The sequence below is a fragment of the Notolepis coatsorum genome, assembly GCF_963971535.1.
Source record: "Notolepis coatsorum genome assembly, chromosome: 8".
NCBI lineage: Eukaryota > Metazoa > Chordata > Actinopteri > Aulopiformes > Paralepididae > Notolepis > Notolepis coatsorum.
The window spans coordinates 73,660,957-73,881,245 of NC_140172.1; the positions used below are offsets into that span (position 1 = coordinate 73,660,957).

The window sequence follows — 220,289 nt, forward strand, 5'->3', positions numbered from 1 at the left end:
TCCATCGAGTAAAGGCAACAACAGGGTCACCTAACTGAAGGTTTGTGTAAGAGAGACAAGAACTATATTAGAAGCAATATAAAAACATGCATACATACACATACATATACACCACACACAAATTAGGAGTTAAATTTTTTCTTCTTCTGCTGAGTACAAAGGAAGTCTCAGAAAAACAATCTGAACAGTAATTTGAAAAGGAAATAGGAGAAGCCTACTTAGAGACTACATCACAGTTCTGGAGCAAAAGAAAAATGGTGAGAAATCTCAACTCGGAGTTAAATTTTTTCTTCTTCTGCTGAGTACAAAGGAAGTCTCAGAAAAACAATCTGAACAGTAATTTGAAAAGGAAATAGGAGAAGCCTACTTAGAGACTACATCACAGTTCTGGAGCAAAAGAAAAATGGTGAGAAATCTCAACTTGGACAATGACAAAACAGGCCATTAACTCAGCAATGGCAGCGCGCAAATATGCCTCCCCTCAACAAGCGGCGTGGTCCCAACGGGTACGCTGAAAACAGGCCGGTATGGAAGAATGATAATGATTAATTCATTATAGCGAAAGACGGGTAAGACTGCACGGAGAGAAACCCGCGGCAACCTAAGGCAGGCACATTCACGATTACAGGAGCCGTAAAAATCACGGTGAGCAAAGACTCACTGAAAGAGTGAACACAGAGAAGGGGAGGTGAAGAGAGTGAAACACAGAAATTGCAATAGGCATTGAGGACACTATCAACACCGAATAAGTGACATCTCCAGACTCATATCTCTGGACTAATAATGCACCAGACAAAGTGAATAAAAATTCAAAAAGCTTGTGGGATGAAAAATGCAAAAAGCCTTCCTGCAATTAGGTTAGCCCAAAACTGGCAAACTATAATCATATTGACTGAAAATGTTTAATGGCAGGAGAGAAAATAAAATACACAACACACAGAGAGTAAGGCCACTTAAGAGTAGGGCACAAATAAAGTAAGAATAGAAACATGACACAGTGAGAGTTGATATAAAAACAAAGTGAACATATAAGACAAGTTAATGGAATAAAACAAATCAAGGATATTTGTCGCCGACCCCGTTTGCCTGGTGAAAGCTGATGGAAAGAGTACACAGGACAAGAGAGGTAAGTAGAACAAAAGTGAAATAATAGAAAATTAAGACAAGGTAAAGAAAATTAGGAAATATAAACTAACTTAAATAAAAAGCACAGTAGACATAGTATACAATTCAAAATAGCATAGAGTTAGTAATAGGCCAGGTCTGTGCAACTGAGCTGAGGTAATCAAACAGACACTAGAATACACTAATCAGAATAAAATAACACTACAGTGAGAGTCAGCGTCCAGGATGAGTGTGTTAACAGATTAACCATGTATTGTTGAAGACGTGTACAAGTAATTTTAGAAACAATAAGTAGGAAATAAGAACGTTGAATCAGAAACTTCTATGAGCAAATGGACAACAGAAAAATTATTTTACGTGTATGGAGAAATAACTAAAAATATAGATAAATTAGCAAAAGAAATTGTTAAACAGGGCTGAGAGAGAAACAGAAACAATCTGGAATAAAAAGTGAAACTATAAAACTGAATATTTAAGAAAGGAAAACCAATTAAGAAAAAGCACACACACAAGGTTGAATCAGAATATGAAATTAGCTGTACTATAGTTAGTTAAGTATTGTTTTTATGAACATAGCGTGAGAGTAGATAGATTAGGGAACAACTAACATGGCCAAGGAGTTTCTACAAATTATGTGTCCACAAGGAAACTACACAGAGCAGAGAGAAGGCGATCCTCCCAGGCAACCATGCACAGAGGTTCAACGACCCAACACGCCAACAGGGGATGACAAAAGAGTGTCAAGAGAGGTGGAGCCAGTGACAAGAGAGGTGGAGCTATATACCACATCGCATCAGAAACTCCGGGGGGCCGAGACGACCTGGTGATCCTGCAACAATTGGTATGATCGCCCACGTGGTCCCAGGGTGACACACTGCAGGAGGTGGTCCCAGGGTGGCACACTGCACCAGATGACAGATGACAGCAAAGAGGCTGTCATTGAGAGCAGCCCTCAGCCAGAAAGACCATCGGCGGAGAACAACGGTGGAGATCAAGGGCATGACAGAGAGGAGACACCTGACCGACAGCTGTCGGGAGAAAGAGAGGGAGACTCAGACGGAAAACGAGGGCTTCACTACATTGGATTCTGACGACACACCTGTCAGAGTGCAAAGACATCGAGAGGCCATAGGCCACAAAGAATGACAACTAGACCCAAAAGATACAGCGAGCCTTGATGAAAAATCAAGGAAGCCTCTATCCCTATTGATTGGGGGGTAAGATTTCATCTCTCAAGACACAAGAGAGGTAAAAAAATAAATAAAAAATGTATATACTCGCCACTGACATTCCAAAGCGCCGGTCAGGGCCCAACAATGGGGTACCACATCGCCACATCGGGTACCAAGGGACCAGGGAGGAAGCCCAGCTCTCACGGATTGAGAGCTCCGGCCAACGCACTGGCCAGACGTCACTGAGGCCTGCGGCCATCCAACCGGGGTTCCGAGCCCCGTCCACACAACAGGCTCCCATCCAACCGGGGTTCCGAGCCCCGCCCACACAACAAGCTGTCATCCAACCGGGATTCCGAACCCCACCCAACATCAGGCTGACATCAGACGGAGGCACCGCACCTCATCCCACCTGCCTCAAGAGAGGAGGAAGTTTGTGGGCCATGAGACGGTGATTGCCTGCATGACAAAACACAATGTAAGAGAAACAAAATACTATATTTCTCTTAAAGAGAGGAGATGGACAGATGAACTACAAACACTACAAAATGAACACTAGATGACCAGCAAGACCAGATCGTGAAGAAGACCAACGGCAAAGATCGACCACAAATTTTTATTTTAAATTTCTACAAATTCAATTAATGACAAATGGACTATAATTCGTTTACTAATTTCTTGTATTATTTCTATTGGTAAACATTCTTTCTTTATTTCTTTTCTTTATTATCTTTCACAGTATTATTCTTGTTATTATTAACTTGATCGGTAGTGCCTTCTTGACGCCACATGGGCGTCACAAGAGAGGTTATGTAGTATATTTTTGATTGGTTATTAGACATTATAGCATAATCATACTGGTAAGTCTGAACCCAGACAATAATGTGGATTTAGCCATCTGCCCCAAACGACCTGATGGCCTGGGGATAGAAGCTTCTTCTGAGTCTTTCTGTGCTCGCCTTGAGACTCCGGTATCGCTTGCCTGACCGCAGCAGTTCAAAGAGGCAGTTGTTCGGGTGGCTGGAGTCCTTGATGATTCTCTTAGCCTTACCCCTGCACCGCTTGTTGTAAATGTTCTGGAGGGTGGGGAGCCCCCCTCCAATTGTGCATTCGGCTGAACGTGTCACTCTTTGTAGTCTGCTTCGGTCTTGTGCAGTGCTATTCCCAAACCAGGAGGTGATGTTGCCAGTCAGGATGCTCTCTATTGTACATGAGTAGAAGTTCTTAAGGATCTTGTGACTGACTTGGAACTTCCTTAGGCGCCTGAGGAAGTAGAGGCGTTGTCGTGCCTTCTTCACAACACTGTCAATGTGTGTGGTCCATGTCAAGTCCTCGGATATGTGGGCTCCGAGGTACTTAAAACTGTTCACTCTCTCAACCGGTGCCCCGTCGATGCTGAGGGGGCTGTAGTCCTTGACCCCCGACCTCCTAAAGTCCACAATCATCTCTTTTGTTTTGCTGACGTTCAGGGAGAGGCTGTTCTCCTGGCACCATCCCGCCAGGACCTTGACCTCTTCCAGGTAGGCCCTCTCGTCGTTTGCAGAGATCAGGCCCACCACTACTGTGTCGTCAGCAACCAGACTGTCATAGAAGACAACCAGACTCACAGAGGACAACCAGACTGTCATAGAAGACAACCAGACTCACAGAGGACAACCAGACTGTCACAGAAGACAACCAGACTCACAGAGGACAACCAGACTGTCACAGAAGACAACCAGACTCACAGAGGACAACCAGACTGTCTTAGAAGACAACCAGACTCACAGAAGACAACCAGACTCACAGAGGACAACCAGACTGTCATAGAAGACAAGCAGACTCACAGAGGACAACTGGACTGTCATAGAAGACAAGCAGACTCACAGAGGACAACTGGACTGTCATAGAAGACAACCAGACTCACAGAGGACAACCAGACTGTCATAGAAGACAACCAGACTGAAGACCCACGTTACCAGAACAGGTGATGTGTGCAGCAGACTTCCCAAAACCACACTGTGAAAAAGGTAAACACAACAAAATAACAACATGCATTTGGACATGTCTGAACCTAAAGGTATCCTGTGTGTCTGAACCTAAAGGTATCCTGGGCGTCTGAACCTAAAGGTATCCTGGGTGTCTGAACCTAAATGTGTCCTGGGTGTCTGAACCTAAAGGTATCCTGGGTGTCTGGACCTAAAGGTATCCTGGGTGGCTGAACCTAAAGGTTTCCTGGGTGGACATGTTTGAACCTAAAGGTATCCTGGGTGTCTGAACCTAAAGGTTTCCTGGGTGGACATGTTTGAACCTAAAGGTATCCTGGGTGTTTGAACCTAAATAGAATAGAATAAAAATACTTTTATTATCCAGAGGGCAATTTGACACTGCAAATCGCTCAACATTAAACATTTAGACAGAACAAGTCACGAATAAGAAGGTGCCCTGGGTGGACATGTTTGAACCTAAAGGTGTCCTGGGTGTTTGAACCTAAAGGTGTCCTGGGTGGACATGTCTGGACCTAAAGGTATCCTGGGTGGGCTTTTGAACATTCAGAGTATATCAAAAGGAGATCTACTGACAGACTCTAATCTAGACATCCCTGAGTGAAACATGGCTTGATTGTAATAAGGTAACCGGTTTGATATACCTACTACCATTCACTATTAATCTTCCTTGTCTATTAATCTACTATTAATCACCCTCAAATCTGTGTTCGTTTTTTTCATCTCCTGAAAAGTTGGGTTTTTGGAGTTACAAGGTTTTCTTCCGCCAGCGACGAAGAGCTCACTAGACAAGGGTGATGCAGTGAAAACATCCAGAGCTCACTAGACATTTTGGATTCCCAACTCAAATTTGATGAACACATTAAAAAGCTATGCAATACTGTAAAGACAAATCTGAAGTGTTTTCGAATGGTAAGACATTACACACCTCTTAAGGCAGCTCAGCTGTTCATGCCATGATATTTATCCTATGGTGTCACTGTATGGAGCTTCACAGTCACCTGTCAAACCCATCAATTCACTATACAAACAAGCTGAACATAATGGATCAAAAACAAATTAAATGGCATCGCTGCATAGTTCTGAAAAAGTACAAGTTGCTCAGTTATGACATCTTTATCACGTCTTCTTTTATCAAATAGATTTTTTAAATGTGTGAGCACTAGAAGATCAGTAAAGCAGCACTAGAGGATTGGTAGAATCAGCACTAGAGGATCAGTAAATGGCAAAACAACTTCCGGTCAGCCATCATCTTCAGTAAAAGGGACACATCTTTGGAACACAAGTTGCTTTATTTGTGAACAACTGAAATATAAACACAAACTGATCTGAAAACGTTTATTGAAAAGGTGAAACACTGGCTGAAGCAAAACCAAACCTCACTGCGATCATTGATCACTGATCATGCTCTTGTACACGCATACATACACACAGGGGTGTAAAAAGTACCCAGAAATTATACTTAAGTGAAAATATGGGTACTGTCTCAAAATCTGACTCAAGTAAAAGTCAAAGTATCTGGCTAAAAACACACTTGAGTAAAAGTAAAAAATCCTACTTTTAAATGTACTTAAGTACTAAAAAGTAAAAGTAATTTTTTTAAAGGGATAGACCAGGGGTCTCAAACTCATTCCATCATCGGCCAAGTTTTCATTTTAACTATACATTGCACCAGGTGCGTTAGTTGAAGAGGTGAGCCAATTAGTGAAATCATCAGCTGGTGTTTAGGCAAGGCTGGAATGAAACCAAGCATACACTCTGCCCACAATGGAATGTGTTCTGCGATAGACAATGCTGAAATGAAAGAACAGAGGACACTTTTTTTTGCATTAAAATTATTTAATGCACTTCTCCGTTGAAGGTAAACTAACATGGACGGCATTCACATCACAGCATGAATAATATCACAATATTTAAAACAGAATGGTGTATCCTGAATAATATCACAATATTAACCACAGCTTACTGGATTATCCTGAATAATATCACAATATTAAAGGCAGAATACTGGAGTACCCTGAATAATATCACAATATTAAAGACAGAATACTGGAGTACCCTGAATAATATCACAATATTAAAGACAGAATACTGGAGTACCCTGAATAATATCACAATATTAACCACAGCATAATGCGGATCTGACTGTCTATTATTCTGATAGCAGGTGTTTAATCAAAAATCCCCGCTTTCTAGTGTTGCACAAGGACCAATCAGCATGGGTATGGGCGGGTTCATTTTCCATTGATGGGGATTTGATTGGCTGTTTACCTGCGGTCGCAGGATTAATAACGTTAACGTTAGTTCGGCCAGAGAAACAATTCAAATATACTAATTAAAATGGTTGGACCTGTGAGATTTGTACTTTGTAGGTCTGCATTTTAAATGTAAGGTATGTTTTTTTTCTCTGAAATGTAATGGAGTAAAAGTACAAAGTATACAAACCTAATAATACTCGAGTAAAGTACAAATCCCGCAAAACAGTACTTAAGTATTGTAACGAAGTACAATTACTCAAGTACTTTATGTATGTACACACAGATAGACTACAGTATGTGCATGCATGAACACACACACACACACACACACACACACACACACACACACCTATAAACATTATGCACATACACATATATTGCCATGAATCAGGGGACACACACACATGCAAATCTTCACATGTATTTGTAAAGCCCGAAAATCACAAGGTAATGCCCCCATGGGCCAGACAAGTCTTCTTCAAATCACAAGGTAATGCCCCCATGGGCTGAACAAGTCTTCTTTAAATCACAAGGTAATGTCCCCATGGGCCGGACAAGTCTTCTTTAAATCACAAGGTAATGTCCCCATGGGCCGGACAAGTCTTCTTCAAATCACAAGGTAATGCCCCCATGGGCTGGACAAGTCTTCTTTAAATCACAAGGTAATACCCCATGGGCCGGACAAGTCTTCTTTAAATCACAAGTTAATGTCCCCATGGGCTGGACAAGTCTTCTTTAAATCACAAGGTAATGTCCTCATGGGCTGAACAAGTCTTCTTTAAATCACAAGGTAATGCCCCATGGGCCAGACAAGTCTTCTTTAAATCACAAGTTAATGTCCCCATGGGCTGGACAAGTCTTCTTTAAATCACAAGGTAATGCCCCATGGGCCAGACAAGTCTTCTTTAAATCACAAGTTAATGTCCCCATGGGCCGGACAAGTCTTCTTGAACAAGTCAAGAAGAAACATCACAATAAATCAAGAACAGAAAAACCACCATAAAATCCAAATATGCAACACTCCCAGACTTTCCCCAATGAAGATGAGGAATGACTCACTAAAAACCTAGCAATAGAAAAAGAAAAAAAGCACCACAGGCGATGTGGAGGAGAGAAACCTCAAATGGGCTGTTCAAAGGGGGATCCCCCAACTTGGATGTCGGTGATAATATAGTGTTGCTATGGATGATAGTTGGATGGAGAATAAAATGTGATGATTGTAGTTTTGTCCCTTTGTGTTTTATTGTATATTGTGTACTGTAGTGTGTGTGTGTTTCTTTTTCCCGGCTTCCTCCTCCCTTCTCTGTTAGCTCCTCCCCTACAGCATGACAGGGGGCGTGGCTGACCAGGTGGCACACCGGCTTTCACTCATTTCATCCAAACTCCCAGACAATAAAACCCTGGTTTGATCTCCACTGCAGTGCCTGATCATTCAGTCTCGTCGGTAGAGTACCCGGTGTTGAATCTTCCGTAAATTTGGTGAACTTTTGTGCTCCGGTTGTTTTTGTACGTCTTTTACTCCTTGTGTTTTTCTCTTTTTCCCTGTGTAGATAAGATAAGATAAGATATTCCTTTATTGATCCCCTTGGGGAAATTCAGCATCATAGCAGCATTAACTCTGGACATGCGCATATGGGCAACAAGGTGCAAGATGAGGGTATGTATGCCCTCTCAGTCATTTTGCCCTATGATAAATATAGTTACAATATATAATCTAATAATCTAAATCTAATCTAATATATAATAATAAAAAAACGAAATGCTAGAATGCTAAATGCTAAATATATGCTCTGATGAAGGATACAGTAATCACATAAGGTGTGGTATGCATAAGGTAGTGTCCTTTTAGGTGGGAGTCAGCTACTAGGTTCCTAGTTGGATGTCTGGCAGCAGTCCCTGCCCACTGTTGTGGAGCCTGATGGCCGCTGGTACGAAGGACTGAACGTGCTTCTCATCATCATCTCATATTTGGTGTGTCACTTGTGTATGGACGGATATCCAGTGGTTGGCCAGCGATCCAGCCTGCCCCTTTTTCCCGCCACTGTGCTTTGTGTTTTTGGACAATTATTTTGCGGTTAATAAAACCCTTGATTTACTTTTTGTATGAATTTGAAATTAGCGCTTGTATGAAAATAAGATAAAGGCTTAATGTCAAGGCTTGGAGCTCAAAATATCAGAGTCATATTACATTTGGATGAATGTATGTATGTATGTATTCCGCTCGGATTCATTTGAAGTATGGGGGCGACATAGAGAAGATCGCACCACTTTGGCCATCACCATGAGACATCCACCACCTTGGCCATCACCACGAGACATCCACTCACAGAGAGACAGGGAGACAGGGACAGGGGTTAGAGAGTTCCTGTGTTTGTGGGAGCAATAAATACATGTAATAAGCATATATGAATAGAATAGAATAGAAGTACTTAGCCCAGCAATGAAGTAGAGCAGGCATGGTTTAGACGTTGTAGGTTGGACAGAAGACGGTGTGAAGCTGATCCATGACCTCAGTGGTGCTCATAATAACCAATATGAGGTAAAACTACTGTAATGTGATGTAATTGTTGTAATTATTGTATGATCATGTAAATAATGTCTCTATCTACTATGTGCTCATTTTGAATAATGTATATTTGGTAATGCTGATATGTAATGACCACTTTTAAGTAGAAAAGCCAAACCAGGGACAGGGGTTGCAAATTAGCCTTGGCTAGAAGTCCTACATGGAATAAATCTGTATCTTGTTATTGTAACTTGTTTCAATGTTTTATTTTGCATACTGTATGTGTGTAGATAGTACTGTATGTGTGTAGATACTGTATGTGTGTAGATACTGTATGTGTGTATATAATGTGTGTGTGTAGATACTGTATGTGTGTAGATTGACAGTACAGCTCAATACACACAATTGTTAAGGGGATGCAGACCAGAGAAAGACTTTCGTCTTGTTTACATCAGGGTCCCCCATTTTCAATTCATCATAACATATATGACATACACAACATACAGATAGACAGTACTGCTACATCTATACATTTATGACATACCAGATTTGCAAATACAGTACTGTTTGTGATACAAAAAGAGTCTAGAAAAGAGAGTATATACATTTGACGTAGAAACTGTACATTGGAGGAGGTTGGGTAGGTGGGGTGGGGGGGGACTGTACAACTGTACAAGCAAAACTGTACATTGGAATATTGACAAAACCATACTTGGTCATTTACTGTACATTGGGTTGGGTTAAGACATTTACAGGGGCCAGTTTCGAATTGCAGTCTCCCGTAGGTGTTCTTTGAGAGTGGTTTTGAAAGTGGGTAGTGATTCACATTCCTTTACAGCTTTGGGTAGGGCGTTCCACATTGATGTGGCATAATTGCTAAACGTGTTTAGTCCCTTGTTTGAGCCGAATCTGGGTTTAACATGATTTGTGGAGCTCCCTCTGGTGTTGTGATCGTGGTAGTATTCACTGACCTTTGGGAAGTATTTTGACATGTACATGGGTACCTTGGTCGTGTAGTTCGTGGGTGATACTGTGTAGGTCGTGTCGTGATACTGTATGTGTGTACTGTGTGTGTGTAGATACTGTGTGTATGTAGATACTGTGTGTATGTAGATACTGTGTGTGTATAGATACTGTATGTGTGTGTAGACTAGATACTGTGTGCAGTGTTTCCCACAGGATTCTGTGAGACTGTGGTGGTGGGTGAACCTCTGCCCCTCTAGGGGGTCCGGGGGCATTTGAGCCATCAAAGAAAATAAGCAAAAGTGGTGTGGTAACATTGACTGTGTATTTCATAACTAATATGTGTGTATAATTAGAAAAACCATAATGCAAAAGTCTGGTGTGCCCTAAGGAGTGATACTAGAGACAGTTGCATCAGCAGACCAGCCCAAACTTGATAACAGAAGGAACAATCACTCAACCCCCACTCAAGCAATGGCTAATCTATAGAACAAACAAACTCCTTCCCATGGGATGACAGTTGCACCAAAAAAGCAGAAGGCTAAATGAAACAATTATAGATTAGAGACAAAATACACTGTTACATCATCACTAAAAACTGCAAATATCTGTTTATAATGGCTAAATTCAAAGAATGTCTTAAAGTACATATATGATATGAGAGAGTAGATCTTCCCACACTCAGAGTGGAGAACTGTGTGACTGAGGACTGTATGTAAATGTAGGTGATCACACCCCACTAGGAACAAAGGAACTGAAAAGCCACACTCAGCACTAGCAGATTTCAGCAGCGATAGCAGAGACCAGATAGCTGGCTCTGATAGGATGTTAAGACTGGAGCTAACTAAAACAAGATCATATTAAAAGGAAACTAACTTATTAGATAAATGTCATTTAGAATGTCACCTGATTATGCAATTTGGTATTAAAATGTAAGCAAAAGAGTAAAACTGTGATAATACTGGAAGAGTGTAATTCATATACACTAGAGATACTTTGTAAAATGTTTATGGGAATACCCCTCTGTTTGCTGAAGAAAGACCCCAAAGAAGAAGACGGGGGGGGGGGACTGCACCCAGAAGACAAACCTGATTGGACCAAACATACTACTAGACTGCTATTATTGGTGGATATCAGAGTATATAACAGAGAACGCATGTTACAGAGACAGGCCAGACCCCCCCAGGGGGTTCTGCGTCTCTCTACCACCCACCCAGAGACTGCTGTTGCCATTACATGTGAGTAAATGATGGAAACACCACTGTTGTTTTAGGTTAGAGTAACATGTACACGCAGATCCCTATCTGTTGACCAGATTTGCTCATGTGTAATGCTCAGTAGATTCTCTATTTCATTTGATAAACATGACTACTGTTTATGTACAGACTGGGTTTGATGTGCAAACCTTATCAAGCCTATGTACAACATAATTGATGAACTATGAAATAATCCTTGTATGTAAAAAACAATCTTCTGAATTCACTCTGAGCCCTTTGGCAAATAAATCAGTTGAGTTGAACTATAGTTCCTTTAGTCTGGCTGCACAGTTTATTTCTCTACTCAGTAGAGAAGACCATTCTATCATTATGATCTTTCTTCCTTTCCAGGTAGCAACCTCATTGTACTGTAAATTAACCTTAGAAATGTATAGAATATACGACAGAAATGGTGCCGTGTTAAACCCGTTCTGCATTATTCCCATATTGAGAGCAAGCAGTAGAAAGGACCGGGGTTGATCAAATGTTCAATAAGGTGTTGCAGTGCAGAGTTTTGCTGTCTGGAAAGGGGAGAACGGGGTTGTGTATTTGGTCATGTAGCCACCAGTTGGGGCCCGGGGTGGGTGTTGTTTTTGCGTGCAGGGGGGTGGAGCGGTAGAGCAGAGATGAGTTCTATTACGTTTAAAAACCACGCTTCCAGGATGAGATGTTTGTGTCGGCGAGGGCCAGTGAAGTCGGGAATCACAAAGATCGACTCTGACCTCGACTGTACAGATGGATTCTGAATGGGAGCGCAGATAGGGTGAAGGTGCTTAGGTTAATATAATCTAATATTGGTGGCGTCACTAAAGTGTGGATCGTGGAAGGATCACGCGGGAAGGTGAGTGATTACATTGCGTTTGATATCTCGGCGTTGAATTGACGTCGTCAATCTTACGTAGATGTAATGAGAACATTTTGAAGTGATTAAGTGGGGCGACGTTCAAAGATGTTAGTTGGGTTGCTATCAGGCCTGCATTTGTCCAGGACTCTTAGCAAATCAAAGGTGAGTAGGATCATTTCGAACCTCTGTTTTCGGACAGAAACGAATGAACTCTCGTGCCTGGTGCTGTGGCTTTAATAGAAGGTGCTTACTTGAATATATCCCGTTAGCTATCTCTAGCCGTGCTCAAGGCGAGTAAGAGATATGGTGGATATATAAAGGCAAGTATGATGTGGTTCAAACATCTTGTTGAGCAATGGACAGCAGACATGAGATAGAGTGGTGCAGAGGGCGTACAATATTAGTTTTGATCAAGTAGCCGCCGGGCTTACGGATGACGTGGTGGAAGTATAAACGTTATGGAATCAATAAGTGTGTTTTGAGTATTGTAGCGTGACACCAGAAGCAGACCGTGTGGCTATAATACAGCTTTCGACTCTGGTTTGCCCATTGAGTCCGAACCAGAGGAAAGGATTGGGCATTTTTTGCTGCCTGTGAGCACAGGGAGTTTAAAGAAAAAGATGATACCCGCATAAATCCTGTAGAAGGGCCTGCTTAATTTGAGACGTTTATGCCGTTGTTGCGTGAGTCGCGTTGAGAGTTAGTACTTAAAGGCCGGCCGGCTATTCGTCTGTTTATCTGTTATGAGTAGGATAATGTTGTGATTGTTGCATGTACAGCAACAATAAGTGAGCACTTATGATGATGTTTTTGTGTAACTATGGCGAATGTGAGCTGTAAGTATATTTGGTGAGTGAATGTTGTAGTGTTTATGAAGGTATGCGGGCGTGTGTGGTTTATAAATGTATTGTTTACGTGTGCAAGTTGTTTAGAGTTAGATTGGTGTAGTACTGAGCGGACTGGATGAATGTGCGGATCTTGAACGCATGAAGGAACATCGCATAATGCGCGGATCTCGGAGTGTTGAACCTCACATCATGCTGGCTAGCTACTTAGCTGGTATGAGCATTTAGGGGGTAACGCCGTGATAAGGGCTCATGCAATGTTATGATTAGAAGCGGCGTAGTGGCGTTAGATAAGGGATATTGGTGCGTGAAGCGATTGTTTAATAATAACATTGATTGAGAGTTGTTATGCAAAAGTAGGACGCTTCGGTTGTAATGTTGTGTATGGCTCTGTGCGAGAGCACCGCGGTGCGCCCTTGGGTAAAGAGGAAGCTGGCTGTTAGGGCTAGGCTAAGCTAATTGAGCTGGCGATGCTGAGCTAACTGTGCTAATACTGCTAAGCTAACAAAGCTAATAGGCTAAGCTACCTGTGCTAACAATGTAGCATTGTGCAACTCTCGCGTCCACGGGAGCGGTAGACTTGCGATGTGCTAGTAAAACACAACTTCCGGAATTGACAGGAAGCGCCGTAACGGCCATTTTGAACTTCCGGATTTGACCGGAAGCGCCGTAGCGGCCATTTTAGTTGTAGTTCTTTTTAATCGTCTTGTTCCGTTGCATAATGGCGGAGGAGGAGAATTGTATATGCAGTTCTGGTTAACGCCAATGGTGAGTGTTTATATTTTTGCTATGTGTTGTAACGATGATCTGGGAGTGGTTCTGTTTGTGTTGTTACTACAGGTGTGTGTAACAGGGGGGAGTGTGTACATGTGTGATGATTAGATTATGGGAGATAGTCATGGGGGAGGAATTCAATGGGGGTTTATACTGCAGACAATGCAGTGAGTCTATCAAAGTGAAATGATTTAATGATTTCGTTGCTTGTATCTAGTTAAACTCACAATTTAGCTACTATGGGTAAATGTGTCATTAATAATGGGAACAATATATATACATTAGATCTGTCAAAAAAGCAGTGTTGTTTTACTTAAGTGTATGTCCTTGGAAAGCGCTGTACACTAAAGTGACATGTTGCTTACAGGTTTAGTTGGGGTTAGGAGGGTAGTGCAATATTGGGGAATTTGATAGGAATGGATGGAAAGCCAAGTGTTTGTAGAAAAAAGTAGCGATCTGTGTGTGTTTATTTGCTGTTGTTAGTCACAGAAAGGCAGGACGAGGATGACTGTGAGTGGGATCTGTGAATAGCAAGTTACCTGAGCATGGGTCTGACCAGTGTCTGTTAGAGCGGGGTAATAAGTGGGGCTTTAGTACATTCCTGAGAGTTCTTTAAATGCATTATATTTAATTAATACATCTGCAGTAGAATCATTTGTCACATTTGTACATAGGGATCATTCCCAAACCTGTTTACAACTCTCTTGGTTTTGGCACATTTGAAACCACTTCTAGGGAATTTGTGTTGAAAATAGGGATGCTCGATATTGGCTTTTTTACCGATACCGATATTCCGATATTGTCCAACTCTTAATTTCGATACCGATACCGATACCGATATCAACCAATACCGATATATGCAGGGTTTCCCCCCAAAAAAACTGAATAATTTCAGGTAACTAATAATTTCACTGGATGCATTCAAAAGGCTTTCTAAATGTAAGCATTATCTGTGCAAAATATGATAATTAAAAAAGTAAAAATTAACATTACATATCTCTTGTTGTTGAATTAAACCAACATGCATACTTTTGACAATAAATAAAATAAGAATTGGTTCTTACTTGCTTGCCTGGGTAAATAAAGGTTAAATAAATGTAAAAAAAAAAAAAAAAAAAAAAAAATTGTTATTGTTTTTTTTTTTTTTTTTTTACCGATATCGATATTTTCCGATATCACATTTTACTGCCGATATCGGCCGATAATATCGGTCGGCCGATAATATCGGACATCCCTAGTTGAAAATAATGTTTTATTTCTTAACACTATGATCGCCGGGGACGAGTTAAGACGTCATTCCTAGCCATGCTCATTCTGCCGAAGACGCCGTAACTCGTCTTTGATGTCAATATTTCAAAAATCTGTGATCGAAATCATATTTCCCCTCCGGAGCCCTGAGACACACTGCAAAGCTCCACTCAACTCTCTAGCGGTTCAAGAGCGCCATCTGGTGGCCAATCAGCAGACCGCCAACCGGAAATGAGCCTTTGAACCGGTAGTGCTCATCCATATGTGGTCCGGGCACTCGCTATCGTTAGAGAGACTCCGTCTTGACACAGTGAACATCGATCGGTGCAAATAACTCGAAAAAACAACATGATTTGGACGTATATACTATTATACAACCTGGAAATGGATCGGGCATTTCTCCATCCCATAATAGAAAAAATTCTGTTCCACGCTCATCTGCCAGCGGCGCGAGGAAGCCATGGTAAGATTCAGCGTTATATTCTAACGTGTTCCATATAAACTGCTATGATGAACATATGACCCACTCTGGATGAATCATCTAACGCTGCCCACGGAATTATAAACGATCCCCCGCCCATCCGGTCATCATCAGATGATATGTAGTAACTCCTAGAAGCACATCCAGTTGACATTTTTTATCTCGCACAGATTCCTACCAAACTGTATTTGATCATCAATTCATATTTTAGTATGAATATGTGAATGAAAAAGTTTAACGTTGCTACACCCTGAACAATACATATAGGACATTGAATGGGCCATAGTAATGGCAATTTAGCAATAGAATTTAAAAAGTTATAGCCCTGCAAAGAAGGGGAACTTCTCCATAGACAAATAGAGATGGCGAGGGATGGTAAATTATGAATTTAACCCATGGCGATCAAAGTGTTAAACGAGTGGCCTTTGATGAACTGTTTGTGGTTGTAAATTAATTACTTGAATAATGTTGTGTTAAATTGTAATTTTTAAATCTGTTTAGATTGCACAATTGTTTTGAATAATGTTTTGTTTAGGAATAATGATGCTGTGTTTTACTGGAGCTTATTGTTTGATGTGAAGTAAGCTGCTCGTATTTGGATGCATTGATAAGATGTCAGATTGGTAATTCTTTATACACTGTTGATTTACATAGGCTGATGTTTTATGTTGAAATTTGTTGCACGTCCTTGAATCATAGTATGATAATTTAAATGATGTGGACTTGGTATATTGGGATAACAGGTTTATTGTAATACAATGTCATTTTTTGATAAAGATGATATAGGCCTGTTAATATGTTGTATGACTTGTATGTGAAATATATTTAGGTAGAGGCAAAAGTATGTTAATTTTAACTCTGGGGGGGGGGTTGCCTTCCCCCTAGAAAATGTAGAAATGTGTGTTCAATTCAACCCTGAGGGGCAGGCAGCCTGCCGCTCGGGGGATGAACTGTGTGATAACCCTTTTGTTGTTTACAGGAGGATCAAAGGGGGTATGGGTGCTTTAGAACTATGTCACGGGAAGCCAGGGGGGATGGTAAAACCTGTTTATGATCACTGATACAGCCAGATAAGGGACCTAGGGGTCAGAGGTTGGAGAGTGCAGTTGGTGAAAGATAACAGTAAGAGCTATATTTATAACAGGAATACAGGACAGGTGGTCGAAGATTTAAGAGGGCAGTTGGGAGAAGAGATAACAGTAGAGGTATTTTTACACCAGGGCCGTGAACCATGATCAAAGGCAGCGTGAGGGAGATAGAAATGGCAGGAAGTGGAGACAGTTGGGGGCTAATTCAGGACACAGTTGGAGGGTGAGTGAGAAAATCGATAGGTAGTCCTCAGATGCAGTTATGACGTTGATTGGCTGACTATTGGTTTAGAAGGAATAGCTTTAGACTCTCGGGTACTAGGAATGCTTTAAGATTCTATCGTTGAGAGGGGGTTCCTAGACTCCCTCTGGAACAAGGGTAGGAGAGCAGAGAATGAGAGTAGACTGTATTAGCCTGAAGTTGAGAGCAGGAAAGTTGAGAGAAGGGAGGGAGAATGACTAACAAATTGTTTGTGGACCAGGAGGATGATTAATGAGTTGTGTTTTGTTGTGCGTTATGTTGAATGACAGTTTTTGTTTGCAGAAAGTATGAGTTGAGTGGAACCAGGTCGAATGGTTTTTCTTTGTGGATGTTTGAACCTAGTACATCTGTGGATGGTTGAGTGGTTGTCTGTTTTTGTCTGTGTCTTTTCATTTCAGTGGGTGATTGGGGCTGTGAGATTAGAATGAAAGAGAGTATTTAATTTCTTATTTTAAAGGGGCTGTGGTGATTTTGATTTGATTTCTTTCATTTGATTTGATTTCTTTTGAATATTTTAGAAGTTAATCTCTGCCTGAGGACTTAGTTTACGGGTGGATGATGATTGGATTTAGAAGTTATGTTTTTCTTTTCTTTTTAAATCTTTAATTTTCTGGACTGGATGTGTTTGAATGAAGCCTGTATGGAGAAAAGGTGCCTGTGGAGAGGACAATATGGACTCGGAGGTGTAAGTTTACAGGGACCTTGATTGCTTTGTTCCATTTGAGTGATGTGTAGAATGTGTGTGTGTGAGAGTCACCACGGAGTGAAAAGGCTGAGAGCATGTGATTTTAATTTTGTTCTTTTTATTCCTTTTTTTTTAAACTTAATTTTTTTAGCGTTTATCGCTTTTCTGGTCAAGCATGACTGACAGATACAGGGTGAAACGGGATATAGAGCAGGGGAAGACATTCTGGCAAATGACGGCGGGTCCGGGAATCGAACTCGGAGTCCACCAGATTCGTGACGCAGCACGGTTTTCCCCGACGCAGAAATAGCGCCGAGATATGGGGTGAGCTACTGGAGCTCCCCCTTTTTATTCCTTTTAAGGTTTTAATTTAAAAAAATGTTATGCATGGATATTTCACAAGTGGGGATGCCGCACAACAGATTGGTGTGTGTTTGTTGAGATGTATGGCTTTGTTTAATATTTTTTTGTATTCAACTATCTTTTCATGATCTGGGAGAGGACTGGTGAAGCTGTGAAACATCGGAACAGGATGTCTGAAAGAGCTAAGTAGTGCATTGCACATTTGTGTGGATTTTTCAATGGTGTTTCTCTTACAAATTGTTAAATTGATGTGTAATCGGAATTTGCATATGTGCTTTTGTCTTCACAGCTCAGTATGAGGGGGAATGCAGAACAGCCCAGGACACATGATCAATACATTACATTAAATACGACACGGTACAGTGAAATTTCAGTTTGTTTCCTGTTTCTTTTCAGTCCAATAGTGGTGATTACCGAAAAGGGGGGCGGAGGATTCTTATGTACATTTGCCCCCGCCTCTACAGGAACCCCTGAGGGGGGGGGGGGCAGGTTGGACTTTTGTGGACAGATGTGGTACGCAGGTTTTGGAAAAAGTCCAGGCTAAAAGAACCGTCTGCGACAGGTGGTCATGGGACAAAAAAGATGACTAGACCTGAGGCATGTGACCTGGCCTGAAACATGGCTGCGGCTGTTAGCTGCTAAGCACAAAGGAGGGTGCGGAGCCGGTCTGAGGACTGAGCAAGGAAAACGTGTGGGCAAGATCCTCTGGGTAATGTGATATTTGGTTGGGCTGTGGAGAACAGGGAACATGACTGAACAGATACTGATGGTCTTTGTTTTGTGCACATTTGATTTGGTAGGATGCACAAACAGAGGGCGGTTAGGTTAGGACACAACGCAGGGATGGGAAATTACATACACATAGATTAGGGAGTTAGACGCTAGGAAGTAGTGTAACATTTTTCGCCTTGGTTGTTTGTCTGCCTTTCCCTGCCCATGTAGCTGTGGAGACGAGGAGGTAATTGTATGACCAGGGTTGGTCATAAGGGGGGAGGATAGATGAGAAGCGCAATTGATGAATTATGCAAATGTGATTGAACTATTCTAAGAAAAATTCAGAGAACGAATGTAAAGTGAATATTGTGATACTAATGTATGTTTTCTCTCAACCAGATCATCTAAGAATGTTGGAACAAACTTTCCTGTAGATTAAGAATACTGGGTTTTAAATTTGTGATTTTAGATTCAATTTGTGATGTTTAGATTACATTTTTTTTTAATTGTTTTTAGCATATTCAAAGTTTTTGTTTAAAAAGAAAAAGTAGGATGGCGGTTAGGTGGCCGAGCGGAGATTGCGTTCGTCACCAGCCCCGGAGCTGAGCTGGATTTGCCTGTTCGAATCCAGCTCACAGCTCCGGGGTTGTCACCAGCTTGGCTGGCCGTCTGCACTGATACAATTGGCTGTATCAGAGGGTGGGAGAAGCTGGCGGGGTGGGTCCGGGTCGTTGTAAACAGCGACTCCTACAGTTCGGTCGGGGCGCCTGCTAAGCGCGGATTGGACGTGAGGGGGATAGTGTGGTCCTCCCACACGCTACGCCCTCTCAATGAGAATCCGCGCTGCCAGGTGAAAAGAAGCGGTGATTGGCTGGACGTGTGTCGGAGGAAGCACGTGGTAGCCTCCACTCTCCCAGATGATCTGACTGTGGGGGGTAAGTGCGCAGCGACCAGGAAGGGACTGGGAATTGGCATACGACTAACATTGGGATGGGAGAAAATCGGAGGAAAATGGAGGGGGAAAAAGACCAAAAAAAAAAAAAAAAAAAGTAGGCCTCTGGCTAGGAGCCCTGAGGAACAAAAGCCCATTGATGATATGTACAAAGAATAATGAGAAAAATTGAAAATTAAGAAAAATTTAAAATTATGATTTTTGTTATTATGTTAAACTGGATGGTTAGTATGTATAGAAATCAAGTCAATGTACTGGTTTATGACAATATTAATTGCCAAAGGGAGGAATGTGGTAACATTGACTGTGTATTTCATAACTAATATGTGTGTATAATTAGAAAAACCATAATGCAAAAGTCTGGTGTGCCCTAAGGAGTGATACTAGAGACAGTTGCATCAGCAGACCAGCCCAAACTTGATAACAGAAGGAACAATCACTCAACCCCCACTCAGGCAATGGCTAATCTATAGAACAAACAAACACCTTCCCATGGGATGACAGTTGCACCAAAAAGCAGAAGGCTAAATGAAACAATTATAGATTAGAGACAAAATACACTGTTACATCATCACTGAAAACTGCAAATATCTGTTTATAATGGCTAAATTCAAAGAATGTCTTAAAGTACATATATGATATGAGAGAGTAGATCTTCCCACACTCAGTGTGGAGAACTGTGTGACTGAGGACTGTATGTAAATGTAAGTGATCACACCCCACTAGGAACAAAGGAACTGAAAAGTCACACTCAGCACTAGCAGATTTCAGCAGCGATAGCAGAGACCAGATAGCTGGCTCTGATAGGATGTTAAGACTGGAGCTAACTAAAACAAGATCATATTAAAAGGAAACTGACTTATTAGATAAATGTCATTTAGAATGTCACCTGATTATGCAATTTGGTATTAAAATGTAAGCAAAAGAGTAAAACTGTGATAATACTGGAAGAGTGTAATTCATATACACTAGAGATACTTTGTAAAATGTTTATGGGAATACCCCTCTGTTTGCTGAAGAAAGACCCCAAAGAAGAAGACAGGGGGGGGACCGCCCCCAGAAGACAAACCTGATTGGACCAAACGTACTACTAGACTGCTATTATTGGTGGATATCAGAGTATATAACAGAGAACGCATTGTTACAGAGACAGGCCAGACCCCCCCAGGGGGTTCTGCGTCTCTCTACCACCCACCCAGAGACTGCTGTTGCCATTACATGTGAGTAAATCATGGAAACACCACTGTTGTTTTAGGTTAGAGTAACATGTACAGACAGATCCCTATCGGTTGACCAGATTTGCTCATGTGTAATGCTCAGTAGATTCTCTATTTCATTTGATAAACATGACTACTGTTTATGTACAGACTGGGTTTGATGTGCAAACCTTATCAAGCCTATGTACAACATAATTGATGAACTATGAAATAATCCTTGTATGTAAAAAACAATCTTCTGAATTCACTCTGAGCCCTTTGGCAAATAAATCAGTTGAGTTGAACTATAGTTCCTTTTGTCTGGCTGCACAGTTTATTTCTCTACTCAGTAGAGAAGACCATTCTATCATTATGATCTTTCTTCCTTTCCAGGTAGCAACCTCATTGTACTGTAAATTAACCTTAGAAATGTATAGAATATACGACAGTGGTTACCTGTGTTGAACTAGTTAATTTTTTAGAAAATAAAAATATATACTGGATTACTATTACGACTACTACCACTGCCAATACTACTGATACATCCCTATTGGCAAACTTTATATTAAAAAAAAAAAAAAAAAATTTAAAGAAAATGTTCAATCTTTTTTTTTTTATTATAAAACTGTGACGGGACCAATTAGACTGCCAACGAAAATGATGACTAAATATGGTCGTCAACGAAGCTTTTCCCCCTGACTAAATCTAGACTAAACTAAAAAGACAAAATCGAAACTAAAACTGACTGAGACTAAAATGCTCAGACCTGTAGTTGACTAAAACTGACTAAGACTCAAATGAAAAATAAATGAAGGTGACTAAACGAAAAAGGAGCATTTGACACATGACTAAGACTAAAACTATTGGTTTGATTATGTCTTATTGTGTATATATGTGGAGCACTTCTATGCTCTATATGTATATATATATTATTTTTGTACAACCAGGGGTCATGTCTGCTTCACATGGGCTTTGGAAACGTTCGGTTCACTTGACTGTTTTTGTTATTTTAAGACTGGTGAGGGTCTTTAACTGTTTACATCTCGTTATGGGGGGAGTGAGGAGAGGGGCGTCTACATGAATCTATGATCCCAATAGAAATTCATGTGAATTTGACTGACTGTAGCGGTACATAGAATTGCATTACAAGAGAATAAAATGCCTTTTTTTTTCATTAACAAAAACTAGACAAAATGTCATCCATTTTCTGCGACTAAATCTAGACTAAAACAAAAAAGACAAAATCGAGACTAAAACTGACTAAGACTAAAATGCTCAGACCTGTAGTTGACTAAAACTGACAAAACGAAAAATAAATGAAGGTGACTAAATATGATGAAAAGTTGAAAACGAAAAAGGAGCATTTGACACATGACTAAGACTAAAACTAAAATAGCTGCCAAAATTAACACTGATAGATACTGTGTGTATATAGATACTGTATGTAGATACTGTATGTGTGTAGATACTGTATGTGTGTAGATACTGTGTATGTAGATACTGTATGTGTGTAGATACTGTGTATGTAGATACTGTGTGTGTAGATACTGTGTATGTAGATACTGTGTGTAGATACTGTGTGTAGATACTGTGTGTGTATATACTGTGTGTGTATAAATACTGTGTGTAGATACTGTATGTGTGTAGATACTGTATGTGTGTAGACTAGATACTGTGTGTATATAGATACTGTGTGTAGATACTGTGTGTATATACTGTGTGTGTAGATTAGGGCTGACCCCTATTAGTCGATTAGTCGAAAGCTCGAAAGGAGCCGTAGTCGACTAGGCAACCTCTTAGTCGAATACAAAAACAATTATACTTTTTTTTTCTTTTTTTTTTCCAAAAGAAAAGAGGCCTAGAAGCGTGGCTAACGCTAATGGCACATATACCAGAGGCTAACTGCCTACGAAAACAGGCACAGAGGCACTGAAAGAGGATTTCACCCATCTAATTGTAGCACCCTGAATATTCGACTATTATTCAGAAGTGCTGACTTGCCTTTTATCTCCCCTTTGTGCACAAAGACTAGTTTAACTAGTTTCCATTGATATTCTCTCGAACAATGACACGAGTTTCTCCTTCTCTCACCGGCTGGAATATGGATTATAAACAGTAAACTGAATCATATTCAATCCACCCAGTTCTCTTACTGTGGGGCTAGTTGGCGGTACCAGCAGGGGGCGGCAGGTGGCAGGCGGAGCGCACAAGAGAGGGATGGAGGAGAAGCAAGTCAACTGAAACGGAAGTGGGAAGAACCAGCCTCTTCGGCGTTGAACGTGAACCGGGTTGTTGAGCCCCATAGTGGATCACGCGGGTGAACGTATTGAACTTGGATATATTACGGGTTATACTAGAAATATAAGCGTAGTAGCGTGTTGCATGTCCCCACTGAATAACCCTAGTGATACAACGAGTTATCCTAGAAGAACGCGGTATAGCCAAGAGTTGGCTTATGTTAACGTTATCCCCTCCAGCGAGGTGCCCAGCCAGCGTGGCTTGAAGATGACTGGTGGTTAGAGGCACCCTGCGTTGTTGTATGTTTCGGCTAGCAGGAGGGCTGTCTAGGACCCACAGAGTAGCTTCAGTTAAGGTAGCCCCAGATTATTATTGCGCGTCAACCCAACACCGGCAGCCAGCAGCCTGTCTTCGCCGGCGGTCTACATCTGCTCTGCAGGTCGCCATCACCCAGCACGCGCCTCCAGCCTGCTACTGCCTCCCTGCCTACCCCATCTTGCTGCTCTTGGGACGAGAGCGCGCGTCGGCTATCTTACTACCCACGGACGAGTGGTGGTGAGATTGAGGCCGCCATCTTGGTTGAGTACAGTGGCGCTTTGAGTGCCAATATCCTATAGTACATTGCACCGTGTGTTGCGGCCTAAAGGGCGAAGAGAATTGTTGTTTGAACCGAACGCTAACAGCAGCGTGGAGGGGCAACCCCAAACATTAGAAGCCGGCTTTAGCTAGGACTTTTGTTTGGTAAAGTGGGCCCACCTTTTCATTTTATTTAGGTGTAATAACGTGCATGTTTATCCATATTAAATTCCCATTCAGCGAACCCTTTTATTCCTTCCCCTTGTCCTCCCTTCTCCCCCCATATTTGGGAGTACTAGAACAGTATATGTAAACCCTTAGGGAAGGTATTAGTACTGTGTCTAGCCCAGACGTGGGCAGCACTTAGTCTGTTTACAGCAAGAGCACTTGGTGCCTAGGGCGTAATCACATAAATACCAGACTGTAATTATTGTGTAACAATAACAATGGTGCAATAATAACAAACTGAATGGGAGCATGTGTGTGTGACTTTTACTGAGCCTAACTCTAACCCTTTTTGATGCAGGTAATATTATTATTATTTAACCCTTTCTCCTTCCAGTCATTAAGGTCTCTAGTGGTCATCGAGGGAGGGTACTGCTTGCGGGAGGAACAAATCTATTTATGCATATCAGTCACTAGGTGTGGGAGGGTTAACGGAGGTATTGAGGGAAGTGAGAGCAAGTTGGGGAGTACTGCTGACCGCCCCGGAGAGGCGAGGAAGACCAGAGTACCAAACCAGGTTGGTAAATCCCGGGCCCCATTCACTCCCACTACCGGGCCCCAGTTTGACGCTCCAGGCCCAAAGACGAGGGTGCAGTCAGACGGAGCTCTACTGCGTCCAGCTACCTTGTGACTGCCAGCAACCGTTCCCACAAAGCAGGGATAATCCACCCTGCTACATAATGAACACACTAGACTAGACAAATATCAAGATGTATCCATCAGTGGACCAATTGCATGCTTTTGCAGAGGACAAGAAGCCTTCAGTTGACTCCTTCAGACATTAAGCACCCCCCACAGCCCAAATGGAATGATACAAATTTAAAAATAAAATAAAAATAAAAATATTAAATATATTATACTTTTTTCTTTTTTTTTGTCAACCAATAGTCGACTAATGGCACATTTTGGCCAATCATAGTCGACCATCCAAATCCTTAGTCGGGGACAGCCCTAGTGTAGATACTGTATGTGTGTAGATACTATATGTGTGTAGATACTGTGTATGTAGATACTGTATGTTAGGGGTGGACGGTATGGTCTAAAATTTATATCATGGTATAATTTGAAGCATAGACGGTAACGGTATATATCACGGTATCATCGTTTTTGATAAAAAAAAAATTTATTTTATATAATTTTTTATTTTTTTTTATAAAATATATATATTATATAATTAGACTTGTACTTGTATTATCTGCGAGACATCGCCACCACGCAACAAGCTCCACTGTCTGTGTGTTTATCCAGCACGCAGGATTCTCTGGAGCTGCACCTGGACCTATACTAGAGTAGCCTCGAGCAGAGCTACGGCCAGGATTCTCCGGCGCTGCACCTGGACCCTATTGGCATAACGTTACTTAACTGTGCTCAGGAAGCCCTCAGCTCGAATACGCATCGAATCAGTGTTATAAGACATTGATATCAGGAGCTATCTGTAGCTACTGCTAGCCGGATATATAACGTTAATACAACGCCTCAGTGAATTATTTAGTTCAATGGGACATTTCGTTTTGAACGGTGAACTAACTTGCGCTAACGTGAGCTAACAGGTAGCATACACGTCTCTCTACTAGACTTTGTGGAGCGTTTGTTGATGTCAGGAGCTATCGGTAGCTGGCCGACTAGATACCGTTCGGTTAGACAATGCCTCATCATGTATTAAACTAAAAGTGAATAGTTGATTTTGTAACGGTAGCTAAGCTAACGTTAGCTCAGGGAGACGCCGCCGTCTTCCCGTGTCTATACGTTACTATATGAATTGAAAATGGGGGACCCTGATGGAAACAAGACAAACGTCTTTCTCAGGTCTGCATCCCCTTAACAATTGTATGTATTGAGCCGTACTGTATTGTACCCATTCTGCAATCTGTTAAATAAAGTTTTCATTCATTCATTCCCGTCCCACTAGACTACTAGACCCGTGTTTACATGCGTGCGGTAGGGGCTGGCACGCCCACTGCGCGAAGCCTCCTAAATAACTTTTTCCAGTTCGCACATATCTATTATCTATGACTAATTCTATCTATTTTTAGGGGCAAATGTGAGTGAAATAGTCGCGCTGTGGTTACATGACGTCATTGCTATTTTAGAGCTGCCCTACCGGTTACACGGTATAGTCAAAATCCATACCGTAGAGCAAATTCATACCGTTTATACCGTATACCGTTTATACCGTCCACCCCTACTGTATGTGTGTAGATACTGTGTATGTAGATACTGTGTGTATATAGATACTGTGTGTAGATACTGTATGTGTGTAGATACTGTGTATATAGATACTGTGTGTATATAGATACTGTATGTATGTATATACTGTGTGTAGATCAAATCAAATCAAATTTATTTGTAAGGCCCTACAACACACGTTAATGTCCCCATGGGCCGGACACGTCTTCTTTAAACAAGTCAAGAAGAAACATAACAATAAGTCAAGAACAAAACAAGAACACCATAAGGTCCAACAAATTTAAAATAAATGCAAATAAATGAATGAATGCAAACACTCCCAGACATACCCCACGCGAAGGTAAGGAAAAACTCACTAAAACCTAACAATAGGTAAAAATACACCACAGGCAGTGTGGAGGAGAGAAACCTTAGGCCATGGTTAGACTAGTGTATTTGTGGCGTTTTTTAATACGTTTTTGAATACGTTTCATGTCCCTATTACACAGAAATGCGTTTTTTGGCGTTTTTTTGTGGATACGGCTGAAACGCAAAATTGTGTTTGCGTTTTGGAGAAACGCTAAAAAACGCGCAGACAACAGCGTGTAGTCTGCATGAGCCGTTGTTTGCGAAAACGCCCATGCGCATGTAACAGAGGCAACTCGCCCCTGCCACGAATTCGACCATGCCTAGAGTGGGAGTCGAACCCCAGGCGTCCGCACTGCGGGCGACATCACAAACCGTTGCGCCAAGAAAGGAATTCCCTCCTAAGCGCTCAGTTTGGATGCCTCTGGGGAGTGAGTTTTACACCCGTTACACTCACCCCCCCTAAACTCACACCACCCAAGGCATCCGGGTCACGGCACCTGTGTAACAGAGGCAACTCGCCCCTGCCACGAATTCGACCATGCCTTGAGTGGGAGTCAAACCCCAGGCGTCCGCACTGCGGGCGACATCACAAACCGTTGCGCCAAGAAAGGAATTCCCTCCTAAGCGCTCAGTTTGGATGCCTCTGGGGAGTGAGTTTTACACCCGTTACACGCAGTAGATACCATCTGCGTGCCCTTCCGGTGACAGAGAGCTGTCCCAAACCAAATAGCTGCAGCTACTATGTGTTGTCAAGTTATTGTTATAAGGACCCCAGTCCAAGCTACAACAGTCTGCATTCCCTTAACAATTGTTTGTATTGAGCCGTATTGTATTGTACCCATATGCAATATGTTAAAGAAAGTATACATCCATTCATTCTGCTAGCATTACCGATTGGCACTGCCACTGGATAACATGAGCTAGTGTTAGCTATCAAACCCTGTTAGCTCAAAGCTCCTCTTTCAACTTAACAAGCATTAAACAAAATGGCCCAGTCATCTATTCACCTTTGTTTAATACACACAGCGTTGTCTCTAATGTTATCTAACCACTGATAGCTCCCGATATCATCAGTTTGGTGCTGGCTAAGTAGCGTGAGCTAACGTTAGCTTCTAGCCACAATGCTATACTGTTATAATGGCAAATTCCATTGACGTTAGCATGCAGCTAACAATGCTACCGATCGTTTTTTAGACTAAACTATCCGCTCTTGGTGGTCACTTGTGTTGATGTTAGTTTTGTTTCATCAACAAATGACAGGCAGAACACACAGTGAATGTATCCGTTTTGTTTATTGCACTTTTATTAGGCTTTGCTGAAAAAGAATTGCTGCATTGAGTAAATAGGCAAGATGGTGGCGCGGCATAGGCGCCTGCCTTATTGACATTTTCTTTGCTGGAGCTTCCAGGAAGTGTATTGGCACATTCAAGTTCTGATTGGTTGAAATTGCCTTCATGTTTGCCACCTACTGCCACCTACTGCTTTGGCAGTATACTACATCAGTGTGCTCGGGTGACAAAAACGAAAAAAAAAACGCATATGACAATGATACGAAAATGAAACGAAAGGTGTAACCGCACCCTTAGAAGGGCCATTCAAGGGGGGATCTCCCTTCTTAGATGTCGGTGATAGTAGTGTTGCAGACTGACAGTTGGTAAGCATGCACTCATGTGTGTAGTTAAACACAGATGAGTGCATGCAATAGCAACTGAACATTTTGAAAAATTAAAGATAGAGCTGATAGCGATAGCAACTGAACATTTTGAAAGATTAAAGATAGAGCTGATAGCGAATCTATTTGAGGCACAGGGGCGGCGCAAAGAGGGTCACATCCTCCCCGTCTTAATCACGGGACGTTCAACACTCCGGTCATCGCTCCGAGACAGCCGTAGACAGGGAGATAATGTATGTGTGTAGATACTGTGTGTATGTAGATACTGTGTGTATGTAGATACTGTGTGTATATAGATATGTGTACTGTGTGTATGTGGATATTGATTTAGATTTATTTTGATAGTGGAGTAAAAGACAGCATCCAAGGGATAAAAACATGAACATTGTGTGTAGATACTGTATGTATGTATGTATGTATGTATGTATGTATGTATGTATGTATGTATGTATGTATGTATGTATGTATGTATGTATGTATGTATGTATGCAGTGCCCCAAAGGCAACAAATTTAATTAAAATTTTTATACAGCCAACATACTCCTAAACAATAGCGCTGCCCGAGGCTGGGCACACAGATACAGTCAACATATTCTTAAATAGTAGCGCTGCCCGAGGCTGGGCACATGACACAGTCAACGCATTCCCAAATAATAGCGCTGCCCGAGGCTGGGCATATGATACAGTCAACGCATCCTTAAATAATAGCGCTGCCCGAGGCTTAGTGGCAATGCACCTGCACAGTCGCACACCCGGCAGCAACAGGGAAAATGCACAAAACACCCCCGGAACCTGACAAACAAGCCCAAAGCCAGATAGGTAGATATAGAGAGAGAAAGAGAGAGAGAGAGAGAAAGAGAGATATATAGATAGAGAGAGGGAGAGAGAGCGAGATAGAGAGAGAGGGATAGAGAGAGCGAGAGAGAGAGAGCGCGAGAGAGAGAGCAAGAGAGAGAGAGAGCGAGAGAGAGAGCAAGAGAGAGAGAGAGCGAGAGAGAGCAAGAGAGAGAGAGCGAGAGAGAGAGAGCAAGAGAGAGAGAGCGCGAGAGAGCAAGAGAGAGAGCGCGCGAGAGAGAGAGCGCAAGAGAGAGAGAGAGAGAGAGAGAGAGAGAGAGAGAGAGAGAGAGAGAGAGAGTGAGAGAGAGAGATTCACGGCGGGAACAGAGCAGACGGCACCAAAAACTCACCCTAACGCAGAGTCAGGTCCAAGAGGAAGGAGACGACCGTGGAGAAAGTTCACCAGTCCCATCATGATATTGTCCCCCCCGTTGGGATGAACCCGGGAGTCCGCTCCCAGTCCATCCGCCACACGTTAGCACCCGACAACGTAGCCAACGCTAGCTAGCGTTAGCTAACGCTAGTTAGCTGTCCCTGCCCCCAGCCAAGCTACTAGCCGACATAGCTATAGCCTGACTGAAGGTTCCAACACGCAATAACTTTCATCCTCAGTCCATCCGCCGAACGTCCTCCCCGTCCCGGCACAACCCAATCACCACACCCGGTACCGACAAGCCCACGGCACGCAGTGCCATCTCCTCCGCTCCGATGCTGCACATCTGGTTCTCTTGGCCAAGACATCTACTCGCTCCAGTGGACAGCGCCAAATAGATCCTGTACCTGGCTATACCCCCTCCCCTCGTGGATAATACCGGTCTTCTTCACATCTCTCTACCGACTACCAGACCGACGCCAACCAGCTCCCCCTAGTGTTAGTCCTCCCACCCCACGATGCTTTGCATAAAAGTAATTGAATGAAACCAATAGTATATCTGCAGTCGCAGAGCCGCAGAGCCCGGAACACTATTCTACAAACGTGTCTAATGTGAAATATATAAGCATGTAAGCAAAACTAGATTTTAGGTCTGTGATGGAAACTGATTGTTAACATTCTATTTATTTTTATTTTAAAAAATAAAAATAAAAAAAATTATAAAATATTTAAAAAAAAAATGCGAGGCCCCCCTTCCCGCGAGGCCCTGTGCGACCGCACTGCTTGCACACCCCCTGAGGCGGCCCTGTATGTATGTATGTATGTATGTATGTATGTATGTATGTATGTATGTATGTATGTATGTATGTATGTATGTATGTATGTATGTATACTATGTATGTAAGAATAGTATGTACATAATGTATGTATGTAGATACTGTGTGTAGATACTGTGTGTATGTAGATACTGTGTGTAGATACTGTGTGTATGTACTGTGTGTATGTAGATACTGTGTGTATGTAGATACTGTGTGTATGTAGATACTGTGTGCAGATACTGTGTGTATGTAGATACTGTGTGTGTGTGTAGATACTGTGTATATGTAGATACTGTGTGCATGTATAATAATATATAATAATAAACTGGACTTTTGAAGAAGTACATACTTTTAGTATATACTTTTGTAGATACTATATGTACTGTATGTATGTAGATACTGTGTATATGTAGATACTGTATGTATGTATTTACTGTGTGTAGATACTGTATGTATGTATTTACTGTGTGTAGATACTGTGTGTATGTAGATAGAATAGAATAGAATAGAAATACTTGTATTATCCCGTGGGAAATTTGACACTGCAAATCGCTCAACATTTAAACATTTAGACAGAACAGGTCACAAATTAGAATAATAAAACAAATCAAATCAAGTTGCCTAGGATAAGAGTAGAGTAAAATAGAATAAAATGGAATAAAATATACAGTAAATAAATACAGTAAAAATATACTGAGAGGCATCATAGCAGCATGGGGGAAGGGGGGGGGGTACAGGTAGTAAAAACAACACAAGCAGTGTAAACAAATAGGTCAATATAATTTACTATCTAACTAACTGAAATATACATTATTCACAGTATCACAGTATCCACATAAGGTGCAGTATGCCTAAGGTAGTGTTATTGTCCTCCTTGGGTTCCTATTAGTCCTAGGTCAATGTCTGGCAGCAGTCGCTGTCCCCTGTGTGTAGATACTGTATGTATGTATTTACTGTTTCAAGTTTCAAGTTTCTTTAATAGTTGTCATACAGAAGTACAGAATACTTTCATACAAAATGCTTCTTACTGTTACGCTCCAGAGACTGTGCTAGACAAGATAGTATCAAACATAGTATACGTGTAATTTAGAAGAAGAAAAAGAGGTCACAGTGTTCGGTATAGACATATGTACAATGTTCTGAGTTACCATATAATATACAATACTATGCAGTGTACTAATGTCTAGTGCAAAGCAGAAATGGGATGAGGTACAATTTAGGTACAATTTACAGTAAGGTGTACGAGTTGTAGTGCAATCCTTCATCAATAAATATAAAGTGTGGGGAGTGGGTGCTACAGTGTGTTTGTTTAAAGTGGGTGTGTGCTATAAAGTGTGTGGAGTGGGTGCTACAGTGTGTTTGTTTAAGTGAGTGTGTGCGTGTGGATGTGTGTGCTATGTGCGTTTGGTGGTTGTTGTTGTGTAGTGTTCATTCATTGTTCGTTTAGCAGCCTGATGGCCTGGGGATAGAAGCTTCTTCTGAGTCTTTCTGTGCTCGCCTTGAGACTCCGGTATCGCTTGCCTGACCGCAGCAGTTCAAAGAGGCAGTTGTTCGGGTGACTGGAGTCTTTAATGATTCTCTTAGCCTTGCCCTTGCAACGCTTGTTGTAAATGTTCTGGAGGGTGGGGAGCCCCCCTCCAATTGTGCGTTCGGCTGAACGTGTCACTCTTTGTAGTCTGCTTCGGTCTTGTGCAGTGCTATTCCCAAACCAGGAGGTGATGTTGCCGGTCAAGATGCTCTCTATTGTACATGAGTAGAAGTTCTTAAGGATCTTCTGACTGACTTGGAACTTCCTTAGGCGCCTGAGGAAGTAGAGGCGTTGTCGTGCCTTCTTCACAACACTGTCAATGTGTGTGGTCCATGTCAAGTCCTCGGATATGTAGGCTCCGAGGTACTTAAAGCTGTTGACTCTCTCAACCGGTGCCCCGTCGATGCTGAGGGGGCTGTAGTCCTTGACCCCCGACCTCCTGAAGTCCACAATCATCTCCTTTGTTTTGCTGACGTTCAGGGAGAGGCTGTTTTCCTGGCACCATCCCTCCAGGACCTTGACCTCTTCCAGGTAGGCCCTCTCGTCGTTGGCAGAGATCAGGCCCACCACCACTGTGTCGTCAGCAAATTTGATGATTGTATTGCTACTCCGCTGAGCCACACAGTCGTGTGTGTACAGGGAGTAGAGGAGGGGACTCAGAACACAGCCCTGGGGGGCCCCTATGTTGAGGGTGATGGATGAGGAGGTGCAGTTGCCTGCTCTCACCACCTGGGGTCTGCCAGTCAGGAAGTCCAAGACCCACTGGCAGAGGTCATAGTTCAAGCCCAGGTCCCTGAGCTTGGCTATGAGTATGGAGGGGACTATGGTATTGAATGCCGAGCTGTAGTCGATGAATAGCATTCTCACATAGTTCCCCTGCCTCTTGTCCAGGTGTGATGCTGCTGTGTGCAGCACAGTGTGTAGATACTGTGTGTATGTATTTACTATGTGTAGATACTGTGTGTATGTAGATACTGTGTGTATGTAGATACTGTGTATGTAGATATTGTGTGTAGATACTGTGTGTAAATACTGTATATATCTACATAATATGTGTATAGGTAGATACTGTATGTACAGGTTGATAAGATCATGGTGATTGAGTAATTATTCATGACCAGTCTTTGCGAGGAGCTAATGTGTGTAAAAGCTACCTGCCACATACTGTATGCACGCATATAAAAACACAAGCACTTATACAGGCATATTCACGTGTACACACACAGATGCACATTTGCACAAACACATGCAGTCACACAAGCACACGTACATACATACACTTGCATGAGTGCACACACACAGACACACACACACACACACATAGACTCATCAGAGCGAGTGATTCAGATATATGAGGAAGAGTGAAACATTAAGAACATGCAAAGCGAGAGTGGTCCTTGTCAATATTTAATCAAGATATATTTAAAATAAAATCGAAGCCAAATGCGTAATCACTACAAGAGGCCGGGGATTGAATGAATTGGCATACATTATGATGTGACCTGTGTGTACTATCATACATTATGAGGTGACCTAGTATGTACTATCATACATTATGATATGACCTAGTGTGTACTATCATACATTATGACATGTGTGTATGATCATACATTATGAGGTAACCTAGTGTGTACTATCATACATTATGACCTGTCTGTACTATCATACATTATGACATGTGTGTACTATCATACATTATGACCTGTGTGTACTATCATACATTATGACCTGTGTGTACTATCATACATTATGTGACCTAATGTGTACTCTCATACATTATGACCTGTGTACTATCATACATTATGTGACCTAATGTGTACTATCATACATTATGTGACCTAATGTGTACTATCATACATAGACCTGTGTGTACTATCATACATTATGACCTGTGTACTATCATACATTATGATGTGACCTGTGTACTATCATAAATTATGAAGTGACCTGTGTGTACTATCATTGCATTTATGTGTGTGTGCTTGTGTGCACATGTGTGTGTACTATCATTGCATTTATGTGTGTGCACACATGTGTGTTTGTTTACTATCATTGCATGTATGTGTGTGCGCACATGTCTTTGTTTACTATCATTGCATGTATGTGTGTGCATGTGTCGGTTTGCTGTGTTCTTGTGTGTGCGTGTGTGTATCTAGTGTGCACCTGTGTCTGTTGTGTGTAATATCATAATATCATAGGTATGCAGCAATCTTCATTAGAGCCATTAGCTATTTCGTTCTGTATTAACGCTCTACAAACTGCTTGCAAAAAAACCCTAGAGCTTAATGGAGTAGAATGAAGAGGCAGTGATACATTTAGGGGATATGCTCTACCTGTGTGTGTATGTATATATATATTTCTGTGTGTGTGGCCTACTAGGTAAGGTAGGCTACAAGGTAAGCCCATCTAAGGCCTACTTTTACACTGTTTACAAATGCAATTCCCTTCTTTATTTCAATATATTACTCTCACTGCGTACCGTGTTCTCTGTGTTTTTTGGGGGGGGGGGGGGCATTTCTGTCTGCCTCCCCTGTCCGACAGCAACATTCTCACTGGCACACAGACCTGACCTAGAATTGCTACTTAGAATTCGGGCTAAACCAACGCGCTGGAACGGGTGGGGGGAGGGAGAGAGAACGACAGGAAATCTTGACTGGATGTAATGGAGTAGGACCACTGGAAGCTCGGGCGAATGGGGGGAGACATTATTTCTATTTTATAATGTTAGCGTGATAATGTTGTGATGCGAGATAAGTGGTTAGTATAGACCCTCGGCCGTCCAGTAGACATCCCAGGTGAGTTTGTTCGGGGAGAAAGTGTCTCCTCCTGGCCGCGGCGCACGCGGGTCCTCCTCTCCGGGGGAACATCTCCCACTCTCCGGTATCCGTTCTTCTCCGCCTCAGCCTCTGTCCCCCGAAGGCTGGCTCTCCAAGCCCCGTGGTGGTGCTGGTGTCGTCTGGCCTGTTTGATAATAGCGGCGTGTCTGTTCGCCTCGGAAACGGTGGATTATTATGATTATCATTATGATTTAGAATGCTTGTTTCGGAACGGCGGTGTGTAGAACGCGCGGAGGAATATAGTATTTGAGCCCGTTATACCGGAGGAGCGCCCGTGCTTCTGTAACCGAGAAAAGGGATTACAGTGCAGCAGCATGTTCTACATTCTTCAACACGGTCGGGCCTTCGGTATTGTATTTCCTTCCCTGAAAACGTGTTTAATGTGATTTGTATAAAACGCGCAGCAGATTCGAGGCCTCGGCGGCTTGATTGTGGTCCGCGAGCCCGTCTACCGAGCCGTTTAATTGTTACATTGTTACCGAGAGAACTTGATACATTTCACCTACAGCGCTAGCCGTGGGAGCGGCCTTTGTTTTGTTTTTAAACGTATCGTTATGTTTGTGTTTGTGTGCTTTGCGCCTTGGCCGCCGCCGTCGTTGTTCTCGGTCTCAGCCGCCGTGAGTGCCTCCCTCTCGGGGAAGACTTTGTTTGCGCTGGCCGAGGCTCCATGAAGTCCTCCCTTCCCCCCAGCTCTCTTTCTCTCTCTCTCTCCCTCTCTCTCTCTCTCTCTCTGGCGAAACAGGAACAACTTCTTTTAGGAAAAAAAGTTCCTGGAGTTTGAAGCGCCATGGAATAGTTTGTCCGCCAAGAGCTTGTCCAGTGAGGCGCTGAGATTGGAGGGAGGGGGGTTCTGTTCTGTGGTGGTTTGTGTTCATTTTGGAGAGTCTTGGCTTTGTAAAAATACCTAAATATTATTTTCCTTTTTACGATTGTCTTGTATTCATATAATTCAGTTATTCACAACGTTATAGGCTTTTGCTGCTGAAGGTGGTTTACACTGAGGTGATGAGAGTAAGACTCACAATAGGGCATGTAATGGAGCCTATTGCATTTAGTGAAGGTCTGATTTGGGCTAAATGTGCTGTAGGCCTGTGTGCATGCACACACACACACACACAAAGTTGAGTTTGATAACCAATATGCCTAACCCATTTGTTTCTCTTGTACCAAAATGCTTTGCAAGGACTGATCAAATTCCAATAAACGTTTATTTAATAGTGCAGACACAATTCAATAAAGGGTTGTCTTGATATGTAGACAGCATTTGCTTTGGACTGTTAACTGCATTTGATTGGAATGATAGTAGAATCACACATAAGACACTTTTAGCTTCCTTATAGCTTTGGCCTGCGAAGGAATTGTTTGTACCTTAACTCACGGTCTCTCCATTCTACCACTGCTATCTGGGTCCCTGTGTTTTCCTCTGGTGATGCATGGAGGAGTGGAGTGGAGGGACACTGCAAACTCACAGAAAAGCCCTTAGTGTTATTATTATTATTATTATTATTATTATTATTATTATTAGGATACGTCATCATCTTGTGTCCTGTAGTCTGCACATGCAGATGATTAACCCTTTCACTACCACACTTACATACTGTTAACCTTTCACTACCACACAACAGAAGTTTAACCTTTCACTACCACACTACAGAAGGTTAACCTTTCACTACCACACTACAGAAGGTTAACCCTTTCACTACCACATTACAGAAGGTTAACCCTTTCACTTCCACACTACAGGTTAACACTTTCACTTCCACACTACAGAAAGTTAACCCTTTTCACTACCACACTACAGAAAGTTAACCCTTTTCACTACCACACTACAGAAGGTTAACCCTTTCACTACCGCACTACAGAAGGTTAACCTTTCACTACCACACTACAGAAGGTTAACCCTTCACTACCACACTACAGAAGGTTAACCCTTTCACTACCACACTACAGAAGGTTAACCCTTTCACTTCCACACTACAGGTTAACACTTTCACTTCCACACTACAGAACCTTTCACTACCACACTACAGAAGGTTAACCCTTTCACTACCACACTACAGAAAGTTAACCCTTTCACTACCACACTACATAAGGTTAACGTTTCACTACCACACTACAGAAGGTTATCCCTACGAGTGGAGGGACACTGCAAACTCACAGAAAAGCCCTTAGTGTTATTATTATTATTATTATTAGGATACGTCATCATCTTGTGTCCTGTAGTCTGCACATGCAGATGATTAACCCTTTCACTACCACACTACATACTGTTAACCTTTCACTACCACACTACAGAAGGTAAAACTTTCACTACCACACTACAGAAGGTTAACCTTTCACTACCACACTACATAAGGTTAACCCTTTCACTACCACACTACAGAAGGTTAACCCTTTCACTACCACACTACAGGTTAACACTTTCACTTCCACACTACAGAAGGTTAACCTTTCACTACCACACTACAGAAGGTTATCCCTTTCACTACAGGTTAACCTTTCACTACCACCCTACAGAAGGGTAACTTTTCACTACCGCACTACAGAAGGTTAACCCTTTCACTACCGCACTACAGAAGGTTAACCCTTTCACTACCACACTACAGCAGGTTAACCATTTCACTACCACACTACAGAAGGTTAACCCTTTCACTTCCACACTACAGGTTAACACTTTCACTTCCACACTACAGAACCTTTCACTACCACACTACAGAAGGTTAACCCTTTCACTACCACACTACATACTGTTAACCATTTCACTACCACACTACATAAGGTTAACCCTTTCACTACCCCACTACAGAAGGGTAACTTTTCACTACCACACTAAAACCTTTCACTTCCACACTACATAAGGTTAACCCTTTCACTACCACACTACAGAAGGTTAACCCTTTCACTACCACACTACAGAAGGTTAACCCTTTCACTGCCACACTACAGACGGTTAACCTTTCACTACCACACTACAGAAGGTTATCCCTTTCACTACATAAGGTTAACCCTTTCACTACAGGTTAACCCTTTCACTACCACACTACATAAGGTTAACCCTTTCACTACCACACTACAGAAGGTTAACCTTTCACTACCACACTACAGAAGGTTAACCTTTCACTACCACACTACAGAAGGTTAACCATTTCACTACCACACTACATAAGGTTAACCCTTTCACTACCACACTACAGAAGGTTAACCCTTTCACTACCACACTACAGGTTAACACTTTCACTACCACACTACAGAAGGTTATCCCTTTCACTACAGGTTAACCTTTCACTACCACCCTACAGAAGGGTAACTTTTCACTACCGCACTACAGAAGGTTAACCCTTTCACTACCGCACTACAGAAGGTTAACCCTTTCACTACCACACTACAGCAGGTTAACCATTTCACTACCACACTACAGAAGGTTAACCCTTTCACTTCCACACTACAGGTTAACACTTTCACTTCCACACTACAGAACCTTTCACTACCACACTACAGAAGGTTAACCCTTTCACTACCACACTACATACTGTTAACCATTTCACTACCACACTACATAAGGTTAACCCTTTCACTACCACACTACAGAAGGGTAACTTTTCACTACCACACTAAAACCTTTCACTTCCACACTACATAAGGTTAACCCTTTCACTACCACACTACAGAAGGTTAACCCTTTCACTACCACACTACAGACGGTTAACCCTTTCACTACCACACTACAGAAGGTTAACCTTTCACTACCACACTACAGAAGGTTATCCCTTTCACTACATAAGGTTAACCCTTTCACTACAGGTTAACCTTTCACTACCACACTACATAAGGTTAACCCTTTCACTACCACACTACAGAAGGTTAACCTTTCACTACCACACTACAGAAGGTTAACCTTTCACTACCACACTACAGAAGGTTAACCATTTCACTACCACACTACAGAAGGTTAACCCTTTCACTACCACACTACCAGTGATGCCACAGATTACTTGTAAAAATAATCTGATTACTGATTACTCCTTTAAAAAGTAATCTAGTTACTTTACTGATTACTTGATTATCAAAGTAACTTAGTTACTTTGAAAGTAACTAGGTTACGAAGTCGTCGTCGTCCCCCCTGCTGCTGCCACAAGAATGACAACAGTTTTCTTTTTAAATAATGCTTTATTGAAAGTGCATATGTCATAAATCATGATTGGCTGCTCAGACAGGTCATCATGAGACGTCATCAGCCATCAGGCCATACTCCGGTCTAGCTGACTGTACCGCTGGCTCACTTATCAGCATTATGAGATAGTAACTAAATAGTAACTCACAGCCACTTGGAAAAGTAACTGTAATCAGATTACTGGCTTGTAAAAAGTAACAAGTTAGATTACTATTTACTGAAAAGTAATCAGATTACTGGCATCACTGCACACTACAGGTTAGGGCTGGGCGATAAAACGATAACGATAACTATTGCGATAAATTATTTCCTCGAAATAAACATGAAACGTGGTCGCAAAGTTTCGATATATCGATTTTCCAAGCTTGGCTCCGTTCAGCCTCGGCTCAGCACACTCACTAACAACAACCAACGTTACGTGATGACGTGCTTACGCACAACAGCTAACAACCAATCAGTGAAGGAGATGGCCGAGAGCGAAGTAGACCCGGAAGGAGGTAGGACTCACTCAACAACAAGGCTTGCTAGGCTAATTAGCTTGCACGGCGATGTTTTATATATTTACGTGCCGAGTATGTGTGTGGCGTGAATTCTGAGGCCACGTTTATAGTAGTGGGGGTATACAGTTGACGTCGTTTCAATATATTGTGGCGGAAGAGAGTATTTTAGTGTCATATTTAGCACATTGTCATGGAATACACCGCTTAGATACAACAGGCTGGCTAGGATAACTAGCTTGCACGGCACTGTTTTATATATTTACGTGCCGAGTATGTGTGTGTTTTGAATTCTGAGGCCACGTTTATAGTAGTGTGGGGTATACAGTTCGTTTCAATATATTGTGGCGGAAGAGAGTATTTTAGTGTCATATTTATTGTCATGAGATACTCCGCTTGTCGGCTAACTGCTAACGTGCGCGGACTGATGACGACATCAACTCGACTTGAGACATTCGCAGCAGCATAAGAAGTTAATTAAACTTGACAGACATTATATCGACGATAATTATCGATATCGAATTATATGAAAATAATTTTATAATTTTATCGTGATAACATTTTTGGTCATATCGCCCAGCCCTACTACAGGTTAACACTTTCACTTCCACACTACAGGTTAACACTTTCACTTCCACACTACAGAACCTTTCACTACCACACTACAGAAGCTTAACCTTTCACTACCACACTACAGAAGGTTAACCCTTTCACTACCACACTACAGAACGTTAACCCTTTCACTTCCACACTACAGACGGTTAACATTTCACTACCACACTATAGAAGGGTAACCATTTCAATACCACACTACAGAAGGTTATCCCTTTCACTACAGAAGGTTAACCTTTAACTACCACACTACAGAAGGGTAACCCTTTCACTACCACACTACAGAAGGTTAACCCTTTCACTACAGGAGGTTAACCTTTCACTACCACACTACAGAAGGTTAACTCTTTCACTACCACACTACAGAACGTTTCACTGCCACACTATAGAAGGTTAACCGTTCACTACCACACTACAGAAGGTTAACCTTTCACTACCACACTACAGAAGGTAGAGCTGCCGCGGTATTGATGTTTTCCTTACCGCACAAATTTGCAAAATATTTCCTACCGCCGCGGTTATTACCGCACGCACACAAAAAATTTATAAAAAAATTAGTAGTAGTCTACTCTTTATAGCATATAGCCTGCCTCTAGTCTAAATGTCTATCTTTAGAGGATGACTTTGCAGCATGAATATTGTTTGGGATTCGGCAAGCACGCATTAGTTATTGAAAGTGAAACACGGATTCGAAGTTTCCCCTCTGGTCGTGCGCCGTTCACTCGGTGTCGCGGGCAGGGGTGGTTACCCCCCCGACCCTTTCTTATTATTATTACTATAAAGTTACTACTTTATAATAAAGGCATTCGTTTTGTGGCATTAACATTATATAGTTATACGTTCAATAACATCAGTGTATTTACCGGACCATCTCCGTTCCTTTCTTTGCTCAGAGCTTGCTGAGTTGTCCCATTCTGCGGTCTGTTAATAAAGTTTTCAATCAGACGAGTGTATAGAACGAAGGGCTTTTATTATAACATTCGTTGCAGACAGTAAAATCATTATGTCTCGTTTAGTACTCCTGAGGAGCGATGGTAGTCCACTCCGGCGGGGAGCTAAAGCTAACGTTATTAGCCGTATTGTGATGAGCTCTGATCAATGGCTGACATTCAGGACGTAAAAAACTGCAGGACGCTCCCAACGTGTGACGCGTCTCTCTTCTGACCAATCAGTGGTCTGCAATGTTTCACGTGACTTTTCTGGTACCCAATAGTGTCGCTTGGAACCTCGATAGAGGAGTAGGGTATATCTGCAGAGCCGCAAGCCCAACGAGAGGAGGGTACTTTATTATTATTATTATAAAAAACAGCGGTGATGCGGTATTCAGCCTACTCTGCGGTGGCCGTGATGTAACAGCGATACCGCGGTAATCGCGGCAGCTCTAACAGAAGGTTAACCTTTCACTACCACACTACAGAAGGTTAACCTTTCACTACCACACTACAGAAGGTTAACCTTTCACTACCGCACTACAGAAAGTTAAATTAAATTAAAGCATATTGTCCGGTAAAAACTTGTTTTTGTGATTGAATTGGGCATATTGTCTACCCACCTCATGTACAGGTCTGCCACCAGTCATTGTTACGACATTGTAAAAATGTCCCCAAAATCACATGCACTAGATTTCCAACATCTCTGGAAAGTCCTGAAGTCTCACTGTACATCTCCCGCGGGACGCTGCTACTGTGTCTCCCTCTACAATCTGTTGTTTGCACTGGTGAGAACAGGCCAGTTGTATGTTTACAACCTGTTGGTGTTGTCAATTCAAGCGCTTCCTCTTGCCCTGTGCTTGTTTTGTGTCTCGCCACCAGGTGGGAAAAGTCATGGTTTCCCACGTGCTCTCGGGTTGTTTGTGGTTCGCAGGCCAGAGTGATCTGTGAGCAGGGTACGCTAGAATCTTTGTTAGTATAACGTTATCCGTTTTGATTTGGCACATCTATTTGCGTTGGACATGTCTTAATATTGTAGTCGGCCGCCATAACGATGTGCATGTCTGGAGCTAGTTTACCTAAAACGGCTGCTATATAGTCTGTAGGCTTGGGCAGTATCCTTTTTTTCACACGGCAAACCTTTATGTTATAATACCCCGGTGCGCGGTATTTGACGGTATGACTTTCATTTTCATCAGCGGGGGGGGGGGGGGTTTACGTGTTACCAAGTAAACAAATCATCGTCAGCTCTCAAAATGGTAGTCCCGCACCGGTAGAAGCCCGCACCGTTTTAGCGTTAGCATCTAGCCTATAGCCATGGCAAACTATTTGATTCCTTAAGGGCTAGAAATGGCCTGGGTTTTGGTGATATGCTCCCGAAATGCTCCCGTTGTTTGGCTACTTCTATGTGCAGTGAAAACTACTCGAATGCTTTATAACCTAGTCATTGATTTAGTTCAGGGTAATCTAAGATTAGCCGCAGAGCTAACGCTACTTAACGTGAGCTAACACTAGTTATTCAAGCTCAGTAGCTCACAGAGAGAGATAAACAGCTGACAGCGGATAGTACAGGACGGTACAAATACAATAAAAAGGCGGGTGGGGGCTGTTGTGTAAACCTTGTACTCTTTAGTTCACATATAATAAGAGACGGATTATTTGCTTGCTCCAGAGTTGCTCCACAACAACACTGCTCTCGTCACAACGCTTTACGGTATTTTCACAGCACTGTCGCAACATTACCGTAAAACGTGAACACCGTTGTGACCCACTCGCTCCACTAGAGCGGTCTCGCCCTCTGCTGGCGCGTGTGTGCACTACACTCAGTGTGTGCGCTACACTCAAAACTCTGTTTCACTGTTATAGAAACTGAAGCGCATCTGTGATTTTGACAGTGACTGACGGTATTTAAAATCAATACCGTCGGTATTTCTAAATACCCTGGTATACCTTAATACCGTCATACCGCCCAAGCCCAATAGTCTGCACTATGAGGTTCCAGACGCAGCTGGTGCTGGGGCCATAGGGTTGTTATCGCCGGAGCGCAGGATGCTGGGTGTTCGACAGGTCTTCAACTGTACTAAAGATGCCCCGTTGAACCGCTTGTCCACATGCAGTGAAAAACACAGAGGCAGCTTCCAGGTGTCGGGAATGTGCACATTTATAAACTCCTCGGGGTGCAGCGTGCAATCTGGTGAGATGGATGTCTGTGTTAGGGTTAATCTGGTGAGATGGACGTCTGGGTTAGGGTTAGAGTTAATCTGGTGAGACGGACGTCTGGTTTAGGGTTAATCTGGTTAATCTAGGGTTAGGCCATGTCCAGACGAAACCGATTTCGGTCTTATCAGGCAAAGTATTTGATCGTATGCACCTTTCATCCACACGGAACTGCGCTCTGGCAGCCTGAAGACGCTACTTTCTGAGACCGGCTTCCAGAGTGCGCAATTCTGAAGACGCCCCCCTTGCATCACTGTCTTTACAAGCGATAAGAGTCTTTTCCTGAACCGATGACGCGATAGCCCACCTCTCCCTTACCCCGCGTGTGCAAACTCAGCAACATCACAACCACCGTCGACAACAGATTGACATCTCCCTTACAGTGTTACAGAAGCTATTGAGCTTGATCGGGCTTTTACAGCTAAATGTACTTTTTCTGAAAACCCAAGTAGTAATCAAGCACATACTGTTCCATAGCATACGCCTTCAGTTGATCATGACAAATCCTCTCTTACCTTGATGATTAAAAAGCCTCCATCATTTAGTAAATAGTATCCCCATGGCTGGTGTTGAGCTGTAGCGGGTTTTCAAAATAAAAGAGCAACGTCTAAAACAGGAAAGACATTTATTTTGTAAATTTGTGGCACGCACTTATTATCATGAGACGTTTTTGTTTTTACAGAAACCTTTTTTTTTTTTTTTTTTTTTTTATTAATGAAAACGAAAAATATCAATCGTTCGTCTGGACAAGGCCTTAACACATTGACCGCCAATCACGTTGTGCGACGGGTTTCAAGGTAATGCGAATTCCGCCATTCCACGGCGTACAACGTTATTGATATCATATTTAATTTTTTCGCCATGGTATTCATAATTCCCTCACCCAGCCTCGGCTGATACAGTGAGAGCCTGCACAACTCTGCAACGCTTCAATACTGCCGCCTGATGGATGATCGGCGAGTTACAACCGGAAATGGATCTCTGGTGATCTCCGTGCATCTGGAAAATGCATCCGGCACTCACAGATAGGCGTTTATTCAACATCCAAGAAGGCTAACATACAACTGTGTTTTACTAACTCCAACCGGGACTATTGCCGCTTTCCCACTGCATGCCATCACCTCCTAACGTTACCGGAGCTGATAATAACATTGCCTGAGCGGAAGGTGCGTGACACTAAAATGTCCGTGGGGACCCGGCGCCAACCCATAGATAGTTCCAACTCACCGAATTACGTAATCCACCACAGTTGCACTCAATATTTAAATAATGTTAGTCTAAATAAATGTAGACAGATACATAATAATTTCAAGCAGAACACGAATCTTTCCATTAAGAACTGACAATCAGGGAATTTAAACATGGTTGACATTGTTTTTTTGTGTTTATATTAAAGAAAGGAAAGTCTAGTGCTGGCTGAGCATATTGTTTGTTTGCACTAAGTTAATACTACAAATGTAGCCTATATTTTTCAGTCAGTTCGGTCTTTGTGTGCCAAACATTATTTAAGGCTGTAAACACTGTAACACTGTAAACCTTTTTATTTTTTTTTAATAAATGAGAAGCATGTTTAGATTTGAGTGTTACATATATTTTTATAAAAATTTACGTATATCGAACCGAACTGAAAACCGTGACCCCAAAACCGTGATACGAACCGAACCGTCCATTTTGTGAAAATTCATTGCCCCCGAAATACAAAAAAAAGCCCCAGAAAATCAATTAAGGGGGGCAAAAAAAGCCCTTGAAAAAAAATGTTAATTTCTAACCCTGATTTGGGCGTTTATTATTATTATACAAACCGGAAATGGATCTAGTAGATCGCCGTCAAATAAGTGGGATCTTTTTCCTCCAGTCTCATCGGCGAACGGTAAGAGGACAGTAACAATACTTTCAGCGTGTTTGTTTATTATTATTAATGCAAACTGCTCTGATCAATATATCACCCATACTACATAAAGCATTTACTGACGATCACGGAATTATAAACGACCCCCCCCCCCCCCCCCGTTCATCCTCGCATGATCAGTCATAATGTTTAGGATCATGTACAGTTGAAATTTTAATATAGCGTGTATCGGCAACAAACGGCAGTTGATAATCTATATATGCGTTTATGCCTATATCTCACGTTCTAGGAATTACTGCAGAAAACGATAAAAACATATTTATATTCTAGACGGTATTTTTGTATAAATCTATTAATGAAAAAGTATAACATTCCTACATCCTGAACGATAGATAATCAATGTTGAATGGGCCATAGTAATGTCAATTTAGCAATACAATTAAAAAAAGTTATAGCCCTGCAAAGAAGGTGAACATCTCCATAGGCTTACAGTGGTGGCAGAGAGTGGTTGAGACGGGCAAACTCTGGCAGTTAATGTGTTAATCTACTTCCACCCAGTCTCCGGGATGTCGTCCCCAGAGTCTCTCCCCCAAAAGATGGTACTCACAGTTTGGAGACGCAAGCAAGAGATTTAGCCTAGAAGATGACGTTGATGAGAAAAGGGGTCTTATCGGTACCAGGACTCGGAAGCATGGCGTAGATTCAGTGGAACAGTCACCAGGGATGAGGTTATGGTGATGCAAGTTCTCCAGGATGGCTAGAGTTCAGACCAGAGGCCGTTATTCCATGTAGGGTCTGTGGTGGTTACTTGGCTGAGCCCAAACGTTCGGACCTTCGTTTGTTACGTTGGCATTCGAATTCTAAATCAACATTCGAATTTAAAAAAAAAATATATATATATATATATATATTTTTTTTAAATTTTATGTGTATTCATTCTGTTTAAACCAATGGGGTTTTTATTCACAGTTGCAGATAAAGATTAGGCTACACTAGACTAGTATTATAGTATTAAAAACTTTAGTTATATTCATTAACACATTCAGAGCCACGCCCCTTTGACCATAATAGGGCTACCGTGCCAATAAGGAAGTCAATGGGAGGTCGGGGAAATTTAATTTGCGAAGGCTTAAACTATATCTTAAATTATGGCTATGGGTCTAAAACACCCCTCGCTTATCAATGACTTGCTTGCAGTCAACATGTATGAAACGGATAGTTTTTTCATTGGTACATTTCTGTTTTATACCGTTTTGAATACGAGTATAGTTTTGGAGAGTTCTAGTAATTCCAGAGAAATTTTGCTCTTTAGTGGAATACACAAAACACGTAATTTTTCGGCTGATTTATGAATCGTTTTCAAATAAACGCTAGATTATCGATAGTATATGTGTACTTATGCACGCTAGAGAAGCGGGCTGAAAAATTGATTATCCATGCCGTGCTTAGCGCTAACGTTACGCACACGCACACAGGGCACGAAATTAGAGCCTGCCACCCGCCAATGGCGGGCATATTTTTAGGTTTGGCGAGTGACACTGAGAGGTCTGCCCGCCACCTGGCGTGTAGTTCATATCGATACTCTTATTTTGAAAATCCTGTGCGGGTCTCATTTCCGCCCCAAGCGCAGCTCCAGTCATAATATCGATTAGGGATGCGCCGAATGGGAAATTCTTGGCCGAAACCGATACCGAAAAAAGTTGACCGAAAGCCGAAAGGCCGAAAATGATTCATAAAATAGATTTTTTTTACCAGTGTTGTGGAACATTATGATTATGGAAAAATATATTATTATGGCAAAACTTAACTTAAATAATAAAAAATCACTATTATGGGTCCATAAAACATTTATTCAGCACTTCTGAATGCATACAGTACATTAATTCCATCTTTTCTCTGGCTGCGCAGCGGACATCTGTGCTCTACTGAGCGCACCTTTCTAGTCCCCAGCTGAATGTGCTCGCTTGACTCGGCACAGTAGACGCGCGACAGACAGACAGCGTCAATGTGAGAAACACAATCCCCCCCCGTCTCGCTCTGAATAATATGCATATTAGTAGGGATGCCCCGATCACGTTTTTTGCCACCGATCGTCGTGAGCCATATCGGCCGATACCGATCCGATACCGATCGTTTTTGATTAAAAGAAATTAAATTTTATTTTATAATCTTTTTTTTTTTTTTTTTTTATAAATATATATATTATATAATTAGACTTGTACTTGTATTATCTGCGAGACATCGCCACCACGCAACAAGCTCCACTGTCTGTGTGTACTCTAGTAGCCTCCAGCTACAGCCAGGATTCTCCGGCGCTGCACCTGGACCCTATTGGTATAACGTTACTTAACTGTGCTCAGCAAGCCCTCAGCTCGAATACGCATCGAATCAGTGTTATAAGTAGGGATGGTACCTTTCACATTTGAACCGGTACCGGTACCTGTGAATCGATACCGGTACCCAACGGTACCTTTTTTCTGTACTTTAGTCTCAAGAAATTTAATTTACCTACCTCAGTCGTAAAAAAAAAATCCAAACTTCAAATAACTACAATTTCTACAGTTTTCGGCTTGTCATTGCTCCGACTGCTTTGTTGTTGAATCAAGTCAAATCCTAGGTAAGCATATATTGTGCGTGTGAACGTTGACATGAAAAGAAAAAGGTAAAAAAAAAAAAAAAAAGTAAAAAAGAAATTTTATAATTTCTTTCGGTTTCTCACTTGATTCGATACTCGGTAGTACCGACGTGTTTCGGTTCGGTGCCTCAAAAGTACCGAATTCGGTACCCATCCCTAGTTATAAGACATTGATATCAGGAGCTATCTGTAGCTACTGCTAGCCGGATATATAACGTTAATACAGCGCCTCAGTGAATTATTTAGTTCAATGGGACATTTCGTTTTTAACAGTGAACTAACTTGCGCTAACGTGAGCTAACAGCTAACAGCTAACAGGTATCATACCTACCTACTATACTTGCTAGAGCGTTTGTTGATGTCAGGAGCTATCGGTAGCTGGCCGGCTAGATACCGTTCGGTTAGACAATGCCTCATCATTAGAGCTGCCGCGGTATTGATGTTTTCTAGGGATGCTCGATATTGGCTTTTTTTACCGATACCGATATTCCGATATTGTCCAACTCTTAATTTCCGATACCGATATCAACCGATACCGATATATGCAGGGTTTCCCCCCCCCAAAAAACGGAATAATTTCAGGTAACTAATAATTTCACTGGATATATATAATAAATATTGTTATTGTTTATTTTTCTTTTTTAAACCGATACCGATATTTTCCGATATCACATTTTACTGCCGATATCGGCCGATAATATCGGTCGGCCGATAATATCGGACATCCCTAATGTTTTCCTTACCGCACAAATTTGCTAAATATTTCCTACCGCTGCGGTTATTACCGCAAAATACCGCACACACACGTCACACACACAAAAAAAGTTTGAATGCATTTTTTTTGTAGTCTACTCTTATAGCATATAGCCTGCCTCTAGTCTAAATGTCTATCTTTAGAGGATGAATTTGCAGCATGAATATTGTTTGGGATTCGACAAGCACGCATTCGTTATTAAAAGTGAAACACTGATTCGAAGTCTCCCCTCTGTGTCGCGGGCAGGGGTGGTAGCGGCGCGCCAGCCGGTTACCCCCCGACCCTTTCTTATTATTATTATTATTATTATTATTATTATTATTATTATTATTATTATTATTATTATTATTATTATAACGTTACTACTTATGATTACAAAGGCATTCGTTTTGTGGCATTAACGTTATATAGTTACACGTTCAATAACATCAGCGTATTTACCGGACCATAGCAAGGCAAGCGTTACTCAATTCATATCTCAGTTCCTTTCTTTGCTCAGAGCGTGCCGAGTTGTACCCATTCTGCGGTCTGTTAATAAAGTTTTCAATCAGACAAGTGTATAGAACGAATGGCTTTTATTATAACATTTCGTTGCAGTAAAATCATTATGCCTCGTTCCCTGAGGAGCGACGGTAATCCACTCCGGTCTCCGGTGGGAGCTAATGTATTAGCCGTGTTGTGACTGTGAGCTCTGATCAATGGCTGACATTCAGGAAGTAAAAGCACTGTAAGACGCTCCAACCAGGGTTTCCGTTAGAAAAAATTGTTGCCGGTCTCCGTGACCTGCAAGATTTCAACTACCGGACAAATGAGATTAATTCCGGTCATAGTTTATTGAGCTTTAAAACAATTGATAGGCAGGCTCATGTCATCCTCAAGGCATGTAGATTTATAATATTATTACTTAAAACTAGGCTACTTTTGCGTATACAGTCATTAATATATTCCAAATAAAATAAGTCCCTCGATACTCCGTCTCCGTGCTGCTGCTGACTTGAAATAAAATAGACCGCGTATGTGGCAGTCGGTCCGACACTGAACAGCAGTCTGTTATAATCACATTTTTATGAGCTAACGAATTCCGTTATATTGGACATTTGTATTAATTATATCAAGCGAAGAACTGAGAAAGCAGAGAGACTGCAACATTATCGTGGTTTGCGTGACTACTCTCTCCACCTCAATGTCACGCGGTCGAAAAGGGCGCTTGTCTATTGGACAGTGGAAATGTGTGTGTGGCTGCGATCCTGTGTGTGCGCGCGCGCGTGTGTGTGTGTACTGCGGAGCCCAGATCAGCGGAGCCGAGTTTTGACATGGCATTGATCCATTGTTCTATTGAAGCACATTACCTACCACCATCCTCTCGCTAAACAACTTGTAGACCACAGTGTTTTTATGAGTGCCCACAAGTAGCCGTTTTAATAATATAATAAGCCGCGCGCCTCGGTAATAATAATAAGCCGCGTTTTTTCTTCCTTCTTCCCAAGATGCACAGACATAGAGAGAGAGAGATAGATAGATAGATAGATAGATAGATAGATAGATAGAGAGATTAGATGCAGTGTGCTTGTTTTGCAGTGAGTGCTGCGAGCAGTGGTAATAATAATCACTTCCTATATTTGGTTCGCGTTTGGTCCGATGAAGCGAACCGAGACCTACGTTTTTAAAGCTCTCGCTGACAACGTCGTTGTCATTATTAGAAGCAACGAGGAAACAAATGTAATGATCGTTTCGTTCATCGCATAGGCTATTTAATTTTAGCCTATTTTAATACAATTCAAATAATCAAATTGTGCTTAGACTCAGGGAATTATTTTCACCGGACATTAAGACCGGAGAAATTAAATATGTCGGACTTCAGGAGATTTTGCCGGACAAATACCGGTAATTACCGGCTAACGGAAACGCTGGCTCCAACGTGTGACGCTTCTGACCAATCAGTGGTCTGCAGTGTTTCATGTGACTTTTCTGGCCCAACGAGAGCAGGGTACTTTATTATTATTATAAAAAACAGCGGTGATGCGGTATTCAGCCCAACTCTGCGGTGGGCATGATGTAACAGCGATACCGCGGTAAAGACGCATTTATTGGACGCGTTGCGCGCAGAGTTTACATAGAAACAGCGTGACTCCCAACAGCGCGACATCATCACAACAACACGCGTTAGGTTACAGGTTGTTTCTGTTTCGGTGACATATTTTTGGTGAAAAAACTCTTTCGGCCAAAAGCCGAAAGGCCATTTTCGGCCGAAAGCTTTCGGCCACCAAAATTTCGGTGCATCCCTAATATTGATGGCTCCGGCAGTTAGCAACGTTCGGTTCATATGATACTCTTATTTTGAAAAAACCCGTGGCAACAAGTCATATCCGCCCAAGTCCGTGCTTCTGCTCGTATCAACACAGAGGCAGTCTGCTCTAGTCTAGTGCGGACCTCCGTGAGCTAACGTTACTGTTTAAACCAGTGGTTCCCAAAGTCGGGGTCGCGACCCAAAGGTGGGCCGCGAGCAGCCACGGGAGGGCCGCGAGATGATAAAAAAAAAACAAAAAAAAAAGTAAAACAATTTTTTTTTTCAGGCCACTGAACTTAGAAGCAGGCCAGGACAGTGTTTCTAGTTGTATTCTAAAATTCTATTCTATTGTATTCTAAAATGTGACTATATGGTTTTATATTAACTTAATAAATAAACGAAAAATTACTTATTTCAACGAACATTTCAAACTAAATAACAGATTATGCACATAAAACGCTGAAAACAACCGAAGCAACAATAGTATTTTAATGAGGCTATTAGGGATGCCCCGATCACGTTTTTTGCCACCGATACCGATCACCGATCGTCGTGAGCCATATCGGCCGATACCGATCCGATACCGATTGTTTTTGATTAAAAAGAAATAAAAAATTATTTTATATATTTTTTTTTAAATTTTTTTTATATAAAATATATATATTATATAATTAGACTTGTACTTGTATTATCTGCGAGACATCGCCACCACGTTTAAGTCAAAATGCTCGCTATCTGCAAACAGCTCCACTGTCTGTGTGTACTCTAGTAGCCTCCAGCTCCAAAAAGGATTCTCCGGCGCTGCAGCGGGACCCTATTGGTAACATTACTGTGCTTTGGTCATTTCACATTCAGCAAGCCCTCAGCTCGAATACGCATTAAATCAATGTTATAAGACATTGATATCAAGAGCTATCTGTAGCTATTGCTAGCCGGCTAGATGACGTTAAGACAGAACTTTAGTTCAATGGGACATTTCGTTTTGAACAGTAAACTAACGTCAGCTAACGCAAGCTAACGCAAGCTAACGGAGGTATGAACATGGACTACTAGACTTTCTGGATCATTTGTTGATATCAGGAGCTATCGGTAGCTAGCCGGCTAGATACCGTTAGACAATGCCTACTAAACGTGAATAGTTGACTGGGTAATTTTGTTTAAACAGTAACGATAGCTAGGTAGCTAACGTTAGCGCAGGTCGAATGCACTACAGACTCGAGCAGAGGAGCCTCCTCTCAGTCCTCAGTGTTTACAAACTCTACACGGGGGCGGGCGGGGCTAGGGAGGAGCAGCGGCAGTTTGCAGGTCGTGTGTGTCTGAGACAGACAGCGAGTGAGAGCTTCGCTTGATCGGTTTCCGCTATCGGCGAATATGACTCATTATCGGAATTCACAGATTGCATATTTATACTGAGTATCGGCCGATAACCATCGGTGGCCGATCGATCGGGGCATCCCTAGAGGCTATTATTATTATCATTATTTTGCAACAAGTTAGCCCTCTCATAAATAGCACATATAAATGAATAACTAACTTGAACTAACTTAATAGGATTGAAGTGATATATGGCTTAAAAAATCGGTCACTTGGCAAAAAAAAAGAAAAAAAAAGCCTGACGATGTGTGTAACTGAGGGGTACAATTCCCTGACTGTATTGATAAGTATGGTATCATTAAACCACTACCGCTTTATGTACTTTAATTACTGGCCATACAGTACATGATATATAAATATGATTAACACTTCCCACAATGAATCGGTTCCACACAAAGTGGTAATTAAGTATTTATTGCAGCAAAAGGTACATAATATACTTCTCTATTTTACTTTGGATGCGCTTATAAGGCAAAGGAATGTGCGTAGGCAAATCAATAATGAATGTCCATTCTCTGGTTACGCAGGAGGTAATTATACAACCTGAATCTTAGGGAGATACTGGAGATACTGGAAGGGTCCCCCCGGTTGTAAGCCAGCAGGGGTAGAGGATCTGTCGGTAGTAGAGAGTCTGGTCAACGATGACTAAGGAGACTCCAAGTACAGGAGACGGTGCAATAGTCTCTTGATCCACAGACGAATACAGCTGTTCTCCGTAGACTGTAGCTCCACAGTGAAGATAGCTAGCCGGCCTCAGGCTCTCTGAGGCGCAGACTCGACGTGGCTCCTCACAGGGTAAATCCCACACGTGTAGGCGTCGGCGATTCTCCGCTCCATAAATCACAGGACCAAAACAAATATAATCCAGCCGCAAAGGGCTATGTAGTCGTCGGGTAGATTAATCCAGTGTACATGTCCACACGGTTCTCGTCTAGGTCTCCTCGGGTGAAAGCGCCATGAAAGCAGCCCAGCCTGGATAAGCACTCTAGCTGGTACGAGGAAGCGTTGGTGATGCTGGTCACTGTAGAACTTTAGCCGCACGATACACTATACACAAATAGACTATTACTTACTTAATAGAAATATGTCGCACTCGACGGTATAGCGCCAAACTCTGACAATTCAGTTATTAATTCGCACGCGGTCTCAATGCTCTATTTGGGGCCAAACAGGCCATACTTCACCGCACGGAGTATCGTGGGTGAGGCTTCAACTTATTGGGTAACTCTACTTCTGTATTCACCTGCGCCATATTTATATGCACGGCGAACAATCTAGTGCCAACCTCATTTCTGTCTCGTATTCCTGGGCAAGGCCGGGCATGTACAGACATGTCTTGACGGTGGCCTTGAACCTGACTCTGGAGGCATGGCCCTGGCGCCTGTGGACCGCTGTCCAATAGGAGAATGAAATATTATGGTCTGTACTAGGCTAAAGGGATATTCCGTGTATATGTACAAGGAATATACAAGGGATATCAAACTATATACAAATACTATGCAATATATATCAATCAATAAATATATATATTCGGTTTAATCTGATCCTTTGTAACAATGTGCATTGTGCCGCGGCTCTCTGACGCCTTCTTTTCTGGGTCCTGGCCTGAAAAGTTTGGGAACCCCTGGTTTAAACAATGACCCAGTCAACTATTCACATTAATTTAATACATGACATGAGGCATTGTCTAACGGTATCTAGCTGGCTAGCTGCTGATATCAACAAATGCTCCAGCAATAGTAGAGTGCATAATACCTCCGTTCGCTCGTTAGCTCACGTTAGCTCACGTTAGTTCACGTTAGCTCTATATGTCCCAGTAAACTAAATAGTTCACTGAGGCGTTGTCTTGACGTTATCTAGCCGGCTAGCAGTAGCTACAGATAGCTCCTGATATCAATGTCTTATAACATTGATTCGATGCGTATTCGAGCTGAGGGCATGCTGAATGTGATTTGACTAGGGATGCCCCGATCGATCGGCCACCGATCGTTATCGGCCGATATTCAGTATAAATATGCGATCGGTGATCTGTGATAATGTTTTATTTTCACCGATCGTCAAACCCGATCTCAGTCGCTGAGTTCTGTCTCAGACACCGGTGGTGCGGCGTCTGCTCTCGAGTCCAGCCCCTCCCGCACGCATGTAAACACGGGTCTAGTCTAGTGAGACACGGGAGGACGGCGTGTGTCGGCGTCTCCCTGAGCTAACGTTAGCTTAGCTACCGTTACAAAATGACCCAGTCAACTATTCACTTTTAGTTTAATACATGATGAGGCATTGTCTAACCGAACGGTATCTAGCCGGCCAGCTACCGATAGCTCCTGACATCAACAAATGCTCTAGCAAGTATAGTAGGTAGGTATGATACCTGTTAGCTGTTATCTGTTAGCTCACGTTAGCGCAAGTTAGTTCACTGTTAAAAACGAAATGTCCCATTGAACTAAATAATTCACTGAGGCGTTGTATTAACGTTATATATCCGGCTAGCAGTAGCTACAGATAGCTCCTGATATCAATGTCTTATAACACTGATTCGATGCGTATTCGAGCTGAGGGCTTGCTGAGCACAGTTAAGTAACGTTATACCAATAGGGTCCAGGTGCAGCGCCTGAGAATCCTGGCCGTAGCTCGAGGCTACTCGAGAATAGGTCCAGCTGCAGCTCCGGAGAATCCTGGCTGTAGCTGGAGGCTACTAGAGTACACACAGACAGTGGAGCTTGTTGTGTGGTGGCGATGTCTCGCAGATAATACAAGTACAAGTCTAATTATATAATATATATATTTTATAAAAAAAAAAAAAAAATTATATAAAATAAAATTTAATTTCTTTTAATCAAAAACGATCGGTATCGGTATCGGCCGATATGGCTCACGACGATCGGTGATCAGTATCGGTGGCAAAAAACGTGATCGAGGCATCCCTAGATTTGACCAACGCACAGTATACCAATAGGGTCCAGCTGCAGCGCCGGAGAATCCTGGCTGCATCTGGAGGCTAAATACACAGTGGAGCTGTTTGCAGATAGCGAGAAGTCACTTCAGAGAGAGAGAGAGAGAGAGTTAGGGATGCACGATATTGATTTTTTGACACCGATACCGATAACTTTATGCTCCTCAAGCCGATAACCGATATTTATTGTATTATAATTTTTTTTAGGGATGCCCCGATCGATCGGCCACCGATCGTTATCGGCCGATAATTAGTATAAATATGCGATCGGGGAATTCCGATAATTAGTCATATTCGCCGATCGCGGAAACTGATCAAGTGGATATCTCACTCGCTTGTCTCAGACGCACAGGACCTGCAAACTGCTCCTCCTCCCTAGCCCCGCCCGTACCCGTGTAGAGTTTGTAAACACAGAGGAGGCGGACCTCCTCTGCTGAGTCTAGATAGTGCATTCGACCTGAGCTAACGTTAGCTACCTAGCTATCGTTACTGTTTAAACAAAATTACCCAGTCAACTATTCACTTTTAGTAGGCATTGTCTAACGGTATTTAGCCGGCTAGCTACCGATAGCTCCTGATATCAACAAATGCTCCAGCAAGTCTTGTAGTGCATGTTGATACCTCCGTTAGCTCGCGTTAGCTGACGTTAATTCACTGTTCAAAACGAAATGTCCGATTGAACTAAATAGTTGTCTTAACGTCATCTAGCCGGCTAGCAGTAGCTACAGATAGCTCCTGATATCAATGTCTTATAACATTGATTGAATGCGTATTCGAGCTGAGGGCTTGCTGAATGTTAAATGACCAAAGCATAACGTTACCAATAGGGTCCCGCTGCAGCGCCGGAGAATCCTTTTTGGTAGCTGGAGGCTACTAGAGTACACACAGACAGTGGAGCTGTTTGCAGATAGCGAGCATTTTGACTTGTTGCGTGGTGGCGATGTCTCGCAGATAATACAAGTACAAGTCTAATTATATAATATATATATTTTATAAAAAAAAAAAAAAAATGATATAAAATAATTTTTAATTTCTTTTTAATCAAAAACGATCGGTATCGGATCGGTATCGGCCGATATGGCTCACGACGATCGGTGATCGGTGATCGGTGGCAAAAAACGTGATCGGGGCATCCCTAATTTTTTTTAAATGTATATAAAAAATATAGATTTTTTTTTTGAGGAATTTAAACGTCGCAAACTAATCTTGTTGGCCGTTTTCTATCTCTCCTCCCTCTGTCTCTCTCTGCCTGCGCGAGCCGGCTGTGCTCTTACACACACTCACTCACACACACACTCACTCACTCACTCACTCACTCACTCACTCACTCACTCACTCACTCACTCACTCACTCACTCACTCACACACACACACTGCTCTGCTCTCGACAGCACCCGTGTGTGCGTGTGTGCGTGTGCGTGCGTGTGCGTGTGTGTGTGTGTGTGTGTGTGTGTAAGAGCACAGCCGGCTCGCGCAGGCAGAGAGAGACCGAGGGAGGAGAGATAGAAAACGGCCAACAAGATTAGTTTGCGATGTTTAAATTCCTCAAAAAAAGTCTGGGTCTATTTTACTAAAGTCGATGCTGACAACGCTCGTTGCCACAAGTGCAACAAGACATTTGCCAGTAATGTATAAGCGCTGGTACTTGTCAATGTGGCTGGCGGGGAGCAGCTAACGTTATAGCTCCGAGTAGAATAATGGCCGACAATCCGGAGGTAAATAAACGAACGAGAGCTTCTGATTGGTGGTAAGAAGAAGAGGTGGGTGCAAGCGGAGGGACGTAATTGGCAGATCGACTGTCTGTCTCCGAATGTAACGTGACTACGTCACAGCCAAGAAAGTGAGTGCTGGATTTGTTTAAAACTCCCTGTTCCTAAACCACACGCCGTCAGTCATACCACAGTACTGGCAAAACGGGAGGAGGCTATAATAAAAACAAGCGCCCTTCATCCAAATCCACCCACAACGGATTTCTTTTAACCAAAAAATTTATTATATATTATCGGAGCTATTAATAACTTTATCGGGATGACGTCATAATTGCTGATATCGGCCCGATAATTATCGGCCCGATAATTATCGTGCATCCCTAGAGAGAGTACACATTTAACTCCGGCCTCTTTAAGTGTCTATTCTTCAACGTAATAGCTTATCTACTTGAAATGTACTGAAAAAAATTTATGTGACACAAAAATGCGAATTATTTTTGTCCGGTAAGAAATATGCTTGGCGGGGTGGAATTTTCCCATCTACCCGCCACTGGCCGGTGAGTCAAAAAGTTAATTTCGTGCCCTGCACACACACGTTGTGATCGCTGTGAAAAAAAACATCTGATTAACCCAAAACTGGTAAAATAGAGTCCTTACCTCACATCAGATGTTCTGAAAAAGATTAATCCAATTCCTGATCGCCATTCCAAATATTGATCGCGTTTATTGATCCAACGTTATAGTCCAAAACACATAATCGAAAGCTGCTCCCAGCCTCCCCAGTGAATGTGGTAACAGATACTGCTTGCCAGAGAAGGGAAAACCCCAGACCGGACTTTTTTTCGGATGCACATGCCCACCCAATCCAATCCAATGATGTGCAATACCAAATACCATCCGGTAGACGATAGGCGGCAGTATTTGCCCTTTTCGAGCTCAGACCCATTCCGAATGATAACGTCAGGCTGGATGGATGAAAAATGAATGGATATTGCTAATAAAATAAATAACGATTAATTCTCGGGCCTTGGCACTCAACGCATGGCGAGTTAAAACGACTAATCTCGTCGTTGGCACTCAATGTGTTAAAGAGTTGATTTAATAAAAATAATACTAATTTAATCACTTTATTCAAATTGAGGATTTAGTTTGAGGATATTTATAAAAAAAAAGTTATTTAAAAAAATAAATAAAAAAACGTCCGTTCGAAAAACCCTGACGAAGTTCGAATCCCAAAAACAGGCTTCGGGGACAGCCTTGTAGGTTCTTTATCTGTGGTGGTTACTTCATGTAGTTCTTTATCTGTGGTGGTTACTTCATGTAGTTCTTTATCTGTGGTACTTACTTCATGTAGTTCTTTATCTGTGGTGGTTACTTCATGTAGTTCTTTATCTGTGGTGGTTACTTCATGTAGTTATTTATCTGTTGTGGTTACTTCATGTAGTTTTTTATCTGTGGTGGTTACTTCATGTAGTTATTTATCTGTTGTGGTTACTTCATGTAGGTTCTTTATCTGTGGTGGTTACTTCATGTAGGTTCTTTATCTGTGGTGGTTACTTCATGTAGTTCCTTATCTGTGGTGGTTACTTCATGTAGATTCTTTATCTGTGGTGGTTACTTCATGTAACCAACTCGAGCAACCCCCTCCCTGCCCCCCCCCCCCCCCCCCCCATCTCTGGTGCAGCCTGTCTGCCCCCCGCGGCTCGAAGATCCGCCCCTCCCCCAACACCTGAGACCCTCACAGTGTGGCTCTCTGCAGACCAGGTGAATACACAGCTGAGCAAGTTACACGCAGGCAAGGCTGCGGGTCCTGATGGGGTGAGCCCAAAGGTACTCAAAACCTGTGCCTCTCAGCTGTGTGATGTGCTCCAGCAGGGCTGGGCGATAAAACGATAACGATAACTATCGTGATAAATTATTTCCTCGAAATAAACATGAAACGTGGTCGCAAAGTTTCGATATATCGATTTTCCAAGCTTGGATATGAGCACACGCACTAACAACCAATCAGTGAAGGAGATGGCGACAGCGAAGGAGACCCACGGTGCACCTCTGGTAGAGCCATATGAATTCCATTTTATTTTTTCCCAAATTCCATTTTTTCCGTTTTAATATTTCAGAATTCTGTATTTTGCCTTTTATGCTCATTTTACCATCAGAAATAGTGTCTAATAAGTGGGAATGAATAAATGTCCACAATTGAATAAGATATAACAGTCCATTTAATGTTTTTAAGTGCTTCAACTCAGAAATACAGTTCAATTTTACACAATATTTTTCAATTAATATTGTGACAAAATAAAAATACATATTTCAAGTGTAAACAATAGATACAGCTAGCTACTACTGACATTATCACAATGACAATGTCAGTAACCTAGCTATATCTATTATATTGTGATGAAATATAGTAATGCATAATTTAGGCACCTTTAGTTTAGTTTATTTCGTTTATAAAGGACAGTGTATAATGGCAAACGTTTGCATTAAACAAATGGATGAGTGCACCAGATTTAGCAAGAAGCTATCATTTCCATCTATAGTCCTATGTACTGTAACGTTTCATAGCTATTTAAGTTTATTTAGATTATAAAGGGCAGTGTATAATGACAATAGTTTGCATTAAACAAATGGATGGGTGCACTAGATTTAGCAAGAAGCTATCATTTCCATCTATAGTCCTATGTAATGTAACGTTTCATAGCTATTTAAGTTTATTTAGATTATAAAGGGCAGTGTATAATGACAATCGTTTGCATTAAACAAATTGATGGGTGCACCAGATTTAGCTAGAACTTCTAGAAGCTATCATTTCCATAGATAGTCCTATAACGTTACATAGCTATTTAAGTGTATTTCGTTTATAAATGGCAGTCGTTTGCATTAAACAAATGGATGGGTGCACTAGATTTAGCTAGAAGCTAAACGTCCTAATAGTGTCGCAAGTGTTTTTGCGGGTCCAGTCAACGGAACGTTGACAGAATTAGCAAAACACCTTATCACCGGAGGCATAAAAGTCATTAGGATACTGTTCTGCTCTGAATTGAGGGCTTATTGTGGAATAGTTTAGCTTCTTGACGATGTTAACACAAGCAGCCAGACGCTTGAGCACCGCGGCTGTGTTGTGTGTAACACGCTGTAGCGTCCCCGCCTCCCCGGTCGCGTGTACACCAAACGTTCCACCCAAAAACGAAATTTCAGTCCAGATTAGGCCAAATTCTGCAATATTCCACGTTTTGCAGTTGATTCCATTTTTATTGGTTAATTCCGCGATTCCGTCCGCGATTCCGTGAACGCGGATTTCATATGGCTCTAACCTCTGGGTAGTAAACAAGGCTGACTAGGATCATTAGCTTGCACGCTGCTATTTTATAGTTTACGTGCGGAGTGGGTGTGTGGCGTGAATTCTGAGGCCACGGTTAGAGTAGTGTGGGGTATGCGGTGGACGTCGTTGCAATGTATTGGGGCGGAACGGAGTATTTTAGGGTGATAGTTAGTACATTGTCATGGGATACACCGCTTGCTCTGGCTAACTGTTAGTTCCATTCTTATCATGCATAATGATCCAGTGGCGGTAGGTTGCCCCCTGGTGGAATATAATAATCTATGCACTGGTGCGTAGAAGAATGTGCGCGGACTGATGACGACATCAACTCGAGACATTCGCAGCAGCAAAACAAGTGAGTCTATTAATAGCCCGTCCATCGGCGCCGGGCATAAGAAGTTAATTAAACTTGACAGAAATTATATCGACGATAATTATCGATATCGAGTTATATGAAAATAATTTTATAATTTTATCGCGATAACGTTTTTGGCCATATCGCCCAGCCCTATGCTCCAGCACATATTCAATATGAGCCCTGAGGCTGCAGAGAGTCCAGACACTGGAAAACCTCCTGGTGGTCCCTGTTCCTAAGGGGGCTTTCTCACTAGCCATTCGGGGTCGAATCAGCTCCGCTACGTCCTCGCTCCGTCCTTGGGTGCGAACTTCCCCCCTCCCTCTCCCCCCTCTAGTTTGTGTACACACTGCAGTTTTGGTGCGCTCCGGGTTTTGTTTACGGTTTGCGTTTTGAGCGTGTAAGCTGCCGTAGCCGATGATGTCACACTCTAACGTCAACACAGGAAGAGTTTAACATACGGTGGTGGAAACTGGATGCTGATATAAAGAAACAAATAACCAATAAATATGAAGTTATATTTGAACCTCTGTTGTCAAGTCTTGTCAAGATAACCCACCCCTTTTTCTCACGAATGGAACTGGTGTCGTGGAGTCCGCTTTGAGCGTTTTCCAGTAGGGATGCCCCGATCGATCGACCAGCTATCGGTATCGGCCGATATTCAGTATAAATATGAGATTGGTGAATTACGATAATGCTTTATTTTCGCAGATCGTGAAAACCGATCGAAAAACATGATCCAATTCTTAGCAGAGTTCTCACTCGCTGACTTCTGTCTCAAGCACACAGAGCTGCAGCGCACTGCTCCTCCTCCTCCTCCTGCCCCTCCCGCACCCGTGTCAACAACAGAGGCTCCTATTGCCTCCGGCAGTCTGCTCTACTCTGGTGCATGCGACCGTGAGCTAACGTTAGCTACCTAGCTATCGTTACTGTTTAAACAAAATTACCCAGTCAACTATTCACTTTTAGTTTAATACATGAGGCATTGTCTAACGGTATCTAGCTGGCTAACTACTGATAGCTCCTGATATCAACAAATGCTCCAGCAATAGTCTAGTAGTGCATGATACCTCCGTTAGCTAGGTAGCTCACGTTAGCTCACGTTAGCTCTATATGAAATGTCCCAGTAAACTAAATAGTATATATTTTATTTTTATTTAATTTTTTTATAAAACTATCGGTATCGGCCGATATGGCTCATAGACGATCGGTGATCGTATCGGTGGCAAAAAACGTGATCGGGGCATCCCTATTTTCCAGGGTTAGCGGCTAACGCTAGTTAGCTTAGCCTATTTATTACTAGTTAGCAGCTAACATTAGCCCATTGCTTGCGTCAATTATATTGCATGTCATTGATCTACCGGTCGATCACGGTTGGGAACCACTGGTCTATAGAAATAAATTCATTCGAACAAGAAACCAATGTATAGTAGACATAGCAATGGCAAAAAAATGGCCAGGCCTAATGCGAGCCAGGGAAGTCTTGTGCTTGTAACGTGGCTTCATCTCGAAGTTTTCATCTACTGAGCCGTGAGGCTCAACATGCTTGTTTGGTTGAGGTCTGAACTCGCCAAATTGCCCATAAATATCATTTTTGTGGGTATTGTCCATAGGGTTGGGCACCGAAAACCGGTTCTAATTAGGAACCGATTCCTAACTTCCGCTTCTAGAACCGGAAGTAACATATCTGCATTTCGATTATAAAAAAAAAAAAAAAAAAATCCGTTAGCCGGTAATTACCGGTATTTGACCGGCAAAATCTGTTGAAGTCCGACATATTTAATCTCTCCGGTCTTAATGTCCGGTGAAAATAATTCCCTGAGTCTAAGCACAATTTGATTATTTGAATTGTATTAAAATAGGCAAAAATTAAATAGCCTATGCGATGAACGAAACGATCATTACATTTGTTTCCTCGTTGCTTCTAATAATGACAGCGACGTTGTCAGCGAGAGCTTAGTGCTGGGTGTGCGAACTTTTGTGAAGCTGCAGAGCCGGAGCAGCAGCAGCACAATGCAGTATTCCAGCAGTACCCCAATTCAGCCATTTTCAGCCAATGTTGGGTGGGGGGCGCTGCTGTGCAGTTCCCAGAAAAGAGCCAATAACAGCTGAATCAGCTGCTCTGCAGCCCCATACTCTTTGCAAATAAGTCGTTGCGAGGTGGAGAGAGTCGTCATGCAAACCACGATAATGTTGCCGTCTCTCTGCTTTCTCAGTTCTTCGCTTGATATAATTAATACAAATGTCCAGGAATTCGTTAGCTCATAAAAATGTGATTATAACAGACTGCTGTTTAGTGTCGGACCGACTGCCCACATACGCGGTCTATTTTATTTCAAGTCAGCAGCAGCACGGAGTATCGAGGGACTTATTTTATTTGGAATATATTAATGACTGTATACGCAAAAGTAGCCTAGTTTTAAGTAATAATATTATGAATCTACATGCCTTGAGGATGACATTCTTTATATAGCCTACCTATCAATTGTTTTAAAGCTCAATAAACTATGACCGGAATTAATCTCATTTGTCCGGTAGATTGAAATCTTGCAGGTCACGGAGACCGGCAACAATTTTTTCTAACGGAAACCCTGCCCTAGTTACAGTACAGCAACCAAATTAAACTGTATCAAGTCAACTGAAAATGTGAATAGTATGACATTTTTTTTAAATGTTCACACAAAAAAAAATTCTCCTGCGAAATAAGCTGTGACCTGCACCTCAAAGAATCTGAATCGAGAATCGTTCAGAACAGGAATCGATATGGAGAATCGGAATCGGAACTGGAATCGTTCAAATCCAAATGATGCCCAACCCTAATTGTCCAGTTGTTGCTGTATGTTTTTATCTGCCCAAAATTCAAGCAAGCATGAAAGCATTACAGTAGGCTTGCACACCACGCCCCCCGCTCCGTTGTTGGGGACACTGGCGCGCACCCGAGACCACCTATTCCAGCGGTCCAGGTTTGGAGCGAATCAGCGTCCCCGGGGACGGGGACGGGGAGCGTTCTCATCACGCGATATTCTGGTGCGATCGCGCTCTGAGGGGCCTTTCTCACTCACCCATTCGGTTCCGTTCTAGTCCGTTCCGAGATCTGATGCGAACTCCCCCCCCCCCCTCTCCCCCCTCTAGTTTGTGTACACACTCAGTCTTGGTGCGCTCTGGGTTTTGTTTACGGCTTGCGTTTTGAGCTTTAAGCTTGCCGTAGGCGATGATGTCACGCTCGAAAATGTAAACAGGAAGACACGGTGGAGACTGGATGCTGATATAAAATAAAACAAATAACCAATAAATATGAAGTTATATTTGAACCTCTGTTGTCAAGCCTTGTCAATATAACCACCCCCTTTTCTCACGAATGGATGGTGTTGTAGAGTTCGCTTTCCCAGGGCTAACGCTAAGCTAACGGCTAACGCTAGTTAGCTTAGCCTAGTACTAGTCTAGTATAGCCACTGTAGCACTTATTTTTCAGCAAAGAACGTGCAATAAACAAAACGGATACATTCACTGTGTGTTCTGCCTCATTTGTTGATGAAACAAAACTAACATCAACACAATTGAACACCAAAAGCGGAGTTTAGTCTCATAGGCGCTGATTTTGTTAGCTTACATGCTAACGTGAATGGAATATGCCAGTATAATAGTATAGCATTGTGGCAAACGCTAAGCTAACGGCTAACGCTAGTTAGCTTAGCCTGTTCAGCAGCTAACATTATCCCATCGCTCGTGGCAATTATATTGCATGTCATTGATCTACTGGTCGACCACGGCCGACTGGTTGGGCACCACTGGTTTAATAGAAATAAATGCATTTGAACATTGTCCAGTTGTTGCTGTGTGTTTTTATCTGCCCAAAATTCAAGCAAGCATGAAGCATGACAGTAACGATGCTGTGTGTGTCAGCACGTTGATACAGAAGCCTCCCGTGTTTTGGTACAAGCTTGTACACAACGCTCCCACCGGCCAGGGCTCCAGACTAACTTTTTTCACCACCGTCCCAGAACCGTCCCGAAATACAATTTTAACCGTCCCAAAGTGAATGTAACCGTCCCAAAAATCAAATGTAGTTTCTTTACTTTGGTTTTGTTGTCTTTTTTTTTTTTTATATATTTTTTTTATTATTGCAAAACAAAAATTATTAAAAGTCAGTACTCAACACACAATGCATGATGAAACTAACAATCAAGGTGGCTAAAATGACATGCAAGTACAGAAACGGAAAACAAAAAAAAGTCTATAATAATATTTTATCGTATACAGTTAGGCCTGCCGCGATAAGCAATAAATCGATTAATTGCCGCGATAATTAAAATGAATGCAATGATTTTGACGGGCGCGATTAATTGCTATTTGCGCGTTTGTTTTAATGAGGCGGAACCAGTGCCCCTTGTCAGTCTCTCTCCGTGTGGGGGGCCGCTGGCGTTACTACAGAGCACAGCACGGGAGCTCCGTGGGGCAGTAGCAACGCCACATATAGCTTAAGTACATTTCTCAATAGTGTTGCTCCTTTTAACCAAGTAGCGTTATTTGTAGTGTAACGTTAGAATAACACAGAATAACGTTAATACAATTACATGCATCATTGTTTACAATGAACGGGTGGGGCTAGTCAAAGGACTGGAGACGGGGACAAGTTAAACATGAATTAATTTATTATAACGGGTCGTTTTCGAGTCGTGCTGCAGTGCCTACGCACCACAGCTATTCTATTATATACTGCTTTGACGCTTCCTCCTCATCGTTGATTGCCTGTAGTAGCTGCATCTAACGTTAGTAGCTAACGTTAAAACTAAAAAACACAACCGGACGAGACAAGTTGTTGGCTAGGATAATCACAACAATACTTCTGGTCCGGTCGGTGGGCTTCAAAATAAAAGTCTTAAACACCGGAAAAGACGGAGCGGTGGGCTTCAAAATAAAAGTTTTGGGAAATAAATTTCTCAAAAAAATTCTCTAACCGGTCGCAATAATATCGCTTATCGCGATATTTTCGGGGGCAATTAATCGCCCAGCAAAATGTGTTATCGTGGCAGGCCTATATACAGTGTATATCCAACGAAATTACCAATTATACAAATGCCTTATACAGGATATACCCCTAATACCTATTTTCTAAAACCCTACACACATATGCTCCAGCTCGAACCCCCCCCTCCCGGACCCCTCCTTGGATAGTACCTCCATTATCCCTCACTCCTAACCAGACACTACCATTATAAGCTAGCTTTTATTCTCTCCACCACTTCTAACCACATTGACATTTTGGATTCGTTGAGACCCAGAATTCTTGCTGTAGATATTTCTTGATAAATCACATCGAGATATGTAAGAAACCAAACCTTCCGGCAAACCGGTTCATCCGGTTGAAACCAGTGTGATGCGATCCGTTTTTTAGCTACTGTGATACCCGATAAAACCAATCTCTTTAGCTGTGGATTTACTGCAAACTCAAACATCATTCAATAGTAATACAGAGGGGTGTACTGGTATATTCCAAGATACGAGTTTTGATAATTGATGGGTCACATCTTTCCAGAATGCCTTAACTGGTGGGCAGTCCCAATACATGTGCATAAATGTCCCTTCGTCTCCATTTGTACATTGGGAGCATTTTGAGTCTTGTTTAAGGCCCATTCTGTTCAGTCTTATAGGAGTCAAGTATGTCCTGTGAATATAGTTAAGATTGATTTGTTGATGGTCCGGGTTCCTTGATGTAAGACGGACATTTGCCCATGCTTCTTGCCAATCAAAGTCACTTTCCAGGTCTGGTATATCCCTCTTCCAGACAGTCTAGTTGGAGGGTTTCATACGAGGACGTTAGTAATTGATCATAAAAACCTGATACAAAACCTCTCGATGTTTGTGGTATCTGTGGTGTTCAACTGGTATGTCTAATGGAACACCGTGAGACCTCAAACATAGGCGTAACTGTATGTAAAAAAAGCCATGTGGACTCGGTGAGGTTAAACTTTGTGCATATTTCTCCATAACTACAAAAACCCTGGTTATTAAAAATATCCCCTAATGAGTGTATGCCTTGCTCTTCCCATATAGGGAATCTTATAGGACGTTTTTCAATTAAGAGTGCATTGTTATTGAATAAGGGAGTGTGATTGTGCCATTTTTGTGGGTTAGGATATTTTTTTTGTGTTTCACGCCATATCCGGATTGCATGGGTAATTATGGGGCCAAATTTCCGCTCACAGTGCTTGATTGGTAGTTTAGTGTGTGCTATGTCCTTCAGTCTATGTGGGGCTACTATGTTTTCTTCCAATTTTCTCCACGATACCAATGCCTGGGGATCAAACCATATTGTCAATGGTCTTAATGTGTATGCCTTAAAATATTGGAAAAAATCTGGAACTGCCATGCCACCGTCTGCTTTATTTCTCTGTGCGGTGGATCTTTTTATGCGAGGTGGTTTGTTATTCCAAATAAATTTGTATGTGGAGGAGTGTAATCTTTTCCAGTAACCCTCTGGAGGGGGTAACGGTAGCATTGAACTGATGAAGTTGATTCTTGGTAGTACATCCATCTTAACTATTGATACCCTTGCCTGTTTTTAAGTTTTGCCCACCTGTCCAGGTCGTCTTTGATTTTGTTCTGTATTTTTGTGTAATTGTGCTTCACCGTTTGTCTTATGGTGGGAAATATTTCCACACCCAAGCATCTAAAATGTTTTACCATGGGTATCTCACCTGGGAGGGTTGTATTTTTTTTTGCATGGGTGTTAAGTGGAAGGAAAGCCGACTTCGGCCAATTTATTTTAAATCCCGATAGATCACCAAAGTTCTCTATCAACTTGAGTAGATGAGGCAATGTGGTGTTGGGGCTTTGCATGAACAGTATTACGTCGTCCGCATATAAACACATTTTATGTTGTGTGCCCTTGATTACGATTGGTTCTATGGATTGGGATTGTCTTATATATTGTGCTAAAGGCTCTAATGATAGATCGAATAGTCCGGGACTAAGAGGGCAACCCTGTCTGGCTGAGCGTGATACCGGAAAGATTTTGGAGATGAATGTACCTGTTGTAATCATGGCCGATGGGTCTTTGTATAATACTTTAATCATATCAATGAATCCTTTTCCTAACCCCATCCTTTCTAATACTGCCCATAGATACGACCATTCCAGCCTGTCAAAGGCTTGCATAGCATCCAGGGACAGCATCGCCTTAGGTATGGTGTCTTTGTCTGCATCTAGTACGTGCAGTATTCGTCTTATGTTATCAGTGATCAGGCGACCTCTTATGAAGCCAGTTTGGTCCGGATGAACTAAAGACGTCATATGCTTTTGTAATCTGATGGCTAATACCTTAGAGTACAGTTTGACATCGGTTCCGAGGAGGCTTAAGGGTCTGTAACTACCGCACTCGGTGGGGTCTTTGTCTTTTTTGAGAAGGACTGAAATGAGTGCAATATTGTCGTGTTTATGGAAGCTCCCCTCCTTGACTGAGTATAAGATCATATTTAGTAATAAGGGTCCAATTATGTCCCAACAAGAAAGGTACATTTCTGATGGGATACCGTCTCTTCCAGGAGCCTTACCATTTTTCATTTCGGATATGGCCTTCTTGAGTTCCTCTAGTGTGATCGGTGCTTCTAACTGTTTAGCGTCATCCTCCGAAAGTTTAGGGAGAATAATTTGATTAAGATATGTGTCCATTTTGTTTTGATCAAAGGTCGTTTCTGATTTATATAAGTCGGAGTAGAATTCTTTGAATGTATCGTTTATTATTTTGGGGTCTGTTTCAAGTACTTGTTGTTTTCTAATGGCAGTTATATCTGCAAATTTTCCATTAATTCTTAATCGCATGGCTAATAGGTGACTAGGTTTAGAACCTTGGGAGTACTGCTGTTGTCTTGTGCTGCGTATTTGCATTTCCGATTGTTGTCTGTATATGGCATTGATCTCTGTTTTTAGTACGTTAACTTGATTTTCTAGTCTAGTTGAGTTGTTGTATTTTAAAGAATTAAATAACGTTGAGTAAAGCGTTTCCAGTTCAGACAGTTTTGTGCATTGATTCTTGCGCATTATGGAGGAAAATCTATCAGTGAAATCCTTGATCATACCCTTTACCGACATCCATATTATTCTGGGGTCTTGCACCGAGTTTGCATTCTCCCGTAGGAATACTGTGAGAGCTTCTTTGAGTTGTGTAATGAATTCCTTGTTATTAAGCAGCATCGAATTAAAACGCCATCTTGGGGCCCGGGAAGATAGTATACCAAATGTTGCTTTTAGGAGTTTTGTTTTGTCGTCTATAGTTGTTATTGCCATAAGAAACACCATTCAGAGAAGGGGAGAATAAATTGATTTAGTCAAAAGGCTCCCATGGTGGAAAGATTTCACAAGAATAATTATGATTATTTAGTGTTTAACAAGGTGCTAGTATAGGGATATTTGGTCACGGTGCTGTTATAGTCAACCAATTGGAGCCATCTTGATTATTCCTTCCATAGGAAAATATATTTAAATGTATTTGTATTTTATTTCGTTTTAGTTTTTTTTGTTATTACAAATGTGTGTTTATGGTTGAAAATGTTAGAGATGAATAAAGATCAAATCTAACTGAATAAGTTATCCCTCTTCTAACAAGAAAGAAAAACGTAGTTTAGCTTTAAACTATATAATGTCATTGCGTCCAGAGATTCCACCTTTGATAACTAAAGTAATGACACTTGACTAGTAATGAAACATGTCCCTTAGATTGCGCTGTCCTCCTGGTCGATATTGATGACTGCTGCTAAATTCCAGCAGGCCCTCCTCACTGAATATGGATTCATTGTGTAGCTGCAGAGTGAAGTTTGCCTATAGCCTGTCGTCTATTTCTCCGCGTTCGTTTAGATAAATGTAACGTTATGCCAATTAACTCGCAATGGTAGTAACATTACGTGTTAGTATAGAATCGAATAGAAATCCTTTAATAATCAGTGGCAGTCTGCACGTTAGTCAGTAACATTAGCTAGCAATAAGCGGCTATAACTAGAACGCGTCGATAACTGTATACAGTTCCAATAGACTAACATTACACTTCTGTGATTTAAATGTGTCCTCACCTTAGACTCGGGGGTAGTATTGCTGGATGCAGTTCCCTGTTGGTCATTTTGGGTCTGTGTTTATCCTCTTCAAATAGCGCAGCATGTTTGCGGTGCTCTCTTCACTGAGAGGATGCCACAGTATAGCACGCGTTTTTTTTCTTTTATATAACATTCTGATCTTTCCGCGGTTCTTGTACGGTGGTCTCGTGCCGTGCGACGTGTCAATTACCAGCTGTCATTCACTGTGTCAACCAGGGTTAAATACCAGTGGAGAAAGCCTAGGTACGAGAGATTTCCCTCACCTGTTAACACGTTTTTCTTTTTCGATGCAAGATTCATTTGGGGTGTGACGCTGCTGCAGCGCGACTGGCTGAGGAGAGGTGGGTAGGAGATTGATGCTGGATTAGCGTATCGCTGCGTTGGGAGGCGGAGATAGTCATTGGATTTGGCAAATCACGCTACGTTTAGACTTCAGTGAACTTAGTCAGCACGAGACATTCACCATTTGACAGCAATATATGCGCGCACTGACAGTCGGCCAATTGACATTTCCTGTGAAAAAAAAATCCTCTCCGTCCCGGTTGCGTCCCAGCAAAGATTTCTGTTCGTCCCAAATCAATATTTGATCGTCCCCGGGACGACGGGACATCGTTAGTCTCTAGCCCTGCCACCGGCGCGCACTCGAAACCACCTATTTTAAGCGTCCCAGGTTCACCGCCCCCGGGGACGAATCATCGGGGGCGGGGACGGGGGTGAGCATTCCCACTCAGACAGACACACCCCTTTTGGGCGTGACCCGGCGCTGATTTGGCCCCGAGTAGTGAGTGAGAAAGGCCCCTGATTCTACCCCGATTCGACCCCGATGGCTAGTGTGAAAGCCCCCTAAGTGCCCGTGTCCCAGCACGTCCAAGGACTACAGGCCGGTGGCTCTAACCTCTGGAGAGGTTAGTCCTGGAGCAACTCCGCCCGGTGATCAAACCCCACCTAGACCCACTCCAGTTTGCCTACCAGCCCCGACTGGGGGTAGACGATGCTGTCATCTACCTGCTGAACCTAGCCTACACTCACCTAGACAAGCCGGGGAGCACTGTGAGAGTCATGTTCTTTGACTTCTCCAGTGCTTTTGATACCATAAGGCCTGGGCTGCTGGGTGAGAAGTTGGAGGCGATGCAGGTAGAGGCCCTCCTGGTGTCCTGGGTTGTTGACTATCTGATGGGCAGACCACAGTACGTGCGCCTACTAAGGCTGTCTCCGAAGCCTGTTTTTGGGATTCGAACTTCGTCAGGGTTTTTCCAACGAACGTTCAAACCTTACTTTTTAATAAAAAAAGATTTTTATAAATATTTATTTTATAAATATCCTCAAACTAAATCCTCAATTTGAATAAAGTGATTAATCTGATTAAATTAGTATTTTTTTCCCTTTCAACTTTCCAGACCCAGACTCAGCCCAGGGAGAAGCCCCACCCCAACTAAATCAACTTTCTAATGAATATAACTAATCAGTTTCTTTTAATACTATAATATTAGTGTAGCCTAATCTTTATCTGCAACTGTGAAGAAAAACCCCATTGGTTTAAACTAGGGCTGTCAGTTTATCGCGTTAATTAGATGAATTAATTACACAGCAAATTATCCAGAACCGGAAGTTAGGAACCGGTTCCTATTAGAACCGGTTCTCGGTGCCCAACCCTAGCCGACAATACACAGAAGGTTAACCCTTTCACTGCCACACAACCGACGGCGACCGGGGGTTAACCTTCTGTCGTGTGGCAGTGAAAGGGTTAAACAGAAGGTTTTGTAGATACAGTACTGAATTTGCCATCTGGACACATGCAATTTGAAATATGATTATAGAATATAAAATATCAGGCCCAAAATGGTTATGCGATTAATTAATTACAAATCCTGTAATTAATTAGAATTTTTTTAATCGCCTGACGGCACTAGTTTAAACAGAATGAATAGAAAAAAGAGAAAAATATATTTTTTTAATAAAAAATGAAAAATTCGAATGTTGATTTAGAATTCGAATGCCAACGTAACGAACGAAGGTTCGAACGTTTGGGCTCAGCCCTAGCGCCTACGGAGCTGTGTGTCATACCAGACTGGTCAGCAACACCGGGGCCCCGCAGGGGATAGTCCTCTCCCTTCCTCTTCACCGTCTACACCAACGACTTCCACTATCGGTCAGAGTCCTTTTAGGGTTGACCTTCTAATTCTATTTTGGCATTCGAAGCTTCGGGGCAGAGATTCGATTTTAATTCGAAGCTTCGAGATAAAAAAAAACAAAAGAAATGATTTATTTATTTATAAATAAATAATGTTGTGGGACTTGTACAGCACTTTGTTCAACTTTGTTGTTTTTAAATGTGCTCTATAAATGAAGTGGATTGGATTAATTAATTAAATTAATAATGAGTCGGGAGCTGCGCTGCCCGAGGAAAGTGGTCCAATCACAGTGCTTGCCGTGCGCGTCGCCCTGGGACAGCGTTTACGCTTTGGGAGAGGTGCACGTAGGCTCCTTGGCCCCCCCTGGCGGTATTCTCGCATCTTGAGTATGAAGGAAACTTTTAGGTTCATAAACAACAGTGCCAGCAGGGGAGAAGGTGATGTTTGTATCTTTCATCCAGAATGTCCCTCTGACGCGCTCTCTTCACTGGCCCCCGACTGAAACGTACGTACATGTTTCTACTGTGTGTCCTAGGAGGATTATTAACCGTCCCCCCCTCTCTCCCTTCCAGGTGTGAATGACCTGTGACAGCAGCGTATCATTGTCAGTGGAGCAGGTTCTATAGCTGCAGCCTGTGAGGCTGAGCACGAGGGAGGAGTCCCAGAGAGAGGGAGAGAGAGAGACACACCAGCGCCCAGGGGACCCAAGTCTGATGCTCCTTATGAGGCCCTGCTAAAAGGGCAGGGGGCTTCCGAGGTACACACACACACACACACACACACACACACACACACTCTTCCCTCTCCCTGTCTTGTATATCTCTTATCTCTTTTAAACTATTGTTTCTCTTTTCATCTCTCTCTCTCTAGTCTCAGTATGTGTTCAGTATTTCTCATATTCCATGTCTACACTCTGTCTCTCTTACACTCTTGTATTTGTCTCTCGTTCTCTTCTACGCCATCCGTCTGTATCTCTCTACTCTCTTACCTCCGATCTCTCTCTCTCTCTCTCTCTCTCACTCTCTCTTACACATCATTTATCTTGCATCTCTTTATTTACACACACTTATAGTACTAGTGCATCGTTTTCGTTTTTCCCCCCAACATGGGTACCTGGGAATTGAACCCCTAACCCTGCCAGTGTTAGTAGCACATGGTCTACCCATTGAGTTTAGTGCACTGCAACCTTCCCCAGGCCCGGCGGGGCCCGGCCCGGCGGGTTCGGGCTGGGTAGGGCTTTTTTTTTAATAAATAATTTGGGCTCGGCCGGGCCCGGGCACCGCCGTTTTTTATTTTTTTATTTTTTTTATTGCGTTTTTTTTTTTTATATAACTAGGGTTATATGATAACCTTCGTTTTAAGATTCGCTTTCTCTTTTGCGCCAGAGAAACATTTGGATGTAATTACTGCAGCGCGCAGGGAGAACTCGGGGGACAAGTTCAACTCGATTGGTTGTGTTGGAATATAGCCAGTTGGCGAACGTTTTAATTTGTTCTTGGGATGTATGTAGCCGGTTTTGTTAACGGTGTTCAACGCGTTGCTGACGTCTGGTGAGTGATGTTTACTATTTGCTGGGTCGCGACTCGCTACTTGTTTTGTTGTGATTTTCATTACGTTGCTCTGCTCGAAATCTGATTTCTGTTTTCTGTTTGTTTGTTTGACTGAGTAGGCTATTGTGTGTCGTGTGTGTGTGTGTGTGTGTGTCAAAGAAGATTCTATAGCCTTCAATACGTTTTACAAGGCTGATGTGTGAGTCAGTCTATATAAGCGAGCACTGGGAGAGACGGCATTGCGAAACAGGCTATGTAAATGCTTCTTAGTTTTGTTTATTTATTACGTTCATATAAAACCGTGTTTCGAATATTTAAAACAAATACAAAATTTTTTATATTTTAATAATAATAATAATAATAATACTAATAATAATTTTTTTCTGGTTTTCACGCGGGCTAGGGCTTAAAATATTATTTACAGTCGGGCTTATTTTCGGGCAGGGCCTGAAGTTCACGGGCTTGGGCAGGGCTCAGGCTTTATTTCAAGGCCCTTGCAGACCACTAATTGAGTTACACATGGAATTGAACCCCTAACCCTGGCAGTGTTAGTACCATGTGGTCTACCCATTGAGCTACACAGGGAATTGAACCCCTAACCCTGGCTGTGTTAGTACCATGTGCTCTACCCATTGAGCTACACAGAGAATTGAACCCCTGACTCTGGCAGTGTTAGTACCATGTGGTCTACCCATTGAGCTACACAGAGAATTGAACCCCTAACCCTGGCTGTGTTGGTACTATGTAGTCTACCCATTGAGCTACACAGAATTAGTCACTTGTGTCACTGCTTTTTCTTTGAACCTGCATTATCTCTCATCCAAGCCCTAGTTGTATTTATTTGTTGATTTGTTTACCTCTAGCCAGCCAGCTGTGATATGATTTGTTGACCTCTAGCCAGCTAGCTGTGATCTGATTAACAGCAGCAGCGACGGCTTCCGTTTTGACCTGATTGAGACTTGAGTCGTTGCCTCAACTTGAGAACTTACTACCGTGAAGCGACCAGGCTCCGGTGAACAGTCTGGTCCTCATGTATCTCTGGAGATGCCCGTGTTGATGGCTCATAAGGGGAGGCCTTGAATGTGAGGGGGGGTGGGGATTCCCCTGTAACATGATTCCTCCTCGCCGATGTTTGTGGAGCGAGCGGTTCGGGGTGGGGGAGGGAGAAATCCCTCTAGGATGGTTGTGGAGCGAGCGGTTCGGGGTGGGGGTGGGAGGAGTCCCTCTAGGATGCTTGTGGAGCGAGCGGTTCGGGGTGGGGGTGGGAGGAGTCCCTCTAGGATGCTTGTGGAGCGAGCGGTTTGGGGTGGGGGTGGGAGGAGTCCCTCTAGGATGCTTGTGGAGCGAGCGGTTCAGGGTGGGGGTGGGAGGAGTCCCTCTAGGATGCTTGTGGAGCGAGCGGTTCGGGGTGGGGGTGGGAGGAGTCCCTCTAGGACGCGTCGCTCTGGTCTGATACTCTCTTAGTGTGCGCGCTGAGTAGGGATGGGTACCGAATCCGGTACTTTTAAGGGTATCGACCGAATCACGTGAGATCCACCGGTGCCACATTTCGGTACTGTTCAAAAATAAAAATAAAATGTCCGATTTTAAACTCCGATGACATCAATGTTTCGTTTACCGCAAAACGAAACCTATGAAGTGTGCCTCACGTCAACGTTCACGCGGACAATACACGCTTACCTAGGATTTGACTTGATTCAACAACAAAGCAGTCGGGGCAATGGCAAGCCGAAAAACGGTCGCAAGTGTGGTCGCTGAAATATTATATATATATTAACAAATTGTTCTAAATAAATAATAATGATAATAAATCAAATTTTTTACAACTGATGTAGGTAGATTACATTTTTATAGACTAGTACCGGAAAAAGGTACCTTTGGGTATCGATTCAAATGTGAACGGTACCCAACCCTACTGAGGACACGATGCGGTCAGGGTGCTCTGCCTGACGACGCTCTCACTACTGTGTTCGTCTCTGTTATCTGACCCGAGACCGTTAACCAACACCCCCAAGTGAGGCAACATGTCTGGGCCAGGGAGCGAATATTGATGGAGAGCGGTTTTAATTTCTCCTTCTCTTTCAGCAGCAGCATGATTCCACCAGCATTTGTTTGCTCGGTGGGGTTTTCTAATTAAAATGCCAGGGCTTATGTTGGTTATGACATGGTAGGGTGGGTTTGAGGGACAGTGTCTTTGGATGCTGTTTCTCTCCTGATACAGACGCAGGGTACAAAATAGTTACACGCCCAGCGCCACTGGCTTGTAGATTTATTCTTTGGCGATTAGAATTTAAGGTCTGCCCGCCACCTGGCGGCTAACAAAATACACTGCATCTACCGCTTCTCCTCCCCTCCAATCCACTCCCTCCAGGCCGCTCACAGTGGTTTAACACTGATGTAATATACACATGTAGTACAATGCCAAAGCAACAGATGGCGATGTACAAACATGAAGGCCATTTTCAACCAATGAGAAGGGTGTAGGCCTGCCGCGATAAGCAATAAATCGATTAATTGCCGCGATAATTAAAATGAATGCAATGATTTTGACGGGCGCGATTAATTGCTATTTGCGCGTTTGTTTTAATGAGGCGGACCCAGTGCCCCTTGTCAGTCACTGTCCGTGTTGTGTCTATTCTACTAGCATTAACGTTACTCATACAAACAGAGTAAACACAGTTTTCAATCAATCAATCAATAACAACATTAACGAGACCCTCGTTGTGTCTATTCTGCTAACGCTAACTCTCATTGTGTCTATTCTACAAGCGTTAACGTTAGCTAGGCTGTCTATGCTAACGTTAACGAGCATTAGGCTAACAAGCTGTAACGTTACCAGTCGCGTCTATTTGCTAACGTTAGCATTAGGTAATAACCGGTTTAAAATGGATGGTGATTACCTCACGTTGTGTCTATTCTACTAGCATTAACGTTACTCATACAAACAATCAATAGCGAGTTATATTGATCACGCTATGTACGATAGCCATGCTAAAACGCTAGCACAACATTAGCACCTAACCTAACAACAAGCCTTAACAAGTCAGCGATCTTTTTGCGAGACTAAACTCTCCGCTCGGTGGCAAATTGTGTTGATGTCGGTTTTGTTTAATCAATAAATGAGGCAGAATACACAGTGACTGTATCCTTTGTTTATTGCACTTGTGCCTGCTGCAAACATAATGATTATGAAATCCTAGAGACGCGTCTCTATTCAGTGGTCTGCAGTGTTTCACGTGACTTTTCTGGTACCCAAAAAGTACCTGAAATAATCACAACAATACTTCCGGTCCGGTCGGTGGGCTTCAAAATAAAAGTCTTAAACACCGGAAAAGACGGAGCGGTGGGCTTCAAAATAAAAGTTTTGGGAAATAAATTTCTCCAAAAAAAAAAAAATCTCTAACCGGTCGCAATAATATCGCTTATCGCGATATTTTCGGGGGCAATTAATCGCCCAGCAAAATGTGTTATCGTGGCAGGCCTAGAAGGGTGCCTGTGATATCCTGTTCAGGCTTTGTCACTCACATCCTGTTTTGACGCCATTGTTGTTGTCGTTAGCTTACATGCTAACGTTAATGGCAGCGACCATAGCATTGTGGCTAGGCTAGCTATCATCGCTTAATAGAGCTAGTGAATGGATAAACAACGTTATTTAACATTGCAGAATGGGTACAATTACAATGCGGCTCAATACAAACAATTGTTAATGGGCCCAGGGGGTGTAGACTGTTGTAGTTTGAGCTAATTTACACCATGCTCCAAAAAAGAAAAAAAATCTGCCGAGCGATGTGACGCGGGGAGCGGGGAGCGCTCGATTCAAGGTGAGCGAGCGGAGAGCGACTTGGGGGCGGGGTCAACATGAGCGATTAGCGGAGCAATTCGTTTCCTTATTATCGCTTCCTCCAGGGTTCCAACTTGTGTTGACAAAATGCAACCCTGTTCAGCTACGGGGAATCAGCGCTCTCTCTCTAGACTAGAAAGGTGCACTCAGTAGAGCACAGATGTCCGCCACGGCGGCAGCCACACATAATAATAATAATAATAATAATAATAATAATAATAATAATAATAATAATAATAATAATAGATTGGATTTGTAATGTACTTTTTGTTCACTGGGATCCCAAAGTGCTACACTACATGGTTAAAACAGTTAAAAAAAATAGAAATTAAATGTGTGTCCCGACCCCACTTCTATGTTTCAATAAATTATTAGCATTTAAAACTATTAACACTGACTCATTCCTTCAGTCCACTCAAAATTATGCTAATATTCCTTATGTTGTTTATGATATTAATTGAAAATAGCATATGAGAGTATTATATGTAATAATAACACATGGCGATATACTAAAAAGCTATTTATAATTTTTGGCTAGTAAAAAATCTGCCCGGCTGGTACATTTAAAAATCTACCAGCCAAATGGCTGGTAAGTCAAAAAGTTAAGTTTGTTCCCTGTACAGACGACTCTACGCGGTCTGTGTCGATCTGTTTTATTGACTGGAAGGTTTTGTCCCAGACCAGGCCTAATCTGAGGCTTTATTTACATTTTACATTTTGTCATCAGCAAGTCAGCAGGAAGGGTACAACTCTTTCAGCTGAGTAACAATGTTCATCAAACAGTGCTGAAACTTGGGTGCTGCAGTGTTGAGTGCATAGTAGTAAAGACATATTAGTATAGTAGGAAGAGTGCATAATAGTGTAAGACAGTAAGAAGGTTAGTGTTTTTTTTTCTTTTTCTAATTTCAGATATTGATTGAAGAAGTGTGTTTTTAATCGACGGTGAAAGATTGGTCGGCTTTCGGCTGTCCTAACTGTGGTGGGAAGTTCGTTCCACCATTGTGGAGCGAGGACCTAGAATAGGCGGCTTCTCTTTGATGACCCTCCTGGAGCTCGGGTAGGAGTGTGTCTGAGGCAGCCAGAAGATGTCTTGAGGGTGTGTAGGTAGAGACCATTGACCGGAGGTAGGTGGGAGCCGTTCCCTTCGCCGCACGATATGCCAGGTCGAGGGCCTTGAAGCGGATTTGTGCGGCGATAGGGAGCCAGTGCAGGTCCCTAAGAAGCGAGGTATCATGGGCTGGCTTTGGTAGGTTGGACTAGGGCTGGGCGATATGACCAAAAACGTTATCGCGATAAAATTATAAAATTATTTTCATATAATTCGATATCGATAATTATCGTCGATATAATGTCCGTCAAGTTTAATTAACTTCTTATGCTGCTGCGAATGTCTCAAGTCGAGTTGATGTCGTCATCAGTCCGCGCACGTTACACGTTAAGCAAGCGGAGTATCTCATGACAATAAATATGACACTAAAATACTCTCTTCCGCCACAATATATTGAAACGAACTGTATACCCCACACTACTATAAACGTGGCCTCAGAATTCAAAACACACACATACTCGGCACGCAAATATATAAAACGTCGCCGTGCAAGCTAATTAGCCTAGCAAGCCTGTAGTATCTAAGCGCTGTATTCCATGACAATGTGCTAAATATTACACTAAAATACTCTCTTCCGCCACAATATATTGAAACGACGTCCACTGTATATCCCCACTACTATAAACGTGGCCTCAGAATTCACGTCACACACATACTCGGCACGTAAATATATAAAACATCGGCGTGCAAGCTAATTAGCCTAGCAAGCCTTGTTGAGTGAGTCCTACCTCCTTCCGGGTATATTTCGCTCTCGGCCATCTCCTTCACTGATTGGTTGTTAGCTGTTGTGCGTAAACACGTCATCACGTAACGTTGGTTGTTGTTAGTGAGTGAGCTGAGCCGAGGCTGAACGGAGCCAAGCTTGGAAAATCGATATATCGAAACTTTGCGACCACGTTTCATGTTTATTTCGAGGAAATAATTTATCGCGATAGTTATCGTTATCGTTTTATCGCCCAGCCCTAGGTTGGACATCAGACGGTTGGCTGCATTCTGAATGAGTTGAAGGGGCTTGGTGGCGGTGGTCGGTAGACCAGCGAGCAGTGCATTGCAGATTGCAGTAGTCGAGGCGAGACATGACCGTTGATTGGACAAGGAGTTGAGTGGATTATTTTGTCAGGAAGGGGCGGAGAAGTTCAGCCGATCGTCGACATGGAGATGCATGGCGGGGCGTTACCATGGTGATGCTGGAGTTACCATGGTGTTAACGATGCTGGAGTTACCATGGCGTTAACGATGCTGGAGTTACCATGGTGTTACTGTTAACGATGCTGGAGTTACCGTGGTGTTAACGATGCTGGAGTTACCTTGGTGTTAATGATGCTGGAGTTACCGTGGTGTTAATGATGCTGGAGTCATCTTGGTGTTAATGATGCTGGAGTTACCGTGGTGTTAACACATTGCCCGCCGGGGGTATTGCCCATCTCATGCCCCTCTCTGCCAGCGCTGTAAGCCTATGGAGATGTTTACCTTCTTTGCAGGGCTATAACTTTACATTTTTTATTGCTATATTGACATTACTATGGCCCATTCAACATCGATTATCTATCGTTCAGGATGTGGGAACGTTTTATTCTTTTTCATTCATACATTGTTGTGTTAATACCTTCTAGAATATAAGTATGTTTTTAATCTTTTCTGCTGTAATTCCAAAAACGCTAGTTAGTTATAGGCCCAAACCCATTATATAGATTATTGATTGCCGTTTCCCCCCCCATACGCGTGTACACCAAAAAACTCAAATGTATATGATCGGTATACATTATGCCTCATGTGCGGAGGAAAGGGGGGGGGGGGTCGTTTATAATTCCCTGATCATCAGTAAATGCTTTATGTAGGTTGGGTGGATATATTGATCAGATGGTTTGCAAACAAGGAAACGCACAATCGGGTTGAAAATAACGTTATATTCCTCTTACCGTGGGCCAATGAGTCTGGCGGTGAAAGATCCCAATTATACGATGCCGATCGCCTAGGTCCATTTCCGGTTTGTATGTCGCAATAAACGCCGAAATCATATCGATTATTAAGTTTAGAAAGCGATCCATTATGTACATAGTGTCTGTCGGGTGTCCCGTAACGAGATGTGACTGCCGGATGAGTTTCATCGATGCACTGATGGCACATCCTGTTGGCAAGTAACTCGCCCGACCATCCACCAGGCGGCGGTATTGAGCCGTTGTTGCAGTCACATCTAAGGTCCAGCTGCAGCACCGGGAGTGGGTATATGAATTATGAATGCCATGGCGAAAAAATGAAATATTGATCTAAAAAACGCTGTACAGCGATCCTGGCGGTCAACGCATGGCACGCATTTTTTTGCCATGGCATTCATAATTCATATATAAACCTCGCTGCAGCTGGACCCTATCGCTCAATACAACGACGGCTCAATACCGCCGCCTGGTGGATGGTCGGGCGAGTTGCACTCGAACAACAGGAAGTGGGAGGTGTGCGTCGATTAAATTCATCCGGCCGTCAGACATTGTTGCAAGGCTCCCGACAGACACTATAGTACATATCGATCGCTTTATAAACGTAATAATCAATATGATTTCGGCGTTTATTGCGACATACAAACCGGAAATGGACCTAGGCGATCGACGTCCTATACTTGGGATATTTCACCGCCAGTCTCTTTGACGCACGGTAAGAGGACGCTAAATTGTTTATTCATTTCACTGCAAACCATCTGATCAATATATCACCCATACTACATAAAGCATTTACTGACGATCACGGAATTATAAACGACCCCCCCCGTATAACGTATACGATCATATACAGTTGAATTTTGTAATATAGGGAATACACGGCAATCGATAATCTATATATGCGTTTAGGCCTATAACCGGGCTGGGCGATATAACGATAACGATAAATATCGCGATATATTTAAATAATCTATATAGAATATCGAAGTTTTTTTTTTTTATTTTATTTTTTTACCTGCAACAGGGCAGTTTTAAAACCAGAGACCGTGGACAGACTTGTCTTTCTTGCCTGCAACTTAAAGTAATGGCTTTGCTTGTCCAAATGACAATACTGACCAAATTGAGATTTATTTTTCTCTTGTCCATTTATTTTGTTTGCTTTCTAATTTAAAATACAGTTTGAAACCGTCTGTACACAGTAGGCTATGTGTGCTAGCAGAGCTAGACTCCAGTCACGAGTCACGGTGCACATGTGCGGTGGTTTGTAATTGTCCACCAAAAAAGATCGAAAATAAACTAGCAGAGCCAGAACTGTTCAACTCCCCTGGAGCCACAGCCAGCAGAGAAGCCGGTTTACTTTTGCTTTTAAACCAGCTGCAGCCTGAGAACTGGAGTGTGAGGGGATGTAACACTAAAGATGGCGGCAACGACAAAGAATTGCTGCAAAATAAACATACATCTGTTTAAATTTTTTTTTTTTTTTTTATATTTATAACAATTTAGATAATTATCGATATCGAGAAATATGATAACATTATCATATCGTTATCGCGATATGATTTTTTGCCATATCGCCCAGCCCTAGGAATTACTGCAGAAAACGATAAAAACATACTTATATTCTAGACGGTATTAACACAACAATGTATGAATGAAAAAGTATAACGTTCCTACATCCTGAACGATAGATAATCGATGTTGAATGGGCCATAGTAATGTCAATTTAGCAATACAATTTTAAAAGTTATAGCCCTGCAAAGAAGGTGAACATCTCCATAGGCTTACAGTGGTGGCAGACTGGCTATATTGATGGATATAAGTTATGGCAGGGAATGTGTTAATGATGCTGGAGTTACCGTGGTGTTAATGATGCTGGAGTTACCGTGGTGTTAATGATGCTGGAGTTACCATGGTGTTAATTATGCTGGAGTTACGGGAGAATGAGGTCCAATGAGCTGCCTGCTTTGTGAGTGGGAGGCATGACGGTGGGAGTCAGGACAAAGGATTGTAGGAGAGAGACCACTGTGTCTGACTGAGGGGAGTGCCATCTTCTGGGAAAGAGCTTATCCGGGAAGTGATCGACGGCACCTGGAGGGGGCGATGGAGAGTAACAATGGTGAGATTGTGATATTGTTGCTTTATCTGTCCAGGTGTTACGGTTGGCTTCTAAAGTTTTCAATTATTGTTGTTTGTTTATTGTCAGTTTATTGTCAGTCAGTGAAGTCTCATCTGAGGGTTCTAGCCTTTTCTTTTTCTTATCTTCTTTGGGAGTTAAACCAGGGGGTGTTGTACCTTTTTGTGGGCCTGTGAAACCCATTGAGACATGTCATGTGATTTTGGACTACAAATAAATATGACGTGACTCTATACTGATATCGGACCGATACCAGGGCAAAGTGGAATGTCGCGATCTGAGAGTTTCCCCCCCAATACTAAAATCTGATACAGGCAACATATCATAAACCATGCGGAACATCAAAGCAAAGCGAGTCGATTTGCTGCATTTCTGACATGTAAGAAGTCGGGGTGGGACGATACATCGATCCAGATCTATATATTGATCCATTATCAATTATCAAATAGGATCGATGCAACCTAAAAAGATCGATTCATATTGCGATGCTCTTATTTTGAAAATCCCCTGGTGAGCATATCCGCCCGGCCGCAACAACAGTAGCTCAGCGTGTGTAGACGTTACAGTTTAGCTCCAGAGTCCGCCTATTTTGCGACCCGAAATAAGTGCCTGTTTTTTTTCCACAACGGGTCAAATGCATCGAACATGCTTTGCATCCTCGCCATTCCTTTATGCCCACGTCGCGTTAAAGACCGAAAATTTACGTTACGTTAATATGAGCCATATGAGAGAACAGCAGAGGTCCATTAGGGACTGGAGAAGGGGGGGGGGGCATTCTCCGTTTCTGTGTGTCTGCGTTTGGAAAGAGGGGTTTTAGGTTGCGTGTTGTAAGTTCCAAAATGTTTTACTTAAAGTTTAAAGCTCAATTTATCAAAACGTGGCACTTTACAGTGAACAGGAGGCCTATTTATATTAACTCTTTCAGTGCCACGCCTGGTTTTCCGTTTTACCGCTTGAATGCCACCATCGGCGCTAGGGATGTCCCGATCGCCTTTTTTTGCTTCCGATCCGATCCCGATCATATGATTTTAAATATCTATCGATCCGATCGTTTCCGATCCGATCTTTCACATTAGTAATCAATTTTGACGCATTTTTGTCAGAAACTGGCAGAGTGAGACAAGCCCATCTGTTGCCTATATCCGGGGCGCGAGCGCGGAGGCGTTTGTTATTACATTCACCCTGAGAAATGTGCTTCTGCTTCATATGAGAAATATTAAAAGTTTCAATATATGTTTGCACATTAGTATACATTCAGTGTTCGACTTACGTAATGGTCCATTCTGGTCTGAAACGCTGACGATAAAGTCACGTAACGTTATCCTCCTGTTGAAAAGTTCGTTTGAAAACTTCGCCTCCAGCCTGCTGCTTCATGAGTTTTTCCTCCACGCGGAATCTCCTCCTTGCAAACATTGCAACTGGCTTGACTTTCTATTTTTAAATGCTTAGTTCCAAACCTCTGACATTAAGTCTAGCTGCTCAAGTCAGTGGATATTAACCGTGTTTCGGGAGCGACGTGTTGTTGTTGTGATGTGGTCGCGACTCGCGTGTAGCGTGTAGCGTCTAAATTAAAGGGAATGTTTGTTGCAACGGTGAAAATTAAAGGGGAATGTGTTTGTTGTGGATAATTATTCTGCTCTGTGTGACAATAAATACATTAATGATGATATATTATGTAATTTAAAACCAAAACTAAGGCCTCCGTATGAGTTTAAGACGTGGACATGGTCATGTTTGTTGAATAAAAATTTTTTTTTTTTGACTGCCGATTTTTTTTTTTTTTTTTGATCCACTTTTTCTCCCATTTTCTATATTTTCTCCCATCCCAATTTCGTATCATCCAATTCAACCCTCCCCTGTCACGAACGCTGTTTCTTGCCTCCCACAAGCCGGCTGCAGTGAGGACTAAGTCATACATAGCACAAGTCCCCTCCGGTACTTGAGGTAACAGCAGTCGCATCTTTTCACCTGCGCAGCTCGACCTCTCAGTGTCGAGGAGTAACGCGTGGGAGGCTCACGCTGCCCCCGACACTTCCTGATTCTACTGCGCAGGCGCACCAACCGACTTGTAGGAGTCGCTTGTTCACAACGTTCGATCCCCACCCTTCAGTTTTTCCCTCCCCGTAATACGGCCAATGTGTATTACTGCGGACGACCAGCCAAACTGAAAAACAATGTGGAGAGCTGGATTCGAACACGCGAATCCTAGCGTCTCCACACTGGTGGCGAGTGCCTTAGACCACTACACCACCTAGCCGCCGATGACTGCCGATTTTTATTATTATTTTTTCCCGATCCCCGATACTCTGAAAAGCACGTGATCGACGCCGATTCCGATCACGTGATCGGATCGGGACATCCCTAATCGGCGCCAATGTTAACGTTAATATCGCCTAATCTATGTTTAAAATTGTGTCTAATCTGCCCATCGCATTATCAAAGACTATTTTCCAGTCAGTGCTGTGAAGACGGATTGTTTTTTTTATCGCGTCGTTTCCGTTTCAGAGCAGTTAGAAAAGCCCCCGTTTTGATATAAAAAACAGCTCATTCTGGAGCATTCTATGAAAATCGTCTTTTAGTGGAATATTCCACAACGTTGATATTCGTCGGCCTTTTTATGAATCGTTTTCAAATAAACGCTAGATGATCAATATTATACGTGCTGCACGCAAGCACATTACGGCCGCGCACTGATAATCGCTCCGTTGATTTCCTCACAGACTTTTACAGTGAAACCGAAAGAAGACATTTCACAAAACAGCTTATAACTTCATCAAACTTACTCCGATTATCCTACCACTGATAACATAGAGTCCTTACCTGACATCAGATGGTATCCAACTGGTATATTCCAATTCCTGATCACCATTCGAAAAAATCGATACGTGTATGGATCCAACGCGACACAGTAGATCTCCATGATCCACGGGGATCTGAGGCTCCAGAATGAACTGTGGTAACCCCGGCTGGATCAGTGAACTGGAAAATGTGGAGTACCGGATTTTTTTCCCCATTCATTTTCATTGAGTCCATTCCAAAATCACTTATGTCATCTGGGAGACGACAGGGGGCGCTTTTTTCCACAGTGATCACCGGCGCAGCTCGGCTATACTCGGGTAGGCTCGGTGATGCAATAATTTTTCAGATCGCAAAAAAAAAAATAATAATAATAATTCCGAGAAATCTCGTGAGTGGCATGCAACCACCTATAAAAAAACCCGAGAAATCTCGTGAGTGGCACTGAAAGAGTTAAGAACAATAAATTGTTTTTCATTTAAATGTCTGGAAGAGCTAAAAAATGTCATGATATTTCCGTTGCCTTTTTTGAGTTGATCTAAATGTTACTGATTGTGTTAAATGGGCATATAATATCGTCTCATATCGATCGCAGGCACCTGAATCGAATCGTATCGTGGCAGAATTTGTGATATCGGCAAATATCGTATCGTTGTCCAAATAATCGATATCGTATCGTGATGAAACTGGTGATTCCCACCCCTAGTAAGAAGCACGTTAGACCTCTAATGGAGAAAAGTGAGCATAGCCTTTACATTGTTGCCATAATGACCCTAAACTGATGGTCCAAGTCAATACTGTTCAAGTTCAAGTTTGTTTATTTGTCATAATAAAATACAGAATACTTTATGATGAAATACTTGTTTCTGTATGAGCCTCTGAGAGTGTGCTACATACAGTAAAAAAATAAGTAAGTAAAGGAATGTTCAGCCAATATACATATATACAATACAGAGTAAAATGAGTAACAGTGAGGTAGGGGTGGACGGTATGGTCTAAAATGTATATCACGGTATAATTTGAAGCATAGACGGTAACGGTATATATCACGGTATCAGTGTTTCCGTTAGAATACTTTTTTTTGCCTGATAGGCAGGCTATATAAAGAATGACATCCTCAAGGCATGTAGATTTATAATATTTTAACTTAAAACTAGGCTACTTTTGCGTATAAAGTCATTATATTCCAAATAAAATAAGTCCCGAGTCCGTGCTGCTCCCATTGCAAACAGCCGGGCTGGATGCTGGATTTTGCTAGAAGTATAAGTAGCTGCAGAGCCGCAGAGCCAGCGGCGCTTTCAGGTCTGGTCACAGCTTTCAGCCGTTGGGTGGGGGGGCGCTGTTGAGCGGACCTGACCTGAAAGCGCCGCTGGCTCTGCGGCCAGGGTTTCCGTTAGAAAAAATTGTTGCCGGTCTCCGTGACCTGCAAGATTTCAATCTACCGGACAAATGAGATTAATTCCGGTCATAGTTTATTGAGCTTTAAAACAATCGATAGGCAGGCTATATAAAGAATGTCATCCTCAAGGCATGTAGATTTATAATAGTATTACTTAAAACTAGGCTACTTTTGCGTATACAGTCATTAATATATTCCAAATAAAATAAGTCCCTCGATACTCCGTGCTGCTGCTGACTTGAAATAAAATAGACCGCGTATGTGGGCAGTCGGTCCGACACTAAACAGCAGTCTGTTATAATCACATTTTTATGAGCTAACGAATTCCGTTATATTGGACATTTGTATTAATTCTATCAAGCGAAGAACTGAGAAAGCAGAGAGACGGCAACATTATCGTGGTTTGCGTGACGACTCTCTCCACCTCGCAACGACTTATTTGCAAAGAGTATGGCGCTGCAGAGAAGCTGATTCAGCTGTTATTGGCTCTTTTCTGGGAACCGCACAGCAGCGCCCCCCACCCAACATTGGCTGAAAATGGCTGAATTGGAGTACTGCTGGAATACTGCATTGTGCTGATAGTGCTCTGGCTCTGCAGCTTCACAAAAGTTTGCACACCCAGCACTAAGCTCTCGCTGACGACGTCGTTGTCATTATTAGAAGCAAAGAGGAAACAAATGTAATGATCGTTTCGTTCATCGCATAGGCTATTTAATTTTAGCCTATTTTAATACAATTCAAATAATCAAATTGTGCTTAGACTCAGGGAATTATTTTCACCGGACATTAAGACCGGAGAGATGAAATATGTCGGACTTCAACAGATTTTGCCGGTCAAATACCGGTAATTACCGGCTAACGGAAACGCTGTCTGCGGCTCTGCAGCTGCATGCTATTCGCAAATCCACTGCTGCCGCCGTCCTCCCGGCTCCCGCTGCAGCTGAGCCGTAGTTATCATAACACTACACGCATATCATAATGTTTACAGCAAACTGTAGTTGATCACCAGGTATGTTTTATTAACGTAGAATAATTCATATAAGAAAAACGTTAGGGACATACATCTCTTACCTTTCTCCACTGGTTAAAAATGCCAGGAACTGAAATTGAAACTTGCTGTGCGCCGCGGTGATATGTGTTTATTATGAAATGACAATTGCGTGTTGACACGCCCACTGCGCGAAGCCTCCTAAATAACTTTTTCCAGTTTGCACATATCTATGACTAATTCTATCTATTTTTAGGGGCAAATGCGATTGAAATAGTCGTGCTGTGGTTACATGACGTCATTGCTATTTTAGAGCTACTCTACCGGTTACACGGTATAGTCAAAATCCATACCGTAGAGCAAATTAATACCGTTTATACCGTATACCGTTTATACCGTCCACCCCTACAGTGAGGTACAATTCAGAAATAAAATGAGGTACACAACTTAGGGTAAGGTGCAAATGAGGTATGAATGTAGTGCAAAAAGGTGAATGTTTGTTTAAAGTAGGGATGCACCGATCCGATATCGGTATCGCTGCCGATATCAGTAAAATAGCTGGATCGGGTATCGGTAAAAAAAATATATATATATATTGGATATTTTCTTTTTCTTTTCTTTTTTTAAAATAAGAAATAAAATATGAAATAACCATTCAGTACATTTATATCTGTTACATTTAGTTTCACTAAGTTAGGAAAGTAATGTTTTAAGTCAAGCCGGATGTTGCCTTGCACAAAAGAATGATCCCAGTCTCTTCCATACAGTGACAGTGAGGCATACTAGGGATGGGTACCTTTCACATTTGAACCGGTAGCGGTACCGGTACCGGTACCTGTGAATCGATACCGGTACCCAACGGTACCTTTTTTCGGTACTTTAGTCTCAAGAAATTTTATTTACCTACCTCAGTCGTAAAAAAAAAATCCAAACTTCAAATAACTACAATTTCGACAGTTTTCGGCTTGTCATTGCTCCGACTGCTTTGTTGTTGAATCAAGTCAAATCCTAGGTAAGCATATATTGTGCGTGTGAACGTTGACATGAAAATAAAAAAGTCAAAAAAAGTATCACTTGATTCGATACTCGGTAGTACCGACGTGTTTCGGTTCGGTACCTCAAAAGTACCGAATTCGGTACCCATCCCTAAGGGTATATTAAATATATTAAAAAGAAAAACGTGATACCATTTTATTTATTTTTTAACTTTTTTGGCGGGGGGGAATTTGACAATTGGTATCAGTATTGGCCGATACCCAAACCCAGGTATCGGTATCGGTATTGGGACTGAAAAAGTCGGATCGGTGCATGAGTCAGAAGATCCTTAACACATTGGGTGCCAATCACGGCTTTTTACGTTTCTGGGCCCCAACCTTTTTGCCAATCTTTTTACTTTGATCCCCGCTCTACATAGTTGCCCAGAGCGATCTGCATCATTTAGGCACGTCCTGACAATTTTGAACTGCATTCTGATCGACCATCACCAGGTGGCAGTAGCATCCCGTGTCTGAACTGCATGGGGCTCTGGTCTGATAGCCAGATCACTTTCAGTTTCTCCTTGCGAGTGGCCACTCCTTCTCCTGGGACAGGAATCCACAGTCCTTGCCTCTGGATTGCGTTGCATGAGCGTATTTGACCATTGAGACGTGTATCATATACACTGGTAATCGCGATGGCGATGCGATCACTTGGAATTATACTTTTGGAATACCTTCTGGCTAAGGTAAGCTACATTCTATGTCTATTTTACCTAATCTGAAAAGTCTTTTTCTAACGATCACAGTTCTGTGTCAAAGTGTTAAGAAATTCTACGTGTGCACAATAGAGAGCATCCTGACTGGTAACATCACCTCCTGGTTTGGGAATAGCACCGCACAACACCGCAGCAGACTACAGAGAGTTAAGGCTGAGCCCGAACGTTCGAACGTTCGTTCGTTACGCTGACATTCGGACTTTAATTAATAGGTTCGAACGTTCGGTGAAAAAAAATAAAGGATGCGCACGGGGTTGAGGTGATGTGAATGCGAGGCGCTCGGCTCAAACAGTATGGTCTGCCGGGCTGCAGCGGGATACTATTTCTCAACCAGAGCTCTATTTTGATTGACAGGCGATTCTGCCAATTACGTCACACACCGCTTGCACCCGCCTCTGCTGTTACCACCAATCGGCAAGCGTTTATTCGTTTTTTACTTCAGGCAATGCCGCCATTGATCTGCTTGAGAGAAGCCTCAACAGACTTACCGTAGCTACCGGGGAGCCGTAGTTAGCTCCCCGCCGAGGAAGTAATCGGTAACAAGGTTTTCGTAGGTGAACCTGCAGAAGGATCATTAATGAATACCAGCCTTTTTCGGCCACGGAGCGCGAGCTTCATGGCGGGAGGTGGTTGCGTTGGAAACAACAGCAGGCACACGCCTCGGCTCCTCAACAGACCCGTCCACCGTCTACCTCGGAATGGTGGTAGGGCGGACGGGCGGCAGGCGTGTTGGGAGCCCGTCCGACGGGTCTGTTGAGGAGCCGAGGCGTGCGCCTCTCCTCCCAGCTCCCCGTCGACCAAGAGTGAATACCTGTTATTGAACGTGTAACACTAACTATATAACGTTAATGCCACAAAACGAATGCCTTTGTTTATCTAGCCCCTTACGTGACTGCAAGGGCTATTGTTTATCATAAGTAGTAACTTTTGATGCAGTAGCTTGTTTATTTTCTTCTGAGTGCTTTGTTTAATTACATGTTTACATGAACAGCCACCACTGTAAAGAACATGTTTTTCACCAATAGACTATGCAATGCTGCCCTCCGTAGGATCTATAATAATACAAAAAAAAAAAAAAAACTATTTTAAAAAAAAAATGAAAAAAAAATTTATTAAAAAAAAAATGTATTAAAAAATTTAAAAAAAACGAACGTTCGAACGTTCGTTCGATAAACCCTGGCGAACGTTCGAACCCTAAAAACAGGGTTCGGGGACAGCCTTACAGAGAGTGGCCCGTTCAGCCGAACGCACAATTGGAGTTGGGCTTCCCACTCTCCAGGACATTTATAACAAGTGTTGCAGGGCCAAGGCTAAGAGAATAACCAAAGACTCTAGTCACGCAAACTGCCTCTTTGAACTGCTGCGGTCAGGCAAGCGCTGTGTTGTCGTGCCTTCTTCACTACACTGTCAATGTGTGTGGTCCATGTCAAGTCCTCGGGTATGTGGACTCCGAGGTACTTAAAACTGTTCATTCTCTCGACCGGTGCCCCGTCGATGCTGAGGGGGCTGTAGTCCCTGGCCCCAGACCTCCTAAAGTCCACAATCATCTCTTTCATTTTGCTAACATTCAGGGTGAGGCTGTTCTCCTGATACCACCGCACCAGGTCCTCTACCTCTTCCGGGTAGGCCCTCTCGTCGTTTGCAGAGATTAGGCCCACCACGACTGTCGTCAGCAAACTTGATAATTGTGTTGTTGTTCCACTGTGCCACAGTCATGTGTGTACAGCGAGTAGAGGAGGGGGCTCAGAACACCGCCCTGGGGGGCCCCTGTGTTGAGTGATCGATGAGGAGGTGCAGTTGCCTGCTCTCGCCACCTGGGGTCTTCCTGTCAGGAAGTCCAAGACCCACTGGCAGAGGTCATAGTTCAAGCCCAGGTCCCTGAGCTTGGCTATGAGTTTGGAGGGGACTATGGTATTGAATGCTGAGCTGTAGTCGATGAATAGCATTCTCACATAGTTCCCCTGCCTTTTGTCCAGGTGTGATGCTGCTGTGTGCAGCACATGGGCTATGGCGTCCTCTGTGGACCTGTTGGGGCGATATGCAAATTGCAGGGGGTCCAAGGTGTTGGGGAGGGAGGAACAGATGCAGCCCTTCACTAGCTTCTCAAAGCACTTCATGGCTACGTCCAATCTTTCGCCGTCGACTAAAGACTCACTTCTTCAACCATTATCTGAATTAAAAAAAGAAAAAAAAGATCTAACCCTAACTAACCGTACTGTCATGCACTTGTCCTAATAAACTAACCTACACTGTAGCACTCAACACTTTGATGAACATTTTTGCTCAGCTGATAGAGTTGTGCCCTTCCTGATGGCTTGTCGTACAGAATTTGTAAGTCGCTTTGGATAAAAGCGTCAGCTAAATGACTAAATGTAAATGTATGGAGGTGAGAGCTACAGGGCGATAGTCGTTGAGGCAAGCGGTGTGGATTATTTGGGTACAGGGATAATGGTGGACTTTTTCAGACAGGTGGGGATGACAGACTGTTCTAAGGACAGGTTGAATATGTCAGTGAATACCGGGGCAGTACAAGTATTGGACCGGATCACTACTCTGTCCGTACCGATGCGTAGAAGCTTACGGTATCTCCGAGTCCCTGGTATCTCTGTGTCCTTGGTATCTGCTTCCCTGGTATTGCTGCGTCCCGACCTGCCAGGCGGTGTTTTGAAATCATTCTGCCATACTGGAACATGACAGCGGTAGTAGAAGGAAGAACCCGCATAACTCTCAAAGAATAGTTTTATTGCATCACAACTCGGCACCTACAAGATGGACGTGCGAATGTCTTACCTGAGAGAAATTAGTCAACGAGATCAACCAGCCAACCACTAAATGACTCCCACAGTAGTGGGTGTTGTTGCATCATATGCTGTGGTGTTGATGTCACTTTTCAGGTTCTATTTTAGTTTTCATTTCTATTGAAAATGTTAGGTCTGGGTGATATGGGGGGAAATAAAATAATCGGTATCTGGTGAAAACCCCATAGTACTAGACGTTTTTCAGTTTTTTTGTGTTGTCCTGAGCACAATTCCTGAATTACAGAGGGTTGCATAGGAAGATAACAATTTGTTGTTTAATTAAGGTAAATTAACTGCATTCATATATCGCTTTTATGAGTCTTCCGAACTCACTCACACACACACACACACACGAAGGCAGCCATGCAAGGTGCCAACCAGCTCGCCAGGTGCAGCAGTGTTCAGTGTCTTGCTCAAGGGCACTTCAACATAAAGTCGGTAGGGATGCCCCCCGAAACCCGGTTCTAAACGGGAACCGGTACTAAATTAGAAAAAAACTGAGTATTATTGATAAGCTCCAACGTTATCGGTTCTGCTATCGGTAGTCTAGGAGCGGATTAGCTACGGAGCCACCCTGGGCCTCTTAAGGGTCAGACCGTTGGGATTTCCCACAATGCCTTAAGCCACAGGGAGACATCCTCACAACGTGAGCGAGGGAGAAGCCGTGTGGAGAGAGGGTGGGAGAAGCCGTGTGGAGAGAGGGTGGGAGAAGCTGTGTGGAGAGAGGGTGGGAGAGTCATGGCCCAGAGCACATGGTCAAGAGAGAGGAGAGAAGAGTCTGTGGTGGCGGAGAGAGGGGTCTGTGGTAGAGGATGAGGAGAGAGAGAGGGCTCTGTGGTGGAGGAGGAGAGAGAGAGGGGTCTGTGGTAGAGGAGGAGGAGAGAGGGGTCTGGTGGCTGAAAGAAGAGAGGAGAGAGAGGTTTGTGGTGGAGAGGAGAACAGTCTGGTGGAAGAAGAGAGGAGGAGACGGGTCTGTTGGAATGAGGAGAAGAGTATGAAGTAGAGGGAAGGAGACTATTCTGGTGGAGAGAGGAGAGGAGGAGACTATTCTGGTGGAGAGAGGAGAGGAGGAGACAATTCTGGTGGAGAGAGGAGAGGAGGAGACTATTCTGGTGAAGAGGAGAGGAGGAGACTATTCTGGTGGAGAGAGGAGAGGAGGAGACTATTCTGGTGGAGAGAGGAGGACCAAAGGGGCTGGTGCAAGGAGCAGAGATGATGATGTGAGTATGGTCTGTCTGGGGAGTCATTGAACTAAGATTTGACTCTGAAATAATAATAATAATATTTATATCGCTTTTCAAGAACCCAAAGGCGCTGAAAAAATTGCTAAAGTATAAACATGGCTCAGAATGTCAGTAACTTAAATACTAACGTAGCTACAATATAAACATGGCTCAGAATGTCAGTAACTTAAATACTAACGTAGCTACAGTATAAACATGGCTCAGAATGTCAGTAACTTAAATACTAACGTAGCTACAGTATAAACACCGCTCAGAATGTCAGTAACTTAAATACTAACGTAGCTACAGTATAAACACCGCTCAGAATGCCAGTAACTTAAATACTAACGTAGCTACAGTATAAACACCGCTCAGAATGTCAGTAACTTAAATACTAACGTAGCTACAGTATAAACATGGCTCAGAATGTCAGTACCTTAAATACTTGGCTAACATAGCTACAGTATAAACATGGCTCAGAATGTCAGTAACTTAAATACTAACGCTATGGTAGTGCTTGTGCCAGCACAGGAGATACGATTAAAATGTATTTTCTTTTTATATATATAGGCTATATACATATTTAAATCAATATCTTCCATTTGAATAAAATAGGCTCAGGAATCAGGTTTGTTAAAGCTAATTAGCATAATCCATGTAAAAAAGAGTAGCCTATAGTAATGCATGCACACACGCACACGAGAGGGAGAATAGCTTATAGCAGACTTAATGATTTTACAATATTTTTGCTAATGAAGTGAAATATTTATTATCAAGTTCGTTTTTAAAGTGTACATTTTGGCTACTACATTGATCATCATCATTGAACGTACAGAGAGAGGGAGAGAACCCCCCGCCCCCCCCTCACTATTGGAACTCCATGAAACTGATTTATCCTGTGCCTGTGAGCTAGCTTAGCTTAGTTAGCAGCTACCGTTAATTACGGGCATACAGGAATGGCGAGGATATAAAGCATGTTAGACGCATTTAGATGCATTTATTGGACCTGTTGCTCGCAGAGTTTACATAAACAACACGAGTCGCAAGATGAGTTAACGCAGGGCTGAAGAGCTGCCATAGCTTCTATGGGTATCAGGCTCAGCCCCTCTCTTTCAGCTGGAGTGTAACACGGAAGTTATCAATTGTCGAGTCCTGGCTCTAGGCAGAATCACGAATAGTGGTTTAAGAGAAATGTATTCTATTTTGAACGTGATTCACTGCACATTAGTTGGATTACATGTTGCGCATGTTATGACTTTGAACGTCCATTTTCACCGCAAAAGGCACATACAATTAACAATACGACGCGTTGATCATGAATATGCAAATCGACAAAATTACATTGTGACAGCCCTAGAATAGACAGAAAGCTAGCACAGAAGGGAACAGACAGAAAGCTAGCACAGAAGGGAACAGACAGAAAGCTAGCACAGAAGGGGAACAGACAGAAAGCCAGCACAGAAGGGAACAGACAGAAAGCCAGCACAGAAGGGGAACAGACAGAAAGCCAGCACAGAAGGGGAACAGACAGAAAGCCAGCACAGAAGGGAACAGACAGAAAGCTAGCACAGAAGGGGAACAGACAGAAAGCCAGCACAGAAGGGAACAGACAGAAAGCTAGCACAGAAGGGAACAGACAGAAAGCTAGCACAGAAGGGAACAGACAGAAAGCTAGCACAGAAGGGGAACAGACAGAAAGCCAGCACAGAAGGGAACAGACAGAAAGCCAGCACAGAAGGGGAACAGACAGAAAGCCAGCACAGAAGGGGAACAGACAGAAAGCCAGCACAGAAGGGAACAGACAGAAAGCTAGCACAGAAGGGGAACAGACAGAAAGCCAGCACAGAAGGGAACAGACAGAAAGCTAGCACAGAAGGGAACAGACAGAAGGCTAGCACAGAAGGGAACAGACAGAAAGCTAGCACAGAAGGGAACAGACGGAAAGCTAACACAGAAGGGAACAGACAGAAAGCCAGCACAGAAGGGAACAGACAGAAGGCTAGTAGGCATGGGCGATATGACGGTATTACGGTATACCGGGGTATTTAGAGATACCGACGGTATTGAAAATCAATACCGTCAAAATCACAGTGAGTGATTTTTAACAGTGGTTGGTTGTAGTGCACTGCACACACACGCCAGCAGAGGGCGAGACCAGTCCTCGAGTCACTAGTGGAGCGAGGCAGCGAGCCGCAGAGCTGGTTGTCTATACACAGGAGGAGGAGGGGAAACCCCGCTTCACTGGAAATTAAATGAGAGTCGAGACACGCTTACTGTTGCTGCCTGGTGCTGCGGGCTAACTGGCTGTTCTGAGAGCTAACTGTTGTGTATGTGTATCACAACGGTGGTCACGCTTTACGGTAATGTTGCGACAGTGCTGTGAAAATACCGTAAAACGTTGTGGTAACGAGAGTGTGTGTTGTGGACTGGTGGAACAAGCAAATAAACGGTAAAACGTTACGTCGCAGTCCGGTGTGTTTTTGAATACACAATACTAACGTTACTAGTACTAGGGTGCTGCGGGGCTCCTGGCTACCATTCTGAGAGTTAACGTTAGTATTACTAGGATGCTGCGGGCTTCTGGCTAGAGGCTCCATTCTGAGAGCTAATGATAGTAGCACACGGATGCTGCGGGCTAACTGGCCATCTCCGCGATTTGTTTACTTGGTAACACGGGTTGCCTGCCCCCCCCCCCCACGCTGATGAAAATGAAAGTCAAACCGTATACCGGGGTATTATGTAATCAAGGTATAACGGTATGAAAAAAGTGATACCGCCCAAGCCTAAAGGCTAGCACAGAAGGGAACAGACAGAAAGCCAGCACAGAAGGGAACAGACAGAAGGCTAGCACAGAAGGGAACAGACAGAAAGCCAGCACAGAAGGGAACAGACAGAAAGCCAGCACAGAAGGGAACAGACAGAAGGCTAGCACAGAAGGGAACAGACAGAAAGCCAGCACAGAAGGGAACAGACAGAAATCTAGCACTGAAGGGAACTGACAGAAAGCTAGCACAGAAGGGAACAGACAGAAGGCTAGCACAGAAGGGAACAGACAGAAAGCTAGCACAGAAGGGAACAGACCATTTGACAGCCATGTAGTTCTACCAAGGTGCTTGTATTGTGGAGTGAAAACAACCAAATAGCGATTCCAGTAAGTCTTTGAAACAAGCAGGGGGAACACTTTGATTTATAAAACAACAAATGGTGTCTCTCCTAGACCCCAACAGCAGGTTTCAGACCATAATATACATAAAGGGTAGAGAAACGGTAGCCTGCGGTCTGTGGTCTCTCCCTGTACCCTGTGGTATCTCCCTGTGGTCTCTCCCTGTACTCTGTATGATGGACTGTTTCACACACAGATAGACAGACAGACAGACACAGAGCAGCTGGACAGACAGATGAGGTGAAGGGTGTGCATGTGAGACAGACAGACGAGGTGAAGCGTGTGCATGTGAGACAGACAGTCAGAGTAGGACACCGGCAGTGTTGACCAGTCCTGCTGCCAGCGCTGGCTGCCACACATGGCACGATGCCCAGGCTCTCTGTGTGTGTGTGTGTGTGTGTGTGTGTGTGTGTGTGTGTGTGTGTGTGTGTGTGTGTGTGTGTGTGTGTGTGTGTGTGTGTGTGTGTGTGTGTGTGTGTGTGTGTGTGTGTGTGTGTGTGTGTGTGTGTGTGTGTGTGTGTGTGTGTGTGTGTGTGTGTGTGTGTGTGTGTGTGTGTGTGTGTGTGTGAGAGAGATGGAGTGACACCCACACAGTGACTTGTGTAACCCCCCCTCTCGCTCTTTCTTTCTCGTTCTCTCTTTATCTCGGGTGTGAAAGTTTAGAAACAATGTTACCAAAGCAGTGCGCACACTATTCGCTCAACGTTTGAAAAAGAATAATAATAATAAACAAATAAATAAATACAAAGTGTGTGAGCGCATGAGTGTGCACGTTTGTTTGTTTGTTTTCTTTCTCTCTCCCGTCTCCCTCCCTGTCCCCTGTTTCTACCTCTCTCCCCTGTTTCTCCTGTCTCCCTCCCTCTCTCCCCTGTTTCTCTCTCTCTCTCTCTCTGACTCTCTCACTCTATCCCGTCTCCCTCTCTCCCTCCCTCTCTCCCCTGTTTCTCTCTCTCCCTCTCCCGTCTCCCTCTATTTCTCCCTCTCCCCTGTTTCTCCATCTTTCTCTCCCTCTCTCGTCTGTCTCTCCCTCACTCTCCTCCTGTACCTCCCATGCGTATCAAGGTATCGTGCTCTCCTCGATCCTCTGTTGCGTCTCCTTCCTTCACGGAGGTGATGGAGACGGTGAGGTCTGTGTCACCACCACTTGATCTGACACCTGTCTGACGTGACACATGTCGCCTCCCTGGGGAGTGCCGCCCTGTTGAGGAGGAGAGGAATGATGTTGGCACCCGTGTGAATGTTCAGTCGGCTGAACAATTAATGGACATTTTTATTGAAATCGCACCATGGCCTCTAGGGCAATATTCAAATCACAGGAGGCTGCAATATTCGTATCCTACAGACTTAAAGGAGACATATTTTAGTCCTTTTCAACAAGTTAATATAAGTCTTTGCCGTCCCTAAACATGTCTTTATTATGCATTCTAGCAGCTTCTATACCTCTCTGTTTCAGTCCTGTTTTCATTCTAGCAGCATCTATACCTCTGTTTCAGTCCTGTTCTCATTCTAGCAGCCTCTATACCTCTCTGTTTCAGTCCTGTTCTCATTCTAGCAGCCTCTATACCTCTCTCTTTCTCTCTCTCTTTTCCTGTTGCACTATAAAACAAACTGGATAGTTGACTTAATGATATTCTAAAATCATTAAGTCTGCTTAACACTTTGGGTGCCAAAAACGAGTTAAGTCGTTTCTGGGTTGTTTTTCCTTTTTCTCGATATTTTTATTCATTATCCACCCAGGGAGCCTGTTGTTACCATGTGGAATGAGTCTGAGGTCGCCAAGGTGCAATACCGGCCGCATCCCGCTAGACAGCAGTATCGAGCACCCTTTGTAACTTTGTATCTTCGCCTGTGGGATGGCCAAATGTCTCGGGTTTAATTTTTCCTTGTCGGCCAAGACGAACGGTTGTCCCGGTTGCATTAAAGCGCGTCAACTATCCCCGATCCATATGTTGTGGTTAGTGATGCACGATATATATCGGCCGATATGGCTTTTTTTACACATCGGTATCGGTCCGATATCAAGATTGGGCCGATATTAAAACAAATTTTATTTATTTTTTGTTTACATGTTTTGGCCTTAACACTTTGATTGCCTAAGGCTAAATTCATGATATACCATAGGTTGCCAGCTCTATTTGTCTATGGATAAGTACCCCTTCTTTGCAGGGCTATAACTTTTTAAATTCTATTGCTAAATTGCCATTATTATGGCCCATTCAAAGTCCTATATGTATTGTTCATTGTGTAGCAACGTTAAACTTTTTCATTCACATATTCATAGTAAAATATGGTCTAATGTATAAGTGTTTTCATCTCTTTCTGCAGCTTTCTCCAGAACGTGATCTATAGCCCCAAATGCATTATAGTCAATATATGGTTTAACCCCAAAAAAATTGATACAAAAGGTTTTTCAATTGATTCTGGTAGTATTGGGCGTGCTAAATAACATACTAAAAGTCGACCAAAATCGACCCCTCCGAAAGCCGTCATTTCCAAGATGGCGTCCCAGATGGCGCCGGGGCGATTAAAATGGCTATATCTCAAATTAAGAAAATGGTGCAAAGGATTTCTCAACTGATTCTGGTACCTCTGGGCATGCTCACTAACATACTAAAAATCTAGGAAAATACACCTTCCAGAAAGGCTTCATTTTCAAGATGGCGTCCAAAATTGCGGCTGGCCAAGCTTAAAATGGCTATATATATGTCAATATAAAAATTATATAAATTATTTTGTCATTTGATTCTGGTACCCCAAGTACCCCTAGACATACTTAGGAACATACTAAAGTTTTAGGGAAATACACCTTCCGAAGAGGCTTAATTTTCAAAATGGTGTCCAAAATGACGACTGGGAGCTTAGAATGCCTGTATCTCAAATGGGAAAACATTTCTAAAGGATTTATAAACTGATTCTGGCACCTCTATACATTAATAACGAGCAAAATATCTAGCTAAATATATCTGCTAGGAATGCATCATTTGCATCATCAAAATGGCTGCCTGTAGCTTATTTTGGCTAAAATTAAAATTGGTTATTATATTCAACCTAGAAAGCTGGCTTTGGTGTTGAACACAAAATAAATGACCCACTTATTGTGGTCTTTAGGCCTACTCATCATCATCTTCAGGATCCTCTGGGAGAAACTTGTTATGTGGATTGTCACATTCATGAAGTTGACATGGTCCACAGACAGTAGTACAAGGTAGTCCATATTTTCTGCATGAGCAGCGAAGTGTCTTGCAGGCAGTGGTACAGTTACAATGAATGACCTTCAAGAGACTGTCTGGAGCAGCATTCATTGTTGACATGAGTGGGACAAATCTATTGTCCTGCAGGTTCCAGCCCCAGTCTAGAGCATCTATACCATCATCTGTTCCCATCCAGACCATGACCTGGTAGTATGCTCTACGACAGTGGAATTTGGTAGCAGATTCAGTTGGTGGTAGACGTTCAGGCGTTACCGTTGATGAAGCTGAGACAACCTTCTTGCTGAAAATGTTATATCTCATTTTTGCAAGCGAATCTGTGCACTTTCCACCAAAAAAGACAGCCATTGCTTGGCACCCAAGGTCATCGATCACATCTGTTGTCTGGTTTGGTACAGTGAATGCATTGGCACAAGCCTGAAGGACAGGATCCCCTTTTACAAGTTTTTGGAATGCTGTCTTTTTGCCAACTCCGAAGATCCGGGAAGTTGTGTCACAGCCAGTCACAGCATGGATGAACAGCAACTGAGAACACACATCCTGTCCGAGTACTTCTTTCAAATGGTTTATGGCGTACACTTTAAAACTGCCATCAGCTTTCGACTTGTCTGATCTGAAATAAAGGCCCTTGCTATCTCTCTGTGCATAGTAAAGAAGTAAGACGAGGAGATCAGTATCTTCTCCAATCAGCGTCGTGGTGTGAAGAAGAGATGATCCCACTGCGGCCCTTACTATGTCTACATCAGCATCTCCAAGTGAATTGACCACAGTGCAATCCCGTTCTTTCAGTTCATCACTTATCATGTGGATCAGTTTCTGTTTATTCAGATCTCTTGACAGGAACTCCTCCTTCTTACCTGAGAACTCTGTCTCAGCAGTGAAGTTGACAATGGGATGAATATTGTTTCCTCTTCTTTGATGTGTGTTGTCTTTAATGGATGGCCCATCCTCATAGCCATCAAACACAATGGTTGTAGCTGAGCCATAATGTTGGATGGTGAAGTCTGCATATGACTGTGCAATTTTACCATAGCTTTGTCCGTGCTTCCATTGTATTCGGTGAAGGAGTGAACCACCATCAAGAACATAATGCTCCGTTTCTGGTACAGAATCTAGGATTGCATCACTTGCATGATCACAGATCGCGTGCGCTAGTTGTGGTTTATCAGCTTTGCGGAAGACGTTTCTGGCTTCAAAGAGGGCAGGAGGGAAAGGACTGAGTTCGTAACGCATAACCTCCTCCAATGACAGCTCTCCAGTTTGGGAGACAATAAGGAAACGTTGAAAAAGAAGTGCAGAATCAATGATTCGATCAGGAGCAACCTTGATAGACGATTTTTGTCCAAGGGTTATGGCTTTATCCTTTCTACTAAATGAAAATGTGAATGCCGGCTGTCCGATCATTTTGTGCATGATGTTGCGTCCAACAGAGTCATAATCATGCACGTTCACTCCATCCTCAGCGACAACACCTGTAACAACATTCCTTAAAGAAGAGTCTGGAGAGAAAGGTGAACATATGGCAAGTTTTGAAGTGATCTTCTCCAGGTCAGCAGCATCCCTTTTCATCCTTGCCTCTGTTGAATCCTTGTGCTGTTCTGATGTTGTGTATGTCTGGTTTGAGAACTCCTGCATTGCGGTGTTATACTCTGATGTTATGCCCTTTGACATTGTCCAAAGGGATCTCTGATTGTTGGTCATTCCACTTCCATGTGTCATCCCTCCTGTAGTCTTCAATGACCTCATCAATGTTGTTTCGATTACAAGATCTGAGCTGAGGCCTGCCCATGATTGGCTGCTGCGACGGATAACATGAAAACCCTTTTCAAATTGTCTGAAGACATCTGGGTGGTTGATGTGAAGCTGACTCATCTCTTGGACATAAAAGTGTGCCGATTTCAAGTAATTGTAATGCCCAGCCGCAGCGAATATCGGCATGCATTCAGAAACAGCGCGTAGGTGCAAAAGCCAGGAACCTGTGCGATCTGCTGTTATCAGTGACCTAGCAACTTCTAACATGTGTTGGTAATTTAGCCACAACTGACTAGTTTTGGATCTAGCACACAGTTCCATCTTCCTTTTTCCCAGCTCTTCATTTATTGTAATGAGGGTCTCTGATGTGAACACTGTTTCCAATGGCATTTCACCCTTAACTATTGAGGTATACATTGCTTCAGACTGTTCAACCATTGCTGCAAATTCATGACTATCATCTACCATTTCTGATATTATCATGCGGTTAAGACATTTGTCAACCAGAAGATGGCCACGGAATGCTCTCTGAACTGATTTGCCTGTCATCATATGGGCTACTGAGTTCTCCCCATAGACTACCCCTAGAATGTCCTTAAGTCCTCTACCGTCCATCAGTGTACCAATTGCTCCTAGCAAATTCATAAATGTGTGAAATCCTCCTAGGAGCAGGACAAAGGACTTGAGGTGACTGCACTGTGGTGAATCTAGGATTATCTCTGCTGCTTTCCAATATAGGGGTTGGTCAAATGTAACTACTGGGGCAAGGTGGTGTTTGGACTCCAGTGTTGACAGAATGCATGTTTTGTCTCCGGAGTACATGTCTATCATTGGTAAGTATCTCACTGAAGACTGCCCTGGATGTTCATCTCCCTTATGAATAATGTGCATCATCCCCTGCCAACCAGGTGCAGGCTGTTTGAAATTGAACGATAACTCCCAAAGCAGATCAACCATCTTGTTACATTCTGCAAGTCTTGGAAGTTCTTTAAATGTGGTGTCTCTGCAAAAGTGTTTGGCAAAGTGATAATCTATTATCACAACTTTTGACCTCTGCACAAGATTCAGTTCATTAATTCTGAACCTCGGAATCCTTTGGTCTGTCTTCTGTCCTGGTGTCAAGGCAGCTATCATGCCCATCCCATGAAATGTCCCTTTCCCATCAATTGTTAGAATATTATGATCTACATTGTCTGCAGCAAATAAGACGGTCGTGTTCAACACATCAATATCCTTACCAAGCATGTTTGGTGCAGTACAATTTGCAGCATTCATTTCAAACCTCTGCAGTTCAGAATAGGAAGAGCAGAATCCCATCTTATTCAGCATATCTACAATGAACCGAGACCAGAATCAAGTGAAAAATCATAGTTATATATTTTTTTCTATTGAGATATATAGCAATTTTAAGCTTGGTCTGCCGCCATTTTGGACGCCATCTTGAAAATTAAGCCTTTCTGGAAGGTGTATTTTCCTAGATTTTTAGTATGTTAGTGAACATGCCCAGAGGTACCAGAATCAGTTGAGAAATCCTTTGCACCATATTCTCAATTTGAGATATAGCCATTTTAATATCTCCACCGCCATCTGGGACGCCATCTTGGAAATGGCGGCTTTCGGGGGGGTCGATTTTGGTCGACTTTTAGTATGTTATTTAGCACGCCCAATACTATCGGAATCCATCGAAAAACCTTTTGTATCAATTTGTTTTGGGTTAAGTGCTTTTTTTTCATAGATTGACTCGCCTATTATATTGATGATGAAATACAGTTTGATGGCAATCGGCGCGATATAAAAAATTTCAATTGGACGTACTTCTAGAAGTTTCTACGTATCATCTGATGTTGACCGGATGGGCGGGGGATCGTTTATAATTCCGTGGGCAGCGTTATATCATTAATCTAGTGTGGGTCATATGTTCGTCAGATCAGTTTATATCGAACACGTTAAAAAATAACGCTGAATCTTACTGTATCTTCCTCGCACCGTTGGACGATCAGCGTGGTGTAGACCGTTTTCGATTATGGGATGTTTATCCAGATGAACCATTTTCAGGTTGTATAATACTATATACGTCCAAATAACGTTGTTTATTGAGTTAGGGCGAGCGATTGATCATCCAGTGTGTTGAGATGGAGTCCGGCTACCGATCGCGAGTGCCCGGAGCACATAGGATGAGCACCTCCTGTTTGGCGAGCCCCTCCCTCTTGGCCGATCTGCCGATCAGCCACCAGATGGCGCTCTCGAACCGTAAAACAGTTGATGGGAGCTCACCAGTACATCTCAGGGCTCCGGATTTTTGAAATATTGATATCAAAGACGAGTTACGGCGTCTTCGGCAACTTGAGCATGGCGGGGAAGGACGCCTAAAAACGTCTTCCGGCAGCCAAAGTGTTAAATTGTTTCAAAATATCAGTCATTTCTGAAAATAAGTTACAAAAGTAAAAAAAATTATGCGTTTGGAAAATAGCTCTTTATTTGATTATCATAAAAAAGTGTTTTCGCGGTAATGCGGTAATCGCGGCAGCTCTACATAGCTATAATATAGTTATAGCTCTACAAACAAGGTGACGGATCCCTATCTATCTAGTGGTGGCGTCGCTACAGATGGCTGCATCTAATGGCGGGCCGGGCACTGAAAGTGTTAATGGGTGCGTGCACACACACCACAGAAAGGGAGAATGGCATATAGAGTTGTAGCATGTCACAGATACGTGGTGTCAACAGTATCATCATGCACAGTAAGGCGGTTGTTAGTATCGGTGCATTTCTCTACACTGAGCTGAAATTAAACTATTGCACATAAATTAGGTAAATAAATATTAACAATATTTACCGTACTTTTCGGACTATAAGCCGCGGCTTTTTCCCCCATTTTTCGACCCTGCGGCTTATATAACGGTGCGGCTTATATGTGGACAAAACCCGAAAATCAAAATATTGCTTTTTTTACTGCATTGAAATGTTATTTGCTAAACTTAATACAACTTGTAAATTAGTTAATTCTTGTTATTTGTCCGACAGAGTCATTCTCTGTAGAGGTGGGAGTCATTCTCTGTAGAGGTGGGAACTTAAAGCTCAATATAAGAACACCACCCACAGAATCAATCTGTCAATCCTTTCCGTGTCCGGGCCGGGTGAGGTTTCCCGTGTTGAGTCAAATTAAGCCGCAGGCTCCACTCCTTACATATGGTAATTAAACATTAAAACACATGCGGCTTATAGTCCAGTGCGGCTTATATATGTACACATCATTCAATTTAGCTGCTGCGGCTTATAGTCAGGTGCGGCTTATAGTGCGAAAAGTACGGTATTTACAACACATAAATTAACTTATTTACAATTATACATACAGTAGTGACAAAACACATGAACTATTTAAAATACAGTGGGAGACACATGCAACACTCGAACCGAATAGTCAGTTTATCAGAGCGGAGCAGATTTTCAGAGAATTTATTAACTTGCCTTAACTAGGGCCCTCTGAAATCCCTTTTTATCCTTTCCTGTTTTCGGATATGAATTTTCCTGTTTTCGGATTTCTCTGTTTTAAATGTTCCTGTTTTCGGATTTCTCAGATTTTAAATTTTTTCCTTTGGTTTTAACAAAAAAAACAATACAGCATTTTGTTTTTAACTAACTTTAATAACAGTACATCTGCAAACGGTGCCAGTGCAGTTCAATGTTCAGTGCCAGTTCAGTTATGAGGTTTATTATTTTTTTCAATTCAGGTCAGTTCAATGCAGTTCAACTGCCAGTGTAGTGTAATAACTAAATCCTAATTAAATTGTTAAATAATACAAAATAATAATTAGTTTAACACTTTCAGTGCCAGCCATTAGACGGGTCCCGCTGTAGCAATGACAACCCTTTAAAAGATAGGAGAGCGTCACCTTGTTTGTAGAGCTAAATCTATATTCTATATTATAGCCATGGATACAATACTATGGTCATTTGACAGTGACTTTCTTCCGGTCAAGATGCAAATATAATTCCAGAGTGGTCTGGGATCATTCCCGAAAGGCTGAGTAATAGCCTTATACATCAATTCTACTATAACCGTTGGCCGTTTCTTGCATGGACACGCTACTATTCCCAAATCAAATCTATATAGTAGGTATTATGTTTCATCATGAATGCATGAAAGCGGGGGGGGTCATTTTTTGATGCTTTGATCGGATGAATAATGAATAAAAATATCGAAAAGGAAAAGCGATCCAAAAACTACTTTACGTTTTTGGCACTCAACCGTCGGCACCCAATAATGACTTTTTACGTTTTTGGCACCCAAAGTGTTAAAATAAATAAGGACAAAAAACTGTAAAATGTAATTTCTTTCAAAGAGATGTCCTTTAACACTTTCGCGACCGCTGGGACCCGTCTAATATAGTGGTTGAGGACCAGCTTTTGTAAACAGACCTGTCTTTTTGTAGAGCTAAATCTATACTTTATAGTATTGCTATCGGTCCATTCTCATTGTCAATTGAGTTCATAAACCGTCCCTTCAAAATGGCTTAAAGAAAAAAAAATAGGTTGTCATTTTATAGCGCCGTGAATATAAGCATTATAGCGGATTTTGTCTCGTATATTTTCTGGGAGGCTAGATAAATGGCTAATAGCTGCTAACGTTATATCCAACGGCATTTCCGTTTTACAGATGCTAAAGAAATAACTCAAACTGCATATCATCGGGACTGTCCCAAAGCATGTATGCATGAAGGGGGGGGGGGGGAGACGTCGTTTATTATTATTGATTACCAATAACAGTGTTCGTGTAACTAGCCACATACGCTGATCGGCTGGTTGCGTATCATAGCAAGCTCTCGGCATGTAATTTACGTGAAAAAGATCTTACCATGAGCCGGTGGGATACCCCCGAGCATTTCCCCGTTATCAATCGGCATCTGGTAGATCGATATGTCCATTGGCTGATGATAAATCCCCTTATTACATGGTGAAATCTGCAATTCGAAACGTAATCCACGGTACAGGATGCTGATTCAGAATCCGGCTACTAAAAATCTCCATTGAAAGAAAAAAAAAGAAAAATGATCAGTTCGCCCACAGGGCACATTGCAGTAGCGTGATAGCGCCCCTAAGAGGATCTGGCCGGTATTGCATCTTCTCGAATTCACAGACTAGGGAATATCTGCAGTGCCGCTCCGCGATCTTGAACCGGTTATTAAAATGGAATAAAAGCAATAACAACTTGCCACGGCTATATACGTGATTCTGTCCACAGCGCATCGATTCGAAACTCGTGGTCGGGCGGCAAAGTGTTAAAGGTTCATGCTTCTCCCCATCTCTGGCTGACATCACCATTGTGATACATGATGATTAGGCCTTTGTGTTTTCCTCAGTGAGGGATTCTCTTTTGTCGGTCAGCAGTGTTTTGTACTTGCTGAAGCTTCTCTCTGTATAATAATCTTTTAAGTTTAAATATCAACATCATCATCATAAATACTATCAAACTCCTCTGACCTCATCTGGTCTTTCCAAAGACGTGTCTCACACCTATGTGTGCGTGCTTGTCTCACTCCTGTGTGTGTGCGTGTCTCACTCCTGTGTGTGCGTGCATGTCTCACTCCTGTGTGTGTGCGTGTCTCACTCCTGTGTGTGTGCATGTCTCACTCCTGTGTGTGTCTCACTCCTGTGTGTGTGCCTCCGATCCGAACTTCGCCAGGGTTTTTCGAATGGACGTTCGAACCATTCAGTGTTCAGTGTCTTGACTTTAGGCACATGGTGCACATTTACGCATATAACGTAGAGCATATGCGCATATTGCTGCGGTTATTAAGAGTAGTATACCTACTTATTGGTCACGGGAGGCTTTAATAATGTTTGGATGGTAATCCATTTTATGAATACATTAACACTATGATCGCCGTGGACGAGTTTACACGTCATTCCTAGCCATGCTCATTCTGCCGAAGACGCCGTAACTCGTCTTTGATGTCAATATTTCAAAAATGTGTCATCGAAATCATATTTCCTTTCCGGAGCCCTGAGACACACTGCAAAGCTCCACTCAACTCTCTAGCGGTTCAAGAGCGCCATCTGGTGGCCGATCGGCAGATCGCCAACCGGAAATTAACCTTTGAACCGGTAGTGCTCATCCATATGTGGTCCGGGCACTCGCTATCGTTAGAGAGACTCCGTATTGACACAGTGAACATCGATCGGTGCAAATAACTCGAAAAAACAACATGATTTGGACGTATATACTATTATACAACCTGGAAATGGATCGGGCATTTCTCCATCCCATAATAGAAAAAATTCTGTTCCACGCTCATCTGCCAGCGGTGCGAGGAAGCCGCGGTAAGATTCAGCGTTATATTCTAACGTGTTCTTTACTAACTGCTCTGATGAACATATGACCCACTCTGGATGAATCATCTAACGCTGCCCACGGAATTATAAACGATCCCCCGCCCATCCGGTCATCATCAGATGATGCGTAGAAACTTCTAGAACCACGTCCAGTTGAATTTTTTTTATCTCGCACAGATTCCTACCAAACTGTATTTGATCATCAATATAATGCATTTAGGGCTATAAATCACGTTCTGAAGAAAGCTGCCGAAAACGATAAAAACATACTTATACTTTAGACCATATTTTAGTATGAATATGTGAATGAAAAAGTTTAACGTTGCTACACCCTGAACAATACATATAGGACATTGAATGGGCCATAATAATGGCAATTTAGCAATAGAATTTAAAAAGTTATAGCCCTGCAAAGAAGGGGAACTTATCCATAGACAAATAGAGCTGGCGAGGGATGGTAAATTATGAATTTAACCCATGGCGATTAAAGTGTTCAACATCTTTGTTGGCCGACGGCTCTTGCTATCTTAACACTTTGATTACCACTGGTGAACATGGTAAAACGTGGTTAAATGCCAGCACCCACCTCAATGATAGCGTTGTGAACGCATGTAATCTCTGTCTTAAATTATGGCTATGTGTCTAATCTGCCCGTCGCTTATCAATGACTTGTTTGCAGTCAACATTGTCGAATCGGATTGTTTTTTAATCGGTTAATTTCCGTTTATAGCATTTTGAAAAGCCCTCGTTTTTCAGGAAAATATATAGATTCCGTGATAAACGGCATTTACTGGAATATTCTGGCATACACAAACGTTGTCATTTTTCGGCCTATTTATGAATCGTTTTCAAATAAACGCTAGATTATCGATAGTATATGTGTTCTTATGCACACTATAGAAGCGATCTGAAAAGTGTATTCTCTCATTTCCTGATCAGCGAGCACACACTCACAGCCACACACACACATATGGGACACGTCGATATATAGGTGAAATGAGCTCTGATTATCCCAAGACTGGTAAAATAGATTCCTTACCTCAGATCAGATGTTATCCAAAAAGATTATTCCAATTCCTGATCGCCATTCCAAATATCGATCGTGTTTATTGATTCAGCGTTGGGCGCTGGAAATACATAATCCACGCTGTTCTGAGGGCCGGCGATCAACTTGGGTCTCTTCAGTTGGCTTGACGGAATAGTAACATGAGGAAACTGCCCCCCCCCCCCCCTTCATCAGTCTAAACTAATGGGGTGCAGTTACACAGGGAGAGACGATAGGGGGCGGTATCTTCCCAATTTAGCTCAGAGAGACTCTGCAACACTAGCGTGAGGCTCGATTGATGAAAATATGAATTCAAATCGACAATAAAAAAAAAGACAAACAAACGCTATATAGCGTTGCCGGCACTCAACTGGCGGCATGAACTAATGACAAAACGTGTCGCTGGCACTCAAAGTGTTAACGTTAGCCAGCTAAAGGGCTCCTCTCTGCAGTGCATAGCTTAATTAACGTGCATAACATACCTGTGTAACGTTAAGTAACTTGTGTTCCGCTGGCAAAGTTCAGGATCACTGCATACCAGGCCATGTGAGCGGCGCGGAGCGGGCGGTTTTGACGTGAGCGAGGAGTGGGTTTTAAAATGAGTCGGCGCGACGTCCGGAGCGAGAGTTCTCCTCCGCTCCAATCCACTCCAGGCCGCTCACAGTGGTTTAACACTGTTGATGTAATATATACATGCAGTACAATGCCAAAGCAACAGATGGCGATGTACAAACATGAAGGCCATTTTCAACCAATGAGAAGGGTGAACCTGTGATATCCTGTTCAGGCTTTGTCACTGTAGAGACGCTCGCACTCACTCCTGTTAGAAAAAGTATCGACGCCTTGTTGTTGACGTTAGCTTACATGCTAACGTTAATGGCAGCGACCATAGCATTGTGGCTCGGCTAGCCTATCATCGCTTAATAGAGCTAGTGAATGGATAAACAACGTTATTTAACATTGCAGAATGGCTACAATTACAATGCGGCTCAATACAAACAATTGTTAAGGGGCCCAGGGGGTGTAGACTGTTGTAGTTTGAACTAATTTACACCATGCTCCAAATTTTTTTTTTTAAAACTGCCGAGCGATCTGGCGCGGGGAACGCTCGATTCAAGGTGAGTGGGGAGCGAGCGGAGAGCGACTTGGGGGCGGGGTCAACATGAGCGATTAGCGGAGCGGACCAAGCTTTAAAGAGCGAAGAGCGGATTTCTCGGCCGCGCCGATCCGCTCACGTGGCCTGCTGCATACACTTGGTTTAATCCAAACGTCCATTCGGAAACGTTGTATTATGAAATAAGACTGGTGAGTGAGTCACTCAACAATTTTTTTTGCATGATTGATTCATTTCCTGATAATGCATGACTGGGACCCCACCTCATCTGACTAGACTGTGTTGTTGTGTCTGTGTTCGCCCGTGACTTTTGAATTATTGTAAACACAACATAGTAATCTGATATTCTGATATATCACATTCTGATATATATTTTTTGTGTAAAATAAATAAAATAAAATAAAAAACAAATTGAAAAATTAAAAAGCGTAGGTTCGAACCCATTAATTAAGATTCGAATGCCAACATAACGAACGATGGTCCGAACGTTTTGCCATTTGGGCTAAGCCCTAGTTGACGGATGTTACCCACTTTCTGTGTAGCTCTGATCACATCCAGAGGTGAGGGAGAGAGAGAGATCACATCCAGAGGTGAGGGGGAGAGAGAGAGATCACATCCAGAGGTGAGGGAGAGAGAGAGATCACATCCAGAGGTGAGGGAGAGAGAGATCACATCCAGAGGTGAGGGAGAGAGAGGGATCACATCCAGAGGTGAGGGAGAGAGAGATGACATCCAGAGGTGAGGGAGAGAGGGGGAGAGAATCCAGAAGTGAGTGAGGATCCAGAAGTGAGTGAGGGAGAGAGAGAGAGATTACATCCAGAGGTGAGAGAGAGATTACATCCAGAGGGAGGGGAGGGGGGTTTGGAGAATGCGGAACAGTTTAAAAGTTGACTGTAAATATTTGACATGGCTTGCTTTCAGTAACAACAAGAGCCTAGTCATACTTGTGTGTGAGAGAGAGTGTGAGTCAAACACCTCTGTGCCATCACAGGGTTTCTCTTTAGAGACGTGCTGCATTCCTGGCGTTGTTGTGTGTGTGTTAGGAGAGCTATCTTTAGGGTGTGTGTGTGCATGCCGCAGGTTGTGTCAGCATGGCTGACCTGAACGCTCCCAGGCTTCATTCACTGACCCAGTGATCAATGTCAAAATCACTATGCCAATGCTTAATTTTATTTAGTTTTTAAACTGTTAAGCCCTAGCCCTATTTTCTGAAAATCCGCCTAAAATGGATACCTAAGTAAATGGAAGATTGCTCCACTTCTACAAGGTCCATTTGCATGTTCTTGGTATCTAGGGTCGGAAATATTGTGTCTGTTACTAGGCTTGAGTAAATTGTGATGAAACAAAGGAGAATATAAATTATGATTTTTCTTTGCATCTTTGATGGTGAATAACACCATGCTAAAAATTTCTTTCTTGAGATCACGTATACAGAAAATCTACGCAAATTAATAAAGGGAAGAAGGTTTTGTAGATACAGTACTGAATTCTGCCATCCGGACACATGCTATTTGAAATATTATTATAGAATATAGAATATCAGGCCTATAAATTACGTTATTATAGCCAAGTTGCACATCTATGTATCGGGCCACATCTACTCTTCCCAGTGGCAGAGTTCAATTTGGATTTAGTATCACCAGGTGTGCAGCAAGAACTGTGAATGAAATCTACTGTAAATACAGTTACTTTTCTATTATGGAGACATTTTGAATCGGTTTGCAACGTGGATTTTTGCTAAACGTTCACAGAAAGGTAGATAAACTAACTGTGTTCTAATTTATGCCAATAACCTTCAGTTTTGTGGTAGATAATCCCAAAAAATAAGAGAAATAAAAAAAATCATCCACAAGTAATTTGCTGGCTTGAGCTGGGTATGGTAGTTTTTTGAAATTCCGACGCTCATTGAAAGACCCGAGTGTCCTTCATCATAATGACTACAACAAAATGGCTGCTCGCATTTATTTCCTGTCGAAATTCGCTAGCTTATGAATACAATTCCTGAACTGATATTTCGATAATAACACTTTAACCTATTGGTAAACAAACGTATTGTTGAAAATATAGACTATAACTGCTGTTTTGACAGGATTAGGGTCTTTACTCTTGGCTACATTTGAAAAAATTAAAATGCAACTTTTATTCATACAGTCTGTAGACATATATTTATGACGTCACGTGATGTAATTTGCGGTCTGCCGACGGACCGCTCGGGCTAAAGAGGTTAATACTAATATAAATGTGAAAACAGGTTGAAAGTTGAGCTCAGAGGTTTCTGTTTTGGAAGCGACAATATGCGATCACACACTGCGGCGTGGCCCCATCTCACAAGCCCCGTTTCTAAGACACTACAGAGGGATCCTTTAAAACCAGACGTCCCATAATTCTCCCCACAAACAAAGACTACGTCTATTAGCCTGGAACATTCTCTGTTCGGCCAGGGCCTTGCAGCCAGGGCAGGTCGCTAATAAACACACTTAATTCAATTTGAACGGGTGCATGCAACTTGTGTGTGTTGTGTAAGGGGCGTGGGTTAGTATGGTATGTGGATCGTGTGCTGCCCCGCCATTGGCCATGTGTCTTGAGTATTTTCTCTTAAAGAAATCAAATCAAATCAAATTCATTTCTAAGCCCAAAATCACACGTTTAATGTCCCCATGGGCCGGACAAGTCTTCTTTAACGTGTTAAGCTGTAAGGTCCCCTTTATAAGGGAACCCTGCTTTTCTTTATCATAAATTTATCAATATTAGATCCCCATCTGGGGTATCATTGGAAAGCCACACTCATTGGCTACAACCCTGGCCAAAATGTTTAGAGATCGCCAAATGATTGACGGAGCTAGAGCCCCGGGATATCGGCATGTAACTCGAGAACCGCTGAACAGATTTTGTCACCTGAAATTGCATTCAACAGGCAACAAATAGGGCTTTAATTATATATATATATATATGGTAAAATAAATGCACACCCGCTAGAGGTCAGCAAAGTGGCGCGTCGCGAATCGTCCTCAAGATGTTGAGAGGTTTCAAATGTACAGCCGCCCCCTATCTCCCTGTCTCCGGCTGTCCCTGAGCAACGACCGGAGTGTTAAATGTCCCTTGACTAAGACGGGGAGGACGTGACCCTCTTTGCGCCGCCCCTGTGCCTCAAATAGATTCGCTATCAGCTCTATCTTTAATCTTTCAAAATGTTCAGTTGCTATCGCTATTAGCTCTATCTTTAATTTTTCAAAATGTACAGTTGCTATTGCATGCACTCATCTGTGTTCCACTACACACATGAGTGCATGCTTACCAACTGTCCGTCTGCAACACTACTATCACCAACATCTAAGAAGGGAGATCCCCCCTTGAATGGCCCTTCTAAGGTTTCTCTCCTCCACACTGCCTGTGGAGCTTTTTTTCCCCTATTGTTAGGTTTTAGTGAGTTTTTCCTTACCTTCGCGTGGGGTATGTCTGGGAATGCTTGCATTCTTTCATTTATTTGTATTCATCTAAAAATGTTTGGACCTTATGGTGTTCTTGTTCTGTTCTTGACTTATTGTTATGTTTTCTTCTTGACTTGTTTAAAGAAGATCTGTACGGCCCATGGGGACATTAACGTGTGTCGGGCCCTATAAATAAATTTGATTTGATTTGTATGCAACATGCAAGAGTAAAGACCTTAAACCTATCAAAACGGCAGTCAAAAGTGTATATTTGAATTTTTGCCATAGTATTGTATCCATAGCTTTAATATAGAATATAGTTATAGCTCTACAAACAAGGTGACGCACTCCTATCTTTTAAAGCGTGGCAGTGCTAGAACGGGACCTGTCTAATCCCCGGCGGTCAATGAGTTAAGCCCGGAGCCTATTTTTCTGAAAATCCGCCTAAAATACATACCTCAGTAAATGGAATATTGCTCCACTTCTACAAGGCCATTTGCATATTCTTGGTATCTAGAGACATCTATGGACCTCAGTGAATGTATTCCCAGTGTCAGAAATATTGTGTCTATTACTAGGCTTGCTTAAATTGTGATGAAACAAAGGAGAATATGAATTATAATTTTTCTTTGCATCTTTGACAGTGAATAACACCATGCTAATAATGACCAGACATGAAGAACTGCCACTGATCTCGTTCAGTACCTTCTTGAGATCATGTGTACAAACAATCTAAGGAAATGAATAAAGGGAAGATGATTAAACAGAATGTTCTGTAGATACAGTACTGAATTCTCCCATCCGGACCAATGCAATTTGAAATATTATTATAGAATAGCAGGCTTATAAATTACCTTATTATAGCCAATTCGCACATTTATATATACATATATTATCTTTCAAATGGCCGAGTTCAATTTAGATTTAGTATCACCAGGCGTGCATAAGAACAGATAATGAAATCTACTGTACTTTTTTATTTTGATCAGGGTGCAACCGTTTTGAAACTAATTTCAAATCTAATTGTTGCTGCATGCTAAAAATAGGGAAGAGAAACTAACTGTGCTTCAATATTTGTCAATAACATTACATTTTGTGGTTTATTATCCCGAATAATAAGAGTTATTAAAAAAAAATGCATACAGAAGTATGAAGCTTGAAACCCCATAGAGGCTTTCAGGAAGTGTAGTTCTGAAAAATTCCAACGCTGATCCAGAGCTAGCGCTGTCCTCTACAAAATGGCCACAAAAAACTACAATTCCCGACATTCAAGTTTTCCAAAAAATGGCGACTTTCGCGAACTAAACAACACCAAATCGAGAATGAAAATCTATCTAATAACACTTTAACCTATTGGTAAACTAACGTATTGATGATAATATACATTATAAATGCTGTTGTGACATGGTTATGGTGTTTATACTTGAATCTGTTTGAAAATGTAAACGATACTTTTGTCAAACAGTTTGGAGAGATTGATTTATGACGTGATGTCATTTGCGCTCCGCCAATGGATGGAAGAGGTTAAATATGAATTTATAATTAAAATGGATTATAATTTATTACTGTATCTACAAATCCTTCTGTTTAACTCATTCAGCGCCATCCATTAGCCGGGTCCCGTTGTAGCTATGCCATGCTTTAAAGATAGGAGTGCGTCACCTTGTTTGTAGAGCTATATCTATATTCTATATTATAGCTATGGGGAGAATACTATGGTCATTTGACACTGACTTTCTTCCGTCCAAGATGCAAAAAAGAGATAATTTTTTTATGCATACGTTCACGCGTTATCCCATGGTGAATATAAGTATAATTTCAGAGTGATCCGGGATAATTCCTGGGAAGTGAGTAATAGGGCGCAACCTGAATTCTACTCTAAGCGTTGGCGTTTCTTGCCTGGACACGCTGCTACTATTTCCAAATCAAATGTATATAATAGGTATTATGTTTCATCATGAATGCATGAAAGGGGGGGGGGGGGGGGTCGTTTCTGATGCTTTGATGGCCAGTAACGCGGCATTCGTGTTGAACACTACAGAAGCCGATCAGCTGGATGCATATGAAAACATTGTTGGATCAGGCTGAAATTTATGTCTGATAGTCCTTACCTGTGCTCGGACTCGGTGGTATTCCAAAAATAATATTCCAATTGTCTGATCGCGATTTCCAGTATTGGTGTCCATAATTTGGCACAACCTATGGATCGGGTGTGCCAGATGCGTTTCGAATAGGTCGGATGAAGCGACTTACTTGGCTCCGTCTAAATATAGCGCCCGGAGACATTTGAGAGTAACACAGAGTTAGATATAAGGTTTCAAAGGGTGGGCGACACTGCCATCTGGCAGGATGTGGCCGGTATTGCACTTTGACAACTCAAAATCCTTTCATATGGCAACACCGAGGTCATAATAATGAATGAAAATAGCGAATAAAAGAAAAACGACCAAAACCCGAGATATCTCAGGTTCTGGCGTCTCAATGCATGGCGAGTTAACCCGAGATATCTTGGGTCTGGCAATTAAAGAGTTAATCATCTTCCCTTTATTAATTTGCTTAGACCGGTAGTGCTCATGTCCGGTATGAGGTAGGTCATTGGAATCTCTATATTGATATATACACTCAGAGAGACGGGGTTAAAAAATCACAAAAAAGCAGACATGGGAGCAGATAACAGACATCCAGTGTTTCTGATATTAAACAAACAGCACGTTAAAGAATCTCCTTGGGATGGAGGCTGAGCAGAGAGAGTGAGTGAGAATGAGAGAGAGAGAGGAAGAGAGATGGATAGTGTGTATGAGAGAGAGGAAGATGGATATAGAGAGAGTGTATGAGAGAATGAGAGAGAGGAAGATAACTAGATAGAGAGTGTATGAGAGAGGGAGGAAGAGAGATGGAGAGAGAGAAAGTTAGTGAGTGTGTGTGAGAGAGGAGTGGGATAGATGGAGATAGAGATAAAAGAGAGGGAGGGAGGGAGTGTGTATAAGAGAGGAAAGGAAGATGGAGATAGAGGGAGGGAGTGAGTGTGTATAAGAGAGGAGAGGGAGAGATGGAGATAAGATAGAGGGAGGGAGTGAGTGTGTATAGGAGAGGTAGAGATGGCGATAGAGAGATAAGAGAGGGAGGGAGGGAGTGAGTGTGTATAAGAGAGGAGAGGGAGAGATGGAGATAAGAGAGGGAAGGTGTGAGTGTCTATAAGAGAGGAAAGGAGAGATGGAGATAAGAGAGGGAGGGAGTGAGTGTGTATAAGAGAGGAGAGATAGAGATATAGAGATAAGAGAGAGGGAGGGCGTGAGTGTGTATAAGAGAGGAGAGGGAGATATGGAGATGGAGAGATAAGAGAGAGGGAGTGAGTGTGTATAAGAGAGGAAAGCAGAGGGAGAGAGATGCTCTTGTGGCTGAGCTGCAAAATGGGATTAGCATAAATAAGGCTGAAGCATCAGCAGACCCTCACAGCCAACAGCAGGCTGTGTGTGTGTGTGTATGTGCATGCTCTCCTGTGTGTATCTGTCAGTGTGCATGTGCCACATACACTCTTGTGTGTGTGCATCTATGCGTATTTGTTTGTCTGAGTGTGCCCTGTGTGTATATGTGCTCCTTTTTGCGTTTGTGCAACATGTACATTACTGAGAGATGATGGTTTTAAAGTCTTAGTACTGTGTAGTAATGTTCACATTAGGGCTGTCGCAGTATGACATTTTCTCACCGCAGTTTTGTGTGTAGCTCATCACCGCGGGATGCGGTGGTACCGCACTTAATTATTATTTTATTTATTATTATAATATATTTTTTTATATATTTCTTTATTAAGACATGTGAGTTTACCCCGTGATTGCGATAAGAAAAACATTCTAACATCCCTCAACATTCTGAAATGTGAGAGTTTACACAAAAAAATACATTCATAACAAACTGTAGCCTAACCTACAATCGTCATAAATGGGGAAATACTTATTTACTAAATACCAAGCGTCTTTCTTTCTTTTTTATCCACTTTTTCTATTTTTCTCCCATCCCAATTTAGCCGTGCCAATTCTTCCCTCCCCTGTATTGAACGTTGCTTGCATATGCCCCCCACTGGCCGGTTGTAGGGAGGATAGAAGCCTTGCATCACATGTCTCCTCCGATACATGTGGAGGCTGTCGCATCTTTTCACCTGCCAGCGCGGACTCATTTGGCAAGGTGTAACGTATGGGAGGCTCACACTACCCCCGCCATTTTCCTGTCTCTGCTGTGCAGGCGTCCCCCAACCGACCTGTAGGAGTCGCTGTCCACAACGTCCAGATTACCACCCATCGACTTCCACCCGCTAACTCTGCCAATTGAGTTAGTATGACGGCCGGCCCAAGCCGCGTTGGTGACGAGCGCAATGTCCGCTGTGCCACCCTATACCAAACGTCTTTCAAACCAATCACGTTAGTTGATAATGTTAACCAGCCAACAGGTGCGCACACTCTAAACACTACACGATCGGAGAAATAGACGTAATGATTTATATGTCGGGGGGGGGGGGAGAGGAATGCTCGCTCAAATTACCCTGCTTCGTTGCATTATTTGCTGCTGTAATGGGCTTTCATGTTTTTCAAAAACACACTTTTTACTTCTGGTGCGATCCGGGGAACGTGAAGGAACTACTGCTCGCCCAACCTGGAATATATATCCATCCAGTGTCGACCATTTTTCATCCCGAGAGAATTAACGTTGTCATCTTGATTGGATTCTATATTCCTCCTCAACCCAACCCTGGGGCAGCGCTTTCAGAGCTTCACAAGGAGGTAAACAAACTCCAGATAGCTAACGTAGACGCTGCTATTGTGGTTGCGAGTGTAACGGAGGTACCGCAGTCTATCCACAGTCACGAGGGACAGTAAGTGAAGTGGCTGTGGACGTTAAGCGGTACTGCAAGTAAACTCACTCCCCAGAGGCATCCAGACCCAATAGCAAGAAGTGAATTCACCTCTTGGTATAGTGGTCTGTGATGCCGCCCGCGACGCGGGAGACCGGGGTTCAACTCCCACTCAGGGCGATCCCTTAACAGGGGTCGAATCAAAAAACACAATGCAGAGTAAGATCACACCGGCTACACGTGGTGCCGATAGACCCGGATGCCCTGGGTGGAGTGAGTTTAGGGGGGTGAGTGTAACAGAGGTACCGCACTCTATCCACAGTCATGAGGGACAGTAAGTGAAGTGGCTGTGGACGTTAAGCGGTACTGCAAGTAAACTCACTCCCCAGAGGCATCCAGACCCAATAGCAAGAAGTGAATTCACCTCTTGGTATAGTGGTCTGTGATGCCGCCCGTGACGCGGGAGACCGGTGTTCAACTCCACTCAGGACGATCCCTTAACACAATGGCGCCCAAGGACGTATATCTCCGTGTTTCGATTCCACCCGTTGTGGACAGAGGCATGGATAAATCCATGGCAAGTTGTTATTTGCTTTTATTCCATTGTAATAACCTATTCAAGGTCGCAGAGCGGCACTGCAGATTTACCCTACTCTATGAATTCGACAAAGTGCAATACCGGCCAGATCCTCTTAGGGGTGCTATCGCGATAATGCAGTGTTCCCTGTGGCCGAACGGTGGACTTTTTTTTTTTTTTAGAGTTTCCAGTAGCAGGATTCTGGATGTGTAGCATAGTAGCTTGGATTACGTTTTGCATCGCAGATTTCACCATGCAATAAGGGGATTTATCATCAGCCAATGGACATATCGATCTACCAGATGGCGATCAATAACGGGGAAATGCTCAGGGCGATCCCACCGGACCACGGTAAGATCTTTTTCACGTAAAGTACATCCCGATCGGGCCTTGTTTTGATAGCCAACCAGGCGTTCGGCCTATGTGGCTAATGAGGCTAACACGGTTATTGGTAATCGATAATCAGAAACGACGTCCCCTGCCCCTCCCCTTTCATGCATACATGCGTGAGGATCGCACCGATCATATGCAGTTTGAGTTTTAACTGGAGCGTATCTATAACCGAAATGCCATTGGATTTAACGTTATTAGCTATTAGCCCTGTATCTCGCCTCCCAGGAAATATACTAGACCCAAATCCGGTATAACGCTTATATTCTCGGCGCTATAAAATGAGAACCTATTGATGAATTTTTTTTAGGCCATTTTGAAGGGACGGTTTATGGACTCAATTGACGATGAGAATGGACAGATAGCAATACTATAGTATAGATTTAGCTGTACAAACAGCCCCACGTTTGTTTACATTCCCCGGTCCTCTTTAGATTAATTAGACTCATCCCAATGGCCCCGAATGTGTTAACAGGGGTCTAATCGAAAAACACAATGCAGAGTAAGATCACACCGGCTACACAGGACTTTAACTCATTCTGCGCCAATCACGGAAAAAGTCGGGTTAACTCGCCAAACCGTTCAGCGCCAATCACGAGAAAAGTCGTGTTTTAATCGTTATTTCTTTTATTAGCTATATCTAGGGCTGGGCGATATGGCCAAAAACGTTATCGCGATAAAATTATTTTCATATAACTCGATATCGATAATTATCGTTGATATAATTTCTGTCAAGTTTAATTAACTTCTTATGCCCGGCGCCGATGGACGGGCTATTAATAGACTTGTTTTGCTGCTGCGAATGTCTCGAGTTGATGTCGTCATCAGTCCGCGCACGTTCTTCTACCCCAGTGCATAGATTATTATATTCCACCATGGGGCAACCTACCGCCACTGGATCATATGCATTATAAGAATGGAACACAGTTAGCCAGAGCAAGCGGTGTATCCCACGACAATGTACTTAAATCACCCTAAAATACTCCGTTCCGCCCCAATACATTGCAACGACGTCCACCGCATACCCCACACTACTCTAACCGTGGCCTCAGAATTCACGCCACACACCCACTCGGCATGTAAACTATAAAATAGCGGCGTGCAAGCTAATGATCCTAGCCAGCCTTGTTTACTACCCAGACTCCCAGAGGTGCACCGCGGGTCTCCTTCACTGTCGCCATCTCCTTCACTGATTGGTTGTTAGTGCATGTGCTCATATCCAAGCTTGGAAAATCGATATATCGAAACTTTGCGACCACGTTTCATGTTTATTTCGAGGAAATAATTTATCGCGATAGTTATCGTTTTATCGCCCAGCCCTAGCTATATCCATTCATTTTTCATCCATCCAGCCTGTTGTTATCATTGGGAATGGGTCTGAGCTCGCAAAAGGGCAAATACCGCCGCCTACGCCTTCCAGCCGGTATTGCACTCCATTAGAAATTATTTCGTTTATTTTCTGGGCCGATCTGAGCCGTGCGGGCGGGGTTTAAATACTCCGGCAGGACGAGCGTTTACAACGATAAATCTGCGAGGCTGCCCCCCCCCCCCCCCCCCCTCCCTTCATATGCAATGCCGGACAATGTGGGACGGACCTCCACGACCAGTGGCACCAGGCGATCAGATAATTGGATTATTTTTGCATTACATCAGAGACGAGGTAAGAACACTATATCAAATATTGCGTTGATCTGATATTTCTTTCTTCCACGATCGAAGCTGTGTGTGTGTATGTGCTAGGGCTGCTGCGGTTACCGCATTATCGCCATCACGTCACGCCCACCGCAGAGTCAAGCTGATTACCGCATCACCGGCTGTTTTTAATTTTTATAAAAAAAATGTATAATAATTATAGTTGTGTATAGCCTATTTTCTTCATGCCATGTTTTCTAAAGTTTCCACTCGCAGTTGCGCAGTTAACATTGACTGATCGAACCCCAGAACTTGTTTTGCTGCTACGGAAGGTTTTCACTTTGAATCTGCTAAAAACATGGATCTTGTAGCGAAACCCAATCGAAGGGCATTCGGATGCCGTAAATGCTGCCGTTTTGATCCCGAAAGAAGACTGAGTGGTCACGGTTAGCGAGGTCAGTTCTGGTTCTGGTTCTGGTTCTGTGTGTGTGTGTGGTAGACAGCGACGACCCCTGGCGCTGAATGAGTTAATTAACGGGGTGAATCTTAAAAAAGTTTTACCGAACTTCTATCAGCATGTGACTTGTCATACCAGAGGCCAGCATATATTAGACCATTGCTACTTGCAATTTAAGGACGGGTATAAGTCACGGGCTCTTAGTCCATTCGGTAAATCTGACACAACGCCTTCTTTCTTATGCCAAAGTATAAACAAAGTCTCAAGGGGGTAGATATCGCGGCCCAAATGATCGCCAGTCGTCTGGTAATCGGAAGGTTCCTGGCCCCCGGCACCCCCCCCCCCCCCCAAGACGAGGGGAGAAGTGAACCTGTTTCATGTGGAAGCTGTATTTATATCACATGAGAAATGTTGTTGTTTAGCCTCATTATGTTTTCTTCCCATCAGCTGCATCGGCTGCTGCTCATAGTGTAGACTGTCTGCTCATAGTGTAGACTGTCTGCTCATAGTGTAGACTGTCTGTTCATATAGCTGTCTGCTCATAGTGTGTAGACTGTCTGCTCATATCTGTCTGCTCATATCTGTCTGCTCATATAGCTGTCTGCTCATATAGCTGTCTGCTCATATAGCTGTCTGCTCATAGTGTAGACTGTCTGTTCATATAGCTGTCTGCTCATAGTGTAGACTGTCTGTTCATATAGCTGTCTGCTCATATAGCTGTCTGCTCATATAGCTGTCTGCTCATATAGCTGTCTGCTCATAGTGTAGACTGTCTGCTCATAGTGTAGACTTTTTGCTCATATAGCTGTCTGCTCATAGTGTAGACTGTCTGCTCATAGTGTAGACTCAGTCTGCTCATAGTGTAGACTCACTGTCTGCTCATATAGCTGTCTGCTCATAGTGTAGACTGTCTGCTCATAGTGTAGACTCACTGTCTGCTCATATAGCTGTCCGCTCATAGTGTAGACTGTCTGCTCATAGTGTAGACTGTCTGCTCATATAGCTGTCTGCTCATAGTGTAGACTGTCTGCTCATAGTGTTGACTGTCTGCTCATATAGCTGTCTGCTCATAGTGTAGCTGTGACAAACTGTTCATAGTGTAGCTGTGACAAACTGCTCATAGTGTAGGCTGTGACAAACTGCTCATAGTGTAGGCTGTGACAAACTGCTCATAGTGTAGGCTGTGACAAACTGCTCATAGTGTAGCTGTGACAAACTGCTCATAGTGTAGGCTGTGACAAACTGCTAGTGTAGGCTGTGACAAACTGCTCATAGTGTAGCTGTGACAAACTGCTCATAGTGTAGGCTGTGACAAACTGCTCATAGTGTAGGCTGTGACAAACTGCTCGTCTTTTTTAATGGTGGCAGAGCGGGATCTCTGTGATTACCGTGTGTGTGTGTGTTCCTTGTGACAGCATGTCAGCAAGCTCCCTAATTAGTTTCTTGTTACCGTGTGATTGGAGGGAGACAGTGATTGACAGATCCTGCTGTGTGTGTTTGTGTTCCCACACATTTGTGTGCGTGTGTGGTTGGGGTGTAGGTGTGGCCCCTCCAGGACACACAGGGTTAATGAGGGGGATGAGATATCCTTTCGCTCGCTGAATAGATCTCACGTGTGTTAAGGCACAATTATCATGTTTATGTATCGCTCATATATCACTTCATTACTCGGCTTGTAAAGAGTCCGGGCTGCGCTCCCTGTTTACATTTACATTTAGTAATTTAGCTGACGCTTTTATCCAAAGCGACTTACAAGTTCTGTACGACAAGTCATCAGGAAGGGTACAACTCTTATCGGCTGAGTAACAATGTTCATCAAAGTGTTGCGTGCTACAGTGTAGGTTTTTTTTATTTTTTATTTTTTATTTTTTATTATAATAATTATTTCAGCTAATGGTTGAAGAAGTGCGTCTTTAGTCGACAGCGAAAGATTGGACGGGTTTTGGCTGTCCTAACTGGGGTGGGTAGTTCATTCCACCATTGTGGGGCAAGGACTGAGAATAGGCGACTTCTCTTTGATGACCCTCCCGGAGCTTGGATAGGAGTAGGTCTGAGGCGGCCAGAAGATGCAGAGCGTAGGGGTCTTGAGGGTGTGTAGTTAGAGACCATTGACCGGAGGTTAGGGCTGGGCGATATGACCAAAAACGTTATCGCGATAAAATTATAAAATTATTTTCATATGGGGCGGCTAGGTGGTGTAGTGGACAAGTCACTCGCCACCAGTGTGGAGACGCTAGGATTCGCGTGTTCGAATCCAGCTCTCCACATTGTTTTTCAGTTTGGCTGGTCGTCCGCAGTAATACACATTGGCCGTATTACGGGGAGGGAAAACTGAAGGGTGGGGATCGAACGTTGTGAACAAGCGACTCCTACAAGTCGGTTGGTGCGCCTGCGCAGTAGAATCAGGAAGTGTCGGGGGCAGCGTGAGCCTCCCACGCGTTACTCCTCGACACTGAGAGGTCGAGCTGCGCAGGTGAAAAGATGCGACTGCTGTTACCTCAAGTACCGGAGGGGACTTGTGCTATGTATGACTTAGTCCACATTGCAGCCGGCTTGTGGGAGGCAAGAAACAGCGTTCGTGACAGGGGAGGGTTGAATTGGATGATACGAAATTGGGATGGGAGAAAATATAGAAAAATGGGAGAAAAAAGTGGATCAAAAAAAAAAATTATTTTCATATAATTCGATATCGATAATTATCGTCGATATAATGTCCGTCAAGTTTAATTAACTTCTTATGCTGCTGCGAATGTCTCAAGTCGAGTTGATGTCGTCATCAGTCCGCGCACGTTACACGTTAAGCAAGCGGAGTATCTCATGACAATAAATATGACACTAAAATACTCTCTTCCGCCACAATATATTGAAACGAACTGTATACCCCACACTACTATAAACGTGGCCTCAGAATTCAAAACACACACATACTCGGCACGTAAATATATAAAACGTCGCCGTGCAAGCTAATTAGCCTAGCAAGCCTGTAGTATCTAAGCGCTGTATTCCATGACAATGTGCTAAATATTACACTAAAATACTCTCTTCCGCCACAATATATTGAAACGACGTCCACTGTATATCCCCACTACTATAAACGTGGCCTCAGAATTCACGTCACACACATACTCGGCACGTAAATATATAAAACATCGGCGTGCAAGCTAATTAGCCTAGCAAGCCTTGTTGAGTGAGTCCTACCTCCTTCCGGGTATATTTCGCTCTCGGCCATCTCCTTCACTGATTGGTTGTTAGCTGTTGTGCGTAAACACGTCATCACGTAACGTTGGTTGTTGTTAGTGAGTGAGCTGAGCCGAGGCTGAACGGAGCCAAGCTTGGAAAATCGATATATCGAAACTTTGCGACCACGTTTCATGTTTATTTCGAGGAAATAATTTATCGCCATAGTTATCGTTATCGTTTTATCGCCCAGCCCTACCGGAGGTAGGCGGGAGCGGTTTCCTTTGCCGCACGGTATGCTAGGTCGAGGGCCTTGAAGCGGATTCGTGCAGCAATGGGGAGCCAGTGCAGGTCCCTAAGAAGTGGGGTGACATGGGCCGACTTCGGTAGGATTGAGATCAGGCGGGCCGCTGCATTCTGAATGAGTTGAAGAGGCTTGGTGGCGGTGGCCGGGAGGCCAGAGAGCAGTGCGTTGCAGTAGTCGAGGCGGGAGATGACTGTTGATTGGACGAGGAGTTTGGTGGCTTCTTTTGTCAGGAAGGGGCGGATCCTTCTGACGTTGCTCAGGAGGAATCTGCAGGTTCTGGTTGTCGCTGCGATGTGAGCAGAGAAGTTCAACTGGTCGTCAATAGGGGTGGGACGATACATCGATCCAGATCGATACATCGATGTAATTATCAACAATCGAATCGGATCGATGCGATGTAATAAGATCGATTCATATCGATACTCTTATTTTGAAAATCCTGTGGCGAGTCTCATATCTGCCCAAGAACAACAGCAGTAGCTCCGTGTGTGTAGATGTTACAGCATAGCATTCTCCCTTTCTGTGTGTGTGTGTGTGTGCGCGCGTCTTTGGAAAGACAAGATGAGGTCAGAGGAGTTTGATGTTTAAATGTTATTTAAACATAAACAATATAATACATAATAAATGTAGGCCTATACATGATCATGCAACATCAACAAATTGTTGTAGGAACGGTTTGGGAGAGGGAGGTTGTGAGTTTTGAGTTCCAAAAAATGTAGCTTAAAGTTTAAAGCTCAATATATAAAAACGTGGCACTTTACAGTGAACAGGAGGTCTATTTGTATTAAAAACAATAGATTGATTTTCCTTTAAATGTCTGGAAGAGCTCAAAAATACAAATGTCAAATGATATTTTCATTACCTTTTTTTTGTTGATCTAAATGTTACCGATTGTGTTAAATGGGCATATGATATCATCTCATATCGATCGCAGGCACCTGAATCTAATCGTATCGTATTGTATCGTGAGAGACTTTGTGATATCGGCAAATATCGTATCGTTGTCCAAAGAATCGATATCATATCGTATCATGATGAAACTGGTGATTCCCACCCCTAGTCGTCAAGGACAACACAAAGGTCGGCCAGGGGGGAGGATTTGGCCGGCAGGTGGAGCAATTCTGTTTTGCTTAGGTTCAGTTTGAGGTGGTTGGTCATCATCCAGGCGGAGATGTCGGACAGACAGGCCGAGATCCGCTCCGAGACATGGATATCTGAGGGAGGGAAGGAGAGGAAGAGTTTCAGTATCATCGGCATAACAATGATACGAGAAGCCATGAGACGTGATAATGTTACCCAGTGATTTAGTGTAGAGGGATAAGAGAAGGGGTCCTAGGACCGAGCCCTGGGGGACACCCGTCCGGCGTCCGCAGGGGGCGGGTGACCGGCAGGGTCCCTCTCCATGACACTTGGTAGGAGCGGTCATTGAGGTATGTCGTCAGCCATGTCAGCGCAGAGCCAGCCACTCCCATTCCTGCGAGGGCCGCGAGGAGGATCTGATGGTTGACTGTGTCGAAGGCTGCAGATAGATCCCCAAGGGGATCAATAAAGGAATATCTTATCTTATCTTATCTTAGATCTAGGAGAATCAGGACAGAGGAGAGGCCTTTCGCTTTTGCCAAGTGAAGTGCCTCTGTGAACGCAATGAGGGCCGTTTCTGTGGAGTGGCCAGTCCGGAAGCCAGACTGATTAGGGTCTAGGAGGTCATTCTGTAAGAGATAAGCAGTAAGCTGTCTGCGCTCCCTGTCTGCGCTCGCTGTCTGCGCTAAGTCTGAAGTCTAGTTGGATTAATTGCATTGCTAGGGAACAGCTTGTACCCAAGTCTATTTCCTGTCCGTTACTGTATTATCAACACGGCAACAGGAAATAGACTCCATGAAAATGAAACTGTCTTATGTGTTTCATTTATATAAAAGTGCTGAGGGGGAGTATTACGTTATCATTGACAATCTGCATGCTCGATGTCGAGTCAATGTAACATAATAAGGAGATGGTAGTCAAAGTAGTCATAAGAAATATTTAATGAAATAATTACCATTTACACACACACATGCGCACACACACATGCACACACACACACGCACGAAAGGGAGAGACTGAGAGAGTGGAGAAGCATTGAATCAGCTCTGTTTGTGGGCCTGTGGGTGCGTGCGTTCATTCTCGCCTGTTACATGAGGGGATTGTCCGTCAGTAATCCATGTGGTTTCTTATGAGATGATTAGCCAAAATATCAAAGCAATCTGTGACCAACGAAGGGGGGGACGTTTAAAAGCTTAAAGTCACAACGGATGACCATGAAGCAGAGTGGTCCCCGTTAATGGAAAGTCTGTAGCATCAGTCGAACGGAGCGAGACAGCTTTACTCTGGGCGACGTGAACATGACCAGGCGCTCTCGCATAGTTGTAGCTGCTTTCCTTATGATCAGGTCATTCCATCAGCAAATAACCTGACTGGACTGGAGAGATTCGGGCTATGTCTACCCGCAGTGTCCACATTAAGCCAGAATCCCTTTTGGGTGGTAGTTTGACTATTAATAATAATTGGACACACACACAAAAGAACCCCCCCCTTCCCCCCATATGTTTAATGGACTGTCCCTCTTGCGAGCAAAGCTGAAGTGATGAGCAACTGAAAAGTTTAATTTCTCCAGAAGGCATTGAACATAGATCAAATCAAATTCAAGTCAAGAAGAAACATCACAATAAATCGAGAACAAAAAACCCATCATGAAATCCAAAACAACACTCCCAGACGTATAGCGAAGGTAAGGAAAAACTCACTAAAAACCTAGCAATAGGAAAAAAGCACCACAGGCAATGTGGAGGGGAGAAACCTTAGAAGGGCCGTTCAAGGGGGGATCCTCCTTGGATGTCGGTGATAGTAGTGTTGTTAAGGATGATCAATGGGTGGAGAATAGGGCTGGGCGATATGACGATATTATATAAATATCGGGTACAGTTCATTAACGATACACTTTTTCAACGTATCGTGGATATCGTGATGTTTTGCCCAAGAGGATTGTGTCACGTCAATCTGTCCACACGTTACTCGTTCATATCTCAGCCCGTGCTGAAATATGCCCATTCCGCGGTCTGTTAATAAAGTTTTCAATCAGACAGATGTATGGAAAGGCTTTTATTATAACATTCGTTGTAGTAAAATCATTATGCCTCATTTAGTCATCCTGTGGAGCACTGGTCTCCTACTCGACGGCCGCGGGGAGCTAACGTTAGTAGCTTTGTTGTTGTTCAGCACACAGGACATTCAGGAAGTCAAAACTAATAGCGCTTGCCGATTGGTGCTAAGAACAGCAGGGCGGGTGCAAGCGGTGTGACGTCATTGGCAGACTCGACTGTCAATCAAAATGATTATGTTTCCGTCAGAATTAATGAATGAAAACTGTATTAAAAGGTTGCAGAATGGGTACAATACAGTACAGGAGGATGAAGACCAGAAAAAGACTTTCGGCTTTTTTACATAAGGGTCCTCCATTTTCAATTCATCAAAACATTTAGAGACATACATATATACAGTAGTTTCATAAAAATGCTAAAATGCTATTGATTGATTGATTTAAAACTTTATTAACACATTGCAGAATGGGTACAGTACAGCTCAATACATACAATTGTTAAGGGGATGCAGACCAGAGAAAGACTTTAGTCTTGTTTACATCCGGGTCCCCCATTTTCAATTCATCATATTTCATATCTAAATCATATAATATCTCATATGCAATATATAATCTAATAATCTAAATCTAATATATAATATAAAAATGCTAAATGCATGGGTATTTTATTTTGTCTTTAATGTTGGCTTGCAAACTCAAATACTGTCTTGGTAAGCCTCATAATGAATTGTTTGGGGTAAAAAAGAAAAACATTGTGATGTGTATCGTGTATCGCCGAAAGGTCAGAAAATATCGTGATATCATATTTAGGCCATATCGCCCAGCCCTAGTGGAGAATAAAACAGGCCAAATAGTTGGTATGTATGTACATATTAAGGCTGTCCACGAAGCCTGTTTTTGGGATTCAAACTTCGTCAGGGTTTTTCGAACGGACATTCGAACCTTCGTTTTTAATAAACAAATATATATATATTTAAAAAAAAAATTATAATTTTTTTTTTAATACTATAATATTAGTGTAGCCTAATCTTTATCTGCAACTGTGAAGAAAACCCCCATTGGTTTAAACAGAATGAATAGACACATAAAAAATCAAAATAAATATTTATAAAAAAATGTAACTGTTGATTTAGAATTTGAATGCTCACTGCAAACGCTCAAATGCAACACAGAGAAGATAACGTGTGTGTGTGAAATTAAGAGAATAATAATCCAACAACAGTAATATACTAGTATTCTCATGATGTATCTTGCTATACCAGTGATGTAAATAGGTTTTCAATATAGTGAAAGAAAAGATCTGTATCCTAATATCCACAGTAGAAAAGATCTGTATCCTAGGGCTGGGCGATAAAACGATAACGATAACTATCGCAATAAATTATTTCCTCGAAATAAACATGAAACGTGGTTCCCAAAGTTTCGATATATCGATTGTCCAAGCTTGGATATGAGCACACGCACTAACAACCAATCAGTGAAGGAGATGGCCGACAGCGAAGGAGACCCGTGGTGCACCTCTGGGTAGAGAGGTAGGACTCTAGTAGTAAAGGCTGGCTAGGATCATTAGCTTGCACGCCGCTATTTTATAGTTTACGTGCGGAGTGGGTGTGTGGCGTGAATTCTGAGGCCACGGTTAGAGTAGTGTGGGGTATGCGGTGGACCAGGGTTTCCGTTAGAAAAAATTGTTGCCGGTCTCCGTGACCTGCAAGATTTCAATCTACCGGACAAATGAGATTAATTCCGGTCATAGTTTATTGAGCTTTAAAACAATTGATAGGCAGGCAATATAAAGAATGTCATCCTCAAGGCATGTAGATTTATAATATTATTACTTAAAACTAGGCTACTTTTGCGTATACAGTCATTAATATATTCCAAATAAAATAAGTCCCTCGATACTCCGTGCTGCTGCTGACTTGAACTAAAATAGACCGCGTATGTGGGCAGTCGGTCCGACACTAAACAGCAGTCTGTTATAATCACATTTTTATGAGCTAACGAATTCCGTTATATTGGACATTTGTATTAATTATATCAAGCGAAGAACTGAGAAAGCAGAGAGACGGCAACATTATCGTGGTTTGCGTGACGACTCTCTCCACCTCGCAACGACTTATTTGCAAAGAGTATGGCGCTGCAGAGAAGCTGATTTAGCTGTTATTGGCTCTTTTCTGGGAACCGCACAGCAGCGCCCCCCACCCAACATTGGCTGAAAATGGCCAAATTGGAGTACTGCTGGAATACTGCATTGTGCCGTTGCCTCTCTGGCTCTGCAGCTTCACACAAAAGTCCGCACACCAGCACTAAGCTCTCGCCGACAACGTCGTTGTCATTATTAGAAGCAACGAGGAAACAAATGTAATGATCGTTTCGTTCATCGCATAGGCTATTTAATTTTTGCCTATTTTAATACAATTCAAATAATCAAATTGTGCTTAGACTCAGGGAATTATTTTCACCGGACATTAAGACCGGAGATATTAAATAAGTCGGACTTCAACAGATTTTGCCGGTCAAAAACCGGTAATTACCGGCTAACGGAAACGCTGCGGTGGACGTCGTTGCAATGTATTGGCAGGGCTCTACGCTAACCTTTTTCACTAAGGGCAGAGGTGCTCCTAAATTAAAAAATTTAGGAGCACACAAAGAAATTTAGGAGCACCCAAAAATATTTAGGAGCACAGTGAAAATATTTCAAGAATTTTTTTTTTTTTTTTTTTTTTTTTTTTTAATAAATGTATATATACTGTGCATGCATGTGCAAACGGGAACGGGACACACATCTGTGCAATAGCACATACCACCAAAGTCACTGGCCCACTGTGTGCGTGTGTGTGTATCATCTGCGTGTGCAAACGGGAATGGGACACAGACATTTGAACTATTAATTAAGTGATTAATGCCTACTGTGGCAAAGTTGTAGCCAACCACTAGGCCTAATAAGAAAGGAGACACTGGCATTACCACCAGGGCCATCAGTAGAGGGGGGAGCTAGTGTTGCTCTTCTAGAAAAATAATCTTTTCAGGGTTGCCTATTGAAATACTGTACACCTCCGGTACAGAAACATTGTTTGAGTTTACGTGTCAGGTAGACCATTGATTGAAAGTCGATTCTGCCAATTACGACGTCACACCGCTTGCACTCTGGCCGTCCGGCGCTGCAGCTGGACCCTATTGCCCACCTCTGCGGTTGATAACGCTAGCCAAGTTAGCTGTACACACATACACAGTGGGCCAATTACTTTGGTGTAGGGGTGTAACAATGCATCGCAATGCATCGATCCTACTTTGCAATATTACAAAACATGACATTGTTTTCGAACTCTAGCCATGGGAAAATGTTTAGCCAATTCACGTTAAATTTGTATGTCTTCCCTCCGGCTCCAGTGGGTGTAGCTTCGCTAGCTACACTGGGTACATTGGGTGCTACAGTGGGAGTAGTAGTGGGTGTAGCCTCGCTAGCTACAGTGGCTCCAGTGGGTGTAGCTTCGCTAGCTACAGTGGGTACATTGGGTGCTACAGTGGGAGTAGTAGTGGGTGTAGCCTCGCTAGCTACAGTGGCTCCAGTGGGTGTAGCTTCGCTAGCTACAGTGGGTACATTGGGTGCTACAGTGGGGGTAGTAGTGGGTGTAGCCTCGCTAGCTTGGCCAACTTTGCTAGCATGCTGGCTAGCGTCAGTATCTTGGTTAACGTTAACGTTAACTATCACCTCTGTAACATGAGCTGCCTCGCCTGACTTCTCATTCTCCGGTATCTTTCGCGCAAAATAAAAATTAATGGGCTTCGACATGGCTGTATTGTCTGACTCACACAGTGACGCTGTTCATTACTTTCAGTTTCCAGTCGCGTGACCACAGCAAACTCTACTGTGATTGGAACGTTTATGCGGCTGTGAACTGTGGGACTTGTAGTTTTTTAACTATTCTCGCAGCGGAGAAAAAAAAAGAACTAATGAGGCTGTAATCTGTACTCGCACGCCGTGCGAGTAATTGATTTTTCAGGTTCGCACGCACATATTTTTAGGGGCATATGCGAGCAATATGGTCTCACTGTAGAGCCCTGATTGGGGCGGAACGGAGTATTTTAGGGTGATAGTTAGTACATTGTCATGGGATACACTGCTTGCTCTGGCTAACTGTTAGTTCCATTCTTATAAGTGGCGGTAGGTTGCCCCCTGGTGGAATATAATAATCTATGCACTGGTGCGTAGAAGAACGTGGGCGGACTGATGACGACATCAACTCGAGACATTCGCAGCAGCAAAACAAGTCTATTAATAGCCCGTCCATCGGCGCCGGGCATAAGAAGTTAATTAAACTTGACCGAAATTATATCGACGATAATTATCGATAACGAGTTATATGAAAATTATTTTATAATTTTATCGCGATAACATTTTTGGCCATATCGCCCAGCCCTACTGTATCCTAATATCCACAGTAGAAAAGATCTGTATCCTAATATCCGTGGAGTCATCGCCCCGTCCAACCTCACTGTAGTGGGAAAATGGGGACGTAAAACGAAGATGATGATGCTAGTATCCACAGTAGACCAGTGACGGCAAACCATTATTCTATGTCGACATCCCTCAGTGAAATTAATGGACCACAAGTTGGTATCAGCTGATGGTTGAAGTTACTTCGTTCTGTATTGGCAGTAGACAAGTGTTAACAATCGATTTTTGGGAAGACAATCGACCTCTACTGTTGGCCACTGAGATGAGGTTTCACTGTTTCTACTGTAGGCCAAGGAGATACGGTTCTACAGTTTCTATTGTAGGCCAGTGAGATGGTGAAACTACTGTTTCCACTGTTGGAGAGGCTTTGTGTTTGTCTGGTTCCCAGCAGCCCTTGCTCCCCCCCCCCCAGGGAACTCTGGAGCCAGTTACAATATTGGAGTGTTTTGGAAGCGCTCCTAAATATTTTCAGGATGACAATATAAATCTGACTAACTGCTCGCTCTCGCTCTTTCTTTCTCTTTCTCTTGGTCTCTCCCTTGTTTTTTCCCTCTCTCTTGCTCGCTCATGATACTCATGCAATTATCAGTAGAGAACACACTCAAGTATGTGCACACACGGCACACACAGTACACACACTGTCGTGCTCACGTTTTAAATGTCTGCTGGACACCACAGACAAGAGTGCTACTATTGACACTGACCAGTGTCAACAGACGCTTCACACATTGAAATGATTGACTGATCTCTCTCTCTCTCTCTCTCTCTCCCCCCCACAGTGGTGCCTGAGGGCTTTGAAAGCCCCTTGGTGAAGCTTCAACAACAACATACTCTTAACTCTACACTCTACAACACCCTCCCCACCTCCTCCCACACACACAGCGCCCCCCACCTCCTCCCACACACACACAGCTCCCACCACACACACACACAGCCCCCCCCCCCCTCCACACACACAGCGCCCCCCCACACACAGCGCCCCCCACCTCCCCCCCACACACACAGCGCCCCCCACCTCCTCCAGGTCAGCCGTAGGGAGGATGTTGGAGGTGCAGGAGGAGCGGCCAGCGGCAGCAGGAACCACGGCGTCTCACTTCACCAAGAAGGAGCGCGGGAAGAAGGAGCGGGAGGAGGCCAAGGACGCCCGGGGGAGCCTCGGGAACATCGGGAACCCCGGCGCGGGCTCCAGGAACGTGCGGGGAGCCAAGGCGCCGCTCACGCACACGGGCAGCCCCCACCAGCTCATCACCCCCCCCTGCTCTGTGGTGCTGGGAGCCCCGTCGATGCACTCCAACAGACTGAAGAACTCCCCATCCAACACGCAGAGGTGAGGTGCTGCTGTGTGACCAGGATCAGACTCACAGCGGATTGACCGGTTGTGTGACTGGTGTCGATGGATAGATCTGTAATCTGAAGGTTCCGGTACGATTCCCGCTCCTCCTGGGCAGCGTGTCGAAGTGTCCTTGTAGCATGACACTTAACTCCTAACTGCAGCAGGTTGGCACCTTGAATGTGTGAGTGAATGTGAGGAACAAAATTTTAAAGTGCTTTGGATAAAAGCACCATTTACCATTTTAACAGGAGAGGTTAAGTATGCACATGGTCAAATCATCTTGGTTGAAACAAATGTATTTGCTAAAACATGGTCAATTGAATACAAAATAGTTTAGGTGTCTGGTAGAGGACTTGACATTCTCTGGTTCAGGAGTCTGGTAGAGCAGGGGTTCCCAAAGTCGGGGTCGCGACCCACAGGAGTGTCACGAGCCGCCGCGGAGGGGTCGCCAGATGATTAAAAATAAATAAAAATAAATCAATTTTTTTTCTTTTTTTTGCAGTCAGGCCACTGAACTTAGAAGCAGGCCAGGACAGTGTTTCTAGTTGCAGCAGCGCAATAGTTATATAACCTAATGATTGGTGGAGGCGGGACCCTTACAAAAAACTGTTGTTGCTAATCATTGACACATGCTAGCCTGTAATAATCCCCCCCAGAAAAATCTACTTTGCTTTTGATATATTGCAAATATATGCCATCACACACACTGGCATTTAAAGGGTTAGAATTATCAAATTAATATGTGGTGTTATGATCAGGGCTGAAGTTGAATAAAATATTGTATTATTTTCAATCTGACATTACAAAAAAATGAAAATCCATCAAAATCAGTGTTGTTGCTAATCATACATATGCTAGCCTGTTTTTTAACTAATTTGTGATGCCATCACAAACACTGGCATTTAAAGGGTACAAATTTAAAAAAAAATGCCTGCACCAGAATGCAGGAAATGAAGTCTTTGTAACAAGAAATGTCCTGGTGGGGGACCCCCAGACCCCCTGCTTAAAAAGTGGCCTGACTGGGGCTATATTTTGCACTATATTTCCTGGCCTGAATGATTTCCCCAGTCCGGCCCTGGTTAAAAGCCTCCAATGCTTATTAGTGTGTGTGTGCGTTTGAACGTGTGCATGTTTCAACCATACATTTCCATTTATACAAAAATAAAAAATAAATATTTTTTTTATTATAAAAAAAAAAAGATTGCCTCCTATAATAGTGGGGGTCGCAGCTCTCTGACCCCGTTATTTTTGGGTCGCGGCCTGAAAAGGTTGGGAACCCCTGTGGTAGAGGACTTGATGTTCTCTGGTTCAGGAGTTTGGTAGAAAACTTGATGTTCTCTGGTTCAGGAGTTTGGTAGAAAACTTGATGTTCTCTGGTTCAGGAGTTTGGTAGAAAACTTGATGTTCTCTGGTTCAGGAGTTTGGTAGAAAACTTGATGTTATCTGGTTCAGGAGTTTGGTAGAGGACTTGATGTTATCTGGTTCAGGAGTTTGGTAGAGGACTTGATGTTATCTGGTTCAGGAGTTTGGTAGAGGACTTGATGTTCTCTGGCCAGGAGAACTGGGTCAAGCTCCCTGACTTCTTTGTGGGGTCACCTTTGTGGGGTCACCTTATAAACTGTCTGACACAAAGGGCGGGGGAAGGGATGACCAGGTGATACAGGAAGGAGGGGGTGAGGGGCACAGGAAGGAGGAAGGGAGGTGTTATCAAAATGAATAAACTGAGGGTCCAGTATGGGGGTGTAGCGTGATGAATTCTGCGTTGTGTCTGGTGTGAGGTGGACGTAGACACTCAGACAATGGTACCCATTTGGTGGTTGTTTATTTGGCAATCCTGTTAATCAAAACAGCACGTACACAACACATGGCGGCGTTAGCGACCGTCATCAAAGTGCACTCCACCTCTTGCTCTCGTCCTCAACAAACACAAAGAGCGCACGCGCGCGCACATTTAAAACAGCGCGCCGTCTACAGTCACGACCATTAGATACATTTAGCTCAGTGCAAGTTAGCTTCAGCAAAAACATATGAAACAACATGAAATAAAAGGCAGTGTGTAAACATTAATTAAACCAAAATACAAAAACATCGGTTCATACCTGTTAATCAAAACAGCACGTACACAAGACATGGCGGCGTTATCGACCGTCATCAAAGTGCACTCCACCTGATATTACCAAACAGAATACTGAGTTAGTACACGAACGTACTATGGCTGTTTTACACAGGGCGAATTGATGTCATTACACAACAGGGTATTTCAGTACCAAAACCAAAACCTAAATCAGTTTTACAATTTATACAAAGCAGTTAAATCCAATATTAGATAAACGGAAGCGCATACCTCTTGCTCTCGTCCTCAACAAACACAAAGAGAGCGAGCACTTCCGTCAGCGTGTGTCTCATCAACAAACCGGCGAAACCATTTTATACATTAGTTGAACGTATTTACAATACAACAGATATTCAATGGAAAGATATCCTATCTTCTCTAAACCCATTATCAAAGACCCAAAAGGGATTTCGTTTGGAGAATTGGTAACTCAATGTGAGGAAATTAATATGAAGTAATAATCAAGACACCCCTCCATAACACTAAAGTGGGCTCGGTCCACTTTGTTCCACTTTGTTCCTTCAAAGTAAGAGTGTTTCCGTTTTGACCTACTTATTTAAGATAAAGTATAACAGTTTCTGTCCATGATTCTAGCATAACAACTTCACTCTGCTACATACTCCCCCACTGACTTATGCCAGACCATGGACAGTGTTCCCTTCAATCAACTCAACAGCGTAAGTATAAACCAAAGAAACAGAAAATAATAAAAAAAAATCACAATGAATCAACGCGTCACATGTAACTCAGTGTATTCCCTTAATTCTAAACCTAGGAAATAGGTTGACCAGCTCAAAAGCTATCCGATAAAGGATCAGGAAAAATAAAGGGTAGCGAGCCCCTCACCTAACCACAGGCAAAAAAACATGCCATGTACATATTCATACCATGGAATACACCAAAATTACCAAATCATGTCTAATGCAATAGACAACCGTAACCGTATGACCCAAAGAAAATCAACAGCAAAATCAATGAAAGGAAAAAAAATTATGAATAAAAAGGATCACCAAAAAAAAATTTGAATCACCTTTTAAGATGACAGCAGAGTCCTGACTCTCTGTACAGCCATCGTCTGAATGAGCCTGTTAACTGGCCTGATTAGTCTCCCCCGCCTAGTGTAAACCCCTTGAGGTACCTCCACTACACTCGGTGTGACATCGACAATGGCCGATTCAGGTTCACTCACTGGTACAAATAAGGATGCACTACAAGGGGCCTTCTCCGAAGCAATCATGTCCCCAGTAAATGATTCCACAGTTGTCGTGTCTGACGACTGATCACTATCCTGATAAACAATTACAGAGTACGACTCCTCTGATTCAACATCTGCATCTGGTCCCTCCATCCAAAAGTGGCGTGGTTTCTTCAGTTTACACTCCTGCTCCTCACCCTTATGTGACTCAAGTGTAATTCTATGATGTTGATCACTACTCATGCTCCCCACCTGCTCCTCTGCTGGCTCTGATACACCCATCCCTGTCGTGGTATCTACTACCCCCTCCACACTGGACTCAGGAAGATGAGCAACCCACCGGGCAGTTCTCAGCTCACCCTGATCAGAATCATCTGTCATTTCCTCACTCGGAACAGTGCCAGGAATAGACACCTCAATCTCTGGCTCATCCCATGACGGCAGAGGCAGGAAATTGACGGGCATAATCAAGTTCCTATGAACAGTCTTAATCCTCCCTGTGACAGGATGACGGATACTGTATACATTCAGCCCACTGTTTTTACACACTACAGTATAGACGGCACTCTCCCAGCGGTCAGCTAGCTTTTTCTTGCCTCGCTCCCCCTTATTTGCCAGTAAGACCCGATCCCCCTTCTCTACCGCATGTCCCTTTAACTGTCTGTTATACACCTCAGCTTGCCTGGTCTGTTGCTTCTCAGCATGCTTTTGAGCATGCTTTTGAGCAAGTGCCATCGCTTCCCTTAGATCCTTTCCCAGTGACTGGACATACTTATCCACATCCACCGTATCTCCATCTAAAAGGACACTCTGAAACATGACATCGACAGGTAATCTTGGAGTGCGGCCAAACATCAAAAAGAAGGGTGGGACCCCCGTGGTCTCATGCACTGTGCAATTATAAGCAAACGTCAAAGTGTTCAACATCTGAGGCCATTTCACCTTGGAACGAGGTGGCAAAGCACGGATCATACTACCTAAAGTGCGGTTTAGACGTTCTACTTGTCCATTTCCCATAGGATGGTATGGCGTGGTATGGGATTTTTCAACCCCTGCCATCTGAAGCATTTCTGCTATGAGTGCACTCTCAAAATTAGCTCCTCTGTCGCTATGAATGCAGGCTGCAAAACCATAAACAGAAAAAAAGTTATTCCAGAGCACTCTGGCCACCGTCTTTGCAGTTTGATTGGGACACGGATAAGCACACGCTAGTTTGGTAAAATGGTCAGTTATAACAAGCACATCAATGGACTTATTATTGGCATCCTCAGCCGACCAAAAGTCAATACACACCAACTCCAGTGGTGCAGTGGTGACTATAGATACCAGCGGAGCCCTAGCCTCGGGCTCAGGTGCTTTGCTCAGTACACACCTCTTACAATGACTCACATATTCTTTGACATCCTTTTCCATGGAATCCCAATAGAAACGTTGTCTAGTGAGCCACAATGTGCGCTGCTGGCCCTGATGCCCGGCCTCATCATGTACCCCTTGCAGCGCCTGTCCTCTCAGAGCGCTCGGTACAACATATTGAAAGACCTTCTTCCCACTCACAACGTGTTTTGAAGCACGGTACAACACTCCCAATTTTGTTGTGAGTTTTCCCCACTGTCTCAGTGTGCGGTTTGTTTCTTTCGACTCATGAACTCTCTCTCTTCGAGATGGGCGGCGGCCTCTATCTACAAAGAATTTGACTCTACCAGTGACAGGGTCCTGGCACTGTTTGTCGTACAATTCCTCATGAGTGAGGACAGGCAATGGGCTCTGTCCCATGGACACCAACCTTTCTAGCTGCTGCACGTGAGAGACTGCTCTCATAGCTGCGCCATCCTCCCAACAGCGATGTGTGTGGAGTACAGCAGATACCTCTTCACGAGATATGCTCCCACTGTCACTACCCACCTCACCACCGGCCTTAATGGAACTCTGAATGGACAATCCTAGGCCCTTCCTCCTCACCTCTGGTTCCTCACAGGTAAGACGGAACATGTTCTGCACGTCATCCACCTCTAAACCTCTAGCCTCCCTCAACAAGACATCATACGAGGTCCTTGTCAGCCTGTGCATCACCCTAGGTTTAGCAAACGGCTCCCTGCTCAGTGCATCAGCTACTGTATTTTTAGGCCCAGGAATGTACTGAATGTCAAAATCAAAAGGTGCCAGCTTCGCCACCCATCTCTGCTCGCATGCATCGAGTTTTGGCTTTGTGAGGATGTACTTAAGGGGATTATTGTCTGTCCACACTGTAAATTTATGTCCTCGCAGCCAATGGCTAAACTTGTCGTGTATAGCCCATTTCATGGCGAGAAACTCAAGCCTATGAGCGGGATATTTAGACTGAGCATGATTCAGAGATTTACTAGCAAAAGCTATGGGCCTGGCTGTGCTACACCCTTCCTGCACTTGTGAAAGCACAGCTCCCAGTCCACTAGTGGATGCATCTACAGACAATAAAAATGGCTGAGAAAAGTCAGGGTGAGCCAACAGTTTGTCCCACCAATGCGGCTTTTAACGCCTCAAAGGCCTCCCTACACTCCACAGTCCAGTCTGCTGCACTAAGCCTACGAAGGGGGGCAGCTCTCTTGCTTTTTACTTTGCCTCTCCGTGGCTTCTTCACACCCGTGGTCAACTGAAACAGTGGTCTTGCAACTACAGAGCAGTTCTCAATGTAATGCTGATAATACACCATCATTCCTAAAAATGACCGGATCTTATTGGCAGACGGGGTGACCCCATCCGACTCCATAATATCGCTCTCCGTCACACCCACTATCGCCTGCACCTTATCGGGGTCTGTGGCTATCCCCTCCCGAGAAACAATGTGTCCCAAAAACTTCAGTGACTTTCTCAGAAACTGACACTTAGATGGAGACAACTTCAGGTTGTGTTCTCGTAAACGCTGAAATACCATCTCCAGCCTCTGCAAGCTCTCTTCTTCCGACTTGCCAAAAACCAGAAGGTCATCTAAGTAACAAAGAAGACTCAGTGAGTTCTGATCACCAAAGATTGTGAGCATCATTCTCATGAACGTAGCTGGACTGTTACACAGCCCCTGGGGCATACGGTTATATTCATGTAAACCGAGAGGAGAGGAAAACGCAGTGTATTTCTTATCATCCTCATGCAGTGGGACATTGTAATACCCGGATGTCAAATCCATGGAACTGAAAAAGGCATTGCCTCCCAACGCTGCAAGTACATCTGCTTGATGAGGTAATGGATGTGCATCTTTCACGGTACGAGCGTTTAACCACCTGAAATCTGTGCACAATCTCAATTCCCCATTCTTTTTCCAGCAAAGAACAAGGGGGGAGGCATACTCACTACTCGACTTCCTAATTATCTCCCTGTCCTCCATCTCGTTCAGAGTCTCTCTCAACTTCTGGTAATGGCCGGGGGAGAGCCTCCGGTAAGGTAACCGGAAGGGCCGGTCGTCAGTCAGTCGGATACGGTGACAAAAGCCACCAGCCTCACCACAATCCAACCGGTGTCTAGAAAACACATCCTCATAGTTCTCAATTAAATCAGTCAGTCTCTCTTTCCAGACTGGTGAGACCTGACAGTCATCAACTGACTGTTCTGGAGCCCTAGACTAGCCAGTCTATTGTTCCCCCTAGCTACATTGTTGCTATCACAACTCCTAGCTGTCAGACTGCCGTGAGAGCTGCCACTACTCACTCTACCGGCATTCTGGTGGACTGAAGTGTCCGTATCATTGTCAAAATCTTCTAATGCAATGCATGGATATACGTCAGCCACTTTTGCATTTCTTCTCAAGGTGATAGCCTTGTTAGTCGGATTTATAATCTTGACAGGAAGCCACCCATCCCCCCAGAGAGGTGTAACTACCCTGCCAACTAGTATGTTACGGTGCACACAACGAGAGGCGCTGGGCTCAACGATAACAGTACTTCCCATAGACAGTTTTGTCTTGGGTGGGAGACGACCCCACACTACATGCTCACTCATTGGTTCAAGTGTTACGGCCTGTTTCAACTTGACTGTTCCCACTTTGTCAGGAATTTCCTCCCCCCTCCATCTCTCAAGATTGGCCATGAACCTGATAAACTGACTGTTTTCGTCCTGACATGGTGACTCAGCTTTTCCCAGTATGCGCCAGTAGGCCTCCGTGGATTTGAACTGCCTAATTAAGGGCTTCATCACATTGGTGCCTATAATGAGCTCATCTACCTGACCCTCCACTATTAAGACTGGTACTATGTATTCAAAACCGTAAAGCTTAAGTTTCAGCTCACACGTTCCCACCGGGCTAGTTTGTTTCCCACCACACCCCACAAGAACAACATTGGTGGTCGATATTAGATCACCCGTCACTACTCCTGCCTCCCTCAGCCGAGGAACCACATCAGCGCGCAGAGAAGTAGCCATGGATCCACTATCTAACATCCCCTGTAACTCAACCTTGTCTCCTGTCAATACGGTGGTGAAAAATAAACTGTCACTCTGGGATGTTCTGGTCACATTCTGCATAATTACTGTCTTGTCTTTGGGTGCTGCTTCACAAACAGACGTATATACAGACTGGATATCATCATTGCAATTGGAGGAAAAACCATAGGGGCCCACATTGTCCTCCTTTAAACGAGGGCCGGCTAGTTTCCCTGGGGAGGACCAGCCTGTCTCTGACCAGGGGGCTGTCTAGGAGTGGTCTGCCCACAATAGATACCAATATGCCCTGGACTCAGACACTTGAAACACAGCCTGTGTGTCCTGCAATGTGTCCTAGTATCGTGCTCCGAACTGCCGCAAACCTTACATTCTTGAGAAGGTCTGGGAAACTGTCTCTGGGGGCCATTTTGTACAGACTGAGTGTTGTTGCCTAACGCCATTTCTAACACTCTCAGAACCATATCCATTGTGTTATTCTCAGATACAGGCGTCAGCTGCTCTAGCTCTGTACTACTGACAGCCACAGGTGACGCGCTCTGTTCGTGATTAACAACCACCCTCTCCTGTGGTGACTCAATGGCGACCACTTGTTGTGTCAACCGACCTCGACTCGCTCTATGTTCTCTCAAATATTCATCCAAATGTCCCTGCACCTCACCTGCTGTCCACTCACGAGATGGCTTACTTTTGAACACTAAGGACAACTCCTTATCGGGGCAGTTACGGATGAACATGAGAACTAGATGCTTGCTCAGGCTAGTCTGAGATTCCCCCTTACTAAGAAGACACTGCTCTGTGGCTTCTGCTGCTTTGTTAAGCCTAATCCAATAGTCAAGAGGATTCTCGCTTGTATATGCTTTGACTGCATAAAAGTCAGCTAATGGAAGATCTGAGTGAATAATATCACCAAAATGTTGTCTCAAAATGCTAAAAATAACACCCACCTCACTGACAGTTGAGTTACTACGCAGCCATACTTTGGTAACGTCCCGGGCCCTCCCCATTAGCTTGTTCATAACCTCCTCAACTTGTTCAGTTCCAGTACAGTTATTTTTCTTTCTGAGATACGTCCTCATGAGTTCCTCCCACTCAAAAACAGAACACTTATCCGTGCTGTCCCCTCTAAAATAGGGTGGGGCATTTGCATCTGAACGTAACACAAGGTTCATTTTGGATGCATCAATCACAGTATTCCCACATTGGTCAGGTTGGAACGTCTGTTGGGGATTTTGAGAAGCTAATACAGGTGAAATCCCCGTGATTGTATTCTGCATTAACGTCATCCTAATAGCTTCCCCTATTTCTGACCCAATGGATCTTATCAAATTGGCCATTTGACTGGGGGATGTTTCAACACTAGTGTTGTCGATTTCACCAGGTGAGGGAACAACCGGAGTGAAAAGTAACGATTGGGCATTTCCCTCTAAGTGACCCTCTACACTCCTCCTTTCAGGACTAGAGGAACCTGAGCCACCTTGGCTCCCCGGAGTAGACTGCATAACCGGTGTGTAATCGAGAACCCCTCTCCCTCTCCCCACATTCAAGTCCCTTGTAGGAGTGTTTCCTTCATTCAAAGTCATTTTCAATATCAAATGGTACTTTTACCGTTTTACTCTTCAGTGTGTTTTGGGTAACACACTCGAAATCAGTAAACTTGATTAGAGACTATCTTTTTCAAAGGATTCAGTGCTCTCCAGCCTCCTCAGGAACAGACCTCAGGACCAGGCGGCGAATGCAGCGTCCCCGTGACTAGGTCGCGCCAGCAGCATCCACGCGTCTAGGCCGCCCATGAAGCCTCCACGTCTCTCCAGCTACACCGGTGGTCGGCCTCTGCTGACCAGTTGATCCGGTTGTCTCGGCACCAGTTGTAGCGTGATGAATTCTGCGTTGTGTCTGGTGTGAGGTGGACGTAGACACTCAGACAATGGTACCCATTTGGTGGTTGTTTATTTGGCAATCCTGTTAATCAAAACAGCACGTACACAACACATGGCGGCGTTAGCGACCGTCATCAAAGTGCACTCCACCTCTTGCTCTCGTCCTCAACAAACACAAAGAGCGCACGCGCGCGCACATTTAAAACAGCGCGCCGTCTACAGTCACGACCATTAGATACATTTAGCTCAGTGCAAGTTAGCTTCAGCAAAAACATATGAAACAACATGAAATAAAAGGCAGTGTGTAAACATTAATTAAACCAAAATACAAAAACATCGGTTCATACCTGTTAATCAAAACAGCACGTACACAAGACATGGCGGCGTTATCGACCGTCATCAAAGTGCACTCCACCTGATATTACCAAACAGAATACTGAGTTAGTACACGAACGTACTATGGCTGTTTTACACAGGGCGAATTGATGTCATTACACAACAGGGTATTTCAGTACCAAAACCAAAACCTAAATCAGTTTTACAATTTATACAAAGCAGTTAAATCCAATATTAGATAAACGGAAGCGCATACCTCTTGCTCTCGTCCTCAACAAACACAAAGAGAGCGAGCACTTCCGTCAGCGTGTGTCTCGTCAACAAACCGGCGAAACCATTTTATACATTAGTTGAACGTATTTACAATACAACAGATATTCAATGGAAAGATATCCTATCTTCTCTAAACCCATTATCAAAGACCCAAAAGGGATTTCGTTTGGAGAATTGGTAACTCAATGTGAGGAAATTAATATGAAGTAATAATCAAGACACCCCTCCATAACACTAAAGTGGGCTCGGTCCACTTTGTTCCACTTTGTTCCTTCAAAGTAAGAGTGTTTCCGTTTTGACCTACTTATTTAAGATAAAGTATAACAGTTTCTGTCCATGATTCTAGCATAACAACTTCACTCTGCTACAGGGGGAGGGGGTGTTATCAAAAGGAATAAACTGAGGGTCCAGGATGGGGGGGAGGAGGGTGTTATCAAAAGGAATAAACTGAGGGTCCAGGATGGGGGGAGGGGGGGTGTTAACAAAAGGCCATGAAATGAATTTTTCACAATAGTTTGAGAAAAACCCAGAAGGTTTTTTTCTGTTGATGATAATGGTTTCCGCCTGGCATTTCTCCTGCTCCGTCGCAGAGCTGGAACACAGGTGTGGAGATGCTGCATGTCTGGGAGATGACTGGGGGTCATGCTCCCGGGGGGAGGGGGGCATTCAGATCTAGAGGGCCACTTCACCCAAAGAAACTATGTTGATTTATTTTGCTCATAATTTCTCACACATCTAAACACTCTAAACGGCTTTGCAAACATTATTTTAGTTTGACAGTTATCATGAGTAAATTACTGTGAATATGGCCACCAGTGATGTCAATGGGATGGTGCTGTAATTAACACAACGCAAGGCTTCAATGTCCCCGATGACATCGCTGGTGGCCATATTCCATACTGCAGCTTATAAGAGACCACTATGAAGGAAGGGTGCGCTGCATTTACAACACAAGACAAACATTTTCAGCAACACGGCATGAGGCACAATAATCGTTTTATCTGGATTATCTTGTTTTCATGATTTAAATTGAAACTGGATCAATTGCCCAGCCCTACGTTGAGGTGACATCGCCCTCTGGTAGAACGAGTTCATCGTTTTAAAACTCTTACGTCAACCCCCCCAACCTTAGCTGCTGCTGCGTCAGCTTCTTTACGACTCATCATCGATAATTGAAAACAGGCAAAAACATCCCCATGAAAGGTTGAGACGGAGCTCAAAAGAAACTCCAGTGAATCCTGCCGTTGGTAGATATGGCTTGCAGTCTGACTATGTGTCAACATTTTAGTTTAACAGTGTCGACAGTAAACGGGCATCAAGCGAGTGATGTCAGTACATCCTGAGGCAGACACACTTGGGTCACATCACATACAAAATGTGGTCAGATCTAACTACTGAATGTTAAGAGTCCCATTTCTGGAAAGGTTGCCGGTTGTAGTGGATCACCCCATTGACTGTGTGTTGACGGGTAGGTTTCTTTTTGGTTAAAAGATGGCTGGGAGGTATTGTTGTGTGAAAAGATGCCACAGAAAATAACACGACCATCGTGGGAGAAACCTCCACCCTTTCCCTTCATCCCGTCCCCCGTTTTTTTGTATATTTAGCAGTTTTAGTGATTTCTCAATGTAAGTGACCAAGCAACCGGCATCCGTAGAAACCATGTGAACTTCCCGCCAACACCCCGAGCCTGGTGTGGGCCAGTCTGACTGTCTGATATTGTGGTGGATCATGATACAGTGTGTGAATCAGAGACTCTCGTGTTTTCTAATCTGGGATGTGATTTTCAAGGTTTCTGTTTCAGGGTTTTTGGACACATGGTTTCCATTAGTTTTTAATGGTTGATTTCCTTTTTACAGCCTTTTTTCCCCATTATTTCCCACTTGGTTGTTTGCGCCGTCCTGATCACACCCCAGATGTTATGCACCACGGGTTTTAAGACTTCAGGTGTTCTGTGTGCGTGTGTGAGGGAAAGCAGTCACTGTTTAGTGTAGTTGTGTGTGACAGCACTGTTTAGTATAGTTGTGTGCATTGTTTAGTGTAGTTGTGTGTGACAGCACTGTTAGTGTAGTTGTGTGTGACGGCACTGTTAGTGTAGTTGTGTGTGACCGCACTGTTTAGTGAAGTTGTGTGTGACCGTACTGTTTAGTGTAGTTGTGTGTGACAGCACTGTTTAGTGTAGTTGTGTGTGACAGCACTGTTTAGTGTAGTTGTGTGTGACAGCACTGTTTAGTGTAGTTGTGTGTGACAGCACTGTTTAGTGTAGTTGTGTGTGACAGCACTGTTTAGTGTAGCTGTGTGTGACAGCACTGTTTAGTGTAGTTGTGTGTGACAGCACTGTTTAGTGTAGTTGTGTGTGACAGCATTGTTTAGTGTAGTTGTGTGTGACAGCACTGTTTAGTGTAGTTGTGTGTGACAGCACTGTTTAGTGCAGTTGTGTGTGACAGCACTGTTTAGTGTAGTTGTGTGTGCCAGCACTGTTTAGTGCAGTTGTGTGTGACAGCACTGTTTAGTGTAGTTGTGTGTGACAGCACTGTTTAGTGTAGTTGTGTGCATTGTTTAGTGTAGTTGTGTGTGACAGCACTGTTTAGTGTAGTTGTGTGTAGGGCTGCAACGATTAGTCGACATAATCGACGACGTCGATTATAAAAAAATCGTCGACGAGAAATTGTTGCGTCGATTAGTCATTTAAAAAAAAAATATTTAATTTTTTTTTTTTTTTTTTTTTTTTTTTTGTGCACTACCTATCTTTGTGAGAGTGGCTTCTCAGGGTTCCAGACAACATCATAACATGATGATCCCATAGCAAATTTTGGACATTGAAAACATTGTTCCCCTGCAGGAGATGATGATCAGACTAGACACACAATACATTACACACACACTCCTCTCACTCACACACAGCGATCAGAGTAAGACACACACATACACACTCCTCTCACTCACACACAGCGATCAGAGTAAGACACACACACATACACACTCCTCTCACTCACACACAGCGATCAGAGTAAGACACACACACATTCACACTCATCTCTCTCACACACAGCGATCAGAGTAAGACACACACACATTCACACTCTTCTCACTCACACACAGCGATCAGAGTAAGACACACACACATACACAAATTACACAGTACACACCTCTCACTCACACAGCGATCAGAGTAAGACACACACACAAATTACACAGTACACACACTCCTCTCACTCACACAGCGATCAGAGTAAGACACACGCATACACACACACGGACTCCTCTCACACACGGCAAACAAAAGTTATTTAAAGTACACTTTCACTTTAATTTGTATTATTTAATTTATTTATCTTGTTATGAGTGATTGCTGTATTGTTCTTCAAATACATTTTCATTTAAAGTGGCTTAAAGATCCAAATTCAAATGTTTCATGAGTCATTATTTTAATTTGCTATGGGATCATCATGTTATGATGTTGTTGTTTGGTCCTGACAAGAGTCTCAAAGTCTGGGGTGATGGTAGACAAGCAACTCTGAGGTCATGCTCAATGTCCAATCTGTTCCTCTGCTCTGTCTTCAGCTGGACCAGAGCTGAGAAGCCACTTTCACAAAGATAGGTAATTAAAAAAAAAAAAAAATCCCTTTTTTTTTTTTTTTGTTGTTTACATTGGTTTTCGATTAGTCGACTAATCGAAAAAATAATCGGCAGATTAGTCGACTACCAAATTAGTCATTAGTTGCAGCCCTAGTTGTGTGCATTGTTTAGTGTAGTTGTGTGTGACAGTAGGGATGCACCGATATGAAAATTTGCCACCGATACCGATTGTTCAACTAACACAATCAGCCGATACCGATATTTGTGGCAAAAAAAAAAGTGTAATATATATATATATATATATATATTTGTAATATATATATATTTTTTGTAATTTATTTTTTTATGAAACTACTGTATATTTGTATGTTTCTAAATGTTTTGATGAATTGAAAATGGAGGACCCTTATGTAAAAAAGCCAAAAGTATTTTTCTGGTCCACTGAGCTGTACTGTATTGTACCTACTCTGCAATCTGTCAATAAAGCTTTCAATCAATCAGACAAATGCATAGAAAAGCCCTTATTATAACCAAATAACAAAAAATTATATTGTTTATGAAAATGTTTTAGCCCTATGCTTGACTATTATTTTAGCCATGGCAACAAATAAAATAATAATAATAAAATGAATAAATAAAATATTAAATAAATAGGCTACACGTCTCTCTTTTTGTGTTACAAATTGTGCTCACCGATATGAACATAGGCCTCTTTACTTACTTAAAAAAAGGAAACATCAAGAAATAGCACTATCTCTCTCACAGTATGGTCTGCCGGGCTGCAGCTGGATACTTGTCTCAACCAGAGCTCTCAACCAATGCAATGCAACAGAACAATTTTGATTGACAGTCGATTCTGCCAATTACGTCACACCGCTTGCACCCGCCTCTGCTGTTACCACCAATCGGCAAGCATTTATTCGTTTTTTACTTCCGGGAATACCGCCATTGACCTGCTTGCGAGAAGCTCAACAAACTTACCGTAGCTAATACGTTAGCTCCCCGCCGACCACGATAGATTACCAGCGCTCCGCAGGATGACCAAACGAGGCATAATGATTTTACTGCAACGAATGTTATAATAAAACAAAGCCTTTCTATACATTTGTCTGATTGAAAACTTTTATTAACATATTGCAGAATGGGTACAACTCAGGGCTCTATGAGCAACGGAATGGAACTGAGCTATGAACGAGTAATGCTTGCTATGTTCGGGTAAATAATATGCTGATGTTATTGAACGTGTAACACTAACTATATACCGTTAATGCCACAAAACGAATGCCTTTGTTAATCATAAGTAGTAACTTTGATGCAGTAGCTTGTGTGTGTGACTGTGTGGGGGACTGGGGGCGGCGTTGTGCAGGTCACGACTGAACTTTTTTTTGCCTTTTGACGCTACACAGATTGATGGATATTTATCGGCTACTGCCATCGGCACATTCGAGCTTATCGGCCGATAGGCCGATTGCAGTCAACAAGGCACTTATCGGCCGATGCCGATACCCGACCGATACATCGGTGCACCCCTATGTGACAGCATTGTTTAGTGTAGTTGTGTGTGACAACACTGTTTAGTGTAGTTGTGTGTGCCAGCACTGTTTAGTGTAGTTGTGTGCATTGTTTAGTGTAGTTGTGTGTGACAGCACTGTTTAGTGTAGTTGTGTGCATTGTTTAGTGTAGTTGTGTGTGACGGCACTGTTTAGTGTAGTTGTGTGTGACAGCACTGTTTAGTGTAGTTGTGTGTGACAGCACTGTTTAGTGTAGTTGTGTGTGACAGCACTGTTTAGTGTAGTTGTGTGTGTGACAGCACTGTTTGTTTAGTGTAGTTGTGTGCATTGTTTAGTGTAGTTGTGTGTGACAGCATTGTTTAGTGTAGTTGTGTGTGACAGCATTGATTAGTGTAGTTGTGTGTGACAGCATTGTTTAGTGTAGTTGTGTCCATTGTTTAGTGTAGTTGTGTGTGACAGCATTGTTTAGTGTAGTTGTGTGTGCCAGCACTGTTTAGTGTAGTTGTGTGCATTGTTTAGTGTAGTTGTGTGTGTGACAGCACTGTTTAGTGTAGTTGTGTGCATTGTTTAGCAGGGCTGTACGTTAACCTCTTAACTAGGGGTGCACGATATAGATTTTCTGATCCCGATATCGATACCGATAACTTTCTGCTCCTCAAGGTCGATACCGATAACCGATAATATATATATATATATATATATATATATATATATATATATATATTTATTAGGGCTGACTCCTATTAATCGATTAGTCGACTAATCGGTCGAAAGGGGCCGTAGTCGACTGGCCAACCTCTTAGTCGAATATAATAATAAAAAAATATATATATATATTAGAGGTGGGCATAGATAATTTTTTTTAATCTAGATTAATCTATCTGCAATCCTGGATTTAATCTAGATTAATCTAGATTAAAAGGGCTAAACATTTTTTTTTTTTTAAACCTGCCGAAGGCATTCAAAATATGTGTGTTCTACCCAAATAATGACCAGAAGTAAGTCCTTACTTTTTCTTTCCTCCTTATGTTTCTCAGGCCAGGTGGCCCATTACACCATCTCCCGTTTCCAAAATGCATTACAGACTGTTTGAAAAAGCTGTTTTGCTATGATAATTGGTAATGAAATATCAAAATAATGTTCAATAAGATGTACTTGTGTTTAATAAGTTGTTTTATTCAGAAGTTAACACAAATAAATAATATTACCAGTACAGTATCTAGCACACTCTCAGGAGCAAAACGGAAAAAATCATTTCAAACTTGAACTATGTGACATGGCTTGAATCAACTGCTCCAGTGGAGTTGCTCAGTGGCCAATGGTGTCAACTGTGGTTGTACTGGGCAGCTCCCAGGTGTGAATGGAACTGTGTGAATGTGAAGCAGGGCGTTCCTGAAAAAGAGCATCTGTGCTCAGCGAACCTACCCTGGGTAAATAAAGGTACAAAAAGAAAAAAAATTTATAATTTTTTCTTTTTTCTTTTTTCGATTAATGTGTTAATTATATTATCGCGCGATACTAGTATAGCGTTAACGCAGCACGTTAACGCCGTTAACGGCCCAGCTCTAATATATATATATATTAACACTTTAATCGCCGAAAACGCCGAAACTCGTCATTGCCCGCCATGCTCATTCTGCCGAAGACGCCGTAACACGTCTTTGATATCAATATTTCAAAAATCTGTGATCGAAATCATATTTCTCCTCCGGGGACCTGAGATATACTGCTGAGCTCCACTCAACTCTCTAACGGTTCAAGAGCGCAATCTGGTGGCCGATCGGCAGATCGCCCAACAGGAAGTGACGCGCCAAACAGGAAGTGCTCACCCATATTTCGTCCGGGCACCTGCGATCGTTAGCAGGACTCCATCTCGACACACTGGATAATCAATCGCTCGCCCTAACTCAATAAACAACGTTATTTGGACGTATATAGTATTATACAACCTGGAAATGGTTCATCTAGATCAACATCCCATAATAGAAAACTGTCTACTCCAAGCTGATCGCCCAACGGCCCGAGGAGACTGGGGTAAGTTTCAGCGTTTATTATTACCGTGTTCGATATAAACTGCTCTGATGATCATATGACCCACACTAGATGAATGATATAACGTTGCCCACGGAATTATAAACGACCCCCCGCCCATCCGGTCAACATCAGATCATACATAGTAACTCCAGTTGAAATTTTTTATCTGGCACCGATCGCTACCAAACTGTATTTGATCATCAATATAATGCATTTGGGGCTATAAATCAAGTTCTGGAGAAAGCTGCAGAAAACGATAAAAACATACTTATACTTTAGACCGTATTTTAGTATGAATATGTGAATGAAAAAGTATAACGTTGCTACACCCTGAACAATAGATATAGGACATTGAATGGGCCATAATAATGTCAATTTAGCAATAGAATTTAAAAAGGTATAGCCCTGCAAAGAAGGGGAACTTCTCCATAGACAAATAGAGCTGGCTAGGGATGGTAAATTATGAATTTAACCATGGCGATCAAAGTGTTAATATTATTTTATTTTATTTTTTATTTTTTTCAAAAGAAAAGAGGCATAGAAGAGTGGCTAACGCTAATGGCACGCATACCAGAGGCTAACTGCCTACGAAAACAGGCACAGAGGCACTGAAAGAGGATTTCACCCATCTAATGAACACACTACACTAGACAAATATCAAGATGTATCCATCAGTGGACCAATTGCATGCTTTTGCAGAGGACAAGAAGCCTTCAGTCGACTCCTTCAGACATTAAGCACCCCCCACAGCCCAAATGGAATGATAAAAAAAAAATATATATATATATTTTTTTAAGTGGACCAATAGTCGACTAACGGCATGTTTTGGCCAATCCTAGTCGACCATCCAAATCCTTAGTCGGGGACAGCCCTAATATTTATTGTATTATAATTTATTTGTTATGTATATTCCTGTAGTTTCGACCTAACCAGATTTATCATGACATGAGCGTTACTACTATGAACAAAACAAAGCCAAGAGAACAGTTTTGACTCTTCAAATAAAGTGACTATATATTTTTTTCCAAATAAATATTATTTTAGTCAATCACAAAATTCACAATCCGTCAATGTCATTAACAATGTGTTTCCCTGAACAATGAGTGAACTAAAAACCAACAGGTATTGTGCTTTGTCACTGTCAGCAGATAAAACATTTGACGCTATAGGAGAGGAGACTGTTGTGGTCTTGGTCCATGAAACTATTACTTGGCATTTATAGGACAGCACGCCTCAAAAAGAATTAAATAAACCAAACAAATCATCTCTGTCAAACATCTTTAATTTAGGAAACGCTCGTCAAACGTCAATAGGTACAAGCCGCGCAGTGCTTGGTGGTCCAAATTAACCTGGCTACTAGGGAGCTGCGAGTGACTGCGTATTCAAAAGCCCCTGGCTTGCACATCGCAGTCACGGAAGGGGCTACAGCTGGCTTTGGATTAGCTTAGCCTTTAGCTGCTCGGCGTCGTCGTCGGATTTTAATACACCATCGTAGCAGTGGTGATGTTTCAGGTGACTTATTAGGTTGGATGTGTTCTAGCTTGTTGCCCCTTTCCCTCCTCGTGGAACTTCTGCATTTGTTACAAATAGCAAGCGAACTGTTTTCCTCTGAAACTTTGAAAAAGTCCGACGACGCCATCTTTGTTTACTATCTGAGTGTGCTGCTTCTGAAAGTCATGTGACTACGTCACAGCCAGGCATGAGAAGGGCGCGCTGGATTTGTGAAAAACTCCCTCTTCCTAAACCACACGCTATCAGTCACAGTACTGGCAAAACGGGAGTAGCCTACAGTAAAAACAAACGCCCTTCATCCCAATCCACCCACACCGGATTTCTTTTAACCAAAACATTTATTGTATATTATCGGAGCTATCAATAATGTTATCGGGATGACGTCGTAATTGCTGATATCGGCCCGATAATTATCGTGCATCCCTACTCTTAACCCTTTCACTACCACACTACCAAACGTTTAAACCTTTCACTGCGAAAATACAGAAGGTTAACACTTTCACTGCCACACGACAAAGGGTTTCACTACCACACTACAGAAGGTTAACCCTTTACTATCACACTACAGACGGTTAACAATCTGTAGTGTGATAGTAAAGGGTTCACCTTCTGTAGTGTGGTAGTGAAAGGGTTAACAGGCACCCCAAAAAGTGTCCATTTTTGTTTTTAGTTTGAGGACTGCATACTTGAGCATAGAAAGGAGTGATTAGGAGCGATTTTGGTAAAGAAAATAATAATAAAAAAAAAAAACTCTCCAGTAAACCATTTCCTCATTGACTTCAATACATTCAGCGTTTTTTTCTCGTCCTGTTTTCGCTCATGACTTTTCACCTAGATCCCTGTTTCGCAGATCCCCACGTGGGGTATCATTGGAGAGCCACACTCATTGGCTACGACCCTGTCCAATACTTTTCGAAATCGTCAAATGATTGACTGAGCTAAAGCCCCGGCAGTCGGGGGTGGTAATCAAAAAAGAAGAAAAGCTCTGCCGTGTAATTTGGCGCACGCCTTACATATCGGCATGTAACTCGAGAACCGCTGAACGGATTTTGTCGCCTGAAAGGGTAATCAACAGGCAACAAATAGGGCTTTAATTCTATATACTTCCGTATACGGGCTGTTGCGTGTTAAGAGCTTAAGTATTGAAAAACGTCCTAATAGTGGGCTACTCACCTAATGCATGGCTGTGCTCTAGTTCCTGTTGCCCGATCAGCTTGTTCGCTGGCTTTCCATTTATAATGATTCGAACGTAGACCATTTCACATTTTTTGTTAGAAGTGTCTGTGTTCAGGGGCGGTCAGGTGGCGTAACGGAGATTGCGTTCGTCACCAAACCCCGGAGCGGCTAGATTCGCCTGTTCGAATCCAGCTCACAGCTCCGGGGTTGTCACCAGCTTGGCTGGCCGTTCACAGTATTAGAGGGTGGGAGAAGCTGGCGGGGTGGGTCCGGGTCGTTGTAAACAGCGACTCCTACAGTTCGGTCGGGGGCGCCTGCTAAGCGCGGATAGGACCTGAGTGGGATAGTGTGATCCTTCCACACGCTATGCCCTCTCAATGAGAATCCGCGCTGCCAGGTGAAAAGAAGCGGCTGATTGGCTGGACGTGTGTCGGAGGAAGCACGTGATAGCCTCCACTCTCCCAGACCGACTGGGGGGGGTAAGTGCGCAGCGACCAGGAAGGGGATTGGGAATTGGCATAACGACTAACATTGGGATGGGAGAAAATCGGAGGAAAATGGAGGGGGAAAAAGATAAAAATAAGTGTCTGTTCCCGTCAATCATCACTGCCAGGTCCGACTTCATTTCATCGGCTATGGTCTCTATCATCTCTCCACATCGAACGTGGTTGTCATAAGATGGACTGATATCCGCTCCGTTCTTATTGCAGAGCAAAATTAGCGGCTTAAACTTATTGAAAGGAAGTTCTTCTTTGGCGATGCAAAGCCACATTCTAGGGATGCCCCGATCGATCGGCCACCGATCGTTATCGGCCGATATTCAGTATAAATATGCGATCGGGGAATTCCGATAATGAGTCATATTCGCCGATCGCGGAAACTGATCAGGATATCTCACTCGCTTGTCTCAGACGCACAGGACCTGCAAACTGCTCCTCCTCCCTAGCCCCGCCCGCACCCGTGTAGAGTTTGTAAACACAGAGGAGGCGGCTCCTCTGCTGAGTCTAGATAGTGCATTCGACCTGAGCTAACGTTAGCTACCTAGCTATCGTTACTGTTTTATTTTCGCCGATCGTCAAAACAGAGATCACTCGCTGAGTTCTGTCTCAGACACCGGGAGCTGCACACAGTGCTGCGCGTCTTCTGCTCCTCCAGCTCCTCCCGCACGCATGTAAACACGGGTCTAGTCTAGTCTAGTGGGACGGGACCTCCATGAGCTAACGTTAGCTACCGCTACAAAATGACCCAGTCAACTATTCACTTTTAGTTTAATACATGATGAGGCATTGTCTAACTGAACGGTATCTAGCCGGCTAGCTACTGATAGCTCCTGATATCAACAAATGCTCCAGCAATAGTCTAGTTATCTAGTACTAGTGTATGTTACCTCTGTTAGCTCACGTTAGCTTAGCTCACTGTTCAAAACGAAATGTCCCATTCAACTAAATAGTTCACTGAGGCGTTGTCTTAACGTTATATTTCCGGCTAGCAGTAGCTACAGACAGCTCCTGATATCAATGTCTTATAACACTCATTCGATGCATATTCGAAGCCCGGCTTGCGTCGCAGTCATTAACGGGGATAGCTGAGGGAGTAGGGTATATCTGCAGAGCCTAGGGTAAATCTGCAGAGCCGAATGTGATTTGATCAAAGCAGAGTATGTACACACAGACAGTGGAGATAGCGAGCATTTTGACTTGTTGCGTGGTGGCGATGTCTCGCAGATAATACAAGTACAAGTCTAATTATATAATATATATATTTTATAAAAAAAAAAAAAAAAAACTTTTTATATAAAATAATTTTTTATTTCTTTTTAATCAAAAACGATCGGTATCGGATCGGTATCGGCCGATATGGCTCACGACGATCGGTGATCGGTATCGGTGGCAAAAAACGTGATCGGGGCATCCCTACTTCATTTTCATCTTCACTTCACGGAGATGCAATTGAAAATACAGCTTCATTTTGTCATAGGCTAATTAGCACTCGACTCACTGAGGAAAATGGGATTGTTCACTAGGAATGATGGGATTTGGTGTTTGATGTATGGAGACAGGGACATGGTTTTTAATCGCACAATAGACTACAACTACCAAGTAGAATAGCGTGGCCATCGATTCACTTCACACACAATTTTGCAAATGTGCATTGTTTAGTGTAGTTGTGTGTATTGTTTAGTGTAGTTGTGTGTATTGTTTAGTGTAGTTGTGTGTATTGTTTAGTGTAGTTGTGTTGTTTAGTGTAGTTGTGAGTGACAGCACTGTTTAGTGTTTAGTGTAGTTGTGTGTATTGTTTAGTGTAGTTGTGTGTATTGTTCAGTGTAGTTTTGTGAGTGACGGCACTGTTTAGTGTAGTTGTGTGTATTGTTTAGTGTAGTGTGTATTTTTTAGTGTAGTTGTGTGTATTGTTTAGTGTAGTTGTGTGTGACAGCAAGTGTAGTTGTGTGTATTTAGTGTAGTTGTGTGTGACAGCAAGTGTAGTTGTGTGTATTGTTTAGTGTAGTTGTGTGTATTGTTTAGTGTAGTTGTGTGTTGTTTAGTGTAGTTGTGTGATTGACATCACTGTTTAGTGTAGTTGTGTGTATTGTTTAGTGTAGTTGTGTGTGTATTGTTCAGTGTAGTTGTGTGAGTGACAGCACTGTTTAGTGTAGTTGTGTGTATTGTTTAGTGTAGTTGTGTGTATTGTTTAGTGTAGGGCTGACCTTCGAAGCTTTTTTTGGCAATCGAAGCTTCGGGGCCGAGCTTTGATTTTAATTCGAAGCTTCGAGGAAAAAAAATAATTAAATTTCTTTTAATACTTTTATTTTTAATTTTTTTTATCTTATGTTGTGGGACTTGTACAGCACTTTGGTAAACTTTGTTGTTTTTAACACTTTGGTTGCCTTGGGTTAAATTCATGATATACCATAGGTTGCCGGCTCTATTTGTCTATGGAGAAGTACCCCTTCTTTGCATGGCTATAACTTTTTAAATTCTATTGCTACATTGCCATTATTAGGGCCCATTCAAAGTCCTATATGTATTGTTCATTGTGTAGCAACGTTAAACTTTTTCATTCACATATTCATAGTAAAGTATGGTCTAATGTATAAGTATGTTTTCATCTCTTTCTGCAGCTTTCTCCAGAACGTGATCTATAGCCCCAAATGCATTATATTGATGATGCAATACAGTTTTATGGCAATCAGCGCGATATAAAAAACTAGACGTACTTCTAGAAGTTACTACACGTCATCTGATGTTGACCGGATGGGCTAGGGGGCGTTTATAATTCCGTGGGCAGCGTTATACCAATCATCTAATGTGGGTCAAATGTTGATAATAGCAGTTAGTATCGAAGACGGTAACGTTACACGCTAAAACTCACCCCAGTCTCTGCGCGCCGTTGGGCGATCATCGTAGAGTAGAAATCTTATCATTATGGGATGTAAATTTACCCGGTCCATCTCCAGCTTGTATAATGGTATATACGTCCAAATCATGTTGTTTATCGAGTTATTGGCAATCGATCACTGTGTAGCGTGACGAGCCAGAGTCCCGGGACCTATGGCGAGTGCCCGGAAGTAATACGGACGTCTAGCACAACCTCTATGGCACATCCTGTTAAGCGATTGCGCCGATCGGCCACCAGATGGCGCTCCTGAACCGCCAGAGAGCTCAGTGGGTCCTGCTGGTGGATCTCAGGCCAGCGGAGGGGACATATGAATCCGATCGCAGATTTTTGAAATATTGATATAAGGACGCTGTACAGCGTCCTCCGGCAACTTGAGCATGGCCGGCAATGACGTCTAAAGACGTTTCATGGCAGCCAAAGTGTTAAATGTGCTCTATAAATAAAGTGGATTGGATTAATTAATTAAGTAGCCCCTTCACTCGGCTGTGTGATTTAATTCAAGGTGGATCGCTGTTGTCGTTTGAACAACTTCAGATTTCATGGGAACTACCAATCCCCCAAATCAAGAATGTTTAAGATGAATGAAGTAAGATTTTGATTATTTGAAATATGGCCTGTGTAGACTAAACTATGCACAGAATTATGTCAGTCTACAAGGTCCGGATTCTACATGGTCCGGCAATGTAGACCTTGTAGACTCCACTACAGACCAATTATCAGTGAATGTTCGTGCATTTTTAAGGGCTACTTCCACAAAAAAACAAAGAACTCACCAAAACATCTCAGTAGCACCTTATCTAAATGTTCTATTTCATATATGGAGATTCATATTTATTTATGTATTGCATGCATTTCTACATTTTATTTCCTATTTTGTTTATTCATCCCAGTATCTTTCTTTCTTATGTGTGGAATTCTACAAGGCATGTAGGTGTATATGTGTTTGAGGATGATATCCTTCAAACAGGCAATAGTGATGATATAATTTGGGCAGTGCTGAGCTGGGTTACTTTCCTCCAGTGTCCCCTGGCCCAAAAAAATAGATTTTTTTTATTTTTTTTTTATTGATTATTTATTATTATGTTAAAAGCTTGTGCCATCGAACGAAGCTTCGAAGTATTTAAGACAGCCCTAGTTTAGTGTAGTTGTGTGTGTGACAGCAAGTGTAGTTGTGTGTATTGTTTAGTGTAGTTGTGTGTGACAGCAAGTGTAGTTGTGTGTATTGTTTAGTGTAGTTGTGTGTATTGTTTAGTGTAGTTGTGTGTGACAGCAAGTGTAGTTGTGTGTATTGTTTAGTGTAGTTGTGTGTGACAGCAAGTGTAGTTGTGTCGTGTATTGTTTAGTGTAGTTGTGAGTGACAGCAAGTGTAGTTGTGTGTATTGTTTAGTGTAGTTGTGTGTATTTAGTGTAGTTGTGTATTGCTCATACATTGATATTTCTGTACTAACCAGAGGACATGCATCATGTATGAATTCTGAAATTGGGCGTAGTTCCCCTTTAAATGAACATATTCTCAACAGGCTGTTTTACTTTGAAACTGATGTTTTTCCAAAATATAATGCAATGGTTTGCTGCTCCCTTTTCATCTTTTAGTGAAAAGTGACCAAATGCAGGACAACAGTTATGAGCAGCAGGAGCTATGGTGTGTGATAGGATTTTTAAGTGATGTGAAATTAAGCTTATCATATGAACACAATAATAATTGTTTAGTTATCGTCATTGACTATCTTCCATCCTATGTTCGAGGGCTGTTTTGCGAGGGGGAGAGACGGTCCATTAAACATGGATTTATTTTGTGTGTCCCAATTATTATTAAATGCACACATTCATTTAGTTTGAGAGTAAATATGTTTGAATATTGGCCGCCAGTGATGTCATCAGGGACATTGAATCCTTGTGTTGTGTTAATTACAGCTCAATGAAATGATAAGGTAGCAGTCTCTCTAAGACAGGGTATTGTTATTTTTTCATCTACATCATTTCATGGAGCTGTAATTAACACTAGGATTCAAACTAATTTAGAGTTTTTTGGATATGTGTGAGATTATGTGCAAAATATATCGGCATTGTTTTTTGATGAAGTGCCCCTTTAAATTATTTCTAGGCTTGAGTAACTAAACCCTACAGGCTTGAGTATGTGTGATACCTACAGGCGCTCTGGTGATACCTACAGATAGGGCTGGGCGATATGACGATATTATATAATAGAGGTGGGCATAGATAATTTTTTTTAATCTAGATTAATCTATGCAATCCTGGATTTAATCTAGATTAATCTAGATTAAAATGGCTAAAAAAAATTAAAAAATATCTGCCGAAGGCATTCAAAATATGTGTGTTCTACCCAAATAATGACCAGAAGTAAGTCCTTACTTTTTCTTTCCTCCTTATGTTTCTCAGGCCAGGTGGCCCATTACACCATGAGCCCATCTCCCGTTTCCAAAATGCATTACAGACTGTTTGAAAAAGCTGTTTTGCTATGATAATTGGTAATGAAATATCAAAATAATGTTCAATAAGATGTACTTGTGTTTAATAAGTTGTTTTATTCAGAAGTTAACACAAATAAATAATATTACCAGTACAGTACAGTATCTAGCACACTCTCAGGAGCAAAACAGAAAGAAGCATTTCAAACTTGAACTATGTGACATGGCTTGACTCAATCAGTCCAATCTCTATTTCTCCTTCTTCCACCAGTCACTCAGGCAGACCAGCTTGTTTTATGTAGCGGTGTCTACTTATAGTGCCTATAATATTTTTCCCGTTGGGTGCCAGACAGGGCCAAACCCTGCCAATGCAAATCAACTGCTCCAGTGGAGTTGCTCAGTGGCCAATGGTGTCAACTGTGGTTGTACTGGGCAGCTCCCAGGTGTGAATGGAACTGTGTGAATTAGGGATGCACCGAATGGGAAATTCTTGGCCGAAACCGATACCGAAAATAGGAAACAGTTGGCCGAAAGCCGAAAGGCCGAAAATGATTCATAGAATAGATTTTTTTTTACCAATGTTGTTCAGCTACATGATTATGGAAAAATATATGATTATGGCTAAACTTAACTTAAATAATAAATAATCACTATTATGGGTCTTTTTGTATCACAAACAGTACTGTATTTGCAAATCTGGTATGTCATAAATGTATAGATGTAGCAGTACTGTCTATCTGTATGTCATGTATGTCATATATGTCCTGATGAATTGAAAATGGGGGACCCTGATGTAAACAAGACGAAAGTCTTTCTCTGGTCTGCATCCCCTTAACAATTGTGTGTATTGAGCTGTACTGTATTGTACCCATTCTGCAATCTGTTAATAAAGTTTTCAATCAATCAGAGAGAGAGAGAGAGAGAGAGCGAGAGGTGGTGTGGAGGGTGTGAGATTGCATAGGTCTATGAATCGAGATCGCGATTTTTTTCCGATTAATTGCCCAGCCCTAGTCTGTATTGATCGATTTATGACGAGGACAGCAGGGTCCCCCAATTGGTTTGCTTAACAGGTTAATGACTTGAAGGCTCATCCTGCCAACTCTTCCTTTATGCAGATGAGTCTCACATAAAGACAAACTGATATTGGAGAACACACTTAGCGGAGAGCTTAGTGAAGTGAGTATGTGGCTCAGAGACGAACATGCTTTCCTTGCACTTAGGCCAGACTGAAGCCATGCTCTCTGGGACAAAAGCAAGACCTGGTAGAGCCATGGACATTTGGAGAGAATTAAATGGGACTCATTAGGCAGCAAAGACCTCCATCAATTATTTAGGCTGTTCATTGAACTTAAGTGGTGAGATAATGGCGCTTATAGTTTTGGGCAAGTTTAATGCTTTAAATTCTTAGCCAGGGAGGTAAATTGAATTGTTGCAGATACACTGAAAATATCAGCTTCCTCCCTTGTGTCACTTCCACACTGCCAGTTGGTCGTGGTATAGGGCATCACTTCCACACTGCCAGTTGGTCGTGGTATAGGGCATCACTTCCACACTGCCAGTTGGTCGTGGTATAGGGCATCACTTCCACACTGCCAGTTGGTCGTGGTATATAGGGAATCACTTCCACTCTGCCAGTTGGTTGTGGTATAGGGCATCACTTCCACTCTGCCAGTCGGTCGGTATCATCACCTAAACTACTGAAGAACACATTTAAAACGGCCCAAAATAAATGAATTGGGGGGAGCAAGGGTCACATCAAACTGCCTGGTTCAGAGAATCATTCATACGAACGCTCCAAGCTACCTGAGGAATGACTTTCCATATGTAAGAGATGGACACAATCACAACACCAGGGGCAGCATTGCGAATGTAAGATCTACAGATAAAAGAAAACAGTAAAATATACATTTGAATATCAGGGCGCCTGAGAATGGAATAGGTTGGTATTGCAAATTAAAGATAAATAGGTATATCCTTTTTCTTTTAAATATGTATGTGTTTTTTATGATTCAAGCTGTTGGACCTGCCACTGTCAATTCTGCCTATTCATCTTGTCTTATAAATGAGGATTGCAATGGAAATATGTTTTTGCAACTATTTTATAATGTATAATAATAATACATTGTATTTATAAAGCGATTTTCAAGAACCAAAAGACGCTGACAATGAGCAAAACAAATGAACAGAGAAACAAAGAACCACAGGGAATAAGCAACAGTATGAATACGCAGGACGGGTAACAAGTAACAAATACAGAGTCCAGTAGGGGAACAGTCAGGGAAGTAAGGAAACCGAGGGGAGGGGGGGGGGGGGACAGGAGACGGAGAGAAAGTAGGGAAGGTGAGGTGGTAGGTTGGAGGAGGGTGGTTATTGGTAGGGAAGGTTTTATGCTTGGGAGAACAGGTAGGTTTTGAGTCAGGATTTAAAGGTGGAGAGTGAGGGAGAGTCTCGGACAGTCTGAGGGAGGGTGTTCCAAAGTCGGGGTGCAGCTTGTGAAAAGGCCCGGTCACCAAAAAAGGACCGGAGGGAACGGGTGGGGCAGTAGGGGAGAAGGAGGTCAGTCAGGTAGGGGGGGGGGGGGGGGGCAGGCTATGGATGGCTTTGAAGGTGAGGAGTAGTGTTTTGAAGTTTATGCGTTCCTTGATCGGGAGCCAGTGGAGAGAGTAGAGGACAGGAGTGATGTGGTCATGGCACCGGGTGTTTGTGAGGAGGCGGGCAGCTGAATTTTAGACCATCTGACGTTTATGGAGGGAGCGGGAGGTGATTCCAGTGAGGAGGGAGTTGCAGTAGTCGAGGCGGGAGGAGATGAAGGTGTGTATGAGGGATTCAGCGGCAGGGGGGGGAGAGGTAGTGTTTGATTTTGGCGATGTTGCGGACATGGGGGTCGAATGAGAGGGTGGGGTCCAGGATGACACAGAGGTTGCGAACTAGGGGGGAGGGGGTGATGGTTGAGTCGTTAATGGTGAGTGTGTTGGGTCCGGATCAGCTGAGGGTGGTTTTGGTGCCGATGATTAAAAGTTCTGTCTTGTCGCTATTGAGTTTGAGGAGGTGCGCAGCCTGAATAACTCCAAAGGCTAGATTTGTATATTATCCTATTTTGTTTTGGTGTTATTAGTCAGGTTGTGGAAGTCCTGTTTCTGTGTGTCTGAGTATCACACACTTTGATTATATGCACGTTTACTGTAAATTGTGCCTCTATGCATTTAAGCATTACATCACACGCAGGAGTGGTTTGTGACCAATAAACCATGCCTAGGGGTGGTTGTTAGGCCCGAGGCGCAGCCGAGGGTCGTTAGACCCCCCTAGGCATGGTTTATTGGTCACAAATCACGACTGCACGTGGTGTAAAGCTTTTATACAACTGCCAGATTCATCCAACCTTATTTCTATACAATAAACACACATTAATCGAAGATTTATTGAAAAAACCATCCGCCAGAAAAAGTAGTTCCCACAACTCCATGTGGAAGCAGCTTGAAGTGCATCCAACCAAACTAACACATCCAACTGTGTATTATTGGAATGATTGAGAGAAGTTGCCTCATGTGGAAGCAGCTTGAAGTGCATCCAACCAACTAACACATCCAACTGTGTATTATTGGAATGATTGATTGAAAATTGTATTACCAGATGCAGAATATAAAGTAGGTAAAACAAATTAAAACGTTTTCTTTGCCCTATAGGAAAAAAACGTTTTCTTCGCCCTATTCTTTTATTTATTTATTTTAGCCTAAACTTAACCAGTTGGAAACCAGGGGTACAGTAATAAAATTAGCAATCAACCAATCAATCAATTCAATAGACCATGCTCACTTAAAACAGCGCTGCTTCTCTCTCAGTCTGACTCCCCCGCTGTTGCAGACAGGAGTGTGTGTGTGTGTGTGTGCGTGTGTGTGTGTGTGTGTGTGTCACAGTGTGTGTGTGTGTGTGTGTGTGTGTGTGTGTGTGTGTGTGTGTGTTTGTGGGTACGCCAGCGTCGGACAGTGTGTGAGAGAGAACGCTGCAGTCAGTAGAAAGTAGGAAGGAAGAAATTTAAATCAATCAATTAATCTATCAATCAATCCGCGATTTTTCTTTTGTTCTAGATTGAGTCAAGACCCATCAATTACATCATCCAACATTGTTTAAAGGACTAACACATTCCCCTTGACAGAATCGCTTCATATTTAGTCGTTATGGTGCTTTCAACATAACCATTTGTTGTCCGCGATCTTGTTTTCTCCCGGAGTGAGCCGGGGAGTGATATGTGATTCGGTTGTGGGCGGGTCCTGAGCCCAGGACCGTGGATTGTTGCCAATAAAGACGTGTGAATGGCCAATCAGAATCGAGAAATTTGCATGCCGTTGTATAATATACACTTTACTATGATAATGCACTTTAGGGGTGGTAACTCAGTTACTTCTACTCTACATAGAGCATTGTATATATGTATATACTTAGGCCTGCCGCGATAAGCAATAAATCGATTAATTGCCGCGATAATTAAAATTAATGCAATGATTTTGACGGGCGCGATTAATTGCTATTTGCGCGTTTGTTTTAATGAGGCGGAACCAGTCCAGTACCCCTCGTCAGTCACTCCGTGTGGGGGGCCGCTGGCCTTACTACAGAGCACAGCACGGGAGCTCCGTGGGGCACTAGCAACGCCACATATAGCTTAACTACATTTCTCAATAGTGTTGCTCCTTTTAACCAAATAGCGTTCTTTGTAGTGTAACGTTAGCTATTTTTAGACCCAAGTAGTTACTCGCTACTGCCCGGAGAAACTGGACTGCTAAATAAAGATTAAAGATCTAGTGTTGATGCTCATTCAATGCCAACAACATTAGCTAAATAGCTAACAAACTAAATACAACGTATAGCATAGCTACAACACAGAATAACGTTAATACAATTACATGCATCATTGTTTACAATGAACGGGTGGGACTAGTCAAAGGACTGGACACGGGGACAAGTTAAACATGAATACATTTATTATAACAGGTAATCGAGTTGTGCTCCCGTGCCTACGCACCACAGGGCTATTCTATTCTATGCGGCTTTGACGCTTCCTCCTCATCGTTGATTGCCTGTAGTAGCTGCATCTAACGTTAGTAGCTAACGTTAAAACTAACCTAAAGTTAGTTGCTCACCAACAATCTCAACATTTGTTTTATCATTAGCTCAAAAACACAGAACCGGACGAGATGCTGCTAGGATAATAACAACAATACTTCCGCTCCGGTCGGTGGGCTTCAAAATAAAAGTCTAAAACCGGAAAAGACGGAGCGGTGGGCTTCAAAATAAAAGTTTTGGGAAATAAATTTCTCAAAAAAAAATTCTCTAACCGGTCGCAATAATATCGCTTATCGCGATATTTTCAGGGGCAATTAATCGCCCAGCAAAATGTGTTATCGTGGCAGGCCTATATATACTGAACATTTGTCTACGTACTTGACTTCTATTTTATACTTGCTATACTTATTTTATTATCTATTTTTGCCTAGCACAGTCTCTGGAGCGAAACAGAAAGAAGCATTTTATATAAAAGTATTCTGTACTTCTGTATGACAACTACCGTAATAAAGAAACTTGGAACTTGGAGGGGATGTTTGATATCAACTTTAGCATTTGTCCTTTTATACCGTGTTTAATTATTTTTTTTAACTGCACTGTTTCTACTGTGCTCCTGTATTGGATTAGTTGTAGACACACAGTGTTTGCTCTGTACCTGTATTCCAATGTGGATTCGTCCATATATGGCTAGGGTTGGGTACCTTTCACATTTGAACCGATACGGTACCGGTACCTGTGAATCGATACCGTAGGGCTGGGCGATATGGCCAAAAACATTATCGCAAAATAATTTTCATATCACTCAACATCGATAATTATCGTCGATATACATGAAATAATTATTTGTCAAGTTTAATTAACTTCTTATGCCAGGCACCGGCGGGCTATTAATAGATAGACTCACTTTTTTTGCTGCGGTAGAACGAAGACGTCACTACGAGACGAGTTGGAGAGCCGTCGCGTGTCGAGCCAACCCTTTGAGAAGCTTTGTGGTCCCGGCTTGAATTCTCCATGAATGTGTCCATATTTTGTTAGATCCAACTGTACTGTCTGAATGAATGTTTCTTGTGATTATGGGTGATTTCCGACTGCCAAAACAACTGAATGTCTCGTCTCGAGTTGATGTCGTCATCAGTCCGTGCACCTTCTTCTAACGCAGTAACCGCCCCGGGCCCAGTGCATAGATTATTATATTCCACCAGGGGGCAACCTACCGCCACTGGATCATATGCATTATAAGAATGGAACTGTGTAGATTTCATTCACGGACGGTTCTTGCTGCATCCAAAAGAGTGTAAAAGCAGACACTAGCGGTAGTTGCATCAGTTCCAGGCGCAGCACGAACTTCAATGGTTCTTGTTCGTGGCTGTCGGCTAACGCCACCACTCCTTTCCGACTGAATGCGTTTGCATTCAGTGTACTCTAATGAGTGATACACTTTTAGGTGATAGAACATGTTTGTTGTGTTCCCCGTTTTTGTTAGCACCGGTCGTCGACACAGTTTGCAGCGAACGCTGCTCTGATTTTTGTCCGACTTTAAAAAGCCAAAGTCCATACTGCCGACGTCGAAACACCTTTCTTATTAACAATTTCCTCTACATTTGAGGCGCTAAGGCTTGCGGTAGGCGTAAGGTTGTCATCTCCTTCACTGGAATTTTCATGCATTTTCCTAACTAAAGTTGCTAAACTAATCTCCTCGGAAATCGAAACCAAAACAGTAGCACATCTGGAGCTGTGGTGCGTAAGCGCGTCATCACGTAACGTAGCTATATTCCTGATTGGTTGTTAGTGCGTGTGCTGATATCCAAGCTTGGAAAATCGATATATCGAAACTTTGCGACTAGGGATGGGTACCGAATTCGGTACATTTGAGGTACCGAACCGAAACACGTCGGTACTACAGAGTATCGAATCAAGTGAGATACGGAGAATCTTTTTTTTATTTTGATTTTTTTATGTCAATGTTCACACGCACAATATATGCTTACCTAGGATTTGACTTGATTCAACAACAAAGCAGTCGGAGCAATGGCAAGCCGAAAACTGTCGAAATTGTAGTTATTTGAAGTTTGGATTTTTTTTTTCGTGACTGAGGTAGGTAAATTAAATTTCTTGAGACTAAGGCTACGTTTAGACAGAGAGAGTCTGAACAGAAACCGCAAAAGTCGTCTTACGGTTTCACTTTTAATTTTGCGTTTAGTCTATCGTTTTGGGATGGAATTCTCCGTGCAGACGAGGCTGTAACGACTCCAGACGACTGAGCCCCGCTGTCACACGATTGGCGCATGTCACATGACGTGCTGTGAAGACCCGCCCTACTCTGCCTCTGATTCGCAGACTGTGGGTGGGGAATGTGATTGGACCAAAGCAGAGTCACTCACAGACAGTGGGTCCAGTCACGCCGCGGGACAGATTCTTGTGTATTTAAAAGTACTGCCAATGTAGCCTTCAGGTGATCGCCATGGATAGAATCAGACATGCTTTGTTTACGCTTCTAGGCTACTGACGCATGCCTGTGATGTAAGCAGTACACGCGACGAGAGCCTTGACAACCCTTTCGTCATCGTTTTATGTGGTTTGACAGTTTAGATGAGAGCGCAAAGGTTTATCACCCCGTAAAAACGCCGTTTCCGTATAAATTAAAGGCACATCCGAAAAAATATTTTTGCGGATTCACCTGCTAGCGTTTCCGTCTAAACTGGGCCTAAAGTACCGGAAAAAAGGTACCGTTGGGTACCGGTATCGATTCACAGGTACCGGTATCTGTTCAAATGTGAAAGGTACCCATCCCTATTTGCGACCACGTTTCATGTTTATTTCGAGGAAATAATTTATCGCGATAATTATCGTTATCGTTTTATCGCCCAGCCTTACGATACCGGTACCCAACGGTACCTTTTTTTGGTACTTTAGTCTCTAAAAATGTAATCTACCTACCTCAGTCGTGAAAAAAGAAATCCAAACTTCAAATAACTACACTTTCGAACGTTTTCGGCTTGCCATTGCCCCGACTGCTTTGTTGTTGAATCAAGTCAAATCCTAGGTAAGCGTATATTGTGCGTGTGAACGTTGACATGAAAAGAAAAAACGTAAAAAAAACACAAATTTTTTTATTTTTTTGGTATCTCACGTGAATCGATACTCGGTAGTACCGACGTGTTTCGGTAAGTACCTTTAAAAGTACCGAATTCGGTACCCATCCCTATACATGGCATAAATACATAATAAAATCTCTCTCTCTGTCCTTTCTCTCTGTGTCTTCTCTCTCCGTCTGTCTTCTCTCTCTCCCTCTCTGGCTGTCTTTTCTCTCTCTCTCTCTGGCTGTCTTCTCTCTCTCTCTCTCTCTTTCTCTCTCTCTGTCTTCTCTCTCTGTCTGTCTTATGATGCTCTATGTTTTATGATGTCTGTCCATGTCCAAAATCAGGGACCATGATGGAAATAAGTGCTTGCACTTTCTCATGCTTTATCCCTTGGATGCTGTCTTTTACTCCACAATAAAAATCAATCAATCTTATCTTTCTATCTCTGTCTGTCTTCTCTTTCTCTCTCTGTCTGTCTTCTATTTCTCTCTGTCTGTCTTCTCTTTCTCTTTCTGTCTGTCTTCTCTCTCCCTCTGTCCTCTCTCTCTGTCTGTCTTTTCTTTCTCTGTCTTTTCTTTCTCTCTCTCTGTCTTCTTTCTGTCTCTGTCTTCTCTGTCTGTCTTCTCTCTCATACAGTCTAACTCCTGATCATTACAGTCTAACTCCTGGTCGTTGGGTACAGTCTAACTCCTGGCCCCAGGCTTTGGCCTGCTATGCCCTATTGCATATAAAACAAGGGAACATAAATAGTTGTAGCAAACAAACTCGGTCACACAGCAATCTGTACTGCTTTTTTTGGATTGCTGCTTTCGTTAAATCATAGGACACTTCAATAGATTCAAGATTCAAGAGATGTATTAGTCACATACATACACGAGACATGTAGTGACAAATAAAAATTAATAATAGAATACAATTGAATAGATAATAATAGACAAGATAAAAGGTACTAAGATAAAATACAATACAGCTTACGAATTAAAGGTAATGAGTCCTATATACACTGTACTTACTTAGCATCGCTTCCAATGGAGCATAGTGAAAGATTACAGTGTTCTTCAGCTCGTCACCTGCCCCGCCATGACTTTCCTCTGCGTTGTGTTTGTTATCAATACTTGGTTATCTCACATTGGCTGTCACACACTGTATCAACCCCGTCCATGCAATCCGTCTCATAAAGAATTCGACACTCGCAACGTGATCTACTTCCTTAGATTGTGATGTTTATTTTCATAAACATAGCCTCGTACAAGATGTAAACAAGTCTGAAATGTCCTTGAACAGTCTTTGAAGAAAAACTAAATTAATTATTCTATCGTCTCTTCTGCTTTTAGTCCAATGGTGGTTGAGGCCTCGTCGTTAGCCAAAAACCCTTCCCTGTTAGCCAAAGCTAGCGATGTTGTGGCATTCCCTTCCTCCCCCCGCTGTGGCTTGTTAATGCACTTTCTCAAGATCGAGTAACCTTGACGCTGTGGCTATCAGCTGTTGATGTCACCAGCACAGCCCAAATCCTCATCTGCTGCTATTAGTCTGCTGCTAACACACGACTGATACTGTCCTCTTAAAACTAATATCTATATAGTAGGGGTGGACGGTATAAACGGTATACGGTATAAACGGTATGAATTTGCTCTACGGTATGGATTTTGACTATACCGTGTAACCGGTAGGGCAGCTCTAAAATAGCAATGACGTCATGTAACCACAGCGCGACTATTTCAATCGCATTTGCCCCTAAAAATAGATTGAATTAGTCATAGATAATAGATATGTGCAAACTGGAAAAAGTTATTTAGGAGGCTTCGCGCAGTGGGCGCACTGGGCGTGTCAACACGCAATTGTCATTTCATAATAAACACATATCACCGCGGTGCACAGCAAGTTTCAATTTCAGTTCCTGGCATTTTTAACCAGTGGAGAAAGGTAAGAGATCTTACCTATCGTTTTTCTTATATGAATTATTCTACGTTAATAAAACATACCTGGTGATCAACTACAGTTTGCTGTAAACATTATGATATGTGTGTAGTGTTATGATAACGACGGGAGGACGGCTGCTGCAGCAGTGGATTTGCGAAATAGCATGCAGCTGCAGAGCCGCAGAGCCAGTGGCTCTTTCAGGTCTGGTCACAGGCCCGCTCAACAGCGCCCCCCCACCAAACGGCTGAACGACCTGAAAGAGCCACTGGCTCTGCGGCTCTGCAGCTACATATGCTTCTAGCAAAATCCAGCCCCGCTGTTTGCAATGGGAGCAGCACGGAGTCTCGACTCGGGACTTATTTTATTTGGAATATAATGACTTTATACGCAAAAGTAGCCTAGTTTTAAGTTAAAATATTATAAATCTACATGCCTTGAGGATGTCATTCTTTATATAGCCTGCCTATCAGGCAAAACAAATTATTCTAACGGAAACACTGATACCGTGATATATACCGTTACCGTCTATGCTTCAAATTATACAGTGATATAAATTTTAGACCATACCGTCCACCCCTACTATATAGGTTATAAACCAAATGCAAATCATCGATTTCCTTCAATAGGCCATCTACGACTTTTCTCCATCCAACACGGCTTTGGGCTGTCCTTTCTGCCTCCCGACCCAGCTAGTTCCTTGTCTCTTGAGCTCCGCCTCTGTGTCCCGCCTCCAGGTGTTCTTAGGCCTCCCTCTCTTCCGCTTCCCCTGGGGATTCCAAGTCAGGGCCTGGCGTGTAGTACTGGTTGCCGGTTTCCTCAAAGTGTGGCCTATCCATCCCCACTTTCGTCTCAGGATCTGCTTCTCTACTGGTTCCTGTCTTCCTTTCAGCCATAGTTCCTATATACACTACTATACAATATACTATACAATATACAGTTATGCTATATGTAACTATACTATACTAACTATATTATACAAAAACATACTGTTGTGTTTTTTTTAAAGTGACCTTTGCTTTTACCTAAAGTGACCTGTAGTGTGTTTGTGTGTGGAGAGATCAGTGTTCTGATGGCCTGGGGGAAGAAGCTGAGTCTGAGAGCCCGTCCACACGAACGCTGGGTTTAATGTAACCGTGATTGTATGTGCGCAGTTGCACTGTTCGGCCACACACAACCGGGGATTTGCTACACTGCAACCGCGGTCTTTTGAAACCGGTGGCCAGGGTGGAGTTGTGCGGTTTTGCAGTTGCGTGTGGGCATAGCAACCGAGGTTATTCCCAGTGTTTACAGCAGAGCTGTCGCAATTATTCCCCATGTTCACGGCAGACCGCGGGGTAGAGAGATTAGAGCAGAGCCAACTACACCAGTGTTTACAGCAGAGCTGTCCCAAGTAGCGTTATATGAAAATGATTGTAACAAACTTTTGTTCAAAACGTATCGTCTGTGTTGAAGAGTGTTGTGATCGACTGATGTCTGTTGACGCTCAGAGTAAACATGTAGCTGCAGCTAAACTAAACTCATGTGTTGTCAAGTTATTGTTATAACTTATAAGGAACCCAGTCCAGACTGCATCCCCTTAACAATTGTTTGTATTGAGCCGTATTGTATTGTACCCATTCTGCAATCTGTTAAATAACGTTTACATCCATTTCATATCGGTAACGTTACTTCTTCTTCTTCAGTTAATTAATGGCAGATCGCGACCCAACAGGAAGTTTAGTGAGCGTTCAGTCTTTTCTGATTGGTTGAAATGGCCTTCATGTCTGAACAACATCGCCGCCTACTGCTTTGGCATTGTATTACATTGTACTAAATGTATCGGTTGCTGGGTTCCAGCTCTGCCGTGAGTACGCAGTTATACACGGTTGTCCACCTGTGTTCACCGTGTGGACGGAGTTTTATTTTTTCAAACTTCTGTCATATTAAATCCAAACTCTCGTGTGGACAGGAGTCTCTCTATTCTTGCTGCATGTATGCAGAGGCGCTTGCCTGCTGTGGTGTGATTTCCCACTCGTCCCCCTGGAGCCCTTTTCATTTCTTATAAAGAATCCTGTTTTCCTGCCCCTTGTTTTCTTTTTATTGATAATAAATAAACTGCTCTATATTCAGTGTAATATTGTACAGGTAAATTGTAGGTAAATTGTACCTCATCCCATTTCTGCTTTGCACTATATAGTATTGTATATTAGTACATTGTAGGGCTGTCTTAAATACTTCGAAGCTTCGTTCGATGGCACAAGCTTCGAACATTAAAAAGAAATAGAAGTTTAAAAAAAAAGATTAAAAAAAAAATCATTTTTTTTTTTTTTCAATATTTTTTTTTTACTTTTATTGTGTGTGTGTGTGTGTGTGTGTGTGTGTGTGTGTGTGTGTGTGTGTGTGTGTGTGTGTGAGAACTACCCATCCCAGTTAGGACAGCCGAATCCCGTCCAATCTTTCGCCGTCGACTAAAGACTCACTTCTTCAACCATTATCTGAAATGATTAAAAAAATAAAAAATAATCTAACCGTGACTAACCTTACTGTCATGCACTTTTCCTAATAAACTAACCTACACTGTAACACGCAACACTTTGATAAACATTGTTACTCAGCTGATAGAGTTGTACCCTTCTTGCTGTCTTGTCGTACAGAACTTGTAAGTCGCTTTGGATAAAAGCGTCAGCTAAATGACTAAATGTAAATGTGTGTGTGTGTGTGTGTGTGTGTGTGTGTGTGTGTGTGTGTGTGTGTGTGTGTGCGCGCGCGCATGGGGCCAATGGGTGGGGCCGGGGGACAAATACACTGGAGGAAAGTAACCCAGCTCAGCACTGCCCAAATTATATCATCACTATTGCCTGTTTGAAGGATATCATCCTCAAATACATATACACCTACATGCCTTGTAGAATTCCACACATAAGAAAGAAAGATACTGGTGTGGTGACACTTATCACGCACAATTGGTGCAGACATTCACTGGACTTGACGGAGCAGAGGAATGCTCCTTTTAAGCCTGGGGATTCTGGGAACGGTGTGGGTATTTGGTGACGTATATTAGGTCACCTGTCAGCTGTCAGCTGGCTGCTGTCACTTTGAAGTAGTAACGTTAAACGCCTCTGCACTCTGTTTGATGTATGTAATTTATGTTGGGAAGTAAAGGAAAGACTCGACTACCGTCTCCCGTTTCATCCTTTCTTGCGATCCCACATTGGTGACCTGAAGTACGTGAATATTACATCATGACGGACGGAGAAGTGACCATTGTCTACGCCGCTGCAATTAAGTTACCCGACTTCTGGCATCACAGCCCTCGACCCTGGTTTCAACACATTGAAGCTCAGTTCGAGTTGAGAGGAATAACACAGGATGTTACGAAATATTATCATGTGGTAGCAGCATTGGATGCCCAGACGACGGCCCGCGCTATGGGGCTGCTGGAAGCCCCGCCAGCTGCCGGCAAATATGACGCTATCAAGGCATTCCTTTTGCAATTATTTGAACTGTCGGAAATTGAAAAGGCGGATCGTCTATTGTCACTTAACGGCCTCGGCGACGGCAAGCCGTCCGAACTGATGGACAGGATGCTGTCCGTTTTGGGCTCGGCAGATCCCTCTTTTTTGTTTAAGCATGTTTTCATGCATCAGCTCCCAGCGCCTGTGCGCACCGCCCTGGCCAGCTCTCCCGTCTCCTTCACCAAGGACTACCGCACGCTGGCTGCCGAAGCAGACAGGATTTATCTCGCCAACCGGCAGCAGTTTGTGCATGCGCTGCTTCCAGCCTACCACCCACCTACCCACCTAGTGGACGCTGCGGACGCCGCTGCAGCAGTGACTGCCCGTCGCCAGGGTAACAGTGGATGGTGTTATTTCCATAACCGGTTTGGCGCCAGGGCCAAACAGTGTCGCCCACCGTGCAATTACAGTGACCAGGGAAACGCCAGGGCCAATGCTCATTAACAGCCATGAGCGTTGGCGGAGGCAGCAGGCTGCTATTTATTAACAACACCTTATTTGGCCGGCGACTACTAGTCGACTCGGGCGCGCAACGCAGCATCCTGCCTGCTACAGCTGTGGACACTATGGCTGGGGGCCACGGTCCCCCCATGGACGCTGCTAATGGCACGCCTATACGTACCTACGGAACCCGGTATGTAGAGGTGTGTTTTGGCAGGCGCCGTTTCGGGTGGGAGTTTGTCATGGCCGCTGTGTCAGTTCCTCTCCTCGGTGCGGACTTCCTGTGTGCGTTCAGGCTGCTAGTGGACATTACAAACTGTCGCCTGATCGATGCCGTCTCCTTCGCTACCTACCCGTGCACGCTGGGAGGGCCAGGGACACTAGGTCTGTCCAACATGCTTGCTGCTGGGGATATATGTGACTCGACGTGACCAAACCCGATTTGATCCGGTGAGAAACAAGTGCCAGAAAAGGAACAATTGTCTTGCTCTTCAGAAAATCGAAAAAAATCGAAATCTGTTTTTTTTTACATCTTTGAAATGTCAATAATGTGTTCTCTTATTTGCTCTTATTTGCAAACTTAAATACAACTTGTAAATGAGGTAATTATTGTTATATAGTTCGACAGTATTGTCTCTCAATACTGTGGAAAAACTACAGGTGAGGGGATTTACGTGTGGGTCTGTCAGCTTAACAGGTACTTACTAGCAGAGTTCCCTATCCTCACCACGCCTACATTTTCCTCAGCAGTCGCTAAGCATGGCGTGGAGCACTATATAGCCACTGTCGGTCCCCCGGTCTATGCACGTGCTCGGCGCCTTGACCCAGCTAAGCTCTCCATTGCCAGGGAGGAATTTGCAACCATGGAACGCCTTGGAATTGTGCGCCGTTCTGACAGTCCGTGGGCCTCCCCCCTGCATATGGTCACTAAGGCTGATGGTGGGTGGCGTCCCTGTGGCGATTTCCGACGCCTAAACAACGCCACGACCCCGGACCGGTACCCCGTCCTGCATATACAGGACTTCTCCGCCCACCTGGCGGGGACCACCATCTTTTCCAAGGTGGACTTGGTGCGGGGATACCACCAGGTACCAGTTCACCCACGGGACGTTCCCAAGACGGCGGTCATCACTCCTTTTGGCCTGTTCGAGTTTCTGCGGATGCCCTTTGGCCTCAAGGGGGCGGCACAGACTTTCCAGCGACTGATGGACTCGGTGCTGCAGGATATGGCATTCATGTTCGTATACTTGGACGACATTCTCGTAGCCAGCACGTCTGCAGAGGAGCACCTGACACATCTCAGGCAGTTGTTTGAGCGGCTCAGTGCACATGGGCTCATTGTTAACCCCGCCAAGTGCCAGTTCGGCCGGTCGTCTATTGATTTCCTCTGGCACAGGGTCTCAGCAGAGGGAGCCGTTCCGCTCCCTGCCAGGGTGGACGCCGTTGCCAGCTTTCCACGCCCCCGCACCGTGAAGTCCCTGCAGGAGTTCCTAGGCATGGTGAACTTCTACAACAGGTTCATTCCCCGTGCTGCTCACCTCATGCCGAGGCCCTGCGTGGTAAGGACCCCAAGGCCGAGGTGGACTGGTCCCCGTGTACCGACGATGCTTTTTTGGGCGCTAAAACTGCACTGGCCAATGCCGCATTACTGGCACACCCATTTTCTACCGCCCCTATCGCCCTCACAACTGATGCCTCAGACTACGCAGTGGGGGCAGTGTACGAACAGTGGGTGGGGGGGGGGCTGGCAACCGCTTGCTTTCTTCAGTCGCCAGCTGCGGGACAATGAAAGAAAGTACAGCACCTTTGACCGGGAGCTCCTAGGCCTCTTCCTGGCCATCAGGCACTTCAGATTCCTGCTGGAGGGCCGACGGTTTACTGCCTTTGTGGATCACAAGCCACTCACCTTCGCCATGGCCAAGGCCACCGAGCCGTGGTCAGGGCGCCAGCAGCGCCAACTCTCCGCCATCTCCGAGTTTACCATGGACTTACGGCATGTCGCAGGTAAAGACAACTACGTCGCTGACTGCCTCTCCCGGACGGTGGTGGGGGCCGTCCACTTGGGACTGGACTACGCTGCCATGGTTGCCGACCAGGCCACTGACAAGGACATGCAGGCCTACCGAACAGCCGACACTGGGCTAAGGTTAGAGGATGTGCAGGTTGGTATTGCCAACACCACGCTCCTCTGCGACGTCTCCACCTGTTAGCCCCGTCCGATGATTCCCGCTGGCTGGCGGCGGCAGGTATTCGAAGCCATCCATGGCCTGTCGCACCCGGGGGTGAAGGCGTCAACTAAGCTGGTCAGTGCTAAATTCGTCTGGCATGGCCTCAGGAAGGACATCGCAGCCTGGGCCGGCTCCTGCGTGGCGTGCCAGCGTGCAAAGATACACCGTCACACCAAAGCCCCCTTGGCACCGTTTCTCGTGCCGGAGAGGCGCTTTGACCATGTCAATGTGGACCTGGTGGGTCCCCTGCCCCCCTCCCACGGGTTCACTCACCACCTCACCATGGTGGACAGAACCACTAGGTTGCCGGAGGTGGTCCCGCTGGCATCGACCACATCCGCCGAGGTGGCCCGGGCGTTCATTGGGTCCTGGGTAGCCCGTTTTGGCACACCATCTGATCTCACATCCGACCGGGGCCCACAGTTTACGTCCGGGCTCTGGACTGCAGTCGCCGAGGGCCTGGAAGTGAAGCTCCACCGCACCACAGCCTACAACCCACAGGGCAACGGCTTGTGTGAACGGTTTCACCGCTCTATGAAGGCTGCTCTGCGGGCCAGCCTTACGGACTGCAACTGGGTCGACCGGCTTCCCTGGGTCATGCTTGGCCTGCGCTCCGCCCCCAAAGAAGACCTGCAGGCCTCGGCTGCTGAGCTGGTGTACGGACAGCCGCTGCGTGTCCCTGGGGAGTTCCTCCCGGATGCCGAGGCTCCCTGGTCGGTCACCTCATCTCGGACTGTGCTCAGGGATGGCGCCGGTGCTTTCACCCCAGTCCCAACTTCCCAGCACTGCCTCCCGCAGTCCTACATGCCTAGGGATCTGCAGTCAGCCAGGTATGTTTTCATTCGCCATGACAGCCACCGTACTCCTCTGCAGCCCCCTTACGACGGCCCTTTTCGCGTCCTGGAGGCGGGGCCTAAGAACTTCATGGTGGACATTGGAGGAAGGTCAGAGCGGGTATCGGTCGACCGGCTCAAGCCTGCCCATTTGGACCTAGACAGGCCAGTTGAACTGGCCCGGCCCCCGCGGCGTGGACGACCCCCTGCCCGGCCCCTGCCAACTGCTTTTCCCTCTAGTCACCTCATATCTCCTGAATCCCCCCCACACGCCCCACACGCCCCAATCCCCACCTCTACCCCTGCACGGGTGATACGGACTCGTTTTGGGCGCCTGATCCGCCCCCGCCTCGTTGACTGTGGATGATCTTTTGGGGGGTTATTGTGAATTCTGGGGGGGCCTGTGTGGTGACACTTATCACGCACAATTGGTGCAGACATTCACTGGACTTGAGGAGCAGAGGAATGCTCCTTTAAGCCTGGGGATTCTGGGAACGGTGTGGGTATTTGGTGACGTATATTAGGTCACCTGTCAGTAGAGATGTTCCGATACCATTTTTCCCTTTCCGATCCGATTCCGATACCTAAGCTTTGGGTATTGGCCGATACCGATATTTATCCGATACCAGTGCATAATCTTTTTTTTTTTAATTATATAAATTATACTTTTTTTTTTTTTTTTTTTTTTTTAGATACTGTTATATTGTTTTTTAGTAATAACTAGAACGTATGGTATTTATTCAACAACAGGTGATTGTATAGATTTGTATTAGTATCATTAATCAATGAGTATGGGCTGCAGCACTGCAGATATACCCTACTCCAATGATCCACACGGACATTAAACGGTGTTGCACTCGCTACTCAGTGGCTCTGCAGATATACCCTATTCAGTCTGTAAGCTAGTGGCAGATAGAACGTTCGTGTTGTGATTTTTGATGCAAAATAAATATTCAACATTCTCTTTTGAAACTCCGCCTCAGACTCTTATCCTTTGGCACTTGCTGTACTTTGCTTGCAGGTCTGCAGCCATTATTGCTGGATTATGTGAATAGCACCAACTTTAGACACGGTAACGTTATCAAGCTAAGCTAACTGACCTAGCTCGACTTCCCGCATTGACATTAAGATAACGTTAGTAATAGTCAGCTAACGCTAGTCCGTAGCTACTTAACTTAAATAGTGGGTGCATTATTGTTGATAGACGGTCACGGACAGTGTTAGGTCCTGGAGAAAGGACAGGCGATCATCTGATTTGATGTAACGTTAAAAGCGGATGTTGTTCCAACTAGCTATCTTTCCAGCTAATGCTATCATAACACCAGCCAAACACATCCCGATTCCCGTCCGAGCTCCCCGTGACACCGCACTGTCGGGGACAATGGAATTTAAGAAAGTGTATCTGCTGTTAAAATGACACAGCATCACACTTTAAAACATGTTCATTTTATAATCCTCACTCTCCGCAGGACTCGGCAGGAGATAAATTACATCATGGGATCGGAGGCTAGAATTTACGTGTACTCGCCGATACCGATACCAGCATTTTAGGCAGTATCGGCGGCATTTCCGATACCGGTATCGGAACAACTCTACCTGTCAGCTGTCAGCTGGCTGCTGTCACTTTGTAGTAGTAACGTTAAACGCCTCTGCACTCTGTTTGATGTATGTAATTTATGTTGGGAAGTAAAGGAAAGACTCGACTACCGTCTCCCGTTTCATCCTTTCTTGCGATCCCACACTGGGATCAATAAACAAAATAGGAAATAAAATTTAGATAAGGTGCTACTGAGATGTTTTTGTGAGTTCTTTGTTTTTTTGTGGAAGTTGCCCTTCTTAAAAATGCATGAACATTCACTGATAATTGGTCTGTAGTGGAGTCTACAAGGTCTACATTGCCGGACCATGTAGAATCCGGACCTTGTAGACTGACATAATTCTGTGCATAGTTTAGTCTACACAGGCCATATTTCAAATAATCAAAATCTTACTTCATTCATCTTAAACATTCTTGATTTGGGGGATTGGTAGTTCCCATGAAATCTGAAGTTGTTCAAACGACAACAGCGATCCACCTTGAATTAAATCACACAGCCGAGTGAAACCTTGTTGGCTCAGTCACGAAAGGGGCTACTTAATTAATTAGTCCAACCCACTTTATTTATAGAGCACATTTAAAAACAACAACGTTTATGAAAGTGCTGTACAAGTCCCACAACATAAACATGTATAGAGAGAGTCACTGAGTATAAATATCTTGGCCTGTGGCTTGACGAGAAATTAACATTTAAGTTCCATGTGGAAAATCTTGCCACTAAACTGCGACAGAAAATTGGTTTCCTGTACAGAAACAGATCCAATTTTCCTCTATTTAGTAGAAAAAGAATTGTGGAATCAGTCTTCTTATCAGTTTTGGACTATGGTGATGTAATTTATAGGCATGCTGCGGCATCAACTCTTAAACCTCTGGATTCTGCATATCACTCAGCTCTCAGATTTATAACTGGTGACAGATATGATACTCACCATTGTGTCCTGTATGATAGGGTGGGTTGGCCTTCTCTTGCAGAAAGGCGCAACAAACACTGGTATTTATTTATTTTTAAAGCCCTTATTGGTAAACAACCTGTTTATATCTCCTCACTGTTAAATTGGAATATTGGAACCTATTCAACTCGATCGAATGACTGGATGGTTCTTAGGGTTCCTCAGATTTGTTCTGAGTTAGGGAAGTCAGCCTTTTCCTTTGATGCCTCTAACTCATGGAATGTCCTTCAACTCACGCTAAAATTGGAGGTTCTCCCTTCCCTTGGAATGTTTAAATGTATGATTTCAGACCATTGTGTGACTACCTGTAACTGTTTTAGTTGATATTTTAAAATTATTTTTAAACGTTTTTAATTTGTTTTACTCTGGTGTTTAAATTTCTGTGAATATTGTTTTTATTATGTACTGTACAATCGTCGTTTCTGTAAATGAGGGAAACCTCAGATGCTTACGATTTTAAATAAAGGTTGAAATGAAATGAAATAAGATAAAAAAAAAATTATAATAATAATAATAATAATAATAATAATAATAATAATAATAATAATAATAATAATAATAATAATTAAAAAAAAAAACATTTTTTATTTTTTTTCGAAGCTTCGAATTAAAATCGAAGCTCGGCCCCGAAGCTTCGAATTAAAATCGAAGCTCGGCCCCGAAGCTTCGATTGCCAAAAAAAGCTTCGAAGGTCAGCCCTAGTACATTGCATTGTATATTGTATGGTAACTCAGTTACTTCTATTCTGCATCGAACATTGTACATATGTCTATACTGTACACTGTGACCTAGGGCTGGGTGATATGGAAAAAAATCATATCGCGATAACGATATGATAATTTTATTTTATTTCTCGATATCGATAATTATCTAATTGTTATAAGTATACAAAAAAAAAGAATTAACAACAGATGTATGTTTATTTTGCAGCAATTCTTTGTCATTGCCGCCATCTTTAGTGTTACATCCCCTCACACTCCAGTTCTCAGGCTGCAGCTGGTTTAAAAGCTAAAGTAAACCGGCTTCTCTGCTGGCTGTGGCTCCAGAGGAGTTGAACAGTTCTGGCTCTGCTAGTTTATTTTCGATCTTTTGGTGCTTTTTTGGTGGACAAACCACCGCACGCACATGTGCACTGTGACTCGTGACTGGAGTCTAGTTCTGCTAGCACACATAGCCTACTGTGTACAGACGGTTTCAAAATGTATTTTAAATTAGAAAGCAAACAAAATAAATGGACGAGATGGAAGAGAAAAAGAAATCTGAATTTGGTCAGTATTGTCATTTGGACAAGCAAAGCCATTACTTTAAGTTGCAGGCAAGAAAGACAAGTCTGTCCAATCGAAAACGATTTTTTGATTTTTTTTTAATTTCGATATTCGATATAGATTATTAAAATATATCGCTATATTTATCGTTATCGTTATATCGCCCAGCCCTACTGTGACCTCTATTTTTACTTCTATTTTACATGCTATACTTTTTATTTCATACTTATCTTGTCTAGCACAGTCTCTGGAGCGTAACAGTAAGAAGCATTTTGTATAAAAGTATTCTGTACTTCTGTATGACAACTATTAAAGGGGAACTATTTTACTATTTCTTTCACTATTTGGGCACTTTTACACAATTCCTGTGAGTTTATGGAACACCTCTGTAATTTTTATTTTTTTTATTCATTGTTTTGTATTTCTAATCAAGTCCTCAAAAACAGCATTTTTCTACCTCAAGATCTTAAGCCGTTTTGAGCCTGGGCTCCAACCACGGTGGGTGGAGTGTGTGTGAGTCTCAGCAGAATCTCATGCAGCTGAGTCTCTCTGACATCACAAATCAGCACATTTTCAGATGACTCAGTTCAGTGAGGGTGAATATTGTGAGAGGAGAATTGGAAGAATGCGCCAATATGAGAATTAGAGACATAGATCATATTAATATAAGTCCACATAGCTAGGAAACAATGCTAAACACTGAAAAAGGCCATTTATAAGATAGTTCCCCTTTAAAGAAACTTGAAACTTGAGTGTAAACACACAGGGCACGAAATTGGAGCCCGCCACCCACCAATGGCGGCCATATTTTAGGTTTGGCGTCTTGTTTATTTGTTTATTGTTATTCGCACTTACAAACATACATTCTGGAATAAAATAAGTAAAAAGAAGAACAGTTAAAATGTGCAGGAAAGGTAAAAAAAAAAAACCAAGGGCTTATAAGCGACCTCCCCTCTTAAACCTATATAGGATGACTACACAAACCCCCCCCCCCCCCCCCCCCCCCACATTATGCACAAAACACATGCGCATATCCCTCTCTCATACACACATACATACAATACAGCATTATACAACTATTATAATGTTGGGAATTTAAAAAGACTTTACACAAATACACATGGATACTATAGACTACAGGATCTGTAGTTCTTTTTTAATCTTACTTTTAAATATATTTAAAGTGGAACATGTTTCTATTAGATTTTGTATATCATTCCACATCACTGCACCTTGATAAACAAATGAGAATTTGGCAACAGAGGTCCTACAGAAAGGAATGCGTAAGTCTTTATTTCTTCTTGTGAGATGTGCATGATAATGAGAATTAAACTCAAAATAAGTTTGAGAGGTCTGTCCGCCACATGGCGGGTAACAAAATGAAAATAGTCATGTAAAATAATTTAAACTGCGGTGTGTTTTGGTCTTATGACAGTCGCCTTTTAGAAAATCGCAAAGCCTGCGATTTGGGATACGTTATACAGCGAGTTTGATTCAAGTTTTTTTCTTGCGTGCCAGTCATGCTTACCAATCAGAATTGCTGTGCTCTCATTGCTCACCAATCAGAAGTAGCCCACGGTAGCTACGTATACGCCCAACAACAACAGCTTGTGAAACGTGACAAACGTCCGTGTGTGAAGACATATAGCATAGCTCCAGAGTGCTTTGGTCGCATTTTGCGAACTAAATCAGTCCCAGCTTTTTTTTTCACGCTGTTTCTATGTGCAGTGTAAATTCCAATGCGTCTTAACAAGCTTGGCATTCTAGTCATTCATTTCCATCGGGGGGAAATAACGTTAGCCGCTAGCTAAGCTAAACTAGCCAATCTTGCTCAGACAGAAAACAGCTGATCTGAGGTTAGAAAGGGAGTAGGGTAAGGCGGTTAGGTGGCCGAGCGGAGATTGCGTTCGTCACCAGCCCCGGAGCTGTGAGCTGGATTCGCCTGTTCGAATCCAGCTCACAGCTCCGGGGTTGTCACCAGCTTGGCTGGCCGTCTGCACTAATACAATTGGCTGTATTAGAGGGTGGGAGAAGCTGGCGGGGTGGGTCTGGGTCGTTGTAAACAGCGACTCCTACAGTTCGGTCGGGGCGCCTGCTAAGCGCGGATTGGACTTGAGGGGGATAGTGTGGTCCTCCCACACGCTACGCCCTCTCAATGAGAATCCGCGCTGCCAGGTGAAAAGAAGCGGTGATTGGCTGGACGTGTGTCGGAGGAAGCACGTGGTAGCCTCCACTCTCCCAGATGATCTGACTGTGGGGGGTAAGTGCGCAGCGACCAGGAAGGGACTGGGAATTGGCATACGACTAACATTGGGATGGGAGAAAATCGGAGGAAAATGGAGGGGGAAAAAGACCAATAAAAAAAAAAAAAGAGAAAGGGAGTAGGGTATATCTGCAGTGCCGCAGCTATTGGAGTAAGGGGGAGCGGGGCTCTCTCCATCCCTCTCTCTTTCTGTGTGTGTGTTTCAAGTTTCTTTATTAGTTGTCATTGTCATACAGAAGTACAGATGCTTTTATACAAAATGTTTCTTTCTGTTACGCTCCAGAGATTGCTAGACAAAAATAGATAAATATAAAATAAAATAAGTATAGTAAGTAAAAAATACAAGTGTTCAGTATGTACATATGTACAATGTTCAATGCAGAGTAGAAGTAACTGAGTTACCATACAATATACTATACAAGAATATACTAATATACTATATAGTGCAAAGCAGAAATGGGATGAGGTACAATTTAGGTAAAATTTACAGTAAGGTGTAATGAGGTATGGGTTGTAGTGCAAATTCTTTACCAATAAATATAAAGTGTGTTTAGGTGTTCTAAAGTGGGTGCTGCAGTGAGTTGTTTGTTTAAAGTGAGTGTGTGCTGTGAGTGCATTTGATGGTCGTTACATCGTGTTATTGTTCGTTGAGCATCCTGATGGCCTGGGGATAGTCAGGAAGTCCAAGACCCACTGGCAGAGGTCATAGTTCTGTGTGTGTGTGTGTGTGTGTGTGCCGAAAAGACCAGATGACATGAGTTTGATAGTATTTACTGAGGATTGCCAGATAATGTTGATATTTAAATGTTAAAAAAATAATACAAAATAAATGTACATGATCATGCAGGAACGGTTTGGGAGAGGGAGGTAGGGAGGGGTTTTAGATTGTGTGTTGTGAAGTATAGACTTCAGAGAGAGAGAGAGAGAGAGTACAAATTTAACTCTGGCCTCTTTAACACTTTCGCGGCCACTTGGATGAGTCTAATTAATCTCAAGAGGACCAGGAAATGTAAACGGACGTGGGGCTGTTTGTAGAGCTAAATCTATACTTTATAGTATTGCTATCTGTCCATTCTCATTGTCCATTGAGACCATAAACCGTCCCTTCAAAATGGCTTAAAGAAAAAGAAAATTCATCAATACGTTCTCATTTTATAGCGCCGTGAATATAAGCGTTATACCGGATTTGGTCTAGTATATTTCCTGGAAGCCGAGATACAGGGCTAATAGCTAATAACGTTAAATCCAATGGCATTTCGGTTATAGATACGCTACAGTTAAAACTCAAACTGCATATGATCGGCACGATCCCCAAGCATGTATGCATGAAAGGGGGGGGCGGGGGACGTCGTTTCTTATTATTGATTACCAATAACCGTGTTCGTCTAACTAACCACATAGGCCGATCGGATGGATGGCTATCAAAACAAGGCCCGATCGGGATGTCCTTTACGTGAAAAAGATTTTACCGTGGTCCGGTGGGATCCCCCGAGCATTTCCCCGTTATCGATCGCCATCTGGTAGATGGATATGTCCATTGGCTGATGATAAATCCCCTTATTGCATGGTGAAATCTGCGATGCAAAACGTAATCCAAGCTACAGGCTGCAGATCCAGAATCGAGCTAACATAAAACTCCATTGAAAGTAAAAAAAAAAGAATGCTCCGTTCAGCCACAGGGCACACTGCATTATCGCGATAGCGCCCCTAAGAGGATCTGGCCGGTATTGCACATTCTCGAATTCAAAGAGTAGGGTAAATCTGCAGTGCCGCTCGGCGACCTTGAATAGGTTATTAATATGTAATAAAAGCAATAACAACTTCCCACGGATATATCCGTGCTTCTGTCCACAACGGGTGGAATCGAAACACGGAGATCTCCGTTGTTCATCCCCATTGTGTTAAGTGTGTATTCTTCAACGTAATAGCTTATCTACTTGAAATGTACTGATTTTTTTTAGATATATATATATATTTGGCCGGTAAGAAATATGCTTGGCGGGTAGAATTTTCCCATCTACCCGCCACTGGCCGTTGAGTCAAAACGTTTATTTCGTGCCCTGTAAACACAGTAACCATAGTAACCATACAGTCTCTTCCTCCTCCCTCTCTGCACCTTTCAGCCCTAAACCCAAGACTGAGGTCATGGTCCGGTCGCCCCCTGTCATGTCCCCGTCCACCGCCGCCCAGATGGACTCCAAACTACCCAATCAGGGGAAGCCGGGAAGCGCTGGTGGCCAATCGCAGCCCTTGCCCTGTGACCCCAAGACTCTCTGTGCCAAAGGAGTGCAAGGCGTGGCGGGGGGCATGGTGGGCCTGAAGAACGGCCAGGGTCTGACCTCGGGACCCGGCTCCAAGGTGAAGGTCAAGAGGGAGAGGAGCACCTCCGTGGAGTCGTACGAGCAGCCGGAGAGCGGAGCGCCCACCAGCGAGGAGAAGGGTGAGACCCTGACCCTGGGGAACAGCTCAGACCCTGGAGAACAGCTCACACTTATTTCCAGTTGTTTGTAGTAGATGAAGAAGTCTTTATTTGTCATGCAGATTAATACACACATGTGAGATGGGCGACACACAGGAACACACACACACGAGTGAGTCGCAGATGAAATGCCTCTGTGTCTGTGCTCTCCTATAGATACTAGGCAGGTCTGGGGTCAGCAGGTCTGGGGTCAGCAGAGTGTCTCTGTGCTCTCCTATAGATACCAGAGTGGCGTACTGTAGGGTGTGTCCCCTGGGAATACCATTTGAATATGAAGAGGCTAGAATGAAATCAATTTGAATATTAACAATCAAATGTACATGTTATTACCACAGTGAAGCAGGCGTAAAATGCTTTCAAATAACAAGTTCATTGTGTGTTGTATTTGCTATTATGGGTAGTACCAATAGGAAACTATCATTAAACATTGGGGTGCTTTTTCGTTTGTATTACAGGCAAATTTTTCTCAAATCCAAAAGAACCATTGATGCATTTTCAGTTCACCTTATATTCATATTATAATTGACATTCGACTGTCAGTTTGGTATTCAAATTAAATAACGTTTTCCAATTTGAATATTGGGATTCTTTCCGTCAGCTCTAGTCTAATTAACCTGTTAAGTGTCAGAACAGTTGAATAATCACAATAGAGTCTTGTGGTAAACTAAATTCAATGGATTCAATTCAATGGACCAGCATTTCGGCCACATGGGTCACCTTCAGAAAACTATAAGGTGGGATATTTTTAAACAAGTTCCTATGATGCTTGATGACAAAACCCATGGGATATTTTAATGTCAGTCGCTCATGGTGTTGATGTACAACAGACAGACTGACGACAGACCAGTTCATCTCCGTGGTTGTCTCTGAAAGTACCATCAAAATGAGTAACGTTTGTTTTGTAAGGGTTGACTGGGTCAGTTAATTGTTTATTTGAATTGAAAGTGTAAAATGGAAATGGCTGTTTATTCGCTAATGCTCAAGCATTCCTTCTCAGTTATTCCATGATGGGCTGAATGAGGGAATCTTGACATGGCCACCTGCTTTTCTTTTCTGAAGAAAGATGGCTTCCTCACTTGATTGAATTAGAAGTGAATTGCCACCAACCTTGACTCACATATTTGTAAACTCACTGAGTGTGTGTCTGTGTGTCTGTGTGTGTGTGTGTCTCTGTGTGTGTGTGTGTGTCTCTCTCTGTGTCTCTCTGTGTGTGTGTGTCTCTGTCTGTGTCTCTGTCTCTGTGTGTGTGTGTGTCTCTCTCTGTGTCTCTGTCTCTGTGTGTGTGTCTCTGTGTCTCTCTGTCTGTGTGTGTCTCTCTCTCTGTCTCTGTGTGTGGGTGTGTCTCTCTCTGTGTGTGAGCACAGACAGCAGCAGGGTGAAGAGGATGTGTGTGGCAGAGAGGAGGCAGCCATACAGCGGAGCAGACTGGTGCTCTGGAGGAGAGAGTGATGAGGATGACAAAGGATTCTTCAGTAAGTGTGTGTGTGGCCTTGTTTTCCTACCCTTGCAGGGACCAAATGTCCCCACGAGTGATGAAAGCAGGACTTTATGTCTTTATGGGGACATTGGCCAGTCCCCACAAGGTACTGGAGTTATTTTCGGGTTAGAGGTTATGTTTAGTTTATGTTGGGTTAAAGTTGAAAGACTACTTACCATGTGGCGCTCCAGTAGCACACCACATAGCGTGCTGAGTCGCGAAACAGTCGTCCCGGGTTCGTTTCCCAGACCCGGTGACCATATGCCGCATGTCTTCCCCTCTTCTCCTCCAGTTTCTCCCTCTCTCCTCTGTCGGTCCTGCGTGGCCAAGAAAATGCTGTCGGTCCTGCACGACCAGAAAAGCTAATAAAGATAATTAAAAACATTATAATAAATAAAAAATAAAAAAGACTACTTACCATTTGATGATCTTAATCTGTAGAACAGTCTTAATTATCAGCACAAGCCATGCTGTTCCTCACACTAAGCTCTGGCTAGTTAACTAATGCAGCCGTGGTGTGAGACCTGGGGCCCCTGGGGCTCGGTGCTGGTGAGCGGAGGGTTCACGGTGCGAGGAGGATGGATGAAGTGCCTCTTAAGTACCAGCCACCGTTCTGACCACTGTTTAACACAGCAAATCCCATCATCTCTCTTGTCTCCTACAGACTAACTCCTCTCCTCTCCTGCAGACTAACTCCTCTCCTCTCCTGCAGACTAACTCCTCATCTCCTGCAGACTAACTCCTCATCTCCTGCAGACTAACTCCTCATCTCCTGCAGACTAACTCCTCTCTCATCTCCTGCAGACTAACTCCTCATCTCCCGCAGACTAACTCCTCTCATCTCCTGCAGACTAACTCCTCATCTCCTGCAGACTAACTCCTCTCATCTCCTGCAGACTAACTCCTCATCTCCCGCAGACTAACTCCTCTCTCATCTCCTGCAGACTAACTCCTCATCTCCTGCAGACTAACTCCTCTCATCTCCTGCAGACTAACTAACTCCTCATCTCCTGCAGACTAACTCCTCATCTCCTGCAGACTAACTAACTCCTCATCTCCTACAGACTAACTCCTCTCATCTCCTGCAGACTAACTCCTCTCTTGTCTCCTGCAGACTAACTCCTCTCTTGTCTCCTGCAGACTAACTCCTCTCTTGTCTCCTGCAGACTAACTCCTCTCATCTCCTGCAGACTAACTCCTCTCTTGTCTCCTGCAGACTAACTCCTCTCATCTCCTGCAGACTAACTCCTATCTTGTCTCCTGCAGACTAACTCCTCTCTTGTCTCCTGCAGACTAACTCCTCTCTTGTCTCCTGCAGACTAACTCCTCTCTTGTCTTCTGCAGACTAACTCCTCTCGTCTCCTGCAGACTAACTCCTCTCGTCTCCTGCAGACTAACTCCTCTCTTGTCTCCTGCAGACTAACTCCTCTCTTGTCTCCTGCAGACTAACTCCTCTCTTGTCTCCTGCAGACTAACTCCCATCATCTCCTGCAGACTAACTCCTCTCTCATCTCCTGCAGACTAACTCCTCTCTCATCGCCTGCAGACTAACTCCCATCATCTCCTGCAGACTAACTCCTCTCTTTTCTCCTGCAGACTAACTCCTCTCTCATCTCCTGCAGACTAACTAACTCCTCATCTCCTGCAGACTAACTAACTCCTCATCTCCTGCAGACTAACTCCTCTCTTGTCTCCTGCAGACTGTAACTCCAGCGATGTGAAGCCCCAGGACTCTATTTCCCATCCTACCTCTAACACCGGTCACAGCCGCTCCTCCACGCCCTCCCATAATGCACTGGGAGGACAGGGCTCTGCCACAGAACCTGCCAGCGGTCAGAAAGCTGGGTCGAAGGTCGTTTATGTCTTCACAACGGAGATGGCCAACAAGTAAGGAGGCTCTGGGTTCCCGCTTTTGTGTGTTTTCTCTGGACCAGCAGCTTGTGGGTAGAACCTGTCAACACTGTGTTAGAACCTGTCAACACTGTTAGTACCTGTCAACACTGTTAGTACCTGTCAACACTGTGTTAGAACCTGTCAACACTGTGTTAGAACCTGTCAACACTGTTAGAACCTGTCAACACTGTTAGTACCTGTCAACACTTAGAACCTGTCAACACTGTTAGTACCTGTCAACACTGTTAGAACCTGTCAATACTGTGTTAGAACCTGTCAACACTGTTAGTACCTGTCAACACTGTTAGAACCTGTCAACACTGTTAGTACCTGTCAACACTGTGTTAGAACCTGTCAACACTGTGTTAGAACCTGTCAACACTGTTAGTACCTGTCAACACTGTGTTAGAACCTGTCAACACTGTGTTAGAACCTGTCAACACTGTGTTAGAACCTGTCAACACTGTGTTAGAACCTGTCAACACTGTGTTAGAACCTGTCAACACTGTTAGTACCTGTCAACACTGTGTTAGAACCTGTCAACACTGTGTTAGAACCTGTCAACACTGTGTTAGAACCTGTCAACACTGTTAGAACCTGTCAACACTGTTAGTACCTGTCAACACTGTGTTAGAACCTGTCAACACTGTTAGAACCTGTCAACACTGTTAGTACCTGTCAACACTGTGTTAGTACCTGTCAACACTGTGTTAGAACCTGTCACCACTGTGTTAGAACCTGTCAACACTGTGTTAGAACCTGTCAACACTGTGTTAGAACCTGTCAACACTGTGTTAGTACCTGTCAACACTGTGTTAGTACCTGTCAACACTGTGTTAGAACCTGTCAACACTGTGTTAGTACCTGTCAACACTGTTAGGGTGCTTTCTCACTGCCATTCGGGGTCGAATCAGCTCCGCTACGTCCTCGCTCCGTCCTTGGGTGCGAACTTCCCCCCTCCCTCTCCCCCCTCTGGTTTGTGTACACACTGCAGTCTTGGTGTGCTCCGGGTTTTGTTTGCGTTTTGAGCGTGTAAGCTGCCATAGTGATGATGTCACGCTCTAACGTCAACACAGGAAGAGTTTAACATACGGTGGTGGAAACTGGATGCTGATATAAAGAAACAAATTACCAATAAATATGAAGTTATATTTGAACCTCTGTTGTCAAGCGTCGTCAATTTAACCCACCCCCTTTTCTCACGAATGGAACTGGTGTCGTGGAGTCCGCTATTTATTACTAGTTAGCAGCTAACATTAGCCCATCGCTTGCGTCAATTATATTGCATGTCATTGATCTACCGGTCGATCACGGCCGACTGGTTGGGCACCACTGGTCTATAGAAATAAATGCATTCGAACAAGAAACCAATGTATAGTAGACATAGCAATGGCAAAAAAATTGCCAAGCCTAATGCGAGCCATGGAAGTCTTGTGCTTTTAACGTGAGGCTCAAATGCTTGTTTGGTTGAGGTCTGAACTCTCCAAATTGCCCATAAATATCGTTTTTGTGGGTATTGTGCAGTTGTTGCTGTATGTTTTTATCTGCCCAAAATTCAAGCAAGCATGAAACCATTACAGTAATGACGTTGTGTGTGTCAGCTAGTTGATACAGCAAGCCTCTTCCGTGTTTTGGTACAAGCTCGCACACCACGCCCCCCGCTCCCACTGGCGCGCACCCGGAACCACCTATTCCAGCGGTCCGGGTTTGGAGCGAATCAGCGTCCCCGGTGATGGGGGGGGGGGGGGGCGTTCTCAGTAGGACGATCTCACCCTATTTGGGTGCGATCGGGCTGTGATTCGACCCCGAATGGCTGAGAAAGCCCCCTTAGTACCTGTCAACACACTACAGAGAGAGTTCTTATAGCCTAGATCCTAATCTACAGAGAGTTCCTATAGCCTCTATCCTAGATCCTAACCTACACAGAGTTCCTATATAGCCTCTATCCTAGATCCTAACCTACAGAGAGTTCCTATAGCCTGTGGGAGGCACTTGTGGTGTGTGTGTCACCACAGTGCCCTCTGGGTTTGAAGTTGAGTGAATGACTTCCGTCCGCAGCCTGAAGGATCTGTCCCTATAGTGTCTGCTATTGTCTTTGATGTTGTTGTTTTGTGTGTGTCTCTCTCTCTGATGACTGCGTTTTGTTGGTGTCTCTCTCTCTCTGATGACTGTGTTATGATGGTCTCTCTCTGACGACTGTGTTGGTCTCTCTCTAATGACTGTTGTGTTGGTCTCTCTCTCTGACTGTCTTTTCACAGGGCTGCTGATGCTGTTCTAACAGGCCACACAGAAAACATCATCACTTTCCACATGAAGAATATCTCCAACAGCAAAGACAAGGCTCACCTCCTGGTAAATACACACAGCTGTTTCCCCGAAGCCTGTTTTTAGGATTCCAACTTCGGCAGGGTTTTTCTAATGGACCTTCAAACAATCGTTTTTAATCATATGAATAATTTTTCCGGTTCAGTACTGTCGAGTTTTAACTTTAAGCACATAGCGCACATTTACGCATATAACGTAGAGCAGTGGTTCTCAACCTTTTTACACCAAGTACCACTTGAGAGCGTAGCTGGCTCCAAGTACCACCATATGACCAACGTTAAAATACAGTCTAACTCTATTCAGCTATGCACAGTTCACGCAGGAGGCAGATTTATTCCTAATAACATTATTTATTGTTAACTTTTGTCAGACACAGCCACAATGTACGAAAGGGGTACTAGAACTAGCAAACTCTTCCACACAATTTTCATACAATGCGAGGGGCATTGAGAACATAGCAAGTGAGAAAATTAAGAACAACTGTATTTCAGCAAATGTACTTCATTCAAACACTCGCTCTGAATGAACACTCTCTCCATCTCTCTCTCACACACTCTCTCTCACACTATCTCTCCCTCTCACAGTCTCACACTCTCCCTCTCACACACTCTCTCCCTCTCTCACACACTCTCCCTCTCACACTCTCTCTCCCTTTCTCTCTCTCTCTCTCTCTCTCTCTCTCTCACATGCTCACACATGCACAAAGTGTAACAGGGAGGGATATAATACAGTTCAAACAAATAAATAAGTGTCTTGTCAGATGTGTCTCTCCCTCTCCATCTCTCCCCTCTCCTTCCCTTTCTCTCCTTCTCTCTCCCCTTCCCTTTCTCTCTCCCTCTCTCTCTTCCCCCTCTCTCTCACACAATAGTTTTGAGCGGGCTGATCCAGAGTCGCGAGTCAAACTAAAATATTTGTAATGTTTGCGGGTCATTTGCGGCCGGGTTAGTTAAAATAGAAATAAAATTTGAGCATAATATCGCCGATATCCTGCATCAAATCCTGACTCTTTCCCAAGTCCAATCAAATAAAGTCTAATCGACAGCAGTAACAGCATAATGATGAATGAATAGTGATGTGGATGTAAAGCAACAAAACTGTTTACATTTTAGAAGAGACGGAAGGCTTTGAGAAACGAGTGTTCAGTCACTCTGTATAGTGTTACTTACCTGGTACGAGGCTTGGCTGTGGTTGTACAGCAGGATTGAATCGTGGACTTGCGCTTATTCAGTCCATCACGTCTTGTTGTGAAGAAATCTTCTGGTTAGAAAAATATTCTCCTCCACTATTCTCTTTCGAATATCTCCAGTTTTAAGCCACTTTTGCAACATCCCTTGGCTAGTCATCACTAGCTTGCTTGTAACTAGGGTTGCTCGATATTGGCTTTTTTACCGATACCGATATTCCGATATTGTCCACCTCTTAATTTCCGATACCGACATCAACCGATATCAACCGATACCGATATATGCAGGGTTTCCCCGTCCAAAAAACTGAATAATTTCAGGTAACTAATAATTTCACTGGATATATATATAACAAATATTGTTATTGTTTTTTATTTTTTTTAAACCGATACCGATATTTTCCGATATCACATTTTACTGCTGATATCGGCCGATAATATCGGACATCCCTACTTGTAACGTTAGCTAATCGTGCCTGCGCCACAGGTACTAGTGTCCGTCAGAAACAATGTCATGGAAACAAACATTTATTTTGTTTCTGAATCTAAAAACAACCAAATAAATGTACAACATATTTTAAACCCCAATTTCAATTATGTCAAGCTTATTTTCATTCATTGTAGTATTAGTATTTTAATTTTAAAGTTGGTTTTATGAAATTTTTGAAAAACATTGATAATCCAGGGATTCCTCCGAGTACCACCAGCAGGGGGCCCAATTACCACTAGTGGTACGCGTACCACAGGTTGAGAACCACTGACGTAGGTAGAGTACATACTGTATGCACATAGTGCTGCGGTCACAAATGTGACTAGGCGTGGTGTTCAGGGTCATGTTGAGGGATCTTTACATTTTTACATATTATGAAAGTACAGATTTATAACTTCAAAATAAGCCATCACTTGAAAATTTTGGTGGGATACTTTTAAGCTACTTCCTATGAATCATGGTGATATCACAAAACGTATTCAGAGAAAAATGGCCTTCAAGAGTTTACACTTACAGTGTAAAAAAAAGTACAACTCTACCCAGAATTCATTATAATCCATGGCCCCCCTCTCTCTGGGGCAATTAACACCTGGCAGCGTTCCAGTCTCAGGCTCTTTGTTATGGCAATGACTCTGTCTTGTGACACTGCAAACACAACACCCAGAGGAAAAAGGAAAAGTCATGATAGTTTATTAAAAAAAAAAAGTGTGGTAGTGAAAGGTTAACCTTCTGTAGTGTGGTAGTGAAAGGTTAACCTTCTGTAGTGTGGTAGTGAAAGGTTAACCTTCTGTAGTGTTCACTACCACACTACAGAAGGTTAACCTTTCACTACCACACTACAGAAGGTTAACCTTTCACTACCACACTACAGAAGGTTAACCTTTCACTACCACACTCTTCACAGTCTCAGGGGTGTAAAGGAAATCCCTGAACATGATATTGCATTGGTTTGTGATAGATTATTAGTTACTGGGTATTTCAAAGTACCTCATATTTGGTGCCATTTTGAAGCTAACAACTAGGGCTTTCCAATGATATAAAATAAGTGTGTGATTATCATCATAATTTTTATTATTATGGTTCATAATATGTAGTTGCACTTGAACTTGTTGAAATTAAACTTGGAAGATAAACATTTATTAAATTAACTTTCCTTGCTTATGATTTATGTGTAATGAATGGAATGTAGACAATCTTGTTGGCAATATAGAACAGTTGACAGATTAGAAATAGCATCTATTGTTCAAAAGTTATTAATTAATTAATGAAACTAGATTAGATAAAAAAATTATTAAAATTTTTTTTTTACATATTGTGATGGTAATTATAAAACTTTCATGTGTGTGTTAAAAATTTTCTTCAAACTTACCCCATTCTCTTCATAGAGCCTTGTCTTTCCCCATACTCGCTGCCTTCTAGAAGCATTTTCCCTGGGTAGAGAATTACTGTAGCTCTTCCTGGATCTCAGCCGGTAGCATGGGAGCTAGTTCCAGCATCTAGACATTGTCGTCAATTCTAGGTTGATAAAATGAGATATGTTACATATAGGAATATGACCCACTAATGAATACACTAAATACAGCAATGTGGCTATTTGACAACACTGCATTTGCGAAATAAATACGTCAACTGTGTTGCCGTTAGCCGTGCGTTAGCTCGCAGCTAGCGCTGATGTTACCTGACCACAGCAACTTTTCTTGGGGGGAAATTGGTACTCCCCCACGGTACATTTCAAAACAAGCTTTTTGATGGAAAATATGACCAGAATCTCTGGAAAAACATCTCACAAACACTATAGACGGTCATAAAAGTTAACGAATGCTATAAGAAGTCCAACAGATTAGTATAAACAGTACTTACACGGTCGTTTCGAAATCTATAGCAGAGCGCATTTTCCCTGTAGAAATTTACTCTGCGGCTGGCCGCTGTGGAGAAATCGAGCAAAAAACTCGAGCTGCCGTTGACGGAGGCTTTTATGGACTTCCGCTGAGAGCTGCGGATTGATTGATGTGCGTGTGGGAGCCGGTGTTCCTAATATGGTCACAAAAAATTGTGTCCCTCCGCCAAAAAATTGCCGAACAGTGCGGATATAAATAGACAGCGCACTATCTGTACGGGGCCGTGTTGGTCGATTTGGAAGAGGTAAATTACCTTTCACTACCACACTACAGAAGGTTAACCTTTCACTACCACACACATTTTTAAATAAACTTAAACTTAGCTTTAGCTAACACAAATATAAAACAACACTCTGTATTATCTCTCACTTCTTTTCTTTTTCTTGCCTGTATCGTTGTTTGGCAATATTATCATGTGGGGTTCACTGAAATCTAAACGTTGCGTGATTTGCCAAATCCAATGACTATCTCCGCCTCCCAACGAAGCGATACGCTAATCCAGCTGCAGCTCCTGCCCTGCCATTCTCATCGGCAAACCACAGGTCACGCTGCAGCAGCTGTCACACCCCAAATTAATCTCGATATCGCTTCACCAATAATCATTGTATCAGAACACTACACGCATCCTAATGCTCACAGCAAACTGTAATTGATCACCAGGTATGTTTTAGTAACGTAGGTTGAAAACGATAGGGAAATCTCTCTTACCTTTCTCGACTGGTGAAACTTGCTGTGCGCGTGAACATATCCCTTGGAAATGAACTGACAGTACGTTTTTATTGATATATCATTGGGATCCCCCTCCGAAATTGATAAACACGTCACCACGCATTTTGGCCGTAGCTTAAAAAAAATGTGTTGATAGAATTGGATGTTCTGAGCGCGGTGGACACATTACATTTAGTCATTTTACATTTAGTAATTTAGCTGACACTTTTATCCAAAGCGACTTACAAGTTCTGTACAACAGGTCATTAGGAAGGATACAACTCTATCAGCTGACACCTTACGTCTGTGTTTATAATGAATGAATGGTAAAACGGATTATATTGAAACATAGTGCGAGTACTCGCAACAACTATTCACACAATTTAAAACAGCCCATATTTATTTTGTCATACACAATGTTTTGTATCTATTGGTTTATCTAATGAGGACCGTTGGTGTAATAGTAGGCTAGGATAGAATTCTCGTCCAGTGGACAACTTTTAGAGCGTTACCTAACTCCCTATGCGGCGTGTACAAAGCCACTTATTCTGAGATGATAATTCATGTATCTGGATAACCAATGCACGGATTTTGTCGAGGCAGGTAGCGTTATTTCGGGAAAATTGATATCTATAGTCTGGTATAGTCTGTAATAATAATTATTGCTCGAGAGTCTCTATGAATAATAATAATTAGAGCCTCCATTTTTCATGGACGAAAAATATACCAGACTATAGATATCAATTTCCCCGAAATAACGCTACCTGCCCCGACAGAATCCGTTCATTGGTTATCCAGATACAGATGAATTAGCATCTTAGAATAACAAATAACACGTAAAAGACAAACGCAACATATTTTCTTTTCTTTTCTCCAGCGCGACCAGCGCGTCTTTCGTTGGATTGGCATGTCTAATAATGCTGTTATTAGAAAATGTGCGTTCATGCATTTTTTTCGTTCTCTCTGCAATGTTGAAAGCAGAGCAGTGTGTGTTTCAACACCCCTCAAAGTACCTGTAATAAATGAATGCCAAGCCAGACCACACCCCAAGCATTAAGAGCAGCCCAGCGCTGTAGACTATTTGGCGGGCATTGGGATACATACTATCGGACAAATAACAAGAATTAACTCATTTACAAGTTGTATTACGTTTTGCAAATAAGGGAACATAGAAAGAATATTTCAAAGCAGTCAAAAAAGCAATATTTCGATTTTTACCTATTTCTGAAATGCAAGACATTTTCGCGATTTCTGAGCAATGTTATCTGCCGTCACAAGTCGGGTTTGACCACGCAGAGTCACAAATGGTTAGTAAAAGTAGTAGTATGTACTTACTGGTCACAGGAGGCTTCAATAACGTTTGGATGTTAATCCATTTTGTGAATGCATTTATTGAAATAGCATCTTTGTTGGCAGACGGCTTGACGTTAACCAGCTAAACGTGCATAGCGTGACTAACGTGCATAGCATTTTGATTCATTTCCTGATGTATGACGGTGACCCCTCCTCACCGCGACTCGTTGACTGTGTTGTGTCTGTGTTCATGCGTGACTTTTTTGACTTTGAAATTACTGTAAACACAACATAGTACTGTGATATTCTGATATATATCACATTCTGATATATATTTTTCATGTAAAATAAATAAATAAAAAACTAAAAATGGAGGAAATTTTTTTAAAGCGGAGGTTCAAACCCATTAATTAAGATTAGAGTGCCGACGTAATGAACGAAGGTCCGAACCTTCGAACGTTTGGGCTCAGCCCCACACACACACACACACACCCCATCTTCTGCACGAGAACATCAGAACTTATCCCTATTTCTCTCTCTCCCTCCCTCTTGAAGAACAATATGACAGCCGCCCTCCGAAACGACTCCAAGCCTCCCCAGCAGCAGCCGTCCCACCCCCAGGACCAGAACCACCAGCCTGGGTCCAAACCGTCCTTACCTGGCATGACCGAGCCAGCCCCACCACAGCCCTCCAACCAGGGGGCCCAGTCCGGTGTCCTCCCCCAAGAAGGCTCCTCATCAGCGGGCATGGAGCCTCTCGCGGGCAGCAGCCCCAGTAACCCCACAGCCCCAGGTGACCAGACCCCGGGCTCCCAGCCAGAGACGGGACTCAACGCTCCCCAGCCTGGCGAGGGAGGGCAGCTTGGGGGCCCTGGCGGGCCTGGCCTGACCCCCCAGCAGCAGCAGCAGCAGCAGCTGGCCCAGGAGCTCCTCAACATGGAAGCCAACACAGAAGGCCTGTCCCAGGAGCAGCTGGAGCACCGGCAGCGCTCCCTGCAGACCCTCCGGGACATCCAGCGCATGCTGTTCCCAGACGACCGCGACGCCCCGCCACCTGGCCCCCCGCAGACTCACCCCCACGACGGAGGACCTGACGGTGGACCTCGAAGGCCAGAGCAGGGCCCTCTCCAGGCCATGATGGCCCAGTCTCAGAGCCTGGGACCACCAGGCGGGCCAGGGGGCCCTCGGCCACAAGGCCCTCCCTTCGGCCCTCCGCACGGCCCCAGAGACATGCCCCCCTTCCCTCAGGATGAGATGGGGCCTCACATGGGCGTTCCCTGTGGAGACGGAGACCAGATGACCCCGGAGCAGGTGGCCTGGCTCAAGTTGCAGCAGGACTTTTACGAAGAGAAGAAACGGAAACAGGAAATGCAACACCGTCCACTTCCTCCCGACATGATGATGCACCACGGTCCGCGCGGCATGATGCGAGGGCCCCCTCCTCCCTACCAGATGGGCCCCGGGGAGATGTGGGGAGGACCAGGAGGTCCCCCGGAGCACTACCAGGAGCGCATGGCCATGGGCCCCGGCCCCAGAGGCATACCCCCACACATGCAGCGGATGCCTGGCTTCTCTGGGATGATGAACCCCGAGATGGAGGGACCCCCGAGGCCCGGGATGGGCTGGCCAGACGACATGCCCCCCAGGATGGGAGACGCTCGGGGCTTCCCCGGAGGACCCGGGGGGATGTTCGCAGGTCCAGGCGGGCGAGGCGAGCGCTTCCCAAACCCTCAGTCGGTCCAGGAGGCCATGTTCCACCAGGGGATGGCCGGGGAGAAGGGCCTCCCTCCTGGGATGATGATGGACATGCAGAGGATGATGGGGCACCAACGAGGCGGCATGGAGCCTGGTAACGGCATGGGCATGTTCCCCAGGATGCCCGGCGATGGTCCCATGAGCCCCTCCTCGAGGCTGCAGGGGATGGGGGGCAGAGAGATGGGCCCCGAGTTTGGCATGGGCCCTGGGCCGGGCCCCCACATGCACCCCTCCAAGCTACGAGACGCCCCCATGAATATGAGCCCGGATGAGATGATGAGGATGAGAGCAGGCGGGGGCCCTCCCATGGAGAACATGGGGCCCCAGGCCCGCCCAATGCAGGGGCCTCCCTTCCCTGAGCAAGGGCAGCCCGGAGACTTCCCCATGGGCCCCGGACGGGCCTTCCCCGGGGGTCCCGGAGGAATGAGGGGTCCACACGGAGAGCAAGCGTTCGGCCCCGAGCATCGCTCCACCCCGACGGGAGGCAACGGCCGCCTGAACCACCTCCCCCCAGCCGGGGGCCCTGCACAGGGTCAGAGGGGCCGCAAGCCGGCGGACCTGAACGTCCAGGGAGGGGGGGGCAACTCTCCCAACATCAACCCGCTCAAGTCCCCTCCTCTAAGGCAGGTGCAGTCGCCCATGATGGGCTCTCCCTCGGGGAACCTCAAGTCCCCACAGACACCGTCCCAGTTGGCTGGCATGCTCACCGGTCCCACTGGTCCCAACGCAGCCCCCGCTCCCCCCACCTCCGCCGGGCCCATGAAGTCCCCCCACTCCATGATGGGCTCGGCAGGCGCCTCTCCGGTCCACATGAGGTCTCCCTCCCTCCCCAACCCTTCTCCGGGATGGGCGTCGTCGCCCAAACCCCCCATGCAGAGTCCCGGGGTGCAGCCTCAGGGCGGCAAGCCCCCCCTCGGCATCCAGTCTCCCAACATGATGAGCAGCATGGAGCAAGGTACCACCTCTCTCTCTCTCTCTCTCTCTCTCTCTCTCTCTCTCTCTCTCTCTCTCTCTCTGATGACTGTGATATGTTGGTCTCTCTCACTGATGACTGTGTTATGTTGGTCTCTCTCACTGATGACTGTGTTATGTTGGTCTCTCTCTGATGACTTATGTTGGTCTCTCTCTGATGACTTATGTTGGTCTCGCTCTGATGACTGTGTTATGTTGCTCTCTCTCTCTCTCTCTCTCTGACTGTTATGTTGGTCTCTCTCTCTCTAATGACTGTTATGATGGTCTCTCTCTCTCAATTCAATTCAATTTTCAATTCAAATGGTTTTATTGGCATGACGTAACTTGTATATGTTGCCAAAGCAAATGATTAATATTAACATTAAACATGAATTAGAAAACAGATATCAATGTCAAAGTACATACAAATATCATCATAAAATATCATCAAAACATGAAACAAATATTACAGCATAAACGTGTGTCAGGTGACTGTCACTCACTGTCTCAGTTTATGGCAGGCAGCAACATAGACTGCTGCTAGCGCACAGCTTGTTGAGTCCTGCCCTAGTACGACTGGTAGTTTTTCTGTATCTGATAGTTTCATCAAATCTTTTGTTATTAATTCAAATTTCTTAAAATGCGTTTCTCTAAGATATTTATATTTTTCACATTTGGTGAGGAAGTGTATCTCTGTTTCAGGTTCATTGAGGATGCAATGACAGCACAGCCTTTGCTCTGCTGAGCCTTTGCGCTCTCTCTGGTGACTGTTATGTTGGTCTCTCTCTCTGATGACTGTGTTGGTCTCTCTCTCGCTCTCTCTCTGATGACTGTGTTGGTCTCTTTCTCTCTCTGATGACTGTGTTGGTCTCTCTCTCTCCCTCTCTCTGATGACTGTTATGTTGGTCTCTCTCTCTGATGACTGTTATGTTCGTCTCTCTCTGATGACTGTTATGTTGGTCTCTCTCTCTGTCTCTCTCTCTCTCTCTCCACCACCACACTGTCCCATTTTTCCCTCAGGTATCTTTTATATTGTCTCAACTGATGGCAGTTTAACTGCAGAGAAACTGACATAATTGTCACTGAACAGACAATGTTATAACGTACAGCATTCTTCGTCATAAACCATAACCTGGTCATAAACCATAACCAATAAACCATAACCGCAGCCTGGACCTAAATCGGTCATGCCGACGTCATTAGTAGAAGTCGGAGCGCTCAAAAATAGAATGACAAAGGGCAGTTCCTCTCTTTATGTATTTATGTTTCACTTGGCTGTTGTTAATTGGGTATTGATTGTTAATTGGGTATTGTACCTGGGGTTGTATCGTCCACAGCTGCTCCTTCAGAACTTCCCATGTGTTACAAATTATTGAGAGGGTCTCCATGGTAATTCATTTTCATTCAAGTGAGCATGTCCATAGACACAGATGTGCGTTATGGTCCAGTGGCACCCCCTTGTGGCCCTGTTAGTTAAGTCACACCTGATGTGATTTAGTACTTGTTGTGGTTCCATGGAACTCCATGCATGTGTTCTTAACAGGTGAGGTACCGCCGATGTGCCCGTGGGTGAAATGCACAAAGTCACGGCACTTTGCGAGCGTCTAGCGGGTGCGAATAAGGGATCTAGGTAAAAGTTGACGAGCGAAAACCAGAAGTGAATCACACTTCAGAATGAATGGCGGTGGATGAGGAAATGGATTTTGGAGAGCTTTTCTTTTTCTCTCCGGTTTTACTCGGACGTCTCTCAAAGACTCATTTCTGAACAGATTTTTATCAAATTTGGACCTGTACTACATAATACTTCAGGCTATGGAACCGATGTGTCTTCCAGCTTCTATATGGAATATTGGAATATGGAATCTTGCAACCAACCACTACAGAGAAATGTGAGTACATAAGAGGTTAACAGGCACTCAGAAAAGTTTATTTTTTTTACTTGAAATTGAGGACTGCAAACTTTTTTTGCAAAGCTTAGCTTTATACTTTATACTTAAAGGGGAACTCCAACATTTTGGGGAAATTAGTTTATTTAACATCTTCCCTGGAGTTAGACAAGAAGATACATACCCTTTTTGTCTCTGTGCGTGCATTTTAGCTTTGGGAATAGACGCTCCGTTAGCATAGCTTAGCTTCATCACTGGAAGTGAGGCAGGACAGTAGCCTTACAGTGCCTTACAGTGTATTGCAAGGTCTGACATTGACCAAACTTGATATGCATGACCTTGGTGGGCTCTAGGTCAACTCCTGAAAAGGGGGTCAATGTCAGACTTTGCAATCAAAAGTTAGGGGGCTAATAACCCTTGCCATAATTTCAGTGCGCCCCCTAACTTTTGATTGCAAAGTCTGACATTGACCCCCTTTTCAGGAGTTGACCTAGACATTTTTCTGTAGTGGTTGCAAGATTCCAATATTCCAGCATAGAGGTATAAGCTGGAAAACACAGCGGTTCCATAACCTGAAGCTCTCCCAAATCCATTTCCTCATCCACCGCTGTTCATTCTGAAGTGTGATTCACTTCCTGTATTTGTACCCCCCCCCCCCCCACGTGAGGTATCGCTGGAAATCTACACTTGTTGGCTACAATGCTGACTAATAATTTTCGGCATCAGCGGATGATTGGCAGTTCTGGAGTGTCTGGAGTCTGGGGTAGTCATCTGACGTGCAGCGCGTAAAAAAGACACTTGTCTGACATATCGTCATGTAACTTGAGAACTGAGGCACCGAGGCAGGTCGAGTGAGGTGGCGTTCGAACGGCAACAAATAGATCTTTCGAACGGTCATTTATATGTTCGGTGAAAAATGCAGCCTCAAGCCACTAGACACTCGCAGTGTCCATTCATCTTTATTTATAGAGCTCAAAATAAGAGTTACAAAATTATTTAAAAAATGAATAAATAAAAACAACAATACTGTTACTGTCTTGAGTTTTCTAAACCTTCCCAACTACTAGGGCTGACTAATCGGTCGAAAAAAGCCATAGTCGACAAAAAAAATAAAATTATAAAAAAGAAAATATATATTTTTTATCATTCTTTCCAAAAGAAAAGAGGCCTAGAAGCATGGCTAACGCTAATGGCACGCATACCAGAGGCTAACTGCCTAAGAAAACAGGCACAGAGGCACTGAAAGAGGATTTCACCCATCTAATGAACACACTAGACTAGACAATCAAGATGTATCCATCAGTGGACCAATTGCATGCTTTTGCAGAGGACAAGAAGCCTTCAGTCGACTCCTTCAGACATTAAGCACCCCCACAGCCCAAATGGAATGATAAAAAAAATATATATATATATTATTATTATAATTTTTTAATGGTCGACTAATGGTCGACTAATAGTCGACTAACGGCAAATTTTGGCCAATCATAGTCGACTATCCAAATCCTTAGTCGGGGACAGCCCTACCAACTACATTGCCTATAATTATTATAGTGTAATCATTTCCCATCTATAGGTCTTATAGTGTAATCATTTCCCATCTATAGGTCTTATAGTGTAATAATTTCCCATCTATAGGTCTTATAGTGTAATAATCTCCCATATATAGATCTTATAGTGATAAATTCCCATCTATAGATCTTAGTGTGAAGAATTCCCATCTAGGTCTTATAGTGTAATCATTTCCCATCTATAGGTCTTATAGTGTAATAATCTCCCATATATAGATCTTATAGTGATAAAGTGTATGATGGTCTCCTCTCCTCCTCCAGGTGGAAACGGGCCCCCCCCTGCCCCGCCCTCCGGGGCCCACCCCGGCAACGTCCCGTCCGGCAGCCCGTACACCATCCCCCCCGAGCCCACGCTATCCCAGAACCCCCTGTCCATCATGATGTCACGCATGTCCAAGTTCGCCATGCCGAGCTCCACGCCGCTGTACCACGACGCCATCAAGACCGTGGCCAGTTCTGACGACGACTCGCCCCCAGCCCGCTCCCCCAACCTGCCCTCCATCAACAACAACGGTGAGCGGGCTCTCATTGGCTGTTTGGTCTTATAACCCGAGATTGGAAGCACGTAATAGGTCATGCAGGGTGTCAATCAATCCGCTGCCATTTTAGCTTTCAAACGATGTGTTGCTTCAGAGATACTAAAACCACGGGACGCTGACAGACTCAGGTAAATGTACGCGACGTGTCCATCGAGGGCGGGTCGTTCTTCACTATAGGGTTAGAGACGTGTCCATCACGGCCGAGGGCGGGTTGTTCTTCACTATAGGGTTAGAGACGTGTCCATCACGGCCGAGGGCGGGTCGTTCTTCACTATAGGAATAGAGACGTGTCCATCACGGCCGAGGGCGGGTCGTTCTTCACTATAGGGTTAGAGACGTGTCCATCACGGCCGAGGGCGGGTCGTTCTTCACTATAGGGTTAGAGACTTGTTCATCGCGGCCAAGGGCGGGTCGTTCTTCACTATAGGAATAGAGACGTGTCCATCGAGGGCGGGTCGTTCGTCACTATAGGGTTAGAGACGTGTCCATCACGGCCGAGGGCGGGTCGTTCTTCACTATAGGGTTAGAGACGTGTCTATCACGGCCGAGGGCGGGTCGTTCGTCACTATAGGAATAGAGACGTGTCCATCACGGCCGAGGGCGGGTCGTTCGTCACTATAGGAATAGAGACGTGTCCATCACGGCCAAGGGCGGGTCGTTCTTCACTATAGGGTTAGAGACGTGTCCATCATGGCCAAGGGCGGGTCGTTCTTCACTATAGGGTTAGCGACGTGTCCATCATGGCAGAGGGCGGGTTGTTCTTCACTATAGGAATAGAGACGTGTCCATCACGGCCGAGGGCGGGTCGTTCTTCACTATAGGAATAGAGACGTGTCCATCACGACCGAGGGCGGGTCGTTCTTCACAATAGGAATAGAGACGTGTCCATCATGGCCGAGGGCGGGCCGTCGGAATGTTAACCGGTTAAACCCTTTCAGGTGTTCTTTTCTTTTAAGGATGTTTTCCCAGAATTATATCTGGGAATTGTTAAAGTGGAATTGTGTTGCTAAGGAACAGCTTGGACTGCAGTTGATTTCCCGTTGCAGTGTCGACACAAATGTCACAGACTAACCGGAAAACAAATGTAGTCTGTAGCTCTTCAACAGATCTCATCCCTGATCGAACCAACAACCACAAGCTGCTTTTGAAGTGTGACACTTTTGACTGTACAGTAGCTCAGGGGGTAGAGCAGGTCCTCTGGTTATCGGAAGGTTCCCGGTTCGATTCCCGGGCAGCATGTCGAAGTGTCCTTGAGCAAGACACTTAACCCCTAATTGCTTCCGATGAGCAGGTCGGCACCTTGCATGGTTGCCTCCGCTGTCAGTGTGTGAACGTGATAAAAGCTGCTATATAAATGCACTATTTACCATTTCTTACCATACCAATGAGCCTCTTCTCTTTGTCTCTCGCCTGTGACTGCAGGTATGGGCATGAACCACCACCAAGGCAATCCACGTATGATGGGCCCCGGGAACCCTGGCCCGATGCCGGCCCTCAGCCCCCTGGGCATGACCCCCATGGGCTCCCAGCCTCTGTCCCATGGCATGCCCCCCCAGATGCCCTCTCCCAACGCCCCCAACATGGGTCCAGGCATGATGCCCCACGGCATGATGATGCCCTCCAACCCCCAGGACCCCGGCATGCCCAACCCCCAGATGATGTCCCAGGGACGCATGGGCTACGCCCATCGAGGCCAAGGCTACCCCCTCACCCAGTCGCCCTCGCAGCAAGGCCCCTTCTCCCCTCACAACGGCCCCCAGGGCTTCCCCGGCCATCCCATGGGCTTCCAGGGAGAGGGGGGCCCCATGGGGGTCCGGATGGGGGGCATGCCCCACGGAGGAGGCGGTGACGGGGGCATGTGCAAGCCCAACATCTCGGGGGGGCCGGAGTTCAACAGCATGCAGGGCGGCTTCATCGATGCGGACCTCCACGAGGTGATGCGTCCCGGAGCCTCCGGCATCCCAGAGTTCGACTTGTCCAGAATCATCCCCTCGGAGAAGCCCAGCCAGACGCTGTCCTACTTCCCCCGAGGAGGAGGGGAGCATCCTGGGGGCAAAGCGCCGCACCCGTCCGGCTTCCCCATGCAGGGCATGATGGGGGACGGGCCCCCCAGGATGGGGATGCCCATGCAGGGGATGGGGGGCATGCCCGGTGGGCCCGGTGGTGGGGGGATGGGCCCCCAAGACATGCCCATGGGAAACCCCGGGCACAACTCCATGCGGCCCCCGGGCTTCATGGGGCAAGGCATGATGGGCCCCCAGCACCGGATGATGTCCGGGGGGGGGCCGGGGGGGATGATGCAGGGGCGGCAGATGGCCCACCCGGGCCCCGGGGGTTCGCCCAACATGATGATGTCACTGCAGGGCATGGCGGGGCCCCCGCAGCAGACCATGATGATGGGCGGGGGGCAGATGAGGCCCAGAGGGATGGACATGGACATGGGCTTCAGCCCGGGGCCCGGAATGTTCTGAGTCCAGCACACAGACCTTGTATCTAGAATGTTCTCAGACCGCGAGGAGTCCTGGGGGGAGGGGCGGGGGGGGCGGAGTCAGACGGACTCCGATAACAGGAAGTAGGACCAGGAAAGACGTACCCAGAGATGAGAGGAGCGCAAACCAGTTGACCCAGTAATGTTCTCTGAGAACTTATTCCCATGGAGACTCAGACTCGGAGTGGAGAACTTGGCCCAGAGTGGAGAACTTGGCCCAGAGTGGAGAACTTGGCCCAGAGTGGAGAACTTTTGCCACAAGAACATTTCATTTGGACTCAAACTTCAGAATGTAAGGGATTGTTGTGCATCAATTTCGCAAAAAAACCTAAAAAAACACAAAAAATAAACTGTTCCTTGTGTTCTTTCTTTTTGATTATTGAACAAGAGACAACTTCTAAATAAAATAAAAATAAAAAAAAGAGTTTGACATCAAAGACGATAATCGACCCCCTTGACGGACAGTCGGCGTGGAGATGTTACAATATGTTTACTTTTTCAGAAATGAAAAGGAAATTACAAATAAAAACTGAAAATGTGTCGAAAGTGGAAAAGGAACAAGAGAACGGATTAAAAAAGACAATTTGTGCTTTGTGAAGAACTTTAGTGGAAACCATCTTGTCCCTCGCTCATCGTTTTGACTGTTTCTGTACAGTATACACCTGTGTGTGGGTGCGTGAGTGTGTGTGTGTGTGTGTGTGTGTGTGTGTGTGCGCGCGCACCAGAGGCTGTACGTTGGTGTGACGTGTGTGTCTGTATGTAAAGGCATTCTATCGGTGACCTCTCAGATCCTCCGACCCAACTTTCATTGGGGGAGGAACGCCCCCCCCCCTAAAAATACTGTACTGTTTACCATTGGTGGGCTATTCGAATTTTAGTCTATTTTAATTTCCTTTGTAACTCCAGTGTATAACAAACCAAACTACGACCTCATTAAGATAATAGTATTATTAAAAAAAGCACAAACATGGTTGGTCTGCAGACAGCGTCTTCTTTCTCCATTTGTCCCGAACAAAACACAGAGAGAGAGGCCCTGAAGCGCCCAGCACCGGGTGACTTCACTCTGAGGGTTAGGGTGAGGAAGCTATGGATGGAAGCTCTTTAAATAACAATGCTACACCCAGAATATGTGCTGACTGACGTGTGTTCCTCTGCTTCTCCTCCTTCCTGTTGTGTTCCTGGTTTGTTTTGATTCTCTTGTTGACTCTGGGTAATAATCATTCCCACAGCAATAACCCTCCCTCCCCCTCCTCTCCCCGGGACTGGCTGTGTGCCACAGATGGCAGGTAGCAGCTACTAGAGAGCTAGAACTAGTTCGATCTGGTGACTGGCTGTGTGCCACAGATGGCAGGTAGCAGCTACTAGAGCTAGAACTAGTTAGATCTGGTGACTGGCTTTGTGCCACAGATGGCAGGTAGCAGCTACTAGAGAGCTAGAACTAGTTAGATCTGGTGACTGGCTTTGTGCCACAGATGGCAGGTGGCAGCTACTAGAGCTAGAACTAGTTAGATCTGGTGACTGGCTTTGTGCCACAGACGGCAGGTAGTAGCTACTAGAACTAGTTAGATCTGGTGACTGGCTTTGTGCCACAGATGGCAGGTAGCAGCTACTAGAGCTAGAACTAGTTAGATCTGGTGACTGGCTTTGTGCCACAGATGGCAGGTAGCAGCTACTAGAGAGCTAGAACTAGTTAGATCTGGTGACTGGCTTTGTGCCACAGACGGCAGGTAGTAGCTACTAGAACTAGTTAGATCTGGTGACTGGCTTTGTGCCACAGATGGCAGGTAGCAGCTACTAGAGCTAGAACTAGTTAGATCTGGTGACTGGCTGTGTGCCACAGATGGCAGGTAGCAGCTACTAGAGCTAGAACTAGTTAGATCTGGTGACTGGCTGTGTGCCACAGATGGCAGGTAGCAGCTACTAGAGCTAGAACTAGTTAGATTTGGTGACTGGCTGTGTGCCGCAGATGGCAAGTAGCAGCTACTAGAACTAGTTAGATCTGGTTTGAACCGGTCTTAGTGTAAGGCAGGCATGGAGGTGATCCAGAGGGAGACACATGTAAACACTTACTGCTTACCATCCAAGTCCACTTCTTCTCGCTCTTTCTTTCTCTCTCTCTCGTATTGTATAAGCTTGTCATGTGTTTCTCCATTGGCTTTGGTGCAGAATAGCCTACCAGGGCTGTGGTGATGGACTACAAATAAAATATATTGTTTTGGTATATCCATGTTGTCCAGGGTGTGTGTGTGTGTTCGTGCAGCTCTCAGCTCTTCATGTCTGAATGTGGTATGTTGCTCTTTGTTGTCCGACACGTCAAACCGGCCGGTCCACCTTCAGCTAGAAGCTGAGGCTGAACAATTACCTCCACAGGGTTTCATCACAATAGTCAAACTTGCTGGGAACAATTTTCGGGTGATTCCAAAGCAATTGCCATTGGTCTGCTGCGAATAAACACTGGTCTCTAATGTGAGGTAAATCTAACTAGTGTTCACAGATTTTCACTTGTGGCTAGAGGGAGACACACGCACACACACACCAGTGCTACATGTCAAACCAGCTCATCAACAGCCTGCTAGAGGTCTACTAATGAGTAGGATTTCCTAGTGCAGTTTGATTAGAAAGGGCATAGAGCACATTACATGGTTTACATGTTCAGCATGTTGGATGTTTCACTTTCTCAGCAATATGATCAAAATAAATCAATTATGGAATAACACTTTCCCTAGTAGTATGAATATTTAGTTTTTATGTCGCCCCACCTGGTAGTATGAATATTTAGTTTTTATTTTCCAAATGCATTAGTCTGCTCCAAATCAAAACCATCTTTTCACACATGGTCAAAAGAAAATCTGATTTTCTAACTACTGTATGTCTAGTTACACAGATCTGTCCGTGGCGGCTGGTGAAAATTGAATTATATTTTTTTAGGGGTCGAAATCTAAAATCCAAAACCACTATCTTCTTTCCTCTTCTCTCCACCAGGGGGGGGCGGCGCCCTCTATGGACCAGCCGCCACTGTGTCCACTGCTGTCAACATGTAGTACATTGCATCATTTTGGTGTCTGTTATGTCATGAAATGGATCTGATATTTTACCAAGTGATTTATCAAATTAAGAGAATATATATTTGCAGGGTTAAGGGTAGGTTAAGATATATATTTGCAGGGTTAAGATACATCTCGGGAATGTATTTAGTCTCAAACAGTTATTCCCGTTAAAGCATCAATGTTTAATTTGTGATACAGTATATCTATAAACGTCCAACTATAAACTGAGCGTCTTAGGAATTGTAACACACATGGACAACCACCAGAGGCGCTGGACTCAAACTAGACGTGTTGAAAGAAAGGGCAAGTCTTTCTTTCTAATGGTCGTGTCTAGATCCCATAGCCCAGAAGGACCTTTTCATGGTCATGTCTAGATCCCATAGCCCAGAAGGACCTTTTCATGGTAGTGTCTAGATCCCATAGCCCAGAAGGACCTTTTCGTGGTAGTCTCTAGATCCCATAATCCAGAAGGGCCTTTTCATGGTAGTGTCTAGATCCCACAGCCCAGAAGTACATTTTCATGGTCATGTCGAGATCCCATAGCCCAGAAGGACCTTTTCATGGTAGTGTCTATATCCCATAGCCCAGAAGGACCTTTTCATAGTAGTGTCTAGATCCCATAACCCAGAAGGACCTTTTCATGGTAGTCCTAGATCCCATAGCCCAGAAGTACATTTTCATGGTCATGTCTAGATCCCATAGCCCAGAAGGACCTTTTCATGGTAGTGTCTAGATCCCATAGCCCAGAAGGACCTTTTCATGGTCATGTCTAGATCCCATAGCCCAAAAGGACCTTTTCATGGTCGTATCTAGATCCCATAGCCCGGAAGGACCTTTTCATGGTAGTGTCTAGATCCCATAGCCCAGAAGGACCTTTTCATGGTCATGTCTAGATCCCATAGCCCAGAAGGATATTTTCATGCTAGTGTCTAGATCCCATAGCCCAGAAGGACCTTTTCATGGTAGTGTCTAGGTCCCACAGCCCAGAAGTACATTTTCATGGTCATGTCGAGATCCCATAGCCCAGAAGGACCTTTTCATGGTAGTGTCTAGATCCCATAGCCCAGAAGGACCTTTTCATAGTAGTGTCTAGATCCCATAACCCAGAAGGACCTTTTCATGGTAGTCCTAGATCCCATAGCCCACAAGTACATTTTCATGGTCATGTCTAGATCCCATAGCCCAGAAGGACCTTTTCATGGTAGTGTCTAGATCCCATAGCCCAGAAGGACCTTTTCATGGTCATGTCTTGATCCCATAGCCCAAAAGGACCTTTTCATGGTCGTATCTAGATCCCATAGCCCGGAAGGACCTTTTCATGGTAGTGTCTAGATCCCATAGCCCAGAAGGACCTTTTCATGGTCATGTCTAGATCCCATAGCCCAGGAGGATATTTTCATGCTAGTGTCTAGATCCCATAGCCCAGAAGGAACTTTGCATGGTCATGTCTAGATCCCACATCCCAGAAGTACATTTTCATGGTCATGTCTAGATCCCATAGCCCAGAAGGACATTTTCATGCTAGTGTCTAGATCCCATAGCCCAGAAGGACCTTTTCATGGTCATGTCTAGATCCCACAGCCCAGAAGTACATTTTCATGGTCATGTCTAGATCCCATAGCCCAGAAGGACCTTTTCATGGTAGTGTCTAGATCCCATAGCCCAGAAGGACCTTTTCATGGTAGTGTCTAGATCCCATAACCTAGAAGGACGTTTTCATGGTTATGTCTAGATCCCATAGCCCAGAAGGACCTTTCCATGGTCATGTCTAGATCCCATCATCAGTAACTTTTTTTTGGCTTAGCTGCAAAATTGTTAACTTGTCATAATCTTCACCTAAAAAAGGAACCCCTTAAAGGAACCCCTTAACCCATTCCCATGACATCGAAATTTAAAATGTACAAATGTCCTTCCTGACTAATGGGTTATAGGCATTAATACCCACATCATTGATGATGATGATGTCATATTCCTGATTTACATACATGACCCACAGGTGTGGAGGATGTTGTGTGATGTTCCAATGTGTGATGTAGTGGCCCAGAGACGCATGCTGTGGGTTAGGGCTTAATGAGACACGTTGTGGGTTAGACCTTAAAGAGACACGTGGGTTAGACCTTAAAGAGACACGTGGGTTAGACCTTAAAGAGACACCTGGGTTAGGCCTTAAAGAGACACATGGGTTAGACCTTAAAGAGACACCTGGGTTAGGCCTTGAAGAGACACGTGGGTTAGGCCTTGAAGAGACACGTGGCGTGGGTTAGGCCTTAAAGAGACACGTGGTTTAGACCTTAAAGAGACACCTGGGTTAGGCCTTAAAGAGACGTGGTTTAGACCTTAAAGAGACACCTGGGTTAGGCCTTAAAGAGACACATGGTTTAGACCTTAAAGAGACACGTGGGTTAGGCCTTAAAGAGACATGTGGGTTAGACCTTAAAGAGACACGTGGGTTAGGCCTTAAAGAGACGTGGGTTAGGCCTTAACACTTTCAATGCCAACGACGAGATACTCGTTTGTTCATGCCGACCGTTCATTGCCAACGACGAGAGATCTCGTATTTTTTTTATTAGCTATTTGAATTCATATTTCATCAATCTAGCCTCACGTTAGTGCTGCAAACTCTCTCTGAGCTCCATTTGGAAAATACCGCCACCTATAGTTTCTCCCTGTGGTACTGCACCCCTTTGGAATGGATTGAATGAAACACATGGGGGGGAAAAAATCCTGCTTCCTCATTTTACTTCTCAGACAAGTCACCCGAGACGATCGGATTCATTGCCGAGCCCCAGAACAGCGTGGAATACATATTTCCAGTACCCAGCATTGGATCAATAAACGCGATCGATATTTGGAATGGCGATCAGGAATTGGAATAATCTTTTTGGAGAACATCTGATCTGAGGTAAGGAATCTATTTTACCAGTTTTAGGATATTCAGAGCTTTTTTCACAGAGATATCAACGTGTACCCTATGTGTGTGTGCGTGTGTGTGTGTGCTGATCAGGAAATGAGATAAACGATTTTTCAGCCCGCTTCTATAGCGTGCATAAGTACACATATACTATCGATAATCTAGCGTTTATTTGAAAACGATTAATAAATAGGCGTTTCGACAAAGTTGACTGCAAACAAGTCATTGATAAGCAACGGCCAGATTAGACACATAATTTAAGATGTAGTTTATGCGTTCACAAATATGAGAGCGCTATCATTGAAGTGGGTGGTGGCACGCAATCGTGCGCCCCCTGCTGGCATTGAAAGTGTTAAAGGAACACGCCAACATTATGGGAAACACACTTACTATATTCTCCAGAGTCAGACGAGAAGATACCCAATTTCCTCTCTGTGTTCAGTAGAAAGCTATCCGACCGCATGCTAGCCTAGCTTAGCATGAAATGGAAGCGGATACAAGACCACTAGCCTAGCTTAAAACTCCGGGAGAGGTGTTTTTGGCCAACAGCTAGGCTAGCTGGTCCGTATCTGCTTCCATTCATTTGTGCTAAGCTAGGCTAGCTTGCATTCAGATAGCTTTCTATTGAACACACAGAGAGGAATTGGTATCTTCTTGTCTGACTTGGTAAGTCATTAAAAGTAAATGAATGTTATGTTATGTGCTCATGAGTGATGTGACACTTTGTATTCATAATGTTGTCCTTATGTGATGTTTCCTACCAGGTGCTTTAATCACAGCTCATTATGTGATGTTTCCTACCAATATGGTGCTTTAATCACAGCTCATTGGCCACAGCTGTCATTTAACGATAATGAGTCAAGTTAATTTATTTATAAACACCATTTATTTATTGTGATATTTAATAAACAAACTTGAAACAAATTTGAACTTAATTGATTACAATCACCTGTTGTTTACCTATCAAGATGTACGTGACGATCATGTAATCGAATACTATGAATAAATGAGTCCAGAGAATGGGATTGGTTGATTTGAAGATTAGATTGGATTAAAATGTATTGTCATTTTAATCCATGTACTGGCATCCAACCAGAGTGCAAATGTAATAGTAAATTGCAATACTAATATACAATGCACAGGTGATTAAACTGGGTATAACATATATAAATTAGTACTACTGAGTAATAGTGCTAATCAGGTGTATGTACAGAGTTGTAGTGTTAATATGTACCGTGATACAGGTATAAATACACTATGGTAGTAAGTCATACTGGCTGAAAAGAATGTATAAATAATGGGTTGTGACAACAGCACATCATGATCTTTAACCCTAACGGCTTCCCTGGGAATGAGTCAGATTCAGCAAAACATTTGACTGCCATTCATGAGGCCATGTTACTAAAACACAACACTTTGTTTACAATTTCACAAGCAATGGAAGTATAGGGGTTATGGCATTGTTTTGCATATTTTAATACGCAAATCTTTTTGCAGCCATACATTTTCTTCATTCTATTTTTGTTCAAAATATTGTGAACCCAGTGGAATCATGTCCCAAGTTTATCACCACACTCCTAGTATCCACAGAACTCCATTGTGATATATTTAAGCATTACATCATGCGCAGGAGTGTGTTATACTCATTAGATCACGCCTAGGGGTGGTTGTTAGGCCCGACACGCAGCGAAGGGTCGTTAGACCCCCCTAGGCGTGATCTAATGAGTATAACACACGACTTCAAGTGATGTAATGCTTTTATACAATGGCCGAATTCACCCAACCTTATTGCTATACAATAAACACACAGTAATTGAAGCATAATGGAGATTTATTCACAAAACCATCCACAGATAAAGTAGATCCAATAGTAGATCCAAGTCTGACAAAAAAAATGATCAACGGCCATTTTTGTTTATTTTTTAAGTCCGTGATCTTTGTTTTGTTTCACAATGGGTCATGACAAACCAATTACATAATCCAACATATGTGTAACGAACTAACATATTCCAGTTGACTCTATCTTTTTTGGAGGATTAGTTCAAAATATATTCATACTTCCATTTGGCTATCTATGGCGGACTCATTCAGACTCATTAAAAAAAAGTTATTCGGTTGTGGGAGGGATCTGGGGTCACGTGGAGTGTGTTATAGGAAATAACAACGGCTAACTTGACTGTTTCAGCCAATCAGAATCAAGATATTTGCATGCCATTGTATAATGGCAGGCAAACCATGGAACAAAAATAAGTTGACCTGTCATGAGAATACTGGGAATAATGATACAACCTGTCATGAGAATACTATAGGAATAATGATACAACCTGTCATGAGAATACTAGGAATAATGATACAACCTGTCATGAGAATACTAGGAATAATGACGTCGGAGAAAGAAAAAGAAAAACCTTTTTTTGAGACAGCACTGCAGTCGTTTTCAGTGGGGAAATTAAAGATGGTGGCGACAACCAAACTACTTGCTACAAAATAAACCTATCCAGAGAAAATTATTAAATGTGATATTTTATGTTGAGTGGAATTATAATTTACTGCATCTTGAGGTGAAATGTGAGTTTTGAAGATGGATTAAATGAATCAACGATCTGTCAATAGGATGGGAATCTGTGTCAATAACCATTGGATGGCACGTGCATAGAAGCTGGTCTAAGTGGAAAAAAGGCATTTTTCTACCATACTGTTTTTGACCAAATAACCCATTCTGTCATTTACTGGTGACTTCAAATATGAAAGAAAATCGATTATATATATATGACAGATTCTTAAAATGGATGAAGAGAGATGGGGCTCAGGTCTCAAGTCCCCATTATCAAGATTATCAATGGTGGAATGAACTTCCCACAAATCAGGACACGAAACATGACCAATCTTTCATCCTTTGACTAAAACACACTTCTTCAATCAATATCTGAAATGAAAGAACGACTAACCTTCTTACCGTTTTCTACCATCATGCACTCTCCCACTGATTCATCTTCCTTGCCTATATTACTACCTACTATACTAATATGTCTCTACTACTATGCACTCAACACTGCAGCACCCAAGTTTCAACACTGTTTGATGAACATTGTTACTCAGCTGAAAGAGTTGTAACCTTCCTGCTGACTTGTTGTACAGAATGTGGTAATATGAATGCCTCATATTTCCAGTTTAAACAATCATTGATAATTGCATTTTCTTGGAACCTGATTTGATTAAGGACAACGCCTGAGACATCAAAACAAAACCATTGTATGTGTTTGCAAAGATTGGAATGTGATCAACACGGAAAACGAATGAACATATAGGTGTGACCCACAGTTGTAACCTCAGAGCACAAAGGGAGTCAGCAGCATGTACTGTTTGGAGATCCTGCTAGCTTCCTCTGTGAAAATACCTGAGGAACAGCTGCTCTTGGAGGAGCAACTAAGTTTCAGTATCTTTGAAATGAGTTTACGTTAAAATGTGTTTTTCTGGGCGCGGCTGGGTGGCGCAGCGGACTAAGCGCTTGTCACCAACACAAGAGACACTGGTATCGAATCCGGCTGTCAGCGTTGCCTCCGGCTTGGCCGGCCGTCATACTGGCTCGATTGGCAGAGTCAGCGGGAGGGAAGCCGGTGGGTGGGTCCGGGTCGTTGTAAACAGCGACTCCTACAGTTCGGTCGGGGCGCCTGCACAGCGAGGGAAGGATCTGGAGGGAGGTAATGTGACCTTCCACACGTTACACCAGGGGTCCCCAAACTTTTTCCTGTGAGGGCCACATAACTTTTCCCTTCTCTGGTGGGGGCCGGGGTCAGTTTGTAACAGAAAAAGTGTGATGATCGCAGGGGTGCCTAAACGTAAACATTTATTGTTTTCCAGAAAGCCACACATAACCAAATATTAATAACCCTTTCCGGGATCTTCACAGAAAAAAATTTCAGGAAATAAATAATAACACAACCTGTTAAGCCTTAAAGTCCCCCTATAGGGGGACCCTGCTTTTCTTTATTTATCATAAATCTATCAATGGAGGCCGTATTAGATCCCCAATTATCACATCATGGGGTATCATTGGAAAGCCACACTCATTGGCTACAACCCTGTCCAAACATTTTTGAGATCGCCAAATGATTGACAGAGCTAGAGCCCCCGGAGGTCGGGGGTGGTAATGTGTACTTTGGCGCACGCCTCACATATCGGCATGTAACTCGAGAACCGCTGAACGAGTTTTGTCACCTGAAAGGGCAATTGACAGGCAACAAATAGGGCTTTAATTCCATCTATATATTGTATCAAAAGAAATGCACACCTGAGACGCTAGAGGTCAGCAAAGTGGCGCGTCCTCATGAGGGCCCACATGTGGGCCCTTGGATGTTAACACGTTAACTGCCACGCAGTTTGCCCCTCTCATACCACTCTCTGCCACCACTCTAAGACTATGGAGATGTTCACCTTCTTTGCAGGGCTATAACTTTTTAAATTGTATTGCTAAATTGACATTACTATGGCCCATTCAACATCGATTAGCTATCGTTCAGGATGTAGGAACGTTATACTTTTTCATTCATATATTCATACGAAAATACCGTCTAGAATATAAGTATGTTTTTATCGTTTTCTGCAGTAATTCCTAGAACGCTAGTTATAGGCCTAAACGCATAATATAGATTATCGATTGCAGTTTATTCGAGATACACGCTATATAAAAAAATCCAACTGAATACGATCCTAAACGTTATGACTCATCATGCACGGATGAAAGGGGGGGGGGGTCGTTTATAATTCCGTGATCGTCAGTAAAGGCTTTATGTAGTATGGGTGATATATTGATCAGAGCGGTTTGCATTAATAATAATAAACAATCACGCTGAAAGTAACGTTACTGTCCTCTCAACGTTCGCCGATGAGACTGGAGGAAAAAGATCCCACTTATTTGACGTCAATCAACTAGATCCATTTCCGGTTTGTATGGCGCAATAAACGGCCAAAGCATATCGATTATTAGTTATTATTAGTTATGGCAGCGATCCATATACACAGATGTTTGTCTAGAGTCCCGCAACAATATGTGACTGCCGGACGCATTTCCCAGATGCACGGAGATCACCAGAGATCCAATTCCGGTTGTAACTCGGCCGATCATCCACCAGGTGGCGGTATTGAAGCGTTGCACGGTTGTGCCGAGTCCCACTGTCTCAGCCGAGGCTGGGTGAGGGAATTATGAATACCATGGCGAAAAAATTAAATATGATCTCAATAACGTTGTACGCCGTGGAATGGCGGAATTCGCATGACCTTGAAACCCGTCGTAAGCCATTTTTGGCGGTGGATGTGTTAAGAGGTTAATGTTTTTTTTTGCTAAGAGTAAAGACCATAACCCTATCAAAACAGCAGTCAACGTGTATATTTTCATTTTTACCGATGTTTTGTACGATTGACCGAAAATAAGAATTTATAAAAAAAAATCTAATTATATCTCTTTTATCGTAAAACCGTGAGGAAATTACTAAATCCAGATTTAACCCTGCCATTGGAAAGAGGAGCCTTTTCCCTATCCATAGATGTATGATTTGGCCATAATAAGGTCAAGTTCAAGGTCAAATATGAATTTATAATTAAAATCAATTATCATTTATTACTGTATCTACAAATCCTTGTTTAATCATCTTCCCTTTATTCATTTGCTTAGATTTTCTGTACACAATAAGGTGTTGAATGAGTTCAGTGAGCTCATCTGCTTACCCCGCAGATTTAACATGGTGTTATTCACCATCAAAGATGCAAAAATAAATCATAATTTATATTCTCCTTTTCTTCATTACAATTTACTCAAGCCTAGTAACAGACACAATATTGACACTGGGAATACATACCCCTAGGTCCCTAGATGTTCCTAGATACCAAGAACATGCAAATTTACCTTGTAGAAGTGGAGCAATCTTCCATTTACTTAGGCATTTACCTTTAGGCGAAATTTCTGAAAAAAGTCTACAGATTAACAGGTTAATGAAATAAATAACTGTAGGAATGCGGTAATGATAGCGAAGACGGAGTCGTGTTCCGATGCAAAAACACTATTTTATTACGCACTCTACTGTCGCACAAACAACACTTCCATTCATCTTTCACTCGTCTCTCTTCTTTGGGAGCCAGCCGTGTTTTCCTTTTTACCCCCTTGAATGCCCAAACCCACTCCAATGTTAACTTAATATCACCTAATCTATGTTTTAAATTATGGCTATGTGTCTAATCTGCCCGTCGCTTATCAAAGACTCATTTTCCAGTCAACATTGTCAAGGCAGATTGTTTTTTTATCGCTTTATTTCCATTTGATAGCATTTTGAAAATCACTCGTTTTCGCGGAAAAAACAACCCATTCTATGATAATCGTCTTTTACTGGAATATTCCAGAACGTTGTCATTTGTCGGCCTATTTATGAATCGTTTTCAAATAAACGCTAGATGATCGATAGTATATGTGTGTGCACGCACGCTCGTGCCGCGCGCTGATAATCGCTGCTCTTATTTCCTGATGGCTTTTACAGTCAAAACAGCTATATCACATATAGGGGAAACACTTGTATATCCGTGAAAACAAGTCTGATTATCCTAAGACTGATAACATAGATTCCTTACCTGAGGTCAGATGGTATCCAAATGGTTTATTCCAATTTCCGATCGCCATTAGAAAAAAATCGCTCATTTGATTGTTCCATCATGTATACAGTAAAACACATATTCGCCGCGGCACCAAGGCTCCAGAATGAACTCTGGTAGACCCCGGTTAGATCAGTGAGAAGTAAAATGTGGAGTCAGAAATCCTTTCTCCCATTCACTTTCATTGAGTCCAATCCAAAAGGGTGATTTACCATCTGGGAGACGATAGGGGGCGCTTTTTTCACATCTGAGCGCCGGCGGTGCCAGGATCTCCAACGGTAGGCTCGCTTGATGCAATATGATTTCAGATCGCTAATAAATTATTATTTTTTTAAACGAGAAATCTCGTGATGGGCATTCAACGGTCGGGGGGTAAACCCGAGAAAAGCTGTGAGTGGCATTCAAAGTGTTAACTACGTCATCCCCCGCTAAGGGTCACGGGAGGTAAACGGGAGGTAAACACCACAATAGGCTAGAATGCCGTGAATTATGTCCCAGTAGCCACTACACACGTCCCCCCAGAATTCACAAGAACTGGCCCCAAAAAACGTCCAGGGGCTCTGACGACCCGCCCAAAATGACTCCGGTACCCCTGGGCAGGCACAGGAGACCGAGGCAGTGGTAAAGCAGTAGGCTGACACTTAACAGGCCTCGGACGGCAGGTCCGGGGGTCCGCCGGAGCTAGAGTAGGCGTCGGGACTGCCCTACCAGGGGGGCGACCGCGGCGGAGCGGTTGGGCCAACTCAATGGGGTGGTCCAAATCCAGGTGAGCAGGCTTCAGGCGATCCACCGAGATCCGTTCTTCACTCCCCCCCATGTCAATGACAAAGGTCTTATCGCCTGTCTTCACAACCCGGTAAGGACCATCGTAGGGGGCCTCGATGGGCGTCGCAGCGGATAAACACGTACCCCGCTGCTTGCAGATCAGGCGGGACACGCACCTTCGGAACGCCGTGGCATGAGGTAGGGATGGGCAAGACACTCAACTGCTAGGTAATGGAAGTCCATAACGCGGAAGTGAATTGGGCCCCTCGGTCAGAGGAAAGATCAGAGGGAACACCGAACCGGGCGACCCAGGTACTGATGAATGCGCGGGCCACGTCAGCTGTAGTAGTCGCAGTGAGTGGGACAGCCTCCGGCTAACGGGTGGCCCTGTCTACCATCGTCAGAAGGTGAGTGTACCCCCTGGAGGGAGGAAGGGGTCCCACCAGATCCACGCTGATGTGGTCAAAACGCCTCTCAGGGACATTGAACTGCTCCAACGGGGCCTTAACATGCCGATGGACCTTCGCGGGTTGGCATGCCATGCAGGTCTTGACCCAACCCCCAATGTCAACCTTCATCCTCGGCCAGACAAATTTCGCTGCCATTAGGCGCTATGATGGTTTTCTGCCCGGGTGCGAGAGGCCATGGACAGCCTCGAAAACTTGTCGTCTCCATGCATGTGGAATCACTGGCCTTGGCTGCGCCATAGATATATCACATAGCAGCGTCGTGCCATCATCAATGAAGGGGACGTCCGCCAACCGGAGGCCAGTAACCGCCGCCCTGCATGCCTGGATGTCTGGGTCTGAAACCTGATCCGCAGCCATACGGGCGTAATCAATGCCCAGGTGGACAGCACCGATGGACGCACGAGAGAGGCAGGCAGCCACGGGGTTGTCCTTCCCAGCCACATGCCGGATGTCAGTGGTGAACTCAGAGATGACAGCCAGATGGCGTTGTTGCCTGGCAGACCACGTTTCTGACACCTTCGCGATAGCAAAAATCAATGGTTTGTGGTCTACAAAAACAGTGAAAGGGCGAGCCTCCAGCAGGAAACGGAAATGTCTGACTGCCAAGTACAGGGCGAGGAGCTCACAGTCAAAGGTGCTGTACTTCTGTTCGCTGGAACGGAGTTGTCGGCTGAAGAACACCAGGGGTTGCCAAATACCATTGACCAACTGCTCATAAACGGCTCCAACGGCATAATCCGAGGCATCAGTTGTCAACGCCACGGGAGCCTCAGGCATGGGGTGCGTCAGCATGGTTGCGCTCGCAAGGGCCTCCTTGGTATCCGAGAACGCCTTTGACATGTCGTCGGACCAGGCAATGGCATGCTTGGGAGTCTTGCCCTTGAGAGCCCCATACAGGGGGCTTAGGTGGGCAGCCTGAGGGATGAACCGATGATAGAAATTCACCATCCCCAGGAACTCCAGCAAGGCCCTAACCGTGGTAGGGCGTGGGCGCTGCAGCACCGCTTCCACCTTTACTGGTAATGGGACGTCCTGAGGGCTAACCGGCACCTGGTGGTATCCTCTCACCAGATCCACTTTTGAAAAAACAGACGCGCCAGCTAGGTGGGCTGAAAAATCTTGTATGTGTGGAACCGGGTAACGGTCAGGTGTAGTGTCGTCATTAAGGCGCCGGTAGTTGCCACACGGACACCAGCCGCCGTTAGCCTTTGGAACGAGATGGAGAGGCGAGGCCCAAGGACTGTCGGAACGACGAATGATGCCCAGTGCCTTCATGGAAACAAACTCATTCTTAGCGATGGTGAGCTTGTGTGGGTCGAAACGACGAGCCCTAGCATGTACTTGTGGCCCTTCCGTGGAGATGTAATGAACGACTCCATGCTTAGTGGCAGCGGACGAGAAGGTGGGTGTTGTGATGTCCGAGAACTCCAACAGGAGGCG

The 220,289-nt window shown here is 43.5% G+C and overlaps 1 protein-coding gene across 3 annotated transcripts; it reads left to right on the forward strand.

Annotated features, from left to right (window-relative positions):
- Positions 1–34,183: 34,183 nt before the first annotated feature.
- bcl9 (BCL9 transcription coactivator) lies at positions 34,184–207,175 on the forward strand. Of its 3 annotated transcripts, none has more exons than XM_084320919.1 (10): positions 34,184–34,314; positions 71,811–71,995; positions 132,564–133,111; positions 184,208–184,524; positions 185,928–186,035; positions 187,741–187,927; positions 190,192–190,285; positions 196,386–198,540; positions 202,252–202,503; positions 203,952–207,175. In XM_084320919.1, the coding sequence occupies exons 3-10, from the start codon at positions 132,825–132,827 to the stop codon at positions 204,998–205,000; spliced, it is 4,449 nt and encodes a 1,482-aa protein (XP_084177045.1). In that variant the 5' UTR covers positions 34,184–34,314; positions 71,811–71,995; positions 132,564–132,824; the 3' UTR covers positions 205,001–207,175. The 3 variants fall into 3 exon arrangements, with proteins under 3 accessions (XP_084177045.1, XP_084177046.1, XP_084177047.1); XM_084320920.1 differs by lacking the exon at positions 34,184–34,314 and adding an exon at positions 34,534–34,704; XM_084320921.1 differs by lacking the exon at positions 34,184–34,314 and adding an exon at positions 69,915–70,011.
- The last annotated feature ends 13,114 nt before the right edge of the window (positions 207,176–220,289 follow it).

Coding starts and splice junctions, on each gene's coding strand:
- bcl9 (XM_084320919.1), top strand. CDS start 132,825: ATGTTGGAGGTGCAGGAGGAGCGGCCAGCGGCAGCAGGAACCACGGCG. Junction 198,541..202,251: donor GATGAGCAGCATGGAGCAAG/GTACCACCTCTC, acceptor CTCCTCCTCCAG/GTGGAAACGGGCCCCCCCCT. Junction 202,504..203,951: donor GCCCTCCATCAACAACAACG/GTGAGCGGGCTC, acceptor CTGTGACTGCAG/GTATGGGCATGAACCACCAC.